The sequence below is a fragment of the Plectropomus leopardus genome, chromosome 10 (genome assembly GCF_026936395.1).
Source record: "Plectropomus leopardus strain MGB_pleo_1.0 chromosome 10, ASM2693639v1, whole genome shotgun sequence".
Taxonomy (NCBI): Eukaryota; Metazoa; Chordata; class Actinopteri; order Perciformes; family Serranidae; genus Plectropomus; species Plectropomus leopardus.
Window position 1 is genome coordinate 30206257 of NC_142185.1, and position 259472 is coordinate 30465728.

The 259472-nt window shown below is 38.2% G+C and overlaps 2 protein-coding genes and 1 long non-coding RNA gene across 3 annotated transcripts; 1 reads left to right on the top strand and 2 right to left on the bottom strand.

Moving 5' to 3' along the window:
* The first annotated feature begins 14382 nt into the window (after positions 1 to 14382).
* ndufa10 (NADH:ubiquinone oxidoreductase subunit A10) lies at positions 14383 to 22552 on the top strand. Its single transcript, XM_042494795.2, has 10 exons — positions 14383 to 14542; positions 16454 to 16622; positions 16833 to 17048; positions 17251 to 17337; positions 17850 to 17971; positions 19087 to 19166; positions 19254 to 19308; positions 19423 to 19508; positions 19784 to 19892; positions 22350 to 22552. Exons 1-10 carry the CDS (start codon positions 14468 to 14470, stop codon positions 22416 to 22418), a joined length of 1068 nt encoding a protein of 355 aa, XP_042350729.1. The 5' UTR covers positions 14383 to 14467; the 3' UTR covers positions 22419 to 22552.
* A 4663-nt stretch (positions 22553 to 27215) lies between these two features.
* LOC148188565 (uncharacterized) lies at positions 27216 to 33389 on the bottom strand. Its single transcript, XR_015777584.1, has 3 exons — positions 33251 to 33389; positions 32782 to 32861; positions 27216 to 28301 (listed from the first exon to the last, which is right to left on the bottom strand). It is a non-coding gene; the product is annotated as an uncharacterized LOC148188565 (long non-coding RNA).
* Positions 33390 to 59752: 26363 nt separating this feature from the next.
* On the bottom strand, positions 59753 to 194991 carry cntnap5a (contactin associated protein family member 5a). Its single transcript, XM_042494432.2, has 24 exons — positions 194751 to 194991; positions 168122 to 168232; positions 165720 to 165913; positions 147972 to 148119; positions 141834 to 142037; positions 139714 to 139898; positions 136541 to 136684; positions 130926 to 131193; positions 121730 to 121873; positions 120558 to 120717; positions 116072 to 116178; positions 112994 to 113113; positions 106289 to 106489; positions 97408 to 97564; positions 93348 to 93475; positions 90554 to 90724; positions 89442 to 89660; positions 84098 to 84337; positions 81436 to 81663; positions 76275 to 76408; positions 74457 to 74544; positions 74112 to 74312; positions 67898 to 67972; positions 59753 to 64766 (listed from the first exon to the last, which is right to left on the bottom strand). The coding sequence occupies exons 1-24, from the start codon at positions 194815 to 194817 to the stop codon at positions 64573 to 64575; spliced, it is 3888 nt and encodes a 1295-aa protein (XP_042350366.1). The 5' UTR covers positions 194818 to 194991; the 3' UTR covers positions 59753 to 64572.
* Between the last annotated feature and the right edge of the window lie 64481 nt (positions 194992 to 259472).

The following is a 259472-nucleotide window of genomic DNA, read 5'->3' on the forward strand; positions in this document are numbered from 1 at the left end:
ATTTACACAAAGTTTTGTGTTGGAGTTTGTTATATTCCAAATTCTAAATATTGTCAGAAAGAGTTTCATTTTTATTGTAAATGCATATTGCTTATCGGTCTCATTAACTAGGCCTACTAATAATCTGTATCGGCCCTGAAAAAACAGTATCTGTTGACCCCTAGATCTGACACAGTGTAAACATATTTATAAGCAACTATACTATACTTATCATTATTATTATATTGTATATATTGGTTTGCACCTATTTGTATGTAACTGTTTGCATCTTACAGCTAGCCATTTTAATGATATTTTGCACCTTAATATTAACTTTTTTGTGTATATGGTGAAATAAGGTAATGTGGGACATAAGGTAAAATTAGACAAAAAAGGTTTTACATCTTGGGCTCTTTACATATTAGCAGCCAGAACCCAAACATGTTATTGCATTGTTTCCACAAATGTGCTTTAAATGAAACAATTAGTTTTATTGGTCTGAGAAAACAAGAATGGGCAGAGCAAAGAGTCAAAAATCAGGAAAACTATGTGTAGTTGATTTTCTCTTTTTGGTGAAAAGAGTTTTGCAGTTAAAACAATAAGGGTATAACAACAAAATGGTTGTAGGATGTTGCATTTTATTCAGTCTTTGAATTATTATCAAAATATTTTCACAATATACTGTTAATGGGACAGTGTTTTATACGAGTACCAAAAAGTATCCATATTATCTGACTTTACTGTTTGCACCTTACTGTTAGCTAGTTTTTACATTTACTCTGAATTATTATATACCTAATGTAATTTTTATTGGCCAAACACTGGCTCTTTCTGTTGTTGTTTTAATCCTTTTATTATTGCACGCTTTTTTATCTGCACTATTGAAAATGCTGCACAGCAATTTTCCTCTGGATAACTACATTTTTATCTGATCTTAACATTTGATGCACAAATATCTTGTTTTTGTAACTCACAACCTGACATTAGTATCATTTCCCCACTTTTTTATTGTATTCTTTTGTATGCTTTAATTCATCTTCTATATACTCAAATGGACATTATTCGCTTCTTAAATAATATAAATGCATCTATGATGACTGATTTATATGAACTAATAAAAGAAACAACACCCTGACTGCTGGTTTGAAATGCATTTTTCCTTATAAGTCACCAAAATCACTTAGGTTGGCTCAAGGAAAAATATTTGAAGCTTTGGAGAGGGTGAAGATAAAAAAATTTAAAAAATAAAAAGTCACACCCCAGCTGTCCCCCTCCTCTGATAGGTAAAGAACGGTCTTTTAATGATTTACATTTCAGCACAAGCAAGACAATGTCCCGTATGGCTACTAGCTGGATACATACCTTATAACATGGCCAAAGCTCTGTTATCACTCAAACAAACTATGTGGACACACAAATGTTACATACATATGTGATTTAGATTCTCATTCAAAAACAAAGGGCAATAACATGCTAATATCAGCCTCCACTCCTCTAGAGAGGCCTTCTTCAAGATTTTGGATTTGCTCCCATTCAGCCGCAAGAACATTTGTGAGTGAGATCTAAATCTCTGCACGCCAAACTGCAATACCATTTCTTTACGGACCTGGCTTTGCGCATAGGGGTATTGTCATGTTGAAACAGGAAAGGGCCTTTCCCAAACTGCCGCCACGACACTGGAAGCACACTATTGTCTAAATTAGCAGAGTATGCTGTAGCATTAAAACTCCCTTTTAATTTCATGGAAATAAGGAGCCAAGCCCAAACCATGGAGAACAGCCCCAGACCAAAAGTACTCACAGATGTGTCCACATACATTTGGCCACAAAATGAATTTTTAAGCAGGTTTTGAGTACAGTATGCAGTGTGTTCACATAAGTTATTTAATATGCATATGCATTATTGGTATCTTTATGTGCTGGTGATGGACACTGTTAGTTAACACTGTAAGTGCCCTGATTTAGTATCTATGAGCAGTATTTAAACATTTAATGTTTTTTATTAGACATTTGTAGTGTTTATTTGTGTAAAGTATTTGTCAATGGCTACATCTTCTGATATAAGGATACATTTTATATTATTACAACTGTGTTTCACACAACCCAAAAGCCAAAAAAATGTTGGTAATGTACATTTCTGCTAAATGTGGATATGTTTCATTTACGTGGTATTATGCAGCAAATACACTTAAACATTATGTTTCAACAATGCCGTCGTAAACAAATGAAAGGGTTGAGGCTGAGAGCCCACTTATGGTTAAAGAAACATCTTTTTGGCTTAAATACCCTCTTTTCGTGTCATTATATCTGCTAGAGAGACACACTACAAATCACCTATGTTTGGTGCCTCAAAAGCCGCTGAAAAACAGTCATGGGTCGCTATAAAATAGCCAAGTGTGGTACCTAAAAAGCCGCTTGAAACACAGCGACATGTGGCTATAAAACACCCATGTTTAGTGCCTCAACAGCCACCAGAAATACAGCTACAAGTCAAAACAAAACACCCATGTCTGGTACCTCAAAGCTGCTGTAAACAGCAATGGGTTGCTACAAAACATCCATGTTTGGGGCTTAAAATTTAAAAAACCCATTGGAATAAACAGCAATGGGGCGCTACAAAACACATTTGGTGCCTAAAAATTCTCTGCAAAAACAGCCACCGGTGCCTAAAAAAGTGCTGGAAAAACACTGACAGCTTTCTACAAAACAACCACATTTGGTGCCTAAAAAACAGTGCTTCTAAGTAAAAAAACAGTGTTAGGTCGCTACATAACATCTACATCTGGTATCTGAAAAGCTGCTGAAAACAGTGTAACAAATCACCCATGTTTGGTACCTCAAAAGCCACTGAAATAACAGTAAAGGGCTGCAGCAAAACACCCACAGTTGATGCCTGAAAATCTGCTGGTAAAGCAGTAATAAGCCATTACAAAACACTCATGTTGTGAGCCTGAAAAGTAGTTGGAAATACAGCAAAGGGTCGCTACAAAATGCTCACTTTTGGTGTCTAAAACGTAGTCAAAAAAATCAACAGGTCGTGACAAAACACCAACATTTGGTGCCTAAAAAGTTGCTGGAAACACACTGATGGGTAGGCACAAACACCCACATTGGATGCCTATAAAGCTGTTATCTTTAAAAAACAATAAATATAATAAAACAATAATCTTTAAAACGGCAGCCCGGCAGCTCTGAGGGTTACAATATTCAGTTTTAGCTGAAACTATTTTGGAGAGTTGGTGATTTAACTTTATAATCACTTTGTGGGTGGTTTGTATACTGACGGGCGTTTCTGTTATTTTGTCCACCCCGTTAAGATCGCTACGGTAGACCAAACACAGAAACACCTCTCTTTATAGTTGTTTGATGTTTTGATTTCCCCAGTTGTTTGAAAAGCAGCCTGAGACCTCACCTCGCCACACATCAGTGATGGTTAAGGATGTGATCCCAACAGTTGCTATGGAGACCATTCACGCCCCAAAGCTCTCCACAGCGTTCCTCTGTAAACAGCCCTGTTTATCTTGGGTACACTGTATTTCCTCATAACAGCCGTCAGTCATGTTCACATTCCCCACTTGAAGTTTGTCACTGTTTCAAATATTAAACTGTTTCCTTGATGGCGCCAAAGAAAGCACTCTTACTCTTTATCATGACATTGTTGACACACACATTATCTCTGCAGTGACAAAGTGTACTAACTTTTGTGTCACAGCCGATTGAATTCACCTCCAAATGCAATTTCTTGATTCGAGGGTTGTTTCTTGTTTTGCTGTCTTTAGTGAGTGAGTGTTTTTACAGACACAGCTTTATTGTTTGTGCCACTATTGTCAAAACACGCACTGCTGTTTCCTAATTTACATCTCAATAAAGAGAAAAACGCAAGGCAACAAATGTCAAAAGTGCAAAACATCCAGAAAAAAAAGAAGAAGAAAAAGAAAAAAAGAAAAGAGAGAGGAGCCGACATGTCATGCTTTGATCGGGAGCTTCAGCTGTGTTTGTAGTGTATCTCTGACAGTTTGACGGAGAGCTGCCTGGGGTGGAGGTTTTGACATGGGAGCTCTGCCATGTCTCTGTCTCTGAGGAAGGATACTTTTTGTCTGATAAAGGTCTCTAAAAGGACACGTTCAGAGTCATAGTTACATTCTCCTAATTTTGAGGTCTGGTACCAACTGCAGACATTATATTGTGTAAACGGTGGGCAAACTCTTGCTTTAAAGTTATTGTTTTTTGTTCATTTGTTTGTTTGTTGGCATGCTGCTCTGATCACAGGTAATGAACTCATTCGTAAGCAAACAATCCAAAAACATGCTCACGATGACGGGAAAAGAGCGACATCCTGCTGCTGTGGTATAATAGTGACAAATTGTGAGTCCAGGGGCAGCTAAAAGATATTACCAGTTGTTTTGTTATGACTTCGCACAGTATTGCTTATGGACATTTACCAAGAATTCGTGAAAAAATTGGCCCTACCTAAATGTCTAGTGTATAGGATTTAGAAATGGAACGGCAGAAATAGAATATAACATAATGAGTAGGTTTTGTTTAATGTAAATCCACCTTAAAATAAGAACTGCTGTTTTTGTTACCTTTGAATGAGCTCTTCATATCTACATATAGGTAGTTTGTCCTTGTCTACAGAGATCGTCGTGTTGCACTGTCATGTTTCAACAATAGCCCAGAATGAAAAACCAAATACTGGCTCTAAATAGAGCCATTCATGATTTTGCCTTGGCCACCATTGTTTGTAGCTCCTCTGCGAGAGCCGCAGAAAAATACAATTTTTTAAAAATGTGCAATGGCTTTATTTCATGTTTTTAGTTTTAAATCACCTGTTCTTTTTTTTTTTTCGAGCGGAAGAGACCTCTGCAGATAATCCTGCTCCCGGTAAAAACCTACTGAATATGTGGAGCAGACATGAGGGGAGCACACATTAACTTATCAGAGAAAATAGGTGAGCACACATTAACTTATCAGAGAAAATAGGTGAGCACACATTAGCAGGTGCTGGATTAGCAGTCAGTCCCCGACATGCTCAACAGCGTAGGAGAAACACTGATTTGTAACATGAAACTGCTTTAGATAGTTTTCACTGGTTTTAATCACCTGGTCTGCTTGTTTTGGAGTGGAAGAAACCTCCGCAGATCATTTGGCCCCCAATAAAAACCTCCTGAACTTTGAACCCCTACATAATTCTAACTGGGAAAAATTTCAGCTGGTTGCAATCTGCAATTCTCACTGGCTATATACTACCATTAAATCCCCCTTTATCTTACACACCGTTCCTTTAAGATACTTAAGGACTCAACAACATTGCTGAACAGATGACTGTTAGTTCGATTTTAACCACAGTCAGAATCAGTCTCTGTGAAACCGGCACCTTTAAAACAAGTTAAGGTCAGATTAGGAGAAGTAAAGAGTCAGAAGCACAGAAAATGTGTAATGCAGAATCACCAAATGTCACGAAAATTTCAAACACAGCAGTGATCATAACTGTAACATAAAGTAATTAATAATGCTGTTATAATTTATGAAATATCTTGCTTTTCTAACACTGAAAACCTGAAAAAAAACCTCAATAAATCGAGTTAAAGGGTTTTAGCACTATCAAAATGCTGCCATGTCTATCTCCATCCGGTCGCCCCCCTGAGAGCTATTTCAAGCTAGCCTACCCACCCACATGCTGTGACAGACCCCCACACTGAGCAGGATAACAAGGCACTGAGGAAACTGGGAAATGTGAACATGGCAGCTGCCGTGCCACCGAATTTCACGTGTGGTTGCTGGTGAGCGCCGTGCAACTGTTCCCATGCGTTTAATCCGCTGTGTGTGCTTGTTTATTTGGCCCCGGTGCATTCCTGTGTGACAGCCACCGGTGCACAGCCATCAACACCCGGCTCAATGTCTTTATTTCACACTAACTTTAGAGCAATGTTTTATTCTGCCCAGCTGTGGTTTCCATTCAGGAAAGGCTGAGCTACCTCACTGCCCTTTTATTGTTCTCCACCCACTGCATAACTTCCCTCAAACTTATTACAACACTGTGTTTTTACTGTTTTGATTTCATCATTTCGAACGGTTCGGTCTTGTCCCGGGGTCTGTTGCGCTCAGAGATAAAGTATTTAAAGCCGAGGTAATGAGCCGTGCGCACTTTGAGGGAAGTGTTAAAATCTTCTGTGATTAAGTCTTTCCTTTGCTCTAAGCAACGTTTATGGAAGCTCATCAAACCAAGTAAATACTTGTACAGAGTGATCAACGATGGAATCACAAAATCTCATTAAACAAAATTGGATATCAAAGTCAAAAGTATTTCTTGATTACTTTCTAAGTCAAATTTTTCACATATATTTCATTTTAAGACTGTATCAAATACATATGCAAACACATAATCATAGTTTTAATATAAATAAATAGGGGTTAATCTATGATTGTGACATACGACAAGGAGAAATTATGGTATGTAAGAATTTTGTCTCACTAAGTCATAATTAGTGAGTTTTGATTACAATAATAACATCCATGATAATCAGATGTAACATGAATAAATTAAGTACATAGAAAAGCTGAATTATGCTTCATAATTTCAAGTCAATATCATAACTGATAGATATTAAAGGTGGGGTAAGCAGTTTTATTTTGCCGACAATGATCACTGTAATTTGGAAACTAAAGGTCATATTTTGAAATTGAAAAAAAAAATCTGTTATTATAGCTTGGATAAATTAGAAAATAGCAACAAAATATTTGTACGTGTTTACCCATTTAAGAGTTGTTATTTTTACATTAATAAAATTAATGTGGTATTCAATGTTCTTTAAATATAAATTCTGATTTACTATAACAAACACACTCAAGAGAGTACATGTTAACCCTTCTAACTGTTTTAGTGTGTTTGTTTTGATGGTAATGCGTTTCCATTAGATGTGATGCTGCAGCTGAAGTAAGGAAAAAAAAAGCATAGAGTGTCAGTTTCTCTGTTGGCCATCAGCACTCTGTGAGCTGCAGAGTCCTTTTCAAACAGGCAGAGTCTTGACAAGAAGCAGGACTGCTGCCCTCTGGGAAGGGAAGAATCGCGTGTGAAGGACAGGAGGGCAGTTTTAACACAGTGAGATGTAACTGAGATCCATTATACCCTCAACCACAGCGCCCTTAAAATGAACAGAGGGTCGTATAAAGCACCCTGTGAGTGTCATGATTTCTGTTCATTCGCACTTGTGTGGGCAATTAGTTTCATGTGTGATGTTATTAGTTTGGTATGGAAGTTACTACTGTGTTGTTGGTTGGCAGCCAGAGGGAGAGACCTCACAGAAATGCTCTTTTTCTGAGTAGAAAATCTTGTCACTGGAGCAGATACTATACAATACAAGTATATATGTGTCACTGATTTTCATCTGTATCCTATTAAAATCTACATTAAAGCAGCTACAGGGAGTTTTTAACTCATTATGAAACAGTCTAAATTCAATACTGATGCCTCTATTTGACTTGAAGAGGCAGAGGAGATGATCAGCCAGAAGACTTACTATTTCTTTTTTATTCTAAGGCTTGTCCCCAAGTCTGATTCTCTGCAAAATAAGACAAAACAACTGATGGCAGGCAGACCGGAAGAGCCTATGTTTACATTTTCTGAGGCAGAGTTTCGCATTGAGTAGTATGTTAGCTAATCAAAAGAAAGCAGAGAAGCATTTTCTCTGGGGAATTTTATTTTTAATGTTATATTTGGTGATTACGGCAAATACTGCAGGAGAATCAGCAAAGATAAAAAAAGAAAAGAATTGGCCAAAGAACAAAAGGAAAGGTACAAGAGCCAGTGATAGATAGAGTCCTCCTTTGGCCCATATTCAACAAATGGAGGTAACTGTGGGATATAAAAGAATTCAATTCCTAAATTTGCCTTTTTCCTCCTAGAAAAGTACATAATATTGTACTTCAGAACCTTAAAATACTCCATTTGCTTTAGAGACAATGAAAAACAGCTGATATGTGAAACAGAGAAGCTGAGCCAGAGAATGTTTGACATTTTTGCTTAATAATCTCTTAAACAATGAATCCACCATCAAAATAACTGCCAATTATTTTCTGCTAGTGGACTAATAATAGATGAATCGTCGAGCTCTGGTTAATATGACTCACATATCAAAGACTGTTGCAAAACGCTGTGATGCCTTTGTGGCAGCAACAGCCGCACATACCAGGTAAATTGCACAACTCTGCAAAATGATTTCATATTAAACACCCTGCAGTCGTTCCCCTGTGTTGTTCACTTTCACACGAACACTTTACGTAACTATGTGTTGACAGTGCACGTTGACGGTTCACTATTATAGCAGTTAGTGTACCAGAAATATCTGGAAATGTCGAGCAGGAAATGATACAAGGTGTGAGCCAGTGTCTGTCATCCAAGCTATAGCTTGGACACTGCTGGAAATTTTAAATGTTAATGCTCAAATGGTAAAATACATTTCAGAAAATAGTTATTGTTATTTAGTCCTTTTTTTTCAATTGTGAGACGCAATATAGATGCAAAACACCATAAAAACACTGAAACGCACATTTCATGAAGTAAAGTTGACGCCTGCTGTCGTATATATGCGTCTCTGTATGGTTTAAGGCAGGTGTGGAATAGAGCAGAAAATGTGAGCCACTCTTTCGGTTGCCATGCTTTTGAGTTGTTTTAATGATAAACAATGCAGGCAAGCCTCCTCCCTGCTGGCACTGTAAAAGCCAGGCCAAACTGCAGAGGAGTGAAATAAAACCTGCTGTAAAACCAGCGGAAATTTGGCACCAATAGATTTGCCAAACCCCTCAGCTGGCCTCACAGGGCTTCAGCCGTGAGACCTGAATGCGGAGTATTGTTATTTTACTGTTGACTAATTACTCCGGTTCCTGTGTGTATGTGTGAGTGCCTGTGTGTCAGGATGTGTACACAGGAAAGTGTTGGTACTGTACCGTAACTGTGTGTATGTAATCTACAAGCACATATACACACAGTCACACATGTGTATGAGTGTGTGTTGAATGAATTCATCTCTCGGCGTTGGCTGCAAAGATCTACTGCCCGCACACATTTCCGTCCTTTACCTGCAAAGTTATTTCCAAACCACAAATAGCTACATTACATTTGTACATTTCATACGTATGATATCAATGATTTTAAAGTGCTGCAGTTTATGAACTGACTTGGTCATCAGAAGAGGGGATGATGGATGGTGTGACACCAAGGTGAGAAGCAGCAAGCTGCAGACCACTTTCTGAGACCAGCAGGCAACAAAGCCTTTTTTTTCTGGGAGTCATTAAAAGCAGTTGTTTTCTGTTGAGACATTGCTGCATTTCTAGCCAGGATTAAGCCAAGAAAGGCTTTTTTAACTGATACATCACTGCAAGAAAGTGCAATGAAAGTTTTTTTGTTTTGTTTTGTTTTTTTTTACTGAGACATTGCTGTGTTTCCAGCTGGGATAGTGCCATGAGGAGCAGTTGTTTTTTTGCGAAAATATAAACATCTTCTCCAGCTGTTATTTTGCCACCAAAAGTTATTTTTTAAACCCTAACATGATCCTCATCCAACCATAATAAAGTATTTTTGTGCCTAAAACCTTACCACACGTTAACCACAGCATGGTTGAAAGTTTTAACATATACACTACAAAATATCATGCATATGTAAAGTATCCGTGGTTTGCAGAGACGTACAATGCCAACCTTTTTTTTTTATGGTGGTTGCTTTGGCTGTGTCGTCTGTTAAAGTAAACTGTTTTTCCCAATTCTATTTCATCGGTGGAATTTAAAAAACAAAATGGTATTCAAAATTTGTTGGCAAAAATAAGAAATTGGACTGTTTATCAATCTATCTGTCAGTCCCAAACAAGATAAATCTTGACAGCTATTGGCTTAACTGCTATTTTAGATATAATAATAGTCCTTAGAAGATTAATGCCAGTGTTTTCGCTGATCCCCCTGACTGTTCCTGTAGTGTCAAATTAATTTCTGCTCACAAAAGATATCTCAAAGATATTAATGAAAATTTGATGACAAGTATTTTTCACTCCCTAGAGGATAAACGCTTTTGATTATGATGACCCCTGCGCAACCCTGTCTCCTAAAATGTATGTTTACGTACAGCTAAATAGTTTTATCAAATGTAGTTTTAGAGAAAATGTTATTCCTGCATGGAAAGTTTTCCCAGTCCACAAACTTGTACCGCACAGACGTCATAGAGAGGTGGCTGGGTGCATGGTACAAAGAACAGGGCTTTGACAATGGAAACACTTTGGTTACGGTTTGGGAAATATGACGATTTCGGTTAAATATTGAAAAAGAAAACACATCCTGTGTCATGTCCAACAAACACCACAAACTTTCCCCAAACTTTAACCGAGCACTTAAAGTTTCCTAAACATAACCTTAAAAAGTTAATCATGCTTTGGTTACCACAAGTGGATATGGTTGGGAAAACAAACGTTTCATAGATCAATTCCATATGAACGTAATGCAACACTGCAGGTCATTAAAAATATTTCCTTATTACATTTATAAAAATATATTAAATTTCATTTTAGGGAGACAGGGTTGCCCAGTGATCTTATCTCCCCCTCCATCCTCCAAAAAGCAGATTAACCCCACTGATGGTAACATTTTAGAATAGCTTAAAAATAAATTGAGTATGGAGGACAGAAAATGTATCAAGTATAAATAAATAGATAGATAAATAAATACAGGAAAAAATAAATAAATGCAGGGAAATAAATCATAAATATGTAAATAAACGTAAATAAATAATGAATGAATGCTAGATACACATACAAACACTGATAATTAAAGAGGACAAGAATAAACAAAAACAAATAAATAAAGGCTTTATATGTATTTCTACATTCTTGTTCACTTACATTAATTTATTTCTGTATTTCTGTGTGTATATGCTAATGAGGCAGGAGGTCCTAATTTCATTCTAAAGGTAGAAACACATTTATTTATTTATGTCCTGTTTAGTAATCATTTTAATTATTCGTGCATGTATTTAATTTTTTGCCAGTATTACTATGTAAAATATATTTCTGTATTTATTTATTTCAATATTTATTTGTTCCTGTATTTATTAATGTATGCAACTATTATGGTATTATTTTTTAATGTATTTCTCTATTTATTTATTTAATATTTATATATTTATGTATTTATTTATTTAGTATTTATTAATTTATTCATTTTTTTCATTCTCCGTATTTGTTGTGAGGTGTAATAAACACTGTAGCCTCTTGGGGTCCCTGCTGAGGCTTTAGTTTTCTTAGTAAAATTGCACTACATTGTCAGTCAGTCATTTTCTGTAACTGCTTGTCCTTGTGAGGGTCGCGGGGGGCTGGAGCTGTCATTGGGCAGAGGGCGGGGTACACCCTGGACAGTTTGCCAGACTATTGCAGGGCTGACACATAGATGAACAACCATACACACTCACAGTCACACCTAAGGGCAATTTAGAGTCACCAATTAACCTGAGCTGCATGTCTTTGGACTGTGGGAGGAAGCTGGAGACCCTGGAGAGAACCCATGCAGACATGGGGAGAACATGCAGGCTCCACACAGAGGGGCCCCCGCCTGGACCGAACCCTGTTCCAACAGGGATTTGAGCCAGGGACCCTCTTGCTGTGAGGCAACAGTGCTAACCACAAAGCCACCGTGCCGCCCCTGCACTACATTGTGAGGATGGTTAATCTAAAACATATTATGTCTCAAAATAATCAGAAATACATGATACATGATACTCCTACATGATTCAGCATCCAAAGAGTGTGTTTATCAAAATCTACAGAGGAGTAGGAAGAGAAAAAAAGCTGGAAAACGGAGAAAGAGATGTATTGTCGGTGTGTCCTCGCTGATTTAATTGAGTTTAGATCTGCAGTTCAGTGGATTCGGTGTGAGCAGACTCGACTGTGCAGAGCTGAAACACATAGTGCTCGTACTGAATGGCCTCTGAAATATGAAGCGGTGCAGATGACTGTCAGCCATGTTTACATTGGTGGTTTCCTAGCCTACAGAGGAAACAGTCAGTGAGTCACACTTGTATGCTGACAGACTGGAGGTGTTATGTAAAGTCCTGAGAATGCAGGTGTGAACATAAAGAGCTGGTCACTGTGAGGCTAAGTGCAGTAAAAAAACAAGTCTATGACCAAATCATGAAGTGGTTATGTGAAGTCATTACTATCATCAGAGTTAGTTTACCACAATCTAACCAACAGCATCTCCCTCACATCTCTTCTCACCCTGCACCTGTCCCACACCTGTGAGTCACCTCTGTGCTGCAAAGATCTCACGTCAAGCATTGTTTCGACCTACATTATGTAAATTCCAGTCCAGATCATGAAGATTAAAAACATATTTTCATGCTGAATCAGAAGCATTTGTCTAATTACTCACTTAGATGTGATGCTGAATTATTTTAGGATGCCTATTAACCATTTAAAAACCTGTACAAATCGGCCTGATTGCTTACAGAGCAAGTAAGGAAGAAATTACCCAAAAATTAGAAAGAAAAAAAGTACAAGAAATATACCAAAAATAGCATAAATAAGGAAATAAATAAATAAAAACAAAGAAAAAGTAAAAACTAAAAAAGTAAAAAAGTAATAATAATTCTATAAAATATTTGTAAATATATAATTAAGATGGTTATAAATATAGCTTTTTGGACAATTTTCCTTAGCTTTCCGAAAAAATTCTTTTCTAAATCTACTGATTTCTTGCAATTTGCAGAACACTTCTTGCCAAGTTGCTTTTTTGCCTTTTTTCCCCCACGTGTTTGAAAAAAAAAAAACCAAGCCACTTTGCTCAGGGTTTGGGGGGTTCTGAACGCAGCACCAGAAAAGTCACTTCACTCCAGGGTTAACATCGTTAACTCAGGTGCAATTACATGTACATCGACGTGGTGGCAACAGAAGAAAAATCTCGTCACTTCAGGCTCCATAAAGGAGGCCATGAGGGGGCTTTAGCTCCCACACACACACACACACACACACACACACACACACACACTGTGTTTGTATCCGACAGGGTTATGTGGTATAAATCCTGCTGTTCACACCATCACATGCAAAACCTCAGAGAGGTCGCTCAGTGTAATGCTATGACTGTTTACATTTCTTGTGGGAAGTCAGTCCTAAATTTTTTGTCCCATCTGTCTCATGAGCCTCATACACGCCAGGGCTCCAGCTTTAGCTGTGCCGATAAAAAAACCTGAGTGCAGCTCACAGGAGGAGCTGATTTGTATTTCTGCCAGTGGTGGAAGAAGCACTCAGATGCTACGGTATAGAAACGCTCAGCGTTATTAGCTGTTTGTCAGATTAATGCTCACTGAATTATTATTGGCTCTATGGAGTTATGGTGGACTCTTATTAATTTGCTACTGTGGAGTTTGAAAGTCACTGTGTGGACAGATTGATGTTTCTGTCTCATATTGTTTTTGCTTTATGTGTTTTTATTATGCTTTTTAACACTTGCTGCAACAGAAAACTGAACTGAACTGAACTATTTTAAGTAAAAGTGCTGTGTTCATAATTTTACTAAAGTAAAAGTAAATAAGTATCAGCATCAAAATATAATTTAGGATTAGGTTATTTATTTAAATGTAGTCACTTTCCACAACTGATTCCTGCCTTTTTGTTTGCTTTTTTCTTTTTGCTGACAGTGACATTGCCATGAATCCTCTTTGTCTTTTATTATTATTATTTTCGGGTATTTATTTATTTATTTTATGTGTGGTCAGTTTGGGATTGACTGACATCAGTGGAGTCAGGTTTGCTTAAAACAAATTTATACTGCCACCTGCTGGTGAAAAGACAAAACACCAGGTATGATCTATTTAACCTACTGTCACAGCCCCCCCCCTCCCGACAAAAAAAATAAAATAAAATAAACTGTTGGAGTCACAGTAGACCCTCACAAGGATACTAAGGGTAAGGGTGAGGTCCATGACGCGAATCAAATTACCAGAATGAATTTCATAGTGGTTATCATATAAAATTACATTTTAAGCAAGTGTTTACTTAATTAGGTATAAATTAAGATAATTTCCATAAATTAATAGTTGTGTCTATTTTTATTGGAATAAATTAGAGGTGATAATGTTCGAAAAATAAATGCTTCTCTGTTTGTTTGAATGCAATATAAATTGGTAATTTCTTCAATAAATTGGTTTTATGGATGTAAAATTAGGCTTAAATAATCAGCAACATAATAACATAACCTATTGTCGGAGAAGTTAGGAAGCCAGGAAAATTCCCGTATAAAATATGTTTTAAGATCCAACTGAAATACTTAATTCTTGCAGTTTCATACATGTTTGGTTCATCAATGAAAATAAAATCAGGCAACGACTAGACATACTCAGGCGTAGAGACTACATTAAGCAAAGGTCCTCAGTCCCTCTGACGTGTAATTCAGTCGCCGGGTAGCGGTGATTTCTCGGGTCAGATCGGAGGGTTTTTGGAGGACGGTTAATCATGGCCCTGAGGGTGATCCGACTGGTCATCCCATCGGGAGCAGCTGCATTTAAATCTGTGAACTTTGCTCAGAAGGTACGGACAGAAAATACACGGAGTTTGACTTTAGTTTCTTCTGGAAAACGTGTCAAGTTTACAAGGACATGCTAACTTTGCTAACTAGCTTCCTAGCCGCTAGCATCACAAGCTAAACGAGCTGCAGGCTGCTGCTGTTTATCGTGTAGTTTGACAGTCGACAGATGAGAAAATAAGCTGTCAGTACATCTAACGTAATGTCTGTTGTTTTTATGGATGCATACATGACACTCAGTCAAGCACATCGATAATTGCCTTGTGTTTGTACCTTTAAGTTAAGCTAGCCAGTCTCCAGACTACCAAATGTTAAGTTTCAACCATAAATTTGCGGACTTAAGTTTCATGTTTTTCTCCTTTTTCTTTTTTAAAATTAAATTATTATTATTTTTGTATTAGTCGTTTAGTTATTCCATACATAGCTCAAGCATTTTTCCAATCCAGTTATGAAACAAATAGGAAATAGGATACTGCAAACAAAAAAAAAAAAAGACAAAACCATGCAGGACAAATTATATACAGCTATTTACATATATACTGTATACTCACAACACCACCGCAGACACATGTAGAAAATGTGTCATGTCACATTGTCACTTTATATATTTCATACTTTTAACTACTGGCTTACAACTTTCCTTTTTGTTGCACATTAATAATGTTTAGATTCTTATGCCGTTTTTACGTCTGTGAGCTTTTCTTTATTCATATTTAATTAATGTTGTTGTGCAAATGATAAAGAATTTGAACTGAACTGTGATTGTGGTTAAATATAATTATACTGAGTTGGTTGTTAAGTAGCAACTGGTCTACTCTCATTGATAGAATGAGATGGACCAATAATAAATTATATCAGTTTAAATTTAATGGAATTTATTGCACTTTTTTTGAAATGCAGTTTAGCATGTAATGATTCATGTAAAATGCAGTAATGTGCAGAATATAAAAAAGAATAAATACAATGTGGAATAATCAGTAAGGGGCATAAATACACTAGATATGTACAATACAAATGATGGACAAAAGCGGACAGTGCAGGTATAGGATGAAATAAATAGTGGTAATTGTTATAGTAGGAAACATTAAACACTTGTCATTATGATTTAATGTAACTAAACAGTATCACAAACTGCAGAATAAGCAGTAAGTTGTTGAAAAACATTGCAAAATTTCAACCTTTTTAACCAATTTTAACCAAGCTTCAAATAAACCCACTTGTTTTTTTGCCTCTTCCTACACTGTGTGCTATATTATTCTTGTCATTTTGTGCATTTTAAATTGTGCAAAATTCAAACTAAACAACTTCAAGTTGAATCAACGCATCTTTTATACTTTGAATTATAACTTTAATGAAGATGTGATTTATTGCAGTAATGTTGCACTGCATTATTGTTGGCTTGGTGCACCTGGGAAACCAGCACCTTACTGCTGCTTATTGGAATTCACTGCATTATCAGTGAGCTCTGTGGCGTATGGTTTGTTGCTAACAGGGAATATCAGAATACGTTATTCAGGAGAGCATAAATAATTTGATGAAATAAGATATTTCTGCTATCAGGAGTTGCTCATTATTATTCAGGATTGACATTTCTGTTTGTACAAATCAATTCATATTGTGAGAAGCAGCATGGGAGACAAGAACTCAAAAACACTGCTGTAAACTACAGCTGGTGTTAAGAAATGCAACAGCCACCTCACTAATGTTTAAAACTACAAACCAGCACAGTGTTACAACACTAACGAAAAGAAGCTGTGTATTCTGTTGTCTTGCCTTTGTAAAGGCAGGAATACCAACTGCACCGTGTACAGACGTGTACGGACTTTGGGCAAAATGGGTTGAAGGAAATCCGTCTTTGGTTTCTGTTAACCTCATGTTATTAATTAGTCAACGGCTGTGTTTTTTTCGTCATCCAGGCAGGCGTTCACACGAGCTCCGTGAGAAGCCTACAGTACGGCTGGTGGGCCTATGCGCTGGGCGAGAGGACAACACCACGGTTTCAGCAATACAGTAAAATCATCACCTTGGATGGCAACTTGGCCTCGGGGAAAGGAGCACTGGCTCAGAAGCTGGCTGACAATCTGGGTAACTATCTCACTGGACGGATCCTTCACTGGAGTTTACACCATGAAGGTGTAACCATGAAGGTTCACTCTACACCTCCATGAGTTACTCCTCCTTTTCCTCAATACATGTAAACTTAGCCATTGACCAGATGGCTTCAGTATTTCTATGCAAAGACAAAGTCGACAGTGTCTGTGTTGAAAACAGTAACTCATATCTCTGTCTGAACAGGGATGCTCTACATGCCTGAGGCCGACACTTTCTACTTGGACAAGATGACGGGGGAGAAGGAGCCACTTTCTGTTGACTTTAACGGCATGTGCAGCTTGGAGAAGTTCTACACGGACCCCAAAGCTGCTGACGGAAACAGCTACAGACTGCAGCTGTGGATGTACACCATGAGGCTGCTTCAGTACGCTGACGCCCTCGAACACCTGCTCACCACAGGTATCACGACTGCATTGTCCTGCACTCAGCCAAGTGTCCTGTCAGGTCATTTACAGGGCAAACAGCCAAAACTGTGTTTGTAATTGTCATATGCAGTTATACAATTCATTTTGGGATATCGGATTGATTTCAGTAGCAGACATTGGTGTATGTGTGACTGGAGTTATAGCGTATTTAATCATGCTGATATTCTGTGTTTAAGGTCAAGGAGTGATCCTGGAGCGTTCTCCCTTCAGTGACATGGTCTTCCTAGAGGCCATGGCCAAAGAGGGATACATCAGGAAGGAGTGTGAGTATTCATTGTCACTAACAACAAAGATGCCAGCAGATGTTCTTGATTAAACCATTGCTTCATGCACATTTTTACCAATAAATTTCCACAACTTTTCCACAAATTTGAGGCAGATTTTCAACACTATACAATCCCTGAAACAACCATTGATACTCCTTATTGGTTCTTTTTCATTACTAATATAAACAGCTTTTTAAAATATCTGTTACCTATGTTTTGTCTAGTTGTATTTTTTAAGAAAACATGCCTTTGAAACCAACGGCGGCATGTTTTCTGTAAAAATCTCCAAAATGACACTGTATATCACAGTGAAACACAAGTGGATATTCCAATATTTGACGGTCCTTGAACACATCATGTGTTAATGTACAGGTTTGTGAAAAAAAAAGTATTGACAGGGATTTCTCAAGTCTGTTTTCAGATGTAAAATTTAGTCATGATTTGTGGTGCACAAACAAACGTGGTCGACAGATTTCACATTACTCACAGAAATGTCCCGCGGCTTGCAGGTGTGCACCACTACAACGAGATTAAAGGCATCAGCCTCTGTGAGTTCCTGCCTCCACACCTCGTCATCTACATCGATGTGGCAGCTGAGGAGGTGCAGAAGAAGCTGAAACAGAGCGGCAAGGTATTCAGACGCAGTCACTGACACCACAGGATGTTGTCATCTCTGCAGGAAACTGTAATTATGTCAAAACATTTCAGTTTCACTCATTAACTTTCAATAGAGATCGCAACATTGAGTTGTCAATCGGAAAATTAAAACCTCAGAGGATCGGATACACGGATTAACATTAAATGTTTACAGTATACAGGGATAGATGCGAGCATTGTTAATATGAATACTATATTTTTTACGTATTCAAATCTAAGAGTATTTAAAAAAATAGCCTACAGAGATGTCAATTTAAGCGACTAGTTAGTCACATTTTTTTAGTAGTAGTAATAAATATATATTGTGTATATATATATATATACTGGAGAACTGTTTGTTTGTTGCCAGCTGACAGTGAATTAATTCTTACAGTTAAAGGCGCTGCAGTATCTGTTAAACTGTCTACTAAAGCTTCATAGCAAAAAACATCAACACTTCCAGCCTTAGACAAGCAGGGTCCTTCATAATAAAAGCATAATGGGTCCCACTTTGATTAATTTAATTAGAACAATACTTTTTAAAATTTGATTAGAAAAGTACTTTATTTAACTTCATTATAACCGTATTTTCTGAAGTGTTATTTTAACAGTTGTAAACTTTATTATTCGACAGTAGCTACTTTACTTAAATTTATGGTACTTAATTTTAGTGTAACTGCAGTTCATTTAGCACTTTTTTTTATTTTAGTAACATCAGTTTAAAGGACATTTAAATATATCAGGATAATATTTTAAAGCCATATCACCCAGCCCTAATGAGAAGGAGGAACCTTTACACAAAATAAACACATTGTAGAGTGATGGATTGTTTTCTGTCTTGGAGAGATCTATTAAATGTGCTCTGTCTCTATTAGCCCGGTTAGCTCTTATAGGTGCCCACCTTCTGCTAACAGCTCACCAGCTCTCCTCCCAGTGACAAAGCATAAAGACACCTAAAAGACGCGATAAAATTTAGTGGCCACAGAGTAACTCTTTGTGGCCACGGGCCATGAGGCCATAGTGAATGTCGAACCCTGGTATAAAGTGGGATAGTGCAAAGGTGTGTGTTTTCGATAACCATTAATCCAAATGTAATCTCTTTACTCCCAGTCCTATCTTCAGAATGTGCCCCTGACATATCTGAAGGGCATCGAGAACAGCTACAAGAAATCTTTCCTCCCTGAAATCAGGTGAGTATTTTATCTTATGCAGAACAAATGTCACACTATACATGAATCACACTCAGTTCACATGACTGTGTATGTTCTTTCCTTTAGTAAAACATCTGAACTGCTTGCTTATGATGCAACTCAAGCTCAAGATGTTGAAAAGGTAAGATTACAGTAGACAGGAGCAAGCTGCATTTTATTTCGGATGTTGTTTTGATCCCTAAAGATATATTCATTATTTAGCATAGACAGCTTATTGATGGTGTGCTGTCCACAGGTGGCAGAGGATATCGAGTATTTGAAGTTTGAGAAGGGGCCGTGGCTGGAGCAGGATGATGTCACCTACCACCACATGAGGATGCTGTGAGTTCTTGATTAATGTCACAGGTTCCCACATTTAAATGCAAATTACACAGAGGAAGATCTGCACCAGGTGAAGTCAGATTCTCAGCCTCCGTTTGTCACTCTCATTATGGATAAATATGCAAAGCACCTGAAACGAATCACGCGGATAACTTAAAATGCAGATTCATCCTGATTGCCTTTTATATGCTGTACTCTGCTCATACATCAGCATTCATCAAACTTTCATGTGAGCTGATTTTTTTTTTTTGGCTCTTTTTGTCTGTGTTTTACAGCGTGGAAGACAAACAGAGGGTGGCCACCCTGACCCACATACCCAAGTTTCTTCCAGAAATAACCATCGGAGCACACGACTACGATGAAAAATACTATGCCTACAGATCGGTACGTAGAGACGAGATGCTCAGTCTTACAGTCTGACCTTTAACTCTGCTGCACGTCTTTACCATTCTCACTCTCCACCTTGTATCTGTCTATATGCACACCGTATATTTATACAAGGAACCTCATTCCTGGCTTTTATTTTAGTCTCTTTGGTGTCGTCATCTAATAAGACTACTGGTTTAAATTTAAAGCAAGTCGAGTTTATGCAGAACAATTCAGCAACCAGGCTATTCAGAGAACTATTTTTTAGCGATATAAAGGTCAGCATGAGAGTGCTAGCAAATTCTTTGTTTATTTTATCTGTAGAAATCATCACACATGCATTTTTTTGTGGCAGGCTGCCACAATTAAAATTTTCTAGCGCTACTGAAATGTATATACTGTTAAGTTATCATTGCAACACACTCTCGGAGCTCTGAGCATACTGTTGTCACAAACTGAGCAGTAGATCACAAATTGCAGTCAAAGTGAAATGTTCATTGTGTCCGGTCTAAAAGTTTGAATTCACTCACTCTGCTTCTCCTCTCATCCACTGATCTGATCAGTTCTGACCAGAGCAACTGATCAGTTATCCACGCCGCAACTCAAACAGCTGCCAAGGGATAAAACAACTCATGATGACTTTTGCCGCTCAGGGCTGCCAAAACGTCCAAATTTAGAGACAAAAAAAGACAAAAAAAAAGAAGAAGGTTTTTTTGCTGATGAAAATACCACCATTGTCATGTAATAAAAAAATAAATATTGTTATCGACTGCAGACAGACAATACTTATTATTTTACAATATCCAAATTCTAAGATCTAGCCTCATATCACAACATCAATATAAAATCAATATATTGCCTATCCCTATCGGACATTCACAAATATAGCTGCACTGTATCGTTGATAAGCTTATATCGACCTGTTTACTGCCTCTAATTCACAACAAACAAGTTAAAAAAAAAAAGATCAGAAAAGCACCAATCAATTTTTAAAAGAGGTCGTTCTGCCTTTATGCTGATGCCGCAGATCAGCTGGAACGGGATGTTCCAGCTGATCATTAGGGATTAATGAGACGCTGGCTGCTGTTGACTGGTAACATTAATTAGCGTTGATGCAGGAGTATGACTTGCCCTTTTCTTTTATGTTTTGTCATTATCTGAGGATAATTCACATTATCTTGCGACGAGCACTTTATTGAAAATCACATTGAGGAGCCCTGCCTTTGTCTCAGGCCCTTTGCCACGTGAAACTCGTGCAGCGCCGGCAGCGTGATGGAACTAATTTCCTTCCGCTGAAATATCGAACGACTCGCGGTTACAAGAAGGCAAATGCCAGATGTGGAATATTCTACAGGGCTTTTGGTATCATCAGTCTTGCAGGGAAACATTTGGATATGACCTTTTCTGTTTATTGACTGGAGACTTTTTTGTCCCCCCTTGCTGCAAAAATCAGGCTGCGTAATGCTACAGGAGGCTGTGACCTGACATTTAGTTCTTAGCTCGGATCTCAGTGGAGAGTATGAGAACTGTGACACGTGGTGGCGTAATCTCCCTAAGCACACTTGAGTTGACAAAGAAAATACATGGATAGATGTTTGCAACACTGATGTATTACAGCTTCAATTAAATTTATGAAAAAATCGTTGTTTTTTGCACTCAAAAAACCTGAAGGTGTTCTAATTGTAACAAGTAAAGGGTTGATTTTTGTTTGTTTTTTGCTTGCATGATTTAACCCTTAAAAACCTGGGGAGGTTAGTTTGATTTATTTCAAAAACATGAGAATAAGGCAGTTAGCAACTTAAGAAGAAATGACTCAAAATTTCGAAATAAATTAGTACAAATACAAGAAAATGATCTGAGAATTACCAAAAAGGAAAATGACCTGAAAAAACTGCTGAAAATTACAATAACTCTGTAAAATAGTTTTAAATAAATAGTTATGATAATTAGAAGTGTAGTTCTCTGGAAATTTTCCTCTAGCTTTTAGTTTTTTTTAACCTTATTACCTGCATTTTGAGGGACGTTACCTATCTATTTGCTCATTAGCTTTTTTTCTCATGGTTTTGAAAGTAATCAAACGAATTTGCTTAATTTCAAAGGTTTAAATGCTTGCGAAAGGTGTCTGAAAGCAGCACAAGAAAAGTGATGTTGATCCAGGTTTAAAAGGGTTCCCTGATTAATCAGTTATCAAAACTGAGGATTTTTCTGCTAATCACATTCACAACCCTCCTGCATTACTTTTAAATTAAATATATTTATATTCAGTGTTAAAAGTATCAAATTTAACTCTGCAGGCAACCCACTTATCTTGATTAGATGCTTTCAGCGGTTTCAATTAGGACAAGTGAATTTGAAACACTAAATTATACTAATGCATCAGGAAAAAAAGTCATTTTTCAACAAGCTGTTTTGTACATGACTTTGTTTTAATGTTTAGCTCTTTGGTTTAATTGTCAATTTGTTTTGTCCTTGTAGCTCCCTGGGAAGAAGTACGCTCCCGGTTATAACGAAGATGTCGGGGACAAATACATCTGGCTGAAGTGATTGAGTTCAAATTTCGTCACTAATTCAAACTGAGCGAAGTCTGGACCACTCGTCCGTTATTGATCCAATTATCTCCTGTTGTACATCTTAAATAATATGTATGTATTAAAAGAATAAATTTTGAATCTACAAAATGTCTTTCTTTCTGACTCTGCATGCTGAGCAGGATGGAAAGATTTTTATGCATTTGTGACTGGGAAACAGCTTAAACTAGAACTCAGAGACAGAGGTCGACCAATATTGATTTTTCGGGGCCGATACCGATTATTAGTACATAATGAGACAGATAACCGATATGCATTTTCTTTTTTTAAAAGATTAGTTTTTGGGCTTTTTATGCCTTTGTTCAATGGGACAGTTTAAGTGTGAAAGGGGGGAGAGAGAGAGGTGATGACATGCAGCAAAGGGTCAAGACTGGAATCGAACCTGCGGCCGCTGCAGCAAGGACACAGCCTCCATACATGGGGCACCCACTCCATCCACTGAGCCACCGGGTAAACCCCACATATGCATTTACAATAAAACATGATAATCTGATAATCTGTCGACCCCTACTTAGAGACATTAACAAAATAAAATGATATTTTGATGAAATACCAGAATATTAACATTATTATAACACTGTAGGGTTGACTGTTGGTGCTTTCACAATATAGTTAAACAATGAAATTATTGATAAATAATAATCAGTAATAGGAATAATATGATTTAGTTGGTAAAGGGCAAATAATGTTACAGCTAGAAAATTCTGGTAAATTCAGAAAATTATGTCAAATTGCTGTAATGCAGCCTTTAAAATCAGGAAAAGACAACACTTAGGATGTTATAATATCCAGAATCTAAGGTGATATCAGTTACTTTAAAATGAACACAGCCGTGGAAAGTTATATTCCAGCTGTGTTGAAACAAAGCTATTTTTCAGGTAGTTTTTTTGTATTTCAGGTAGTTTTTGTTTCCAAAACTGCTGTATTAGCTTGTAGTCCAAAATAGCCAAAAGTGAATAACTTAAGATATTGAATTAAAAGCACAGACATGGTCCAATGAAGAGCTAAGTACAAGGAATACTAATATTAGGTAAAGTTTTAGTATTTTTAATCCCAATGGCCAAAGTTAAATTCTCTCTTTTTCATTGAGTAGTCATGTTTATGTATTTATTTTTTTTTATTTCCTGATAGCACTTTTCCTGTCAGTTGCACGGAGAGAAAAGAAGAAAAGAATTTTTTTTTTGGGGGGGGGGCTATATTTTGTGTTGTTTTTCCAGAGTTTCCATTTTCCAAGGGGATGCCAAAATAAACTATATTTCTTAAAAATATATTTATTTATGAATATTTCTCTATAATGCACTTGGTATGCCTACAGTATATTAACTGTACGAGCTCTCAGAGTTGCTGAGATCTAAAGACCTGAACAACAAAGCTAAAGGAAAACCAATCAGACCTAAACCTAAAAACAAAAAAACAACATCAAGCAGCTTACATTCTCACATCTTTGTAGAAGCAGGTTAATTTAACCGCTCTGAAAGCAAAATCAACACGGGGCGCACATGTTGACACAAACATAAAAGTGGTGCTTTATCTAATGGGTGGCTTGTGGGGGAGGCTGCTCAGCTTATATCGAGGTGCATGCTGTGAGGCTGCATTTGGATATACTGAGGATTTCATCGTAATGCAATAAATCTTGCAGCTGAAGTCTGGTCTTTGGTTTTTAATCCTGTTTGTTGAAGAAAACAATCTGTCCACACTGTAAGATTTCATTACAAGCTCTGTGATTACCCAAAGGAATAAATTTATATTCAGGGAAAAAAATCTTAGGGGCAGCTGTCAATAACATCCATGATGAAAGATTAGATCCTGATTTTATTTTGCGATATAGCGTCTCAGTGGAAGCAGACTTGTGTGAACTTGCCGGAGCTGTGATCGCGCCTGTCAAACCAGCAGTTTCTTCTCAATGTTAATTTCATCTGAACGAGCCAAATCCTCATGTGTTTTGTTTAAATTTTGTAATTTTACATCCTCCACAACAAGAAACCACTGCTCGAGGAGAAAGGAATAAAGTGTGAGTAAATATACAAATAAATGCATAAATAAAGGTATTAATAAATACAGGTATTTAAAAAAAATACAGAAATAACATAAGATAAAATGTTATTAGACCCACAGCTGAGAAAAATAAATAAGAAAATAAATGCAACAATAAAAAATAAATCTATAAATGCATTAATAAATATACAAACGTTTAAAACTAAATAGGACATAAACAAAAGCTTTAAATCTACTTAATTTTTTTTCCCCACTTATATTTATTTATTTCTGTTTGTGTGCTTATGTAGTAGCAGGTCCTGTAAATCTAGAAATACATTTAAAGGTCTATATGTGCATTTGTTTATTTCTGTATTATATATATGTATTGCAGTGTATTCTGTTTTATACATATATATATATATATATATTTATTTTTACATTTATGGATGCATATTTATTCATGCATTTATTCTTTTTTGATTTAAAAAAAGTGTATTTATTTATGTATTTCAGTATTTATTCATTCCTGTATTTATTTATTTATTGATACGTAAATCATCTTTCATCCTCCCTTTATTCAACGTGTTCATTATTTAACTTAGCTGCCATTTTTTGTACTTCACCAAAGTGTCAGGATGTTTAAATATGAATCTCCTCAAAGCACGCAACAGCTAGTGAGCTCACAGCGCTCATACACAACTGTCAAAGGTCAGCCCTGACAACACTGTTATTCTGGCTTTTAATTGGCTGTAATACACAAGTGACATCTTCAGAAAACACATCTGGTTTAACCAATCTCCGTCCCTTATCACACAGCCAAACACAGCCTCATCTCCAAAGCTTCAAAGCTCTACAGCGTCTCGCTTCTGTTGTTGGGTCTTGAGTTTCGTTCAGACGAACTGGGGCCAGAGCTCCCCCCTTTCTCAGAAACATTATTAGTTTCTGTTTGCTGTAGGAGGCTTTTGTTCTAATCAAGAATTGATCACCAGCACAGATACAGTGATAACCAGGCTCAGCAGCAGAGTATACAGAAGAGAGGCGGGGAAATCTCCAATAACTCTTCCTGCTGCCAGATCTCAGCTCCCTCTTCACCACAACAGTCCGATACAGTGCCCCAGACTGTACAATCTAATCTAGCTATATTAAATTGCACACCAGTGGATAGTGAACAGGTTGCAGTATATCCAAAACCCCACATATCAACGGCCTCTGAGAGCTGGAGACACATACAACCTCCAGGTCCCCGATGATGAAGGAGGAGTAAAATATGGGGAATGTTGTTAAGCACATACACACAGGATCACACTTTATTATGAGATGTGAACTGAAGAGGAATTACTCAACACCTGCTAACCCGAGGCTGAATTATGACGCTCTGTTCGGTTTTTGGGCACATGATAGTTGATAAGATGCAAATGCGAGGCTGCCGCTCAGGACATCAAAAGCCCAGAGCACATGAAGAGACACATACAGAGAGATTTTGAGTGCACTTTTCTTTGTCATGCAGTGGAAGCAGTTTGCATACTGCTTTTATTATTATTGAACAGGGCTTAATATGTTATGAGGAGAGTGGTAGGAAAATGCTCAAAACCTCATAGTCTGTGTCGAGTATTTTAACAGTGAAAATGGCATTTCTACCTGTCTCTACCTGTAGTATTGTGGGCAAGTATCTGGCCACACAAGTGTCAAAAACTGCAGTTCTTCTTCCTTTTTTCGTTTTTTACTGAGATGTTGCTGCATTTACTGCCAGGATAGTACTACAAAAAGCAGTACTTTTTTCACAAAATAACTGTACATGCAATGCTGTGCAACCTAGCAGCTAGTGTAAGGGTTATCTCCACCCTCTGGTCCAAATATAGTAATTTGGCCCCAAAAATTCAAGAATTCAAAAGCCAATCTCAAGGCTTCACACTGTACATAAGCCAGTCACAGTGGATGTGCCTATTTTATACAAGGAGCTGTTTGAAGACCAACAGGACCTCATGCTACACCAAACCTGCACCCCCACGCTATTTGTTTTTAAAAGAAAACTAAAAACTTATCTCTTCACTTTAGCCTTTAACTAGTGCTGATTCAGCTGCCTTGCATTCTGCTTTACACTTGCATACTGCTGCACATCTTTAAAATGCTGTATTTCCCTTGATTTTACGCATTTTATATACTCTGTTTTTATGCTTATTTTATTAATAATGTCAGTTTGTTATGTTTTTATTTTCTTTTCCATTGTATATTATGCATTCTGTGCACTAAATCTTTATCCTTATTTTATCTTACTTTTACTAGTATTATCAAGTGGATTTTATCCATTTGAAAATGCATTCTGTGTATTCTATTCTGATTTGATTTTATTTTTACATGCAGGTTTTATTATGTCTTTTTGTTTTTTATGTGTCTTAATGTGAAGCACTTGATGCATTTAATTTCTTTCTTGTAAAGCACGTTGGGCTGCATTTCTTGTATGAAAGGTGCTATACAAATTAAGATTATTATTATTGTTATTATTATTATTATCCCCTACATGTCAGACCTATGTTGAATGATGATATTATAAATGCTAAACATATGTCTGTAAGGAACATATACCCAGTTTAGATGTGGTTACACACGTAAGAGTGGTGTGGTGCAAACTGTATGTGGAATATTAGGGGAAAAATTGGTTGTTAGGTAGCAGTATCCCAAATCCAGGTAAAACACAATAGAAAGTCCTCTGAAAAAGTGTTTAATCGCAAAGATTGACCCCAAAAACTTCAGAAAAAAAGACACCAAAAGTCACCATTTAATCAAGACCATGTTACTGTAAAACCAATATAAACTCTAAGATATTACTTTTGCGATTTCTTCTGGGGATTTTTATTTTTTTGAGTTTTTCTAAATCCAGAATCCCAATTTTCTCCAGCATGAAGAAAGCTCCTGTCACGATCACCCATCCGTATCATGCTCACAGGAACAGACAAAAGCTATGTAAGATAGTATGTGCTGCCCAGACAGTCCACCTCCTTATCATCAAAAAGACTCTGAATCTAGTGAGCTTCTTTGAGAAATCACAAGTGTATTTCTTTGAATTCCTGTACGTTCCTGCATAGCAACCACTCACCAGAGTGTCATGCTCATTACTGCAATAATGATTGCAGTATGAAACAAATCCCTGCCACCTGTAGTTCATTCACTGGAAATTATATCCATTATCTCCCCATATATAAGTCCTCAACGACAGAGATCTGCTATTATGATAATAGGCCTCAAAATATTCAAAGAGCAGCCATGGACTGAGAAGAAACAGTGATAAACTTCAACCTCTCATTATCCTGTCATATAAATGACCGCTTCCTACTTATCACAGCAAGCCTCCAGCCCAACACTTCCTCCGACACGTAACATGCTGCTCAGACCTGTGGGCTTGATATGCTGCATGACAAAGGCACTTAAGTCCAGCTTCACAAGAGGATCCAGGTTCTCAGAAGTTCTGCTTCCAAAGATAGTGAGCAAGTTTGGAGCGAGTGCGAGCTCTGTGAGGACTTCCACTCCCAGAGAAAGAAGTCTCCCCCGGGACAGAGAGCTGGTTCAGCCTCTGTAAACCTTGGAGGTTGATGAAAGTTCTGCCTGCCACAGAAATGATGTTATTCTCTTTCCAACACTTCAGACCCCGAAGTGCCCCAAAGGAGCCCAGGGGGAGCTCTGTCAGAGGGTTCCTGGACGAATCCAAATACTCTGTCTTCAATGGGAAGTTGCTTAGAGCAGTGGAGACATTTCTGTCGAAGCAGTTGCTATATTTCAGGTCTGGGAGACAGTTACATCCCTTATAACAAGCTCACACTGCCCGAGGAAGTGAAGAAGCGAGGAATGATAGTGAGGGAAAGGTAACCTAAAGGCAGAAGTAAAATAGAAATAAATGCGCTTGTTACAAAGTCCCCAAATCTCTTATATTGTCACTTAACATGCAATAATATATTTTTTTAAACGCTATATGTATTTTAAGACCACAATTGCTGAACATTGTTTTGCAAATAAGAGTTAAAGCAGCTACAAGGAGTTTTGAAGGGTTATGAAACAATCTCAGTTTTAATCTGGTTTAAATGACCAACACGCAAACAAGAGCATCATCAACAAAACTGGTATTTCCATGTAGTTATTCTTAATGCCTGTCAGCGTTGCCAGATTGGAAGTGTTAAACTGTCGTACCAGAGGCTCGAAATTATTGTTTTTTGAGAAAAATTATCAGACGCCAGTCACCATCACAAGAAGGAATAGGGAATAATTTTAATAAACAAGTATTTAAATGACTTTTTGACAAATCTACCCATACCCACTGCCTGCTATTTCTCAATCTACACAGCTCTACACAGCTGACGTCATGTCAGCAGCCGAGCGTTTTAACGTGGAGTGTTTACGTGCTTGTTTATGTCGTCATGGCCTAAACCAAACGTGATCAGGTGTAAGGAGATGATTTGAGAAGTGATGAGTAAACACAGATGCAGATGCCAGGAAATGAGTTAAAATGAGGCGTGTACACTAAACTAAGTGCTTATTCTAAGTGTCACAATGGTTAAGTTCTCGTACATTACTGCAGTTTTGGAATTACTGATCCTACACCTTACAGAGGGCAAACATTATCGTACAAATACAATAATTACCGTACATCTGGCATCACTGATTCCTGTCCTCGGGTCTAATTTCCTGCCAAATTCGATGAAAACAATTTATGGCACACAGACAAGAAATGTCTGTTTATACTCTCTCAGAGAGAGAAATGAATTCAGCTAAGTACAGAAAAGCTATCAGGGACAGCCATGGTGCACGGGAAAAACACAAGTCACCTTCAAATACGACTTAAATTCTTCAGATATTAATTCTATCCATACTTTTGTTGTTATTATTCGAGGGGAAAAATCATGATTGACATGTTTGTGCGCCATCACCTTTCTTCAAATGGATTCATATCACTCTGGATGACTACAAGACCCACTTATCACGGGTTGTAAATTGTAATTTTTCCTCATTTGAACATTGTAAGAGGCCTTAAAGGGATAATTAAGAATGTGGAAAGTGTGGACTATTGCACTTTTTGACAAACCTAACCACACCAGTGTTATTTTCTAAAAAGCTTTTTAAAGCCACTGTTGGGTCGACACACATCACATAATTCTAAACTCAAGAGTAGTAAGACAAAAAATCTCATTTGGCGGCTGGATTTCTTTCACACCTCGTGACCTGTACAACAAAATGAAGCTTTAGAGCTTGTAGTTTTTAGCTGTAATAAGTGTTAATTTTCTCCTTTTATTAAAAAATAAATAAATAAAGGTAAATGCAGCATTATTGGAATTTAAGATTATTCCCTTCAACTGAATTTCTATCTTTACTGTAAACAGTTTCTACTTACATGCAAAACAGAATCTTTCAATTTAAAAACTTTTTTTTTCAATTTCTAATTATGTTGGTTGAACAGATATCGATAATTGCATCTCTGTACACGTCCTAAACATATAGGTGTATGAACATTACTGTAACAGACGGTTACATTACTAAAAAAACATTTATTTTGTTTTAACGTCATCATATTCCTGTTCTAAATCTATGATAACGAAGCTGTGTCTAAAAAAGAAAGGTCATATTAAAAGTAATTTGAATCTTTCGAGACGGTGGTGCTCATGGGAAATGCAGTCTTATGTCAAACATTAACACGACAGCTCAGATCACATCCCCGGCAATACAGTATTGTGCTACTATTTAACAATGCATGCCAAAAACATTACAAAATCATATCAAAATTCAATCATGTTTACTTTCCAGAAAACAAAATACAATGTGTGCTTACGTAAACTAGTACCAAACAGTTTCAACCATTAATATCATGACAGTCTGCAGCTTTTAGCTGCACAGAGTTAAGATTAAGTTAGCTGGAAAAAGCAACTCAAACTCCATCGTCAGTGCTTCATATCCAAGCAGCTGAAAGGAAAGTAATCACATTACAAGACATCCTCCTCACCCTAAGTCTTTCTAACTATTATCATCAGGTTGCCGCTATAACGTCCCTTGGCCAAGAAAAACTCCTAAATTAACTGCCATACACATCTTAAATAAAAGGTAATGATCCACACGTCTATACAAACACTTTGCACACAGTAGCATATTGTCATTTCTATTCTGTCCAAATTATTGTATTAGGTATCTACTGTGTTTTTCAGGAAAACGTGCTGCGTGTTTATTGTCCGAGCTTGTTTTGCACTGCATGTTGAGCCACGTCTTAGACGATTTTCTGTCACGACCGACAATAAAGTTTTCTGAATCTGAATCCTCACTCTGAGGAAAGTGGTATCTGTGTCCGCTCGAGACTATGACAAATGCATTTTTAAGTGGACTGCTCAGCAGACACATGGAGCACACAGTGTGCTTCATCTCTCTTTCTCTGGATACTATCTCGTCGACATTACAATGTTGGAGCCTCCCTGTGATCAAATCAAATTCCTCCAAATGTTACATCCTGCCTGCCTATCCTGTTTCCTTTTTCTGCAATACTTCAAAATACTGAAGCTAGACACCCTCCAAATGGCATTTCACTTGGACTTTAAGTGTGAACAAAACAAAAAAAGAGCACTTCACAGGTCACTCAGAGTGTAACAAAGAAAGAAATCAAGTCTGGACAGTCAGCAGACAGAGGAGGCCAGACGCCTGCCAGGAGCTGAAAAGAGGTTGTCTACTTGTGGTCCCGGTGCCAGAGCACCAGGGCTACTCAGACAAAGGCGGTGTGAATAATTGACAGCACAGCAGCCCAGTGCAGTCACATTGAACTAATGGAGGATGAAAAACATGAAGTCTGGAGAGGGGAGGCTGGCACACTATCCTGTCTGGTATAATGTGACACAGAGGTCTTATCGGGTCGGGGAAAAGGTCACATTTCAGACATGGGACAGACCTGGAAGCAGGAACAACATATTGGTGGAGTGAAACCTACAGGCTGAAGAGAAAATTAATGCAACATCAGTGATGTCGGGGGATATTGAGGAGAGGACGCAACTGGCCAACTGTAACAGGGTGAGATACCAAAAAGCTACACTCCATGTCTTTAAAGGAATACTTCACTTGCAAGATGACCATTTATATATCAGTTACTAACCATATGTTGCCTCGAATTTATGGGCGAAAATGTGTTTTTCTTGCATGCCTCCATGGTGAATGGAGAATCAGAAAAAAAAGCTACATGCACAGGAGTGTTTAGCAATGTTTTAGCAAAAATGCATGTGTTTGGGAGGTACTGAGCATACAAATGGATAAATCAGACTTGGATACTGCACAAGTTCTGTGAGAGTTTGTAAACAGATGTTTGGATATAATTTTGCTGTTTTTAAACAAGGTCCCTGTTCACTTCAATCCATGAAGAATTTTCTCAGTTTTTAGATTCTTCATGCACCTTGAAGGCATTCAAGATAAAGTTTTCTTCAACAGCTCCTTTAACTCCTTATTATTACATCCTGCCAGGTGTGTTGCTAGTGATTTTGGGCCCCATGAAAAGAGATCACACTGGGCCACACCACCACAGGCCACGCAAATCCTGCACAAATACTGTAACCACACAGCGTCACTACATTTATTTTACACTTGTAATTTTTTGTTTTTTAAGTGAGCTAAGGCAAAAATTAAGCCTTGTCAGTCTTCCGTGACTGAGAGAAAGTTGAAGCAAAAACAGTGTATAGTTGTATTTTTCTGTTTAATTGTAAAATAAGTGCGACATTTTTCATTTTTTTTATTTTGTGGGTTTCCATTGTGCATTTACAAAACTGAAAAGCTTAAAGTAAGTAGCGAACTCACTGTCTGGGGGTCTGGGGTGTAGGCGCTGCATACTATTATATACTCCAATGAAATTTCAGGCAGGTATGAAGATATGAAATATTACAAACCACCCAAGCCTAATTTAAACTGTATATTCTGCTCATGTGATATGATGCAGTTTTATACTATTAATCTCCCGGTAATTTGCAAAGAATTTAAAATTGGCTTCACATTGAAAAAATACAACATTAACGTGCAAACAGAATTAAATAATACTCTATTATAACCTAAGGAGCTCATGTTTTGATTATAGAAATAACATTTCTATGGTTATGATACTTTGAAAGTGATTCTGCATGAGAAGTACTTTTTATTTTCGATACTCTAAGTAAGCTACATATTGCAGATAATACCTATGAATTTTTATTTAAGAAACATTTTGAATCCAGAACTTTTTCTTGTAATTGAGACTGTTATTTTTTACTTTTACTTTAGTAAGACATCAGAGCGTTTCTTCCACTATTGTAAAAACATCAAAATCAAAATATGGTTGATTACATAACAGGGCATTTGCTCACCTGCTTCCTCAGGTGGGAGTCTGGCTGGTTCAGTGGTGGGGGGGCTGCTGAGGCTGAAGCTGCATCTGTACTTTTGTAACCTGGTAAAAGGGAAGTACAAGGACAACTGATTTAATATTTATTTATTTATTATTATTTATTAAATATAATATACTTTTTTCTGTCTTATACTATTTAAATTCAATATTTCCATTCTTCATTTTTGTTAATTGTGTTGCACCAAATCACCAAGTCAAACTCCTGTATATGTAAAAGTCTTGGCAATAATCCGGATTGTGATTCTAAAACCGGATTCTGATATGATTAGCTTGCTAATCGTCTGCGACTATTAACTAAATGACGGTTTAAAGAGCAGCAAAGTCACTGAACTGTCTGTCAAGATATGTTGAGTAATGTTAGAGGAGCAAACGTAGCCGATGTCACTATAAACTAATAAACAGGTTCGTTTCCTCCACTCGCGGAGACTCACCTGTCTGTGTTGAATTGGGTGAAACACTCCCACACTTTCTCGTCTTTGTCCGGTTTCTAGGAGCCAGACTTTTCTTTCAAAAGCTTTCTTTTTTGGCTCAGCTTCACCTGCACTCCTGCTTCACTCTCTGCTAGCAACAGCCGTTAATTGCGCCAGGTGAACCGGCCGGACTGAACCATTTTATGAAAACAAAGGGGGTGGGGGAGGGCTAAGGCTCTCTGGATGTTTACTTTTTATGGAAAACAAAAGAAGAAGAAAAAAAAGCATTAGTATGAGCGCATTCCTAATAAAATGTTAATGATGAAAGGTTAATAATTTGCCATTGATTTTTTTTTCATGTTCAAATATTTTTTGGGGGGACCCTGTTAGTCACGGGTTCTGAGAGTCACCATTGCATCCTGGTTTAACCATTTGAAACCTGGATGTATATCATTTTTTCTTGTACTGCTTTTAGATGCCTTAACAAGTATTTTTCCTTTAAAACATTTTTTTTTGCCTTTTTATCCTTTACTTATGTTTGGTTGAACATCTGCTCCAAGTTTGGATTGGATGTGCATGCATACTTTTGCTTTTTAATTCTCTTCAGAAACACTGGGGAAAGGCAATGAGCAAATTGCAAGAAATTGGCAAAAACAAATCAGTGATAAAAAGTGGGGAGATAGATAATTAATTAAAAGGAATTTCTAGAAATTATATATTTCTAGAAATTATATATTCAAAATATTTTACAGAATATTTAATATTTATTAATTTATTTACCTTTTCAGTCCTTTTTGTTGCTAATTTTGGTGCAGTTTTCTTGCAAATTTTTGGGTAATTTTGATTGATTTTGATTGATACATTAGGGTTTAAATCATTTCTTACTGCACTGGTTTAAACCATCATGCAGATCCAATTCTTTTTCCAGTACTACTTAATGCTATTTAAACACTACTACTTTACATACTATACAACGCATGTACCTCAAGATCTTATGTGCCCCTTTTCAGTGTTCAATCTGCTGTTGTGTTCATGCCACTTTCTTGTCTCCCTCTTTCCCTAAAATAACTTTGGTTCACTCTGCATATCAATGCATAAGACATATCTGAGAACGAGCCATAAATAGATTTCAGTTACACAATTCATGTTTGAAATGTTTATTTCAGCTGCAGAACAAAGTTAGTTTGGGGAATTAAGCCACAGTGTCATCTCTCCCTGCAGATATATTTACATGAGATACTGAGGAGTGATGATCAAAAATATTTTCCTAAACTTAATCTGTTTGGAGTTGGGATTAATTAGTTGTTATGGGTATTATACCTTAACATGACCTTTGACCTTTTGCCTAACCTTAACATGTTAAGAAATGTGAATTAAGCCTGACGCTAGACCTCTTTTTTACTCCTTAATTAGTCATTTTTCATTCTTTTGGTTGGTTTTTATTTCAATAAATTCATACTTGTCATAGTTTTTTTTTTCATTTCTTGGGATCTCTTCTTCTCACAGAAAGATCAACTATATTTAGACAAAGGCCTGTGCTGGAACAATTTTAATCATTTTCAGAGTCATTATTTTAGTCCCCTAGCATAAGCCATGTCATATTAACCCTTTGAAACTTTAGCAAATTGGCTTGGTTTCTTTCAAAAACATGGGAAGGCAATTAGCAAACTTAAGAAGAAATGACCCAGAAATTAGAAAGAAATTAGTAAAAAAGTTCCTAGAAAATTACCTGTAATTTAACAAAAAACAAAGAAACAAAAAAAGAAGTGTGAAAGTAAAGGAACAAAAAAAGACATGATCTGAAAACACTTTGAAATTATAGTAGGCCTAATTCAGTAAAAATTAATATGAAATATATAGTCATGATAATTATAAATATAATTGTCAGGCCATTGAAATAATTTTTCTAAATCAACTATTTTTTTACAATTTGTGGGAAATTTCTTGCCAAGTTGTATATTGCCTTTTCCCCCATGTTTTTGAAAAAAATTACATCAATTTGCTCAGGGGTTCAGAGGTTTAAATACTTGTAAAAGGCATCTTAATGCATCACAAGAAAAGCGATGTCCATCCCAGTTAAGCAAATTCAAAGCTGGTGAACATCTTTTTTCAAGTTCCCATTATGTGCTATATAGAGCTTAGAAACATAGATTTTTTTTATTTGAACAAACGCCTGCCAGTGTTCATTTATTATTTTTTTTAGATCAAAATCTAAACATATGCACTGTATTTAATTTATTGTACTTTATCTAGCCCTTCCTGCCCTGCCTTGGCACAAGAGATTGAGGAATATACAGTTAAATATAATTTAGAATTTGGGTGTTTTTTAAAAAAGGATCCTGTCATTACTCAGTGACCTGACCAACACACTGAATGATTTTCTGGCTTTTGGAGGCAAATGATGGCTTTTGGAGCTTTGTCATGTGTTAAGGATTTGGGAATCTCCCATCCCTGCGGAGCACTTCACTAAAAGCCGACTTTAAACTTTCATCTAAAACTCACAGCTTCCAGGATTAAAACTAATTTAACGCTATACAGCAGGCTGATATTGAACGTGTTGCACCAGAAAGCAAATTTGGCTCCATAGAAATGCCCTGGGAAGTCCCTGCAATGACTCAGTGATGAAGCTGAGGGAAGATTATTGGTGCCGGGGTTCATTTCTCAGCCGCAGTGAGCTGTGCCTGCTGCACGGTATCATGGGAGCCCCTGAGCTTGAACAGAGGTCCAAAGCAGGAGGCAACGGGAGGTTAAGTCACTGTAATCAACAAGCCTAATTACCATTAAGCACCTCAACATGACTGCTTACTGAAATCATTTCTTCATGTCTTTCTCAGGGTGTCTGTTCATATGTCAAAGGCTAAAAATGAAGCTGGTCTGATGATAACGCATCAGGCTTTAGTCTGAGGGCAGCAGATGGCAGTGTTGCTATCTGGATGCACACAGTGTGACGACAGTGTCAATGAGACAGTGTGTATGATGCTCTGGGCATATGTGCCTCTGAGTAACACCAGTGAATGGTGAAACACATGCTCACTGAATCCTGAGTCTTTGGGTGAAATGCCTTTCTCTCCTCACTTTAGCTGTTGTTTGGAAGACAGGTGTGTAGAGTCAGGGTGTGAGCGGAGCCCCTGGCAACTGAAATATTTTCTCCCCACTGCATATTCCCATTGTAATGTTTTCTTTTACTGATATACTCAATATTCATAGAGACACAGAATTAGTGGATATAGAAAAGGGATGGATGGATAGACAGAAACATACGGGGGCTCCTGGATAATTACCCATACTATAGATATGTATATACTGTATGTTCATCAGTCTGAATTATTAAAACCATGATTCTGAGAAATCATCTTTTTTTAAAGAGTTTCTCATGGCAGATGGCTCTAAATAATACAATACCCATGAACCTTGGCAGCTGTTGCTATGGAGAAGCAGCCAGACATCTGTGAAATCAGAGGTTTGGCAACTTCAGTGTGCTTTGTTTTCTCAATTTGTAAGTAAAGACTGCACCACAGTTGCTGCCCTCTGCCAAAATTGCAACCCGATTACCAGACTAAATATTGGCATTGAACGTTTCTGCAAACCAAACATTTGTACATTAGTTTTTTAGTGGATACGTTGAAATTTTACATTTCTTTTCATTGATTGAAGCCTTCTAGAAGAATATCAGGAGCAGGATAACACCTCAACCGTGTCACTTCCTGCATAAATTCCTGCCTAAATTGTGCTCGAAGGCTGTGACACACTCTGTGACCCCCTGGGAGCTATGGGGTATGACACGTGCAGTGTATCTGGAGCTGCCGTGTCAGAGGGTTACAGCAGACGGGGCTAGAAATAGAGTGGTCAAGTAATGAGTCCTAAATTAGCCTTTTCCATTAGCATTTTAGCACTTCTGGTTTCATCGTCTTAAAGTCTCTGGGTTCTTTGAATGGGCTTTTGGTAAAATGCCTTTAATAAGGCCTGTGGTTAACGCAGGCTAAAGATATTTAGACTTTTTGTTCTGCAACATAAAATACGTCCACTTAAACACAATTTTTGAACTTTTAAGGTTTTACTCGTCTTAAAAAAGGTGGTTGCTAACAAGTGGCTAAATGGGACTACAGTGTTTGTCGGGGACATTACACGTCATCACAAACTCATTAAACCCACAGCTTTAGTCGAACCATTTTATGAAAACAAGTCGCACTCGAACTTGTAGATTTATCTGTTTATAATATTTTTTGATTGTGTTTAAATATATTTTTACAGTGTTTGTAGTTGTGACGTTTAAGTCATGCAACTGCGATGTAGTTCGTGTAAAGCCTAGCAATAGCTTTTTGCTTCTGGCAATTTAATTTATGCTTCTAAACACACAGAAGTGGTGTTCATCTGTAAAGATTATCATGCTAAACAAAATGTGTAAGTCTCATAAAATCAAAGCTTATTTTTGGCGATAATTGAAGATCCCATTCAAAAATCCCTTAAGGTTTTTGACGAGGGAACCAGTGCGATGCTAACTTCCTGGGTTCCTAACTTCCTTAGGTGCGCACAAATTGACTGTGGCTGATATACAATGGAGTGTTTTTATAGACAGTATTTGTTTATGGTCTTTCATTACAGACTTTTTTGTTCTAAAATACCACGCCATTAGTGAGCCTTTCAGCAGCTGCAGACAAGGTTTCACTGCGCATACCCCAATAACATGACATAATTTGAAACCGTGACTGAGACCCTCCCTCCTGTCCCGTTCTTCTCTTTTTTCTCTCGTCCTCTACACTATGAAGGGTCCTGAGGAGGTTTGTCATCTCCGTATGCTACGTTAGATCCCCTTTTGCAGTTTCCCCACATCATATTTGATAAAGCAGGTGGTGGTGGTGTGGTTATGTCTAAGGAAAAAAACTACTTGGTTATAGTTAGGAAAAGATCATATTTTCCCTCGAAATACCAAATTTGGGCTGTAATATCTTGGCAGGTAATGCAGCGATTTCTCAGTAAATCCTGACTGCCTCTATAGGAACTATTCCAACAAGAAATACAGTGGTGTCTTGGTAAAAAAAAAAGCTTTTTGGTGCACTATTCTGGCTGAAAACACGGCTATGGGTCTGCAGCTTTGCTGCTATCCACCATCTCCTCCTCCCGATTACAAAGTCAGCTCATTCGCTACATTGCTTTGGAAATGTTGAATAGATACATATAAAATGTACAAATGTAACTTATCTGGGGTTTGCAGGAACATACAATAACAGTCTTTTCTTCTTACGACTGGGCTGGAAATGTACCCAGCATTTAAAGTTTAATTTATTTAATCAATATTCATTGAAATATAGAGTACCATTTCTTTGGAACAACCTTCTCATCACTTCAGTCAACATCTACAGTTGCTACAGCTGAATGGTTTGGAAATAAACCGCACTCACCATAGATCAATATATTGGTCGATCTTGCTCTCAAGACCAGTCTCAAGAAGACCACTTTTTGAACCATATTTTTACTGCTTTTACTTCTTTTCTTGGTCACAGACAAAGAGGATTTTATTTCAAGACCATTTAAGACCACAACTGCAGGGATATCACTAAACTGCCTGTGCAAAAAAGTAGTGTTGAATAAAGATGGTTACTTTGATTTAAGCCCCTTGGTGTTTCTTTGTAGCCTTTATGCTCGCTCATCAAAAACAAAGTAAAATTCCCCACACATAATATTCCCCCTCTGCCCTGCCTTTTGATTATTTCATCAAGACATTTCTCATGGTGCAATTACACATACACACATATGGTTTGGCAATAAAAAGTCATGAATGAAGAGGAATCTTTATCTGTTTTTTTTTATGGAAATGTGGTTCTCTCTGATCAATTTGAGGAAACCTCCTGGTGTGCTCACATCAACTGATGTTGCAACGTACCATCTGATCAAGCTGTTCACTCATCTGAATCACACGTATGCCATCAGAGCAAGAGTCAACAGACTTTTATTTTACTGGCTGCACGATAAATGAAAACATACAGATAAATGTACATGATACAAAATAACTGGCCTACAGTAACGTGTAGACATAAACAAAGTAGCAAGCTAGTGTGCAGCAATATTTAAGTGTCCAGTTGTGGAACTATTTGTGATGATGAAGCCAAAGAAGATAAAATAAAGAAATTATAATAATCATAAAAATTTATGGAAGCCCTAAGCAGCCAAACTTTGTTTTGTCTTTTTTTTCTCATTTTCCTGAGATAATGGAATAATTTTCTGGAGATCTTGTGACAACAAAAGTGTATTATCCCGAGATAACTACATAATTAATCTGAGATCTGGAGATAACAAAACAATATTGAAACAGTAAGCAATTCATCCAAAGAATCTATTTAAAACATCACACAGAGTAACAGTGTCAGAGGAGCAGGAAAATGTTCACCACCGCATCACATGGAGGTGACAAGGGGATTGCTATTTTTGTCCAGTTTTGACAAATTGAGTGAGAGGAGCAGACTGATAAGCATCATGAGGTCCCGAGCCATCAAGTTAGCTTGACCGACAGCTGCTGTAATGTTAATATTTGTGTTGTAGCCTTCACTCATTCTTTTGTTTAAAAAAATATTTTAGAATAAACAGCATAAAAACATGCAACAAATGGCTTATCTGCATCAGCGTGCAGGGCATCCATCATCATGACGTTTGACAGAAATCTCATGCCTATTACATTTAAGTTGTTTTCACAAGATCTAAAATTAATTATGTCGTAATCTCGGGAAAACACAGTTTTGTCATCTCGAGTAAATTATCCCATTACCTCGGGAAAACAGAGGAAAAATAGTGTGTTAATGTTTTTACGCTTAGGGTTTCTGTAATAAATATCTAATAAATGACTCTTGTGGAGCTGTTGTATCAAATAAATATCACACTTGAGGTCATGCTAATGTGCTGAACATCAGCAAACATGTAATTCAGTAGCAAGTACTGAGGATATTGCTCATGTATAGATAGAGATAGATATTTATACATATACATTGACTGATTTAACAAGAATACATACTCATACATACTGCAGTCCTGAGCAACAGGATGATGCAGGCCATTTGCAAATGTTTAAAACATAAACTACCTTACCCATGTTCATGATTATGAATACTCGACACAAAGTATAACAATACAATTTATTGTGTGTTTTTGGCAAAAATAAGAGAAGATAAGAGAAAAATAATGGACATAGCAACCGTGACGTCACCCATTGGTTTGTGGACTACCATTGTGAAGTCTTGAGTTCTGCATTCAGCCTTCGTTATCTTGTTTTTTGGAGCCAAAGGTGACGATTTTCAAAGAGAGGTTGGAGTTGTGAAGGAGTGAGAGGTGGATCTGACTCACAGAGTGGTGCGACTTGCAGAAAGACTGTCAGTCAAGCAGCCTCGCCCAAACATGTGCTTAACTTTAAGCCTTAATGAAATGTGAATGGGTGAGTTATATATAACAACAGCACTTGTGATAAATGCTGAAAGTTGACATAGAGACAAAAAAACTTTTTTACCAGGCTGTAAACATGACTATTTCTGCTGTAAAGTTGGACATTTTAACATGGGGGTTTACTCAGGGACTCACTTGCACATATTTACATAATGATTCATACTGTGCATAGTCCATTAGTACGTACAGTTGAATGTGAGCTACAGTATTTAATTATGGTTGAGAATGTGTGAATATGTAAGTACACATGCTAATTGTGTCTGAGTACCCAGGTAGAAGTAGTAAGCCCTGTAATTCCAATTTGCAGTGTCTATTTTATCACAAGCAAATGTTTTGCACATGTCCTATTTAATATTTAATGTTTTTACTGTGTTGTTTGTTATTTTTAGTTAATGTTTTGTAATGTAATGTTGGGTTTGAAGCAGAAATTTCCCTTTATAATTTTCTCCCAAGTGAGACAAATAAAGTAACCTTGAACCTTGATTAGGACTGACTCTGTTTTGGAGGCAGCCTCAAGTGACTGTCTCTGAAATGTAGTTTTTGGCACAACTGTATTGGTTTCATTTTTCAGCCTCAGAGGTTTATGCTTATTTTTTGGACAATAATTTAATCAATGACAGAGAGGACCGAGCTTTATCAGGCCTTAGGTAAACAAATAATAGGCTACCTTTAGCATACTTATTAGCCTTTCCTTTACATTTGTACTGATGAGTTTTGCCTTTGGAGTGCTAAAGCACAAACAATGGAGCTTTTTCACAGCTGACATTTAGACATGTCAAAGAAGGAAATGCACAGATGTGACTAATAAAACTACTGATGGCTCCTTCCTATTCAAGTGTTCCAGTGATGGCAAGTCAGCGCGCACAATACCAGGACCCTGAAACCAAAGCAGCTAAATTCAGCCATCATTCATTTCATCATTTACACCGGTGCTTCCCCTACAGTGACAAGTCAAAATGTCTGCTGTGAGAAAGAACCTATTGTTGAAGCAGCAAATGAATGAACTTACAGTCTCCTGCTGCCCGAAAAAACACCTCCCACTTAACATCTGTATTTGGACTCTATTTTTGATGTGCTGAAGGCGCCTGCTCTCGGTTGAAAGCTTCCTGCTTCACGTTGCTGTCACAGAAACACAATCCACACATTCAGCTAACACTGAATGTGTGAATGTAACACCATTGGTTTGGATTGCAATCTGTAAAAGAACTAACAAAGAAAAAGCATGTTTGTGGGATGATGTGATGTGACAAGGTGACAGAGTTCTCTGTCACGCCCTCTGACAGGTCATATAATAGGGTTATTGACAATCTGTCACCTCCTGTACTTTATGTGTTGCTGTGGTTCAAGTGTGAGATTTGAGTGGAAGTGCCTCCAGCACTCGTGGATGTTTCCACCGGCATTACATACTTTTTGGAAGCTGTGCACCATTGATCTGACCTGTTATTTTCATCCCGTCTGATTTCCAAAAGTGTTACCAATATTTTTCACCGAAATACGTGCCTGAAGAGCTGTGTGGGTTTGGTTTTGATATCTAAAAACAAGGCCAGCTACCAGGCCAGGCAGCATCAGTCAAAAAAAAAGAGCTAAACTCAGGTATGCAGGGAGCCTTTAGCTTCTTTGCTGTTGATCTGAATAAAAACCAGAGCTGCTATGTTGTATACTGGCTTTTATTGTCTCCTTGTCAAAATGGCAATGTTATAAGGAGAGTATTTTCCCAAAATCGATGATTTCTCCTGTGGGCAATTGCTGCCAATTCCTGGAAAACATTTAAGCCAAGACCATAAATTAAGAAGTGTTGCAATACTTTTCTTTTTGTATGTGTCACAATTGCCAACTTCCTGCCTGCTGTGTAACTGTGTATGTGTGTTGGCAGGGGACAAACAGAGTGTCCAAATGGCTCTGGATGCAGCCCACAGTACATGAGAAGAAGAATGGACTAAATGTAGCTAGTCCTTTGTGCAAAACACCACCATTGTGTGCCATTTTCAAACTGTAATTGAGTGTCCACGCCTCCTGTGCCGCCCGTCCCTGAGCTGCTTCAGTCACTGCATTGTGAAACCTCTTTGGACACAATTTCAAGACGATAACTCGACGATATGTCATCTGGTATTCTCAAAGAATCTTTGGCTCAAGTGTAAACTGTCTCTTCTTTGTCGGCTTCAGTTTTTTTCATCATGATTTTTCAGAAGTGTTTTTTCAGAATGACTGGTAAACTGATAACTTGAAAAATTATGAACAGAACAAGTATTTTCAACATGTTCTCATCCAAAGTCATCACATGTTACAGCTTTGCAGTGGACTTGAGCATCTACATATTATGCTGTAGGTGTCCTTCTGCTTCGGCTGTTGACGTTGACTCGTGATGTCAACACAAACATGTGGTGGGATGACACTGCATGTGGTTATGTGCACATGGCAACCAACACTTGAATGTCAACAAACACACATCCTTGCACAGATGGTTAAGATTATGAGAAGGTGGCACATGATAAGGTGTAGAGGAAAAAAAATCAGACATGAAATGAGCACCAACTCCTGCATGAAAGTCTGGGGTGGATGGATCCATCCATCCTTCTTTGAATATTTGTGACTGAAAGGAAATAATCAATACTTATGACTAATTGTGGTCACAGGGGGCTCAAATAGAGTAGAGAAGCAATCATAAAAAACAACAACATTGCTTTCCATTTATAACTCAAAATTGGTTGTAATTTTAGTAGTTAACTTCAGACAATATTACAAAAAAAAAGTCATTTAACAACTTGAATCATGTGCAAATATGAATGTGGTTAAACTACCAGCAAGTTACTGCAAAATGTAGTTTATTAACATGCAGTTTAGTACTCCAGACACACTGCCAACTATCACAACAAAGAACACAGAAGTTCAACACACACCCAGAGGAGTGTGACTTTTCTCTGCTCACGACACCATTACGCTATTATATCTTTACATAGCTAATAGTTGTTTGCTGCTGTATTAACATTCTGAATGTCACATAGAGAACCTTTAACAGCTGAAGATGAGAAATTTTCATTGCATTAGTTGCACAGCATATATCTAACAAATGGTCCTATACACACAGTGCATGTGTTGGAATCGTCTGCTAATTAATGTGCGTGAAACAGGCTTGCAGGATACATTTGCAATTGGTTCTTGATAAGTCTGCAGAGGACGATAATGTGAATAGAAATTTCCTTCGTTATCTTGTGACTGGTACAAATGGTTGCATAGCAAATGTAATTTCCAAGCCATTTCCTTATCTTTGCCTTGCATTCCCTTACAAAAGCATTGTTTCTCATACTTGTGGCGCAATAAGATCATGAGATGAATGACAACTATCCGTTTGTTTCATCTTACAATTGTGGCAGTTTTTTTTTCTTCATCCACAATTCTTTCTCTTGGAGCATTTCAGCAAGGATATTCTCAAGGAGTTTCAAGTGATGGACATGACTAGGTGCCCTTTGCATCAGCTCAAAGAACAAAGCAGTGAAAAGGAGCAGTGAGTTTCCTGATTGACAAGCTACAGCCGAGCCCTCTGTGGGGTTGTTAATCTTCCCCTGCGAGTGCAGGAATTATCTTGCTGGACCTACTGCCCTTTCACTAAGAATAAGAAGTCAAGTTTGGGAATTAGACAGCGTAAGGACGTGCCTCATCATGTTTAAGCTGCACAGGGGAAGAATTTTAGGTGAAATCTCATTCGTCTATATGACAAAGTTGGGTTAAATTTGCCTACGATTTCATCCAATCTAAATTCAATCCAAACGTGAACAATTCAATTAGATAAAGGAGAAGGGATAATAGCTTCCTGGGGGAAATTGGGGTGGGAAGTAGAGGTCATCAAGCAAACGAGAAACCCAATCAAGATGAACTGGTGAACTAAACCGAGGCCAAACACACTGCAATGGTTATGAAAATTATAACATTGTCCCAGTTGGCCACCGACATTGTTAGAAGTTGTTATTTGGTTGAATTTAGGTTGTCACATCAGGTGACCAAAATACTGGCAAATTGCAATAGCCAATATCACGATAATGGCTACTGCAAACATAATCTGTTGTTTGCCTTTATTTAACAGGCCGGCTTCAGCATGAAAGGGGGAGAAAGAGAAGATGACATGTAGCAAAGAGCCAAGGGTGAAATCAAACCTGCAGCTGCTGCAGCGAGGGCCGGTCTTTGTACTATGGGGTGCCTGCTTGACCAGGTGAGCTAGTGGGTGCCCCACAAGTGTCATTTTGAGGTAGAAAAATCTTACAGAGGACAGATAACATTGATATTTTTTTGGTTTTAACCCTTTGAAACAAGAGAAAATTTGCTTGATTTCTTTCAAATAAATGGGAAGAAGGCAATGAGCTGCGAAAGAAAAAATGACCTATAACATTAGCAAGAAATCTGAAAAAAGTTTAAGATAATTATCTGGGGGAAAAAAACAAAAACAATAAACAAACAAAAAAAGTTCATAAAAAATAATAATTTTGTAAAATTATTTAAATATGCAATTAATAAATTCATTAAATTAAATAATTATCAATTATTAATAATAATTAATTATTAATTGCATATAATTGCATATTTTAAAGTAATTTTACAAAATTATTATTTTTTAATGTACTTTTCTAAATGTGTCTTACAGTTTGTGGAAAATTCTTACCAAGTTGCTCATGGCCTTTTTTCTCCATGGTTTTGAATGAAATTGCACACATTCTTTCAGGGTGTAAAGTTTTATATACTTGTAAAAGGCATATGTAGCAGCACAAGAAAAGTGGTACTGCTCCAGGATTCAAAGGGTGAAGTTGTGTTGCTAAGTAACCAAAATCTATCATCTTCGAAAGTTGTCATCTTTATGTAGAACAACATTTAGTCGTGATGTATGGAGAACAAAACCTAGCATATGAAAACATCATAAAATTAGCATCCACACAGCGTGAAAATTCTGACATTCACATTCAAATATCGTCAAGGTCATTTTCATTCCAGACAGAATTTAGCATTTGTCCAACGTAATAATTAAAAGTCTTCCTGATGTCATTTTAACATACAGTGCCAGATTGGCATTTAAGGTGCTGTATGTAACTTTTTCCATGTAGACCATTTATTGTTCTCTTTTTTGCCAATGTGTTAATGGATTGTAAGATAATTAAAAAAAAAAAAAAAGAGACCTTTGCTGACTTTCTTGGTTGCATAAAACAGCTGTTGGACTAATGAATTTGTACCTTGCCTCTCTTCAGCACCACTACAGCTAACAGCGTGCCACAATTAGGTCCCCAGGAACAGCATTGCGATTTGAAGCCAATTTTTAACGTTGCCAAAAAGTGAAATTACAACTTTAGAGTCTGTCACTGATTCTGTCTGTAAATCACACTGCGTGAGTGTCACAACCCTCGCAAACTGACTAGTGAAAGTTTCTATTGTGCCCACTCTATGGGCCTAATCATGTAGAAGCAGTGCCAATCATCCGGGGATTTTTCATACTGCAAAAATAAAGCTTTATGCACCACTGAGCAGCTTTCAAAAGCATGGATGCGGTCTCGCCTCAACGCTGTATCCAGGTCTCTTATTACATCCATGGCACGAGCACAGTCAACAGAGTAACAAAGATATTCTTAAGATAACATACTGAATGTTTTAAGGAACAGTTTGACATTTTGACTTTGTTTGGTGTTGCATCATAATTGGGCTACCATAACAGTCTGGTGTTATTTTGAGGAAAAATAAGGCTTTTCATGATCACAAAAAACAGCTTTACAGCTTTAAATTATGTTAATCACAGAATAATTATTTTCCTGTCTAAAGTGAGCAACCAAACTGTGAAAGAAAACCTGCGTGTCTTGTGAGCATATTTTGGCAGAAATAAACATACCAACAAAACTCCAGCATAAAGCTGGGAATGAGCTACCTGCTATGCATTAAAGGTAGGGGATAATTAGTAGTAACTCTAACATGACGTGATAATCAAAACAACAAAATATTACAGAAACAAAAAAAACAAACTCCAGATTCAACTGCACAGTCTTGCCCTGATAATCGGATGTTTACTACTAATACTGCAGCTACTGCTACTTCTACTAATAATCATTTATTTACTTCATTATTTTGGTCATAATGTTCTCTTTTTGTGTGTCAGTTTCTGTTTTGGTCACAGTTTTATTTTTGCGCAACCTATCAGTAGTGACTAGTGTATTTGTGTCTTGTTTCTCATGTAAATTAATGAAACATGCAGATTTAAGAGTTGCTTTTTTTGTGAAAAATCAGTTCAATTCAAATAAATTAGTAAAGAATCAAATCATGCAAAAACAGTTTAGAGTGATTTACATTAAAACGAAAATAAAACTGCAAATAATAGAAGTCTGTGCATGCATATATATATATATATATATAAACACATGGACGTACACACACATACAAACACAGACAAACACAGACAAACCCACTGCACAAATACAGTGTTCATCTTAGGAAATGCTCGAGTGACAAAAAAAGGTCTTTAGTTTGGTTTTAAAAGAACAGAGTGTCAGAGGAAGTCTAAGATCAGCAGGCCAAAGTGTTTCATTCTGTTGGAGCATAAATACTGTATGCTATCTCACCAGGCTTCGAAAAGCGCTCGAGGCACATGGAGAAGACTTCCACTTTGTGACTGGAGAGATCTGCTGGGGTTATAAAGTGACAGCATGTCTGAGAAATGTACTGCGTAACCAGACCTGCGAGTGCTTTGTGAACCAAAAGGAAGATGTTCAGTTGTATTCTGAGAAAATATAGGTAATCAATGAAGGTTTTAAGAGGACTGGAGTTATATGGTCTGATCTTTTGGTGCTGGTCAGAACTAATGCGGCTGAGTTCTGGATAAGTTTGTTAGTTTGTTTGAAAAACCAATAAGTAGACCTGCAATAATGTAACCTGCTCATAAGAAAAGCATGAGATTTCTTTTTGAGTCAGTTTCAGAAAGTTTCTGATCCTGGAAATGATTCTGAATTGGGAAAAGGCAGCCCTGGTGATGCTGCTGATATGATTCCTAAAACTGATTTACTCCTCAGTTTGTAATCTGGTCACATATTTTTAGTGATCTTGGACTCCGGGTACTTGCCGACCAGCTGTCTCTGGGCTCTAGCACCCAAAACCAAACTCTAATTTTTCCTCTCTAAAAAAGAATTTTTATGCAGTCCAGTTGTTGATTTCTTCCCAGCAGCTGACAAGGGAGTTTATGTGTTAAGGTTGTTTTTGGATAGTGAGATGAGAAGCGGTGTGTCATCTACATAATTATGGTAGCTGGTGTTATGTTTGCTGATAACGTAGCCAAAGTGAAGCATATACAGCCTGTTCTCGCTGCCAACTCATCAAATACCACTGCTTTGTTAGAGATATGCAAAAAATTCTCCTTTTAGGTTGGAATGATACATTGCAGGGTGACGCCAGTTATAACACCACTGGACGGCGTCAGTTTGACTCCCCAAGAACAAAGTAATAAAAGGAGCTGGAAGTCCTTGTAGGGCAGGTGAGAAAGGTGGCAGATGGGTCCAACAAACCCCAGAGATTCACCCGGGAGCTCCCTGTTTGCCACCCATGTAAATGTAAAGCCAAACCATGATGTTTTTTCTAAACACACGCTTTTGATTCGCAAGAAATATGAGATGTTTTACTGACGATCTCAGTGCATTTTGAAAAAGAATATGCATGTAACCAGCAGAAATAGCACATTTCCTGTGAAATGCATTTGTTGACATCACCAAAACAGCATCGCAAAGTATAAACAGCTAACGCAGACGGATATCAAAAACGTGGAAGGTTACTGACAGAGCAGCACTGTGTGAGGAGTTGGGATGAGAACATGTTAGCTTTATCAACGTTCAAGGAGTATTTTGAAAAACACTATATGCATGTAACAAACTTCTGTGAAAATTGAGGTGTATCTTTAAAAGACACAATGCATGTGACACGGCGTCCTGGAACGTCAACAATAGACACAGGAGGACACCTGGCGGGTCATGTGTGGACATAAAAGTCCACAGACGAAGTGATGCTATTTGAAGAGTTGGGACAAGAACGTGTATATCCAATGTATCCTCATACAACCGTTTGTATGATTTCCTATGATGATGCATATACAGTGGTTTGACATATAAAGTTACTTTGGTTAGTTTTAGGAAAAGAAACATTTGTTGCCATTTTTTTTCCTTTGAGGAATTCATGTGTGCACATTTATAACAGCACCATTCTCAAGTAGGCGGTGAAACTCAAAAGAGGTAGTGGTTAAAAATAAAAGCAAACAAAACACCAGAGACACAAATTATCTAAAGACAATATACTGAATAAAGCAAATTATTTAATTAAAAATAGGATAAAAAATGGCATTTCAATTGCCTGGGACACGTGGCCAAAAACTGGATATGCAAAAAAAATCTATTCAGGCCCAAGCTGAGCTCACTGTTACTATTTGCATTATGCTGTCGCTGATTCCTGCATGACTTGAAATACACCAACTGTCAGATGCAAACAATGGTTTCTTTACACAGCAGATATTTTGACATGTCACAGTCGGACAAGTGCAGGTGTAAAACATAAAATTAATGACGGCTGAATTCCATTAGTCTTCCTCAGTTTCACAATATTTTGCATGCAAGTGTACTGTCACACTGTCATTGCTTACTGGGACACCTGAACAGCACAGAGCTGTTTTTATTAGTGATATCTGTGTTTTTCTTACCATGTCTATGGTGAAAAAAAAGAAACTATTGTAGATGTGGAACAAATGTCTTCTGCCATCAATGCTTTAATTTTCTTTTGGAACAGAAAATTAAAAAAAATAAAGTTCAATATTATTTGTTTGAGCTACCTTTTGAATGGTTGTGTAATTCCATGTTTCACACTAAATGTTTACTTCACTCTGAAAAAGCCATTTTGTTCTGACTTTTTGGGTGTTTTAATGTGTAAACACACCAGTGGTGTATCTAAGTTGTTTAATTTTGAGGTGCATCATTTTGTCTTCCAGCCAACGCTGGAAGGTGTGAAGGTGGTGAGGCCTTTGAAATTAGATCACATGAACCATGAAGTGTTTTTCCTGCCCAAATGCTCTTCGAAAAGACTGCTGTTAACCATCTTAAAGACTGAGCAGTTTTGGGGGTGCGGGTCTTTGCTGTATTTATTTTGATTTCCTAACCCATTCTAGCAGTAAGCATCAAATACCACATCATCACATCATCAGATTCAGGAGAACCTCAAGTTTCAGTCACAACTTCACATTTAATATTCCTGGTAATGAATAATGAATATACCAGAATTTAAAAAAAAAAAGCCAGAAAAAAACTGGTTTTGTACTTCGAATTCAGGCAAAACCTGATGAAGTTTGTTGAAAGTTTGTAGAAAGTTGCATTTAGATATTTTAGATTTACAAATTAATTTTTGTCCACATTAACTTTTCCTAAGCAACTTATTATACCAGGCATTTTTTTGTTGTTGTTAAAAACAGGTGTGTTCCAACATGTTATTTTCTGATCATGCACATGTATCCAGAGTTTAAAAAGGCTCGGAAAAACACTGCAGACCCCTCTCATATCCTGCACTCAGAATACCAAGTGCCCCCATCAGGTAGACGTTAAAGAGTTCCTATTAAATACAAGAGGAGACACCTGAGCAGGTATATTTCTTTTTCCATCATTCTCCTGAGCTCAGAAAATGAGGGTGTAAAACGAGGGGCAGTGTCGTGTGTATTTGAACACACTTCATGTTGTATTTGTCTGTGCTGTGCACCTTTTGTCTGTTTTTGCACTATATATGTGTTTTTGTGTGGTGGACAATTTCTTTAGGGACAAATAATCTTGAAATCATCTCGCTAACTGTCATGCCATCCACCATACCCTCCACTTGATGAAAAACTCAGCTCATATACATGTGATCTGAAATACGTCACTTTAGAAACGCTGACATGATACATATGAAACGTATAAATCTAACATATCCATTTTTTGCAGAAACATACAATGGCAGCATTTTCTTCTAGGCTCGACCATATTGGTACAGTTTTTTATTTTTATTTTTAGAGTCCATCCTGAGTAAATAGCGGTAGTTGTTACTGAAATGTGTTTTAGCTGCACTATTGTTATTCCAGTCACTTCTCTGCCGATGCTTTTGTCTGAGTTTCTCAATCTCTCACTTCCACTTGAGAGCACGGCGTTGGTTAATTGGAATTTTTTTTTCCTTGGCCAGCAAGAGGAGACATGTCGGACAGTGACAGGGGCAGGGCGCACACAAACACACACACACACACACACACACACACACACACACACACACACACACACACACACACACACACGTACCAGATCCATTAGTATTTGTCTTAGTATATGCTAATTATAATTGCTGTCCACACTGTACTTGTAATTACTATCATTACAGTGATGGAGTTGATTGGAGGTTGATGTGAATGTGAGAAAAAGCAGGTTAGAGAGCCAGAACCATTAAAGGGATAGTTCAGATTTTTTTTTTTTTTGAAGTGATTATCCATAGTCAGTGCATTACCTACAATAGATGAGGGTCGGCATCCCATTTTACAGAAGCAGACAGGAGTACCGCCACAGAAGCTTAGCGTCTGCTGCTATGGACAGCTGCAGCAGCAAAACGTATTTTGCAACTTAAAGTTACCATTATCAGTTTAACAACCTTGATCAGTTAATCTGTTCATGTTTTTGTGACTGATGCATTTTAACCAACCCTTTCACAGACCAAAGTAACACAATAACACCAACTAACTAACCAACTGAGACTGTTAAAGTACTGACATTGCTGTTTTTGTCAATAAAGTCCAGTGGATTTGAAGGAAGTGATACAATGGCTTCATTTCTAGTCTGAAAGGGCTGTCTGACAGCAAGTAAAGTGGTAAAAATATTCTACATATAGCGAACACAAGAGAGATTTTGAATTTTCTTTTAACCAAACAGCTGAGGAGGCATTTGCTCAGTGCTTGATTTTCTGCATGTGACGCAGGGTTTTCCAACACTGTGATTCAGTCTTTTGGGCTAAGGTATGAAACTCTTGTGTTTTCACTCTATGCAGGTTTCCTGCAAATTTTCATAGACGAAATTTCAAAACTTTTCCATGACTTTTTAAGGACCCATAATGAACATGTCCATCACTAGTCACAACACAACCAGAACTGTATGGTTTGTACAGCACAGTGTTAATTATATTATTATCGGTAATCCGCTGACAAGTGACAACTACTGCGATTTCAGAGCAATGAAAACAAAAACAAATTGCGCTCTGAGCTACAATTAAACTAGCATGCCCATATCAGTTACTCAATCATTTGCTCAGATTGCTCAATTGCTAAAATGTGGCCCCTTTTTTTAAGTAATGGTGCATCGATTTGGAAACTTTGTTTTCATGACCCTACATGTTAAATCACATTGACACAACCTTATTTTTTATGCCCAACTTACCAGGCGTTATTCAAACATCCCAGCCAACTACCAACATTGTTAGATGTTGATATTTAGTTGAATTCAGGTTGTGACATCAGGTGACCAAAATTCAACCTCAGGACAACGTCTAATGCAAACGTCAATTTGATGTAGAATAGCCTACTGGCGACAGATGACGCTGACATTTTGTTGGTTTGAAGTTGTGTTGGTAAAACATCTGCCAAATGTCTGATGCCAGCATCAGCTTGATGTAGACTAAACCCATTTAGTTGTAGAGTATGAAAAACAAAATCAAATGATGTTAACATCCAAACACTGTAAAATTCTAATTTATATTTTCATTGCAACCAAAATTTAATGTCTGTTCAACATAAAAGTCCAACAAACATATTTCTGATGTCGTATTGACATCAGGCGCCAGCTTCGATCAGATTCAAACTCTATTTACACATAATTTCATCTAGCTGTCAAACATGGAGGGAGAAACAGAACATGAGGAGAAAATGAAAAAACAAACATGGTAAACAAAACGCCACAGATCAACTCCATTACATGAACAGTTAGAGAAAACAAATGTACCGTTATTTACATTACGTGGAAGGTTATCTGCAGATATTTACTGTAACAACCACTTTTATTATGCAGAACAGAAGTACATAACTTTTCCAGGCCTGGAAAACATGACTTTGGAATTCCATGTCTTGTCCATGTTTTCCATGACCATGGAAGCCCTGCCGACGTGTATTGCTACTCTGTTGGGTTTCGCTTTGGGACTTAATCATTTCTTGTGATACTTCTTTTCGGCATGAAGGCAACCTAAAAAATATTTATTCTCTTGTTGGCGTCTCATATTTTGCGCCTGCACACAAAATGAGGGCAGAAGAGTCTCATATAATTCAGCATGAATAAATGTAATTTGGGCTTTGCTTTTTACTCCTTAATCAGATGCAGCTCCTGCATTCGTCTATTTTCACTGCGAGCTGGAAAAAAACAACAGTGGAAGAAGCAGCGAGCTGCATTTGGACTGACAGCTCGATGGATCTGCCCACAGGCAGCCAAATGTGGGAGTTGTCGTAGGTTCATGGCGGCCTCGCTGCGTTCTGTATATTTCTACCCCAAGTGTGGAGGCAACTCATCAGTGGATGACTGCGGGCAGACTTGGTAGAAAAGTACTGGAGTCCCACCCTGTCACTCGGTTAGACTCGGCTCCACCTGCATGAGGCGCTTTCTTTTGTCATTCTTACTGAAAAGCTGGAATAAGTTCCCGTGGTTTTCTGCCTTGAAGCCTAAATTAGCCTGCATTGTACTCGCTGTTGCATGTTTTTTTATGTAGTCTTATTTCAAAAGTCTGCCTCCGTCTTAGCCCTGCTGGCTCAGTTTTTGCAGCCTGTCATTAGAAACACAATGAGCACCTGAAATAATTGTTCAACAGCAGCAATCCCCGAAATATTCCTTGCCTGAATGAGTCACGAACCTCTCCATGAACCAGTGCATATATATAAAGTGCAGCTGCATTATATATGTGCTCATACCAGCTTCGTGATGTAAAATTGATTATTTCACAAGCAGCATTATAACACGTGTTCATATTGAATCTTCGAATATTTCAGTTTCATTCAAGCAGCTCTCATGCAGGAAGTTAAAAGTGTCCTTAAAAGAGCATCCCATACAGCATAGCTCATTAACTCAGAAGTTTGGTGCAAAGAAACTTTGTCTCCAACTTTTTCTTAATGCTAAAAACAGTTCCATGTGTTCCCAGGAGTTTGTGTAGGTGGCCCTGAAGTCAAAACAGAAAGTAGCGAATCTAATGAATAAGCAGTGGAGGTGATTCTAACCACTTCATCTCATTTCTCTGGTTTGTTAGACAAGTGTGTGTGTGTGTGTGTGTGTGTGTGTGTGTGTGTGTGTCTGTGTGTGTGTGCGCGCGTCAGCGTCTCAGAGACAAAAGGTGGGGAGAGATTCAGCAACATGGAGGGCGACAGTTGGTGAATGGGATACATGTGAATCCATCTGTGGTGATTTAAAATGAGCAGCAGCTGTGAGGCCGTTACCAACATGGAGTCATTACTTTACTTCTATCATTTCATTAACATCAAACTGATAGAGGCTCACTTATCACGGCTTGTGTCTGGTACTGTATATTTTCTGCCCAATTTAGCGTGATTGGTTTGGATAATTATTCAGGGTAACCTCTGTATGCGCAGATGGAGCCCTCTCATTGAGCTCTACAGTCTGCACAGCTCTTCTTTCGCAAAGATGAAGGTTAAAATTAACACGCATAACAAAAGATTGCATTTGTAGCATGACTGTCTTGACTTCAAGGCCACAAGTTAAACCTCAGTGAAAGATGAAAGTTCATGTTTGTGTTTGTTAAAAGGCAAAGAAACCACAGTCAGATCAGGCAAATAAGAGGCAGAGCAGAGAATCATCAAACTGTGGCTGAGGCAGGCAGAATGACGGCTGAAAACTAGGTGAATGCAAACTAGACAATCGCGGAGATTCGGAGAAGAGATGTGTGGGTATATATACTGCTGCTGGGCTAATCAGGGGAATCAGGAGCAGGTGGGTGGAGAGGGAGTGGCTGGATCTGCTGTGACAGGAAAGAAGCTGAAAATAACTTAACAGCATTTATGCTGTGCTAAAATAACCAATGTTGTCTAATTATCTTCTCTTTTGATGTGCGACCATTACCTGTCTGCTCCTTTATTTGCAGCTGGATAGGCAACTTAAAATACTTTGAATAAAAAATTTTAATAACCCTTTAAAACATGGGTAAATCAGCAACTTAAAATACTTTGAAAATACTTTTAACCTGGAAAAAAAAACATGGGTAAATTGATTTCTTTCAAAAACATGGAAAGAAGGCAATAAGCAAATCAATTAATGACCAAAAAATGGCAAGAAATTAGTTAAAAAAAGGTACAAAAAACTGAAAATAACAAAAGAAAAAGTAGGAAAAGTAAAAGAAAAGAAAATTACCTGAGAAAATGTGTCTTTGTCTTTATTAGAGATAGTACAGCTTAAGCGTGAGAAGGAGGAGAGAGAGGATGACATGCAGCAAAGGGCCGAGGTTGCAATCAAACCCACAGCCGCTGCAGCGAGGACATAGTCTCTGCACATGGGGTCAGGGACTCTGTACTGGGCGCCCCCCTTTTTTCCCATGTTTCTGAAAAAAGTACAACACAAGAAAGCTGATGTTGATCCAAGTTTCAAAGGGTTAAAAGACTAAAGTCTGACAGCCTCTTGCATCTAAAACAATGACAGGGTTTAGTCATACACTAAAAGATTTTGCAAAGACGGGATCTTGAAGGGTCACCATCTGTGAAACTACACCGAAGCAAATGCGGCAAACTCGTGTGCTGCAGAGCCGTGTTTAAAATAACCTGTGTACAGGCGCTAATTGTGGTAAAAAAAGGAGTACATGTCATGTTCTGTTCATCCATTGGCTATAAAAATAATAAATACCGGTATAAAGTTATAGCTACGATGCCTTCAAATAATGATACTGTCGGCAGTGACACAGTGTCTGATGATGAGCGGTAGTGCTTGAAATGTCACCGCAGTGTCATAAATAAGTGGACGTTGGAGCCCTAAAGTGTGATTCCTTTCAGCGCCTGCCATCTTTGGTTCGGATGTGGGTGCATACTCCTATTTACCGTCAACAGTGACATCTTTATGATTGGATATTGGACACAAACTTGACTCCACTTTCACACCCGGCCGGATGTTGCCACAATAAATATAATTGCTAATAGAGTCGAGCTGCGTTAAGTCACCGGGCACAGAGTTTTTCTGTATCCACAGCATTTTAATGAACTCTGGGCCAAAAGGGGAAACCTGTTAGACACTGTGAGAGAAACTGTTAGCCGACAGTTGAGCCTCACAGCCCATCAACACGTGTAGTGCAGCAGGTGAAAGCCCTCTCACACCTACATGTGCTAACCTGTTTACAGAAAGCCGTCAAAGAAAGTGAAAATGTATAATTGCATATAACATAGTGTCACAGACGGGCTGAAGTGTTTGTCACAATAATACCATCAGAATATTTATGCTGCTGGACTCAGGTTGTGAAAATGTTGCTTTGAAAAACCTGAAGGCTCAGCTTGTCTTGAGGGCTAAAAGCTGCGGATCGAGACCTCAGATCAATAAATATTGAAAAATTCTGTGACGTGCATAGTTTTGCTTTTTGCGGCTCTGAAAAACGTACATGAATAATTAATAACGTGGCAAGGAGGCACATGCAAAGTGTCCATAATGCAGTACCTTGGAGAGCTTTGTCATGTCCCAGAGTGCAGCGCACACAATCCAATAAACCCACACATCAGTGAAGCATCTATCTTTTATTCTAGAGGGAAAAACTATTACTATTTTGTCATTTAATTTGGAAAAACAATCCCAAATAATGTCCACTAAAGCTGGAAACATACTGCCGCAGCAGCTCATCATATGCCATGTGTAACGTGACGCCTATAGCACCAATAGGCAGTTTCGTGCTGCAGTGCATCAACAGAAGGTCACACGTGGTTATTACTTTTTTTTAATGAAAAGATCTGTCCTCCCTTCACCTCTACATGGGCTTAAAATCAGGTGTGGACACCTACTTTTTTTGAATTCTCATCTTCAGAGATGTCACCAGGTAATATTGTTTTTTTGCCATTGTCTTTATAATGATTGTGGATTGTATAACCCAGGAAATAATGATGCTTCCATGTGACACATGAGAAAGTGATGGCAAGCTGTGAGGAGAGGAGTCAATCTTCTACAGGAGCTGAGATGTAAAAGCATGGGGAGCAGGGAAGCAGTTTTTTGTAGTGCTACAAAAAGCTGCTGGGATAGAACCACCAAACGTGTAGTTTTTTTAATGAGACATTGCTGTGTTTCCTGCTGAGATGGTGCAACCAACAGCGTTTTCCTTTTTACTGAGACGTTGTCGTGCCTATAGCCAGAATAGCACGAAGAAAAGCAGTTGTCTTTTACTGAGACATCTTTGCGATCTTTGCTGGCATAGTACAATGAATAACGGTCATGTTTTACTAAGATATTATGGCGTTTCTTGCCCGGATAGTGCCACGAGAAAGTACGTTCTTTACTGAAACATCACTCAATCCTTGCCTGGATAGTACGACGGCTACCAGTTAATTTTTACTGAATCATTGCTGCATTTCCTGACAAGATTTTGCCCCCTTAAAACAACGTGTTTTAAGTCAAAAAATAATCTCTTCCTAACCGTAACCAAGTGGTTTTTATACCTTAACATACACAAATAAACCTCAGTTAATGTTGAAACATAAAATCTCGAGGTATCTACTACAAAATAACATACAAATGTAATGTAAATATAGTTTTCACAATTCCGATTCAATTCAATACAGTTCCAAACTTTTTTGTGGCGATTGAGTTGGGGGTTTTTACCATGAAATTCTTCATCAAATTCGGTTTCAGAGTTCACAAAAAGAAAACAGCTTTCTCTGTTTATTGATGGAAAAACCTTGACGGACAAACCAGAGCTTTGTGACTACACCAGAATGGTATCATTGATTATTGAAACTTTTTATGCATCAGTATTCTAACAGACTGAATCCAACATCATTCAGAGTGATCATTTCTTATCAGAGGCAGTTTGAAAATGTGCTCATGTCAGACGTCTGTGAACATGTGCCTCAAACTGAAAGGTAATGCTGAGCAAAACATGACACGGCTCAAAACCTGAAAGACCAGAGACCAGATACAAAAACAGGAAAAGTAGGTCAACTTCAGAAAAAAACCCGAAAAAGCCATTAAATGAAATGAAAAAATGAAAAAAAAAAAAAAAAAAAGTGTGAAATTTTATTTGCTTTTGTTTGTGCACGCAGCAGAGGCTCTGGGAGGCATACACAACATAAAAGGGAAGCTTGGAGTAGCAGATACTCAGGGGCACCACATACCGAATAGCTTTCTTTGAAAATATCTGCACAGGCAGTTTTGAATTGATAAGCAGTACAAAATGAATACATTTACATAAGCTACAAATTGTGCCTGGTTTAGTCTGCCAGATGCTTTTCAAAGTCCCTCTGTATGTTACACTCCTCACATGCAGCAGAGGAGACACAGTGTGTAAACAAACGCTCATGACAGCTGATTTTTAAAGGTTATTAATTCATTCACTGGGCTTTTGTATTTAGAGGGGACTGGTTGGTTATATGGTATTTTAGATTTGTTAAAATTATAAGCAGAGGTGGAACCAAGCCATTGTTTTGCAAGTTAGCTGCAAGTAAGTCTCAAGTATTTGCATTCAAGTCCCAAGACAGACAAGTCCTATGTCATGAACTTTGAGTTTTCATGAATAAAGGAACTGATTAATAAATGTACAGTGTCCGAAAAGGAGTAGGTAGAAATAAAACATATAAATCCCTATCTCACTTTTTTCTTTGAACTCATATTATTTCAGCAAATTCCCTGATTTATTTACAACTAGTGTTGATTCTTAAATGCACTTTCAATGCACACGATGCTTTTAAAAATTGTATTTATTTCATAGACTGCAAAAATAATGGACGAATATACTGTTACATGCTATATAAACTGCTGGTTTGTGGATTGCTGTTTTGAAGCCTCAAGATTGGCCTTTTAGCCATTGCAATCTTGTTTTATGGAGCCAGAAGTGGCCATATTTTGGTGAGACGGAGGCACTGTGGAGGATCGAGGGGTGACTCACTGACTGGGGGGTGAAATTATCTTTAATATCACTTTTTCCAACTGCCGTTCAGCAATTTGCTTCACGATTGTCTCCTGCAGCTTGTCTGGATGCTGTCTGATTGGTTCAAACAATGCGGATCTGGAGGATCAAGTGTCGACTTGCAGGGAATAACAAGTGCAAGTCTTGATTTTGCCAAATTGAGTCCACACCTCTGGTTTTAAGCTACTGAATGTGGTAAAGGAGTTGTATGTCAGGTTTCAGAAATAGCAGGTTTGCCAAAGAAATGATGAGAATGCAGAAAAAGTTCAATGATTTGATGCAAAAATGGTTTACAAGCTGAGAACACAAGGGAAGGCAGCAGATGGTGGGTGGCAGGTAAATCCTAAACACTGAGAGAAACTAAACGTCGAGGAAACAAAGGCTGAAACATGTCTCACTGGGTGAAACGATGAACTGACACAGACAAAGAGGAGCGCACACACTAAATACACCAGGGAGGGAGGTGATAACGAGGGACAGGAGACAGCAGGGCTGATGATGAACAGGTGAAACACATCAGGGCGGACAGTCACAGAAGTGGAAACACACAAACAGAAACTAAGAAAAAATGATGAGAACCAAAGAAAACATGACTTTAGAGCAGAAACAGTGTAGATTGTGACAACTGTAGCTGTTTTTACTAAATAACAGAGTGCACCTCATTATTATAACTTACCTTAAGAGGGGTCTGGAAAATGATGTATGAAATTGCAGCCATTTGTTCATTTGCAATTAAGAATGTTCTTAAGTGCTGAAAGGAAGTAATTACCAATAGCATTGCTCCAAAATAAAATAAAATAAAAATTTGGTGATACCGTTCATAGTTAACCGAAATCACAATCTAAAATTTGTTTTTCTCTCAAAATCTAATCAATATACAACCAAAATGCCTTCTGCATTACTAAATACCCTGGTATACCATAATGCCTGTTGTTGAAGTCAAACCATTTAACAGCAGAACATTAATCAATATATTCACTTTTATTATTAAATTATACATCTATACAATAGATCCTTAATAAAACTGCAGCTATACAAATCATTAAGAAGTAACCACGCGATATTACCCATTGCAAGAAAACCAAAACACTCTGGGAGGTATGTATTCATTCACTGGTAACTGGAGATCTGCAGACTATCACATCATGAGACATACTTAGATAACAAGGACATGCACAGACGGGGCCCGGAGACCCCATCTTAAGACCATGCCGCTTTCCCGCATCGCTTTCAGTCACATAATCTTAAGCCAGATGGAAGCGGTGGAGCTCCAGGAAGAGCGGTATTGTTCGTCAGTCTTTCCGTCCATCTTTCCATCCGTCAGTCCATCAGTGCATTGGTCCAAAACTTGGAATCAGAGTGAAATATCTTCACTACTGTTGGATCGCTTTCCTTGAATTTTTACAGACATTTATGATCCCAAGAAGATGAATTATAATGATTTCATTCATTCATGAAAGGATATTTAAGGAAAAAAAAACAACAATTACCCAGTCCGGTCAGCCTCAGATTCAGCTTTTCTTTGGGCTTATGTTTCGCATGTTAAGCTCAAAGCACAACTGACGCTGACACAGGCAGCTAACCTGCCGAAAAGAGCAGCTGAAGCCAATAAGCTAAATCTGTAGAGCTGATTCTGACATTTGTTTGACCACCTGCAGGTCAAACTACTAGTGGTAAGGATCTTTAAAAAAGCTCCATTTTTCATCCATGCTTTAATTCTTGTTTTTTGATGTGTATTATAGGTCCACTAGTTTGGCTCTGGACTTTTTGCCTTTGTTGTGTGTGTGTGTGTGTGTGTGTATGGATTTTTTTTTTCCTTAGGATCAACCAGTGTACGATGTTCATAAAAAAGTTTTCTGCTTGAAATATAGAAAACACCACGTATCCCTGTAATCCAGATAATAAATTAATAAATAAAATTATGTCAGGTGACACAGTGGTCTTTTTCTTGGTTGCAAAAAGCTCTAAGCACTACTGGCTAGCGCTGCAAAAAAATGGACTAAACTAAACTTTTGTCTCAGTACTTCTTGAGTTTGGTACACACGGGGTCTACACTGCGATGCTCTATAATTAAAGTCTGACCATCTGCCGCCAACTTGGGTTTTTCAACAACAGGCAACGTTTTCTCATCCAGCAGTTTGTATGATATCCAACAAATATGTGTCCCACAAATGGCGTAATCACGTTATGTACTTTATGTGAAGTTATACAGGTTAGGGTGAAGAAAAGAAACAATGTGAGATCGTCACAGTAAGTACTTGAAGTAAAGTCACGTAAGTTAAAGTACAGTTCCAAAAGTTGGGTTTAGGAAAGTAAAGTTGGGAAGGTTAGGTTTAGGAGGAGAGACATGGTTGGGCGTCATGTGCTGTACTTAACGCAAAGTTACGTACTTTGCGTACAATTATGCACTTAATGTGACATTACATAGGTTAGATTTAGGAAAAGTGACACAATGTTGGGCGTCATTATGGTATATATTTTACACAATGTTATGTTCTTAACGCAAAATTGTGTAGGTTAGGAAAAGACGAACAGTTAGGCGTCAGCATAGTACGTACTTTACGTAAAGTTAGGTTGTGGAAAAGAAACATGGTTGTATGTCACTGTATGGACCGAAACGCAAAGTTATGTACTTAACATAAAGGTACGTAATGGTAAGTTACATAGGTTACATAAAGAAAAAGAAAGATATATGATTTGGGTTTAGAAGAAGAAACATGGATGGGCGTTGTCACGCTGTGTACGTAATGTAAATGTATGTACTTAATGCAAAATTACATAGTTTAGGTCTAGAAAACAAAACACAGTTGAGCGTCAGCACTGTATGTGCTTTACGTGAAGTTATGTACTCGGAAAGTTACGTAGGCTAGGGATAGGAAAGTTAAGTTACGAAGGTAACGATGTAACCTAAAATAAAACACAGGACACCAGTCTCCTGGATGAAAGTCCTGTGTTTGTTTGACCCATTTCCCACCCCAATCTGCTTTCTTAAGCGACTCTTTATTTAGCGACTTCTTTCCTTCTTCCCTGCTGTCACATTGATCAAATGATTGCAGCCTACATGATTACGTGCATTAAACACAAATTACTGGCTCATGGTCTTGTAGGTTATATTCGCATTGTCCTGCATTACTTTTTGGAGGAAAACATACAAACAGTACATGAGAACAGCCTGCAATAAGCTAGCAACTGACACGTTACAACCCTAAACAGTGGTACAAATTCTCTCGAGTACTGTGACAAAGTGTAGTAGAGAAGGTTGACTGACACATTGACCCTGGAGCTTGCTGTTGCTGCACAAGCACCCATATACTTGCTGCTGTGATTGTTCCATACTACTGCAAACGACTCGCATGCTGGTTAAACCAATTTCTCTAAGTTGCTGAGCTCAACACTTCCTGTACACACCAAACTGCTGCCCGTTTGCCAAAGAACGCCAAAGATACTGCTGTGGGAGCTTTGTGGTTTGCCAGATTTGCATATGTTTGTGTTTAAGAGTGTTTTGTGTTTATCTAAATATAATACTCCTCTCCATTAAAGAGCGGGTCCATTTTTGTTTAAGGTTTTACCATCATTCTGTAGCTTCCTGACAGTGTTCTTGTTGAAATCTGGACATTGAGATTTTGTTGGAAGTATGTATGTTTTAAAGCCAAACACACAAAATCAACATCAAAGAACAAATGGCGATGAAAGCCAACTGTTGTGTCGCCTCTTGTTGCCTGTGTCTCCGGCAAAAAGTTGCACATTAACACACCGCAGAGACCACAGCAAACAGCCAGCTATTAGGTACATTCTGCACCTGCATAAGAGGAAATAATCTCCATACCAGCAGGCGGCAGTCATCTGTATTTGTCATTCAAAAGGTAAAAAAGGTAAAAGAACAAATTACCGTGGGTCAGCGAATAATGAAAAAACAATTACGAACAATTTCTGCAAAGGAGCTTGTTTGAGTTTGAGTTTGTTTCGGTCTCAAGCCCTCTTGATGATAGTCTTTCCGTGCTTTCCTTACTTTCTCTTCTCGTGTACTGAGCTGAACTGTCCATTATTTGCAGACAGGCTGCGACACAATTTAACCTGTTGAATCGGCCCGAAAGGCGCTAACAAGTTACCATGGCACAGAACACGCCACAAAAACTAGGGCATCACATGCTCACCAATGGCCTGACATCGACTGTTGGCCGACTGTGCCGAAATGCTATTTCACAAGCCCTTCTTAAAAAGTTTTCCCATGTGACTTAACGTAGGTTTCTACATTATGACACTGCTACATATAAACCCTCCATCCGCCTAATGTGCTTTTTCATGACTGAGCCAAATTGTGTTACTAATCTTCCATATTAGCCTTATTTCCTCTGACCCCCCTAACCGACATGGAAGCTAAGTACTGTCCTGCTGCGGACGCCATGTTTATTCGGATGCAAAATTCACACAATAACACAAATAAACTAAACAATCGAGGCAGAGGTGGATCAGCAACTCTGGTGTTCTGTGAGGTAAAATTACTGTAAAGTAGTCTGGTGACTTTGAGGAGAGTAATTCAAAGGCTTCAGTTCCCCATTGGAAAACTATGTCTGATGGCATGTAAAGATGTAAAATTATTAAAATGACTTTAAGTACCTCAAAAAATTGGTACTTAGGTTGCTGCTTTTGTCTAACAGCTGAGTGGATATTTCTATTTGAAAAACTTGTTAAATAACACAGCTGGACCCGCCCTTTAATTTCCTATATCTGCTACTTTCATGATACATTATTCAGTGATTTTTATGTGCATGAAAAATAACACACAAGCATGATTTGCAAAATTGAATTAAATACATGAATTCCTGTTAAAAAAAAATCCCTCCAACTAAATAAATGTGGTCTGAATGGTGTACAATGCTTTCTTAGGGACAAGACTTGAAAGAGCTGAAGAGTTACGAACCTCTAACATATCCTGTTAACAAAAGATTACAGGATTTAGTTTAGTCAATTTCCATCCTACTTCAAACAGTGCAGTGAAAGAACTGAGTGAGAGGAACATTACTGAGAGTCATTACTGATGGTCAACTGGCAGATGTTTCGCATGACTGGGAAATTCAGATTTCCTTTTATTCTATGTAGAGTGGGTTGCAGAACTGAATGACAATAAGCTTCTCTCTATGTAAATGCGATTGCTTTTGTGCAAATCACATGAATAACTTCTAAAATGTTCAAATAAAAACTTGTATGCAAATTAGGCACTCATACAGTATAGGCAGTATTGTCCCCATTTCTTCTTCTACAACATTCACCACCACTGGAAAAACAAAGACAGCAGCGAATGCACGCATATCTTACAGGCCTGGCCTACATTTCCTGACTCGTAAGTACAATTTAGTGAGTCCCACTGTAGTGTGGAAGTTTTCAGCATTTGAGGGTTTCCAACAAAATGTTTTGAGTTGTGCGCATTCAGGATGGACAGCAGCTTTCGCTCGTTGCACTTGTGGCGTCCCATTTGTCCACCTCTGCAGAACATTCATCTTTTTGCTTTACACATTTTTGCAATGACAGAAACCACAGCAGCTTGATTCTGACAGTTTCACCAACATCAAATACACTAACAGCTGTAAAGATTCAGCCCACTTGCTTGTACTGGAGCATTAGGAGAGTGGACTACAGGCTACAGGCGTTTTGCAGTGTTCCTGGAGGACTTCCAGGGCACGGAGATGTTTTGTTGTAAGAAATCCTGCAGCAGCGCGTCCACCTGTTAGTCCTTTATAAGAGAAGAGGTAAGTTTGTGGCTTGGGTCCACAGAGTGCACACTGTAGTCAGATGTAGTACTCCTTCATGTTGTCCCTGACTGAGTTGTGGAGGTGCAGCTCTGTCCTGTAGTCCGTGTACATGCTGTGTCTGTTCTCCTCTTTGATGCTGCTGCTCCTCTGGGCCCGCCGCTGCTGGTAGAGGAGGCGGCTTATCACAGCCAGAGCGCACACAGCAATGAAGACCACCGCTGTGACCACACCTGAGAACACAGCGGGGGAGACACATTAGTAGATGCCAGGGGACAATGCAGCCCACCAGGACTGTCCCCATTAAGTTTCTTCTGATCCCGACCCAAAGTTTAACTGTGCATAAATTCTTACCTTTAAACACAAAACGCTGTCCTTGAGTACAAAGTAAAACATCCTACATCACACACTCAATTTTCAGCGACTTTATATTAGCACAGTGTCAAAGTAAAAGTCATTTCATCACTGAAGAAGCTTTTGTTAGTGTATTTAAATTGTTTTTATTTTCATGCTTCTAATGTAATTGCAAATTGAGTCCTTGATTGTTTTGTGTTTACTTGCATTAGAGTAATTCTCTTTAAGATGATTGCAGCTATTCTAAGAGTAATTAAGTATCTAAAGTTTAGTTTAAAACAAGAACAAGGTTTTATATGAGCTGTATGCAACATTCAGAGCATTGACGTAGCTGAAAATCACAATTTGCAAAAAAAAAAAAAAAAGATATAGTGGAGTAACGGCGACCTGAGCAGAGAATAAAGTCACACTCCCGATGTGCGTAATCTGAGCTTCTCTGTGGTTTGTTTTGGTAAGCCGGTCTGGTCACGTGCAACTTTCATGATACTGGTATGTGTATGTTTATTTGTGATTGTGTGCTAAAATCCTTTATGGTATTTTCCAAACCAATTTCCCCACATGGACAAATAAAGGTGTCTGTCTGTCTATCTATCTTACGTGTTAGTTCATGTTTGTACCCCTCGGGTAGCTCATCGCCACAGATTTTCACTGTGCTCATACAGCAGTGACTGCTGATACTGGGATGTCATCGTCACAGCACTGTGTGCTGCTCAGCCACCTCCATGTTGAGAACTCTTGAGGACATAAGCTCTGAATTTTGCCTGGAGCTCCTATAAGTGGTAAGATGTAGGATTTACTGCAGGAAAATCATTATATTTGTATAATTACAGTAAAAAAAAAGGAGAAAGGAATCATTTTTCAAACAACACTCGAAAGAATTAATTCTGTGTAAGTTTCAAATATCTAATTGCTTTCTGTATAATCTAAACAAGAAAGGACCATCAAGTATTTATGTATTTATGCATTCCCTCATTTGATAAAGCTGTTTACAGTTTTCATGCTAAACTACATAATTTAGCATTTCAAAATATGGTGCACAGAATAATGCACAACACAGACTTTGAAGATAACACAATAAAGCTGATTAGGTTCCATATGATTCTGCAGTTTTAAACTGAAGTTCATGTTTCTATAATAAAAGGTCCAGGAATTCGTCAGGCTTCACGGAGCTGAATTTTATGAATTAAAAAAATGCCTTCATCTAATCCTCAATCCTAAAGGAGAAGTTTGACATTTTGGAAAACACGCTTGCTCCCTTTCTTTTGAAGAGTTAGATTAGAGGATTGATACCAGTCTTAAGTCTCTACAGTATCAATAACTGGGATTATTAACCTCCTGGAGTCTCCACTAGTTGCCAGGCAACACATAACCCCCCATACACTTCAGTTTTTGGAATTAAACAAACAAGATGGAACTTGTAAGTTATTAAGCTTTAGAGCTCAGTGCTGCAAGGTGGGATGTTACCTTTGGGCATAGCAAGGCTTGTTGTTTTTCCTGCCTCCAGTCTTTATGCTAAACTATCTCCTGGCTCCAGTGTTGTCAATCACCTCATCTAAGTCTCAGAGAGAATCAGCGTGTTTCTAAAACATAGTGTTAAATTTGTAAAAACCCTATACTATGTCTAATCACTTTCATTGTCATTTCACTGATGCTTTTTAAAACAGCAGACACCATCTCTTCTTCACCCACAATATTATCATTTGTATATAAATTACTCACAATGTGTTGCCTTGAGTTAGTGAACAAAACTTTCTTTTTCTCACATGCCTCCACGGTGGACAAAGAATCAAAAAAAGGTGAACATTTGCCATAGGTTTCATGTTTAACAAAAGCAAACTATATCAAAACAACTCGTACAGCTTAAACCACGTCTCACTAATCCAGTTGTATGCCCAGTACTTTCCACACACATGCATATTTGCTAAAACATTACTTTTGTAGACATAAACAGCTTGTTCATTGCACTAATCAGAGTTCAAACACACATGCTTGCTCAGGCACCCTACTCTTCCACGCGCGAGACTGATACAAGTGTTGTCCCTGCTCTCTGTTTGCTCTCTCCACCTTCAGCTTTCTACGTTGGCAAGTTGAGGGCAGATAATTGTGCTCTCTCAACCTTAGGCTTTCCACGTTGGTGCGTGGAAGGGCAGTGAGGTGTGATCTCTCCACCTAAGGTTTACTGCCCAGGAAGGGAAGGGCAGAGCGATCCCAGAACAGAGTGAAATCTCCAAATGTCATACTGCAAATGAATATAAAGTTTCTTTGAGTAAAGTGTTCCTGACTGAAATTTGATAATACTTCTTTAGGGATTGCAGTTTGGCGGTGTGGGCTCCACACTCGCTTTGACAGCTTAATGGACCATCATAAAAGGGCTGGGGCTTAACGATGGGTCCACTGATATACAAACGATCACTCTGTGGGTGAAGTATTCCTTTGACAAGCTAACATTCAAGCTATTTATTTGGTTGCGTGCAGTGGTAAGCCTCTTCTGGACTCATGCTTAAGTCCAAACTAAATCTGGCACAGACATCACTTCTTCTGTTAGCCTGAAGCTCCTCTTTTCCACTTCAAACTTCCCCAGAAAGCTATTATCCCATCTCCTATATCCTACTGTATTTGGGATTAGATCTAAAGTTCTTTCCCCAAAATGCTTAGCCACTCCTTAAAATTATTTAATTGGTCTTATAATGATCTAACAGATCAGCTTGGGGCATTTCTATCATCAACAACAATAGGTAAATAGACTTAAAATGCAAAGCAAAAGTATTCCCTGTAAGGAAGCGCATAGAAATCCATCATCATCATCGACTTTAATTTAATTTCAGACAAAACTGCGTGAGTGGCAGTAATGAAAATGAGCTTCAGCTAAGACTGAGTTATCAAGAGACCAGGAAAAAAAAAGAATTAAGACGGAGGCGAATGGAGAGAATGACAAATAACAAACAGCTGGGACTCATTTTCAATTAAGCAAAGAAAAATAAACCAGCAGAAAAGACAGAAAAAAACAGACCTGCTATTACAGCCAAATCCTTCTGGGTGCCGTTTCCACGCTGCTCTTTGTCTTTATTTGCCGTTACAGTTTGGTCTGAAAAAGCAAACATAGAAAAATTAACATGACTTTAATGTAGGATGTCAAGATCTTTGATATCTGTCACCCTTACCTGCGAAGTGTTGTTTCTTACACTTCACTGCTGAGCTTCAGAATAACACTGAATTATTTAATACGATAACCAAATTAAATGTAGTTTCACTTGTCTCCTTCTCCCTGTATGAGCCCAAATATATTGTTTGTGTTCTCTATATATCTCTCTGGTTGGTCAAATGACTTTTAAATTTCATCTACACTATTTCATCTCATAATAATCGACTTAAGTTTCCATAACTAAAAGAGACACTGGAAGACGAGTCTGACCTGCATTAAACCGTGGTCAGGAGGACGGTGTTCATAATGTAGTTTTAGCCGATGCCAGTGAGGAGGAAATACACATCTTTTATTCAAGTAAAAGCAGCAACATCACAGAGTAAAAATATTCTTTTAGGTCAAAGTCCTCCATTCAAACTCTTATTCAACCCTTTGAACTCTGCAATAGAAATGGTCTGTCAGTGTTTACATTGGTATTTTAGCTTACTGCGATGTCATTTCGTGGAGTATCTTCAAATGTTTCATATCCTCAAAATCTGTACAACCTGAGCTAAACAGTTATGTAAGACAGCAAACCATGACAATTGATAAAAAGCATTGAAATCGTGTCATTGACGAAATAATACAAAAATCTGATGTTTTTTTAAAATCAGATTTTACAAAATAGAAAACAAAATGTATTGATCCAAAAGATTTTTCAATGTGGAAATATAAAGAAAATATTTCTGAACAATGTTATGTGAACTATGTACATTATTTAGTTTTGAAATGATGTGCTTATTTTTATGAGCAGAGTGTAAAGCCGTAACGGATTCATTACTCATTCCTCTGGTGTCACAGTGCATTGCTGCAGGTAACACAGCGCAATGATGTCAATATGAGTGTATGCAACAATGGGAAGGCCTTAAGTCTGAATGTTCTATCCATCATGGATTTTGTTTTAGATGGATATATACAGGGTTATACAAACAACAATTAAGGGGAAATTCCAATGTAATTACTTTGCCTGCATCGCACATAAGGTAAGGTAGGGCAAGTCAACTGCGTGATGACGAGAAAGACAGAAGCCTTAACTTTCCGCTACAACAAGAGTGAATGCTCTAGCTATTGTGTTTTTTATGTCAGATCGATATGTAAAGGATCATGCAAACAGCGATCTCCTGCTGCCATTATGGGGAAATACCGGCCTAATTATGGTGAAATTCCACTTTTGCACTGATCGTAAGGTAAGGTAAGTTAAGGTAAGTTAAGGTAAGTTAAGGTAAGGTAAGTTAAGGTAAGGTAATAACGTGATGACGGGGAAGACAGAAGCCTTAGTTTTCTACTGCAAAAAGAAAGACTGCTCTTGTTATTATTGTTCATATTTTCGATAGATTTAAACAGAATCATTCCAACAATGACCTACAGATGGGATTTCTTCATACCCTGATATACAATAACACTACCCCAGTTAGAACAATGGGATGAGGGTGAGAAGATGATATAATCAGCTACTGCTGGTGGTTCTATGGAGACAGAGAGGTGCGGTCGAGAGAGGAATCAGGAAGGTTTCAAGGAGTAACAATTCCTCTAAAACTTCAGGATGTTCAGGGCTACACTCCAGTATCTCTCACAAGTCTGTCAAGGCAAAAACAACAAGCTGTCCCAGTCAGAAAGCGTCTGGCAGTCAGGCTCTGCTGGTTGGTGACTGGGGCAGCGACAGCTACAGCAGCCTTGTGTAGTTTCATCGGATGAGTGATCTGCGCCTGTGAAGTGGCGTATGACGTGGAAAAACCAAATCATTTTAAAACAAATCTCCTGCATTTCTACTCCGCCGGCACCAGTCTAGATTAGTTAAATTGAGGGTGTTATGACAACCAAAATGTGTCAAGAACAATTTAACTGTGTGGATCAGGACAGGAAATGAATAGAACAAAAAAGCCTATTTAATATTTGAAATTTAACTTGTTATGTTACCTAAAATGGTAGGAGGTTGCACGCCATAAAGGAACCCCATTTCACTAAATCTGCTCCTGATTAAAATGAAAGCACAGCGCAGAGCAGCCGGATGAGAGAAGAGACACGGAGCAACACGTCCTCATATATACAAAGAATCAAGAAGTCAAAGAGTTAAACTGAAACTGAAGTAGTCTGTTGACATCTTAATAAGTCAATTTTCACTGCTGAACATTTGACTTTTATTGATTGTTAATTCAAACACTTTGGTGCTGTGAGGAAAAGCTCAGTTCTGTTTGTATGCCTCTCACTGTGCTGAACGTCTGGCCCGACCGATCGATCAATCACCTGTGTGATCAGCAATATGTTGGACTGAACTAACTCAAAGGATGGTCCAAAAGTGTGTATTTTGATTATATTAATTTGTTTTTGTCCACTGAAAATACTAAAGTTATCATTTATATAGGCTGCTTAAATATGATCACCTAATTACAGGGACTGTATAATAACTTTATTTTTTAAAGGGAAAAGGTGGGGTTGCAAAAACCACAACTTTGCTCCCCCTGATTGAATAATGGAGACGAATTTGCTACACTTGCTCCTTTACTCAAACGCCGATAGATGTTTAACAAAAACACATGAATTCTAACATGACTGTTTTTATATTGGATTTGGAACTACATGTGAAAATGCTTCGCCCTGGTTCCCTCGTCGAAAAGCCTATGAGATTTTTCCCTTAGATTTTGGATCACTGCAGAAAATAAGCTCTGTGGTAAACAAATGTTTATGATGCTTACATGTTTTTTTTTTTCCAGAAAGATAATCTTCGCAAATGAACACTACTTTTAGGATTTTGAAGCCTAAAAGTGATTGCCAAAAGTAAAACAGCTAATGTTAGGTTATAAACGAACTAAACAACGGTCACATGACCACCACAACAAGGCTGTAAAATGTTTGGCGCGGCATGATGATGTTCTGTAGTCTCATTTAGCCCCATCCATCTTTTTTAAGACACCTCAAAGCTTTAAAGCTCACAAGAGGCTATTTCCGATGTGTTTTAAATCTAAAACTAAAAATGTCCGGAGCCTGTGTTAATCACAGACTTTATTTTAGGCTTCTAACCAAAAACCCATTCTAAAAAACCTATTAATTAATTTATTTATTTACTCAACACACTTTTTTGCTGAAATGCTAACTCATTTCTGGGTTTTACGACTCATTACGTGCGCAGAAGTGTTGCATTTGAGCTACATTTGCTTCTGAAAGTAACAAGTGTCACACTGAACTGAGTATGATGAGTGAACGAGCCCTGAAAAGGTGACTGTTGGTTTCATTGCATGTTATAGCTCCACAAGATGAGCTGTTTCATGTAACTGCCAAGATGATGACAACATTTTCATTATGCTGCGAACGAGAGAATCTCTGTAAAATTGGCCAACTCTGAGCTCAATCTGGTGCCTCAGCAGACGGGACGATTAGAACATCTGACATGTATTCATCTATCGTATGTATCTATATATATGTTGTGGCTATATGGTGTTAGCCCAGAACGTTTCCATACCATCAGCATCAACACCTCTGTAAGCTGCGATAAAGACTCCATACTTTATGTTAAAACATTAGCTGCTGAACCTTATTCAAAAGCTCGCTCCGTAATTGTGTGCTCCATCACAGAGCCGTCGTTCACTCAAAACAAATATGCATAAAAATAATTGGGGAAAAAAAACATATATTTGAAAGTGAAAAGACATTTGTGTGCTAGTGTAGACAGCTTCTTTTGTAAAAATTGAAATGCATCTGTTCTGTCAGAGACGAGTGAAACACACAGCTGGAATGTGTCTGGTTTCGACAGACCGTGATTAAATTCACCAGTTGCAAGCTACAAACTGTAGCAGTTCAACAGGAAGCCAATTAAGACTGATAGTTCTGCTCTGAGTTGATTTGTTCATCTTCAGGAAGCCTGAGGCCCGCGGCACGAAGATGTTAGTGGGTCAGCAGCTATTTTTGAGGCTTCACTCGGGTTTGCTGGTAGCGCAAAACTAATCACTTTTAAGCAGGATAGACTATAACAGTGCATCATGTTGCCTAAAGCCAAGCTGCTCAGGAGAGTCGACCTTTTCTAAATAAATCGGATCATTTCTACAAGATTCTGACACAGACGAACACTGTGACTCCTGTCCAAAACACCTCAACCTTGTTTTATGTAAAAAAAAAAAAAAAACACCTATGTGCTGAAGGCATCGGCAGAACGTGTACCAGACTTTGAAGCCAATTTGACATTATGGCCAAACCATGTAACTACAACCTCTGGGTCCATCACATAATAATGTTTTCAGCACAGACTAACATTGTGAACAAGATGTCGGCAAATTCGTGGATATATTTTTTGAGTGTCACAACCCCAGATCCATTTTGTCCAATAAAATTTACAAAGTCTAGAACACAATTACATGAATTTAATCCCATTCATGTTATTAGAGGGATAAACACGAAGTTAGCTGCTTGACCTGTGAAGTCGAAGCCGTGCTCGCTCTATGGGTCCAGTGGTGCCATCTTGGTAATTTTACACCCATTTGTTTATCCACTTTTCTTTATGCATCCATGGTAAGCATGGGCGCAGGAAGGTGATGGTGCTGTTGACCTTGAGGTTTCTACCATTTTTTCCCGTTATTTGGGGGGGAGGGGTTCTTAGTCGATGTGAGGGTCGAAGGACAGAGGGATGTCGTATGCTGTAAAGCCTTCTGAGGCAAATTGTGATTTGTGATAATGAGTTTTATAAATAAAATTGATTTTACTTGACTTGACCAAAGGTGGGTAACAGTAACAGTTTTACCATAACTTCCAGCCTACCTGAACCTTTTATTTAAATTTTGAACGGCACATGCTAAAGGTTCCTGTCATAAAATATATGATATAAAAACATTTAAAATGTTCAAATTTCATCAGTTTCTCCTCTTTGCTCAAGCTAAACTTAGGGAGAGACTTGCTGTAGCGGGAGCTGATCAATAATGTGGACAGACTAAGCAGGCTGAGAAAGAGCAAAAAATCGGGGACGGTTTTGGAGATGCTTTTTAGATTCATAAAATATCGTCTTCCACTTCTACTTTGATGGCATGGACATCAGGATGAAATTTTATGGCAACTACTGTTAATGGTGGGAACTGCTGGAACAATATAGCACCGTATCATCGGAAGTGTGCATCTACTCAGGGACGACAGGCTCGTGCTCGTGACAGCACGACATGTAAAACTAAACATCGTTCTCCTCAGCTGAGAAACAGCAAAGACTTCTTGGTACAGGCCAAAAGAGAAACTAATTAAGGCTGCAACTCTCTTATTTTATGGTTGATTAATGTGTCAGTTATTTTTTAATTATTCCTTGAGTGTATGGAATGTCAGTTAGAGTGAAAATCGCCCTCCATAATTTCCCTTCAAAAACTTGTTTTGTTAGTCAATCATTCAGATATGTGATGCACAATGACACAAAGAAAAGCAGCAAATCCCCACAATTAAGAGGCTGAAGCCAGAAATGTTTCTGAATAAATAACTGGACAGATTAATTAATTATCAACAGTCTTTGTTACCAACTGATTTATTAGTGGCGCAGGGAGACATTTTGAGAATAGTTGCCTTTTACCCTTGAGTTTGCAGGCTTTCTTTTTTTTTAATTGTTTTTTTAATTTGGGGAATTTAAACAAACACTAAACTGATCAGATTAACCCTTTGAAACCTAAGCATATTGGCTTGATTGTTTTCAAAAACACGGAAAGAAGGCAATGAGCAATTTAACAAAAAATAACACAAAATGTTCTTTTCTGACATAATTTTAAATGTCTTTTAATTATAAATATATTTTTATAGACATTTTTCCTTGTTTTTGATCATATCTAATTATCTCCCAACAGCTAATTTGCTAGTAGTTCTTGTAACCTTTTACTTCTTCCTTTTTTTTGCAATTTTCCTATCATTTCTTGCAAAGTTGCTAATTGCTTTTTCCCCACATATATATGTATAAAACAGTCACATGTTTGCACATCAAACAGCTGCCAGTGCATTTGGTACTCAGCATGTAACCTGGAAATAAAAATGACTATTTCATGGCGGTGTGCGTGGGCGAGTGAAACAGCAGACTTTGTGAGTGTTTTACCCTGCAGTGTGTGCGAGGTGGACTCCGCCAGTGCTCCACAATTTGACTGGACCAGTGGACCGCGGATGGTGACCAGTGAGCTTCCTCGATTCGTCAGCGCGGCCTTCAGCGGTGCAACATGATTGAACTGGACCGAGGAAAGGCAGCCAATGAAGCCTTTAAGAGCTGCTTGCATCACTTCCTCATTGAGGGTCTCCCTCCCTGCAGAGATACAGTCAATAGGTGAAAATATGTCTTGCTGAAGGCAAGATTTAAACATTTTTCTACAGTAATTTCCGAGTAATAAAATCAGAGCTGATGTGGGAGTTTTTCAGCAATTTTCCCTAACATGGTGGGAGGACTTACTGGTGACTTTGCCCAATGTCAGGGATCTGATTAAGATCAGCTCTGCATCAGATGACAGTGTGTACTTTCTGTGGATGTCCTGGTCGATCTGGTTGAGTGGAGAGAAATCAAATAACAAGGCAATTACAAGAAATCTAAACCGAGGTAACACCAGCAGCCGCAGCAGCACATTTCAATACATTATAGATCGAGCGTTGTCTTCTCCTACAGGTTCATACAAAACCATTATCTGCCTACAGTTAGCTTTGAAGTGATTCAGACCTTTCACTTCTGCACCGCCACGCTGACTCAGTCGCATCACTTAACTTGATGATCTGCAATAAAACACTGCAGGATTCTGATTACGTGTGCTGTCATTTATAAAAGGCCCGCTGATGACCTCGCTATGAATAGATTTCAATGCAGTGGGGAATTAATTTTATTATCTACTGTCAAGTGTTTGGATAGCAGCGAGAAAATTCAATTGTTGTTCCTGACTGACATGATAAATTGTGTCATTGCATAGAGTTAGATTCATTAATATGTGTTGCACAGTGTTTGTTTGTTTGTTGGGTTGTAATCCTGGAATATAACTTTCTATTATTTTACACTGTGGTAATTGAACATATCTTTATGTTATTGTTTACAAAGATGCTCACAGCAGCAGAATTCAAATGCAGCCATAATCTGTCTTTGAGATTGAAAAAATAATATTTACTCAAGCTCCATGTCCTAGTTGTTTACTGAGCTTTCAACCACATCTAACAGCCTCATCAACAAATGGAGCTCACTGTGGTGTCATCTTCGGACATGAGAGTGTGAGACTGTCATCCCTGCTTATGCAAAATACTGTATTTACACACAGAGAAAATTCCATCTGCTGAACAAAAAGTTAAAAGGACATCATATGCACGCAATAAAACAAATTTATACACACACATATATGGTATATATACTATATACTCACAAGTGTTAATGTATTTTGCTGAACTTTATTCATTTCATCTCACTTTTTTGTTAAAGTTTGTAACACTCAGTTAATAAAGCACTGAAGAAATTATTTTCTAATTATTATTTATTTATTTATTATTATTATTATTATTATGCAAGCAGGGTTCAATGTTGTGTTGATGTTGATGCAAGTGGGTCACAAATCTATTCACCTGAATTAAAATTTTAATTGCACCTATGCAAAATGTTTTATTTAGTAGTTATCAAATAAAACACTAATTTGTACTGCACATGTGCAACTCTCAACAGAGACAAGAATGAAGTGAGATGCTCACTCCTGAGCTACTTTCATCTTCAGCTATGGAAAAAAAAAGGTTACATTTTTTTTTACCACTTGCCTGACTTGGGTAAGTGGGTTGCTGGATTTAGAAGAAAAAGAAGAAGAAGAAGAATTCTTTATTGTCATGTGTATTTTGTCTCCCTTTGTGTCTGTGTCTGCAACTTTGTATTTTCACTGCTGACTGTCTTGGCCAGGTCTCCCTTAAAAAAAGAGATGCTTAATCTTAATGGGAACAACCTGGTTAGATAAAAAGTAAATTAAAATAAAATGTACATTGTACAGTGAAATTGTCCTCTATATTCAACTCACTCACAGAGCAGTGAGCCGGTGCCTTGGTCAGGAGCACCTACAGGAGCATTAACCTAACGTACATATTTTTGATTATTTACTTGCCCGACGTGCCGTTTATTTGCCCTGTGCAATCCTTAGTGTTGAGCCCTGACAAAGGAATGCAAAAAGCTGTCAGGGAGCACAAAACCTAATGCAAAGGAAAGCAAAAAAATGTAAAAATTCCCTCCATGACCTTTCGGAGGCTTCCAACTTCCCACCTGTACGTAGAGGTTTTTCCCCACTCGGTGGATTCGGATTCGATGGAGTCGTCCATCTGCCAAGTTCGAGATGACGGGGGTGAACACATCTGGACTCCTGTCTGTCTGAAGGTGATACCAGATCTGCAGACTCCCTGGACACAAAGCATGAAGACACATGTAGTGCTTGCTCTTTTAAACTGACCTCTGTAGAAATCCCTATTTGAACACTTTATGATCGCTGATACACGATCGTGCCAAATTCAATTTTAAAAGCCACAGACCAAAGTTCGGTCCACTGGTGTGAGAGCCATACTTAGGCTCTAAGTGTGTGAACATTGCATTATAATGGCAAATGGGAGAAGAGAATACACCTCTTTACCGAAATGACGCGGCTTCTCATATATAAATAGAGCGCTATATCTCAACTTCTTCAATTGCCTTTTGAGATATACAAATATTTATCTCATAGCTCTTCGCTCCCACACAGAACAAGTCAATATGTGCTCAGTGTTCCTCCCACACACACACAATCGCTGCCAGATCTAAGAGTCAGATAGCTATGCATTGTCAAGTGGAGCTGGGTCAATATTACAATTCCCGGTCTGTAGGTGAAGGGCTTTGTGTAGTGATTCATTTCAAATCCTGAGAGTGCTCCTATAGATGAAGGTCACTGTGGATGAAGTGTCTCCTCTGCCCTTCAGTGTTTACAGAGAGCCGAGGAACATGGGAGTTCTGATTTAACACAAAAGAGTGTCTTAGGACACTGACACCGACTCAGACTAACAACTGCACTGTCACTCAATATGATTCTCCAAAGTTTGGATACAGCTTAAAGGCTGTCAGCTTAAAGCTTTGAGGCCTTTCTTGTGGCAGGAGCTGAAAAACGCTGAGATACGCCGTTGACAGCAGGGAAATATTCTGTACCAAGTGAGGACCTTTTTCTGAAATTTTCTCCAGGCTTAAAGTGAAACAGTTTAGTCCAAGCCCAGTTGGGTCTTTTGTTTTTATCCATTCATTCATTGTTTTGTTTACTGTCTAAAGTCTTTTAAATATTTTTCTTTCGATATAAAAGGACTTTTATTGTGCATATGGTGTGGTTTAATGTACTGGACTCTAACACTCCCAGTGAAGAAAGATGCAGAGGAGGAGATGAGCTGCGGAGGTTAAAACTATTCATTAGCCTGTAATCACTTTGCACAAAGTTGTGGGGGCGGCTCTGGTATTATATTCATGCTGGCAGCTGGAGCGGCAGTATGATGCACATTAGCTGCCTGCTCACTGTCAGCTTCATCTTTGTTTTTTGTTCCGCTCAACACCTTTCAACATGCAAACGGATATAAGATTTCACAGAAATTTGATTTTGAGGTTTTCAGGTTGTTCAGATGTCCTGAGACTGCCCTAACTAGGGCTGTACCGACTCAGAATTATGCCAGTCGAATACATACATGAATACAGATATTCAACGATTCGCTTTTTTTTCCAAAGAAAGTTTCAAAGTCTGATTGGAGTTCAGTGTGACAGCGGTTTACGTTATATAGTAAACAAGCTAACGGCGCTAAGAATGGATCACAAATACAAAATGTCTGCAGATACCAAACAAAAGCCACAGACTGTATCCTATTAAATTTGAGTACATTCGCCACCTCTTCACCCTGCGGTGCCGTCTTTCTCTGTCTCTGTGCCGCTGCCTGCATGTCTGCAGCTTTAAAGAATAGAGTGAAAGTCAAGAGCACTCACTCTGTAGCAAAATGTTTGGACCAAAACGTCTCCAGAAGTACACTGCAAAGAAAAAACGACTGCTCAACTTGAAGCAATCTCAGTCGACTGATGATTCAACTTTCAAGGGGCTGCTCTACCTCTAACTATAAGCCTGCCTGACCCTCACCCCCACCCTATTTCTCACAACATTTTGACAGGCGCATCTGCACATGCCCCGCCAATCTGTTCTTTCTGGAGGTAAGAAAAAAACTACAATGGTAGCTGGAATGCAATGAGATTGTGATTGAATCCCTTTTCATTTGAGTGGATTCCATTTTTCTCTGAAAAAAAAAGACAGAAAAAAAGATGATTTCAGAGTGAGTGTATCTCGTTGGTGGTGCATTCGTAAAGTGGAACAGGCCACTGTCAAGGAGGCAATCTCCCAGATCTATGTAATTATGCAAAAATGATTTGGCAACCATGGTAACGCAATTGTGTCAGCCTATAAATGCAGGGATTTTCCCTGATAATCTGGAAAAGCGGTTCAGAAAGAGAACACAGGTGTGCTGAGCGTATGCCCTCCCCCCAGTTCATTTTTTCCCCTCCTCACTGCACGAAAAAGGCAAACCATATATATATATATATATATATATATATATATATATATATATATATATATATATATATATATATATATATATATATATATATATATATAGCGCTATATATGTATATGTATGTACATATACATATATAGCAATGGGAAAATAGTCTAAAGTCTATTTTACTTCCATATATGTGCAAATTTTGGTGAAAAATGGGTATTTTTGAGCTCTGTCATCAGACATGTTAAATAAATGCATAAGGTGTGACTTTTTATACCAAAAACACATTTCTACCATTAAGCCCCATCTCATATCTCCCTTCAAAGCATGTCTCTGCTGTGAAGCCTTCTGCAGTCACACTGCGGAGGTCAAATTAAACCAGTGCTGATGACACACCACAAATAACCTTCAAAAGCTTCATTATATTTTGGACTTTCTGGCTCTTTGTCCCCTTAAACAACAGCACCACTAAGACAGCTACTGGCAGAAATTTGCAGGTCAAAGGCAACCAAAGTTGCAACATTTGCACTTAATATTTGGCCCTCTTGAGCTCCCTCATTTTTCTTTGATCCTGATTCATTCGCAGCTCCTGGCATAGAAAGGAAAGGTATTCATCACGAAACAGGCTACATTTTACTAAAGATAATAACTCTGTACAATAATTATTTTGCTGCTTTAATAATTAGTGGGGGATATTTTTGTCATGAGATGCAGAGCAGGTGGACTACAGGCAACAGGAGATCAAAAGATCACTTAATATTTCAAGTAAACAGCAACTGAACGTCACACGACCAAATCAAGGATCCAACAAAGGCTGAACCGAAAACCAGGACATAATACAAACTAGACTGACGAGGGGATGAAGTGCCGGTGGAGATAAACGGCGGAGGAGCTCAGCTGAGTGGAGACTAACGATGCAGGAAAGGCGTAACTGGGCAAATGAAAGAAAGGCAGCACAGGAAGATAGGAGAAGAAAACACAGTAAAATTAAACCCCCAAAACAAGAAAATGCAATCTTCTAAATAATAAACAGACCAAATGAAAACAAAACAGACACACTAATGAAGGCGACATAAATGAGTCTAAACAGACACTTAGTCCAGTCTTCCCAAAAGTCTGAAAGACTCAGGACACAGCAGACTGAGACGATTAAGTTGAAAATAAAATCTGGTTATTATTGCTTATATTTCTGTTGGACATGGCTATAGGACCCTCTCGCAGCTGGACCCCTGAAAGTTTTCCCCCTTTCCCCCCAAAGCGCGAACAAAGTTTGTTTCAAAATGAGAATGAATCTGGGGTTGGCTTTCAATCTCCCTGGGATGAAGCGCGACAGGGAGTTAGCCTGTTTTTTGTTGGACAGTTTGGTGCCAGCAGTCAGCTTAGTTAGCTTCCATTTTAGCAAATGCGACCTTCCTACAATAGTAGCTTGCAGTGTACGTGTAAGCAGTGTAGAAAGACAGGGTCATGTTTGAATGTTTGCAAACAGCACCTGACAATTCCTGCAAAGAATACCTTTAAGAAAATAAAGAACTTGAATTACCGCCGTGCGATTGTATGCCTCCGTGCACCAGTCTTGTTGGTCTTACAGTTTACATCCATGTCTGTGAAAACATGGATGCTTCACACACATCTTCTCCTCCAGCAGCACAGGAGATCTAAATAATCAGTTCAGTTTCAAGGTGGGCACCAAAAATGAGAGTCACCAATTCAGTACCTGGTCAAATGTCTCCCCTTCTCTCCCTGACTCCTGATGGTGAGTAACGGCCAGAGGAGTGTTTTATGCAGAACATTATGATGCAACAGTAAAGTTGACCTTTGATCTTTTGGATATAAAATGTTACTGCATCGTCATTTTTATCCTTGTATTTTATCCATTTTTATCGACCACTCTGGTAAGCCTCTGCTAAAAATCCACTTCTTCTGGTTGGCATGCAATTGTTCTGAGCATGATTCCTTAATCGACTTCATCCTCTCTTGTGTTGCAATTTGTTCTCTGTTATGTTCACTGTTTTCTATTGTTGGTATTGTTGTTTGCTTCTGTATTCATCTGTTTCGATCAATTCTAAATAGCTTATTTTTCAGTCTAAGTGAATGTTTATGTCAAAATTGAAGAAATTCCCGCAAGGTGATCTGGAGATATCGCATTCACGAGAATACAATGGATGCAAGGACAGACTGACCTTGATCTTTGACCACCAAAATCTGATCAGTTCATCACTGAGTCCAAATGAACATTTGTTTCATATTTGAGGAAATTTCCTCAAGGTGTGTTTGAGATATGGCGTTCACGAGAATGGGACAAACAGATGAACAACCTGAAAACAAAATGCCTCCAGCCATGGCTATCGATGGCACAGAGGCATAGTGAAATAATCATTCGCACTGATTTCCACTAATTTCCTAGTGTGTTACAAAAAATCTAAATGATTAAACATGTAAGTAAACACCTGGTTTAATTACTGAGTGACTGTAAATAGTTTTGATTCCATAATTGTCAATTCCATGTAGCAAGAAAAGAAAAAAAAAACACCTTCAAAACATGTAACATTTTACAGGATTTAAAATGGCTGTGAACAAACACCTGTAAAATTCTCATACTGAGATGCAGATACAATGTTTTATAATGAATCTGTTTGCTGCATTGCTCTGATTTGTGTAACTATGTGGAAGACATGTTTGCTAACAATGCAGCTGCTAAATTTATCTGGCTGCCTGCGTAGGCTCAGTTCCATGTTTTCCACATTGGTGATGAAAGCTACAGATAGAAATCACTGAATATATAAATACTTATTCGTGTGTACGTCATTGCTGTAAGTTATTACTGTCTGGCAGGTGTTTTTTTTCTCTCATGCTATTAATGTAAAACCTGCGTGTACCGTTTTTGGCCAGGATGACAGCGATGTACTGCTGGCTGAAGGTGCTGACAGTCAGCAGCATGGCCGGCCTCTGGGAGGTGACGAAGCTGAAGGCCATGTCCTCTCTGGCTCGGCTGCTGCTCTCTGTGGAAACACTGGAGGCCTGCGAGCTTCTGTTCTGCATCACTGAGAAAGGCTCCTGGAAAGTGTAGGTCACAGAGGACTCCATGTCGAAGGACACCGACACCTCTGCACACACGGGGACACAAAGAACAAAAAAAAAAAGGTTTCAGTGCCGGGAGCTGTGTTGCAACTCTTTTTGAAACAAGATTAAAAGACTGAAACTCAGCTTGCGGCCTCCAGAGGCAGCAATGTTCATTACACCTCAAAAAATGAAAGCGCGAGCTAGAAACACAACCTAATCAAAAGTGGGGTAAAAAATGTAGTTCGGGCCCAGTGGGCACGGCTACAGGGAAGGCACTGTGAGAATGAAAGCATGTCTGTCTTCAGAGGTGTAGTGGTGTGTATGTGAAGCTACCTGAGAACTCTCTGGGCAGGTAGATTTTCTGTATACCTACTTAAAAATAGCCAGAGATACGCATTAGTCTCCATCTTGCAGAGCAAGCAATGACATGTTATTGCATTTTGTGGTATTCTCCGCACACAGGGAACTTCTGACTTTTGCTATGAAGTCCTGGTAAAAGTTGTTGTCTTAAAGGGACAGTTGAACCCCAAATCAGACACATACTTTTCCTCTTTCCTGTAGTGCTGTTTATCAGTCTAGATAGCTTTTGTGTGAGTTGAGTGTTGGAGATATCGGCTGTAGAGATGTCTGTCTTCTCTCCAGTATAAGGGAACTACATGTGACCATAAACTGTAGTTAAAATAATGGACATAGCCACTGTGATGTCACTCATTGGTTTGCAGACTTGCATTTTGAAGCCTCAAGTTTGGCATTTTGGCAACCGCAATCTTGTTTTTCAGAGCCAGACCTGACCATTTGGACAGGAGGTTGGAGCTGTGGAGGAGCGAGGGGTGGAACTGACTCAGATTGTAGCAAAGCCTTGCAGAAAGCCTGATTCTCAAGTGGTTCTACCCTTAAATATGCATAATTAAAAGCTTTAATAAAATGTAAACAGTGTAGTTATACAAAAATAATCTTGAGTAACCAGGTCATGATTTCTGGAAAGAGACATTGCTGGAGTGTAATCTAGTAACATTATGTTGGAGAGAAGGAAGAAATCTCTACTGTCAATATCGCTAACACTTGGAGACTCACACCAAAATAATCTAGACTGAGAGGAAAAATATGAGTTTTGACTTTTGGGTGAACTGTCCCTTTAAGGATAAACTCACCAGCTGTCTTGATGTAACCCATAGATTTGGTGGAGGGATATAAAGGGATGGGTAGATCAGTGTTATTCATGCACAAACACTACAACAATTACACATCAGAGCACATTATGAAACTTCATGGAAAAAAAGACGAAGACTCAGAAATAATATTGACAACAAACCATCAGCTGCGACATCACCACAGGAGATCTAAGTGTTGTCGATCAATCCCATTCATACCACCTCAACAAAACTCCCTTAACAAGCAAGTTTGTGCATATTTTGTGTGTTGTGATGTCAAAAAGCCCAACTTTTATATCTTACGAATGAAAAGCATTGCTCCTGGAGTTAAAAGTGAGTGGGTGGAAGGGTGGAAGCCACAGAGCGCCAACATACCAAGACACCATTGCATCACTGCCTTGATTGACATCGCTGCAAAAACATATTTTTTTGATGAGACTGCTTTAGTAGTAACACATTCTCTGCTTGTGACACATACACTGATAATCTCTAGGCAACTGCTGAATATTATTGCCGGGTAACATACTAATATATTTATACACCAAATAAACAGCAGGAAATAAAAGTGACAGTTTGCTTTGCAAAGAGGCTGCGCTCATTGTTTAATCATAACCCTCGCTTTTAATGTGGAGTACTTTCATTATGTCAAAACTTCAGAGCTTTGAAAATCTGCCATCATATTATCATACAACTGAAAGCACTTATCTGAGGACTGCATTTTACTGCTGAAAGTTTAACTCCCAGAGAGACATGGATCAAAGGGAGAGTCTATAACCTACAGGTGACATATCTGATAGGCGCCACAATAACACAGCTCACTGTGGTAAGATCCAAGTTGTAATAAAGCAGAAATATCTTTGAACAGCAGTCGGATTAACTGTATCCTGGCAAGAGTGCCTCTTTCATTTTGAACACACTGAGTCAGAGGAAACAGTGTAAATAGTGCAATGTGGTCTGTCACATTTGCAGCCAAAAATTTCCATCTCTTGTCTCTCAGAATACGTCTTCAAACCATTTCTCTTCACCAAATGTATATGTGGCTGTTTGCTCAGCCTGCTGCTCTGCTGGGTTTCAGTTGTGTTGGTGTCTGTGCTCTGTTTTGTACTCACATACTGCAGGAGATAATTTGCTCTAATGCATTTTAAATGTTCTTGGAGTCTGGAGCCAGGACAAGTATTAATTGCCTCTTGCATTACTTGCATTTTTATTGATGCGCCGTAATGGAATAACCTTGGCAATGATCGATTATTTATTTGTTGTAATCAACATTAACCTATTAAAAGAATGACATTAAGTGTGAGGGCTTTTGTTGTGGATCTGCAGTGACCTTGGTTACAGGTGGTCCCTCCGTAGGCGGACTGGGAGCAGTCGCACACGTAGCCGTTGCTCTTCTCGATGCACCTCCCCCTGTTATGGCAGAGGCTGCTGGAGCCGCTGCAGTAGCCGGGACAACCAGAGGTCACCCCCGGCGTCATCTTGGCCCTCTCCTCCAGATCAAAGCTCACGCCGTTGACGGTCAGAGTCCTGATGCAGCCCAGGAAGCCCCTCTGCTGGGACGCTGTTCCTCCTGAGACGAGAACAGCCGTTAGTCACATCTAAAGCTCGCTGGCTGCGCTTAGAAGCTTCTCTGATGATTTTATAACAGTGATCCCCTTTAAGGCTGATGAGGATTTACGACAAACATTTACTTAATTCCAGTTTGCATCTAGGGCAACTCTGACGGCACTTAAGCGTGTGAAACCTCATTAAGACTAAATATACGGTGTAATGGACTAGACAGGTTTGCAAGAGAAATCTTGATGAGATGCACTTAGGAGACAAATATTTGTGACATGCTGGCAGCTGCTAATTTACGCTTCACAGTTGTGGGAGACTGATGACTTTTGATGGAAATGCATCATTGTTATGTTTATAATTTATCTCAGAAAAAAATACCCATACAAACAGGTGGGCGTAATTTCCTTTCATGACCCCCCGAGGCTGATAAATCACACTTGTTAAATTAGGCTTCATTATAAGTTTTGTAATTTGTCTGACATATGTCTAGCGGTGTATTTTGATTGCACAAACAGCAATCAATGGTAACACCTGTGAGGTGCATGAATACGACCCGATCCGTTTTCTATATATGTTTGCATTCCTTGTGATTAGTCGTCTCTATAATTTTTATCATCCTGATTGTCTATACTACGTCTAACCGTCCAGGGAGAGGGATCTCTCCTCAGTTGCTCTTCCTGAGATTTCTGCCATTATTTCCGTTGTTTTTTATTTTTATTTTTATTTTTTGCGCGGGAAGTTTTCCTCATCAAAAGTGAGGGTCTGAAAAAAAAGAAAAGAAGCAAAAGCAAAGTCACAACCAAACACATCCCCACCCCCGGATAAATAATGACCAGTCCCTGAATGAAACTGACTTTACTTAAATATCCTGCAGGAGAGTCAGTTGGGAGGGAGTCTCTGTTTTCTTCACCCCTGCTGGCAAACAGCAAAGACGTCACACATGCTAATGTCACTAGCGATAAAATATATAGAGCTATACGTGCTTCATGCTGATTACCCCATGCTGCCTGCTAATGGTGTGGGACGCACACAAGTTATTTCTCAATACCTGAAAGAGCCAGCTTTGTGCAGCCTGGGCTTATGCAATTAATGCTTCTAGCTGGTCACTGAAATTCCACATATCCATCTAGCTTTAGCCGACAGGTGTCAAACACACTGTGGTGTGCTCTAAAACCCTTTTGAAAATATTAAGAGGAGAACCTACAGAAGCACTAAAAGGCAAAGAGAAAAAAGAAAATAATTTTAAAACTGCAAGGGATGTTGGCCAAAACCTAAGTTTATCTCCTATCTTCCTACATAAGAGGTGCCATCTCCTCTGTCTTGGATGTTATTGCCGAGACTTTTAGGCTTAATTCATTAGAAAGCCGTGCAGAATGAAGAGCTCGTGCACTAAGCTCTTCATTTTGAACGGCTTTCTCAGGCTCAAATCAGCCTAATTAAGCTTAAAAGTTTATCTCCTAAGCGATAACATCCTATTTGTTGGAGGTAATATCCTCTAACAGAGGAGATAATATCTTGAACATAGTAGATAACATCCTATCCATATGAGGTAATATCCTCTATGTAAAATATAATATCCTGTATGTAGGAGATAACATCCTGTACATAGGAGATAATACTGTATTTAAATGTAAGAGATTACATCATGTGACAAGAGATATCATTCTGTTCGTGGGAGATAATATCATGTTGTAGGAGACAACAGCCCATATGTAGGAGATAATTTCTTATACATAGGACATAATATCATTCATAAAGGTGATAACATCCTGTATGTAGGAGAGAATATCTCATATATAGGGGATAATATCTATTACATATGAGAAAACACCCTATATATAGGAAATAATGTCTTATACATAGGAGATAATAACTTGAACATAGGAGACAACATCCCAACATGGGAGATCATATCCCACACATTGGAGGTAATATCTTTTCATGGCAGATAACATCACGTACGTAGGAAATAATGTCTCATACTTAGGAGATATCTTGTACAATGGAGATAACATCCTGCTTGTAGGAGATAATATCTACTATGTAGGAGATAAATTTGGGGTCTTGGCAGACTTTACTTGCAAAATAAATAAATAAATAAATAAATAAATAAATTTAAAAAATTCACCTTGCCTCACAAGAATTAAGTACCACATAGAAGTGTACCTCTTAAAATGTATTTTACTTGTTTCCATCAAGTCGCTTTACTGAACATGCTCAGAATTACTACATATAAGCTGTTTTCTGCCTTCGAACTGCATTCATCCTTGGTTATAAAAACCTGTCTGTCTGTATGTGTTCAGGCCGACAACGTGTAGAATTTGGGCTAAATGCAACCTTCAAGTGTAATACGACAGAAACATTACATATTAAGATTAAACTTGTCGATGAAAGAAGCTCTTAAATAAATTCTACTGTGTGTCACAGTATACTGCGATACATTGTCATTCAACAAACGCCGTGTTGCAGAATGACAGTAAACTGACCTTGTAACCTTGTTTCAGATGTTTGTGATAAACAAGTCACATTTCTGTCAAATAGTGCCTTTGAGGATGTGACTGGAAAGTCTTGACTAAAATACAACAGAAATGAAACTAGTAATATGTTATATTTGAACCTGTTTGGTTATATCAAGGTGTTGCATTACATAAATTTAGATTAGCGTTTATGTGTTCTTGTACATAATATGTCTAAAACAAGCTTTTACTGACCAGGTAGCTTTTTTAAAATCCCACTTTTAGAAAACGTTAGTAATTTTTTCTCATCTACTTTTCCAAACCAGTCATCTGTTTCAAAATGGCAGGGACATCATCAAATATTAATATTAACTTTCTCTTCTGAGAGTGTGTCGTAAAATGACACCTTTGTGCCTCCTTTTGAAAATAATTAAATCTTCACTTAATGACAAGCTTTTTTTTCTTTTTTTAAGATCAACGAAGGATTCTTGCTTCCATTTGTCATTTTACTCCTCTGATAAATTATTCATCAGATTTAAATAAATGACCCATTAAGTGTATGAACTGTAGGCCTACAGTAAAATGGAGAACATGTGAAAAAAACACACTTTTTAAAAATGGGGTCTGTCCCCTCCAGAGGGCTGGTGTATTATTAAGGAGACACATTAAAATGTCATAGGGGGGAAAGGCTGCTGGAGAAATGTGAGAGGAGAAAGGGAGCAGCCGTTCTTCTGAACCAGAGCAATAATGAAAAAATAATAAAATACATTAGTTTTTCACAGTAGCTTACAGGGCAGGTTTGTATTCTTTCAGGACAGTTATTGTTGGCCGTAATCGCTTCTCCTTTCCATTTGAGCTGTGAAGAGATACCTTTGTAGTGTGACTACATTGTGAAAGATGGGTAACAAAAGCCAAAGTCCTTGCTCTGTGAAAAAAAATCTTTTCAAAACTCAGCCAAAGAGTATATAAGACTTCTGAAGAAACCTCGTGTTAGCTTCAGCTGTATTTCTAAAAGATCAAGGCCAGTTCGTAGAGGAGGAATGATTACAGTGACCAATAACTCTTTCATAAGTACATATGGCATGTGAATGTGTATTAAGGCAGGTTTGAATAATCTAAAACTTTCTTTTAAAACTGGACCAGTTAATATAATATTTTTTATATTAAAAGTGGAAAAATTAGAAGGTTGTTGATAATCGTGATAAACCAACAGAGAACAGCTGACTGCAGTTTTACCCCTTCTTGCTGTCGTTTAGCTCATTTTTATTCCTCTTTGCCAGTGACTGAAGTGCCCGGAGACATTATGCTTTTGTTTTTTCTGTCCAGTTCTCCTGAGTGTGATATTACAAGAATGCCTTGAAGACATTTCATCAAATTTGGCATAAACTTTCACTTGGACTTAAATCTAAACTCATTAGATTCTGAAGGTCAAAGTGACCTTACTAAACATATTTTTGACCATAATTTAAGAATTCACACACTAATTATGACAAAATTTTACACAAATGTCTAATTGAATGAAATGATGAAACAATACAAAAATATTCTCTATCTGACCAAATGTCTCCTCCTCTGTTCCTGAGTTATGGCTTTAAAATAATGGCCAGATAAGTGTTTTTGCATAATATTATGATTTCACAGCGAAGTTGACCTTTGACCTCTTGGAAAAAAAAACATTATCACTTCATCAATTTACCCTATTAGACATTTGTGTAAAATTTCGTCATATTTACCCAATTTCTTCTTGAGTTATTGCCAAAAATATGTTTTGTTATATCACAGTGATCTTTGAGCTTAGACCATCAAAATCTAATCAGTTCATCACCCAAGTGAATGTTTGTGCCAAATTTGATGAAATTCCCTCAAGGCCTTTATGATATACTGCTTTCATGACAGTGAGACCGGCCCAAAGTTGCAGTGACTTTGAACTTTGACCACCAATTTCAAATTTTGTTCCAAGTAAGTAAGTCCAAGTGAATGTGCCAAATTTGAAAGAATTGGCTGAAACCGTTCTTTAGATATTGCATTTACTAGAATACAACAGACAGGTTCACAATGACTTTGACTTATGTCCACCAAAATGTAATCAGTTCACTGCCAAGTCCAAGTGAACGTTTGTGCCAATTTTGAAGAAATTCCTTCAAGGCTTTCTTGAGACATTGCGTTCAGGAGGATAAGACAAATACAAGGTCAAAGTGAGCTTTGAGCTTGCTCACCTACATCGAATCAGTTCAAAGTTGAAACTAAGTGTTTGTGCCAAATTTGAGGAAACAAGGTGTTCTTGAGATATCAGGTTCATGAGAATGGGCCAGACGGGCAAACAACCTGATAAATGTAATGCTTCCTGTTACTGCAGCTGCTGGTGCGGAGGCATAAAAATATAATTTAAAAACACGCCTGATCACTGAAACCTGAAACATTTGTTATGATTTTCGGTATACACAAGACAAACGTTGCCAGCTCAGAAATGATGGTCACCCTCATTGGTAGAGAACAAAAGCAGAGCTGAAAAGATAATTAACCCGGCAACCTATTTAATATGTCAATGTTGTGTAAGCATCTTGCAGTACAACACCCTCCAAAAAAAAATCAATCAGTGCAGATTTAAATAAACCTTTGTCTCTGCTGGAGGTTTAGTCAGTCTGACAGTAAGCCTACCTACGAACAGCTGGCTGCTGAGCCGTAAACGGAGGTGTCCGTCAGCCGGCGCCTCCAGGAAGCGGAGGGGGAGCTGGTCAACCTGCAGCGAGGCCTCCTTCACATTGCGCTCTGCCCTCACGTAGTGCCACTGTCTGTCATTAAGAGGGAGGTGGGACTTCACCGACAGGACCGCTGGACCGTTTCCCACATCAAAGGAGAAAGTCACCACTGAGGGAGCTGGGAGGCCAGTAGGGAATCATGCACACACGCACACACCGACACACAAACACACACACACGACAGCCAGGTCAGACTGAATGTGATATTAGGTTTTTTATGTTCCTCTCTATCCTCCCTTTCTGATGCAATGCGATACAATGCTGCTGGGAAAACTTGATGACCTGAATAGATTTATGAGGGGGCTCAGCTGACAGCTCGTCAATATTTCACAACGTCTCCGATGCTGCAGTAATACATAAAGGCTGCAAATATCCTGAGAACTCCTCCCTCAGGTTTGTGCAACAAAACACACTGTAATCAACAATTTCAAATCTTTTTATCACCTGTAATAAATAAACTAATCCACTGCTGCTCCAACGACTAGAAGTACTTATTAGATATGCTGTTTGCTAAGTACGAAATCATGTCGCTGAATTCTTTAATGCACCTTATAAACTACATTGTATTTACTTTATCTGTGCTCGTGTAAACGAGTCAATCTTCTGCATCAATATATCTGATTTGCAGCATTTTATCTCCTTTTCCCTCCAGTGAATCTACGAGGTAATCTCCATCCATCTGGTGTGTTCATTAAGGTTTTCGACTTCACTACATGGGTAGTAAGGAAATGCTTTTAACGCCTCCTGTGACAGCATGACATAGCTGTTGACTGTGTCATTAGGATTACATCACGCTGTGCAGACCTGACAGCCTGCTTCTCGGGGAAATTAAACTGTCAACTACAGTACAGCTAACACTTCCATTTCAGAAAAGTGAAAAAAAAAAAAGGAAAAAAACGTTGACAGTTTTGGCGGGTGCGCTTATGTATGGCTATTCTTTTTTTTTTTGGCATTCTGTGTGCATGTCCTTGTCATGTACTTCTACTTCTCTGCGTCTGAACGTTGACTCACAGCTGAGCTCCACTCTGATGAAATCCTTAAGGCCCTGGTTCTCCAGAAACACTCCTGAAGGAGCGCTAGTCTTGAAGTAGAAGGAGATATCAGAGGCGAGCTCGGCCTGTAGGGTGGGAAAGTAGAGGTAGGACGACTCCTGGTAGAAAGACGCGGCGTTCCATATAGACTCTGAAAGGAAAAGAAAAGAAAAGATGAAAGTAGTCATATTCCTGACTGTGCGCCAATTACGCTGAGCCTCCTTTGTCAACATTGTCCTGTTTCCCTCTCATTTACAGTGACAAAATACAAGTGAGGAGTTAATTATGAAATTTGACATCTGAACTGTAACCAGTGTCGACTTCCAGTGGGAAACAGGAAGCAAACTGTGGTTTCTGGTGTCAAAATTCACTTCACTTTTCACCCTCGACCGTTTATCTCAGTCCTCCTACGAGGTTCTGCAGTGTTACTGTATAACAGCATGACTATTCAATTCCCACTGAAAGAGCGCTGCTATTAAACACAGAATTGCAAGAGAATATTTTGTCAAGAAAATATCAAAAACAGATAAAAGTTTGAAGCATTTTTATCATTTAAAGCAATAACCAGTGCTGTTGTTTCTGTGGTGAGAAAGTCTTTGTGTTTCACATTGTTTAAAGGTTTCCATTAGTCGTCAGCTTTTTAATGAGCTGTTTTATTGAAGCACATTAAAAAAAAAGTCCAGTACTTTTGTACGGAGAGGTCATACCAGGATTAAATAAAAAAAATTTCATAAAAGTAAATCAGTTTAACTTATAAAAATAAGTGAATGTCTGAATTGAAGGTGAAAAGGGTAAAACTTTTATCTAATAGATATCACCATGAAACTTCCCCAGATGATTAATTCCATTGAGAAAATTCTTTTTTGTATTAAAAGTTTTCTGAAATTGTAAGTTTAAATACGCAAATGATGTATGATGTAATTAAATACGTGAGTATTAGAGTCAAAGGCTTTTACAGATGGAATTTTAGATCTTTAAATCACTCCATAAATCACAAAATATTGTCAATAGCCATAAAAGAATAATTTTTTGCCATGTTTTTTTATGAATAGAATGATAAATCAGGCTATGAATGATACATGAGCCAACACCTCTTTAAAAACTTTCAGAATATAGATGGGAATAAAACTGAAAAGTCTGGTGTGTGTGAGCGCCACTGAAGTGGAGATTTTTGGCTCAGAGTACGAGATAAAAATCATTTTGAGAAAATGGCCTTTAAGATATGCATTGTAAAATTCCATACATTTCAGACCAAAAATAAAACACTATAGTTGCACTGGGTAAAAAAAAGTGAACAAAAAGATATCCTGAAGAAACTTACTGACATTGAGGCAATTATTTTTTGTGTTGCAAGTTTTCTGAAACTTTATCTTTTCATATTCAAATGAGGTATTATCTAATCAAATATGGTTTTTTGCATAAATTTCCAGAGCAGAAATCTGAACTAAAATAAACACTTGGGTGTGTATTTTCTCTCCACTAGTCTGACAGAGGACATCTCATGAAAGTAAAATATCCCAAAATCTTGAAATTGACCAGTGCATGAAAAATGTTTTAACCTGCTGTGTCTCCCCAACACAATGGACTATTCTATCTATCTATCTATCTATCTATCTATCTATCTATCTATCTATCTATCTATCTATCTATCTATGTATCTATCTATCAATGCATTTATTACAGTCCAGTTGCCAGAGGAAAAACACATAGTGCATTTCTGCAAAACAAACAAACAAAAACAAATATTTGTATGTTTTATATGCATCATAATCATCATCTAAAGTTACATAGTATGTGAGCTCTTATGACTGTCATCAGGAGGACGAGGGGATGGCGGATGATGGACACCTAAGTGAGACGCCTACCAAGCTGCAGACAAAGCAGCGACCTCAGAAGCCGAAAAAGGAAGCCAATGTCAAAGTGTCAAAAACTGCAGTTCCTCTAATGGCCACTTGAGACTGGCTCCAAGAGCCATTCAATCCCCATAGATCTAAATGTTAAAATGCCCAACTTTACAGCAGAAATAAACATGTTTACAGCTTGGTGCAAAAAAACAGTTTTTTAAACTAATTTCAACATTCATCATGTCATTCATGACAACTGTAAGGGGATGAATGTGATGGGATGATGAACATATCTGTGGTTTGCAGAAATGTACAATGCCAACATTTACGTATTTGGGGATTGGGTTGTTCATTATATAATCGCCCATCTTATAATAAGAATTTGTGGAAAATAATTAGCAGTAAGAACACATCATAGGTATATTGTTTCTGGAAATATTTTAGATATCTTGTGCATCATTTTTAGACATATTTAAGGTCTTTAGGAAATGCTGGTATCACCATTTGGATTCAAAATAAAATCACGGGGTTTGAACCTCATTTGGCTGCAGATGAACTACTGAAATTCCCCGGCCTTTATCCACAGCTCACCCTGAGACATGAGGCAGTAAATATCATCCACCTCTTTCATGTTCCAGTGCTGCTGTCCAGTTCTGCCCCCTCCTGTGTCTCCCCCCTAATTTTGGCACCACATGAGTTTGTTTTAGTCGGACCTGCTGGCAGGTCCAGCAGGTGTTATGAGGTTACAGTCCACATGGCCAGTTGTCTATCTCATAAGAGAACAGATTGATTTTAACTTTTAATCCACGGATAAACACGAGGCGTCATCTGAGCTCGGGTTGCCTCTGATCAACAGTAAGCCCGGGAATCAAGGCTTCCATCTGCAACCAAATCTGGCACAATCGCTTCAACACTGAGGTGATCACCTACTGTCTCCATAACAACGCAGAGGGCCGATGTGGTAGACGGCCTGCGAGCCCGTTCTGTTGGTGTCTCCGATCACGATCTGGCTCACTGGCAGGTGGTCTTTATAGGAGAGGATTCCTGTGTCATTAGCCCTGTGGCACACACACAAAAAGAATTAAATAAATTGTAGCACAGTGCCCTCGGGGTGGATGCCTTTCTGGGGGTCCAGATAAAGGCATCCATTCTTCTGCATTAGCACAGAACGCAGAGTAAACACATTAAAAAAGGAGCAATCTATCACAACGCAGACAACTGCCTCTGGAAATATGCAAACTGAGCCGAATCGAGAGGAGCTTTGCGGTGGATTAACATACGGTAAACAAAGACATTCAGAGCGTCTTATACACTACTACCATAATGCAGCCTTTGTTTTTTTTCTTCAGTGCTTAAAAATATGATGAGATTGATCATGATTGTTATATTATGTATGAGCTGTAATTAATCATTTCGGAGTAAACACCAGTTTAATAAAACTGCTGAAGAAATTCTGAGTAAGTCTATCTGAATGCTGCAGATAAAACACTAAACAGATTCTCCGAGCTGTGAATGCCTAATCGATGAATTGACTAATTAATCACAAGCAGTTTTTCTGTGGATTATCGCAGGGTGGTAGTTTTTGGAAATACCACAGAGCGATAGTGGGAGATCATTGTTATTTATTTGGTTGGCTTTTTCTCTCTAGTTGTCTCATTTTTTTTCCTTTCACATGTTTATTTATGTGTTGATTCATTTTTTTGTGCCTCATGGGTTAGAAATACACTCAGTTACCAATTATGAGGTACATCAAGCTAAAACTAATGCAGTCTATTAAAACAGTCCAGCATAAATCCCACCAGCATTTACATGGATACGAATTTAATCTCAAACATCAGATTGGAAATTAAAAAATTCAGTGTGTAAGATTTTGGGGGATTTGGTGATACCTAACAGTGAGGATTGCAGATTTCGACCAACTGAAACTTCTGCCAGTTGGAGTACCTTCAGTGTTATTTTAACTGGGAGCTGAATTATCCACAAAGGTTTCCATCTCTCCAACATAATGGAGCGGGTGATTCAAACCAGAAAAAAACACAATATAAAGGAGCTTAACATTAGAAATCAGTCTTTCTTTAACACTGTTTAGCATGCCGGGGACAGGCAGCTAGCCCAGCACCTGCTAATGTGTGCTCAGCTTTTCTTTCTGATTATTTAAGATCTCGACGTTCAGGAGGTTTTTACCCGCAGCAGTTATTGCCAAAGGTCTCTTCCTCTCCACAACAAAAGAAAAGGGGTGAATAAAATCAGGTAAAACACTAAATAAAGGAGTTTCACGTTAGAAAACTGTTTTTTTTTTCAGCCATGCTGCTCACAAAGGATCCTGTCTATAGCCAGTGTTTGGTTTGTCTGTTCTGGGCTACTGTAGAAACATGGCGGTGCAACATAGTGATCTCTGTAGGCGAGGACCCCAATGTATATATTAATGGCTCATTCTGAAGTGGGGGTAGGCAACATGTGGCTCTGGAGCCACACGCAGCTCCTTAGCCCCCCTCCAGTGGCTCCCTCAGGCTTTGACAAAAAAAAAAAAAAAATGTCAGTGAATAACTGTTAATTTTTTCAACAATTTCATTTTCATTTACTATTGTTGTAGGCCTAAAATGACTGAGAAAATGTTTTAACATTTTGTCAACTAGAATGTGCATGACATGCCAATGGTCTGCCATCTTTTCTTCTAAATTTTGATGAACCTAAATAGTGGTGGTCAGCTATGAATTCCTAATCCAAAAAGGTAAAAGTCTCTGAAGAAAACATACACTTAATAGGGCATGGACAGATTACTTTGCTTTTCATCACTAATGCTGCAAAGTTTAAGTACCAAGTAATCATCGGCAGCCCACTGCAGAGTAGCAACCTTGTGGTAAAAACACATTAATTAATGCTCATTCAGAGCTATTGGTAATGTTTATAGACTAATTTGGTTGTGTCACCTTCATTAAAAGGTGCTGAGATGTTTTGCAGCTTTAGATAGATTTTATTTTATTTATCTATTCTAAGGCAACAAAAACACATCAGTTCCTATTTAGTGATTACACACTAAAGAAAACATATTTTTTATATTTAATTTATAGCTATATATCTCCTGAAATCCTACACACTAGACATTTAACTTACAGGAACTCAAGTTCACGCTGGATTTCTTTTATAGAATAAAGTCATGTCTTTCTCCAGCTACACATAAATGTCTGGTTTCAGGCCTGTTCTTGTCTCAGTCGGACCGTGGTGAAACAATTTACACATTTTGTCATCTCTCTACTTTGGCCAAACTTGACCCAGTTTATCATTCTGCTGTGAGATATATTTCAAACTCAGGCTGCAGGACTCATCACTGCACACTGTACAATCTGGTCGTATTCTTCGCTTGTTATGCGCATGAGACAGCACTGGTATATTTTCCTGCATAAGGCCGTTCTAGGTGGGTGACCCTTGTACAGTTAGTATTCATATGAAATACCTACAATCTTTCATCTAATAATTGTCTCCACTTGAATGTGCCACGTGAGCAGACTGAGGCTGGAAAAGGAGTCTATTTTATTACAGCCCTTGGTCTCATAATGACCTGCAGACGAGACTCAATCTAGAATCCCTTATCTCTCTAACCAGTTTGAAACAAGAGTTAACTGAAGTCCTTACCACCAACTGATCTTACAAAAAGACATAACAGAGTGATGTGTATGTATTGTACATTATGTGTGTACATTCATGTTTTTCTTTTGCTGCGTGGACAGTAGTTTCTTCTCTGTTACATTTATGATGTCTTGTTTTGCATTATATTGTTCGTATATAATCAATGTGTACTCAGTGTAACTTTGCTGCCTTCTTAGCCAAACTGTAAAATCTAACAAGTGGATTTTACTTTAAAAAATCTAGGAAACAAACTGCATTGAAAAAGTGAAGAAAAAATAAATATTAGTTTGAAGTTATGTTTGATCACATTTATTATTTAATGACATATTCTTCAGGTGTTGGCAATCTACGTAAAGCAAGTTAATCTGACTTAGCTAAAACGTGTGTTTACTAAGCAGAATTTAGGGTAAATATGTATGTAAAATATGTATGTTTTTGTCATGACAAAGATTTTGCATGCGATACAGTAAGGGTATGTGCAACTTCTGATTTGTTGACATGTTTAAGAATATAAAACTGTTATTGACTAGTTTTCAACCTGTTCAAAGCATTTGTATAATATGCATAGTTTGACTTAACTAAGCACATTTCCTAAAGTGCTTTTCTTAAGTACATTTTTGAGGTATTTCACTTGAGCATTCCCCTTTAATGCTGCGTTATACTTCTACTGCACAACTCCAAGGTAAATATTAGACTTTACTGTGCTACACTTGTCTGGCAGCTTTATTTACTTTTCAGATTACAATTTTTCATCCCCTCCCTGTCCAGTGAAAATAAAAAAACAAAAATAAAGGATGAAGTACAACTTTATGTGTTGAGACAATTCTCCTACTCTTTAAGCTAAATAAACTCTTCAAAACTCTCCTGGATCAGCTGGAGAACGCATCGTCACAAAGCTAAAAACAGGGCTGTTTTTCTGATACCATGAAAAGTTGACTTTTTATAGATACATAGTTCTTAAAGGACGTGTGATATTCTTATAGAATTTGATGCACTGCTGTATGTTAAACTACACATCAGTATACAGAGTTAAATTTAGTACAATCTTAAACATCTACAGCAGTTATTAAAGCATACACATTAATGCAACAGTAATATTAATCAACAAACATGATATATAATAGCACAGCACTGACAGGGAACATTGCACTAAAAATACCTTTTGATACTTGAAGTAAATCTGGCTGATAATATTTACATACTGTAGTTTTACTGAGCTTTGAATACTTCTCCCGCCAATGGATTATTATGCTGCTAAATATATTAGAAACATGTCTAAATTTAAAAAAAAAGTTTTCCCTGGACTATACTGTAAATGCCTCATTGTGTGTGTGTGTGTGTGTGTGTGTGTGCACTTTGTTACCATGTGTCAGTGTCGGCGTCACAGTTGCAGAAGTAGTTCATGTCCACACAGTTCTCCTCCAGGCTGCAGGAGCACTGCTGGACTCCAGGCAGGAATCCTCCCCAGTAGCTTCGTTTCTCTCCTTCCCAGTCCAGCCACCAGGTTAGGGGACTGCCGTCTGCAACAACATACAGTCAGACAGTCAGTGACCACTGCAGCAGCCTGATGCAACAGCTTATGCTCAAGTAGGTCAAGGTCACGGGTTATATTTGGAGAACTGTTTTGCTTCACAGGCTTTGTCTTAAAAAAACTAAAAAATATACTGAGATCAAAATTGCACTTTAAAAAAAAAGATAAATAACTACACCAAATCCTGTTCTGTCAGAGGCAGTTGTGCAAAGAGGCTTACAAAACATGAGACATTATAATGAGAATAATATTAAGAAAACAAGAAAAGGGAGTGACGTAAGAAGCAAAACCTTCCAAAACAAGAATTATCGCCTTGCAGTTGCACACTTCCACAAAATGGACAAGACACAGTTTACATTCATGAATATGTCCAGACTTGTGTAATATATGTAGTGACGACTTTAAGAAACAAAGAATTTAATAAGTGTATTTTTTAGAGGAACTAGTGTGCTTTAGACACATCCTCAAACTGGCAGCATAAAAGATCTATACAGTCGGTTACTGTGTTTAAATACACTCACCAGTGAAATTAAAAGTATGGCAACACCTGATTCACTTGTTTAATGTTTCACATTGGCATGTGTGCATTTTTTCCAGTGCTGCATCTCTTGGATGCCTGCTGTTTACAGTCTTTACTTAAAGCCCTGACCTCACCTCAGCACTGAGGGGCACGCCCATGACTGTCCCCAACACAGAAAAGAAAAAGAAAAGAAGAAAATACAAGCAGAGGGCAGAGTCTCTATTTCTCTTCTATTTCTCCATTTAGAGTTTGAGAGTTTGAGTGGGACTTTCAGTGGGACTGTCGGGGGTCTGCAGCTGCCTCTACTGGAGAGCAGTGACTTAAAGAATCTCAGTTTACTGAGGGGTCTCCAATTGATGACTGAAGTCTTTAGACTCTCTGGGGGAGCCCTGTTCTGAAGCTATAGCAAATCATGTTTTGTGAGATCACAGTGACTCCCACCCATCAAAATCAACAGTTCATCCTTGAGTCGAAGTGGATGTTTGTGCCAAAATTTGACAAAAGTCCCTCAAGTGTGTTTCTGAGATATTGCTGTCACAAGAATGAGACAAACAGACAAACAACTCAAAAACATAATTATACCTCCGGCCACGGCTGTCACCAGCTCGAAGGTATAAAGGCATGTTTTTGATAATTAGAGGATTTTGGCCAGAGTCCAGGGACAGGGAGCAATTCAGGCACACTGAATTTGTCTAATAATGCACCTAAAAATATACAAGACAAAATAAATACATAATTGTATACATAATATATGCATGTACAACACTTAATGTCTCTCTCTCTCAAGCACACACACACACGTATGTACACAGTTGTTTTAATCCATCCAGTTGTTTTGACGCTGATTGTTTCATCAGCTTGGCCGTTTTAACCCAGATTTAAAAGCCAGTTAGTGACGGGGCTGCAAATTAGCTTCAGCTGGGTGGTCTGATGTAACGCTTATTTGTATGTGACAATGTTTATCTGTATGGTCCCTGTTAAATAATCACACAAACAAACAAATATATAAATATTCTGTGCTGCAAGCTGACAGCTTACACAGCGACTTCTCCTCCAACCATGATAAACACATGAAATTAAATATTTTGCAGTTTAGCCAAATTGGTCATAATCTCCATTTCATAAATGTATTGTTGTGATCGTCTACTTGCGTCTCATGACAGGTTGTCTATGTGTCAGCCAGGCGAAGCCATACATTATAGGTATAATTCATTACCTCCGCTCTGAGGTTAAGTGGTCCGGCTTCAATCATCTGTCACACAACGTGACCCCGCATTGGAGATGAGCCCAGAGAGGAAGGAAAAGCCCATTAAGCTACGTGTCACAATACATAATCAAGTGTCACATGCTACGATGCTTTCGTCCTACCCAGCATACATTATGGTTTATATGTATGGATACACATGTCACATTAGTCTGATAGAGCAAAGGATGTCCCATCTGCATTAATTCACTCTCAGTGTGAAAAGCTGCTCCTGTGTAGATAACACTGGAAATCTTCTCCAAACAGGATCTGATGACGACTAACAGTCTGATGCCACAGTCTGACAAAAGTTAAATGCATGTGGAAACACAGACAGGACAGGAATTAATTCGGGCCAAAACAACACCAGCCAGAGAGCCAACATTTGCATTACAAAGGTTGAAAATAACACTCTTTATTGTCTCTCCCCTACAGTAAACCCCTGTTCTGACACTCGCTGCACTCCTCTTTCTCCAGTTCTGCTGCTTGTTTTAAAACACTGCTCAGACACTGAATAGGTACACAAATAAGAAAAGACAACAATCAATAGCTCCTGAAGGAGAGGTGAGCCTCACTCTCTCCCTTAAATTGGCTGGATATTGACAGGACTTGTTAACAGCGAGCAAAGCAAATTCTCTCCTTTACTGAAGATCAAAGCTGAGGTGTGGACATTTTGTCTCCCCCCTCTGGCACTGAGAGTAATTACACAAAACGCTGTCGACATGCCCTTGAGCCTGTGAGTGAGCTCCACTTCACCCCACACTTGCTTGTTTTTTTACTTTAATCCTTCCTTTAAACGCTGAGTTTCTTTATTATCTGGAGCATCTACTTCCAACTAACACCTAAGCTACACATCAAAATATAGAGCAGTTGCATCAGTTTTGGACTCTCAGGGACACCGTATAAATTTACACCTGTTACAATCATTGTCTCTTTTCAAAATTATCTTCCGTTTTCAATATAAACTTTCTTTAGATTAAATGCAAACGTGTGTCTCTTCAAAATAAGGTTAGAATGTCGGTTAAAAAAGTTTTTAGGTTTGTTTTAGGCAACAAAAGAATGTTAAGTTTACAATAAACATCATAGTTTGGCTTTAAAAAAAAATACATTGTTTCAAAAGTAATGTAACATGATGTGACACGTCACTGGCGTAGCTTGCTACACATACAAGCATACCTTGTTGTTATTTATATGTAACTTAATTGACTTTTAGTTTCACAGAGGACACAAACAGTGGTCTACTGAGTGAAAGTCCAGAGTTCGTTTGACTTACTTTGCTGTCCTCCCACCCACATGATATGGACTTTCTCACTCTTTATACCATAGTAGTTGCCCACAGCCTCTCAAAATGCTGCTGCCTGGTGCGTCTCATACAGCTACTAAAAGGTGCCTCTATGCATCAGTGTCTGATGTCAAAAGCCACAGACCAAGCATCAGTATTTGACGAGTTGGGAGAAAGACTGGGTTGTCTAGAAGCCTCTTGGGATTTTACGCCACAGCTTCCATCTCGCTGCTGCTCTGTCACTGTGGTCTCAACCCAACCTGTTCACATGCCCAAGTCGTCAAATACCAACATGACTTTGTCCCCTCAGCTTCTCATATCAATGCACATGGCATCCTTTAGCATCTGTATGTGACACACAGGTGTGTTTTTTTTACTGGGTGAGACGTGTTGTAGCACATGGTTAACAATGTCTAACAGTTGCGGTTTAATAACACTACTTTATTAAAATAACTCTTTTGTATGATTTGTGGTTTGATACGGGGCATGAATAGGATTCTCCTGGGTGAAAGTCTGGAGTTACACCCATTCACCTCCCCTGAAAAGCAACTTACATACCTTGTACTCTGACTTAATGTGCTTGTAAATTGGGAAACACAGTGAGCTTTTTCTGGTGGCGATAGGCTTTGTCAGCACTATGTGAACTCATTTGGCAAGGGCTTGAATGTAATGGATGTTCTTTTTTATGTGAAAGTCCTGCGCTCCAGCTTTAATGAAAATCAAAATTCTGACAACCGCTGCATGAAGCCCCCACAAGCAGCTGGTAGAGTCTGCAATGTTAATTAAATTCACAATACAAAAGAGCTGGGAACAAACAGCAAATGTGGTGCTGGAGGAATCTTCAGAAATGCCGAAATTGAAATGGTAGATTGGGATTCTGGTTTTAAACACAATCATAAGAACTAGTTGTTGTTGGAAAATTTGGTAATACTTCAATCTCAAACTAAGAACATGGTTACAGTGCTACAGTGTAAATCATTAATTAAAAAAAAAATACAAGACACATCTCAACAGCTGCTGGTCAGACACACAGCATCTCTGGCAAAGATTTTTAATGAGTGTAGAAGAAAATACTGTCTTCTGGGCTTTCCAATGTAGATTTGGCTTTCTCATTCTGTCAATGTCCATTCATGAAAGGACACAAATGACAAACCATTCGAGTGGATAAACACAGCAGGTAGAAAAGTCATTAAATTGCTGTTGTGGATGTTTATTACTTCACTCTCACGTTAAAAGCCAAACAGTTACCTCTCGACAAAATTAATTCACTATGGAAGGTAAATAGGAAAAAAACAAGTGTTTAACAATGCAAATCAGACCACACTGGAACATCATTACAACGACAACAAACAACCGAACATCAATGTTTAAGTGAACAGTAGAGACAGACAGGAAAGATGGCAGAGGGGACATGTTGTACAGCTAAACTCCAAACCTTCCAGAACAAATGCCAGCATCAATAAACCCAGCAGGCTGCTTCAAACAGCTGCTGGTGTTGTTTTTTTCCCTTGTAAATTAGCGTGATAAGTGCAATTTTGTCTAATAATTAATTTGAATATGCTGTGAAATATGTTTGATATCAAAAGAGATATTGTTTGTGTCGACACGTTCGGCAAAGTGAAGTGAAAAGAGACATCTGACCTTCTTCCACAGGAGATTTCTATGCTCCAACAACAAAGGCAGCCATCAAAAAAATATCAGATTGTTTCTGAAAGTGTTCATGCAGCTATAAAACAGGCTGTTTCCTGTCTCTCTTTGATGTCTGCCGTGATAATGAACTTGTTTGTTTGCACATGCATGGCGCCCGGGGAATGGATGGGACTTCATGAATGTTTCATGATTTAAGAGCAAATGTTTGGGACACCATAGGTGCCAAAGCAGTTCAAGATGAATGCACACAAAAAGAATGGAGTCCGCCTCTCTGGTTAGTGTGAAAATATAACAAGAAGAGCGAGAGCAGAAGGCAGGGTGTTGAAGGCGCAGCGGCTCTCAATGTGACAAAGCACAGACAGACAGCCCGACTTTCAGTTCACAATGTAACAACAAACATTTCCCTGATGCTGCAAAGTACAGAACAGTTGAGACACACAACTTCCACATTAAGGCCATGTTCAGATCGACTTCAGCCCTAAAAACAGCAGCCCGCTTTCTCATTCAAACACAGCCTGTCTGGCGACGCAGTGGGGTGCCGATGCAGAAGGCTCTGGCAAACAAATGAAGGGTTGGCCTGCAAAAAACTTTGACAAAACACAATGCAACATCATCTGGCAAGGCGGTGCATTTCCCAATTAAATACAAGCAAACACCAAGCGGCAATCTCCAGGGACTGAAAAATGAAGCCAAGACCAAAACTGCAGTTCCTCTAATGGCCACTTGAGGCTGCCCCCAAGAGTGAGTCAATCCCCACAGACCCCCATGTTAAAATATCCAACTTTACATGGAAATAAACATGTTTGCAGCCTGGTACAAAAAACGATTTTGGATGTGTATAGCTGATGTACCCATACATGACAACTGTACAGGAGGTGAAGTTTTATAACTCAAATGTTTAGATGTTGTTAAGGCATAAAGTTATGTATAATTAAGGGTGTGGCTGCTTTTAGAGACTTGTTGCTGTCAATAGTCACCATGTCATCTCCATGTCACCACTACAGCTTTAAGGGCCTAGATTTCTTTACAACATTAAGGCGTTGTTCAAATATATCAGATTCAAATGATATTCAAATATAATTTTAGGTAGCTGGCATACATGGATGGAGGAGAGAGAGAGAGAGAGAGAGAGTGAGGAAACATGGGAAGAAATTAAAGAAACATATGTGATGGTAAATGAAATGTTGCACATTGATGCATATTAGAGATACATTGCGTCAGCAGCTACAGAAAATAAATTTGCCACTGTGTTACATTATGTAGAATGTTACCTAAATCAGATTCATTTAACAATGTCAGTACATGCAAAAAAAAATTCATGGCTTTTCCAAAACTCTTTTTCAGGTTTTCCATGACCGTTGGAACCGTGTACAGATTATAGCCTTAGCTGTCACTATTTCTGTGTGTTTTCACTTCTTAAACATTTATAGTAGCATTTTGGTCACCTTAAAAGCTCTTGTTCAGTTTTTGGTTATACTAAAAGAGGAGTCTGATGCTTGATTTTTCCGGTAAGTTTTGTTGTAATGATATAAGCTTGTTTTTTTCCTAGTAAAAATTAGCATGACTATAGCTCTAAAAGCACTGAGCTAACTAGATCCTCTCGCTCATACATCCAAAAAATCCAAGATGGAAACAGCAAAAATGCAAAACTTCAGGCTTTAAGAGACCACAAACCAATGAGTGATGTTACATGGGCTACATCCATTATATTATACCGCCTATGGTCAGCATCCATTCCTGGTAGAGCATTTTGTAACATGAATGCTGTATTTCTACTGAAGAAATCTTGCTTCATAGTATTATAAACCATTTTGGAGCGTTCTGGCGTCTGAAACGTGCATTAATCTGTTTCTCAAGCCAGACTTCCTGGGTCTTATTTCATGTCTCAGTGTACGTTTCAGCAACACTCCTCCACTAATGCAGACCCCTGCATTTTTTCAAATGCATGGCTGTTTTCAGTCTGAACACCCACTAAGCCGGCCGCATCTGTAGATCTAAATCTGTCTCCACAATCAAAAGGACAACAGCAAAATCTCTCTTCCTCTTTCTATAATACAATAGTGTGCATCACAGCCAACATTTGGTCAAGGCTGGGGCCGACTGCCTGGTCACTCTGCTGAGCCTCAGCTGTTTTCAGAGAAGTATAAAACACATTTTCAATTCAAAATCTAATCCTGTGTCCCTGTGTCTTTTGTTCCCTTATCTCTTTTAAATCTTCTTTACAAGAAAGTTCTGGCTAAGACAGGCAGCAGCACATTTAGACAAAGCTGCAGATATACAACAGTTACAGAACATTAATTTAAAAAATCTGAATCTCAGCATACCAAAAAATCAGGTCAACATATTCTGGATCACATTGAGGCATAAAGTTAGTCAAAGCATCTATACAACCTTAAGCACCTTTCTCCAACTCCTTCAACCTATTTTTGAAAACTCTTAAAGAGACCTGATCCCCAAGACCCAAATCAGTCTGCTGCAGATTTCAAGCTGCAGGGGCAGCACACCGAAAAGTCCTTTTTCCCACTTCAAAACTTTGGGGACAAATAGCAAGAGTCTTACAAATTATGTCACAGAGTGGAGACAGTGGCTTCCAGCATCTTTCAGAATGATACATTTAGATAAGAAGCAAACAAGTTAAGAATTGTCTCATAAATAAGGACATGTTGGTGATTAAGTCTGCACATGGACAATGCAGGTCAGCCAGCCCGAGCATACAGAGAGAAATGGTGAATGAGGGTTGTAAGATTTGTAATGAACCTCAGTGCTCCATGGCATACAGTAACAAAAGAGTGAAGGCACTGAGAAGATGCATGCACACATATTTTTCTCCGTGACCAAACAACCTCTGGAGCTGAAAAATGAAAAAACTTTTGACAAAACACAAGCAACATCATCTGGCAAGGTGCTGCACTGGCCAATTAAACATGTGCAAGCACCAAACAGCAACCGCCAGGGCTGAAAAATGAAGCCAATGCTAAAGTGCCAAAAAACTGCAAGTCCTCTAATGACTACTTGAGGCTGGCTCCAGAAGCGAGTCAATCCTCTCAAACTCTCATGTTAAAGTGCCCAACTTTACAGTATGAATAAACATGTTTCCAGCCCACTACAAAATCCGTTTTGGTCTCTTTAGCTAATTCCAATATTAATGACAAGTGTATGAGGGGTGAATCTATAAAAAACTCAACTTTGAATGTGATTAAGGCTTACAGTTATGCATATGGAACGGTGTGGCAACTTTAAATGAAGAGTGGGCGATGTCTGTTGACAGGTCGCTATCATTGCAGCATCGTTGGTTAGGTAACCACGAGGTACCGAATAAAGCCGAAGCCTTGTTCAGTGTTTTGTTGTACTAAAGGACCATTTGAGGAATCCGCTTTTCCTGTGAAAATATTTAGTTTTAAAGGTTTTAAACTTGTTTCGCCTGCGAAAATTAGCATTAGTACAATCCTAGTTAACCGTAGCTGTAAATGCATTGTCCTAACCAAACAGATCATCTAATGCCAAGGTAAACTTGACATAAATTGCTGACAACATTTGAGGTTGATATTTTGTTCATTTTAAATTGTGTTGTCAAGTTACCAAAATCCAGTGTATTCCAAACATCTCATAAAATAATGACTTTAAGTCTTAAAGTACAGAGAACAAAACTCAACGTCTGCAAAAGTTAATGCCCACACTATGTCGAATTATAATGTTGCTAGACATTTAAATTTGTCAACCTAATTTTGATTCCAACAAATTTTAACCTCTGTCTGATGTAAGAGTCCAAAGTCTTTCTGATGTTATTTCTACGTCTGGTGCCAGCTGGGTAACGGACGACGTCACAGTGGCTGCATCCATTATTAAGGACAGAGGGATGTCGTATGCTGTGCGTTTATAAATAAAAAGACTTAGCTTGACTTATTTTATACAGTCTGTGTCCATGACACATTTTATTATTTTTGCTGACATAAAAAAATATCTGATCTCAGCTCACAAATACTACAGGTCAATGCAAGCAGAGAGAAATAAAACTCACCTTTTGTATTAAAGAGACGGGACTTCTTGCAGTTGTAAACCACTTCCTGTTGGCACTGCTCTGACGCTGACACGATGGCACGGAGCTGCTCAGCTGAGGCACTGTAGTTGAACTTCATGATGTGCGGTTTGTGAAGAGAGGAGCCTTGGACTGTGACTGGAGCTGTGCTGTTGTGTGTCAACACCGTCCACACCTTCTCATCTAAAAGAAAAAATAAAAATCTGTTACCATAAAACCCACTGCAACAGCCTTTCTAAATACATGTTAGACTCGTAGCATGATCCCACTGCGCTCACACTAAAAAATAAATGTCAGTGTTTGCCTGAATCTGCAGTTCACACTTTTTACTGTGCATACTGAGGCAATACTGTAACATGATACTATTGTCCTCCTACTGCCCTCTAAACACCAAAAATAGTCTACTAGCATCAGGCCACTGCACCAACCATTTCTGAATACATAAAAAAAAAACCCAAACATGCGGTAACACCTCATCCAGACAATTTCTTCTACATACAGTACAAAAACAAATTTATTTGTTTTTAGCAGGTTTACTTCAAAGAGCAAATGTCACAATCTCAATTGCCATGAAGGGAAAATGTAAATTATGCAGCCCAATGGTCAGAAGAAATTGTGGCATTGTGGCATTTCTGCAAACGACAGATATATTAGATTTGTACCTTTCATACGAATCGTGTCAATGTTAATAAAGCAATGTAGTTTACAAAGCACTTTTTCATGCGAAAGACGAGGGGAAGGTGGATGATTTGGCACCACAACTAGACGCCTGTCAAGCTCCAGACCACTGTTTTACAACAACAAAATCTGCTGTTTTTAGCAAGTCATGGGTGTTTTTTAGCTTCCCAAAGTTGCATTTCCAGCATGAATAGTGCCTCAAAAAACAGTTGTTCTTTGTTGTGTAATTGTTGAGTGCTGAGTTTTTTCCTTAAGCCAAAACATGATCTTCTCCTAACTACAACCAAGCACGTAAACCTTTAAACAACCATAGCATTGCTGAAGTGTGTCCACTACATAATGATCCACAAAAATAACACACCCATGCTTTGCAGAAACATGCAATGCCAAATTTAGTTTTATTATTTATTTATTTTTATATTTTATTCATCTTTAATCCAGGGTTGACAGAAAATTGGTAAAGTACTCTCTACAACTTTACCATCACAAAAATACTCCCTTAATTTTGTGTGCACCAGTTTGGATGAGCCATTATGCTAAGCTTTCATGGAAAGGCACACTTAAGATAAAATTCAACAAATAATTAAAATAAAGAATAATATATGCAAAATATACTTTCACACATGGCAAAACATAGCACTAAATGAGAATGGACAACAAAAAGAAACTTAAAAACAGATACATTTTTACATATTTCTAAATTTTTCCCAGGTTTTCTATAGTACATCCATTGTTTTAATGTCTTTTGACTTTTTATATGTGCAAAACTACTTGGCAATAAGAACATTTCTGATTCTGAAATTGGACAAAACAGGCAACTGTGAAACAGCTTTTAAAAGTAAAAAAATGAACAGTATTTAGTGAACTGATAAAAGTGAATCAGATCGTATTGCTGTGGGCATTTTGGTTTGTGTGTCATATTTAACCGTACATGTCAAAACTGTGGCAAGTCCGTCAGTGAGTCTGTGATTCTGCGTTGCTGGCTGAGCTGCCAGTGTGTTATGGTGACATTTCACAAATCTTTGCAGTTTTGCATCACTGAAAACCTAATGAATGCTCTTGTTTCCAAGCTTATGTGAACCCTAAATGTCCTGAAAATAAACCTTACAGTTCCAGACACGATCTTATCACGGCTCCTTTCTCATCGCCTACATTTGTCGCTTAGAGTTAAAGACACTTGAGACAAAAGGGAGTCAAGAGTTAGTACAGTAAAGTCAGATGAGGATCCATCCCATTTCATCCCCGCTCGGTTTTCATTATACGGTCTTCATGTTTGCTCTGCCTCGGAGAAAATCCCTCTCACTTTGTGATTATTCACATCAGGTTGTCAGGCTTAGAGCTATTTACATTTCTAATAGATTCCTTAATTGAGGTCAAGTAGAAGCAATTCTGCTGCCCAACAATTCAGCTTTGTGTGAAGAGGACTGAAAACACAAAATGCCAGACCCAGACAGCGGAGAGGCAGCAGCGCTCCACTCTGTAACGTCACCGGTACATTAACCTTGCAAAGGACAAAGTAGCTGAGAAAGTTGTGACAGCTCGGTGATGAATACTGTCTCCACAGTGTCAAATCTTAACTGAAAGTGTTTTGTCCTGCATGTCACGAGGGCCGTGGATCAGGTTGTGTCCTGCTCCCTGTCAGTCAAATGTCACATCTTTCAGGTTATCGTTCGGGTGATACGGAGCACATTGTGTTCTTGCCATCAAAAGATCACACTGATAGTCTGATGGGACAATACAATGAATGGTGCAACAGTCCTGCCAAACTATACTACAGTAATTGTATACTGTACATAAACAAAGGTCAAGGTCATGGAGAACAGATTATGATAAAATTTAGTTTGGATATTTGTAGAAGGAAATTAGAAGGTAGATTTATTAGTCATTTTTTAAACAAAGTTTAAAAAGTTGTGCATGTTTTGTCATGGTTTTATTGACTCCTTATACTTACTTTACTGTTTCTTTAGCAAGAGGTCAACTGTTTTGAGCAGCACTAGTATATCACCACAAAGGTGCATCATTTACAGAAACTAATGTTGTATTTAAAAAATGAAACTCATGCACAAGGAGCACGCAGAAACAATGCCTGCAAAAACACGAGAAACTGCAAAACTAGGAACACGCAGAAACAGAGTCCATTCAAACACAGGAGAAATTGTACAAACTAGGGATACGTGGAAACAGTGCTTACTCAAAAAATGAGAATTTACAAGCACTAGGAACACACACAAACAGTGCTCGCCAAAAACAGGAGAAACTGCACGAACTAGGAGCATGCCGAAACAGCACCTGCTCTAAAACAAGAGAAACTGCACACACTAAGAGCATGATCAAACAGGGCCCACCCAAAATCAGCTACAAGCATATGGAAACTGCTTGGACGCACAAAAAAAGGAGAAACTACATGCACAAGGAGCACACGGAAACAACGGTCATTCAAAAACAGAAGAAACTGCACACACTAGGAGCACGCGGAAACAACAATTGCAAAGACACAGGAGAAACTGCACAGTCTCGGAGAAGGCGAAAGACAACACCTGTTCAAGATCCCAACTCCCACTAATCTCTCCTGTCCTGCTCTCCTTTAAATCAATTCATCAATTCAAGCAGCTCAGCAGAATCGTTAGCAATGTCAGCCCCCCCTCCCAATACAGAAGGTTTTCAAAAAAAACCAAACAAAAAACAATTTGTTTTGTTTTGCACTTTTTCTGCCTATGGGTCTCATCAATATATGGTTAATATATGGAAAACTATCACTTTTTGCTATATTTTGTTGTAAAGAATATTTTTGCCATGCCAATCTATGTAATAATGGACACGTGAAAAAACATGATAGTCTCTTCTTCTACCTCAGACAGAGGTATTTAAAAAACTAAAGGCCCCTTTATGGATTTGTTCCTGTACTGAAAGTACCCAACACCTTTAAAAGCAAAATTCTGCCCCTTCCAGGACCTGATATCTCAAAAATCAATGGGCAAAAGGAGGATGTGGATATTCTCCACAATCAGGTCATAATAATAAGTTTCTCTCTCTCTCTCTCTCTCTCTCTCTCACACACACACACACACACACACACACACACACACACAAACAAACACACAAACAAACACACAAACAAATCCAAATGTAATGGGCAGATTGCTGTGGAGTTTATAAGGGAATAACACTTTTTTTGTAGCACCAATTCAGTTTAAAATATCATTTTGCACAAAAAACATCTTATAATTAAATGGTGGACTCCCATGAAATTTACTGAGCAGATTAGAGCTCCCAGGGGGATTAACCCTTTTGACTTTAATGACCCAACGCTCTGATGTAAATTATGGCCTCTAGAGGCCACAGTGGGGCTTTAGACTTGTAAGCTTGTTAAATTGTGACACTTTTAAATCTGAGAAGCTATAACTTTAACATGGTTAATTTTACTGAAAGCTGAAATGTACAAGATGCTTCTTGTGGCCCACTGAACCTTTTATTATTTACTAGGGACATTATGATAACTTGTTTTTCCTTTTAATTAAAGACAGATAAGATAAGGCAGGATGTTGCATGAACATAATGATATGTTATGCTTTAGCTATAAGCTCCTTTTCTCTTTTTTTAAAATATGACCAGTTGATGTCACAATGACTCTGCTGTATGATAGTAGTAGGAGGTAGGAGGAAAAACAGCTACAATGGCAAAAATGGCTACAAATGTCTATGTATTAGAGTATAACTTACCAATCAGGCTAAGAAAGATGGAAGATGATTTTTCGTTTGTGCAAATGTGTTGTGTTAGAGATCTCTGCCATAGCAGGTGAGGTGATTAACAGCGAGACAGTGTAGGTGACGACAATTTGTACATTAAACAGGGAATGAATGTATCCTACAGTGAAGTAATGAGCTAATGTGTAATGACTGATGCAGTCATATTCTATTTCCATTTCTGTTGCAGCTAAGATAAGCAATGGTTGCTGTCTGTGTGCTTACACTTTTCTTATGTTCTTTAAAAAGTACAATGCATTCAGGAAACTTTGTATTCAGGAAACTTTGGTTCAATGCCAAAATTATTTGCAATCTCAGTGAAACTGGTAGATATAAATGAACACATAACCATTCAGATCCCCCATTCATTCAAATGGACTTCACCTTTCCAACCAAATGCACCGACGTATTTGATGAGACGTCTGTAACCAAATCAGTGTTCCACATCATCTAAAGTAGAGCCACGCCCCCTTTTTTAGCAACCAACTCTGAGAAATGAAGGAAGAGCAAGGCACCTTTTCATTTAAACTGTGTTTTGGAGTAAACATGGGATGTTTCATAGCGTATACATGTACATACATTTTATATATATACATCAAAATATCATATATTCATTAATCTGAGTTAATCATTCATTAATAATACATAATCTCACATTTTTTGTTAAAAGAAGTTCTGTAAGGAGATTTTTATATTTTATATTTTCAGGGATGCTTTAGTTTATACTCTATTTACATATTTACATACTTTCAATTCTGTTTTTAGAGAAGCCACATTGCACATTAAGCCATGTCACACATTACACACTGGGAATTTTTCATCTTTATTAAACCTTACTTATAGTTTTTAATTGCTTTATCAGTATGATTTGGGTTCCATAAGTAATTTATTCTAGCTTTCGTGCTCAGCTGCCATATAAAGTCATTTCCTGTAAGGATCAATAAAGTTTCTTTATATTTACTGCCATTTGTTTTTGTTTGTTTTTTTTGTGGTGATTTTTTCATTAAGATTCTTCGTCCATTGGTATAGAAAACAGAAAAAAAATAACATACAATAAAGTATCCTGATCTTTTTTATTTGCTAATGGTTTATGAGTGCATTTAGTTTAGAAATCTACCATTATGATATATAATGTTTTGTGTGTGGAACATAATTGGTTTCTGAACAGGTTAAGTTGACAGTGCGTGTTAAGGTTAATTGAAATTTGCTCACAGAGAACCTTCTGGTAGTCCAGCAGAGGATAAAGGTGAACAATAATTGTTTTATAGCCGTATATCCTATCTTCAACACTCACAAAGTTGATAATTAATGGCGCTCTCATAGAGTTCAGCCAGGGAATAAAGATCCTCAAAATTTATTCTGTGTCCTGTTCAATCATTTACGCATAAACTCCATAAGAAAAGAAGATTTTAGGACCCAATAACAGATTAAAAGACTATTTAAGGATAATTCACCTCTGAAGTTTGTCTTCACGTTGCCTTTTTACAAACACATGAAGAGGAAAAAAACAGGAAATCAAACTCGGGGGACTGACAGCAGGTCATGCAGCACTCTAACGCCTCTAACTATGAGCATTGTTTATATTATCAGACTACAAATCAACTGCATGTTATGAGAAATGACAAACAGAGAAAGAGTGAAAGAGGCGTCTTGTGAAGAAATATTCGCTTGCAAGTTAATGGACCTAATGAACTGACAGAGGACATGGAGCCTGCTGACAGGCATAAGTGTTGCCATGGTTACCAAAAGATTTACATAAAAACCATGCTTGGCTTATATAGAGTGATTGTAGGCTCACTTCCTGAGCGGTTCACAATCAGCAGGATGGATTTAATGTGGTTCAGCTTTTGAAATCCTGCTAAAGTCACACATCTACTATCAGAATGAAACAGAATCCAGACCCTGAGGCTGTTTTGTTCGTGCAGAGGTTCGATTTTCAGCCCAAATGGGGTTTGTTTTAACCAAAACAAACAGGTTAGGTGAGAGAATACCCTGAGATGCCTTCCGATGTGTTGCAAATTAAACACATGGTCACTTAGAAAAGCTCCTGACTCCCTACAGATATGTCCTGAACTCTCGGGGACTGCCCTGAGCGGCCGTAATGATTTCTTCCCGGATCGTAAACTGTCAGATAGCTGTGCTGGTATGGATCGATGCGGTGCGATCTCTCTAAGTGAGTGGACTCTTTACACTGAGCTTTCTGCCAGTCCTCAGTGGAACTCAAAAAGGGTAAAAGGTGACAACGTGTGAATTACAATGATCTTACCTGTCATGTTGCAGTATACCTGTGCCGGCCCCAGGGGACCACTCCCATCTGGATCAATGGAGTAGAAGCCCGAGGAGCTGCCAATCAGCTTGTAGGCCTCACAAGACGACTCATAGATCGCTGCAAGAAGCAGAGTGGGGACAGAAATCAGCTCCAAGAATCAGCCCACGCTCCGACAGCTTTCTCCTGCTGAGTCATCTGACTGCATGAAATCTTTATTTACGAACTGTTTAGAGGTTATTGTCTTCATACTTTAAAAAGCGTTGGTGGCATATGTTTCTGTTCTATTTATATAAGCAGTTTTTGCTCTAATACAGATTATGGCATCGCAACAACCCCTATATATGTATATGTATACAAACACACACACACACACACACACACACACACATATGTGTGTGTGTATATATGACTAATGCAGAGGTCTTGATCTGAATACATTTACTTAAAAAAAGGGGGGATTTGAACAGGATTTCTGAACTGAGTGTAATTTTCACCTTGCTTAAAGGGACAGTTCACCCCCAAAATCAAAACTGCATGTTGTTCCTCTTCCCTGTAGTGCTATTGATTAATCTACATTGTTTTGGTGTGAGCTACCGAGTGTTGGTGATATCAGCCGTAGCGATGTCTGCCTTTTCTCCAATACAGAAATGAAAACAGAAATGTCCCTTTCCAGAAATCATGACCCAGTTACTCAAGATAATTCACACACCTTGTTGTGAGCACTTTCATGTAGGAACTAGTTTCTGTCTACCGAAGCACACCTGCAAACCGAATCACCCCCCGTAAAGCCCCCAGGAATTTTTAATGGCCAGATCGGGCCACTGAAAACCTTGGGGTAACTCACCAGACTCTAAGCCATAACTGAATTTTAAGAATTTACTGATAATCCTGTTGAAGTTTACAGGCTAGTTGAAAACTAGGTCAAAATGGCGAGTTAAGAAATCATATACTGGTATACTTTGAGTTCTTATTTTACACTCAACATTACTAATTATCTGATGTGCAAAGACTAATACCGATAAAGTTAATAGTTTGAGTTCAACAACATTCCTGTTTTTAAATGTTGTGTATCTACGTATGTTAAGCGATTTGTATACTTTCTTGCTAGCCGATGTTTGATATAATTTGGGAGTAAATTGCATTCTCGCATTGCTCTTCATATTACTGTACGTTGACATGATATAGTTTTGGATTTTGGTAAAATAAAACAACCCCCAGCAGAGTGCCTTGTGGAACACTTATGTGTATCTTTACTGACAGACAGTTTTTTGTACATAATAGGTGGCATCTTTGTTGTTATGAAATACCTAATGAACACCGTCAAAGACCCCATCAATCTGTTTTTCACTTCAGACCAACAGAGACATTCATGTAATTTAAAAACCTTTGTTCTTAACCCACAACACAGCAAAGTTTTGTAATATTACCTAATGATGAGTTGGCCCAAACTACTGAACAAAAGTCTGAATGAGACAAAACCAAAGCTTGAATTACTTGTTTGATTGTTTCTTGCGTCAGTTAATTTTCAAATTTAATGCGCCTGATGTTTTTCTGCGCCGTTTCTGCCCCAAGTGTGCTAAAAATAATGAACGGTCCAGCTCCAAAATCTACTTGTGGTGGCGGATGTTTAAGTTGAGGCCCACCACAAATTAATAAATGTGTGAGAAATGGTGCTTGCTTTAAAAAATGAGCCTCTTTAAGACAGTAATATTGGCTTCCAGCGATTCGCCTCTCTATACCTCTCTAGAAAACTGAGGCTAAAGCTTACAGGTCCCAGGCAAAATGTCAGCGTCCTCACCAGCTGATGATTTATGTAGGCATGTGAATAAATAATGCTGATATTAATAATGTGTGGGGCTGGTTAGTTCCAGTATCATAAGTAGTCTATGATGAGGAAAAATATAAAATGAGAGTCATTTTTCATTTTAACACAACCCTGTTTGGCTGTTTAAATGCTTGGATAGACGAAACAGAGTTTAGATTTATGTTTTACAGTTTGTTTTTTCCAAATAACATGTATTCATTTTAACACACAAGGTTTATTAAGCTTTACAAAAGGCTTATAGGATGATGACTTACTAATTGGTAACCCTTTCTTGAATTATGAGTTTGGCTAGAGTTGCTGTAAACTTGCCCACACTGAATAAATAGAAAGGATAGGAGAATAGTGCTTATATTAGTGCTACTCTGTGATAAAGCAGCACACAGAGCAGCATTCAGACTGAGGGGAAATACTACAGTATGGATGTGCTATTGCTTTTTCATTTTCTTTTTTTGTTTTTTGTTTTTACTTCACTTCATAAAGTAATTTAGAATGAAATTGCCTTTGGAAGTAACTATCTATGGAGCTTACAAGAGAGGAGAAAAAGATGCCGTTTAATCCATTTCTTACATTTTTGCTCTTGTATCATCTGGTTTGGAAACCAAACTTTAGAGGATGCTCTTATTGGTTTCAAATACTCAGGTTTCAGATATAAGTTTGAGCTCAAGAAGTAAAAATGGGAAATGTTGATTTTATGTATTTTTGGGGCGAGTGGATGACTGTTGAGATAAAAAAAAAGGGTCTATTTCTAATTCAGCCGATGCTCTTATCTGTCATGTTCCCCCCAACATGCAAAGGGAGCTGTGTTTGCCTGCATATAAACAAGAAATCAGGATTCTGGGGTAGGAGAATATCACACGTGGTTTCCAAAGAGCCGTCTCCACAGCGAATATCAAAGCGATGTTGCAAAGTGTCAAAAGATGACACCCGTAAGGAAAAACTCCCACATGTAGAGTCAATCTAAAGTCAGCCATAAGCTATTTAAGGATATAGTTAAAAAAGCACCTTCTCAGAAATTTGAAAGTGAGAATAACAGCAATGATTGTAAGGTCACGTCATGTTGAAGCGGGACCAGGTTTTGCTCTGCCTCTCAGTTGCACAAATCGAAGAAAGCCGTGAGCAAGACAGGTAAAGATGTGTGTGCTGAATCAAATGACACAGCTCAGTGGACCTAAAATATATGAGGGGGTGCAGAGGGCGTAATAGCAGGTTTGAGACTAGGTGGTGAAATGAAAGTGCGAAGAACTGCTCACAGTTGTGACAGGTCGCTCCAGAGTATCCTGTTCCCGAGCAGTCGCAGGAGAAGGAGCTCCACGTCTGAGAGCAGCGGCCTTCGTGTTCACACAGGTTAGGAAGGCATCTAAAAAAAAAGAAAAGTTTGTTTAATATCAGGAGTTCATTTTTATTACTTTCTTGATTAACAACTTTTTTTTTCAGTGGATATTAAAAAGAGAAACAGTATAAATGCTTGTTTTTCAAACCAGCAGTGAAACAGTAAAAAAAAAAACCTCCCACACAGTGTCTTCTACATTTGTAATAATCACAAATTTGCTCTTCCCAAATAATTTGTGACTTTTTTAATGCTTTTTAAGACCTTTTTAAGATCATCTTTAACGAAATTAATGACAGATTTTGGACAAATCATCTTTTTCTCATTTTTGTATTTGTGTTGTTTTTTGCAGGAATATAGTTGTTTAAGTGAGTTCAGTTAATCTACATTTTGCCAACAGGTCAGAACAACTATGACGTAAAAAGACTATGTTTAGTGGTAGATTTAAAGATAGATTTATTATTAGTAACGCTGACTTTCGCACAAAAGAGCTTACCCCCCTTTGTTGACATCACAAATTTAAATTTAATACTATTTCATGAATGTTAGTGCTAAATATTAACAAAACTTAATTTAAGACATTCTTAAAAATGAGCAGCGGTAGAAGATATATTCAGCAGTAGTCATTGATACATAAACATGTAAGTATCACTATTGTTGGAGCGGGTAGAGGTGAAGCTAATTCCTGCTTAATCAATAATAATACATAATTTATTAGCTGACTGATATTTCATATCTGCGAAGTGACAAACAGAGGTGTGAATGAGTCACATGACCTGAACTTGTGTCAGATTCAAGTCACAAATTTGATGACTTTAGACTTGATTTAATAAGATCAAAAAAGACTAGAAATTTGACTTCAACACCGGTGAATAATGACTTTACTTGGAATTCAGCATTTTGACTTAAATACTTGTTACGTTTCTCACAAGCCCAAAAATAAAATAAAAAAAGATTGTTTTTTAAAGTGCCACAAATTCAGGTCATGTTCCCTCATTTTCACGATCAACTAACGTTAACATTTTTCATTCCCAGCATGCAGACACTTAATTCTCCAGACCCACTTTGTTTGAACCAATCTGACAGCATCTAGTCATGTTGCAGGAGAAAACCATGAAGAAATATCAGCACATTACTTAGCTCAAGTTGGAAAAAACGAGCACAAAGACTTTTTGGCTTCCAAAAAGTAAAGGAGTAAAAGTATTAAGTTGCATAAACAGAAATACGCAAAGTACCTAATAATCTTACTTAAGCACAGTGCTTGAGTAAATGTACTTAGTTACTTTCCAACACTGCTAATGATATCGAAACAGAAGAGAGAGGCAAATTATCACATGTGAAAAGTTGCAACTAGAGAATTGATTTACAAAATAGCTTCTAATAATAAATGTTCCTGTCAGATGACTAATAGAATCATCGCTACAGATCTAGTTTACTCCTTTTTATCTTCAAAGTTTGCCAATTTCCCAGCACTTTGATACTTTCAGAACAAATATAGCTATTAGCAGCAGCACCAGCAGCACAAAACAATAACAGTTTTTCGACAGCAAAACAAAAGATCACAGAATCCTCTCAGGCATTTGTATTAGGCACCAATAAAGTGACTTCCTTTGTTCGAGTTTGCAAACCTGATCTTTTATTTATCAGGTAAGAAAGACCCCTTCTCGGGGTTCTCTTTATTCTTTTGTATGCAATTATGAACACAAGCTTTGCAGCCCAACCGAAAGACTAATTTGCTGTTTATTCATGTTTCATTAAAAATCCCAAAGAACTGTGAAATAACAGTGTCTCATACTGTGCCCTTGTCTGAATTTGAAAAAGCTGACATGTCGCGGCGTTTCTCTAAAAATAAAAGCATTACTGTCACCTTCAGACTAGAATGCCTGCTAATGGGATTTTACCACGATGAGCGCTTCACAGAAATTTCAAACCGCACTCTTCTGATTAATAGTCCCTTCCTCGAGCCTCCTTCAGTTTCACATAATTGCCAGCCTTTCGAGCGTGCATATATAATTTCATACACTTTCATCTCTCACCTATTAACTGCAGCGGAGCAGGCCAGCCGCAACACGGATAAGGTTGCAGCCATTGGTTTAATTACCATCATGCTATATTCTGTTGTGTTCATGGGTGCCCTCGCAGGTCATGGAATTACAGTAGCCGGCACATCTAAGTGAACACTGACCATAAATTGAGTCGCATTGTTTAATTAGACACAGAGGAAAAGGAGATTAACTCCGCTAAAAGTTAATTTTCTCATTGTTCGGGGTCATTGGAAAAGCCACTGCGAGTGAAATGAAAGTTAACATCAATGCAATGAACATTTACAAAGCTGAGAACAGCAGCCTCACATGTCATGTCCTCACAACGGATTACAGCATGTCCCAAAGACATCGGGTGCACATCAAAAAGAAAAGCGTGGATAACGTCACTCACTCAGACGTTTCATTTCAGTTCTGCAAGTTTCTTTGTTGCTGTCTACACATATACTGCATACTGCATGAGTTGTTTCATTCATGAGACACATCACAAACTTTCTATGCTTGCATCTTTTGTACAAAAATACATTATGCAGTGACTGTAAAATTACATCGGTAAAACGTTTTGTAATATTTCACATTTCGATTTTCAGAGCTGTTTTTGCTTCAGCGGTAAACTACAGAAGGGTTTTCCTCAACTCTTAACGCTCCATGATCACTGCTGTTTATTTTAATGATGAGTGAAATGACTTCATGTAATGTGGAAGCTGTCATTTGTAGTGACAAACCCACAGAGAATTGTCAGTCACTTTCCTCAGCTCTGCAGAGCTTTTTATCCTCAACGGTTTGGTTGTGCGACATGTGTACTGTTGTGGTTCAGGATCACTGTCCTCATCAGCCTTGTTTACAGCAGCAGCAAAAAGAAAAAACTCTGATAAACCCACTTTATGCTACCTGCACAGCACCTAATCAAAGACAACCAGTCATCATCTAGCTGGTGAAGAAAATAAATATCCAGTATTATCCTCAGGAGTTGGCGGAGACCAAACCAGAGCTGAAAAAAATTTGTGAATACTGGCCTTAATGATGATGTTACGACCGCTTGATGTGTAAAAAGGCTGCTGTTTGGGTTGCCATTGTTGCAATACCTACTGTTTGAGATGATAATTTAGTTTGTAGTGCTACCGCCTCAAAAATGCCCCTACAACTGTCAATTAAAGCTGGGGTAGGCAGTTTTATTTGAGTCATTGGGTAAAAACTCCCATTATAAACTCTGAGTTTATTGTAATTCAAGTGGATTGAGAGAGAACTAGATTTCCACATCTCCACTTGGCTCTGTTTTTCGGCTTTAGAAAACTTTGGCCAGTCACAGGTCATTTTAAAGAGTTAAGGGTGAAATACTACCCCTCATTCGGTTAGACTGGGTGGCTGGAAATGAAAAAAAAGCACCCTTAAATAGACTAACATGTTGGCCATATCAGCTGTATTTGACATTATATGTGACTACTGTGTATCTCAACTTATTTTGGAGTTCTTCTGCCACCCCCTAGTTGTCAAAAAAGTGATCAGTGTAGCTGTAAGGATTTTCTTTATCAGAAGAACATTTGTAATGTGATAATAAGAGTTCGCCAATAGCCATTATATATTTATAAAAGCTCTATTAAATCCCAATTGCCTCACCGCTTTTGCGCTCCTCCATCAATATATTATGTTTTCGACAAAAAAAGGAACCCTTCTATGGAACTACTGAAGAGGTATGCATCTCTGCTTGGGAAAAGAAAACATCTCATTCCATCATGTCATTTCCTGCAGAGCATCTCTTCACCTACTGATACAGCAGACTGCCAGCACTGTTGTGTTTGCATATCTTCTGACAGCGAACAATCTGGACTAGAAAGCAGGTACCTCAACAAAAGAGAGATTCTCCTCGGGGCAAACACAAGGGAAAAACTGCAGCTTGCATGTTTGTATCGCTCTTATACATGCTCCAAGCCACATGCAGACTTTCATGGAGCTCGTAGGTCTGCCAATCCCCTTCACAGGGCCCACAGCTGTGCGGAGTAATGAGGGATAGGGATAGGGAAGGATGCCACACAGGACAGCAGGGAGCAGCTTGTTAGCATAGCCCTCTGCCAGAGAAGGTGTTGCCGAGTTTCTCTTGCAATTTAATTGGATGATCCTGTCAGCGTGTTTGTCTCTGTAGGACAAGATGTCAGTGACTTTCAGTCAGCTCTGCAGACAACACACTGCTATCTGCAAATTAACAATGCGGGCATGAATAAGTCTCTGCTGCCAACTTGGATAATGTTTTACAGATTTTTATGTTTGACACATTTCGGCTGCTGAATGTCAACGTTTTCTGTATGATCTCTGTGAGAACTTTCGTCCCATTAAATCAAAGTGTAATGTAAGAAATCCGAGCTACTTTACCTGTCTCTTATGTTGCAGGTGTCAAACTGAAGCTCATTATAATTTCCCAGCAATCCTTGCTGTATGAGATTGAGATTCATTGGTTGGCTGTTGATGAATATGAGCCGCAAACACCCCTGGAAGGCCGGAGACAGGTACTGACAGTCCACGGCGGGACAGCCTGGATGGAAGTGACACATGTTGCAACCTTTATCTGAACAAGTACTATGAATCCTTCAGGAAATTTTCTTTAACAATGTTTGTTAAAGTGGAAACAGACAACTTTTCACCTTTTTTCTCAAAGTGTTTCTAAGTTATATAATAATTGGCACTACCAACAACCAAGCAGCAACCTGTGGGGATGAAAAATGAAGCCAACACTTAAGTGCCAAAAACGTCAGTTCATTTAATGGCCACTTTTGAATCCAAAACAGCGTAAATCCCCATATACCCAACTTTACAGCAGAGTTAAACATTTTAACAGCCTGGCACAAGAAACAGTTTTGGTCTTATTAACTCATTTCAATATCCATGATGTACTGGGGATGAATTTTTATACAACTCACCTGTTTAAATGTTATAATAAGGCTTAAAGTTATGCATAATTAACAGTGTGGTCACTTTGGTCTGTTGACAGGTCCCTACCACAAGGATAAAGCTGGTTAGGTAACATTGCCATAGCATAACCACATAAGCCCTCGCTGAGGCAAATACAGCGGTCTCAGAGCTTCATGGCTACCTTACCGACTTTAGGCGTTTCTACCTCCTGTCTGACATTGAACCCAGCGGCTCCACAAAGCTTCGTTATTGGCATCAGAGCTTCCGGACACATTGCGGCACTTCCACCTCTTTTCAAAACCCAGAGTACTCGCCCAGATACAGACATATTATGGTCAGTACCCATAAAAGTACCAAGTTTCAGTAGCCAACCCTAGACAATGACGTCCCAGCAGCAACTGGTATATAAGCACAGTAAAAACCGAGGGGGCGGGATCACCAGTTGCATCCTTACCACAACACACACGGAGAAGCTTCAACTACAACACACACAGCATTCTTCACTCGGGATGCCATCACTTACGCATTTTTACACAGCATATAGTTGTTTGTTGCTGTTTGTTGCAAAACTGTTGTCTATTTCCACTTTAAAGAGACAGAAAACTAGACATTGTTACACGTGAAAATCCACTAACCTCCGAAGTAAAAGTTGCCTTTTGGTTCCGGTTGTTCCCACAGTTCAATGGTGGAGGACGGCTCGCTATCCACAGTCAAAGTGATCTGTAGATTCCTCGTGTTGAGGCTCACCGAATGCCACAGACCATCGTTGACTCTGTGGCCTAAAGAAGAACATTTCACATTAAGTCTTGCTGAAATGGCAGTTTAATGGTCTGTAGCACAGAGAGAGATATAGTGTCCATTTTCCCGCAGACATGGAGGCTTTGAAGAATTTCAACCATTCTGAGTGTGATATAGTCGTAACGGTTGTGTGGCGTTTTCTCAGCAGCCACCGGTACCTGTGTTATCAGAACAGCACGCAACAACGGCCACAGGAGGACATGACGGTTTATCATTAATTCCACCAGTGTTTGGGATTAGTTCAAGATACACTTTTAATTTTGTTATAGCTGCCGTCAAATCCCCACAACCGTCGCCTCACAACTCAGTTTCTTCACACAGTTGTTTTCACTTCACTGACACACGAGACAGCCACAGAGCGTCAAGCCTCCTCAATCCCTCTGAGCCTCAAAACAAAACTCTCTCCCTCCTCCACTTGTCAACAAAATTCTTACTGCATATTTTATCAGTTAGATGAAGTTAATGTGTAAATGAGGAGGAAGAACGTCAGCTTTCTTTGTGTTTGTTAATTAACATCAACAAATACTGTAGGGGCTTTAACTGCTGTGGTGTAAACTCTACTGTACTGATTTCAGAAGAAATTATTGTAATTTTTACTTTCTTGCAATTTTTTAACATAGTAAACTATAGTTATTAATAACTTCACAGATTAAGATAATTAAAAAAAACTTGATGCATTGTTATACGGGAAAAGAAATGACACAACACCTACAATAATCACCTAATATAATATAAAACAAAACTGTCAGGAGCAATGTTGCTTTTTGAATACTTTTGATACTTTTAATCGCCAAGTTTTCAAAATTAAGGAAATGTGTTTTGGTGTATTGTTGCATCAACATAATTTGAAAATAAAAAGTATATGCAAGTATTTCAAAAATCAAGAAACATAAATGCAAAATAGAGGAAAATTATAATGATAAAAAATATATTTATATTTAATTCTAACAGCTTGCTCTTTTGTTAACAGCTCTTACATGTACTTTTACTTTTCATTTCTTAAGTGATGAATATAAAATTACTGTTGATACCTAAGAGCAGTAAATATCAGACACTTTAAAACTTTTACTCAAGTAATATTTTAACAGGCGACTTTAATCTCTACCAAAGTCATTTTCATTTAAGTTGTCTGCACTTTTACTCAAGTATGGCTTGCAGATACTTCATTCATCACTGTTTATATTATACTGTATGTAATAAAATGGAATTAGGGACTTTTACTTGTAGCATTTTTATTAAAACTGCACCAAATGTCTTTTTGTTTTATTTTTTACATTGGATGATACTATTTAGGTTTTTCAAATGAGGTTTTGAATGTCTGACGTCATGACATCATCAGCCTAGAAAAGAAAATCCTCAAACAAAGACCTCGTTTAGAATAAAGTGATTCATCAGATTAAATGTGTTAATTAATGTATAAATACTCTATCACTGCATCCATCCTTTTTCAATACATTTTGACTTCTGCGCTTTACAATCCTCTGAAGTTAATAGAAATGTTTAGATCGCATGCCTCTGAAACAGTCCTACACAGCCATCCCAAAATCTAATATGATTAGTATAATACTAACTATATTAGTGTAGCATGATCTTTATCTGCAACTGTGCAGAAATACAAAGTTTAAAGAGAATTAAAAAAAGAAAGTAAAACTTTAAAACTTGCACAGCCCAAACAGTTCCTCTGATGGTGCGTCATACCGTTTGTGTATTTTACAGATGAAGTTGAAGCTAAAAAACATGGGTGCACAATTTTACCTACAAGGAGTCAGAAGCACTAACTGTGTCAGTGGAGGACATCAATCAAATTCAAAATAAATTATTAACTATTTTAATTAATCTTTATTGATTATTAATCAATTGTCTTAATATATATGGCAGGATTACACATTAATACACGTTTTGGGAAATTTAAAGCGTCATCATACGGTTTGAGCAGCATTTTAATTATTATACCTCAGTGTCCATATTGTTCTCCATCTTCATTATTGCCAGAGAAATATAACTGCTGCTGATACTTTAACTTAGGACCCCAAACTTGAGAAATCTTTGAGCCAGGATGGTTCTGTAATAGCTACATTCATATCCAAAGATAAAGATGGCCAAATACCAAAAATCCTAAAATGTCATCCTAAACTGGAGTAAGACAAGATTTCAGACCAAGGAAATTTGTGTAATGAGGCTCCTGATGTACTTTTTAAAGCAAATCTCAAACCAAATCACTCTTAACGACTAACTTTCTGCATATAATCACCCTGCAGCTCATTAGGCGAATTTCCGTCCTAGTTTGTGAAAAAGGTACAAAACTGTCTCAAGTATTCTCATGATAAATTATGCTCTTTCATCCAATTATTTTCCTTTGAGTGCCATAGTTCCCTTTCTGTTAAAATAGCCCAAACTTGATCTTTGCTAATTAAACAACTGACTGTTTGCTTAACGTAATGTTTAAATTACTGGGAGTAAAAATCAAGATGAAAACCAGTGCAAAAAAAAAGTAGGAAAATGACTTTTCATTAGCCTTAGTTTTACCTTGCAAAATTTGAATTTTATTACATCAGTCCTTTATTATTTCTTTATTTTTACATGTAAAGAAGTTGAGTATGATTCATATCACGATGGAGCCTTTTGTTAGACACTGAAGCCCAGTGTTGAGTTTTTGAACACTGAAACAAATAGCTCCAAATCATGTGTATTATACCCATTTTATTCCAAGATTAATGTGTATGCAGGTTTTTAACCAAAGAAAAACATGCTAAATATAGGCAATAGACAGATAGCTGTGTACACACCTCTACAACAGACAAGTATGACTTTTTTTTTTCTGCCGTCACATTTGATGTCCAGTCAGGCTGGAAAACAGGTTAGGAAACAGTATATAGAATAAAGGAGAAACACATTACAGATCAAATAATTACTTGGGAAATTGTTGAAATTGGTGAAAAAGAGAGACCTGGAGGCTAGGGAGAGCGGATTATGCTGTTTTAACTTGGAATCTTCCAGTATTACTATTTTTGTGTGACAAATGTTGCTATGATGCAGTTTAGAGTTTAGAGTCTGGGGTTTGGATATGTAGTGTTTAACTACACTCATAGAAATAAGTTACTACTCAACCTATCCAGTGTGCTAAAGCCAAAAAAGATGAGTGATTAGCCGACTCAGCTGGATCCACAAACCATTTTCTCTGAATTAACAGTGACAGCTCATCTCTCAGAGCAGACACCACGCAATGAATGGGAATGACTGAGCCACGCCTCCGTCCTGAGACGAAATTAGCATCCAGATTGAGCCGAGCTGCAGTTTGGGAGCTCACAGCGGACAAGGCGGTCATGCAGATTGCACGCTGGTTATTTTGGTTTGTCTAAAATCAGATCCCAGGCTCTTGGGAAAACTTGAGAATTTCACTCACTATCCAATGATGCCTGTCGCTTCCACAAAACCTTTTACCCAGAAGACTGTGAGTGCCATGGGCGTTTCTTTTTTTTCTTCACTCCATTGACTGTTTCATGGAATGAGCAGTGTAGCCGCGAGGGACTGCTGGCGAGTATCAGTGGGGGTCCCCCCCCCCTCCCCGTTTCAGCTCATATATATCTCATGATCTCCTTGCTGTCCTGCTGCTGGCCAAGCTTGAAGAGCCAAAGGACTTTCTAGAACACATATCTGACGTTTTTTCTTTGTATCGCATCAGTAACCTGCGTGACTGTTGCTCAAGAAAAATAAAATATTTGCTTATTCGTCTCCTGCCTGAGACTACATCTCTGAGCCCCACTGCTGCCTCCAGGAAATACACAGTTTCATGTGACAGCTTCATGTCATTACTTCACCGAGCTGCAGTGGCAGCTGCCTCAAGTCCTTGACAGCCACAACTGGCAGTAGATGCAGAGTGAGGTGAATGAAACAAACGCTCATCTTGGATGTTGTTTCCCACTTGTGCATCTCCAGGTTTGACTGTTTGCTTGTGTGAAAATTAAGACTTTACTGTCGGAGCAGATCATTTCTGGGCTGAACAGAGGAAGGACACCGATCGATATTCTTTCCACATTAACGCTCTTGTGCATTTAGCTCAAGCACAAGACTTTCTCAAACAGGACCAATTGCATTTCTCCTTAAGCTATTCCATTGTCTGCTTGTCAAACTGAAAGAGTAACAGTGTTTTTTTTTTTTTTTTTAAGATGTAATGTTTCCAACAAAAAGCGAAAAGAAAAGCTGGTTGAATTTAGAAAAATTTTCATCATGCGAAACAACTTTCGCAAGCCCTGCAGCTCAGATTAAGGATTGTACAGAGACACCTTTGCTGCGAAACATTTGACATTGCTATTGGGTACGTGATTCTGTTGCGCCTTTGGAGGAGAGCGGTGAGAAAGGTGAGAATAGTTCATAATCCATTAACTTGATTTACCTTTAATTAAAATGCTCAGTTTGAGCTTTCCTCCTTCCTGGAAGGTAACAGAGGTTTTAAAACAGACAATCTACAAACAGAAATGCAAATTTTGCAGCTGAGAAAGACACTGCTGCATGCTACCGGGGATGGATTACCGAACAGGCTCAGTGGACCAAAGTGTCAGGGGCCTCCCTGGCCTTCATCTGCAAAACATCACTCAAATTACAGTAACGTGTACCAACCAGCAGGACTCAAATGACTACAAAGACACACAAACAGACTTCAAAAAGACACAAATGACTAAATGATGAAAGAGATGCAAAGAAGGTGCAGAGACATAAAATGACTACAAAGAGTCACAAAACCACTAAGAAAGAGACCAAACGGTTAAAAAGAGACACAAAACAACCAAAAAAAGACACAAAATTATCACAAAGAGAAACAAAACAACCCAAAACACCCCAAAATTATTTCTAATGAGGAGACATAAAATAACAACAACAACAAGCAAAAATGATTATAAAGACACACATATCAACTACACGGAGACAGAAAACAAATAATAAACACAAAAATAACAGAGACATGAAACCAAAATAGGGCACAAAATAACAAAAAAAGAGGATTTAAAATATTCACATCGAGACAAAAATTAACCAGAAAAGACATAAAAATACCTCAAAGAGAGCCAATATAACCAAAAAAGGCAAATCTGCCACAAAGTGACACAACACCACAGCAAAGACACACAGACACAAAAAAAGTGCAAAATAAAAACAAAGTGTCCAAAAGAGAAACAGATTGCCTAAAAGCCACTCAAAATAACAACAACAAAAGCATTAAAACCACCACAAACTCTCGTGTCTTGCTCCAATGTATCAAAGTGGTGGGGCCTTTTGAATGTCTTTGCCCAGGTGCCCATTGTATCATAATCTGCTTATTCATGCTACAAAGACTCCAAATGGTAGCAACAGGTAAGTCTTTAAACTTAAAACAGCCGTGGCCCTGCACAGCACGCGCATGTTTACTGACCCGGCCGATCTTTACACACCACAGGAACAATGCAGATTAAGCAGCAGTGAGTCCAGCCCTCTCTGCTTGGTTACGATTCAGCACATCCATCATAGAGGAGATTTCAAGCTGCTCCAAGTATCATGCACCCTTTTAGTGTTACTTTGGGATCCTAATGAAATTAAGGAATGTACCCCCCACGTCTGTGTTTAATGCAGCACATTCACACAGGATAAATCTGCGTTTTAATCACATTTGCGGACCAGATCCGAGGGATTATCCCTCCGTACGTCTAAAATGTTGCCGGCCTCTGAGCTGAGTAGCTATCTGAGCCCCCCTGAATTTGTAACCAAGATGCTATCAGAGCTCGTGCTCAATAATAATTTCAGTGGTGACCTCCAAAAATCCACCCAAGGAATCCTAATGAAAATAAGTGGGTAAATAAATAGACACCCCAAATGACTGAGAAGTCAATCCTATCAAGGTAATGTCGGACTGCCTCTTCACTCGGCTTAATTAATCTGCAGTAAAACTTTAACTTACACTTTGTTATTACAAACAACGAGTCGACTCCAGGTCAAACTGCTCATGTGCTGCAGCTCAGAGGCTGCCGGTCCCTCGTGCAGACAGGTAATTAAATACAGCTTGAGGTAAATTATATAAAAGGGAATATTGTCCCTTAGCTGCGGTTGTCTTCACCATCTATATTTCCCTGCAGCCCACCATCTGCTGAAAGTCTGGCTTCCCCAAACAATCACAGCTATCTGTGTTATATTTACTAAGCAATCCCGTACAGAGGATTGAACGATTTTTCCCCTTTAAAGTAATTCCAAGAAAATATTTTTTTTTTGGTTTATTGAGGACAAAGGTGTTAAAGTAAGTCGGATGAAATTACTTGAGCGAGCCAACACATGCAGTCTCCGCATCGTGGATTAAGATGGCACCGCCTTTCTGTGTACTTTGTCTCAGTCGAGCGAAGCACACAAACAGGCAGCCAGGTGGAGTCCATATTAGAAACAGGTCATTTTTGGGTCAGTATGTGAACGTATGGACTCAAGTTCTACTGTAAGTAAGATGAAAAAATGAAAAAAGTGCTATCATGTGTAACCCTTTGAAACCAAGGCAAACTGGTTTAATTTCTTTCTAAAACATGGGAATGAAGGCAGTAAGCAACTTGGTAAGAAATGCCCCACAAATTTCAAGAAATTAGTAAAAGGTGACAAAAAAATCAGCATTTAGAAAAAGGAGAAAATAAAAAAATACAAATAATGTCCTTAAAACTATATTAATAACTGTTTTAAATTATATATTTGAAATATAGAAAAAATGTTGATAAAATATAGTAAATATAGTTCATTTCAGTTTTCAGCACTGTTTGGGAGCATTTTCTTGTTAATATGTTTAACGTTTCTTTTTCTTTTTGTGCTTATTTTTGGGTAATTTTATTGTCATTTTTAACAATTTCTTGTTCTGTTAAGTCGCTCATTGCCTCTTCCCTATGTTTTTGGCAGGAAATCAAACATATTTGCAGGTTTAATAGGGTTAAAGTCAAATTTAAGGTTATAAATCTTCAGTTTAGGATTGAGATTACATTACACCTCATGTATCTGAGCTGTGGTGCCTTTGCCATATTTCTGCTCTTTTTTTTCTCACAAGGTTTTTTAATTAATGCAGAAAACAAAGTCGGCAGTTCACTCAAAGGGGCCCTGTGGAGTTTTCTTGTAAACAAACAAAAGATATGTTTACATTTAGTGTTACTAAAACGTATAGGCCTGTGTATCCTTGGGCTCTACGGAATGAGCATATTTCATTCATCAATAAACATTTAAAAAGTGCAGTTTTAAAGGGACAATTCACCCAAAATGTCTGCCTTCTCTCCTATTTAACAAAACTGGGTGACACGTGGCTTGTGGTGCTCAAAGTGAAAAAAAAAAGTAAACTTGAAAAACTCAACAGCAATGTCTCTTTCCAGAAGAAAATCCACAGAGCTTGTTTAGATAGCAGTGGATTCAGGCTTCCTACTGCGCGGTCATGTGTTTGCAGAGTGCAGTTTGGTGAAAGAAAATAGTTCCTACGTGAAACTGCTCACAATAAAGTCTGTGCATTATCTTGAGTAACAGGATATGATAACCAAAAAGAGACATTGCTGCTGACTTTTTCAAATGTTATTTTTTCTTCTGCTCTGAGCACCACAAGCCGAGTGTCATGTAGTTCCATTATATTGGAGAGAGGCAAGACATCTCTACAGCTGATAACTCCAACACAAAATACACGACAGGTAAGAGGAAGAATATGTACATTGGATTCTGGGGTGAACAATCCCTTTAAGTGCTTCAAATCCAGCATCGATTTTCTATTCATGCTTACTGGCCTCCTGTCGTCTTGTTCTCTGCCTTTGCTGATGCCTTACGGCGTATCTTGACGTGTTACAGTCAGCTGCAGAGGAGTCAGGGTTGAAATGGGGAGCTCCAAAATATTGTAATTTTAGGTACAACTGTTTACTGTATAAATCCATATTTTCTTTTATATTTAGGTTCCTAAAATAAATAACAGGCTTATAGTAAAACACAATAGGGCTCGGATGATATACTTATTCATGATTGAATACTATCATGATACTTTGGTGCAGATTCCTTATGGCTTTGAAACTTTTCACTGGAAGGACGACAGGCAGAAGCTCAGGCGATGGCCCTTCAGTTGCAGATGTAGCAACTGGAATAAAACTTAGTGACGAGCTCACGGGAGACTGGGTCTAATTTGTGCGACAGCAACTACCAAAAGTTTGCTGATCTGGTGAAGAAATTACACTGGGCTGGATGAATCTGAGTTGCTATTCCAGCAGCTGAAGGACCGCGTCCTCGCAAGAAAAATCAAAATTGATGAAACTAAAGTGTTTCGATTTTTTCCCCACATCTACTTTTCAATGTGCATGTATTTCGGATCATTTATGTGTAACAAACAAAATGCTGTCTGTTCCTGCAATGGCTTCCATGGGTGGGGGTGCATTTTAATGCACATTATGTGCGTGGGCATGTTCATAATTATCATGGGTTGCAACCAAAGTCTAGTCTGTAAAAAATGAATGCAAACTATTTTCTGTCGCTGGGATTTTTACTGTTTCTCAGTGGAGAGCTATCAATTAAAAGAAATGGTAATACTTTTCCAGGTTCTGTGTTTTCACTGGCTAAATATTCTCTGTATGAACTGAAATATAGTGATAGTATATTTTTGCAGGCAGGCGCATTTATGTATGTGCTCAAGGTCGGCTCCACAAGGAAGATTTAAATCAGAAAGCGTACGTGTCTCATCGCACAACATAAAGTGCATTTTAATATTTTAAATGTAAATTTTCAAAGATATATCTGTTTAATGCTTTTTATGTAAATTAATTGCTTGTGGGATTTAAAAGTGAACTGATCTGAGGAGATTATAAAATCCACTTAATCATAATCATTTATTCATGATAGAGCTTCTTTTTTTAACCACACACAAAAGGTAGAAACGCTGTTCGAATTCAGATAAATTGTAGATTTAAATCAGAGCAGTTAGAATTTTTTTTTTTTTTTTTGAGAGTGTATGAAATCAGGGACGGTCCTCACAAACACAGTTATCAGTGTGTTTTTTGTGTGTGTGGCCTTTTGACTCACCAACAGAGACCTCTGATTTCGGCCGTCCCGAGCCGTGGAGGGTCAGTTGCAGCCGGCTGTTGCGGATCTGCAGCTCCAGTCTGCGGGGCTCCGGGCTCAGCTGCACAGAGAGCAGCAGCCCGTCCGGGTTCCACGTCCTGAACTGGAAGCGGACAGAGAAACCCCCCGTGGCAGACACTGCTGACGGGAGAGACAGGAAGCTGCTGCTGGAGCTCAGGAAAGTGCAGGCCACCAGCTGGGGCTGCGAACATGAGAAGGTCACGTTGCCCTGAAGGATGACAAAACCCAAGGACACAGATTTACACGTATGTTCAGCTACATGTCAGGACAAGCCGGTCTCTTGGGAGGTTCATTGTGACAAGTCTGGAAATAAATGTCATGCTGATTTGCAAGAAAAAAAGGGAACAGATGGTTAAAGAATCATGAGCAAAATCCCAATAATAATAATTAAAAGTGACCTTTCACCAGTTTAACTGAATTATTATGAAAATACAAATTCATAATGACGATATAAAAGGCTGACACATTTTGTAGTGGATGGTAAAACATCACACAGAAGAATAAAGGGATAGTTTGACATTTTAAAGATATGCCTATTTGTTTCTCACTGAGAGTTAAAAGAGAAGATCTTTCTCTCGCTCTCATTTCTGTCTATTTAGAGTTATTGAGACAGTTAGCTTAGCTAGCACAAATATTGGAAACAGTTACTTAAATAATGTCAAATGAAGCCTATGAAGGCATAACAATAATTGTTTTGCACATCCCTGAAAATTTCATAAAGACTATTTTTCCCTGTGATATGTGGTTCAGAGGTTTTTTAAACTCCAAAAAAGCCAAAATGTGAAAAAGGCTAGATCTGAGATTAATCCACAACATTTATTTGCTTCAAACCAATATGGCAGGAGAGCCAAGATAAAAAAAAAACCCATTTACGTTTACATTTCAGTTTAATTCCGTGCAGTGCCGAGTTTGTGTTAGGTACATTCAAACACAGACTGGTCGTGTCTGCTAAGGTCAGAGTCCTATTAGTCCCGGCGCCTGCAGGGCACCACACAGCAATCACAGCTCTTTGACTCTCAATGTGATTCCCTCCCATCAACCTCAGGGAGATAGTCCCATTGAAATTCCATTACAGCTCCCATCATGACAGCCTCACTGCTTCTGTTGTCAGTAAAGGCCTTTTAACGCAGCAATCAGACTTTAAAGGCAGAGGGTGTCTCAGATGAGATGTGGCATGTGGATCTTCGGCTGACCTGTCTGATTTGTGAGGGAGGACGACTCTTCAAATGAATCCATTCACACACACTTGGACTTAATGATATGGTAGTTAGGATCACAATGGATGTCATAATTGTTTTTTAACGTTATTCTCGCCCTCCAGTTTCTGACCAGAATGCCGTAAATTTGAGTAATCAAATATCGTTAAAAATCAGCTGAGAGAAAAATGTCAAATCTTTCAGAAGGAAATTGCCCATTCGACATTTTATATTTGACAGAAATATTGAAGAACCCACTGGATGGACTGTCAAGTCATTTTGTACCTATGTATATTCATAGTCCCCAGATGATGTATCCTACTGACTTTGGTGATCCTCTGACTTTTTACCTAGTGCCTCCATGAGGTTTACATTTTTGGCTCTTGGTAAAGATTCACTATTAGATGAATTGCCATAACATTTTGTACTGACACTCATGGCCCCCAGATGATGTATAAGTCTAAATTCTTGCTTGTGTTGTACGTCGCTTTTGATAAAAGCGTCTGCTAAATTAAATTGTAGAATTGTAGAATAATGAATTTGGTGATCATCTGACTGTTTCTCTCATGTTACCATAAAGGTTGATATTTGTGGCTCTTAAAAAAGATTTACAACTATTGGATGGACTGCCAGGACATTTTGTACATTCATGGTCCCCAGATGATGAATCATATTTTTGGTGACCTTCTCACTTTTTCTATATGAGCACCATGAGATTGACATTTGTGTCTTTCAGTAAAGTTTCACAACAGCTATTAAATGAATAGGCAGCACATCTGGTGCACACATTTATGTTGCCCTAAATATGAATTGGAATCATTTTGATAATTGTGACTTTCTTTGGCGCCATCATCAGGTCAAAAATATAAGTTGTTCAATACTTTGGTATTAACCCTCCAGGATTTAAGATGCATTTTCTGGGATTGTTGCAGCCTAGAAAGTCAGAGATCACAGGAGCTTTGTGGAAAAATTGCGATGTATGTTACAATGTTTTTATTTATTTTTTTCTGTGATTACATAACAGGAACTTATAAAAAAGTGAAACTGAGATTTTTTTAATGGTGTAATTCATTAAAAATCGAAGGCAACTTGTTCCAGTGAGACTGGACTGCACTGTTCTGAGTCTGTGATCTATACTAACCTAACGTTACCACTAACGACAATAAACAATTTTCACCACACAATTATTTCAAGAGTTCACAACAACAATATTTGTATGATATCCATGAAAACTTTGAAAATGTTTTCTGTCAAAGAGAGACCTGGTAGGCATAACTGCACAAAATGTTTGGTGAAAAGGCAACCAGATAATGTTTGGGCAGAGAGACAAATTGACAAACAAAGTTATTAACATGATAGCAATATTTCATTTAAAAATACTAGTTATTATCAATAGTGGTATATTGTGACACGTCTACCTCTAACCATGCATATTAATCTAACTCACCTTGATTCTTTCATCATGTGCAACAGATAAGGTTGCAACAGTCATGGTGATTTGTTCTGACTGCTGTCTAAGCATTTCAGCCGGCAGCAGAAAAGTGTTTGTCGATTGATCTTGTTTGTGTTAGACCTCAATGTTGCACATAGTGCAAAACAGATCAGTCATTGAACATCATTGAATTGACTTGCACAGTCTTGAGCAGCAATTTTTGTTGGTAAATCTGAGATGTTTGTGTCACGGATGCCTGCATCTTTGCAACCAGAAACAAGGAATAGACTTTGGCGACATTATGTTGGGTACTGCTATGCTGGTGAAACTCACGGGAAGCTACGATGATTGGTCACATTGCAGCATCACAACATCTTTGTTGTTTGCTTTTGTATTTAAATGTTTTGGTATTTTAAGCCTATTTAGCACTTTCTTCAACTGGAGTTGTTTTTAAATGTGCTTTACAATTAAACTGTAACTTGACAACACTTTCCAGGGGCAAAATACCAGCTAAATTATTGACATTCCTATAGAGCTCAGGTGTAGATTATGGTTAGTGCTAATGAGCATTTAGCAGAAACCTCTGAGGCTGCTTGTGCTACAGTCTGCGAATCACATCCACGTCATATCTGGCTCCAAAAACCAACATGGTTACAGTTGAAATGCCAAACTCAAGGCTTCAAAATGTCAACAAACAAACTGGTGACGTCCCGGTGGCTGCATCCAATATTTATAGTCTATGATTAGCATGAGAAAAAGTTATAGCTATATGTCTCTTTTCATTTATATACTGTTATACTTTGTTATTCAATCCTAAATGTTTTTATATCTCATATATAAATAACTCCTGAAGAAAATTAACCGCTTACCTCTGTCCCACAGAGGACATATATACAAGTACAATCAGCCCACGCTTATTTGTGTCATACAGCCATCAAAGGTTAATCTGTGGTTGTCATTCTCAGCTGTCAACACTTGGGTATGGATATTTATGGATATTTATGGCTCTTTCGTTCATATACTGTTAAACTTTGCAATTTCATTCTAAATGTGTTTACGGTAGTCTGACCTCTCGAGGTAATCGAACAAGAACTAAAAACTGCCTGTAATGCAGGGGACATATATGAATGTACATTCAGCGCACATTTATTTGTGTTCGACAGCTGTCATAGGGCACTCTCTGCTCGTCACTCTTGGCAGATTCTCTTAGCTCTATACACTCCACTGCAAAACCACAGAAAAGAACTAAATTGGAATATATGTAATTCAGTGTAATATATGCAATATATATGAGCCCGCACATGTGCACTCTCTCTTTCTCTCTCTTTCAATATCATTAAATCAGTTTCTGTCCCCAGTAGAGACTCTTTCTGTGTAAGATGGCTTTCAAATGGAAAAGTGGTTTCTCACATCTCAGAGCTTTTAAATGCAGTAATTGTGTTCACGAAAAGAGAAGCACAAGGACTCTGCCGAGCTGCAGGACAGACTCACCCTGGATCTACAGGGGAAGCTGGAGATTTTTCCTGACCTGCTACAAAGATCGTTTGTCTTTGTCAGCAAGAGAGACGACCAATAGGTCAATACATCGACCAATATTAGCATTTCACAGGTGTATTGGCGTCAGTAAAAGAAATTGTTACACAGAAATGCAAAAGATGTGTCTGAGGTCATTTAGAAACAATTATTACAAATATTGGATGTTTTACTCCATTATGTTTATCTGACAGATAGATGTCTGTATTTTTAATTTGTTTAATGTCTGGCTCAGTGCATTAATTGGTGTTTTCAATTCTAAATTCCTTCCTAATATTTATTTATTTTATTAAATGAAAATATAATTGAGGGTGGCACCTTGTACTTTATAGGCCCTATGTGATTGTTGTCCAACAATACTATTGGTATATGTATTTGTTTGTCAGATTGTCCTTTAGTTTTATTATTTTTTTCTTTGAGATCTCTTTAAGATTGCCAAAGTTTACATTAGCTCTTATTTGATTTTCATTTTTTTTCAGTTTGATCTTTTTTTTTTATTATTGTTTGATTTTTTATAATTTAAGATTTAACTTCCTTTTCTGCTATTCTATATGTGAGTCCGTCACAATATATGTTTAAATGTATTTAGTTATTTTCACTGTCATATCTTTCAAGTTTGTTTTTTTCATGTGGGTACTGCAAACACGTCATATGACCCACGTTACACATTTTCGTTTAAACTCCTCTCCCAGGTGCATTTTATACCCCCATGAACAAAATGTAAAGGTATACTTTGCAGGATGGCAGGTCACTGTTTGAAATTCTCTTCAGCAAAAGTGAAAGTAAAGGTCAACCCCAGATTCTCTCTTGTTTGGCATTTCATATGGCTATTGTCCCAAAGGGTGATTTTTATTTAATTTTGTACACACATGTTTTTATCATCTTGTGCATACAAAATAATAACTTGTGCGCACAAGATGAAAAAAATTCACCTTTCAAGACTTTAGGGTCTATGTGGTTTCACCTCGCTATAATTACAGGCATGTGGTTGCTACTTTTTAATAAAATCCTGACCCCACCTGAGCATTGCATGCTCATAAACATCCAGGACACGGACAATAAGAGGAAAATAAGAAAATACAGGTAGAGGGCAGAATCTCTGAAAAATAATACACCTCCCTACCGCCGCATCAATTTATTGATGAAGGATTTTTACTCACAATCAGAGCGCCTTGGAAGCTTTTCAGACTGCCAACCTACACCATGGATTTCTACATTAAGTAAGCTGGAAAGTCATTGTTTTTTATTCTTACTGTTTTCTGTAGTTGCCTATAAAAAATCCAGTATCAGTCTGGTTCTATTGATCCAACTCAAGTTCCTCAGGACACATTTTCAAAAGGAAGATCTGACATATTCTACAGAACATGGGTACAACAGTGAACTGTGAAACTCACCACGCTGTGTATCTGTAGCTTGCGTCTCTTGGCAAGGTCTATGATATTGATTCCATTGTAGTACAGGTTTTCCATGCAGCCGTGGAAGTTCTTCCTCAGAAAGGTGCCAGGTTTACCGGGCAGTGGGATGCCTCCAAAACTCAGCTTTGATATAGGAAGAATAAAGAGCACAGGATGCAGACATTGATCCATTATAAACAAGAACAAGCTATTATTACATGCATGCAGTTGTATGCCTCCACAAACCAGTCAAGTTGCACAGTTGATAACCATGTCTATGAAAACATGGATGACTCAAACACATCTTCCTCCCCAGCAGGTGAGGGTGGGCAACCAAGATCAGTGTCACCAATTCAGTATCTGACTAAATGTCCCTCTTTCTGTTTCTGAGATATGATGTTGAATAATGGTGTCACGTCATCATTTTATCACATAGGACATTTGTGAGAAATTCTGTCACAATTATCATATAAATTCTTGAGGTACAGCCACAAACATGACTTTTGACCTTAAACCACTAAAATTGTAATCTGTTCACTCTTGAGTCCAAGTGCCAATTTGTGCCAAATTTGAAGAAGCCCCCTTATTGCCTTCTTGGGATATTGTGTTCACCGGACAGAGATGGATGTAAGGTCACAGTGACTACTGACCACCGAAATCTAAACAGCCCAGTGTTTAGTCCAAATCAAAGTTTGCGCCAAATTTGAATAAATTCTCTCTAGGTGTTTTTGAGATATTGTGTTCACAAGAAAGCAGATGCAAGGTCACTCTGACCTTGGCCGTTGACCTATGACAAAATCTATTCAATTCATTTTTGAGTCCAAGTGAACGTTTGTGCCAAATTTGAAGAAACCCCCTCAAGGCATCCTTTAAACATGGCTGTTGCCGGTGCAGAGGCAAAAACATGTATATTCAGGAATGCTACAAATAAATTAAATGCACATTCTGTTTTGTATGTCTAACTATCAGCATGGTAAGAACATAACAGTCTAAAAATACACACACACACACACACACACACACACACACACACACACACTCACACACACACACACACACACACACACACACACACACACACACACACACATATTCTCACCAGTTGCTGCATGAACAGCTGAGCCACTGATTCAGTAAGTGAGAAAACAACACCCACTCACTGGATCCAAACATACAGTGTGGATACAGTGCTCTGGTCTGGGGCTGTTTTTCACGGTATTGCGTTTTCGTTCCGACAAAGGGAAATCTTAATGTTAGAGCAGTTTGGGAAAGATGTTTTCATTTTTCAACATGACAATGCCCCCGTGCACAATAAGAGGTCCTGAAAAAATGGTTTTCCAATTTTGGTGTGCAAGAACTTGGCTGGTCTGCACAGAGGCTATCAAACACCTTGGGGATGAACTGGAACTCTGACTGCCAGCCAGACCTTATCACCCAGCATCATGTGTTGGACCTCACTCACGCTGTTGTGGCTGAATGGAAGCAAATCCCTGCAGCCATGGTCTAAAATCTGTTTTGAAAGGCTTCCCAGAAGAGTGGAGGCTGTTAAAGCAGCAGATTAAGGCCTGTTTTGGAAAAGCATGACTGCCAGTCACATGCCAGCATAATGTTCAGGTGTCCAAATACATCTGGTCAATCTAGGAATATGTATATATGTATATATGTACATATGCTGTATTTTAACATATCTCTGAAGATGATATTTAGCAGAGTCACAACTCCTCACTTTCAGGCTGCTCTTTGGGAAAAAATCGAGTTGTCCTGTCCACCTGGAGAAGACAAGCATCTACAGACCTAGTAAAGGTCTGAATGAGCTGCCGGAGGAACAGAGGTTTTGCCTAGTGAGGCTCCAAGATAATGTTATCCTCTGCCTTCTGCTTAGAGGTGGTGAAGTGGCGTAAAGTGGCAGCTCACAGCCACTTAATATGAGACCTTTTTGTTGCTATTCTGTTGCTAGGGTAACAGCTTTGGTTGCCATTTACTTCCTGCCAGGTACTGCTTTCATGAACAGGGCTCGTACTTTGACCTCTTTAAAATGGTTTTGTTTTTAAGTTTGACACGGTCTCTGGCTTCATCTAATGTTGTCAAGAAATGCTGTTGCACATTTCTAATCTGTCGTTAGCGTAGTTACCTCACAGCAGCTCAGAGGGCTAACTTGGCTTGTTTATTTTATGACACAAACGTTGCTATTGTCAAAATTGTCCAGCAGAACCGTGTTCAAAAAATCTGGCGATTCAATTAAATGTTGCTGGGGGAAAAAAAAGAAAAAGAAAAAAGGATCAAATACCCTAATAATAGCATTGACCAGCCAAATCTGATTCCAGTTCTGAGTCAAACCCAAATAATATTTGTGTCAGCAAAAGAAACCACTGTGGCCCAAAAAGCATTTTCCCTGTTGTAAAAGAAAAAAAATGTTGACAGGACACCTCAAACTTCACACAAGGTCATTTCAGAATCTTTCTATTACGGTTTTTGGAGCCACAGGGTTTTTATATTTGTAAGACTTTCCTTTAGCTGAGGCATAATATTAACATTTATGGAAATACAGACACAAAACAGATCTTTGTGTAGACGAGCATCAGGCTGGAAACTCATGTAAAAGAGTATTAAATATGCACTTGATGGCTACATAAATTATCCGCCTGTTATACTGTATGCCTATTTACAGCTGCTGAACTATGATTGGACAATCACTGCCCGGGGGAGGGGTCCCAATAATAATAAAAGGGAATATCTCATAATCATTTTTTTTTAGAATATAGTTTGAATATGTAAAGAATACCAGGATACTGGAATTTAAACAAAGAATAATGATAAAGTTTTTATAGCATTCATGTGCAGTCACATAACCTTAAATGCTGTGCCAAAGCCTGTAGAGGTTGACAGTCCTCTTGGCAGCCTTTTATTCCTTTGAGAAAACAAAAATAACTCATCTCTGTCGCATTTCTGTTCCTCTCTTCTGTATCATTCATTATGGAGACGTCATTTCAAAACATGCCTCTTCCCAAGGGCTTACCGTACATCGACTAGACTCTGTTTACTACAGCACTCCAAGGCTTATCACTCTGTCATTAATGATAGGGTTGCCTGGCCCTCGCTAGATGAATTCATTACGGGATATATTCACATTTACAGAGCTGCAGTTATGTAATTTAATCATCCAGTGGACTCACCTCATAGTCCACCTCCAGTGAGTGCCCTTCTCCTTTAGTTTGGAAGTGCTGTGTGTGGGAGTCCACTGTGAGGTTAACCTGCTTGTTGAAGCGCTCTATGTGAACAGAGTGCCACTGCTGGTCATCCAGCAGACTGCCCACAGTGACAGCAACACGGCCGCTGCTGAACCTCAGCCTGCTGTCGTCTGTAGGAAGAAAAAAAAAAAAACAGCAGGAACGCAGTGAGCTGCTTTACATCTTCCACAGTGAACCTGTAAATGTGTGAGGGCAGACTGGCAGGTGTCCAACACAGGCAATAAAACCAACAATTATGTCCAATGCCTTCACTGAGATGATGTATGCTACAACAGATACCAGTAATTGAGACGCTTAAATGGTTATTCGCACAATGAATTACTCTGTCAACAGGAAAATACTTATAATTTAGATATTTTGTTTAAGTCATCTGGCTGGTTTAAACTTTCTTATTATCTCTTTTTATATTGCGATTCAAATGCCTTTGCTTGGAAAGCAGCATCGGATTAGACAACTAAATCTCTACAATTAAATGTTGGCATTGTACATCTCTACAAACCACAGCTTATTTAGATTTGATTGCTATTATAAAGTGCATATATAAGTAGGTCCATACCTAAGATTTTTTACTTAAATTAAAGTTTTGATTATTTTTCAATATATCAATTTAACAACCTGTGGATCTACGGCTGCAAAGGAGCTGTAGCTCGACAAGCTTTAAAAGTGAGCTGTAAAATCTTAAAAATCAATTCTAAATGGAACAGGGAGACAAAGGAGAGAAGTCAAGATTGGATGCGATGTATGATATGTATGATGTCATCTGTTAAAACTGGTAAAGGCTTTGCTGCTGCAGTCTGAATTGGTAAAAGATGAGAGAGAGTGACTTATGGTTGATGCCAGAAAGGGTTAAGTAAAGTTAAGTTAAATGACTTTTCCAAGTTTGAGTGTGAGAGCATTGATTTAATTTTTGAGATAGTTCCTTTATGCAGGGAGCCAGACTGGACAACTTTTTTTGATATGTGGCTGGAAGCTTTGATCAAAGTCGAATATTACTCCCAGACTTCTGTCAGTGGGCTTCACATTAGCCGACAAGGGACCAAGGCCACTCTCAATGGGGCTGATAGCGTTTGGAGGACTGAACAATATGATTTCTGATTTTGAGTTATTGGGTTGAAGGAAATTTTGTGCCAGCCCAAGGATGAAGAATGGGCCTCGCCCAGAAAAGGTTTAAGTTGTTGATATAGGAGATCCCAGTGGCGGCACAGTAGTCTTTCAGCCAGAAGTGTCGAGCAAACAGTCTGGACCTCCTCTTGTTTCCTCTGATGTGGGAGGGGATGAGACCTGAGGTGATGATCCTGTTACCGATGTTCAGAAGTGAACTGAGGAGTGACTGAAAGTCTCCTGTTGTTTGTTTGTCTCAAAAAGTGGTCTGCAGTGCTCCAAAAGCTTGGCAGCACCTAGGTGACATGCAGACTACTCGCCCAGGTGACATGCAGGCTACTCGCCCAGGTGACATGCAGGCTACCCCCCAAGGTGACATGCAGGCTACCCCCCAAGGTGACATGCAGGCTACCCCCCAAGGTGACATGCAGGCTACTCGCCCAGGTGACATGCAGGCTACTCACCCAGGTGACATGCAGGCTACTCGCCCAGGTGACATGCAGGCTACTCACCCAGGTGACATGCAGGCTACTCGCCTAGGTGACCTGCCTAGGTGACCTGCCTAGGTGACATGCAGGCTACGCACCAAGGTGACATGCAGGCTACTCGCCCAGGTGACATACAACTTCTCATCCAAATATGGTCATTTTCAGCACCAAAAAAACAAGATGGCAACGGCTGAATGCCGAACTTGAGGCTTCAAAATGGTACCGTGACAGTCTCACGGTAGCTGCCTAACAAACTTAGCAATTTGAAGACACTACTTCTCTGGTATGTTGTTAAAAAAAAACACTGCCATCATTACTTGGTGGAACTGAGGTGAGACGTCCAAATGACAACCACCACATTGCTGCAGCACCTCTCAATCGTGACTGTGAAACTAAAGTCTGGTGGAAATAAAAAATTGATTTTCAGGAGAGCGAGGCTGGGAAAGAGCAGTTCACCTAAGTTGAGGTAGAGGTCCAATCTTCCTCGGTGAAGCTCCAGGGTGATGTAATCTCCTCTCTGCCCCTCTCCGTGCAGTAACACACCCTCGGCCTGATGGCTCTTGAAGCGCAGAGAGATCACGTCTTTCACCGTAGACATGGACTTCTGGTTGAACCGATACAGCAAGGAGCTTCTGCCGTCAAAGTCTGCCACGTATGACTCTAAAAGAGGGAAAAAAATAAATCAGTATTGCTCTTTTAATGAAATACAAGAAAAATGTCCTACATGTAAGCTGTACTTTCTAAGCTGTACTTTCTTTAAAAATGTAGCTTCTACAGTGTCATGATGTGGAAAAAAATCTCTTAAAGTATATTGTGTTATGAGATGAATTCATTGTCAACAGGCTCTTTCATTTTGAAAATAATTTGCCATTTCATATTACTGTTTATTATTTAATTACATGCATGTTAAAACAGAAGACAATTTGCAACGGTAAATAACAAATGTTTATTGTGTCCCTAAGGAGGCAAAGATGAGAACCTAATCTATCAGGAGATGGTATTAATTCGGTTGATGCTAGTATTGACACTAAAATCAAGATTTAGTATCGTTTTATGTATGTTTGGGATCGATGCACCCACCCCTGATGAAATGCCATTTAATTTAAGGCATAAAATAACCACCGGCTGCAATAATACGTATTAAATTCAATTTATTTTTTAATATAACACCACAATAATCCACACAGCATTACCAACATCAAAACAACCAAACAATTAAAAATTTATTTAAGGAGCAGTAACAGTCGGCACAGCCTTTCCACAGGGAAGACAAAACCAAATAATTGCACAGGTTTATCTGTCTGTATACAGTCTGTCGTGCAGCTCTGTTGATCACTGTAATGCAGCAGCAATCTGAGTGAGAAAGGAAAAGAGTGCTGCACCTGAACCAGCTACCTCACTGTCAACATGGAGAGAATCTCAATCTCTACTGCACTCTCTGTTTCACGCTAATCACGCATGTACAGTTGTTTTCAGGCAGTCCTGAAGAGCAGATGTGGGATCAGTGGCAGTGTCACCTCTATATAATCCTGCTTCGCACTCCTGCATAGATTACAGGCTGTAATGCAGCAGAGCGAGCTGCATGGCAACGCAACCTTTCTCAGTGTGTCTTGGAGGATTTCTGCTTTCATTGGGAACTACGCCCATTTTCAAAATTCAGTAATATTATTCATATGGTCTAAGAAAGTCCTAAAATATTAGCTAAAAGGAACTCTATCCCAAAACCAAAAAATGGGGTTCTAAAATTCATATTTGTGATGTCATAGGGTTTTAAGTCTGGAGCTGCTCTATAAACAATGAATGGTAAAACATATATATATATATATATATATAGATAGATAGATACACATACTAGATAAAACAGACAGCAGCCAGGGGAGAGTGGGGAGTATATGGGTACATTTTCTTTTTCAGAACTGAGAACGCTACAATGGAATAAAAGTCATTTGAGTATCAAAAGGTAAACAAACATTATGTGAGTCCACAAAACCAGGCTCCTATTCATTGTCTGTGGAGCAGCTCCAGACTTTATGACATCAAAAGTTTTCTTCTCATGTAAACTAATATTTATTGAGGCCATGGAAACAACACATCGGAGTTCCTAATTTAAGCGGTGTTCCCCTTGTCTGCTACATTGTAGTTAATCTGGTATTTTCAGTAGTTTTTAACCTGACGTGAATCCAAAAACATACTGACTGAAGAAGTACCGAATCAGTTTTATACCTGCTTATCCATTATGAAATCTATAAGGCCCTGTTATGCTCCCAGAATTTTTTTCCTAGAGGTGACCAGATAGGGCAACTGAAAATCTTTGGGTAACACACCTCAAATAAAAACCATAACTGAATTTTAGGAATGCTATTTTGCTGTTGTAGTATCCAGGCCAGTTGAAAACTATGTCAATATGAGAGTTAAGAAATCGCATACTGATATTCTTTAGTTTCTCATTTTACAGTTTTAAGTTCCACAACAATCCTGTTTTAATGTGTTATGTATCTGTACATGTTAGTGGCTGGCAAATTAATTACTCATCAAATAGACTGGTTGTAATTTTTCTTAAAAAGAAAAACATATAGTTTTAATTTGAAAGAGTCCATTGATTGTAAGGAACATAAACTCACAGCTTCGATTCTTTGTTCGAACTCGACTGCGCTTGACACGACCTGGTTCAAGCTGGGCTGTAATTTCTTAACATTCCCTTGAGCTTGAACCAGGTTGGGTTTAAGCTTATTTTCTTATTTAAATATAAAAAGAAGAATTTTTAAAGCCACATTATGTAACAATTTGGTTGTATGTGCTTTGGTGCCCTCCGAAGGTCTCTGAGTGCAACACCACAGTCGTAAAACACACGACACGCTGTTACTCCTCCCCTAATAAAAAACATTCATTTGCTGACAAGCTGAGGAATACAGAGATGTTATGAGAGGCCAAAAAACATGGTAACTGAGAGGGCACAGTAGAATTACACAATTTTTCCTCACGTTTGTCTCCGCTAGCGTCTACATCTCATTGTTTGCAAACTGTTTGTACGTGGAGTATGAGTGTATTCAAGTGAACTGTTGCCACGATGTCTATACGATGCTAAAAGGCTTCATTAGAAAGGGTAATTTATTACACATTAGTTGATTAGGTTTGTAAGCTTACAAACTTTTAAAGCTAACTTGTAGACAGAACAGAGACAGAGAAGACTTTTTTGGCATAAAATGGAATTATTTATTCAGCCTGAGACATAACTTCACAGACTGACTCGAGCCTCTGAAGCTCTGAATAACGGACTTTTGGTTGATGCAAGAAAGGATAACGTCAAATTCCAACAGTGCTCAGAATACACCCCGGTGCTTAAAATGAAAACACACCCCACAAATAGAGACGTCTGTTACCACACTGCAAAGGCTTCAGTTGTTTTTTGTTTTTTTTACAGTGGGAATTATGGTTTCTTATTGGGATTACTGGTATTGCTTGTTGGTACTGCTGTTGTGGCTCTGGTTTGGGTCGAGCTTGGAAAGAAACTATGCAGGTCAGTGTTGGGTCTGACATAATTTTTTTTAGGCCTGACCATAACTCTGGCCCAAGGAGCCACTTTCTGAAAAAAACAGGTTCTGAATGTTGTGAAATATACTGGGGAATGCTTGTTGCACTGTTATTATTTATGATAAATAATGCTATGGGGTTAAGTACGCAATCAACGCTGTTCAAGAACCCTCAGTTCTGTATATTAATTCAGACAATGTGAGTACAAATACACAAACCTGGCTCCCACCTAGAGCCAACGTTTCATTATTACATCATTTCCCTAAAATCTAAATGAAACGTAAAAAAAAATTATGCATCAGAGACCTCCTACAACATCCGAAAGGTCAATCTTTTTTGCTCATTTTTGCCTATATTTGGTCTTTAGAGGGTTAACACACTTGGCCAGTGTGTGGTGGTTGAGCATCATAAAACTGATCAGTGTGGGCTATTCTGGCAGTGTTTCACAGTGCATTAATCCACTGGCTCATCTAGTTAGTGCTGCTTCACAATGCGTGGGAGAGGTGTGTCAGTGAATCCCTATTACATGTATTTTATTGAGGATTGCTCAGGATATAAATGTTACTGTGTGTCTCAACAGCGTCTCTCTGTTCTGTACAATCACAGAGGTCCAGTTTGTTCTTACATCTCATCTCAGTTATGAGTATGGAAGTATTTTAATATAATATTTTATGATTTAATCTTTTAAGAGAATAACTGAATTATATTCTTTCAAGAATTCATTATCTTAAGATAATTAACTGTGGTCATGAAGCCAGGCATTAAGGGCATCGCATGCCGGCGGTATGAGATGCACTTAAATCAGCAGCTTCTTGGCGTGCCTCCTCAAAGACCGATGCTTCAGAGAAGCAGCAGTTATCACATATGTTCCCAAGATTGGCACATCCAGGCTACCGTGCCTTGATTACTTCTTCAGTCTGAGAGGCACATCTGGTGTGTGCTTCACTGAAGGCAGCCTGTGTGTGCTGCACTTTGCTTCTCCTTTGTCATTTTTACTGTGCCTGTTATGTGGGACACCTTTTTCTGTCATGGCAGAGAACAAAAGGAACAGAGCGCAGTGTTAAATATCTCAAGATATTTTACAATTAATTTGGTAAATTATGAATACACACAATATATAATGAGTCAGGGTGACGATGAAGTAGTAACTGGAAAGATTAACGAACGAAAACATTAAAATGTTGGTATTTCAGGGTCTTAGTGCTGGGATGTGATATGAGTCTAGATATCGTCTTACATATATGAAATCGTAATATTATAGATGTTGTCTTTTCCCGGTTTTAAAGGCCATATTACAGTAAAATGATGAAACTGGACTGTTTTGGCTGTTCTGTTATTTGCCTCGACCCACTTAGTCATTATGTATGTACTCAAATTTGATTCCATCATTCTGGAAAGGGCAAATAATATGATGGTAATACATGTCTATTTTACCCAAAGTTGCTTGATAGTATTTATGCATATTTCTCTTCAAATGTATTCATATTATTGTATTATTGTCGATGAGACTTCTTGTTTTTTTTTTTTTTCATTTTTACCTCAGTCAATATTCATTCCTAACACGCCAGACGTTTCATTGAATTTTAACACAGCGTTCAATAACACCCTACTAAGTATCCATGGTTATCTAAACAGATGAAAATAAAAAGAGCTGAGAAATACATGTGGCAGTAGGAAGTCCACCTGAAATACATAAAAGTGGGTTTAGTTTCTTTGAAAACCTATTTATTAATTAAACTACATAGACCCATTCATACATTTATATACATTTGTTTATATATTTATTTCCCCATTTATTTATTTCAGAATTAATTTCATAGGCATACGGCTTAACTATAATTTAGCTAAAAATAAAAGAGAAAGAGAGGGAAAGAGATTAAAAGTAGGCTATGATATGAGCATGTGGAAATATGTTTCATAAAAAATAATATGCTGCTATTAAGTCAATTTGATGCTTTGGAAGCACAATGGCACTGCAGATGAATATTAACTTATTGGAACATTTTTTCTTTTTTATTGCTCTTTTTAATCTTTTGGCTTTTTGTTTGTTTGTTCTCTGTACATATTGTACATGTCTTTATTATTATTATTGTTTCATTTTATTCTACGTTAAGTGCCTTCCTTTGTATATATATATATATATTTGCATTGTTTTGCTCTTTTTAACGAATATATCATTCAGTTGCTGCTGTAACAAAACAATTTCCCTCAGGGGATTAATAAAGTATTTCTATTCTATTCTAATATTAGGTTAGAAAATACAGCATTTGACAATTTAATGTGACTTCTGGTATAAACCACGCCCACTTCCGGTGGCCAATCCAAATACAGACACAGAGAGGGATAATTTTGTTGGATGAAGAGATACAAATATAGACAATGGTGTCTCAGTAAATCTCCAATCTCCACATTAGTGATAATTATTTCAAAATTATATCAAAATTCTTATTGTGCAAATATTTCGTGGAGCACCAACAGTCAACCCTACAATATGGCAGCAATATCGATTTTGAGGTACTTGGTTAATAACACAGATTTGCTATTTAAACTAGCACAGACCTTCCAGGAGTTTTCCTCAGTTTGCTGTTTAGTAAATAAAATCTATAAAGCCGCTTAAAGTGTTTTCACTTTGCTCTTTGTTAGTGTTTGCACTTTGTTCAAAATGATATCCTCTTTAAATGTGAAAAGATGATACTAAGTGACAACTCAAACCCAAGGCCCCAGTATCGCCAGATGTTTCAACATTTGTCTTAAGCTACTGACACACTGCATCTAATTTCAAGTCTTATTCTGGGAGTGTTTAATGTGAAGATTACTGTGCATATATGTTTCACACCGAGGCTGTCAGGTTTTTGATTAGTAATTTCAGTGCTGTCTGGAGTATCAAACAGCGTAAAAACCAAGTGAAGAGAAAATAGTCCTCATTACTCTCCATCAAGAAAGTGGAGCTGCAGAGCCAGATGTATAAATGAACAAACCCTTGTAGGTGGTGTAACCACAGAGGTTTGATGTGTGCAGTCTGAGTGCTTTCAGAGTGGTAACTGCACGGTGTGTGTTACTCACTGTAGGAGCATCCGTAGACCTCCACTCTGAGGCCCATCCAGCCGCTGGGGTTCCAGTCGAGAGGGATGAAACGAAGGAAACGTGTTCTCACTGGGTGGGACAGCTTATTCTGGACGACACCCTCTGAATTCACATTTCCGACAAATTTCTGCAGAACCAAAAAGAAACAAAGATTGTTGTTATGACCAAAGGCTCCACCGCACTACAACAAAATGACCTCAGATCCAAAATGACTGTCAAACAGAAAGTTCAAATCAAAACGTAAAAATACTAAACCCAACAAACAGATCACTGAAAACATTAGTGGCGTCCTCTTCAGCTTAGCTGTAATGTTACCTCGCTCAGTGGTGCTAAGTGAATGAGGAGTAGATGCCGCTTCCTTCTGCGCAGTGATACGTTTGGTGGGTATAGTTTGGTAGAAGGAAAGTAGTTCCTAAAAACTGCTCAGAGCAAGGTCTGTGGATTTTCTTGAGTAACCGGGTCATTATTTCAGGAGCGAGATACTGCTGCTGAGTTTTTCAGATAGGGGTCTTAGTGGCTAACAACTTATTTTTTAACCACTAAGAATAATTTTGGCTGGTTAAGCACATTGGTCTGAAGGTAAAATTTTCTACTGTTAACTGGACTGCACATTATTTGGGTCTGGTGGGAGCTAGAGAGCAGCGTCGCTTATTTGCTGACGACGGTAAAATGGTAATCGATGAATGGTGAACATGTTGGCTAGCATCCGACCCCCCCAACTCAACAAGTCATCCTGGTGAGTAAAGATGCTCAATTTTGAGCCCCAAACCCCTTCAGCATTGTTAACTATGTTAGCCCAGCTAGTGGTACTAGCATAGTAAGCAATGATAAAAGGGGTTGTGGGTTGTGTGATTTTGCAGCAACACTATTCCACCACAGGAACAGCTTTACCAGCGGTAATTGCAAAATAAGCGGTGCTGCTAACTAGTGTGCGCTTCCGTGGTGCTGCATGGTACTATATAACTGTATTTCCACAATCAAAAGTGGGATGTATTTGGACAAACTATTCACAATGAACAAAATAGATCCATATGACTTGGCAGCCTAGGGTTGGATTACAGACTCAGATGCACTATATCCACTTATATACCTGGACATTGCAAACTATCTCGTTTTTGGACTGAGTGCACACTTTGGTAGTAGTTAAGTCAGAGCGCCTACCTCACAAGGTGGTGCCCCCATCCCACATGGCATTAAAGACCTTCACATTCTCTATACTAAACTAACTCCAACTGGCTTAAATCTAAAGATTATTGCTTGGATGTAAGTGTGATGATTGTACTTTTTGCACCACATCAGATACTATAACTAATCCCAGTAGCTCCAGCAGATGGAATATCAAAGTACAATCATTGAGCGGTGCTAAAACTCACTGAGTCATCGAGTGCTGGACAAAAAAAAGGCTTCATGTATTTCACTCATCATTCACTTATCATTTTATTAGAAATTAATTGGTTAGTTATTGGTAAATATTGAGAGTAAAATTAACTGAAACTGACGTGCCTATTTTCAAATGTATATTTTTGCCGCTGTGAGCACCATAAACCATGTGCCATTTAGTTTTTTGTTAAATTAGAGGTAAGGCAGGCATCTCTACAGCCGATATCTCCCACACTCACACTAAAATCTAGGTTGATAAATAACGCTACAGGTGAGGGAAATAAATATATGTTTTTCTTTTTTTATTTCAGGGTGAACTGTCCCTTCATCATTTTTACCATTGTGTAGAGAAGCCTGTTTTTTTAGCTGAATACTTGAAATATAAGCACAATAAAAACCTAAATCCTTGAATAGCACAAGCAACAACAAAGTGCTGACAGGGTGAACCCAAGGGCAATGTCTTCTTCCTATCCTTGGACATACTATTTGATGTAAGGTGATAAGAATCATCGTGTGGTGTTGAAATATGAGAATATCCGTTCAAACAGGTCCATGTGAGATGGAGGAAAAATCACCACCGAGGCAGCCGCGGGGCAATAAGGGCTCTCGTATTGTGTTTTCTCCCTGCAGAGCTAAAAACAAAAACCTCCCAGTACAATTGTGAGATGTCATTCTTCTTTTTTTCTGTTCCACCCCTCCCCTTCTTTCAGTCTGCATCAGACAAAGCCAGGGGACATAAACAGAGAAACAGAGAGAGTGTGAAAGATGGAGAAACAGAGACAAACAACCTCTCCTCTCAGCTGACTGATTACCAGCTACTTCCTAACCGATTCCAGGCAGGTGACACATCAAATCAATAAGTACTCCTACTATAAAGAACCAAAAATATAGATCATTGACAGCAACGCTCCAGGCTTTTGTGAGCAGTTCAACACAGTGAGACAAGCCCAATAATTCAACTTTCCGCAACAGCAGAGACACAATTACCAGCGGCACAAATGACCGTCCGTCGCTCTTAGAAGCTGCAAAGCAGAAGCATCATTAAATGCACCAGGATGCTGCTTCTTGGTAGATAATCAAGGCAACTGTGTGACTGTTAAGGCTGTTATTGTGATTTATGCCACTGCTTTCCCATTTTGAGCCATTTACTGAGCGCAGCCTCGTAGCTGAATCTTAGTACACGAATACAAGCCAGGCTTATTTACACATGCACAGTAATTCACGTCTGCACAGGAGGGATTAACAAATGGCGCTGGGGCTTATACGTTCGGTCAAAGCAAACGTATTACTTTAGCACTGCAAACAGCTTTTAGAGCACACGAAATATGAGAAACACACTGGCCTTGGAGAACCCCCCCACAACATACATATTCACAACACTTGGGTTTTCTTAAGGCCTTCAACTAAAAAAAAATCAAATGTAGCCGTCAGTGTTTTTATCGGCGCTGATGAAAGCATGCTGCTGTGCTGTCACACAGGGCTCTAACCATGACCTTGTTATTTGCAGGCTGTGTGTGTGAGACACGCTGCGGTAGAAGAGTATTTGATTGTTCCGCATTCAAAAGCTGTAATATACAGTCTCTCAGAAGCTCCAATCTGAAGCTTTGCTTCAGAATATATTCAAATAAAATATTCATCACTAGAAAAGCAACAATCAAGAAGAAAATATAACAAAGTTTGGAGTAAAAACACCCTTAGAAATTATTTATAAGTCAAAAATCTTGCTTGAACTTCTTCATTTTGACTGTGTGGTTTGATGTGGTTTGACTGACAGTGCTGGTAACAAGCCACAAATACACTCCGCTTCAGATGCTGCTGATTGGAAACACGACATCACCTTTTTTCAACCAAGCCGTGCCCACGTCAAAACCAGTGGGAAATGCATTGACAAAGGAACAGAAATTCAAAAAAACTCTTAAATAAAATAACCCAAAATGTTGCAACTAGGGAAGAAAAATGTGGTATGTCACTGCAAAATCTAGGTAGATGTTTGGTTTAAGGGCTTCAACAATTAGCTTAAAGCTTCGAACCCACTGACATTAAAATTCTAAATCAACATTAAAATGTTGGACAGCTTTTTTTTTTTTTTTTGTCTATTCACCCTGGTTAGACCCAGTATTTACCTGCACAGAAGTGGTTTAGAATGAACAAACTATCTCTAAATTTCAGAAAACACAATTTTAGAATTTTCAGGAAAAAAAACAAAAGTTATCCAAAGGAAGATGCTAAACTTGTCATTAATAATACAATCAAGTCACTTTGTCAAAATTCTTACGTGTACTAGCTGATGAATAACAGTCCTGGAAAGACCACATTGAGTCGCTGTGTAAAAAACTATAAAGACTTTTGGCATCAAAACTTAGTTCAGTAGTGAATCTATCCGTCAAATAACTCTCTATTATAGTTTAATGTGTCCATGCATATCATACTGAAGCATCGTTTGGGCCAGTACATATTCTTCTTTCCTGCAAAGAATTATGTTATTCTGAAAGAAATTTGTCTGATTGGCAACTGCATAAAATAGCTGGGAACTGTCGGCTCCTCTGTTAAAGAAATTAAATCTGCTGTCCATTTTTCATAACTTCTTTTTAATGAACTTTGATATTAATTCATGTACAACAAGACAAGCAGAGGACATTAATCTTCCCTATTACTGCACAACTCTCGGACAATATGCTTTGAAACACAGAGGACCATTACTGTGGAATACCAGTCCTCACTTTATTAAAACTTGTCATCATTATTCTCAATTAAGTCAAACATGAAAAAACACCTGCGCTGTAGTTAATGTATTTGCTGCGTTGATGTGTTATGTGTATGTGTGTGCTCCATTTATGATTATTATAACTACTTGTTTGTTATATTGTCATGTTAAGGAGAGAATTACCTTGGTATTTGAATAGATCGCAAATTTTAGAGGGGAGGTGTTTACTACAAGCCCCTTTTGGTCTCTCAACCTCCCCTGCACAATTCTTGTTATGTATTTTATTATCTACATGTTTTTATCACATTTTGTATGCTAATACAATAAATTGAAATTCAAAAGTTGCCGATGAAGATCAGGTTACACAACAGACCAGGATGTCATCAATTGGTTCACGGCATAGACTGCATATAACGATGGACAACATGACAGCTCCCACAAAGTGTAACTTTTCAATCTCCATCGCCCCCTGGTGTCTGACTGCAGTACAGGTCATAAAGCTCGCCCCTCCATGTTAGTGAATGGGACATACTGTAGGTCAAACTAAAAACTCAAAGTACACGCCAGATAATTTCATCTCAAAGATGGTTACTGTCACCGAAGGTAGTTCTCATCACCCTGATGTTTGTTCAAGTGATCATTTTTATTATAAATTTGGTTTTATGAGTTATTCAGTTCTACAAAAAGGGGATTTTCCACCATGATTGACAGCTGTGACAGCCAATCGACGGCACCACCCGTATCCAGGATACATTAACCTCACTTAAGCATGGCGGGGGTAAGTGGGGGCACGTTGTCCATTTTTACAAACAGAATATGGTTCACAGACTGTTGTTTTGAAGCCTAAAGTTCCACATTTTAGCCATCGCCATCCTGTTTTTTTTTTTGGAAGAGTGAGGGGATGATTTTACTTGAAAGTAAGGACACTATTGCCTGTCCCTTAAGCAGCCCCCCCCTTACATGTGTGTAACTTAAGACCTTAGTAAAATGTAAATTGGAGATTTATTAAAAAAAATTTAAAAAATTCACCTCCATTTCAGTTGTGATGAACAGAGAAATTAGCAATAGAGACCAAAAACGTTATTGTACCAGGCTGTAAACATGTTTACTTCTGCTGCAAAGTTGGCCATTTTAACATGGGGGTCTTTGGGGATTTACTCTGTTTTGGAGCCAGACTCAAGTGGTAATACCATGAATTTCAGTTTTTTACACTTCTGCTTCGGCTTCGTTTTTCAGCCTCAGAGGTTGACGCTTGGGCTACATTAATGTTATGCACATAAAATGAGAAAGACAGTAGGTTTGAGACAGACAGTGCCTTCTGAACTGCATGAGAAAAACAAACATATGGCCTGCTCTCCTTGTGAGGAGGAGCAAAGGATGGAAAAGAGTTAAAATATTTCAACTCTGAACAGCAGTGCCATCCACTGTTACCACTGATGATATATTCTCTGCTGCACTAAAATCCAGTTTGCCATCTCACATCTGTCTGATTCTACGTGACGCAGCATTATTATTATTATACTATTTGTAGAATTAGATTGCAGTGGTAGTTGTGTAGAATTTTTTTTCAACTCATGTGGAACCAAAAAGGATAGATGTAATCACTTAAAAATTCACAACATGTTTTTATCTAATGAAATATTCAGCTTCAGTCCATGTTTGGCTTTCAAAAACATTTTCACTGGGGTCCAAAACATAAAATATATTTATTCTTTAAATAAAGCTGATTTGATAAAAAGGGACTAACTTATTTAATCCAACGCATTAATTCATTCGAACTCAGGATTTTACTTTTTTTTTAAGCGATGATGTCATAAAATATCACAACAGACATTTGAAAACCTCATTAGAAACTTTGAATGTAAAAAAATAAAAAGCATTTGGTGCAGCCCTAGTTAAGTGTATGCTATATGTTTGGTATACAGCTTGTGAAACTCTGCCTCCTCTTATTTTTGATGTAATCATTAACCCCGTCTTTCCACTCGACTCCCAGCTGAATGTCTGGAAAATCTAATGAACCAAACAAACTCTGATTACGGCTGCACTGCAGTCATTCTCGCTATTCATTAGCTAACAACACTCACACACGTCAGCATGAGTCATTAGTATTCAAGAGCGATACAAGAACACCACTGAGGCTGTCCAGAGCTATGACGTTTGTTTTTTTTCCTCTTTGGAAAAGCTTGCCACAGAACATCCTGTGTGTTTCAGCTGGGAGATGAAGTCTCTGAATGAAGGCCTGAGGGTGCAGAAGATTTTCCAGAGGTCCAGAGCACCGAGGTCGGTCCTTATCCACATAAACAGTCCTAACCCCACCGTGACTTCATTATTTCTATTTATGCTTCTGTCACTGTGGAACAGTCTCCCTCCCCATTCATTAAGACTCTTTACTCTTCCTCTCCAGTGATGAGCTCCCCAGTGCCAGTTTTCCTTTGTTGCATACAGCACAGGCGCATACGTTTATTTTAATCAATCCACTGGGGAATAAATCCTGCTGCCGGCTATGAAGATGCTATAGTGTGTTCCAAAAGGTCATTGGCCAGTTAAACAGCCTCAGGGAACACATAGTGAGGAGAAAGCTGCGAGTCTGTGACCTTGTCATGAGTGAAAATGCTACAGACCGCCAGTCGGTCAGCCAGAAGTCCAGAGACAAGAATCAGCAAGGCCTCATATTTCTTGAATACATTAGTGAGTAGCAGAGGATTCATTTTGTTTTTGTTGACAAAAAATAACTAGGTTATGGTTATATATCGATATTTTGGCAGCCACATTAACAGCTCTGTGAGGCTGCACCGAGTTGCTTTGAGCTCAGTGTTAACACTAGCATGACAATAAGCGCTGTCCAGGGTGCTGATTCTGGAGATGTGTCCTGGGTATTCACCAGTGGACTCAGTTTGGTTTGCAAGGCAGTAATGGCTAAATGGTAAACTCAAAAGCTGAAAAAGTGAAGCCAGCGCAGGAGTGCCGAAAATGGCAGTTCCTCAAAAAGCCACTTGAGGCCGTCGCCAAAAATTAGTCAGTCCCCCACAGATGGCTGAGATAAAATGCCCAATTTTATAACAGAAATAAACATGTTTACAGCCTGGTACAAAAAACTGTTTTAGTCTCTGTGGCTAATTCCCCTGCTTATGACAACTGTATAGACAGTGATTTTTTTTTTATAACTCACCAGTTTAAATGTTATTAAGTCTGCAAAGCATCACCACAGTCTAAGAGTCAAAGCCACTCCTCGCTGTGCCACCCTCTTATCCAACTGTGGTAGCATCTGATTCAAAAGTCCAAGATAGTGAAGACCAAAATGCAGAAGTTGAGGATACAATACAGAAGTCTACACACCAATGAGTGACGTCATGGTCCATTATTTTTATACTGTCTATGGTAATGGCCAAAAGTCCCGCGTGATCAGCCTCATTACTTGCCTTTTGATCCAATTGTTATATTGTTGTATATTTTGACAGTTACTTAGTTAATTTAGTTTTCCTTGCCCAGTCTGGTAGTAGTTTTTCTGTTTCTGTGTTGTTTTCAGCAATGACGTACATGAGGTTTTGGACGTTACACACGCGGCATGTTTTCTGCACTAGGGCCCTTTTAAGTAACATGCAGACAACATGTTCAACATGGCAAATTTAAAGAGGAAGTACAACACTTTTCAACCAGCTGGTGAGCTTGATACTTAGCCAATGCTTTCTGCTTATCAACACCTTGATCATAATAGAGTTTTTTTTTTTTTTTTTAGCCTTTGCCCACTTACGCAGGGAATAGGAGAAGTTTAAAGTTGTACATACTGTATGTAGGATACATGCATTTCCTTGAACCATGCTTATGGCAATTAAGTAGTCTCTAACATAGTTTAAATGTTTTCTTCTCATTCTATATATAATGAATTTAATATACAGACCTAGATCATTGTTGTTATTTGCAGCTGATGTACATATAAATGTATTTTCCTCATCATATTTATACATGTAAAAATATGTTTTTCCTGCAAATAGGTCCTATATTATATTTGTTTTGATGTTGCCTACTGTCATATTATGAATTTGTTTACAAAGCCTATATATTAGCATGTTGATTCGTACCAGCTGATGATCTATTACTACTAGTTCTCTGTTCGATAAGGATCACACCCACAATGACAGTAATGCTGAAGAAAGCCAAGGGCTGAAACGTGTCGGTTTTTGTCTGCTGCTGTGCATCAATAAACAATATTAAAAGCTTATCGGTGACTGCTGATGACTTCTTTTCACTTACGCAAGGCCGCCACAAGAAAATCCGTTCTTTGTTTATCCAGTATAATGTGTGTTTAGATTGTTACCTGTCTGAACGCCAGGCACAATCCTGGGAAAATGAAGCCTTGCCAATGTGAGGATGCTCACTACACCAGCTAAATCTGACAGCCAGAAACAAAGTCTGTGATCAACCGTCTAGTTGACAACACAAACAAAGAAAACATTTTTTAGCCACCTTTTCAAAATGAGCAGTGTTGAAAGTTACTATGTTCTGTAATGATAAAGGGCTTGATGATTAGCAGACAGCATTTGCAAGCGTAGACCTAGGATATGATGCCCATTTAAACAGGATCAAACATGTATTTTTCTCCCACTGGTGACTACTGAACATGCTTTTCTGAAATTAGGGCCCCTGGGGGACATGTGAGGGACTTTGCTTTTCTACACTGCACCAGTTATGTTGTTGACCGTGATCATTACTTTAGCTTAGGGTGCTAGCATGCTTACATTTGATAGTTAACACCAAACACAAAGTGCAGCTGAGGCTGATGGATATTTAATATTGGAAGAACTTTGATAAAAGGCAAGATGAGAAGTCAGGAGATAACCAGAGTCAGTAGCATTCATCCTCTGGGGACCTTAAATATCTGTACAAATTTTAATGGCAATCCAGCCTTCAGGTGTGATATTTCACTCAAAACCACAAATATACTCCACCTGATACCATGAGATGAAAAATCAGGGGATCACCAAAGCCAGTAGGATTCAGCCATCAGTTTTTCATACATAGTACCAAAAACATTGCCTGAATTTCCAGTGAGATCAGGCTGTATTATATTGTAGGTGCAATCATGATACAAGATACAATTATTCAGATAAAATTAGAACTCATGCAAACACATTTTAATCCTTGTTAGATTCCCATCTACCTGAACGACTAACAAGCATGGAAATGAAAGTATAAATTCCCCCCTTACGGACAAGAATTTGTTTCACACATTTATTCACGGCTGCATTAAAAATAGATTTCTGAATAAGGCCTTTCAAGGATAATGAAGGTAATCTGGAACCCCCTGCAAGAATACATTCCTCTTCCCACCTATGAATATTTGCAAAGCATATGGAGCTAATTCACCATGGAGTAGATTGCAAATATTATACAGGGAATTAGGTTAAAGCGGGATTTAAAACAGGGGCTCTGCCATTTTTAAAGAGTTTACTTTAAAAGTACCATCAAGCACATTTTTTTCCCAGACAGGAAAAAGGGTGAGTCTTTGTAAGTCACTTTGAGTTTCACAGTACACGAGCTGATAAAAGTCCACACTTCATGTCTTTAAAAGCTTCCACAGACACAAGTCATTTGCACAGATTTTCTCCCCTGGCTTTCGCTAATTAGGTTATTATCAGCTTGTAGAGTAGTGCCATCGTGTTTCTTCATATGTTCCCCTTGTACTTTATAAGGTTTTACTCAGTTCGCTGCAGACTGGGAACAGACGGTGATGTCAACACTGTTACTGATGTCAGAGAAAAGAGAGGCGAGGAGATTTTTAATTTAAACAAAAGGAGAAACTATTTAAACTTTCTAATGTTTGCACAGAAATGAGAGGTCATATATACTGTACTGTATGTCAAATCCTATGTGATTTCATTTCCATTGTGTTTTGACTTGTTTTCAAATGTCTTAATACCCAGTGCTGGCTTAGTGATCAGAATGACCTCCAACACTTTGATCCAGTGGAACATATGTCCATAAATACTGCCCAGATTGCCTTAATATCTGGTATTAATGGTCTTCAGAGGATGGCTAGCATTCATTTATGTGACTGACTTTTTCTCAAAAACCATTATTAGAGAGAAAGTTACCAAAAGAACTAATCTAAAAAAAATAGTTCACCAGAATTATGTGAAACTAGACAAAAAAGTCAGCTTTGCACAGAAATAGAGAGGTACAGGAATGAGTCTTAAAACCCAGAAATTAGTCAGCATTTTAGCACTTTAGGTTCCCTTGTCTCAAAGTTAAAAACGTTGTTTTCAATGGGTTTTGTAAGATGCCTAAAATAAAGTCTGAGGTTAGCACAAACTTTAGAGATGATCTCATTTTGTTCTGTGACATAAATGGCATATAGTGGTGAAGATTGCAACGAGCTGAAACATGTGCCAAGTGCGAACTCCTGGTGTTGATTCCTTCCTCCACAGAGGTCTCTTCCTCTCCAGAATACAGAACAAACAAATCTGGTGATTTATACGAGTAAAAACACAGAATAAAGAACTTTCACGTTCATATCAGTGTTTATCTGAGTCTGTTTTGTTTTTCACTGAGGGGCATCTAACCATGGTGGCTTATGTGAAAATGCCCCATCTAGAGCCAGTGTTGTGGTAAGCAGGTGTGGCCATGCATGTTAGTGCATGTGTGTATCCCACCGGCAAGCTCATTGCTGCTGCTTTGCACTACGCTCGTTGTGCCGCTAATATCAGGACGTCATCTTCGCACGCTCTCTGGTTCCCACCAGATTAACTTTTTGAAACCCAAACAATTTTGCTTAATATTTTCAAAAACATGGGAAGAGCGCAATGAGCAATGAAAGAACTGACCAAAATTTGCAAAAAAATAGCAAAAATTAAAAGAAAATTTGTAAAAAAAAAAAATAAAAAATTTAAAAAACAAAGCAAAGTTAAAAGAAAAAAGAAAATTACTTGGAAAAAGTGCTTAAAAATAAAACATTTTTAACATAATCTTTAATCTGTAATTATGATAATTATACACAGTTTTTCCCTAGCTTTTCAAAAGTTATGTTCTAAATCAACTTATTTCTTGCAATATGTGGAACATAAAAAAAGTTTAAGTAAAAAGTTGCATCAATTTGCTCAGGGTTCAAAGGTTTAAATACTTGTGAAAGGCACATGAAAGCAGCACAAGAGAAGTGGTATCGCTTCAGGTTTCAAAGGGTTAATAATGTCAGCTCTGTCAGCACTGTTGTTATGTTGCGCACTTATTATTGAGTTAGCACCGTCATTTAGAGAACCAAGTGCACCCTGAATTCAGCATTAAAAAAAAGTGTTGCTAACAAGAGGCTTAATGAGACCCCAGAGGTTGTCGGGACATCATCATGCTTTCAGGACACTGAAGTGTAGTTCGTTAGTAGCACAACTTCTGCTTCTGGTGATTGTATTTATGCCTCAAAAATTGTAAAAGTGGTGTTCATTTGTGAAATGTTTTTGCTGAACAAAACAAGTTGGTTTACTACAGATCTAATTTTCTGCAATAATCAAAAATTCATTAGAAAAATCCCATTGGCTTTTTGTGGAGGGACCCGGGATTTCTAAATTCCAGGTTGGCCTACAAAAAAATGTCATCCCTGCACCATTCAAAATCTAATTTAGCTCTATCTGGAAGTGCTTTCTCAAGTGCTGGTGTCAGCACAAAATTTAATATGGTGTGATATTATGTTTTACTGTATTTCACTACATATTTTAAGCCAAACTACTGGAAGGAAAATAGGAAATAGATCAGTGTCTGTTTGTTTCATATAATTTCATTTTTAAACACTGCAGCAGAGGAGATGCCAGCAGGACCGTCAACCTTTAGCCCCGTGTTTTTTATGGAGCTCATTTTTCCATGGAGCTAATTTGGCTCAGCATTAGCTAAGAATGGCTGAGAGCTAGCAGTCATATCAGCAGCTGCTGCTCTCTCATTAGTCCCCCTCAGTTCAGTTTCTGGCAGCGAGCCGTTACCTTTGAGCTTCACTTGTTAAAATGCCAGACGGATGTGAGTAAGTATCAGCCAAAGGTCTTGGTGAGCGCTGTAGTTAGTCAGCTTGAGAGTGAGTTTCAGAATGAGAGATTTGTGACTAATTGGCTGACATTCATTCTGCACTATATAAATTATACTATAAATCCAAGTTCACATGAACACCAAAGAAAAGAAGGGAGGTGTGGGGCTGGATTTGTCTTCGTGAGTGTGCATAAAATACACATCAGTAAATATAAAGCTCAGTCACGCCTCGTTTTAATGCAGGCCAAGTTTTCAGAGGGTGACGCTCGTTCCGACTGGCATGATGCGGTGCTGTACGCCCCGGTTGAGTGCTGTATATTAATTTTAATATTTATAAGTAAAGCACTCTCTCTTTTCTATCTCGTAGGTCACTTACAAAAGGTAATAGCTGCAGGTCATGTTAGTAATATCTATACAGAAAGTCTCGTCCTCTCCCTGCACAGCAGCTTATTTCCCTCTTCAGAAACAACGATGCGGGGACTGACTGCGTAGCACATAAAGAAAATGTCTCCGTTATTTTCACTCTGTAAATATTTCACATGATTTGCAGGGAATTGTACACTTCTATTTATGTTTCGGCACTACACCCAAACTGAGTTATAACACTTTGTTCTTGTTTGCATAAACAAAGTAATCTCGAGTTAAATCTCTAAAATGACAAAAAAAAATTACACAATGGTTTTGCCAGATGGTACATGAAATCTGGTCAGAGGCATCAGCAGACAAAGCTGCTGCTGAAGGCCCCAGAGCCCGTCAGGGGCACCCAAAATGGGCAATCTACACATACGGAAAGCTCTGCTCATAAATAAAGCATTTAAGCACTATTTGTTGCTCATTTTCATTCCTCCATAATAAAAATGGAAAAGTTTTTGTTGAAGCAATTTTAATTGAAGTTGACAGTTCTTCACTTTTGTACATTGTAAAGTTCAATAGTTGTTTTCAGCAGAGAAGCTTTTTTCTGAGGCTAGCGTTTTTTCATTTAGTGCTTTACTGTTGGTGTAATTATGCCATGATATAATTTTTTAAAATCTTTTCAGAGCATCCAGAATTGGAAAATGTTAAACTTTTGTTAATATCGCCACACTTGTCACTGTCACTTGAATCACCCAGTCACAGTGGAGGCGGGACAAACAGCCTATCGCGAAGAAAACTTGTCACATCTGACGTGCACAAGTGCTACATAACAACAACAACGGAGGAGAAATGTGTTAATATACTGTGATATATAATGTTCCCTCTCATGAACCCACACAGACCGGCTGGTCTGTCCCCTCACTGCGTTTAGCCTTCCCTTTCATCCAGAGCAGGAACTCTTCACCATTGTGCCGACATATTTCCTTCTGCTGATTTTCTGTATCATAGCAACCAGATGTAACCAGCGTCTACGCTGAAAAAACGCTGCAACTCCTCTAAAACTTTCCAACACTCCCAGCTGGGCATTTCCTGAGGAGCGCCTGCTGATTTCAACTGGAAAAAACCCCAAAAACCAAACACTTTGGCGGACACGGCCCAAAAGTACGCATCGACACCAAAACTACACATCTCCAACTCAGCACAATCACCACAAAAATGTTGGAACTGCACGCATCTGCAAACAAATTATTATGTAACAGATACGCTGAAACTTCAACAACATTGTGAAAATCTTGTTGGCAGTTTTAGGCACAAAGACCACTTGGTTTAGGAATGTGTTTTGGCTCCCTGTGGAAAAAGCAGCAATGTCTCAGTGAAAAACACCTGTTTTTGGTGCCACTATCCCGATATGAAAAGCAGCGATTGCTTGGTAAAAAAAAAAAACACTTTTCATGCAACTATCCCACTAGGATAAGCAGCAATGGCTCAGCAAATAAACACTTAACACCTAACAAGCTGGAAAACAGTGACAGGTCACGATAAACCCATCTTGCCTAAAATGCAATGACTCCCTAAATCACAACCAGTTTTGCTGTTTGTTTGTATCGAAAAGGCATCCCGCCAAGGTGTCAGGCCATACACCATCCTCTCCAGACTCAGATGACAGAAAAACGTTGAGACTGACCAAAACATGAAAATGTACTGTATTCCTGGTTTGTAGAAATGTGCAATGCCAACATGTTTTTCTTGTGACTAGGCTGCTTACACTCCTTCCATGCAACTAGTTACTCTCAACAGCCAGTTACTTCTTAATGTTATTTCCACCTGCCATATGTATTTATGATGTCATTCCTATATAGCCAGTGTTAAGACAGATGAAATAAATATATTGGGACCATTTAGAAGTTACTATTAGAGTTAAGTTTTAGGTTTTTTGGAGTTTTGTAGGTTGCAAATGTTACTACATGCAGTCTCTGTCTTAATTCTAGAAAACATGTTTTTAATATTATTTGCTTTGTGTCTTTGTGTATTCTTATGCTTTAAATAGCTTTGCAGGGTGCCCCTTTTCCTCTTCATTATGTGTCATAAACTGCAGTTGTATCTTTTAACTTTTTGTGTGTGTGCATAAATTGATGGAACTTGCTGTTTACAAAGGCTAAGTTGATTACTAAAAAAGTCTGGGTATTGTAGTTTTTAGTAAATGCTACTTAAACAGAGGTAAACAGTGTATTTTTAGCTGCAGATTAATACATATTTGACGCTCTTGTAAGTACTTACCACACTAGAAGAGTGTATGTGGGATTGACTCAAAATTAACAACACTGCCTGCATTTACCATAATGAAGGAACATGTCACGGTGAGGCTCATTGACGTGTTTTTACCAAAAACAATGGAGCTCTGTGGCACAGAGGAATAAGCCACAGTACATCAGACTTGGCTGCAAAGACAATACATGTTAGCAGGATCAATTTTTTGTTGGATTTGGTCTTTTCATGGGATTTCTTGACAATAAAAAAATATAGAATATTGCCAGCCTTATCCTTTAATGCTCTTTACCAATATCCTTGCGCCATTTTCTACCCTTTCATTTAAAAGAAGAAAAGATGTCCTCTATCTTAGCCATTCATTCCCCTGTGAATGACTGCAAACACGTATAGATTCAGAATGAGCGCTCACTCCGCTCTTCAGCCTGTTAGGAGGTTTAATCAACATCTGTGTCATTTGAAGGTAACAGCATGAAATTTTTACTCGGTTTATGGAGGGGATTCAGACTCAATTTCAAAAGAGCTAGACCTGTTTTGTTTCATCTGTAATTCCTATATTCTATATTGTTTTAAAAGATGGAAGAAGATAAATACTGAAACACACAATATTAGACATAACAAACACCCTCACATTTCTGTGCTCTTATAATTTCAGCACAATGGGGAAAAAAAAACTACTTTGCAGCAGTGACATGCCAGTGGGCAACTACACTCTCTGCTAATTGGACTGCCAAGTATAAAAAGTCACATAGAAACTGTTTAACATCTTGTCAGCAGCCTTTGACATAACTGGGGCAAACACAATAAAGGATTAATAACATGTGCCAACATTCGGCTATTTTCTTAGACCCTGAGTCCTTGCACGGACTAGCATAACAAGCTTTGACATTACATGGAGGACAAAAAAAAACGGTATAATAATTGCATTGACACCAGACACTTCCCACGCTTCGAAATGTGTCAGAAAAAGTGAGAGGATGTGTTATCTGACTCTGACCTGTAATGTCATCAATAAAATTGTCCATGGAGCATGGAAAAGTGATTATATCTCAAGTGACAGAAGTACATGTAGTTCTTGCTGTCGATGTTTCGACTGATAAGCTTCTATTAATGTCTGGAATAAATATGGAGCTAGTTGATTGGGGGAGCTGATATAAGCAGAGATAAAATGTTATCGTGGTTATAGCAAAGTGATAGTTCTGGCAAACTGTTTCAAGAAAAACCACAAGATGTAATTTCTATACTTGAGTTTGTGTATGGATACAGTTTGTATATGTATGCAAATGGCCCATGAAAGTCACATCTTTTTACACTGAAGGAGAAAAAGCATTTACCACTATGCTGAGGAGTTGCTGTATGGCTCTCTGCAATTCCATGTTTTTGTGTCTAAGTTATTAATGGGAACGACATTTTTTAATAATCGGTGCAGTATTAAGTAAGAGTAGTGGCCTTGTTGTGATGTGATCAGTTGGATTATGTTTTCACCGTCAAGTCACATCCACTGAAAGATTGTTAGTGTCTGAGAAGATTATTGAAAGTATCCCTACAGAGGTAGACTTTTTTGTTAAAGAGTAAGATCCTAATTGTTAAACCTGAAAGAGCCCAGAGATTGCCTTTGCCAAACCCATCAGAAATCATTAAAATAACAGAAACAAAACAGTTATTTTATCACCGTTTATATCACTTAATTCAAAAGCAAAAGCCAAATTAAACTCACAAAAGCCTTTTTGGTTTGTCCATGTACTGTTTTAACAATCACCTACTCTGGTTTGTTTGAAATTAACCTCTAATTCATCAAGTTAGATGTGAAGATATGCTGACTCTGTACACGCTGAAATTTCTTTATTTAAATGGAGTCGTGTAGCTTTGGCAGTGGTGATTTTGGGGCTTTTTCTGGTTGAACAAAAAGGATCTCAGGCTTAATTCAAACTGTGTTTAACTGTTTAGCCACTGGCATTGCAAATCCCTGCATGATAATGTTAAAGCACATCGTCAGAAGATAGGCTTACGGCGTTGAGCAACGTTTGCACTGCTATACTGTCTCGAAATGTGTGTGGACTTCACTAAATCAGGCTAGTCTATTACATCATAGCCGTAATGGCTGGAAGGTAGTGATATTATGGCGAGTTTAGTGAATCATATCTAAAGTGAATGTATTAGTGTCTCTTATGTGAGTTAAAAACTGCACTTTCCCAGCATTAACAGGCTGGAGGAAAGGACCGTTTTCCTCTAGGCCAACTTTGCCCTCACCACACCCCCTAACTACGTCTACGCAAACACGCCCTCTGCGGTCATTTTGACTTGGTCAGCTGACTTTGTTATGTGCTGACTGGCTGTTGAAACAGGTGACATGCCTTAAATTCTCAAACCAGTCGCAGAGTAGCTGGTAACACCATCAGCCCGCCTAAGTTGAGCTGAAACGAGCCAGTTCACACCGCTGCAACTTTTTTCTGCAATGTTTGGAAGTAGTTGTGTCTTTTTTAAAATTCATTTTATTTTATTTTTTAAAGATATTTTTTAGGGTGTTTTGCCTTTAATTGATAGGACAGCACTAGAGTGAAAGGGGGAGAGAGAGAGGGGATGACATGCAGCAAAGAGCTGAGGCTGGAATCAAACCCACAGCCTCTAAACATGGGGCGCCCGCTCCATCCACTGAGACACCAGGGGCCCCAGAAGTAGTTTTGTCTTTTTGTGAATCTTTGGTCCGAACTGTGCTTTAGGCACACATGTGAGAGTAGCACTGATCCTCTCTTCTAACTCATTAAGAAAGCAAATAGTATTATTTTTCTTCAAATATCTTCCTATTCCTCATAAATTCCTCATTCTATCCTAAAAAATGAGGAAAAACACGTCTTTATCTGAACATTCAAAATTGTTGAATTTCTTTCAGGGGCAAAATAAAGCAAAAATAATATAAATCCTGCTTTAATTCAGTTGTATACAGCAAATCAACGAAGAATTAAAAGTCATACAGAAAACTGTTATACAAAAACTGTCATATAATATTTAGTGTGCAGACTCACCCCCACACCGTCCTCATGCCTGTACTGTTTCCAGGCCCGGCCCGTGTCACTGTAGAGCAGGAAGTAACTGCTGACCCAGTCCCAGCTGTCATAACGTCCCTGTGTGGCCACAGCCGTCACCTCCATCTGCTCCCTGAGGTCCACCTGGAGCCACGGCTCCTGGTCTGTCACCATGGGAGACCAGCCTCCTGCTCCTGAAGGAGAAATGCAGGCAGAGGGGGTCCATTAAACATCAATACTGTGGATATCGATGCAAAGAGCGGAGGATTGTTGTGGTTTAGGCCGAGTTGCAACACGGCTCCGATTGCAAAAAATGTATAAATTCCCGATGTGAATACATGTTTGCATTCGAAATGCTTCAAGGTTACACTCCAAACGATTCTGTGGAGGTCAGCTCGCTTCCTGCTTGGAAAAAAGCTGATTCATTTTGAAATGTGTACAGTCCGGCTCCAGAACTTATAAAGAGCAGAATCCAGCTCGCTCAACAAGCTTACCGCTGCTCCACGAGCCTCCTCGCCACAATATGGAGTCTGTCTGTCATTTGTCTCTCTGGAGAACTGAAACTAGTGATTTTCATGTTCATGTTATCTACAAATGCACATACTGGTAACAGTTTAGCACCTTTTTTACACTCCTAAAAAGGTTGTGTTATTAGCATTCAGCATCTGTAGCTCTAATTAGGGTGTGACGGCATATGTGAAGAATGTCCAAAGCTTGTGGGAGCCGTTTCTTTTTACCGGAGAAGCTATAATTTGTATCAGAGGAATGACTGAGACTAAAGGAGTAGGAGATGATAACAGGAAAAATCAAAGTAATGAGACTTCCCTTTCTACTTATTTCTGATTTAATTCTAATGTGATTTTTGTTGACATCTGTAGCCTTTTGATTTTCTGCCCATTGATTCTTCCGAGGGCCAGTTTGGAGCTGTGGCCTAATCATGAACCATTTCTTTACATTTTGACAGCTGAAAAAATGGAAAACCATTTACAGAGTGGCACCATCAGTTTGCTGGTCTAGAAACAGGAGCAGCATAACTCAGGGGCTGTGGGCGGGATTATGATGACCAACAAGACCAAATAAAACTTTGCAAGATGGCTACAGTGGGGTAAAATATAAAAAAATAAACATCAAACTGAAACTGATATACAGGAACCAAAAAACCAAACCAAAAAAAATGACGTGGGCGATGCGGGAATGGTCAGTCACGGAGAAATCCCAGCAGCCCCGGACCTACAGCAAGCTGCTTCAACATTTGACAGAATCACACTCCTATCTATAATTACATTTTAGATATGCATAATGGCATTCCTCCTTATCAAAACTGTCATCTCAGTCAGAGTGGTAATTAAAGATATCCACAACAACATTCTTGCTGGTAGAAATAGTATTTCAGGATATCTTGTCATCATAACTAAATGTAAGAATAAATTTGGCCGTTTAAACATCTTATGATAATTAAATTCTTCCTGGTCAAAAATAAGGTTTCAGATATTCACAACATTCTGACAAGTAATGTCACTCATTTCACGTATGTGTGTGTTGGGGTTTCAATGTCAGATTTCCAAAATGTCATTAAAATATTCAGAATTAACATTTTGGATGTCTGAAGTAGAATTCTTACTGGGAAAAACTCCCAGTTCAGATATCTACAATCCAACTGTTACATCATTTTAATTTCAGACATCCAAAGTGAAACAAAATAAGATTCCTCACATCCATTACGTCAATTTGAGTATCCAAAAATACATTTTGAGAAGTGAAAATGTCAGTCACAATTCGATGATGAATAAAAATTGCAATTTCAGATGAATTCTGATGCAGATATCCAGAAATCTCTCTATTTCTTCAGACTATGGGTGCGTTTCCGAGAGCTTACTGTTTGGATTGAATGTGTGATTAATTTAACCGTTCGTTAATTTATGTAGAAACAGAACGCTGTTTAAATAAACAACAGTGCTCACATTTTCGTGTCAGCATGGATTTAAAGCACACCCTATATTAGTATGTTGGTGTTGTGGTTAATTGCAAATATATTTACACAGATATACTAATTATACTGTTTATCACACAGGGGCTGTTGCATTGAGACAGACGACCTTTCCGTTCACATCGACACCTACAGGAAATTTAAAATCACTAATTAACCGAGGGGATTTAAATTGGTTTTAGTCCTAAAATTTGTGATTGGATTCCTGAGAAACCACAGGGACCTGAGTAAATGAATTTAAGTAGATGACACATTTTACTCAAAATATTATATATTTATTAGATATTTCCACTGAGTTCATGATTATAAATCCTTGTAAATACATTATGAACCTTTTTTTTTTTTTTTTTTAAAAAAAAAAAGCACTGTAATTAAGTATTTTATTTTATTACTTCACATCACTGCTGGTACTTACCATCTCTTCTGTTGAGCTTGGCGTTGTAAGCAGCATAACTGACTGAGGACTGAGAGGAGCTCTGAAACGATGAATGGGGTAACGTGGAGGCCAGAGGACCATTGCAACTATCTGTGAAAGAAAACACAAGATACCCAGAGGCCATTAGCTCCATAACATATGTGTATTATTTTTTTGATCTTGTTGTAGATAGTTCATAAAATGTAGTTCACATTCAAACTGGCTCAGAGGGGTTTCACTACTCGCCCTGCTTGGATTTATTCAGCGGACAGAAATAATTGAAAATGCATCCTCGAGGAGTTAAACATGTTGGTTCAAAGTGCATCTTTACCTGTCGGTGGAGGAGTTTTCAAGCAAGAACTGGGGAAAATAACAGGGCTGCCTCACTTATCCAGTTCTCAGGTACCTCAAACAGTCTATTAACCCATGCAGTGACCCGTGAAAATAGCACAGAAACTCCACGGCTCCTTTTGTGTACATGTGTGTGCTTGTGTGTGTTCTTTTTAATCCCGCAGTGTGAGATTACATCACGTCCAACAGGCGGGAACAGATTACGAGCCCAGTGATATAAACCTGTCAGTCCCATCTTCCCCTTATCCACCTTTCCCGCCACAATAAGAGCAGCGAGCCGAACAACAACAGCCTCTCCGCTGTTTGGCTTCACTTGAGTGCAGAGCTGCATTAAGGCTCGCATCTGAGAACATAATGAAAACTGGCACCAGCCTGATTACAATTATCCCCGCACTCTCTCCATCAGCGTGCAGTTCGCTCCTCTGAGTGCGAGAGGCTTTTTGTTTTTGGATGCCATTTTACTCCGAGTTCAGATGGATTCTGAGCACATCTGGAGTGGCAATTGGCCATCCATCTGGTAGACAACAGCACAGCAGAACTGACAGCATGAGCTCGCTCTCCTTTTGGGCGTCCCACCGAATTTCGACTGACCTGATTTGAGTGCTCTCAGATCGCTTGCCAAGAGATTTCTCTAATCCTGATTTCAAGTGTGACTAAAGTGGATCGAGCTGTTTAGTCCAAGACTCAAATTATGGCTGAGCCGCAGTTGCAGATGTTCATTGGGGGAATGGGAATGGCGCGTGCCATCTTAACGCCACACCACTGGAACCGGGGTTATTATGCAAGCAAAGCACAAACTCGTAATCTGTCAAAAGTCTTCCAAGTCCTACTTTTGATCCCTTAAGGACAACTCTTCATATCTTCTCCTTAATCTGAGGCCACCCGGTTTTTCTTGTATGATGCAGCTGACAAAAAGCTTGGACAAATCCTTCAGTCCTTCATTCAAGTTCAAGTTTAATTTATTGTATTGTATAGTATTATATATATATATATATATATATATATATATATGCACATAAAAATTTATTATGGTATAAATAATTAATTTTAATATATTTTTAATATAAATAATTATTTTGTTTTATATCTTTAAACCAATTTTTGGGTCAAATGTATTGCAATTTGTGGGAAATTTCTTGCCAAGTTGGGCACTGTATTTCCGATCATGTTTTCAAAAGAAATTAAACCAATTTTCTAAGATTTCAAAGGGTCAAACAGCTTATGTAATGTGTCTGAACCTGAACGCAGCACAAGAAAACTGATGTTGATCCAGGTTTCAAAGGGTTAAAACACATTCAATACATCAACTACAGCATAAAAGACAACATACTAACTAAGTGACATATTTTCGTGAGGGCCAGAGGACAGGCAAAGTCAAAGTTAGGTTTCTTGGTTGGTATTTTTTTTTTCATACCTTCATACCTACCTGGAATTTCATATTTTTTTCACAGTTTTGATGGCATCAGTACAGTAAAGGAGCAGGTAGTAGAGCAAAAAAACAGTCAAACAGTCCAAACAATCAAAAACTAGGTAAGCAGTGAAGCTTCCAGTGAACAGGCTAAAATCCAAAGTCAAAAAATGAGGCTGGAGTCACACACAGGGGGAAAAACATTAAGAGAATGACTGGTAATCAAGACTACTGGAGTACAACACAAACAGGTGAGTAAATGAGTCGGGTTTAAATACAAGACACAGCTGATTAACTGATTGACAGCAGGTGCAGAACAAAGGGAGGAAGTAACTCTCACAGAAACAAGGAAAAACCAGGGTTAACAAAATAAAACAGAAATTAGAGGCCACGGTAGACTGTTACAGTTTTATGAATATTTCATATATATTCAATGGATAACAATAAAAGTACAAAACAACTGACAAACTGTACCATAAACCCAATTAGTCAACACAACAGCCGTAGGAGGTTTGTATAAAACAAGCAATTTGGGTGAATTTTGAGCAGATTACTCTTTGAATATTGCATCAGAGACTAGTTTTCCTGATATTTTTAAGAACTCTTTTTTAAATGATTGTTTTTTGTATTCAGTACTTTTTTCAACTCTTATTTTCTACAATTATTCATCCTCACCCTGGTCTCTTGTACTTTTGGCTCTTTTGATGTTTTAAGTGAATCTGAAGTATAGAGAGGCTCTCTGAATATCGCTTTTTAGGTTTTTATTTATTTTATTAAGTTGAGGTATAGAGCAACAGTATCACGAATCAAGAAGGCCTCATGACGCCCCATAAAGGTTTGGCGACACCTAGAAGGGGTTGGAACCCCTTGGTTGGGGAACCAGTGAGTGACGAGATGTTGACAGTTTAGAAAAGTTAAAATAACACAACCCAGTCACCAGAATAAAAGCTGGCATTTAATATTTCTGCAAGCCAACCATACACTATATTTGTAGGTTATTTAGCAAAATATTGTAACTTCACGTCTCAAACACGCTGAAGATAACATGTTTTTAGGTATGGGGAAACAAACCACTTGGTTATGGTTAGGTGAAGATCATGTTTTGGCTTAAAACAGCCACTTTGTGTGGCACTACACTAGCAGGAAAACAGCAATATCTCTGTAAAAAACAGACAGTGGTCTGCGGCTTGACAGGCATCTTGCTCAGGTGACTCTCCATCCAACATCCCCTCCACCTTCCAATAACAAAGTCAGCTCAGATACTGATACAACTAATGTTGTTTTAGAAATATTGATATGATACAATGAACATACATTTGTGAAGTATCCATGGTTTGCAGAAACATACAAGGCCAAAATTTTCTTCTTGCGACTAAGGAGAAGAAGAAGAAGAAGAAGAAGAAGAAGAAGAAGAAGAAAAAATATATATATGTTTTTTGATGATACAAATATGAGACCCCTGGCCCTGTTAGTGCTTCTCTTGCTGTCTTTTGTTTTTCTCTTTGCAGGCTGCTTGCAGGTAGAGATGGGCAAAGCCAAGACCTTTATATTTTCCTCCTGGGCACACTGGGCCTTGGTTATTTATGATAGCTCCTCATTCTCATCTTCCCGTTTTGGTGGGTTTTCTTATTTCTTTTGAATTCAAAACACCACACATTTATTCCACAGTATAAACACAAATGATTTACAGATTTACATTTATCTTTTTTTTGCTCAAGTTTCGAGCAAAAATATTGTTTAAATCACTTTAATCTGGTGTGATCTCCTTTTCTGTCTAGCTCACTGAGCCTCAGCTGTGACACAACTCACGCTCTCAAAGTGACAGGTAATGTGCTGAGAAAGTTTCCCCATCTGCAAGATGTGCGTCCTGTAGACCCTGTTGTTGTTGTTTACAGATCTGGTCTTGAGCCAAATGCCTGGCTGTCAGTCAGGGAGACTTATGGATGGAGGATGATTTGCCTGCAAAGCCGCTCCTTGGCCTGTGGGATAACCGAAAATCCTCTGAAGCTGACTCACGATCTCTAGTGAAGGCTCAGGGGCTTGAATCTTGCAGCCAAATGAAGCCAGACGTGCATCTAAATGCATGGACATAAACACACGCGCACCACCGCTAGCCGACAGGGAACACTTAATCTCTTTTGAAATCATAAGTACACCAACTCATATCAAGAGCTTTCAGTTTCAGTCGCAGAAGTGCTAGGATGATGGTTTTTTTCTGAGTAGACCAACAGAGGGCCGGCACAGAAGTGTCATGTTGATGTTCTCGGGTTTGCGGCACACTGGAGGTTATCACTGATTGTGCTGGCGATAGAAATAATAGATGAAAAAGACCAGCGTCTGCACTCTGTATTCAGTTCAGACTCTAATCAAAATGTTGTCTGTTTAAATTACATTTGTGGTTTGGATTCAGTGTATCATTAAAGAAGAGGCAAGTGTTATTTTATTTTTTTAGTATCCCATAAAAAGACCAACATCGAATCTTGTTACTTTCTGACTTTCCTGCCCTCTCTATGACCCCCAAGCCCCGAGCTGACTGGTTTCCACTGATGATGTAAATCTTTAATAACAACTCAAGTTTCATTACTTCGTAAGACAGCTTGGCACCACAGCATTTGGAAAATGGTCCTCAAACAAGAGTAAGTGGCACATTTGTTGGGGACTATTTCCAGCTGTGGATTAGTACACATTTAGTGCTCCGGTGGATATTTAAATCACTAGAACAGTGATTTACCACACCAGTGCCTACATTTACCATAATGAAGGAACATACCAAAAGTAAGTATTATCAGCAAAACATACTTAGTATCAAAAATAAATGTATTAATAGTGTGGTAAAATGTTCCCTTCATTACCATACCCTCTGGAACTATAATCGCCCAGTTGATCGGATTTGCTGGGTACTGTTTTAAGCGTCTTCCAAAAACCCACTTTTATAGGCAAGCCTTCCTATTGGGCAACTCCTCGTGTATTGTTTTTTTTTTGTTTGTTTGTTTTGGCCTTGTCTGTCCCTCATTGTACTGTGTTCCATTTTGTAATTTTTATTGAAATTTGATTAATTAATTCAGTCACTCACTTATTTAAAGTGTGTGAACTTGTGTTTGTAAAGCGCCTTGTGGATGTATGTTTTTAAAAAAGTCAGTCAGTCATTTTCTGTAACCGCTTGTCCTCGTAAGGGTTGCGGGGGGAGTGAATCAAGAGAGATCAGCCCCTTTCTCTCTCAATTTCCGATCAGAGTATGACTATGCAGTGCTGATCAAATATTATCAAAGATTCTGCCACAACGTTGCCTATTATTCATCAAAACTTTTCAGAAACATGTTTTAGTGCATAGTTGAGCTATATTAGGAGAGTCTGTGGACAAGAGGCCATAGTGTTTCCTGTTTTGTGAAAAATGGGGGATGAAAAAACTGAGATCAACAAAAATGTTTACAGAAACATTTTTAACTTACTATTTGACTGTAAAATGAGATCTTTTGTTACCAGCCAGTCATCATATCGGTTTTTGGATAAGCAACTTGCAATACGTCACCACCAACAGGAGCTTTAATTGGTCAGTTGAGGGGCAATGCATTCTGGTAGTTTTAAGTTATCTCCCTCTTGAGCGTAAGCAAATACCACAGTCCTTTTTCTTTGTTTCCTCTGGTCATGTCGCAAAAATTTCAAAAGCATGCGTCTTTCTCGACAGCTTAGTTTTGTGAAAACATCTTTCCAGCAGTGAAATACTTCTTGAGGCACAGTTTGAGTAAATGTACTTTGTTCCACCAGTACATTAGATGCAGTGTTTGTTAGTGCAATCGACTCAGCCATACTGTACATACAGCCCTGTTTCCAGTGCTCTTCTCTGCTCATTAGCAGGCCTGCCTTAACCTGAATGCACAAACAGATGGTGCTCCACAAAGAAATCAAATTCAATTATCACAACAAAGTACCATTTGTAGCACACAAGATGGATATTTTAAGCTCTAGATGCAGAGACATAATCACACCTGAAGACAACTACACGCCCAAATCAAATAAACATGGCTTACCAGATATGAGGAAGCCTGAGTTTCCCCTTGGATATCGAGTCAGGAAATGTACAAACAGTTGGGATATGAGAAAATGCCAAAGGGATTTCCTAAAAATAGCACATGCAATAGAGATAGTCCAAGGGTAGAGAGGAGTGGAGCAGACTCCTCAATCTGACCTGATCCTCTTCTCTGGGTGGATCAAACTCATGTGATTAAAGTTGCAGCTGCAGAAATCAGACTGCAACTCACATACAACATCTCAGAGACAGAGGGTGTTGTGGAAATTTTATGTGACTCCAACAGGTCTCAGCGGCCTGTAAGTGACACAAACGATAACATCACTGTTTCAGAGGTGTGCTGTAGCAATGATAGCTGCTTATTATGAGGTTGGGGCAAACTGATTATTGATTTATTATTTTGTTGTTATCACTGCTTCTGCCGATTGACTAGAGAAGGTGATTTACATGTTGATAACCACATTGTAAAATCTGACTAGTTGATTTTAATTAAAAAATAAAAACAATTCTCAGAAACTGATTGCTTTGAACATGTAAGTTTTGGCCCAGAATTTTACAATTAATGTAGAGCTGGGTGATATGGCTTTAAAGTAATATTGTGATATTTTAAGGCTTTATCCTGATACAGGATATATCTAAATATGTTTAAATTCCCTTTAAATTGCTACTAAAATAAAAAAGTATTGAATGAACTGCTGTTACAATAAAGTTCAATTAAGTACCTACTCTAAAATAATAAAGTTGAACACACTACTGGTATAATAACATTTAATAAAATACAGTTATGAGGACGTTAAATAAAGTATTTTTAGAACGTAACTTTAAAAAGTATTGTTTTAATTAAATTAATCAAAATGGGCCCCATGGTGCTTTCATTTTCAAGGACCTGGCTCATCTCAGCCCGGAAGTGCCGATGTTTTTGCTGTGCACTTGAAGCTTGGATGTTGGCGTTAGCAGACAGTTAAAGAGATACCGTGGCACCATTAACCGTGAAGATTCATTCACCGTGAGAGGGCAACAAACAAACAGCTCTCCATTTCATATTGTGCTAATATTGGCAAGTCGCACTGGTGCTCTGTGGTCGCAAAATGTGACACTTTGCATTCAGAGCTCTGCAGATACAAACAAACGCCTTACCTGCTCACACTACCACAACTACCACTCATTAAGTTGACCGGCAAACTAACAGCTCTCCAGTTCATACATTAATAGTATTTTGAAATTGCAGTAGTGCTCCATGGTGGCTCTGCAAAAGCCTTGCTTTCTGTGTAAGTGTGTCTGTGAGAGGCTGAGAGCCTTAGGAGAAACCAATGGAAGCCAAAACGGCAGGGACTTCTAAAAAACGACGTGGCAGGTTATACTCGATGTCTGCGATATAGTCATTTTATGTATTGCACGTGGAACAAGCCGTGATAACTAAAGTATAATCGATATATTGCTCACCTTGAGGTTAAGGCAAACTGATTACTTACTATTTGTTGTAGATATTTGACCTCTGCCGATTGATTAGAGAGGGTAATATACATGTTGATAACCACACTGCAAAATCTGACAAGTGGACTTACTTTAAAAGAAAAAAAACTCCAGGAAACCAATTGTTTTGAAAAATGTAAATATCAAAATAATGCCTAGAATCTCACAATCGGTGCATCCGTAAAATATATGATTCTGACTACTTGCTCATCAGTATAAACAGCAAAACAGACAAAATTGACCAAATACATCAATAAAATGCTGTTGATACATTCAAGTCCATTTCAAACATTAAAGCCACAGTTTGGATTTTTGGAAGTCAAGTTGTATGAGGAACTTGTCTATAGTCAGTGTATTACTTACAGTACTGGGCCTGTTATCTGTGCTCTCTCTAAAGGCACCAGACTCCTTTGACAAAAACAGTATTTTTCCACACAGAACACAAGTGTTGCTGGTCCACAGCTGCCTCAATCAGTTAGTTAGTTTGTGTTTCTTATGTTTGTGTATATAGTTAAATAAGGCAGTAAGATAATTGGTGTCCTGTCTGTCTTGTAACTTCCTCTTCTTCCTCTGCATGGGGAATTTGAGCTTTTACCCTCCGGATGGACATTTAGATTTCCAAAAAGTTACAAAAGGGTCTAACAAGCTGAATAATGCCTTTACGTCTCAGGCCGTGAAACTGTTAAACGCTCAAGATGACCCAAGTGACGATTAGTTTTCCATTTAGCAATTGGGAGATTTGCATGTTTTCAGGACCTGGTAAGTAGTTCTTAAGTAGTGAGTTAGCTGAACGTTACTCATGATGGTCCACACTTCCTGTTCAGCTCACAGCTTCCTTGCTTAACTGCTATCTTAACAGAAATTCAGCAACATCATAAAACTAAACTGGGCTGGATCTGTGCCTTTACTTTCTCTGAAAAACTTATTTTTATCAATCCATCTAAAATCTGCATCTATCTTAAAAGATAAACCTAAATCAAATGTAAGTTTGAAATTAATACTGGATTACATTTTAATTTGGAGTTAAGAGTGTTGGGGCAGCAAAATTACAGTAATAAAATTAAGTTTAAAGAGAGGTTTAAATGTAATCTCTCTTAATTTTCAATACATTTTAAAATTTGGTGCCATGTGATTTAAAGTTAAACTATAAGTTAAAAATAAATCCTTGTTGGTGCAAAACAAGCCTTGTTGTATTTCTTAAGTTAAGGATTTGCATTCTTCTTCCACCACTGCTGAATAAAAGCAGTTCATCCACACCATACAGGAGTTTGTGTCAGTCTTATCTGAAAAATAACCATAATTGTTTCAGTTAAACACATTTTAATGGCTGTTTTGAATATTTTGCCAGAGTTAAAATAGTTATATTACTTCTTTTACAGCACATGCCCTTGTTTTTTTTACAGCAACCTCTAAGGAAATTGATTTTAAATTCTGAACAACTACAATGGATCTCTGAAAGGTTGCAAGTATTCATCCTTGCACATAAAGTCACTGAAGAAATGATAACGCAGCTGGTGTCTGTTCAGTCGGTTTATGCTGCATAGCAACAGCTGCAAATTATGTTTTTTTGCTTCCAACAATTAATCTCTTTTTCCAGGTGGCAGATTATCATTCATTCATTCGTTTGTTTCATTCATTCATTCAGTTATACATCTTTGTCAAAGGAAATAAAAACTGTAAATAAAAGATAAAGATACAACTGAATAAAGGGACTTCAAATCAACATTAAATTATATGTGAAAGACAACAAAATTTTATCATTCTTTAGTCTATAAAACATCAAAAAAGGTTTAATGTAGAAACAGCATTTGTTTTAAACAGCTGAATTCCTCTAACACAATCCCCCCAAAAAGCATTCATCCAAACGGCTGGGTTTGTATTTTTCTGTTGATAAATTAGTTCAACGATTTATCAAAGTTGTCATCTATTAATGCTCTGTGAGTAATTATTTTGACTAATGTCTCAGTAACACAGAACAGAGTACACCCCCGAGAGAGAATATTAAAAGCAATAATTAGTGACTTCAATATTCTCCACTTCAACCATTACTTCACTGGTATTGATCACCACTGTTATGCTAATGCTCTGGTTTTATTCTGTTAATAAACATGTCAAAACAACCTATGCATAACACACATGTCCACATATTTACAAAAATATAAATAATTTGCAGTGAAATGTGGTCAATACATATAAATCATGATAATCTGCTAATATGGAAACACTAAAAAACATATAATTCACCTTTACAGAAGTGATTAACACCGCAAGAGTAAAGGCAGTCTGTTGGAGGGAGCACAGGTTCAGTCAACACAGACCACAGAGTCAATAATATCAAAGGGTGCAGTGATAGTATCTGGTAACGGAGCGGCCTCAGACCTCTGTGTGGTATCGATAAAGCTTCATATGATACCGTGCATGCACTAACAGGCTTTGTGGCTCAATGACCTCTGCTCATCGAGGGCCCGAGTCGAGCCGAGGTATCGGCTGACAATTAGTCCCAAATGCTAGCTGAATTCAAGGAAGTGTGCATCGATACAAATGATTGAGGAGCGCGGCGTGGTTTACTGTAGCACTTCATTTCTCTGAACACTGCATATAATCTAAAGGGACCTATAAGAGTTTACAGGCAGCCTGCGGGATGTTTTACTGGGCGATCGACAGCTTTAGTGATTACACACGTCTCATCTAACAAACATTAATTATTCAGCCCTCATTCAGGAGTGTAGTGAAGCAGGATTTGTGTTAATTTTCTGCAGGATTTCCGGCAACATTTTACAAAACAGATTGGTAGAGACAAGGTAATAATCTTGTTAACAAAGGGCAATAATTGGTACTGCCGTCATAATTGCAAAGCTAGTAACCATCATGGGCTGATATTTTCATTATAACATATATTTGTAATATTAGGGTAATATTAGTGAGGAACAACCTAATAATAACATCATCCTAAGGGACTGTATTTTATAAACCAGAGTGTGGGTGGCTGTGGTGTAACTTTGTTTTATTTTTTAATTTTTTAATTTTTATTTTTTACTTGTCGACATGCAATATGAAATGACTCAGATCGGGACATCCCTACTTTAAAACCAAATTGCTAATTCTGGGGATAAGGGTATTTAAAATGAATACAAACTACGACAATTAAAAAGTTGAATTTCCCTTTCCAAGGCCAAATCAAAATACCAAACTCCCTCTCCAGGGCTCCTCTAAGAAACAGTGCCTCCCCTGTTTTGCACCACCCCTCCCCTCTCATAAACAGACACTAATGTTTGACAACAGAGTAACTCTTTTATCGTGTTAACATCATGATTTAACTGTTCATACATCTGCAGAAAGTGGGTAGTCTGCTTTAAAACAGGCTTTAATTGAAATCAGGTATCATCTGGATAAGAAGATATCTATAAAAGCATTTACTCCCGAGTAAAAAGAACCATTATCGATTCAGCAGTCAGACTTTGGTTGAGACAAGAGGAAAACATCTGTGCAAAGAGTGGTTTCTCATGGAGAGGTATAGATTTTTTTTAAGAAGCTTTTGTAACCAGTTTTTCTTAGAAGGAATGAGAGTTCAGGGAGTTTCAGTGCGAGAAGTTGATTGAGTTCTGGTTGTATAGATTCATATAGTGCTCCGTATGTCAGTGTGGTCGTGCATGGGCAGTCACTCAAGACAAGACACATTTATAGATATGATGTCTGTGCCACGGTGCTGCCCTCCATCTGCTCTGAGATATTTATTTGTTCAAAGCTGCTGCAACAGGCTGAATAAACCACAGCAAACACACAGCAAAACCATATGTAGACATGCACTGTAAGAATACAGACCAATAGATGGCTACAAGCAGTGCGTAAATTACAGGGGGACACAGGGGACATGTCCTCTGCAAATTATCAGAAGGAGTGTCTTATTCCTGTTAGCAGCTAACCCAGTATTACAGCACAGCACACACTCTACTGAGCCGAGGAAGGACAGAGCCGCTATGCAGGGACAATTCTCGGTAAGCAGCGAACAGCAGCGAACAGCAGCGAACAGCAGCGAACAGCAGCGAACAGCAGCGAACAGCAGCGAACAGCAGCGAACAGCAGCGAACAGCAGCGAACAGCAGCGAACAGCAGCGAACAGCAGCGAACAGCAGCGCAAAACAACACCTATAGCAGTGAGCAGTAGCTCATGTTTATATGATGGTGGTATTTAACAGAGATGTTTATTCATGTACCTATGAAACTGCAAGAGCTAAGAGAGCTTACTGAATATAACAAATGCACCACTCACACACAGGATGACCAAAACAAAGCTACTACATTTCAGTCAGTTGCCTGTCTTTTTACACTTTAAGGAAATATTTTCTAACAAATCTGATGTGAACAGAAAGAAATCGCTGATTTTGCTTTACCTGGGCCTGAAACTTGCCATCATACATTCATACATTACCATGAGTAACTTTTTAATGAAAGGGTCCTTTTGAAATTTCTGCCTTTGACAACTTTGTATTAAAAGCTTCTAGTCTTATTTAAAAAAATAAACAAACATATTTTTTATATTTATTTTTACTTTGAATGTTAGGGCAGATATTAGGGCACCATTAGTGCAAATTTGAACCAAACCCATGCAAAAGTTGAAAATTTACATGAGATTAAGTACGTACCCTACCATCTCAAGAGTGGCTTAATTTTTTTTTACCTTCGGGGTGAGTCAATATATTGATTATTTTCATCACTTTGTGTCACGCCGTACAACATTTTTCTAATGGTAATCCATTTCATGAAGGGGACATACAAAAAAATTATGAAAACCATGGCTGTGTTTTGTTCCTCCTCAGGCAGAGGGATCTGAAAAATTAAAGCAATTTTGAAGATTTGCAGCTGTACTGACTGTGTCCCTCCCAGCTTTAAAACAAAAATGTTGCCCCTGGCTACAAGTTATTCAAATAAAAATTAAAAATAAATCAAATACATTGGTTTTTAATCAGTTCATAGTCCAATGTAATCTCCATTCAGTTTTTATGTTTCCTCCATTGCAATGTAATACAAAACTGGAGACACTGCTGTTCTTATCTTAGAGGTGACTGTTTTCTGAAAGACTGCATCGTGTATCTCTTTAGTGCAAGAGCAGCTTCCTTTCTTTAACTCTGCACATTGATCCAATGAACCAGCACCTCCAGATTACACGCCTGTGTTTCAGATCCCTATATTTACATCATAATCAATATCAAATCATAGAGTGTGAAAATGCAGGCGTGTGTCTGACTCACAGGTAATCACACAATGTAATTTCATAAAATAATAAACTGCTTTAGAGAATAAGAAATCCTACTGTATGAGCAGACTTTGGCTTTCTTTTTAATTTAACACCTAATTTTTATTTTTTTATTTTTTAGTCTGAACGTTCAAAACAGAATCATTTCTCTGGCCTCGTCTTTCATCACTGTAACCGTCCCTTGCTGATTATTGCATCAATCTTATTGGCACGGTGGATAGAAAGTGGGTGTTGATAATCCTTTCAGACCCTCTGCCAGTAACACTGAAATAAATAGAGGATGGAACTTACAGGCTCTACAGCTATTTGAAGCATATTCATTGCACTCTATAGATTGGGAATTGGTGCAGCATCACTGTGTGACCAATGCAGCTGGAAATGGAAGGGCCTCCGCTGGCGCCACATTCATCACAATAGATTTTTCTCCGCTCCCAAGAGAGTGGGCAAAAATTATTTCTCTAAATAGTCTTATATCATGTGTCCATTTTCTTGTTATTCATTACAATCAAAAAGCATTTTGTTCTGCTGGCTGGATCTGCAGAGGACAACAATGTAAAAGCTTTCTGAAGACTGACTCCTGACGGTAAAGAAAACATACAGCCTGACATTTTAACAGATTCTTATCCACTGAGGGTGGGCGGTATAATGATAAATAATGTGACATGATATATATTTTTGTTCTGTCAAAGATGTTGCCATACAGCAGTATCTACAGCGATTATATCTCGGGATGAATGAGACCAAATGTAGAGGAGAACTGTTACATTCTTGCATTCATGTGAATAACTACTTGAATTTTTGAGGTATTTTATGTACAGACTAAGCTGAAAATGCCTTCATGTTATTTTATCAGTTTTTTTTAATTCAAATCATTCTAAATGAATGTTCCAGAATATTTATCATATAAGAACATATGTACAAAAAAGTGTAGATTTAGAGGGAGATGCAGGGAACACATCCTCCTCAGTATTTCCAACATGATAAAAAATTAAATTGATGCAGAAAAGGCACAGATTGGTGCATATAAATTCACCAGAATGCAGGACATCAAAAGTCCAGTGTGTAGGATTTATGGAAAATGTTGGCAAAATGGAATACAAAACAAAAAGTTTGTTTTCTTTGGCGTATAGTCACTTGAAAATAAGAGTTATTGTGTATCTTTAGTAGGGCTGGGGCGACGCGTGGACATAATCGCGAATACGTCGATTCACGTCACACCGTTTTACTTAGCGCGCGTAAAGAGAGTGTCAGCAGCGCGGGGCGTGTTGTTTTTCGTTTCGGCGCTCGTGTTAGAGCGTGCGCACTGTTCGCCCGAGCAGCGCTTGTCCGAGCTGCGTGTCAGCTGCAGCATCTCTACAGAAACGATGCCTCGCCGGTTTCTTTATGCATGACGCTTGCGTTTGTTGACTCTATTCAACTTTATACTGCGGTTTAAAGTCTCTCTCTGTCACAGAGATGAGGAAATACAAAGATGTTTGTCTTACCTCAACTTCCTCGCTTCCCTTTCAAAACAAAAGCTATCTGACTGTGCCTTTGTGGACAGAATGCCATCAGTTGCTGATACAATGCATTTTAATTTGAAATATTTACAGGATGGGGTTGTCAACTGCGCAGGAGCTTGTACAACTTCATTAATGAGAGGAATATGTGCTTATAAATATGACAATACAGCACTCATATCAGCAGGCAGCAGTATGCTTAAGGCCCAGTTAAGGCTGGACTATTTTGATGCAGAAAGAATGTAGTAGTTATAATTATTTCTGTTTGAGAAAAGTTAAAGTGTTGGACTGCTAGATTTGAGGTTTGTTACTGTATAAAAGAGAAATTGTTTTGTTACTCCTCCTAAAAGTGACTTGAATTTTGCATTGTTTTATCTATTTTGCTGTTAGATTGCTAAATGTAGATTGCACTACGTTCCTTTTACTTGAATGGAACAAGCTCTTGCATTCATTTTATTTTGGAGAGACTTTAAATCAGACTGTAAAACACAGATTACCAGTTAGTTGGGGAATAATGCCATATCAATTTCAGGGAAAAAGGTAAGCACTCAGTGGCCCGTCTTCACTTGCAGAATCGCATCAGAAGAACACTTAACTGCTTTATTCACTGTTTTTACCAGTTTTAACTAACAGGTCCATTTGTTTTGAAGAGGAGGCGACCTCTGCAGATAATTTGGCTCCTGGTAAAAATCTCGTGAAAAATGAACACTGAGGGGATTCTAGTCAGTAAAAGTTTCAACTGATTGCAATCGGCTATCCGCAATACTAGATGCCACCAAATCCCCCTAAATCTTATACACTGTTCCTTTAAATCACCTGCTCTGTTTGTTTTAGAGAGTAATAGACCTCTGTGGACAATTAGGCTAACATTAAAAATCCCCTGAACAACTATATCTTAAAATATCAGAGAAAGACTGTGAGCACACATCAGCAGGCTCTGGGCTAGCTGTCTGCAACAAGCCAAACAGCATTGGAAAGACACTGATTTGTAACATGAAACTGATTTATTCAGCATTTTTCTCAGTTTAAATGACTAGGTTTGTTTGATTTGGAGAGGTAGAGACCTCTGTGGATAATTCGGCTCCCTGTAAAAACCTCCTGAACACTGTAGGAATCGTAACCAGCTGAAGTTACAGCTGGTTGTAATCTGTAATCCTAGATTCTACTAAATCCCCCTAAATTTTACATACTGTTCCTGTAACTGATGCTCGAAACTGTCACCCATATGTTGAAATGAAACCTACGCCCATGCACATAAATACATCTAGATGTTCTTATATAAATGACATATGCCGTAATACCACACTGTCTGGAGTGTAAACCTCTTCAATTTCACGCACCCAACTGGTGAATAGAAAACATGAAACAACAGTGTGAAGACAGCAGCATCAGTCTGCGTATCTTCTCCACACCGCGCAGCCAAATAACTCAACAGAAAGCATCAAACAAAACAAAATGCTTTGACCGAGATGAGAAAAAAAACAAAACTGTAAAAGTCTCTTCATGTCTCTGCAGAGCTGCAGTCAATCAGAGATCATGCAGAGAATTGTGAAATGTTTTGTATTTACGCAATTTAGCCGAATACACAGTCCTCTGTCGCCGTGTTCTCTATTCAACTTCAGCCTTGAACATCCAGTCAGTCTGATGGAGATTGATCGGGATGGAAACATAATCCTGTTGGTTTTTCACCTGAAATAAACCCAGTAAACTCTCCAGAAGCACAAAGAACTTTTTTAACAGTGTTACAGTTCTTCCCAAAATTAGTTAGTAGTTTTACAAGTTAGTTTTGTATTTGCTAAAACATGGTCCATCCCATTGGGATTACAGGTGGGTCTGTTAATAATTATGTTAGCGACTTATCAATGTTATGTCCATATGTAGACCTATATTGCTTGTGTATTTATATGTGTTTGTTTACATGTCACCCACATGATGCCAGAATAAACAGCATGGTTTTCACTACCATTGTAAGACTCTGACACAATGCCTTAACATTTCGTCAAACTATGCTGAGACACGTTTTGCTTGCGCTGCTTCTGTCCTCTCATTTGCTCTCTGTGTCAGAGGGCTCAGGCAGCTCCTCCACACACATATTTATTTAAATTTTATCTATTAAGGATATTAAAAATATATATATATATATTCCCATCCCAATGACTGAATATTTGTAAGTTTTCATTGCTCTCTGAAAGGGTGTTTTTGCATGATTATACTTTTATATTATCATTATATAAGGGGCATAAATAAGTCTCAAAATGACAAATATTTTATTTATCACATTTTTTTCTTGAACAATATATTGTCCACCAATGGTAGTTATTGGGAGATTTCTATGGTACAATATCAGTCTTGTAAAATATCACTGTATACAGCATTTTACAATCATTTTTTATTAGTACTGTATTATCAATGACCGTAAAGGAATGAAAGAAGTTTACATTTTCCTAATGGTTGGACAAATTCTTTATCATAAGTGGAATTTGAAACCATTTTGTTGTTGTAATTTTGTGTGAAAAGTCTAAAAGGCAGTGGAGGGGGAAAGGAGGTGTGCACATGCAGGTGAGAGTCACTTGACGCAATTTTTCCCAGTGCCTTACAAAAGCAAATGTGCATAGTAAAATAACTGTAAATGTTCATATATGGCATACAGGTATACTGCCAAAACTCCTCAAGACACATCACTTATTCATATTCTGGCCTTGCATCTACAAAGCATGTGCACAACGCGGGAGAGGAAAAGACAAAAACATGAAGTGCAAAGAAAACTAAAACAACATTTACATTTATATACCAACATACAGTTTCACTAAATTCTGATTTATGGGTTGTCATGACAATTACCAGCTTAATGATGAATTTTCTTTCCATTTGTTGTCCCAGAGCACCCAGCCCCGCGCGTTTGCTGCGGAGAGGCTCCCCGCCCCACCCCGCTCGCCAGAGGGCTACCTGGTTGATCCTGCGAGTAGCATATGCTTGTCTCAAAGATTAAGCCATGCAAGTCTAAGTACACACGGCCGGTACAGTGAAACCGCGAATGGCTCCTTAAATCAGTTAAAATTGTTAGTATCAAAAGCTAGCACTACTTTTTTTTTTTTAATTACATTTTATTTCGGTTAATTTTGAGAAGTAATTCTTTAAGTTTGGATAAGATTAGTATACTTTTTTTGATTAAAAAAACTCTCTCAGGCCTTTTTTTCTTTCTTAAAACAAAGTTTCCCCCCCTTTTTTTGGACCATTTATTTTTTGTCCCCCCTGTGCCTTTAAGAGTTGTGTAGAAATCGACTACTGTTTTTGTTTTTTCTTGTGTAGTATAAAGGGACGACAACTGCATTTTGCTCTACAACTCTTTGTTGTTCAATAACAGTAAATGAACCCTGAACACAACAACAAAATTATAAATAGAAATTAGAAATAAGTGAGAAAGTAAATAAGAAAATAAGTGTTGTACAAACAGTTTACATTCTCTGTGGGATCGGGCTGATGGGGACAGTAATCCCTGTGACAAATTTATAACATTATTATATACTATTCCTGTATATACCATGGTTTCCTCAATCCACAGTACCCCCAGTCGGTTTTGTTTCAGAAGAAATGCGCTGTATGTTTAAACATGAGGAAAAGTGCCTGTGCTGTCACACAGCGGTGCTCTGCCTCATTTACCTTTTGATAAATTCATCAGGCCTTGAATATGTACAGCGGTAGGTGTTCCTTGAGTGCCTGCTTCACATTCATTAGACGAGTGAATCTGCAGCTGCATCATCTCCAACACACACACACACGTACACACACACGTACACACACACACGTACACACACACACACACACACACACACACACACACACACACACCCTCTCCTCTGCTGTGATGCTGGATACCAACTCGGCTTCTGCACGTTCCAGGTGCTTCAGATGGGAAATAATTTGTTGCGAAGTATCTGCTAGCTGAGCTAACTTGAAGCATGAAATTTTTAAGTAAATATATGTGTGCGGTGCTTTGCTAAACCGGAAACAGATTCTAGCTCATAAAAGATGGATGTGTGGCGCAGCAGTCTCCACCTGCTGCGAGGGGAACACTGAGAGCATAGCAATAGTCCTCCCACAGACCTGTGGTAAAGAGTCATATCATCTGGTAATGAAAGCCTTCCAGCCAAAGACTCCCGTTTCCACTCATGTCAGGAAATATTCCCCAGAAAGACACCTCACTTTGGCCTGTGATGAGGCCGCAGTAGGCTGCGTACACAGAGTGCAATGTGAAGTGCATAATGAATTATGCTACAGACCCAAAAGACTTCTGCAAATAAAACTGGGGAAACCTAAAACTTGCTATCAGCAAGGCCAAACAGGACCTCAGATATCTAGCTGCTCCAGCACTGCAATGATTGGTCTACAAACAGAAAACTTAAGATAATCCATATTTACTTAAAAGTAAAAATTCCAAACATTTGCTGGTTCCTGCCTCTGGTATGCTTACAATAAAGAAAAAATAAATCTCTGTTGAAAAATAAGCAATTTAAGACATTTTTAATGTTTTGGGGTTTTTTTGCTAACATTTTATACAGACTAGGCGATTAATTAATCATGAAAATATTCATCTATATCTTCAGACTATAAAATAAAGTAAATAATCTCTAGTTAAAGCCTTGAGATACTTATTTGTATACTCTAATCAAGCGCTAATTACATTATACTCACTGGAAATGTACCTTATCTTACTCCATAATTATTTCATAGCAGCATTTAGTTGCACTACTTTTTAAATTACAAGGCTGCAATTAACAATTATTTTCATTGTCTATTATTTTCTCATTAAATGGATCTGTTATGTGGTTTATAAAATGTCATAAAATGAGGAAAATGTTGATTAGTGTTTCCCAAAGCCCAAGATGATGTCCTCAAATGCTAGATATATTCAGTTTACTGTCATAGAGGAGTCAAAAAAAAGAAAAAAAAACTAAAAAACAAACAAACAGAAAATATTCACATTAAAGAAGTTGGAATCAGAAAATTGACTTCTTAAACTTTTAATCCCTTTTTACATTTGTTGACGATTAATTTAATAGTTGACAACCCATCAATTTATGGATTATCTTTGCAGCTCTATTAAAATACTTTCTATCACTACACTAAATTTTGCCTTAAAGCTCCACACCCACAAGCCAGAGCTTCAGAATTAAAGTTGTGCATACACATTAACTGTTATTTTTTGGTTTAAGTAACAGCCAGCCAAATACTACAGTTTGGAGGAATGCTCAGCAGCAGCTTAGACTGCACATTCACAGTTTATCAGATATCTTCCAACTCAAGCAGAACTTAATGTAGGCTCATCAGTGGCTCATGAACAACATCAAATATGCAAAATTTATAAGACAACTTGTGAATTATGAGAAGGCTACAGCCCCCAGTCCAAGTATGGATGAGAATTGAGAACCGGTTCCAATCAGTCCAATGGATCGGAATAGTATTTCTCCTATCAATTGCTTTTCCTGATGCTGACATGTTTTTCTGAGAGCTTTACATTGCGAAAAAAGTGACGTCAAACTCGTGCTAAAAAGCAGCAAGCGGTCATAGAGGACAGGAAGAAATGGTCCAAAGTGCTGCTTGTTTTGTCCGTTAAGTGCCGTGCTGGGAACGTTTACACTTCACAAGCGCTATTTTAAAGGTCAGTTCACACACTAGTTTACTTTTATGTCCTTTGTTTATTTCTGTGTTTGTTTTCAATAAAATAAAGTCTTGTGATCATCATTTACTCACAGATATTTCCCAAGACTGTTTGGACGGATCTACTAAATGTGTCCTTTCAAATCCTTTGCCAATGTGGCTGACGTTTTGCATTGGTTTTCAGACCAGGTAGACACAATTTTCAAACAAATATGATTTTTTTCCCCATTGAAATCTTAAACTAAGTGATTTGTTCAAGTCCTTCAGATATGAATTTGAACTGGTCTCAGCAGTAATGGTAGCTGCATTGTCCACCAGGTTTGAGTTTTGTCAGCATGCTGGGTGCCATAAAACGAGCGCAGTTCACTGTTGTGAAAGTGATTTGGGCTTATATTCAAGGAAAAAGTTGCAAACAAATGCTTTCAGTTCACTGTTTACCAAAAATATGAGCCTGTTTAATGAATGCACTGTTTTAGTGTGTTTCAGCACACAGCTGGTATTTTCACCAATACCAGCTGTGTGCTGAAACATCTTTCCACACCACATGGATTTAAAATAAAAGAATGGCACACATTTGACACTTAACACACAAATGTCACTGCTCCCCAACTGAGCAGCACGTCTATTAAAGAGGGTAAATATTCTCTGTTATAATAAAATATAATAACACCACACAGGCAGACTTGGCAGAATTTCTCTTTGACTAAGAAAACGTAATAAAGACTATGCAAATATTTGCTCTTTTCATCAATTTTATATCATAACAGTAGAGCTTTTGCACACCTTAGTCACATGTATGCGTTTTTCAGAGGTAATATAACACTGATGCAAAGAACCAGTGTAGGCTTTTTTTCTACACAGAGAATTGATCAGGAATTAGTAAAGTAATTGACAAAGATTTGGACCGATAAGCAGAATTGAAAATGGCTTCACTGAACCTTATCAAGTCCCATCCCCAACTGCCAAGCTAAGCTAAGCTGTCTGTATGCACCGAGACAAAACCATCCAACTCCTGACACCACAGCAAAGAAGGCCACCTCAGAAATGTAAGTAATGTAAGTAACCGTAATGTATGCTTGGACATCCTAGCTGTAAATATAAAACCACTCCAGCTAAAGTGGCCAACGGTGCCAGTAAAGTCATTAAAAAACAGTTGGGATGATACACAGAACTGAATACAAAGCTCAATGTATTTTACAAATAAGCATTCAACTCTCACTTTTCTCACTTATACTATTAACCCTTCGAAACCTGAGCAAATTGGTTTGATTTCTGTCAAACACATGCGAAAACAAAGCAGACAATGAGCAACTTAACCACACGTGGCCCAAAAATAGCAAGAAATTAGTAAAAAGAGGAAAATTATCTGAAAATAAGAAGAAGAGGAAGAAAAAAAAGACCTGAAAACAGTGCCAAACATTAAGAAATATCTTTGTGTAATTCTAATAAATATAAACACAATTTTCTGGAGATTTTCCCTTGTTCTTGATAATTTTCTAATAATTCTACCTAGTAATTCGAACCCTTTTTCTTCGGTTTCAAGTCTTTGTCACCTTTTACTAATTTATTGCATTTTTAAAAAATATTTCTTACTAGGATTATTATTGCCTCCATGTTTTGAAAGAAATCAAATCATTTTGCTCAGGTTCAAATAGCTTGTGAGAGGCAACTGAATGCAGCTCAAGAAAACTGATGTTGAACCAGGTTTGAAACGGTTAATTGCTTTGGAGCACCATGTGGTTTGCAAACATCCTCACTAACTTCCACTGGTAGAAGATTACATTGTACTGCGTTAATAAAATAAACAGCTTAAGAGAGAAAAATAGCTCTTTCATACACACTTATGCAAAGCTCCTATGTTGCCAGGCAATCGCCGCAAAGGTCACACCAATACAATATCAATTAACTCCCGCTGAAAATGGCAGATCGAAGCTGACGTTTCCAGTGACATACTTGTCATTGTCTCTTTGTGAAAAAGTGCAATGTGACTTGTGACAGGAAGTGGCTGGCACCTGACAAAGGCCACACAAACCAGCCGTGACACATCGCTGCTCCCCTCCTTTTGTTTCTCACTGGTAAATATGAGAGCGGCTCTTTGACCTCCACGAGCATCTCACCATTTGATCTGAGCGCAGTATGTCAGAGCTGATCACTGCACACATTTGAGAACCACCGGGCTGCCATAAATGAGTAATGCAGCTGTCAGTTTAGCTAAGTTCCTCACCTTAACATAAACTGCTTAAACCCCAACACTGGCCTGGTGTCACACTCGCCCTCTGAGAGCAAAGATACACCCAGAGATCAAATGATGTCATGCCACTGGTGTGTTGGTTTACAGTTGGGAAATCACTTGGGAAATCAACGTTTAACATGACAAGAGAGGGCAGGAGAGGTTGAAAGTCCCGCTATATTATTCAACACAGAGCTGTTACGTTTGGGTTTACAAAATTTTAAGGGAAAAACAACATAATATAAAAGTGGAGACATTAATTGAAGTGTACTTGTTTGGTTTCTGAAATGTAATTGAGTTAAGGATAAATATTACATAAATCCCTGTTTTTTTTAAGGAGAATAAATGCTATCCTCTCCATGGGAAATGTGCTCCTAAAACCAAAAAAAAGGAATTAAAAAACAGACCCAAACTATATTTTGGTTTAAAATGGCATGATTTATGTGTGTCCATAACTTTCATGTTTCACCCCATAATATCACTGTATCTCTGCACCAAAATATGGTACTGTTCCTTTAAGTGACATCACTAAGAGGAAATTACATCATTTCAGAGTTTAAAGAAGACAAATTAAAATCCTGGTTAGTTTTGATTTTCTTTTAGACATTTTTGTTTCTTTATTTCTTTGAAATCTTGCCTTTCAAGCATAACATATCTAGTTTGTCATGGAATAACATGGGAAAAAACAATTTTTTAATGAATTACTAGAGAATAATTAAACCTCCCAAAAATGTTTCTCTGGTTGAAAATCGATATATTTTGGTATTTAGCTGTGCTGTTGATTGATTTTGGTCTAACTTGGGACATTTGGGTGCAAAGCATTAAAATCCTACAAACTGTGTTATAAATAAGTATAGTTACTGCCCTCTGAAGGCTGAAACCTGGTTGTTGCTATAGCATCCTGCTGCTGGCTGATCCTGGCAAAAGGAATCTGCTTTTGACTGAGGCCCCTGTCGCAGCCCTCTAACCAACGGAGAACTTTGTGTGTGTGCAGGGGGCAGGGAGGTGCAGTGGATCGAGAAGCAGCACAACTGGGTGACTGGGTGCATCTAAGCCGCCCGCCCCCCAGTCCTGGCCCATTTTTGAGACTTTTGTTTACATTCCAGTGCGGAGGCACTTAAATCAGACGTGTGTGTGTGTGGGGGGTTACTCTTTAAAATATTTATCTGTCCAAAAACATGATTATTTCATGTAGCTGCATGCTATGTTTGGTGTTAGCTTTGACCACAGAGAGGATTTTGGCCATATTACTTTGAACCTTTCCACCCTATAATGGGTACAAAAAAATTATTTGTGCCTCAGCTTGGAAAATATGTTTCATTGCAGGTCTAACATATTCCTCATGCTGTGAAATTCAAAATTCTACACGTGGCTACTGTCAAAAATGTTAGAATACCAGGCTTCACTCTAAAAGAGTGTTGGGGCAGATATAAAAAGGAGGGTTTTGGGGGGGTTCCCTCTCAGGGAATTTTTTCATCAGGCAGTTGATTTTTCATACATTTTCATACGTTTTTGAATTTCCTGCATTAATTTATGGTGAAAATGTCTTTAATCTTATCTAAATAAAGGTCCTCTACTATGTTCATGTTGTCACTGGGGTGGAGTTATTTATTTATTTTTTATTTATTTCATGTGTGAGATGAACACTATAATGACAACTTAGTTGTTCTTAACAGCATGGCTAAAAATGTAAACTTTTTCCAAAGAGCGCAGCATGAAGGATAGGTCATGGGGGCAATAAAATAAAAAAGTTTATACCGTTAGCAGCATGCAAGAATGTGCGCATCAAAAATTCTGAATATACATTTTTTATTTTAAATTAGGATATGTATCTTGTGTGCAAGTTAAGTTTTGGGCCAGAAACTCAAGCTAGATAACTCATAGAGAGGCCAGAAATGTAAGGATTCATCCTCTTGGGAGCATGATTATTGATGGTCTAACATATTTTTCATGTTTTGAAAGGACCTACAAAATTGTACATCTGGTTATGTTAAAAAAATCTTAGAATAGCAAGGTCCAATCTCAACAGTTTCAATAGACTGACCACTGGAAGCTTCAACATGTTTTTACATTGCACAACATAAAAACATTGTGTAGAATTAAAACTTTGAAGATTGTTTAGTTATTCTATATGTGAACTTTGTGCAAGAGGTATAGTTCATAGAATTGCATACAAATGTTTATTCCATAAGAAGCATGTCAGAACATGCTCACCAAAACAAAGCCTAGAAATATGAACATAAGATGATACTTTTCCTTTATATATCTTGTGTAGGAGGCCAAAACCAGAAAGGTTTATCCTCTGAGAAGCATGACTGACCTAACATTTAAATTCTGACAATCTGCTTATTAGATTTTGTGTAAATGTGGAGATCTTTGCATGAATATCCACAATAAACATCTGACCACTAACACACAGAACAATGAATCAAGCTGGTCACTGACTTGTGTGCAGCCACGATGACTCCAGCTATCTACCTAATTTCTTTATGAGCACAACAACACTATTTTGAGTGCCAAAGTTTTCTTTCACGTAATACCAGGTTCACATGGAGGACCAGAGCAAAAACAGCCAGAAACAGGCAGCAGCAAAACATACAGATATAAAATTAACATATTGACAGAGGGAGCTATCTATATCGATGTTTCATGTCATACGTCTCTTCTTAATGTTGGCAGTTTGTATTCTAATCACAGTTTTTTCTTTTTTATAGTCACTATTTATCTTTATGTGTTTTGTCAACACAGATGGTTGCCATGTGATGCAGATACTGCTAAAGGAAATTTTAACATGTTTACTGTAGACGCTGCACGTGTTACTGTGATTCCACTTGAAGGCAGCTTTATGAGCATCTTACATTTACTGAAAAATCAACAATAAAAGCTGCCAGTTTACAAGATCCACCTGGCTACTGTAAAACGAATGCAGCCTACCAAAACGCCCCCACCCCGGTGCTATATCACCGAGGGCAGACTAAACACGTCAGATAGGTGTGTATCCAGTGTCAGAAAACCCATTTAACACACTTTTTCTCTATTATTATGTCTGCAGGGTTTGTCTTCAGTTTGGGTATGATGTGTTTGCTCTGCTCATTGTTCCCCCTGCGAGGACTTTCTGCAACATAGGTTAAAGATAGGACTCTACAGAGATAACAGGGTTTAAACCATTATTTTCATTATCAATTGATCTGATGGTTGTTTTCTTGATTAAGTGATTCATTAATCAAAATCTGCCAGAGGGTCTGGGGCAGGGGCATTTCGAGGATTTGGGGACATTGGGGGCTTAGCCTGGATCACAGTAAGGGGGATTTTTTTTTTTTTTAAATAAGCTCTGTTTTAAATGTTTTAGTGCACTCTGGCATCGTTCTTACTCTTTTTTTTTTTATTTACTTTTCAGACTTATTATGAATGAGAATGTAAAAAAATACTGGTCGTTTTGAGTAATTAGTAGTGAGCACTGACATATGCACAAAAACACAAAATGCAGTAACTGAATGAAACAAAGGACACAAAACTTGTGTTTTTGATCAACAATATTATATTATTTTCAGAGGATTTAATGCATAAATAGAATGTAGGATATTTATTTATTTATTAGGAAATATTTTTAGGCCTATTTTTCATTTTGAAAAGAAAAATCATATATATTTGGACACTGGGCCATTAATTAAATATTCAGGACTGACGCCTCAGATGCCCAGGCCTAAGAACACCTCTGGTCTGGGGGTCCAAATGCAGAACTGCAGTGCAATACTCGAACCAGTGGTTATAAAAGGCATATGGCATTTTTTTAAGTTTATTATCTAGGTGTGTGTTTGCCTGTTATAGAATTGCAAAAACATACTATCAATATTTTTTTCAAAAATTGTGGGGTTGGAGATGTGTCCTCCCCAACATATAATTTGGGCTAATTACTGCCTTGATTGAGTGTGCAAAATATAACATTTGTCCAACCAACAATATTCAAAGCCCAGCGATATTCAGTTTGAGCAAATAAAAGCCGTAACCATCACATTCAAGCTGAGTTTCATGTCATTTCTGCTTGAAAAATGACTTTCAATGATTGATGGTTCTAATTACTACAAAATTTATTCCACATACATTATTGCAACCACTCAAGCAATTAAATCCGAAGCTAAAACTGTACAGCTTCAGATTTAAAACCCCTGTGGGGTCCAGAAGCAGTCAGTCTTTCTGGTGGCAGCTTCAGCAGCAGGCTGTGTGTTGTTTTCACGTAGGAGTGGACCAGTAACAGCAGCTGTCTGTGCAGTACAGCTGTGGCCAGTCAGCAGTTTCTCTTCTCCAACACACACACACACACACACACACACACACACACACACACTAGCAAAACGCGTCTAAACACAAAAAGCTCTGTGTGGCAAATAACCCGAGATGCACCAAGTAACCCTCACTGAGCACACTCCCTCCAGTTTGACTAGAGCATGAGGAGGAATGAACCTGTTTGCTTGACCTTCATCGCACACCACGAGTCCGTTTTTGCTCAATAGCAATGCACGCGCGGATCAACAACTTGTTCTCTTCACGACACAAATGGTGTTAAAACTACTCTCCAAAGTACACCCATCTGTAACAGTGATGATGCTCCCTCTGCAAAAATATGATGACAAAGGTACCAACAAGGCGTCCAAAGTTCTATCTGATCTCCATACATGAGCTCTGAGCCCGGAGAGGAGCGCACAGGTGAGCGTGGAGGTGAAATACTCACAGTGAGTGGCGGCAGATGCTCCGCTAAAGACGCTCAGAGTGTAAACCATATGCAGCAGAAAAACCATCTTCCCAGCCGTGGTGTGGTTATTATCCGTGTGTCCGCAGAGAGATGGATATAAACAAGAGGAGAGGTTCCTCCTCGCTCCTCCAGCACGGAGCGATAGAAGGAGTCTGATGTGGAAGTGCGAACTGCTCCGACGACGACACTCCCTCACTGTGAGGCGCAGCCCGCCTCTCTCTGTCTCTCTCCCTCTCTCTCTCCCTCTCCCCCTCTCTCTCGCTCTCTCTTTGTCTCACCCTCTCTCTCTGTTTCAGTATATATTGGCAGAAAAAGAGCACTGTGATGCCCGAGCAAAATGCACCACAGAGGAAAGCTGTGCATGCAGCAGCAGCAGCAGCAGCAGGAGCAGGAGCAGCAATACCTATTATTTATGCTTCTGTGTATTCAACTTCATTGTAAAATAACAAGTATAAGCTTGGAGTAGCACGAGCGCTCTGGCAGGTCGGTAATTAATTAATTCTCAGTGCCACTATTGGCTCCTTTTGAAAGTGTGGAAGGGAGCCAATCACAGTGAAGCATCTGCTTGGAGTGAGGTGTCTCATCTTGTCTTGTTTTGTGCAAAGAGCAGAAAATCTACCCATCTCTCTGCCACAGATTTGTTTTATTGGCATGAGTATAATTAAGTACAAGGCTGACAAACAACTCAGCACAAGGTTTATAATATGCGCATAAACAACAGTAGGAGTCTGCAGCAGTGGCAGGTTTTATGAGGGGCAGGGGAGAGGACACATTCACCAAGGGGCCCCATTAAGGAGCCGATAATATTATACCCTAGTTTCCTTCTCTCTCTTTTTTAAAATCATAAATTAATTATAATGTTTGTTTTACTGATTTAAAATACTCCGGACTCTGCTTGGGCGGTATCTGATTTTTCATCCCTTCATGGAATTTCACTGGGTATACAATATATGATGGTACCGTATACCCCACAACGTAAGGTAATATTCTTACATGCATTTTCCTTACTCTCTTTCACCTAAACTAAGAATTTGGGGTTGCAGAACCTGTTTTTTTTTTGTTTTGGTGCTTGTCTTACCAGGTTAAATCGGTCAAACTGACAGCATGAGCAGATCTGCGGCACATCTTGAGAAACGGTTTCTCACCATTTTTTTCCACATGACATGCACGGTTTTCAGCAAAAATTGACAGTGAAAGTCATCTTTTGATAATTATGCCGACTCTGTACCAGCTTTTCCTACAGTTTCAATGTTTTTATCTGTCACACACACGAGAAAATAAATGTATCTGTTTCAAAATAAAAGCCCTTTTATGACGTTTCAGACAGAATGTCTTCAGTTGATCACACATGCATTTTCTTGTGAAACCTTTGCAGGACTGTGTTGATGATGCATTAGCTTGCACGACTTTATAAATGAGTGGAGTATGCATGTTTAATTGTGGAAATACAGTAGTTATAACTGTAGGCAGCTCTGCAGCAGCGCTGCAACAACAAGCGCTGCCAATGTGAACACACACTGCTCACGCATGCAGTGTGGCTGGGGTGTAACCTCCGGGGTAAGTGATGCGCACTGAATGCAAAACATCCTCAATACAGCCTCTCAAGCATGAAGTTATTAGAAAGAAGGGGTCTGTAAATTTGACAGCATTTGAAATCACACCATCGGGATTTCTAAATATCCTGGTAAACCGTAACATTGTGATATTGCCCATGCCTACTCACTACTGTATTCTGTAAGGTGGAAAATATACAAAGCTTGATATATTTAAAGCTCCAGAGTGAGGGATTTAAGGGCATCTATTGGCTATCTTTGGGATCACCCGAGTATGCTTATTAATTCTTTCCTTATCGACAACCAAGTCAGGTGTTTTTGTAACTTTGACATGTTTCAACTGTCTTCCTGTAGTTTTCCTCAGAAGAGTAATGTGATGTTGTGACATGTCCTGTAAGCTGATTTATACAGGTGACTTGTCTGAGGATGACTGCAGGAAGACAGCAGTTAAAACATGTTAAGGTAAAAAAAAAAAAAAAAAACCCAAACCCATCTTACCAGTCTGTCAATGAGAAAATAATTTAAAAGTTTCATTGGAGACTAAACAAACCCTTCTAGAGCCTAGTATACTGCAATAGCATCGTACCACCCAACAGACTATACAACTAGTGCCCTATATTTATTAGTACTAATATTCTATAACAAAATAAAAACAAATGCGTGCAACAAATCATTAAACGAGTGTAAAAAATAAATATAGTTAAAGAGTTAAATGTGATGGTAATAGTGAAGGCCATAGCAGAACAGAGATAATAAAAATCTAAAGATGAAGCAGATTTCAAAGGGGCTCATTACAGCTTAATGTGTTGTTCTGCTGCTTTTCCCTCCGGCTGTTTCACTGCTTGTATAGCATGGTCAGTTTTCCCCCCAAGTAAATACTGAATTCTCTTTGGGTCTGAGAGAATCTCATATTCTTGGTATTTGAGTTTTATTCTGCTATAACTTATGTGCTCATACAGCCTGGAGTAACAGGAAGTGTGCTGTCTCTCCATCTTGTTTTTGGCAGAACTGACTCAGTTTGTTTTCTCTGGGCCAGATTTTTTTGTGACAACCAGTCTTAATGGCCAATTTGTGGTCAATTGTGTGGCTATACAGTGCTTTTTGATAAATTATTTCTCAGTTTGTGATCGCTCACGCTGCTCAGATAATCCAACAGGCAGGATTGTCTGCTAGTGAGCATTTAAGTTCACCGTGAGTTTTTTGTTGGAGATGTCCAGCGGCTGGTGCACTCTTCTTTTTCTGCAGGCCATCTGCTGTAAGGCAGGCTGAGCCTCATGAGCAGCTGGTTGAGGGGACTTCTCTCCATCTTCTTTTGGCAACACAAGGCTTTGTAAGGGTACAATGTCTACTGTTATGCTTTTGTGGCCCCTGCACTTGACTATTATATAATAAAATGTTGGTTACAATACAGATTTGATTATTTTTGCCAGTTTTAGTTTGTTAAAAAATTTCCTTGGCTTTAAAATAATAAAACAAATAAGGTCTTTTTTTTGCTAACAAATAGAAAATCTACCTGTTTACCCCCCTAATTCAGTTTAATTTAGCTTTATTGGCATGGTCATAATTAAGTATAGCATTGCCAAAAAATCTGTTGTACAAAGTTTACATAATATTATTGTTTAAAAATATAGATGACCAACAGGTCAATTATTGAGCTCTATGATCACTATACTACACTATACAGCTATGTTAAAGGGCAGGTTTGGTATTTTTTAACCTCGATCCCATTTTACCATGCTTTTGTGTGTAAGTGATAATAATAATAATAATAATAATAATAATAATAATAATAATAATAATAATAATAAAAAATTAAAAATCTACATCTGTCCGGTATTGAGCGAGACTACTGCAGCCAGCAAAGGCTAAACAAGCTGCAACGTAAACACTCAGGGCATGTTTGCACCATCAAATAAATTCACTAAAAGTGCTTGTTTTTGCCATTGAGAGGCTTTGGTTACTAATTTAAGTGTCTGTCAATTTACTGAAAGGATACCTACAGTGATAGACCTTTTCGTAAAGAGTAACATCCTTCTGGTTTAACCAGAAACAATCCTGAAGCTGCTATTGTCAACCCTGCCAAACTCCATTTAAATAAACAGTACTTTCATGAGTCAAAGTAAACAAAAACTAGATAAAACTAACAAAAGCCAACTTTGTTCATTTTTCTACTGTTCCATCTCTGGTTTGGCTGATATAGTCCATTATTTCACCCAGTTAAATGTAAAAATATGCTGACTCTCCACCATTAAAATCACTGTATATAAAAGGAGTCTGGTGGATTTGGTGATGGTGATTTTGGGAATGTTTCTAGATAAACAAAAAAAATTTTAATCTTTGACAAAAAGGTTGATTTCTGTAGGGACCCTTTCAATAATGTTGTCAGGCACTTTATTTTTATTCTTTTCATCCAGTCAGTAACAAAAATAAGCACTTTAAGTGGAATTAAATCAATGGTGTAAATAATCCCGAAGCAGTTACATTGCAGCCTTTTTCACTCAATGATTAACTGTAGTATGACTGTATATGAATATTGCCGTGTAGCCTGTGTCTCTTGTATGTCCAAGACAAACTTCTCCTAAGGGAGACAATAAAGGCTCTTATTGAATTAATCTTAATCTTAATTCCAAAACTGTTTGAAATTAGCCATTTAAACAAAAAGGACATGGGCAAATAGGGTCCAGGTTGAAAAAGAAAATTACAAAAAAAACTCCCTTTACTTTAATCCAATTTACTGAAGGACAAACAGATTCCTGAAAATAAATCTATAGATTGAATATACATGATGTGATGAAATATAGTTTAAAAGTGGTTCTTCTGTGAGGAAAGCCATAGAAAGAAATAAAAACAACAACAACAAAATAACAAGGAGAGGAGACAGATTTTGAAGAAGCTCATGTGTTGTTCTACTGGTTTTCCCTCAGGCTCTGACACATATTGCTGCTTCCCTGGCAGTGTCAGTTTATTCCCCAAGCAAATGTTGAATTTTGTTTTTGTCCGAGTTTGTGGCATTTGCTGTATTCAAGTACATCATGATACTACATAGCACACAGTTATGAAAGACTAGCAAATCACTGCAAACATGTGTAACAGTTTAACATTTTAATGTAATGGTAACAGTGAGCGGAGAGAAGTAGAGGGGAGCTTCACTCTGTGGATCTTTTCAGCACCACAGTGGCGGACAGCTCCCTCTCCACACACATTAGACATAAATGTTCTCACTCTCTGTCCATTAACAAAGTGAATGGAAAAGTACATGACGGGGCCTGTGTTCCACTAAAGGAACACTTTATTTTCAGGGGGCAATTTTTGTTAATTTTCTAGTAAAGAGAACTGATATGAAATTGTAAATTCCTGGGAAGGTTCTTGGAAAAGAAAATGTAATTTGCCACAAAGATAGGAAAATTGCCATAATGTCCAAATGATGCACATTCAGGAAGTTAGTCTCAATTTCACTCCAGTGTAATTTATTCAGCTGAACATGAAAATAAATGTGATGTTGTACGACTGGCAAATATACATACTGTATGTATCTGTTAATAAAATTGTAATGTAAATTTTTCCACATGGAATTGATGATAACATTGACTATTGATATTTTCAAGGTATTGCATCTGGAAAACATATACTGACTGGATGTAGCTGACAAGTTAGCCATGTAGCTTCCTTCTCTGTTAAGTTACATATGCTGATCAGTAGGGGTGTAATGATCCATCGATCTGGATCAATATATCGATTTAATAATCAATGATGCAATGCGATCAATGTAATGTTAAAACATCAATCCATATCATCCACAAAATTCGGCAGTCAAGTAATGGCAAGCAGCCGAGAAAGACAATGAGGATTGTTTACTTGGGAATAAATCAGCAGAGTGTAAATATTCCGGATTTCAGAGAAAATAAGGGTCAACATACAGAGCGCATGTCATATGTAAACAAAGAAAAAGTACAAATGATACATATAATTGTTAAGCTAAACTTAAATCTCTGCTGATTGACTTATCTCATGTGCAGTTTGATGTGTGTTACTGGAGTCAGTTAAAAGTAAACTTTAGTGCATTTAACTGGTTAACATAATTAATGTGTTGTTTTTATCTTTTATGGCTGAAAGCAAAAAAGAAAGGGCTGGCAGCTTCTGCTGTAACAGATTGTGTCAGATGATCAGATGATATTGTTTCACATCGATCGCTGGCCCCTAAATTTAATCGAATCAAAACTGTATTGAGGCAGACTTTTTAATATCGGAAGATATCGTATCCTTGTCTAAAGAATTGATATAATATTGTATTGTGATGAAACTGGTGATTTACACCCCTACTGATCAGGCAAGATGTACAGACTGGTGTAACAGCCAATAACGTCTTAACAAATCATCAGTTTTCTCATGTGTAGCAGTTCAGATCACATTTAGCAGCAGAACATCTAGGCTGCATTTAAATAGTCAAAAAATATGTCCTAATGTCATATGTATAATGTATATAGTATAGTAGTATTTTAACTTTATTTGTGACACAATGGAGCAGCTCAAAAAGCTGCAACCACTACATAGACAAATTAAAATTGAGGTGGCTGCTAGCAAACATTTATTATTATTTGCACGTGGCAGAGAAGCAGTGCAGCATTAGCATTCATTTGTATTCATGTTTGTGGCCAACTGTTCACTCTCCTTTTAGCTCTGTTTTGATCTCCACCAACTCCTGGGGGAAATATCTGGCTCTTTAGCAGCTAAAGGCTCCACTATGTTCAGAAGCTGGTTGAAGTTTTCTTTTCTGGCATTAACTTTGCCTCTTTTGATTAGGATCAGGGAAAGTTGGGGCTAACAAGTGAAGAAAACTCCAGAATGTTCCCCTGCATTGATGCATCTTGTTATGAACATGCCACTCTCTCTGCTTCCTCGGAGTGCTGTGTATTTTTATTTATTGTGCAACATGTTATATTATATTTATACGCATCTGTCGATGTGCCGCTGCTCCTGTGAGCTGACCCATCTTGTACTGACAACAAATTCCAGCTGACTACAGTTAAGTTAGGTGAAACTTAGTAACTCTGCCAGTGTCTTCAGGGGGTGCAACCAAAAAAAAGGAGGCATGGACCTTTGGGAGCTTGAAAGCATCACAACCAACGTTTTAAAGAAAAAACAAAACATTCTTTCTTTCACAAACAATAAGTTGAACTCATAAGGGAAAAAACTTTGCTTAATTTAATACTCTGATGGATTTTACTGCTACAGACTTAATTAGTCCTTCTAAAGTCCTGCCCCTTTTTGCTCTGTCCTCCAATGACAGTTGAGCAGGCTTGGTACCTGACAGAATCTTGATCAACTTTCCTTTTTTCCTGTTATGTTTGGATATGCTATGTGCTAGGCTCCTCTAAGTTGTATTTTTATTTATTTTTTAAATTTTTTTTAAAATTTTATTTCTTTCTAAGAGTCTGATTTGCGTAAAAACTGCAGTTATTAGACAAAATGGCAAGGTTGTGAAAAATTTACAGGAATTAGCTGAATTTGCATTTACTGTTGCAATCACAGCATGGAAACATTCTGGAGGTTATTTTTTTGTCTGTTTTGTTTGGTAGGACAATCATCCATATTTTCATAATTAGCAATTTTGTTTTGGTGATAATTGTCCCTCCCTCAGTGCTGTTTGTTTTGATTCATTGGCTCCAATACCTACATTTGATGAGAATATAATAAACATATGGCTACGGACTATCTATGGCAGAGATAAAGTCATGATTTTTCCCGAGTCACTAAGGGAGGTTCAAGGAAAAATATTTGGAACTTGGATTTTTATCTCAAGATAAAAATAAAAAATAGAAATAACAAAAAGTGAGACTCCCCACACCCCTGCTTTGATAAATACAGTACAGTCCCTTTGCAACAAATGTGTTGGAGGCATAATTTTGTATGCATCCTGTTCATCACCATAATGTATATATAGCTATCATGGGTCATGTTAGCCGGGGGGCCCAGGCAGTTGCCTCCTTTGCCTGATGGTTAAGTCCGCCCTTGAACTCAGGAGGAGATTTCCATCACAGCTGCAAAGTGTAATTGTAACTTCCGCCTGTTTTCTGGTTAGTTGGACACTGATTGTGAAGGAGAGCACTCTCCCCTCAAGGACACTATCAACAGAAGTGCTCAGGCCTAAATATGAGAGTTCTTTGCATCTGAAAACTCCTGCTCATCCATCATGTGTAAGAGTGAAACTCTCGGCAGTGTCTGTGTTTCCCAAATTAAATTCTCCACAGTGGCTGCATCAGAGGACGATTCACTCAGTAGCTCTGTGCCAGATAGAGGATCCTGACAAAGCTGCAATCAGAAAGGTGTCACAGATTCAGGTGATCTGTGAGCCCCAAAAAGGGAAGCGTACACTTTGCTCCCCTAGATAGCCTTAGCAACACCATTTCACAGCTGCCAAGTGGACAAAAGCCCTGCTATCCCCACACCAGAGGGGGAATTAGACTCAGCTTGAATGGTCTTAATGTTTTCTCGTATCTCTATGTGGGCTTTGGCGTCCACATAATGCAAACATAGTTCCCATATTCAAATTGCCTACAGCTGTAGTCATTGAAACAAATGTTCCTAAATGTTCCCCTCCTCTGTATCGAGCTCCAGAGAGTCATGAAAGGATCAAAGGAGCATGTCGCCGCGAGGAGCTGAACACGGACAATGCAAACGGAACTGGCCAACTGACATTGTCAGCCACTTCATTTTAATTGCATGGATTATGGAGCTCGTTTCCAAAGCTAATGTTTCTTGTTTCATTGCCTTTCACGTTCCTCCATGCTTTATTGCTCTCTCATAGCTTTTCTTTCCGCTGAAAAGCCAATTAAGTCCCTCCATGCTTTCATTTGAATCACAGGGCTTTTTTCGGTCATCCCGAGAAAAAAAATGCCCCACATGGGAAATTGTGAAGGAGGTCATTATTGCTGACTGGAATCCACTGAGTAGAGGTTAGCAGAACAATCCCTCATTCTCACAATAACCTACAGTAGATGAAATTCAAGTTCTTTCAAGCTACTGTTTTGTCACTCCAATCACATGGTTTCCCGGTGTCAGCATTGACAGAAGTGTCCCCGTCCTCTATTGTAACCTGACAAAACTCCTCGATTTTATTCTCTGGTGGAAACAATATCAACTGTCAAAGCAGGGACTGTGGAAAATAGCCCCTGGAAGTGTTTGAATAAGAAATCAAGTAAAGTCTTCGCTCAGCAGTCACAAAAGCAACTTTGGAGGAAAACATCTAATCAAAACAAATCACACATGGAGACAAAGGATCCAACACAGTATGTAACATAATACAACAAAAGAAACCACACAACACAGGCAGCACATTGGAAAGGCAGAACACAAGAGCTGAGTGATATGGAAAAACTCACTTATCACAGTATTTTGGTCTAAATACATTCATATCTATACTGTATATTGTGATGATATTGTAGGCTTGACTATTGTTTCTTTCACAAAAAAATAAATAAAATAATACATAAAGACATTTTTAATAAATAGCCATCAGCACTGTGGACATTAGGCATGGGTGATATTGGGGCATGATCAAATGGTATCTTCGAGGCTTAAAAACTAAGCTTCTGCTGAAATGCCAAAACTGCAGTTCGTCAAATAGCCACTTGATTCTGGCTTCAAAACCGAGCCAAGAGACCTCATGTTAAAATGCCCAACTTTACAGCAGAAATAAACATGTTTACAACCTAGTGCAAAAAACATTTTTGGTCTCTGGAGCTAATTTCAACATCCATAACATCTGTACTATGAGCGTTTTTTTGTTTTTATACAAATTTATATTTATATTTAAGGGCAGGGCCTCTTGAATGACAGGCTATCATCTCAGTCTTGAGTCAGATACAGCCTTCACTCCTCCACAGCTCCAACCTCATCCCCAAATATGGTCATTTCTGGCTCCGAAAAACTAGAAAACAGCCGAAATGCCAAACTCGAAATTTTAAAACAATGATCCACAAACTTATGGGTGATGTCACAGTAGCTAGGTCCATTATTTACACAGTCTAAGGATATTAAGGTAGCCTAGACCAGCGGATTTAGAAATCTCAATGGTGTGATTTTCAACACCATCAAAAACACGGACACTCATCTTTCTATTAAAGTCATATAGAGAGGCTGTATTTAATATGCACTGCATGTAGTGCACACCACACACAACCAAAGGGTCAGTCTTTATCATGTAGTCCGACTCAACAGTTGAGATCTCACTATAAGCTTGCTAGTAGGACGCTGATTTCGGCGGGCATTCTCCCTTCCTTACGCTGACTGTCTGTTACCTTTCCAAATTTCATTCACTACATGAAACAAGAACCTCTGAGCTAACAAGGTGCACATTGACAATGGCAACATTTGACATATATTTGGATCATGCATTTGGACATGCCTGCTTCTGGCTACATCAGTCTACTACTAGTAAAACAGACATCTGAGGTGGCAAATATGGCAACTGCAAGTGGCAGGGATAACATTACAGGACTGTTAACAGTTGGCCAGCAAGACTGCAGGGGGAAACAAAATATTTTCACATCTAACTTGGTGAATCAATGTATTTTTTAAACCAAACCGGGGTTGGGGATTGTTGGATCACTGGACAAATTAATCAAAGGACAAACAACACTAACTAAGACAGCTTTGGTGTGCTTTATCTTGTTTCTTTCTAGTTTGTATGTCTTTGTCTTAGTCTTTTTTCATTAGTTAGATACATAGAAAAACTTTCATTTATAAAGTGTATGGTTGTATTTCTCTGTTTTATGAGGAATATAGGTGTAAGATTATTACCTTTATTGGACTGAAAAAGCTAAGAAAGCTGGCTGAAACAGTTTGGTAAGTTCAGTAAATAACACTAATTTACTGTAATGCAACAATTAAAACACTTCTGGTATAAAAAATATGACATTACTTAGTTTCATATCACAGTATCAATATAATATAAAAATATTGCTCAGTCCTAGAAGAGATTTTTTGTCTAAGAAGACAGCTTCTCATTTTCAACTGGGTGGATTGAGTTGAAAATAATAACCAACTCCACCATGTCACAGGCTGCATATGTGAAATCAAAGAGGATTTTTTTTTTAAATTTATTTATTTCTTGTATATTATTAGAAGCATGTATGGCTCGAACTGCTCTCCAATTATTTCAAAAGAAAAAAGATCAGAGAGAAGGAAACAACAATTTTTCTGTAGCAGAATAATATGTTTGTTCATCCCAATCCTTTTAATCATGTCACGTCTCCTCAGCCCTTTGCAGCCCCCCGAGGGAGCTCCTGATCTCCAGGTTGCATCCAATGCTTACAATAGCAACAATACGTAAAAAAAAATCTATAAAATAATAAAATCTCTCAGATAATAACTAAACAACAGCTGTACTAAATTAAGAAACATGACTTTGGTAGCATCTTCATACACTGCCACACATAGTTACCATCACACATACCTGAAATAAGGACTGCAGTTATGACAAGCTTATTTTGTGAAATATAATAAATCATTGAACCTGTGTCCACACCAGACCTTGCACCCGTCTCTCGATTCACACTCACAATTTTCACCTTCAGCACCTGCATTTGTTTCTGCAGTCTGCTTTATTCCTTTGTGTCACATTGTGCACAAGACAATATGCTGCTGTACTTGGCAGAAGGGTCAAATTTGGCAGGGGAACTGAACTAACTGGGTTTTCATAACATTTCATTTCAGATATTTAATAACCTACAAATGTGCTGCAATTGTGCTTCTCTCTGTTCATTTCTTTCCTCCGTGACTTCCTCTCATCACTAAACAGTAAGTTAGAGTTGCTGTCTTATTGTCATTAAAGTCTCTCGCCCTGTTAAAATAGACTTTTACCTCACTTACTCTCGTCCATGACTGCAGTGCATTCACAGAGCAGCTAAATAAATGGATCCATTTTGAGGAGATATTTTTCACTCTTTTGATAATAATAATCATGTTTTTCTATCTTTTAATCACTTGTAAGTTATTTTACACCATCTATTGTCACTCATTAATGACTCACCGTGTCCTCTGCAACATTTCTTCACAGGGTTCTCAACAGCTTATTGTACTACAAGTCCCTGTGATTTGTCCACTTTGGTTGACAATGTGGATGCCTGGACTTATTTGTGCTTTTTGGCATTCAAAGAAAACTGGAGTACTGAAAGGCGCTGTCGGTAATTCTATTTCAAAACGTGTTTTGTCAAATTCAAGGGAATATCTACTTACTGCTTATTAGCTGCATGTATGCTGTAAAGAAATCCAGTGTCCATAAACAGCCTCAGCTCTGTAAATGGGAAATAAACAAAGTGGTTTGCACCAAGCAACACAACTTAACCCAATCTCCAGCAAAATTTATGTATGTTTCTTCAGACATACATTGCTTTTTTTACAGTATTATGTAGTGAATACATTGAAACTTTGACCTATGAACAATGTGTTTTTAGGTTTAGTCACAAAAACCACTTGGTTATGATTAGGAAAAGATTACATATGGCATAAAAGTACCCACTTTTGGTGGCACATTTCCTGCTGGAAAAGACAAACCATTCTCACTCCCAACTTGTCAAATACCAACACTTGGTCAGGGCCCTCGGTGTTCAGATATGGATGCACAAGGCATCCTCGAGCAGTGGTATGAGATGCACTGGACAGTGGCACTTTCAGATGCTCTGAGCAACTACCTTAGTATAAAAGAGCACGAAAGTCTTCATAAGGCTGGTGGGTCAAATGAACTCCAGACTTTCACCAAGGAGACCGCTGTTTTTTTACCGTATAAAAACAAATCAATCAAGTTATTTAAATAATAACACAGCATGCTTGTTTTTGTAGGAAACTACACTTGTGGCATATGTCACCTGATGTTGCATTACATTTGTAAAAAACAAACTTATTTTAATTCTTATTTTAACCAAAAAATTACATTTTCTACCCACCTTCTAAGTTTATTTTGAAAAAGACTGTGTTTCTTTAACAAGCCAAAACTGTATTTTTAGGAAAACAGAGTTGATTAGCCACAAAGCGTGGAATGAGCATCAATTGAAATGCTGTCCTTGAGGGTCTAAAGCTGATGAGGAGGCGTACCTATACCCTTCTTTCCCACATTCATGGGCCACCATGGCAGGGTTTTGCATCTCCATTACAACAGGGACACCCGCTTGAAGACGTTTTCCTCGTCTTGAGTGATGACCTTTAAAAGCAGTGGGCTGATCGACAGCTAAAGGTCCCCTGTTTATTGCTGCTACTGTCTTTGGTCCATCTCAGGCACAGCACGGCTCGGTATCTTTAAATTGGCAAAGGAAACGTAAATCAGCATGACACGGTTTTACTCGGTAAGGCTCAAAGTCCTAACAGAAAAGGGCCACTAGAATATGAAAGTTTGTTGCGTAGGGCCACTGACCAAGCATCAGTATTTGACTAGCTGGGAGTGAGAACGTGTTGGACATCTAGCAAAATCACTGTAAAAAAAAAAACAGTCACTTTTCATGGCCCTTTTTCCACAGAAAAAACAGCAATGGGTTTCTAAAAAACACCCACGTATGGTTGCCTAGATAACACGCCATCCACCATCCCCTTCAACTCCAGATGACAAAGTCAGCTCATTTAAGTCACTTTAGATACATTGATATCATAGGTACGAAACATGCAAATTTAACATATTCACGGCTTTCAGAAATGCCAACATTTTCTTTTAGCAATTGGGCTGCATAAAACCATTCCATCTACTCTGAGGAGTGAAGGTACACCATGGTATTGATGAAACAAAAATATAATTGGAGATATTACCAGCGCTTCTGAAGAAACACTGACAGGAGGGGTGTATTTGTCTGGATGTTGAGATCAAATCTCAACGGTCTTTCTCCAGAATCACAAACTCCACCTTTAATAACTTGTGACAAAGGAGTCACAAGTAGTAAATCTGGCTCATATAAAAAAAAAAACAACAACAACAAACAATGTATGCCATTCATTTTCTGGTTCTGTGGCCTGGAATTGTAACAGTTTCAGATTCATGCATCACTTCAGTATCTAATAAGCAGTAGAGAACGGCTCTAGCAGGCTGTGAGATAAGATCAGTTATTTTGCAGACTTAAATCTGAATAAATACTATCACACAAGAATAAATACCTGCTGTAAATTCCTAATTTTGGCTGGGGGAAGAAAAACCTTGATGCTAAAATATAATCAGGGAAAAACTCCAGCTAAGGCTCAAGGTTCAATTTATTCTTCCATAAAATAATGAGAATTACAGAGTTTTCATCTTACTAACACTGTGTACAAAATATAAGACATAAATACCCAAAAATGAAAAGGAAGACAAAAGTAACACTAAAACTAACATATCAGAACAGTTGTTTTCATCCTAAAAGTCTTGTCCTGTTCAGTCCCACCAGCTGTTTGTAAGATGACAAAACGAGCTGGGGTTGGCATTTTTATTTTGGTGTCACTGAACATATTGTTATCAAAGTGGACTGAGAGAAAACTAGACTCCTGCACCTCCTCTTGGTTCTGTTTTAGGCTTTAGAAAATGCAGAAACTTTATTCAATCACAAGTCATTTCCTATTGGCTGTTCTATAAATGCAGATGTGCGTGTACGCCATTTACTGAAAACCTGATTCATTGCAGAGAATCCTGTAGAGATAACTGCGATTCCAGCATTGGCAACAACTGCCTACATTGCAAGGCCACCAAAACAAGAAAGATGGACATCAAAAAGAGTCTAAAAGAAAGTCTGACAAAAAAAAAAAAGAAACAAAACAAGCACCAGTACTGACAAAGCATTTCAGAGATGGAGAGAAAATGTTGCTAATAGTTTCATCATCTGCTAACTTGAGCCAAAATTTCAAGGCTACAGCTTCAAGTTCACGTTTAGGTAGATAATGTTCGCTAGAGCCTCAAATCTCTACCTTCACCCCACCCCCTGCCATTACAGCCTCACTGGGAGGACAGCAGGCAGCAGCTAAGGAGACTAACCCCCAGTTAGTGGCCCTAGAAACTCGAATACAGCCAACACAAGCCCCAGTCCTTGGGGGGACTAGTCAGCCCCGCCTCTCTGCCAAATCAGCAAACTTTCTGTTGCTGCTGTTGCACAGGTTTGACCTGGCACACTGGTCATCAGTCCACTGTGACACTTGATGCTGGGGGACTGGCACTGGCTGGATTTCAGAATGAAAGACCTTCTCCTGTGCTGCTCTCGAGCTCCTCCTGGAGAAGCCCACAGCCTCAGGGATCTAGATATAAGGACAGTGGGATGGATAGTTAATCCATTCTTGTCTCAGTAGTACATGGACCTACACTTGTATAGCACTTTTAGTAATTGTTTGAGCACCTAAAGCACTTTCACACAATGAGTCACGTTCACACAGTCATTCATACACTGGTGGCCGAGGCTACCATACAAGGTGCCACCTGCCTCTCAGTTTTTGACCAGTCACCAACCTTTCCATTAGAGGATGACTTACTCTAGCTCCTGAGCCACAGCTGCACCAATTTGTTATCTGATACACCAAAAGAGAGAAAGCAAGGCATGGAGGGACAAATACACAGTGGGAACGCTACAATGAAATAAGATTAAATAAATCAGTGTATGGGAAACACTGGGTTACTGCATGAAGCGCTATGAAGAGGGCATGGGACAGAGGGAGGGTGTATTTTCTCCACAGGAGGAGGGTGTATTTTCAAATTCTGTCATTTTTTCCTCTGCTCCTCAGATGCCAACCTCCTGTCTCCACCACTCAGGAACAAGCACTGACCTGGAGCGACAGAGTCTTCTCTATAGCCACCCCCTCCCTCTGGAAATCTCTCCAAAAACACATCTGTGACCACACTCACTTCTCCCATTTCGTAACACTTATCAAAACCGCACTGTCCAAAACTGCTTTTAATGTGCAATTAATCTCATATTACCTTTAATGTTGTGTGCATTTTAATGTGTATTCTAATGTATTCTATTTTCCGATTTTTTTTTATATATTTGTGTATTTGTAAGTGTATTTGAGTACCTTGAAAAGTGCTCTATAAATAAAACTACTACTACTACTACTACTACTACTACTACTACTACTACTACTACTACTACTACTGATAATAATAATAATAATAATAATAATAATAGTAATAATTATAGATATTATCATTACTGTTTTTATTATTATTATTATTATTATTATTACCCTTAGCCTTTTTCAGATTTCTGCCAACTCCACCTTTAATATATAATTTGTTAACAGTGAAGAGTAAAAAAAAAAGGCTTTGGTTGTCATATCTGACTGGACACTTGAAATTCTGTTTAATGTTGATGTAAACAGCAAAGATTTTGAAAGATATTTTGTCACACGATATACCCCAAATTACATAACATTATGCCAATAAGTGAGTCTGTTTGTGCGATCTGATAAGCTCTGATAAGCTTGAAACACATTAAAAGGTCTACTTGTTCTCAAACAAACATTACAGAATGAAAATAAAACAAAAAACAAAGCGATGCCTATATTAACAAAGGATCATCAGTCAGGTTTCATATTGTTTGGCCCATAAAACTATTATCTTTAGAAGTTCTGTTACAGCTTGCGATGTCTCAGTTGGTTGCTTTTGATTGGATGGCGAACAGATGTTTCCTAACGACACATTTACACATGACTAACGTCTTTACTTGCTTTGACATTCTGGAAGTTCTGACAAGTTCACAAACTAAGTAATCGATTGATGAATAGGTGGTGCAATCCTTTCCTGAGAGATAAAAATACGCTCTTCGAGACATCATCAAGGAGCAAAGAAGATCAAAACACTGAGCATCATGGACTAGAAACAGCATGAACATAGATGGCGGATGTTTTTAACCTATAACATGACGAGGCTCTCCTCCTGAGAAAAATGTCAGCATCAGATGTTAAAGCCCCAAAACGTCAGATGTTTGCGTTTGAGTGAAGAAGCGCTGGAGGGGCTGCAGGAATTATGAGTCCTGTTTAAAGGAGCAAAGGAAGGAGTAGTGTGACACAGTTATAGAGCCATGACGCAAAACCAGGGACTTTGCCTGTAGGCCACTGTTGTACTGAAGGTCAGTGTCGATTTCTTTTTACCACTACTTTACCACAATCAGATTTATACTTTTATATCAGTTTTCTGCTAGAAAATGTCCTTTAATGTTCAAAAAACACATTATTTTTCCCATAATGTCTTTTGCTGCAGCACATGTAATCATCCTCCGCCCATTTTCGCACCTGTCTCTTTCAGCACCCCTGAATCAAACAAAAGCCATAGACTGTATTGCATTAACTTGCTGTTAGCCGTAAAATTCATCACTTCTTCACCAGACAGGATCACCTCTGCGCTGATCACTTTTTATGCTGCTTTTTTCGTTTTATGCTGATATTTGGGCATATGTAAGGTTAATGTTGTGTTCTTAACTGGCGGTTATATTACAGTACATCTCAAGTAATGTTGTGGATTGAGGCAAAACTATTGTAATGAGTGATGCAAGAAATTACTTTTGGCAATTAAGTAAAGTAATACATTCATTTCTTTTTAAGTAACAACCCCAACACTGCTTATATGTATCATTCTGGAGAGTAATTTCAAATTTCTTGACTTGCTGCTCATAATCATGTGATCACCTATTACCTCTCCCAGGTGATCCACAACAGGAACCCACTTCCAAGAGATGAGCAGCTTCCAACACTTCATTACAAAAATCAACGACCGTGAATTTAGTCTTACAATATTCAGCTCTCATTTATGTCACACTATTGTGTTAACCAGGTGGTCACAAAGTGTTTTGTTGTTTGGTTTGGTTTTTTAACAACATGCAAATACAGACGTTTTGTAAATCCACATGTCAGCATTGTTTTGTCCCACTGGAGGTTCTGGGAGTGTTCATGCTTTGGGAAGGAAGTATGGCCTGAGGCTGGATGATATGTTATTACAAATTACTGCAGAACAAATAATTGTTTGCAGCGGTGTGATCATGAGGGACGAGAGGCTTTAATATAATAAAAAAAGACACATTAATGTTTGAGGTTAAGATTCTTTTTAAATGGATTTGCCTGCAATATCGTTTTTTTCTTGCATTTTCTTTATCGATGAGGTTTGTCATTGTTATTGAATAAAAAAGGATAAGATTGGTTTACACAATACTGAGACATCTGGGTTTGAAAAAAAATGAAGCCAACACTTAAGTGCCAAAAAAAACAGCAATTCCTATACTGGCCACTACGGGCTGGCTCCAAAACACAATAAATCCCCAGAGACCTCAAATCAGAAAAATGCTCATGATCCTAATCCAAACCAATTCAACAGAGAGCTGGATTTTGACATGGATCCTGAAAAAGTATTGAGATTAAAAACAGAATTCTTAAATTATCCTATATAACTAAAAGCAAAAGAAATAAATTTTTAACTAATGGTACATATCCTTTCAGTGAATTCCTTAAAATGACAAACACAATTATTATTATGGCCAAATACTACATGCACAAAGCTAAATTCATGAAAACACAACCCATCTTTAAAAACTTTCTTTAATGAATTCTATTTGTACTGCAAATGCCTAAAATGTGGACTCAACTGTGTCGAAATTTACAAAACCCTAAAACATATTATGGTTTATGAAGACCAGTTAACTTTGTTTTCTGTATTTATGTGGTATTATTTAAAATTCATATCTTTATTTTTCTTCTGTTAAGTATTTTATTTTTATTTGTTTTTTTCATTTTGGCTGACAAATCCTTTGTTTTCTTTCTTCTTCTACACTGACTCATGCCCATATACTTTGTTGATATGGCTGATTTGAATATTTCCATAGACCTCCATGTTAAAATGGCCAGCTTTACAGCAGAAATAAACATGTTTAGAGAGGGGAACAAACAACGGTTTGGGTGTCTAGCTTATTTCTCCATTTATGACATATGCCATAACGGGGGGAGGGGGCAAAGTTTATATTACTCCTCACTGATTTACATTTTCTTAAGGCTTAATAATATGTATAATGGACTTAGGGGCCACTTTTAGTGAGCCTCCTTCCACCCTCTTGTCCAAATATGGTCACTTCTGTCTTTAAACATCAAAGATGGCAATGGCCAAAATGCCAGAACTGTAGTCCACAAACCAATAGGTGAAGTCACGGTGGCTACGTCCATTATTTCCAGACATCCTGCGGTTTAAACTTAATTTTACCTGTATTTTGTTTGGAGGGAAGTGTAAAATTTTTTAAGTTGTTTGTAAAAGCAGAGTGTTCAGCGTCTCCAGGGTGCATTAGTTCATGGTCATGTTTCACTCCATTAACAAAAAGCTGCTTCTAAATATAAATGCAATTTTATAATCCAATTTTCATTTTCCATCATTGTCTGATTTTATTCTTTCCACATTTTGAGACTCAAAATAAAACGTCTGATTGCTTGTTGGAAAAAGGAAAAGTCATATTCATACTGTATGACCTATTCACTGTCATTTTCTCAAGCAGATAATGGAGGAGGCAGGTGGACGCAGCTGCTGGAATCATTCTGGGCCACGAGGCTCCTATCCAGCATTGTAATATATTGCAAGCGCACTCTCATTTTGAGGGAGATTTGTCATAATACAGAGTCGGCCAGATGCGTTTCCCCGGTTGTAGAAGCTTCTCCTCGCCCACTGGGTCACCCTGTCAAACATGGAGACGTATACTCTTTGTCATACTTGGGCTCCCACCGTCTTACATTACAGAGAGGGAGGGGAATGGAAGGACCTTGGCTGAAAATCACAAACCTGAACAAGTTGGAGCTGCAGATTACGCCTGTGCAACCAAGAGCATGTGTGAATGAGTGTGTGTGGTCCTGCACTGTGAGTAGGAGGTAAAAAGAGTAAAAACAAACACATTGTGAATCAGGGGCTGTATTCACAAAGTATATTATTTTATCGCAGAGAGCCCTGAAGGGCACTCACTGTTCGAAGATAAGAGTCTCCTCTTAAAACTTAAAGCTACTGAAGGCAAATTTAGTAGTAGAAGGGGAGAACTGCTAAGCTGAGAGTTATTCACAGTGACTGCTTAACAGAGGAAATAAAATGCTCATTAATATCAGATACACAAGCGGGAGTTACAAATTTAATCAGCTAGCGTGCTAGTGTCATAGATAGAGAAGTAGATAATGCTGCCTTCATGTGCTCCTTGGAAATATATATACAAATTATGAACTCATGTAGGGCCATCCAAAATCATAATCATGAGTGGGATATTAGGTGATTTTGATGATCCCCACGATGCCAGGTTGTGACGTTTGCATGACGTTTCATGGGAGCAAAAATGGCAGGAAACATGGAAACAGTGTCAACAACTGAGGGTAAAAATTGCACCGTGTCTCTTGTAGATATTATTTACTTTTAGCAGTTGTATTTTAGTACATGTGTCTATTTGCTGTATCAAGCAAACAAACTTTTAACTTAACATGGCGGGCAAATGTCAATGTTTGGCCAGTGGTAAGAAACTTTTTAACAATTCACGCATAAAATATATTTTTGATAACATGTGAATTGTAATATGGTTTTAATGTTAACTGCTGTCCATGTAGTAGACTTGAATAAATTAAAAAAATATAAAAAATATAATAAATGATATGCCAAATATGTAAAAAATAATTTTTCCCCACAGTACTGAAAATGGTATCAAGTATAGAGTATTTTTCTGGGTATCGGTATCGAGTCAGGAATTTTAGTACTATGAAAATCCTATCAATAACCTGTTTACCTTTAAGAAAAAAAAGTGAAATGATGTAAAACACAATAATTAAATAGCAGCATGATGCTGTTGCTGTTGAAGCAAGGCCACTCACCCTCCAGTCTCCCCCACAGGTCTCTCCAAGAGTAAGTGGCTTCGTTTTGAGCCCTTTTTAGCATAGTTAACAATTTTAGCACCACAGGCCATGCTGACACTGCTAATGCTTCTAACAGAGCTAACAATGACAACAATGCTAAAGGGGCCTTGTGGCTCAAAATTGAGCCGCTTATTCATACAGGCGACTTGGGGGGAGACCGGAGGGTGGTTTCCAAAAAAAAAAAAAAAAAACACTTAAGGTAATAATGACTGTTTCTGCTACTTACTTTAAGAGTGGAAAAGTAGTTAATGACTGCTAAAATGTTGCATTTATAATCATGAAAGTCAATTACTGCATGCAAATTATTTTTTCCACCTTGGTTTTTATTTCCGGTTCTCATCACACAGGTGTCTCATGTTATTCTGAGCTGAGGTGATAGGACCAGAGTGTGAAATGAGCCTGACTGTCAACTATCACTGTGGATAAATGTATATTTAATATAGAACTAAAATCATCATGTGTGTTTAGTACTGAAAACAATCACTGTGTGTTAGAAGCTCTGTTTTAAAACCTGAGTGGACCAGAAAGCCTTGTACAATTAAATGATTCTACAGACATTTTTACCCTTCACCCAGGACTTTCTGTCCATTGTTTTTCAGTGATCTGATTGGTCAGTGATCGGGGCATTAACAGGTTGTGAGATGATCCTCTGAAGTAAACATTGTCTAAAGCAGGTTACCTGGTCAGCATAAGTTACCAAAGCAATTTATTCCAGTACAGACTAGGGTTAGGTATTGTTTTTTTTTTTTAATAATACTGTTACTAAAACAAAACTTTTAAAATAATACCAGTGCCTAAACAGTGTTTGAACCGAAACTTTTCCCTTTAAAAAAAGAAAGCACAATATGTTTTATGACAATAAAGAATGTTTTTTTTTTCTTTTTGCAAAGGCAAATTTAAAGTTGAAATTGTTACAGTGTACTTAACAGTTTACAGTACACTAAATATATATAAATACACATTCAAAAATCAGAAATAAATCAAATTTTAAATAAATCCAAACTCAACTAAAATAATTGAACACTAAATAACAGTTACAGGACGACTACAAGCAAAATACATTTTGGTAAGGGATCTGTAATCGCCTCACTAACGTACAGTAGGAGACTCAACAGGCAGGCATTTCTGTAGGAGCGGCTGAGGCTTTCACTCCAACAAGAATAGCTGGTCCACCTTAACAGTCCACCTTAAGTGAGCGTGGCAGGCTAACTTAACTTGCTCTCTGACTCACTTCTCACAAAATGTGGTACCGAAATGAGGCACCATTCAGAAAAGAACCGGTGCTATGTTGGCACTGGGTTTCGGTACCCAACCCTAGTGAAGAGTGAACCAGCTTTGAAGTACAAAAAACCTCAAATAAACAGGAGGAACCTTGAAATTACCTCTATTAGCCTAAATCCTGCTTTGTAGTACAGGCATTTGGTATGATTGGATTGATTACCAACATGTACTGACCTTTGCCATCCAGTAATGGCCATAAAATAAGCTTTACTAATTGATTTTAGTTGGCAAGTCTTTAATAGAAAGTAGGAAAATGTTGTATGAAAGGGGCATTCATGGTTTGATGAATAATCATGCAAAAAAAAAACCCAACCTTTTTTCAGTGGCCAGATAATGGGGATTTAGATCTCCTTGGTGATTGCATCCCTACCAAATCCACCACTGTCAAAATATCCTTTGTAATTGAGTCCCTTTTTTAAAAAGCTCTATAGGCCTTTTTCATGGAGGACATTTTGACTTGTCACAGTCGGAGAGGCACAGGTGTAAATAATGAAATTAACAATGTCTGCTTTGATTTCGGGGTCCTGGTATTGTGCATGCTGGCTCACTGTCACTCTCACTGGAGCAGCTGAATAGAGCAGAGCCATCGTTAGTGTTATTACTAACACCTGTGCTTTTTCTACTGCAAGTCAAAATGTCTGCTGTGAACAAGGCCTGTTAAGATTTATAATTACTTTGCCAGCAGTTGACTTATCTACAACTTCTCAAATCGAAGGCTTTCGTGTTGAAATGCTTTGTGAATCACCCTTTATCTGAGGAATTTTAAAGTTAGTGCTGGCACACAGTAGTTTAAAGGTTTCTCCTGATGCCTACCAAACACTATGAGACACTGAAAAGATTTTTTAAAGACTAAAGTCTGTCACAATCTCACACATTATGACAACCTGAGTCACATACTATGATAGTTTGCAAAGACTGGGGATCTTACAGGGTCACTAATTGCAAGACTATACCTAGATTCTGTTAGAGTTTATCCCCCATCCTGCTCCTGGTGGGAAATATTACACCAAACTCCTCCTAAGAAATATAACATATTAACAATTCTTTGTGTGTTTGCAACAACTATGCACTCTAGAAATGCAAGACAAAAGGTGCCACCTGTTGACAGTATTCTTGTTTATTCAGCATCAATATAATCTGTAAAGATAAACTAAACTTGAGTTTCATTGTGACATTTTGGATTTTGTTGCCTAGCTAAGCTATTTTATTGAGAAAAGATCGTGGGAACAAGAGGTTAACTGCTTCAAAATTCTGATTTTTTTCACTAGAATAATTTCTGTTTGTAAGATAAATTGACACTGATAATGGCTGTTTACCTGAAACACATCCGTGTCTATTCATTTTTACCCACATTAAATAAGTGAGACCTTCTATAAGTGCCGGTGTTACATTTGTTTTCTGTTTGTTAGGTAAGACACATGCTAACTTAAACACAGACTCTTATACACTCCAAAACTCCAGTTTCTCCTCCTTTTCCAAAGAGATCTGAGGCGATCTACACGGTTTGCTCCTTCCTGTTTGGTGCCACAGAGAGTGCAGCTATTGGTTGTTAAAGCCAAGACTGATTGGCAACTCTTTCATCCTCTAATGAGGCATACTCTCATTATATGACATAAATATTCATCAGATGTGTGTTTAAATACATGCGTTTACTGTCATTTGTACCATCATGTTTTAGCAGTTACTTTATATTTAATACACAGATTCACTCATATAATACTAGACAGGTCAATCAGCTTCACCTTCCATTTTCCAAAAAAACAAACATGGTCAGTATTCCCTCAGATATCACGGTGTACAGATATGATGATAATGTACACGTTATTAAGAGCTCATCATTTAAAAAAATAAATAAAATGGAATTATTATTTAATTTAATTCATGATGTTTAATTGTGTCTGGATGTATCTATTTATCTTTTTTTCCTTGTATCGTGTTCTATGTATTTCTTGGTTTTTATTGAATTACTGACTGGTTACTTTTTCTGCTCATTTTGCTCTTTGTTGACATTTATCTGTTGTATTTTTTGTAAATTGTTAATTTAGGGTTTTTTGTTTGTTTTTTCATTTTGTTTTTGTTTGGTTTTTTTTACTATGCAGTTTTTAATTGTGTGCAAATAAACTAAAACTAAAACTAAAGATTTCATACTTACGATAACATTATATGTGATTGATTTTGTCGAAATGTCAAGATGAGAAGATGACTGACTTAAGACACCTAGAAATGAGTTTAATTAGTGAAATTGCTTGAAAAGTCTCTTATTGTTAGGCTGGCATAACTTAGCCAGGCAGAAGCTACTAAGTCTAGCATGTTCTGTGACTGCAGCCCCTGAGCTGTTGGGGCCGGCTCTCTCACATGAGATAAGTCAGCCTTCAGGCCTTTTCATTTGAGCCCAAACCATGATCGTTTTCCTAAAGCTAACGCCAGAAAGCCCTTTCTCTGTAAACCTCTCCCTACAGCAGCTGAAGGAGGCGTTTTATAGCCGGGCGCCTTGAGTTCATCAGTGGATTTGAACACTACCTTCTCCAAAAACACTGAGGAACTCTACCCCTTCTCATCCCTGCCTCGTTTATGTTTCTGTGTCTTGTTTACGCGAATGCCTCTCCTGTAAATATCTGTCTTTATTAACAGTCGCTGGCTGCATCTGAGTTGTTACCAGCCTGACAAGAGCATCCTGATCATGTGAGCTCACCGTTCTGTTTCTCTCTCCGTCTCAGTCTCTGTCTTACTCCCTGCTGGATACGCAAACTTTCCGACTGCGTAGTCTCCATGCAAAGTGGCTCATCCACAGGGGCACAAACTAGATTTCCACTTTATTACTTTCTCAATGTGTCATGGCTTCATCTTCGGCTAGAAAAATGATAGACGATCGGATGTATTCTCTCTGTATTGCGAGCAGGTGGGTTGACTTCTGATCTGGTTTATTTAGGAATATCTCATTAGCTGCCCTGACAACTCTGTGTTATTGTTGATCACCGACGTTTGCTCTTTCTCTTTGATTCTGACCGAATGATGAACCTGATGTTTACCACCGTTTTCATAAATAGTTGAAAAGTTCTCTGCAATGAACATTTAATTTTAGCTGAGCAGCTCTGCATTAAATGACACCTTTGAGTTATGTTTTTGTTGACTCAGCTCTAAAATCTTTTTAAATGTTAAAGTGTAAGGCGTTCTCCACAAATGGACAGAATGGTGGGGTCAAAGCACAGGATTTTGTAGAAATCCAACTTTACCATTATTAAAAAAAAAAACAAAACAAAAAACTCTCTTCCTTCTCTTTCTCATTTCTTTCCCTTTCATTTATTTTTCATTTTTTCCTTGAAAATCATCATCATTTCGTGTTTGAAAGGGAAGGCGATCCTGAGGTATTCGGACCAAAACCTGGCATTTACTACTGATGACTTACACACTTTAATATCCATCCAACCATCCGTCCATTTTCTGGTGCTTATCTCAGTGGCAGCAGGCCAAAGAAATTCTAATATCAAACTCCAGTGTAGCCTAGCTGGAACTATCTGAACGTGATTATCTGCAGGTGAGTTGTACTGGTGGAAAATCATCACATTGTCAAAGCTCAAGCAACAACAGCCCCAAGCTCAAACATACAAATTACAGCACTCAGATCATTAATAATATTTCCTGACAGTTCTGTAAGCCTCCTCCAAGATGCTCAAATAAGACAGGAGCAAATCATTGAGCCTTGTTTAACCCTTTGAAATGTGCAAATTGTCTTTATTTCTTTCAAAAACACAGGAAGAAGGAAATAAGCAATGAAAGAAAAAAAAGAATTAAAAAAATAGATGATTAAAAATAACCTGAAAATTTGTTTAAAAAGTTTTTTGTTTTTTTTTAATAATCTCAGATTTTATTTATTTATTAACTGTTGTGAATTGAGCTGCTGGATACATGAATTGCCCTGCAGGGATCAATCTATCTATCTATCTAAAACTAAGAAAGTAAATAAGCAATTATGATAATTATAAATATAGCTTTTCCCTAGAATTTCCTTTTTTTTCCTGGATAAATTTACCTGAGCTTTTTTAAATTATTTTTCTAAATCTAAAAAAACCCTGATATTGGCTTTTTTCCCATGTTTTTTAAATTAAATGCACCAATTGGCTCTGGGTTCAAATATTTAAACCTGTGTGAAAGGCATCTGAAAGCAGCAGAAAAAAACTGATGTAGCTCCAGGTTTCAAAGGGTTAAATCAGCTTATTGAAATTAGGAGAAATTTAAGAGACAAACAGGCACAAATCAGCTTTACTGACAGACCTGCGAGGTTCATTTCCCTTCATCCTCAGCAGGGTATTTTTTTATGGATTTTCACTTCAACAAAAGAAGAAAGTAGGAACACTCATTTCACCCCCAAGTACCAGCTGATAAACTCAAGAGTCTCAGTGGTATCTTAAGAACAGTTGGTGTCTTCACTTTCTCTGGCTGTAAAGGTTGAGTAGCCTGGGACCTCATAATGGTAATTAAGAAAATTAAACACCAGTGTGCTCTAAAACTCACTTGCTGATGACAACTTTTCAGATGGCATTATGACTTTATAAAGGAACGCAGTATTCTGTAATTTTCTTCACTTTCACAGTTTTCTATTATAAAGGTGTATAATAAAATACATTTTTTCGTGACACTGCAGCCTTTTCATTATAATTTCCTCTGTCTCTGCTTGAGGACAGGAAAGAGGTCAGCGTGAGTGCACTCAGCCGGTGGCAGAGCTACAAAAGCTTCACATAGAGGCTAATTCACAGAGCAGCCCTCCACCATCAAAGTGCTCGGTTGTGGATTTAATTGAGAGCGGCTAAGCTCCCAACTGGGGATTCTACACCACGGCCGGCTGACACTGGCAAATCATACCACCTTGTCATAAGTGAAGCTCTGTTTTTGCTGAGACGAAAAAAAAAAACCCTGAGTTTATAGTTACAATTACCTTCTTCTCTCTCATCACCACGATAATTATTCCCTCCAGAGCATCGCGGACACTGAGCTGTGCTACTACAAACCACACTGGCGTTGTCTTATTTTGAAACGAGTACACTTTTTCATCTCCAAATTAGTTTTTGGGTTTTTTTTTCTTCGAGAAACGTTGTTGTTTTGTCTGACGCACATAATCAAACACAACAAAATTGTCAAAGGAATTTAGAGATTTAGCAGTGCCCTATTTGAGGCAATATAATTGGCCCGCACAGTTACAGCCATAATGATGTGTATAAAAATATACAGCTACATCCAGATGGCTGGGCATTCAAAAGGCAGCTACTGAGCAGACAGATAATTAAACGCAGTCCTCAACATATACTTGCCTGTAGAGAAAAATACAACTCATAGTTATCTAGCATTGCATACCATCACTGCCAGATTTTGGGCTTAAAAAGAGTCTTTTCACATTGTGAAAACGTCAGTCTGACAAGATACTAAGGAGTTTGCATTATGCAATAACCCTCATGCTGCTGTAATTTAGGCCCTGTCTACACGTTTCCTTGCCTGGGTCTGGACCTTGGAAGCAGCCCACTCCACAAAGTTGACGGATCTGTCTAGCATTGTGACATAAAACAGCAGTTTCTCTATAAAAAAAAACAACAACAAAAAAACCCAACCCATAAGGGCTGTGGGGGCGACTAACAATAAGCCAATCATTGCCTAGGGTCGGACTAAGGCTGCTCAGCGTTAAATATGTATACATAAACCGATGGAGCCCTCTGCCCGTACTCTGTATTTTGTGCATATATGTGCAGGTTTTCTGAATACTTACAGATACAAACGACATGGAGCAGTACCACCAGAGATTGTTGGTGCAGTGTAGTGTTCAAGCGAGACACGAACATAAGACATGGCTAAGAAATTTTTAAAATGGCAACACAAATTGGTATTAAAGTGAAAAGAATTCTCCCTAACATGACATGATGTACTGTCACCATTTTTAGTTGTTTTCATAAACTTTTGACTCTGTCCTCTAGTGCCATCTATTGGCTGTACCTGCATCAACGGAAAGGACAGATTTTTATTTACTCACTTATTTTTAATTGTAAATCATGAAGTAATTAATTTTACCCTCTGTATCCTTTCTCTTTAGTCTTTTATCGCAAGTCTCTTTCCTTTAATGTGTTCTAAATTTTATTGCTCTGTAAAACTGCCTTGCCGGGCCTCTACATGTTAGTATGTGGGCAGCAACGGTTACGATGTTTGATATGAATGAATCTGTTTTCGTACATAGTGTGAGTATAAATGAGCCTTTAGTCTCCAGTCTCCCAGTTTAGGATATGAGCTGGCTGTGGTGGGAATGTCGTCAGCTGATCTGGCTCACCTGTGCAGTCTCGGCCCTGAAGTAATCAAGCTCACTCACACTCTCTTCCCTGCTGGCACCCGTTTTTCCCCCCAGTCTATAAGTTTTGGTTTGCATTCATCAATATAACAATGCTTTGCATGCGGCACTGATGTGATTAACTTTCCTGCTCTATTGTTCATTTTTTAGACTTGGCCGCTTTCCCAATACTTTAATTTTTTAATTTTGTGCCTGCTGTAACCCAAACCTCCTCCCTTCTTTTCTCATCTAACATAAAGTTAATTAGAAAAGTCAAACAAAAGACTGTCTCTAAAAATGGTGTTTCCTCGAGTGTCAGTTATTAAGCATCTGTTAAATAATCTTTGTGGGAATAGTTCAGTGTAATTTGATATTTGTGCTGCCAACTGAATGTCATTATGATCATTGGTTGGAATGAGCCACCTGCACTTGCTCAGTTTCTATCTCCTTGAATTAATTCGATGCAGACAGGTTTTCTTAAAGTTTCACCTCAGAATCCCTGTTTTATTTGATCAAGAATTACCTGCAGAGTTTCTTTGAGTGACCTTCTTCATTTCCCGCTTCTCCTTCAATCCAAGCAAGGCAAGGGCAAAAGGTAATATGAGAGGACCAAGAAAGGTATGAGGATAACTGCATGTTTTGGCTTGAGATACTGGGTTTTGGTGGCACAATCCTGGCTGGAAAAGCAGCATTATCACTGTATTTAAAAAAATTAATAAATTTTAAAAAATGTTACCGTCCACAATAGAAAAACAGCAATGTTTCTTTAAAAAATCCCACATTTGGTGGCTAAAAGCTGCTGGAAAAATGTGCTGTTTGACAAAAACACAGCTGGTTTTGTTGTTTATTGTTCTCAAACAGTGGTCTGACATTGGTCTGTAGCCTGGCAGATGTCTGGCCCAGGTGTTACACCATCCACAATCCTCAGGTATAATGTATTTGTGGTTTGCAAAAAACACTTCAGGTTTTCTTCTGGGGATTCAGCTGGTACATCCCGTACAGCTGCCCCTTGCAGATGTTTCTGTCAGTAGCTCTACCTCTCACGAATGTCACAGATTAAAAGGTTCAACACCTTGAAAGTGTAAAGACGAGATGGGGTTTGAATCTTCATTAAAATGCAATGAACAGGTAAATTAATTGTTTGTTTGTGTCTGCATGAGGAACCTGGCCCTCAACCATTTTTGTCTTTATAAGCAAACACCAGGGCCTAGAGAGCGTCATCAGAAAAATATCCTCTTGAGAAAATACTGCTTTATTTTAAAAAGCAGGTTGTTTGTATTTGAGTAGTCGATAAGAGTAGATAAAATTCTGTGTTTGGTCTATGTCCAGCATCGAGTATGTGGTTTCATTTGTCCTCTGCCTTATCCATTCCAAGTCGAGCAAATGGAAAAGGGAAAATTAGGAACTTGGGGTCATTCCCCTGGTCTCAGAGTCCTATGTTCCTAGGGTCCTATGTCCCACAGCTCTATAATGTGAACGTGAAAAAAGCAGTCATCAAGCCAGTCATCAGGTTGTCAAGACAAATTTCTTCTAAGGGAGACAATACAAGCTAATCTTATCTGATTTTAAAAGTGAGCAAGAAAAGCAAAAGGAGAAAATAATGATGATTTAGGCTTAGGAAATCAATAGTAGTTGACTTTTGCAACTCCCAAACAGGTTGGTTTATTTATGAAATATTTTAACTTAAAACAGATCAAATCTGATTTTTATACAATAAGAAAGTTGATGTTTAGTAATTAAATATTGAACTAGGGAACATAAATACTCTCCCTTTTGACAAATGCAATGTCTAACAAGATGTCAAGATATTAAATCACTGTACATAACATATAAGCAGAAAGCTTTTTTTTGAAAGTGATTTGAATTTTTCAATTCGTCAAACAAGTGAAAGTGCTAGTTAGATTTGTCTTGTTGGTTCCTCTTAGAGGGGTGTCACCACTGGTGTGAAGTAGAAGGTGGTTTAATTGGTGTGAAATATTTTATATTATATTTTATATCCAGATTTCTATGTTTTAATGTAACAGTGGAGTAAAATCTTCACATCTAAGCATCCAGAGTTGTGATATTAAAAGGTAAGAGTTTAGATTTTGATCAGTTGATTGAGTAGGCAGACACTTTGCCAACTTTTGCTCCGTGTCATCTGAAAAATAATGGTGTTCACTTGAGCACAGTGGGTCATTACAGGATTAATGTGTGTTTTGGCTGCCTGAGGGCATCTCTAATCTGATACCTCACCTCCTGCAATTTGTTAATGCCGGAGAAAGCGAAAGCTCATCCCCACGAGGGATGGTGCAGACTGTAAATGTCTAGAACTGTGATATTGCCAATAACAACTCTGTGTAGACAAATAGTTTAAGCCCGAGTGTGATTATACACTCCCAACCTCATCATTGACTTCCTGTCTCAGTCTGTGTGTTGCTCCCTGGAAGAGATAGCCACACAGAAGCACAAGGAGCATCTGATCGCAGTAACCTTTATACAACATGCCCGACTGGATGCTGTCCTCATTAGAGCAACTGCATTTCTATTTTCGGTGCTTGATTACCACAGACAGTACCAAGACAAAGACGACATTCACTTAGTCAAGAATGAGGTCACATTCAAATGAGTTCAAACAAAAGAAAAAGCTTTCATTTAAATTACCGCCACACATTTCGATAAAGAGACGCAGAAATGAATACAGATGTTGGTGAAACAAACAAAGATGATCAAAAACTGGGGTTATAGCTGGTTGTAATTTGTGTAATTGAGTCTGGTGTCACACTGACTTCAATTGTCTGCGTCCAAATCAGAGTTTGATTGCTTTTTTCTCCCCTAAACCCTCTGTTTACACTTCACTCTTTACCTACCAGTCAGTGGTATGTTTGCATAATACTTTCCTAAGGTATTAACCCCTTAACCAAGCAGAATGTCAGCACTGATTTTGATGTACACCGAGAAAATAGCATGACTGAAAAGGGCTCAATTGTAAATATGAGCTACTAAGAGGTCAAAACAACAAGCTCCCTGCTTCCACTACACCCAGAGGAATCAGTCTTAGTCTTAAGAAACCCATATACTAATTTCTAATGACTAAGTCCTAAAGCCCCTCTAACAGCCCCCAGAGGCAGCATTGTTAATTAAACACTGACACTGAATTGGCTCAGTACGTTTTATTGCAAACTGCCCATTAGATCAGAGGACTTTAACCTTTAAGGTTCTAGAAACTGCAATCCGAACCTGATGCCTGTTTGACTTAAGTAATTTGTGGGTACAGTGCTACCTTGGGATAAAACAAGATGTCTGCTGCGTCCAAAATTACATGCATACAATATATCCAATATAATATATTTATATCAAATATACTCGATGTATCACGTCTTTTTCCACGTGCGATGTATAAAATGTCTATTACGAACACTGAGTATAAATTGTTACATCATTTTTATAAGTCACCAGTGTTTTGGTTCTCCCGCTCTCCTCTTTTGCCCTCTGCCACTCACACACACACACACACACACACACACACAAACACAAACAAACAAACAAACAAACAAACAAACAAACAAACACACACATACACACACACACACGCACACGCGCACACACACACACACACACACACACACAGAGCGGCTTTTTCAGAGTTCACATTTTGTGACCATGGAGCACTACTGTAAATTGCAAATATAGGTAACCACAGCACTGTGGTAACAGTCTAACTTAATGAGTGGTAGTTGTGGTAGTGTGAGCAGGTTAGGCATATCTGCAGAGCTCAGATATCGACGATTTAGTCACATTTTGCAACCATGGAGCACTGGTGCATCTTGCAAATATTAGTAATAAATGAACAAGAGAGCTGAATGTGTGTTGCCTGCTCACAGTGAATGATGCCATTGACTGTGTGTGTACAAAACTTTTGTGCAAAGCAATCTAATAGCTGGTGAGATCTTTCACAGTAAAGTCAACCTGCTGGTGGTGCAAGAGGAAAAGTCAGAAGGAAAGCTCCTCTGGAGCACATGCCTGTCTTTATTAAACTTCACAGCACTTATTTCCGTAGTTGGGGAGATATTTCCATCTTGACAAAAGTGGTGGACCGGCTGACTGACACTGACAGCAGTGCCTACAGTCTTCCTCTTAATCTATAGGATTTATGATGAAAGCTGATTTCTCTCTTTCAGCTGGCAGCTTCTCTTTCTGTTACGCAACATTTTCATCTTCACATCACACTGTTTAGATTGTTTTCCATCCATGGGCAGCTCCCACATTTCCACTGTGCATTCCACCGTGAGACAACAGTGTCTATCCACATCAATGTCACAATCAAAAATTGAGCGATTTTAGTCTACAAAATATGCAACTGGAATATCATGACAAAATAAAGTGCTTACTTTTCAGTTTAATTTTCATACTAATTGTATTCTCTCTTGCACAAAATTATACAGCACAAAAGAAATGAAACGAAAGCAATCCGAAAAAGGCAATGAGAAAAAAAAAAAACTGGCCTAAGAAGGACAGGGGATCTTCAGGAGTCCCTCTTACCCAAGAGATGGAGCTGGTTTTCTCCAGAAGGCAGACTCTAAAGAATCACAAGGATGCTTCATCTCCCTTTGATGTCTTTCTGTGATGAGATATAAACCCTGATGGCAATAACAGACCTCTTTGAACAATAAAAAATCGAATCTCAGCGTAACAAGACCAAAGGCACAGAGAGGCAGTGCTTTTGTAAACAAGCTGTTCCCTCGAGTGGATGAGGCTGCATCTGCAGGGCCGCCGATGCTAAGCTGGATCACACAAGGATCCTCCACTGCCCTGTAGGAACACAGGATATTATTCCTTCCTCATCACTGAAAGTGTTTTCATAACATTAATGTTCTAATTTAATTATTACATGTTTGACTTGAGCAACACTCTACTAAACCCCGAAATCGTGTCGGTTGTGCTTTATACACTGCTCATGTGACGACACAAGTGCAGCCAGTGAATTATGTAACTGACAACATTTACCGCAATTTGTCGGCTATGGACTTGCATTTCCTGTAATTTCCTTTTCCTGTATTTAGTGTATGTAGTGTTAGTACATTACAGGTGTAGTGATGCCAGGGTCCATCAGAACTACACTCGGGCCATCTTCAGTTTGTTGTTGGCTTGCTGTGACTAATAAATATGAAAAGGTAGGAAATTAGCCTTTCATTTTTTGGATCAGCTATAACGCTGAAAGTTTTTTTTCAGTGGTGCGGTCTCTCTCTCCTTCCATGCGACTGCAGCATGTCTGCTGCTGCAAAGTGTAGCGTGGAAGTCAAGAGCTCTCACTATGCAGCAAAATCTGGGGACCAAACTGTACAGAAAAGAACAACTGCTCAATTTGACGCAAACTCAGCTGTCTCCGACTTTCAAAGGGCAGCCCCACTGCAAGAAAGTTCTTATTCTTATTCTCTTATTTATACCAAATAATTATAGTTTCTATGGCCTTTAATGTTGCCATTTTGTAGTTCATCTGTTTGTTTCTCTGCTAATCACCACATGATTACTTTAAGGACACATCTGATAGCAACTGAATATAGAGCCAATCTGATAAGGCAACACGCAAAATGTGTATTTGGTCCTTTTTTTAAAAAAAATATAAGCTGTCAGTAAAATAGGTGGCAAACTGAGTAACTTAGTGAGCACATGAACTTTGATTTTCTTTTGGGCTCACTCTGATTTAGTTGACTAATGTAAGCCTATGTAACCTTGCCACCACAGACATAATGGTTACATAAGCTTTGTAACACCACATCTAATATGTGAGCGCACACATGCACCTCACAGATGTGCTCCAGTACTTAAACAAATAGCACTATGCCCTTGATGTACTTTACTGCTTTGTTACAAAGAAACCCAGGTTCCTGCACATAACAGACATGACAATGAGTGTGGTGTTCTTGTTTTGTTTGGTTTTTTTGTAGACACATGTGTCTTAAATAACCAAACAAATGGTATAAATAAATATATATATTTAAACACATCATAAATTTTGATATAAGCCTGAGAAACATACATGATGGTACAGATATAAATATGCAATCTGGATAGAACTATATTTTGTTAAAAAAAAAAAAAAGTAAAAATAGATGCAAATTAAATAATTTGTAGCCAACATAGGTGTCACCAGTGCAATTACAGATAAGATTGACTTGAAGCTTACTCTAAGACCTGGACCAGAAAAGTCTGGAAGGATTGGTCTCCATGGCAACTTAGCTCAAGTTGCTTTGTGGGATTCAACACTATGGAAATGAACCTGCTATACTGACATAGTACACCTTGCTTGACTGGGTTTGTGCTGTGTGGATCACCCCTCTGGTACACAGTGGGGTGTGAGATGCAGCAGGATTAACCCTTTAATTCAGCCTTCAATGAGGGTTAACTAATTGACTTCAAATCCAATTTTGAAGTGTGGTTTGTAACAGTGGATTGAGAGTGGGTGTACTTTTGAAGACCAATAAAAGCTGCTAATGTGGTGGATGTGTTTTATCCTTCTGCATATGAACTGAATGTTTTCAATCTGAAATCATGTGGCAATGTTTAGTGAACTCTCATTATACAAGTGAGCTCATTTTATGTGAAATTAAAAGCCTCAGAGGTTGATGCTTTGTTTTTCCCTTAATATTTTATTAAATGGTTTTTGCAGAACTCATCTACTATACATGCATCCACAGTGGTACAGTGGTTCTCTTAACTCGGCTTTTACCCTCATTTTTAAATTATTTATCCCTACTTTGATGCCTTTTGTATCCTTCTACCTTTTTATCTTGCATTCCTTTGGTTTTAGTGTTGCATTTTCCAATCTTGATCATGGATATGAATGTAATATTCCTTCTTTTACTGGCTCATGTATACAGGATCCTTGTGCAAAAGACTGCAACACCTTTAATGTCAGCACCAAATGAAGGTTGAATGATGTACTAGCCTGGTCCCAGACCTCTGAATTGTCGCCCACATCTCTGATTTGTTCAGCGGATTAGTGAAGTGAAACGAAAATGGCAATGCAGCCTGATTACCAGGCTCAAGCTGAAATGCTTTTGAAATAAGTGGATGGCATTGAATTGAATTAATTAATAAATGGAAAATAGACTCCCATTCATACTTTTAAATGCATTTTATAGGTTTGAAATAACTAGATTAAATTTGTTCAAAACAATTAAATGAAATCATTCAAAAGCAAAGCAAAAGTATTTCTACTCTTTCCTGTTTATTAAATATGATCTAACCCCATTTTAATATAAAACAAAGCTTAAGGGACTTCATTTTATGCAGACATACTGTACGAACATTTTGAGGAGCATTACATGTATAGAAAATGCCTACATTGCAGGCACAAATAGAGATTGATTTCATTGTGTTACGGTGATCTAATAGACGGGTTTGTTGCACAGCTCAGCACTCCCAGCATTCAGTGAGAATGATGAGTGCCAAGAGTGCAGCTCTCCCCAGCTCACTGCCAGCTGTAACTGTGTCACAGCCACTTGCTATGTCAACAGGGCTGCCTTCCATCATCAATATTTATCAGAGAATCTGCACACCGAGGGGAGCACCGCACCCCTCCTACTACACCCAGCTCATGCGTCTACATACTGTAACGTTGTTAGCGGAGTCTCCGGAGCTGGCACTGTAGGCTGGGCATACAGAGAGAGAGGCTCTCCACCATGCCAAGAGTGGACAAGTTGGGCATGCATGGTCAGGCAGAGCCAAATAACCACAGATTTTAGCTGAACGGATTAGCAAATTGGCAAACCAGACAAGAATGAATTCTGGTCAAAATATTGTGAAACATTCAACTTACTCAAAACAAAAAACTTCATTTTTAGACATCAGAATATGTCTGAAAAATGATGTAATGAGTCAAAATCACAAATCACATACCTAACATAATCAAGCTTCCCCTGGAGTCCAGCCACCCCAAAAAAAACACAATAATTATTATCATCTTGAATATATATTGTATTTATTACTGACAATAACAAGAGCTAATGAGACATTAACATAAATAAACACCTTGCTAAGAAAAACTAAACAATAAATGAAGTTCGATTACTGCCTAGTGCTTGACTCCTTTTGGGCTTGAACCCTTTTGAATATAAAATGTCATCACTTCATCATTACAACCTATTAGACATTTGTGTAAAATGGCCTCCAATTCTGATCACTTCATCATTATGTCCAAGTCGATCTGAAGAAATTCCCTCGAGGTGTTCTGGAGGTATAGCATTCACGACAATAGCACAGATGCAAGGTCACAGTGACCTTGATCTTTGACAACCAAATTGTAACCAGTTCATTGAGTCAAAGTGGACGTTTGTGCCAAATTTGAAGAAACTCCTTTAGGATGTTCACATGAATGGGACGGATAGACAACCTGTAAACATTGGTTATCATCATCTATCGTTGGCGCAGACATAAAAACAAGTAGAATACAGCATGTGCAAATTTAGTCTTTTTCTTGTTTTTGTTCTGCACCCTGCATTGCTTCTGCTTCTCAGCTGTCTCTCACTCTAACGCCTTCCACATACAATCGACTCCATTTTACTCAAGAAGGCAAAAAGAAAAATTATTTGTGGGGGAAAGGGGAGGCATTTCAGTGGCTGCTGAGGGAACCCATAGGAAGATCTGCCACTGTCTCTATAAGTATCATACAGCTTCAATAATTAAACAAGCAGATACAGAATACATATATGATGCCTTTCATTAAAATTTAATTTTAAGGAAACTTGCATTGAACTAGAGTTTAAGCAGTACATCTCACACATCTTATCTAGTCCATTACTTCAGAGCAACTCTACTTTCCTATGTCCTCCATGACCCGGATTTGTGAACGCTGTCAGGCTAAATTCGAGCGGCTCTGTTCATGTGCAAAGTGTCTTGGAAGAAGCTGGCACTGCCGCACCAATGAGCAGATGTCTAGGAGTATAAATTGGCTGGAGAAAGTTTTTCAGGCACCTGTTCAATCCATGCTGGTAGGAGACATCAGACAAGAGTGTACAGAGCCACATTTGCAACAGTGACAGACTTTCAAAAATAGGATGGGATGATTTAGCAGACAGTGTGGGTTGAGATTTTTTGTGTTGTGACTCAAAACTTTATCAATGACAAAACACGACAAACCAAATGATAAAAGAAACAAAAGTTTGCATTTTTTGGCCGAGACCAGAATCTTCCTGGAGTCTTTGTTCGTTGTCTGGCACCTAGTTCTGATCAAGATATACATAAGACACTGTAAAATGTAATTTTGTCAGTTTTACACAGGTTTTTGTATGGATTAAAAGAAGAAATGGTGAGGTAATAAGGCCCCTGAGCTAAAGAGGTGCTGGAAAGCAAATTTTGTTACTTTTGACAGAGCCACTCAAGCTGTTTCCTGCTGTTTCCAGTCTTTGTGCAAAGCTAAATTAGGTGGCTGCCAGCATGAGCTTCATATTTATCTTATATATACATATATCGATTCTCTAACCTGACTTTCTGTAAAAAAAAACAAAAGAAAACAATATTCACTATTGTTTTAATGAATGCATAGCCAAAATTTGAATGGTTTGGTAAGCCCCACTAATTGTGCATGCGCTTGCTCAGTTATTTTTCACACCTGTTATCTCAACATGATAACTCAAAGCTGGGGGAGGCAGAAATCTGAAAATGGCAAAAAAAAGCTGAATTTGAAAATACACTCTTCCCGTGCAGTTCTTTCCTCTCAGTCCTATAGCTTCTCCAAACAGATGATCATGGGCATATGCATCCGCTTCATAGAGTAACCCAGTGTCCCCAATAGTTTGATCTATTTAATCATATTTCATTGTAGAGTTGCGCACAGCTCATTTACTCAGCCCCTCCTTGCCCTGCTCTCTCTCTGTTTATCAGACTGCAAATTAGATAAGAATTAGCTAGCCACCTCATGGTCCTGCTGCCTTGGCCTCTTCCACTATGGACTGCTTCTCTGGGAAGAGAGGGAGCAGCTCAGGGAGACAGACGTTTGGTCAGCAGCTGTAACAAATCGAATTTCACCATCGCAAACCCCCTGATGCCGGGTGTCACAGCAGGCTGGTAGCAATGGTGGAAGAAGTACCTGAAGTACCTGATGATGAGCCATACTTCAGTAAAAGTACTGATATCTCTCGAGAAAATGACTTTGGTACAAGTTAAAATCACCTGTTAAAATAGTAGAAATCTTAAAGCATCTGATAATTATTGTACTTAAGTATCAAAAGTAATTTTCTGATATTAAATACTAAGTTGTTAGTGCTTTAGTATTTTAAGTAAAATCATAAGTAAATACTGTTAATAAAAAAAGGAAGCAGTCAGAATTTTGACAATCAATAATTCTATTTCTTCATTTTTTTTTTTTTTTTTACAGTTTAAGCTACGTAAACATGAACTTGCAGCTATGAGCCTTTGGCTCTGGTTTACAGAAGGCAAAACTATTTGCAACATTTTCCCTCCATCTCTGAAGCACATTTTACTGCGTTATCAGAGACTAAAGTCTTTTTGACCCTTTTTTGAAGTCTGTCTTGCTTTTTAGGGTTGCTCTGCAGTGTAGGCAGCTGTTGTGAGTGCTGGAATAGCCACTTTCTCTGCATGATTCCTAACCATTGAAACAGGCTTTTGCCAAAGTTACGTACATCTGCATTAGCAGAACAGCCAACAGGAACGCCCTCCCTCCGAAATGACCTGTGACTGGCCAAAGTCTGGCATTACTGGCTTGATTTTCTAGAGCCTGAAAGAGGGGGAAGTGCAGAAGTCTAGTTTGAATTAGAGAATGCTCAACATTTATTCTGGGATTTTCACCCACTGACACCAAAATAAAACTGTCTACCTCTGTTTTAATTATCTCTTCATTTAAAAACACCACATAGTGTTTTGTGATCATGCCTTTTCTCGAAATGATCATACAATATGTTTTTGCACTCATTCATTTTATCACATGGTTTCAGAACTTTTTTTTGTGATCACGGTCCTGTAAAATCATCACCTCAAAATGTCACGATATGTGTTAATTACTGTAGTTTGCAGTCATGTGTATAGCTCTTGTTTCTTTAGGCTTGCAATTTTGTTGTGTTTCTCTCCAGGGATGTCTCTTTCTCTCAAGGCGCAGAGGAATTACTCCATTATGTAACTTGAGTCGACCATGAAACAAAGCTCATTATCTCAATTTAGGACCCAATCTGTGGTCTGAATATAAACAAAATAGTAGCCACACACACAAACTGTATTCTGCTGTCTCTCTAAAAGTACTTCCTTAAACACATGGACTAATGCTGCACGACAACTAAATCTAAATGATCTCTTCTAATACTGATAAATGTTGCCGAAGTCAGAATTGAAACTCAAAAAGGTAAATTATGCATCTGATGTGAATATACTTGTAATATCTATATGGTCAAAGAAAGATGAAAGTATACACAATGATTTATCTCAAAAGACATGGCAGAAAATGAATATTTCTTACATGTGTATAATTTAAGCCATCAGGTGACCTAAGAATGGACACCAACTCCATTTACTGGTGAAGACTATGAGATGCAATTAAAAGCTCTGGAAAAAAGAACCTTTTAAGCTTTCATTTGAGACTGATTTAAGAGCAAATAAGCCAAATATGCCAACATTTTTTGTTCAATTTTGAACACTTAAAGCTGGAGAATTGACCTTTTGTTTCCCCCCTCTGGCAGTGAGAGTTATCATATCAACACAGTCAATGTGTGCTTATGATGTATGCCTCCGTATCTCCCCGCTGCAGGAGCACTCCTGTTTAAAAAAATTTTCTGGCGCATTCACTCCAGAAACTTTTCTCAGAAGCTTCTTAGGATTTTTTGCCATATCTTTCTCTAGCTACCGCACCGTCCTGCTGCTATGCCCTTGTTTTATTTTATTTCTTTTTTAATTAGAGGAAAAAATCTAATCACACACAGATGAAGTATTAAGAAAATTAAACGAAAAGCAGCACCAAACAGAACACGTAATCTCTCTCCCCTTTTTAGCTCTGGCTGGTTGACGTAAAAAGGATTACTTCCAGTGTGCCTACACAAGAAAGTCATTACAGATGCCTGACACTAACTTTCAAAACTTTCCCTGTCAAATAAGACTTGCATTCAATCCTTTTGTGCCAGAGATCTGATTCCAGACCTTCCAGACTACCAGCTGAATACAGAAAATTTCTATTGCTATGTTCTCCTCCCAGCAAATGGTCAACATCTGCACAGTTAGCACAAGCTGACACAACAGCAGTCGCTGACATCCAACACCAAGCACTTAAACGGTCACTGACACACTGGCTCACACTGACATGGAAACGGCCCAACTCTGTTCATTAGGTAAAGTGAGCCATGTGATGCTAACAGTTAGCCCTGTCACTGTGTGCGTGCAGCTAGGCAGAGTTTTATCAACTGTCCCCGTTGTGGAGCTCACACTCGGACAGCAGCAGCTACCACCCATGCAATGTGTGCATTCTTTCATTTTACTCCACCAACGGTGGAGTTTCTGGTGTACCCCTGCCTTTATCAGCTACTGAGTAAGGTAATGCACAAAAAATATTCAAATATAGTGTTGACTTAAAGTCCGGGTAAAGTGATAATTAAAATGTTCTCTGAGTTTGTCACATCACATTAAGATGTGTTATTAAACACCTGACCAAATTTAAATGACCAAAAATATCGCCAAGTATGTAAAAGAAGGTCTGAAAAATCATGAAAAAATGTACAGTATTCCCTGATCTAAAATGCTGGGGGCGTGTCCGCTGGAAGAGTGGAGGCCACGCCCAATTGCAGGACTATGCTAATGATGCTTCTCGTTTTTATACTGTTACATTGTCAGGGGCAAGACCTGCCGAGTATAGCTCCGCTGCATCATTGAGCTATGTTTTTAGGCCTGCCAAAAAATCTTAAAACAGGAAAATGGTGGAAACAGTCAACTGTCTAACTCAACAACCTGATATTGACTCTTTTTTTGGTGGCTAAAATATGTTTTGCTGCAGCCCCATGCAAAGCAGCACATGGCTTGGCTTCCATGCAGATTTGGTTGATCAGATGTTTGCAAAGCATCATAGTGCATACAATAAGCACAGCAGAAACGTCAGCTAGGTCCGACCACCATGTTTAACTCTTAATCTTTATATGTTACAGTTACAACTGAAAATGACAACAATAATTAAAAAGGTCGCTGAATTTACATATGTGCAATTCAAAACAGTAGCCACTTTTCTATCCAAAAGTGACACTTGTTGTTGGCAGGACTCTGCCTACATGTCATGTTAGAATTACAAAGCTCTCTAGTGCTTTGCTTTCTTGTTTTTTTTTGACGTGCGCAAAAAAGGTAAAACATGTAGGTCGAAAATTACATTTGTGGTAGGTTCACTGCACCTGGACCTAGTTAAGCAACATAACGGAGATATAACAACAGTTGTGACTTGATTTCCTTTTAAGTATGTCAACATCAAACATACGATTAAACTAGTGGTTTTAAAGCCCAAACAGATGCTCTCAATATCATAAGACTTCTTTCAATACTACATGTTATCATTTAGTTCATTGAGACAATCATCTGAATTTAGACTTTGACTCACGAGCATTCCAAAAGACAGCACAAAGCACATCTCCAGTTCGTTTCTGTTATTGAGGCTTTGCCGTGGTGTGTGTGTGTGTGTGTGTGTGTGTGTGTGTGTGTGTGTGTGTGTGTGTGTGTGTGTGTGTGCAGACCATGAATAATGCAAACCTGTCAGTGCTGTGTCTGCTCTGTATGCTTTAAATGGTTAGCCCAGTTTAAAAGTCAGCTTTGAGTAATCTATTATTTATTCTATTACTCGGCTATTGTCCTGAACTCTGCCGAATGCTCTCGTCACATCCTCATGAAATGTTTTTGAAAATATGCAGCCCGGTTAATATGCTAATGCTGACAGCCTGTGTTTTGCATTTTGACCAGTGTGCCTTGAATGCAAATCGCAGTTGTGCTTTGGATCATTGCCACATACGCTAATAAAATTAATCCTGAATACCACATTGATAATTACTCATGAACAAACAGAGTTGTCAATATTGTGTCTTTTTAATGCGACATGCTTCAAGCAAAGCCTTCAAATGATCTGATACTTGTCATCTGCCCTATAATCTACTACCATACTGATATAATGACCAGTAAGGCCACTCCAATCACGTCCTGCTGCATTTAGTCCTGGTAATTACATGCTTTCTGTCCGCACTATGATCAAATGCATGCTTTTTTCACCACGGAAATTACACTGTCAAACCATCATCACACTGGGAGTGTTAGCATACAGTGACTCCTGAGATAAAGGAGCACCTCCTGTTACTGTGAAGTGCTGATATGAGTGGTATGAAATGCAAACCCACACAACATGACTTTGTGGGATGTTGTAGGATGGGGGTAACCTGGATAGCTGCGTTCCAGACGACTGAATCACTGCCTGAGTTTTTACATAATAAATAATTCAATGATATCAACAAATCATTATTAATTGATAAGAAATGTCAATTCAGACCAAGTTAGGGATAAAACTCGAAGTAGGTCATATGCACCAGATCATTTAGACCGCAACCACTGATATGACTTTCAGGATTGAGATCTTGTGACGAAAAGAAGCACAAAAAGGCGTCCTCCAAACTTGTGTTAAGTGGCAAAGAATGCAGTTGTGTCTTTACGTATGTGTTTGTTTAGGGCATTAAAATTGCACTTTCTATGAAATAAGAATCAATTTAATGTCTTTTTTTTCTTGTTATTTCTGTGAGCACAAGCCATAATATATAGAGAATATTGTATTTTATATTACTGGAAAAGGCAGAAAAGTTTTTGTCTTTAAAACCATGTAATGAGACACAATATGCACAGATGGTAAATTCTACTGATATTGGACTGTGAAAGTTAATTCAGAGAATGGAAAAGAAAAAAAGTCTGATGTATCTTCTCTTTTTTGAGATTTTAATTGATGTTTCTTCTTTCTTGTGTAGTTCTGATAAATTCAGAACTGACATGCTTTATAGATACTATAAAATCCATCAAAACAAGCATGTTTTAGACACCAAACACAGATGACAAAATGAATAATAAAAGTGCAAACCCTGCTTGTGCTTGGTCCTACAGAATATTATGAAGTGCTGTTAATGAGCACATTTCTGAGGACAGATTTTTGTTGAATTTGTCAGAACTTGCAGCTTTATAGATCTTCAATCAACACATCATCAGTGGACTCAGTCCTAATTGCATCTTAATTTCATTCAGCTGGTTTGCATCATTTGAATTAGAAAGCTTCCACTCAGTATCTCAATTAGAGGAACTGTCGGCTAATCAGGTTCAATATCTGTGACTGATCTGCCAGTGAGTTTGCTTAATTAAATTAATCCGTCAACTAAATTCATTTGCAGGATGAAGTAAAAATCACTCTCCTTGTCTGTAGAATCTGTGACCTCCAAATCATGACAGCTTTATAGAACGGGACCTTCAGCCAGTGTCTCTGGAGACTATAATTTAATGCTGCAGAGACTGTAGTTAAGTGTTTGGTTTGCTGCTCATAAATTCAATGTAAATCTACTGTATCTGTGCAGCGGGCTCTTGTTGTTGATATGTGGTCATCTTGTAAATCCCAGGAGTTTTGCCCTCAACGTTTCATTACTCTCCGTCTCGTCTCTTATTGAGCAGTATTGTCAGATTCAGTGTGGTCAGGATCCTGTAAGTTACCACCAGCAGTAAATTCATCCAGGCAGCTGCCGCACAGAAAATATACAGACACCTAGCATGAAGACCTGTGGCAGTATTCACAAAAAATAGTCCCAGCTTAGGAGTTATTTAGGAAATGTCTCAGAGTGAGAAATGGACAAAAATATGATCACAGTTAAGTCAGAACCTGCCTTCTGAGTGTCTTATATACACTAACACATCAGTTTCATACACAAGAGGGAAAAGAACTAAACACCACAATCACAGCTTACTCTTATGCATTATTAAAATTTTGTTAAATAATAGTGTCCATTTAAGCAACAAGCCATGGTCTACCAATATTTCAAATGACTAATATCACAATATTCTCAATTTTATACGGTTCATGTGAACAGCATATTCCATTTGGATATTCCGAATAAGGACATTTTCAGATTAAGATTCAGGTTTTAGAAGCATTCTTTGGACATGTATACAGTGCATACAGTGATGTAGGCATGAGTCCTAATGCCAGGAAATTAATTAGCATTTTAGCACTCCCTCGCATGTTTTAGTAAACAGGCTTTTGATTAGATGCTTTAAAATGGGCTGTGGTTAACACAAGCTTGAGATATTTTTACGTTTTGTTCCAAGACACAAAATATGTCAGTAAATAGCCCACTCATGCTGACAAGTGGCAAAATGAGACTACAGGATATCATGCTGGATATGGCTTTACAGCCTCATTGGGGTTGGGGTGTTAAGTCATACAACTGCATTCTGTTCAGAATATGAATCATTTTCAAATTTTTACTGCAGGTTGTGACACACGACTTCTTGCCTGTTTACTGTCAGCTCTGTGCATTGTCCTGGATACACTGTACACAAACCACTTCGCCAGCAGTTTACAAAGCTGTGGTAGAGATGCATGCCCAAAAGAAAAGCCCACATTTTCAACATTATTAGGGACTTGGATGTTAACAAGCTTTTGAATATGTGCAGCTATGGCAATGCCGACCTTTTCAAAGAGGTGCTAAAAATAAAGGACGGAAGTTGTTTGGACAGTCCAACAAGTCCACCACCAGTGGAAGACTTCCTATTTTGATGCAAAGAAGCAAAATGGCTTTCCAGATTTCCATAATTGCTATAATCTACAAATTAGGGTGTGTTAATCAGAGTTTGCACAGCTGCATGTAAACAGGAATTTCAGTGGAATCATTTTTGTGCATTTAAACCAAGTCGGTGATTTAAGAACAGCTAGGGGTGTTGGACGACACAGAGCAGAGTGGCCTATTGCTTTTATAAAACCGTTACATACTTGGTAGTGTTTTATAAAACAAACACACAACAACAAAGAAATGCAATAATATTAATTAAAATAAATAAAAAATAAGTATTCTTCCACCAACCAATGTAGTTCTTTAGCATTATGTAGCAGGATGGTTCTGTGGGTTATGGTTCTGGTTATTGTGGTGACAGGCCTTTCAGAAGCGTTCCAGCCTCAAATGTTTATCAGATTCTTCATCAGTTTTTTTTACTCTGACCTTTACCTTGCACTTTGAGATAGTTCGTCTTGGATTTTGGACAGCTCAACTGTGTCACAAAGCCCGCCTTCAAATAAAGATTTTTTAATCATACCACTCTGATTGTGGAGACCTCTTTTCTTTTCTTTTTCCCTGAACAAGTGTCACTGCTAACCAAGCAAATGTATGTCCAATATTGATCCTCTTTTAGCTGTTTTTGGTCTCCATTAACTCCTGAGGGAAATACTACCTGACCCTATATCTGCTAAATGCTCTACTACACAGTCGTGTTGCTAAGATACAGTACATGCGAATACCATCAGTGGCACTGCTGCAACTAAGAAAGATCACCATTATATATACACTAACCCTTTATCACCTGGATGGACATCAGTTTTCTTGTGCTGCATTTAGGTGCCTTTCACCATCATTTTAACCTCTGACACCTGAGAAAAAGTGTTTTATTTTTTCAAAAACACAGGAAAAATATAATGAACAACTTTGCAAGAAATGTGTGTGTGTATATATATCTATATATATATATATATATATATATAGATATATAAGCACTTTCTTGACATCCTTGTTTTTTTCCCATTTTTTTCTTTTCTTTTCTCTTTTTTCTGATTTTCCAGTAATTTTCTTGTGACTTCTTAACAATTTCTTGCTAATTTTTGTGGCATTTCTTGTTAAGCTGTCCAGCGCTCTCCCATGTTTTTGAAAGAAATCAAGCCAATTTGCTCAGGTTTCAGTGAGGTTAAGGTACAGTTGTATGCACATGTGTCACTGGAACATGAAAAATCCTCTTTAAGACTGTGACAAAGTGTTTTATGCCTAATAGTGTTTATTGGCTGAGCAACACAGCTGTGATCCAGATCAGCCAATCTTATATAATTAAATCTGTAGCATGTGATTAATTAATGTAACTTAGCATTGATGAAGGTTTCTCCTGCCTCTACTTCTTGCAGCCATTTATCTCGTCTGCTTGACAAAGCAAATACTTTCACAGTTTTCAATGCTTCTTTACCTCAGGGGTTGAAGGGCTAAGATTCTTTGCATCTTCTTAGCTTTTGTCTTCATAAAATATCAAGGAGAAAACAACATCAGAACTTTCTTTGCATTGAACCACTAAGATGAACATTTCAGCCTTGTGGGTATGTGACACAGTACATTTATTCATACAAAGATGAACATATGTGGCCCTCATTAATTCTTCTTAGATCCCCTCATTACAGAAAACTCTGGTAATATTCTATATTCTTACTGTCAGTATATCCCATTAAAAAGATCGACATCAACGTTGTTTTTATCTTACTTGTGCTTGTGTTGTCAAAGCCTGATACATCTTTTGTGCCGGAGAGCTCCATTGCTGTCCAAAAACTAATAAAAACACATCAACGAGCCACACTGTAGCAAGGACTGAAATCTTCATTCATTATGATGACAAACACATAAGCACTGTTATATATACTAGAAGTCCACTAATAGCGGAATTTTAAAGGCCTATTAGTAAGAAAAGTTTGGAGCGGGAAAAAGACAACTCCAATTAATTGGCTGATATAAATAAATACATATCCAAATAACTGTGGTCAATGACTGAATAAATGTAAAAATCAGCATCCTCACATCAAACTAACAGTAAAAATATTATTTTCCCCTCAGGTCCAAAATGACATTACCCTGATACCATGTATGGAGCCTCCATGAAAAACGGTGATAAACTATGGGCAGTATTACTTACTTGAATTTGAAATACATATTTAGTTTCTAACTTAATCATGTAATTGGTATTTCAAAGGGCTAAAAAGAATCAAATGTAATGCCTAACAAGATAGAGTGGAGTGATTTTCTATTTTCAACTGGTTCTGCCAATACAGTTTGCGTGACGTCTCATTATTGCTGAGTAATTGGCCAAATTATCAACGTCTATCTACGTCGTTCTGAGTCAACCTCATAAATACTATTATCCGTTATTTATTTTTCACTGCGAGAAAATGCACTTGTGGCGTGAGAGTGTGTGAATAGTATCAGTTGCGTGTTTCTAATGGTCAATGCAAGATTGGCGGCCCTGTCACATCATCATCATTGTATTTCACATCATTTTGTTTCTTCTTTTTCTTTAAAATAACCGGTAAGTTATTAATGGGTGCTGCAAGCAAAATTACCAAATCAAAAATCACTACTTATGACTCACATCTCCAGCAGGAAGAAATGGGCTTTGGGCTGAGTGTCACAGACAGAGCAGGGAAGTCAGAAAGTGTTCAAAGACAGACTAACACGTTTTTTGTGTGATTTGTTGATAAAAATAGAAATGTCTCCAGCTTTATCTTTTAACCTACGGCCCTCTTAGTACATTTTTCTATACATGGCTTTGATCTGAGGCAACCTTTTAAAAACTGTCTGACCTTCTCTCACTCTTGCCTCTGTTAGAGCTAATTTCCTGACTCTCTGTGCTCCGTGAGCTCTCAGGACTCAGCACTCAGCCTGTTGTCCATCACCGGGAAGCTGACCTTATTCTATTTTCTTCGGCCCTTTTACAACAACTATGTCTCTAAGTGACTGTAACTACCACGCTGTGCTTTTATCAACTATTTCTGCGCAACATAACAGCCATCATGACATCAATGTCTTTGTGGAAAACTGGAAGCACTATTTTGTCAACTTGGGAAACACATAATAAAGAGCAAAAAACAGGTGCCAGGGAGAAAAAAAATATTCTTCCTCTTAAGGTAAAATGCCACCAATTAAAACTAATATTGCAGATTTATTTTTCTCTCCTTTGCAGCTGAATGCCACTCGTGGGGTGGATAATTGATCTGTTGATACGTTCACAGCTGATCAGATGAGAGAAGATACTTTCAGATTTTTATAAATGAAAGAGAGTTTCAGGCCCAGCAGAATGAACAGTTTAGTTTCACTTTTAATGAGCCTGATGTTCTGCTGCTCCTCTCTGTCTCCACTGCCCTATAAATAACCCAACACTACAGCCACTACAGTGTATACTTTAATACCGCTCCTATTCAACAGTCCAGCTCAACTAGACTATGGCGGGAGAAATTAGACTATGGTGGCCCGCTATAGTCTTGGTTATTAATGGGAAACACTGCACATAGTTTTTTTTCTTGATGAAATTCTTGTTATTGACTTTATTTGTAAATTTAGGCATAACAGCACACCCAGTGTGCCAGGCTAAGAACCCATGTGCCAGTCTTCTTTGTTTAGGACTGGGCGCAGTTTATATTTGAATCACTACTTATAACAATTCCTGTACTAGGAATTTGGTACACAACTGCACTTTTTGGTACCTAATCTTCTCTGTAATAGCAAAAATTGAACTTTTGAACCAGCTGCAAGTATGTTAAAAATGCAAATTTGTTTCACAGTTCTTTTCTAATCACACATGAAGCATATTTTCTGTCTCTGTCTGTCTACTTGTGTGTTCGTATGCATGTGTGTGTATGTGTGTGTGTGTGTATGTGTGTGTGTGTGTGTGTGTGTGTGTGTGCGTATGTGTGTTTGTGCCTGTCTGCTCATCTAGAAGTGATACTCGGCTATTCCTAAAATAGGACAGAAAAGAAAATAGACCAGACATCGAAACTATTGCAATAGATGCATGAATAGATGCACATGTTTTTCGACTTGCTGGGAAGCTGAAGGAGCATCTGCAGACCTCCATGGCCAGCTTCTAGTCTTTGGAGCGCTTCTGCCTCCCACCTAAAGTTGAACCTAGAGGCTCAAAAGAGCTTTGTTGCCAACCTTCAAACTTTGTGGATGGCCGCCAAGCTTCAGGGCACCTTTGCAACACTTCTGCTCCTCGTCTAAACCCGCCGTCCTCACCCAGATGCACTCTAAAGTATCATCAATTAGCACAGTAGATTTCACATTTGGTGGTACTCTGTAGTACTAGGGTATTTTGGTTGGTACCCTTAAAAGTATAAAGTTCGGTACTCAACCCAATTAGTTTACCGTGTTATTTTTTGGTGCTTCCAAGCGTCCTCTGGTGTTCCTTTGTTTTAACATCATAACACTATGAATTTTTGGTCATTTTTTTAGGCAAAGTTTGCAGAAATGTGAACTTTCAGAAAATGTGGGCTCACAATGTCTGATTAAGAGCTTTCATGTAACTGACAGTTTGACAGAGGGACAGCCCTAAGACTTTGAAAGACGCGTCCATGAGTCTGGACTGTATTTCTCCTTCTGTCAGGAACAAAGATGTCATTTAAGCAAGAAACATCCAATCATCAAGCTAGATTCTAGTTCATTTTTTGGTATTTTCAGCAAATATGCTGATGCGTTTCCCGTTGTGCTGTTGGGAGTTTGGTTGCAATTAATTTGGGGGTTTACCTTTAAAGCTGCAATAAGAGTTTAATACAACACTTAAGCAGAAAAAAATGCAGTGTAGACCAAAAATTAAGACAAATACAACAATGATAGATTTACGTTATGTAACGTTCAACAAATATGGATATAAACAATGTCCCTGTTGCAAATGTTTTACGAGGAAAAGAATACATTCAACACGCTTCTTAGACTACAAGGACACACACCATGTAATCAGGAAGTGGTTTTTTTTTTTTTTTTTACAGGTAAACTCCACAGGGCACCTTTAAAGCAGTAATAATGGATTTTTGGCCACTAGGGGGCACTAGAAGCCGCAAACAAGCTGACAGACACACATCCCAGATATATTATTACCTTATTAAGTTGACATGTCAGCGACAATTGCCTTTTCACACACACAGCGGACATGGAGCAACATTAGCATTCATATGAAGTTGTTTCTCTCCAGTTGGTGATTAAGTCCAACATTCACTCTCTTTACAGCCCTGAACTCCTGTGGAAAAAACATGTGTGTCTCCTCAGTTGTAGATGCTTTTCTGTTGTTTTTTACAACCTGGCATATTTATTGTTGCTGGGGCTTTGTTGGGTTATAGCAATTTTGCCTACCAACATCTCACATGGAAGATGTAAAAAAGGCATCGCTGGCAGTGACTGATTGAAAGCATGTACTGAAATAAGCCACTTCATCATAGTATTTAGATTGAAACTTAAACTAACTTTTACCATAACAAGAGCTGTGATACGCTTTTAGTAACCTAGAAACCCATTTGCCTCATCATTGTGACCAGAGCAAAGGAAATGTCCCTGACCCAGCGACAGTGAGAGGAGGACAGCTCAACAGCAGATGCTCGTGAGTCATTTATCTCACTTGCACTTTGACACCATAGCCGTTATTGTCTGGCTTCTGCACAGAGCAGCTCAAGCCTTTCACATCAAAGCAGCTGCACCAAACAACTCATAAATGGAGCCATTTTAAAATCAGAGTATGATTTATGAATGTTGTTTCCCCCTGAAGTGCAGAGAAAGGTTCAGGTCTTCACTTTCTGCACACTAAAAGCCCACAAGGAGAGAGAGAGAGAGCAAGAGTCAGCAGAGAAATGACATTTCTTTAAAGGCTTTATTATCATTATAACTGATTTAAACTGCAGACCCGACGGCTTCTCACATGCATGTGGTATTCACATGACATATGGATAATTGTTTGTTTATCATTAACCCAAAGGCTACCCTTAGGTTTAGGTTCAGGTTCAGGTTCATTTAATTGTACCTACAGGTAGATTTAGTTTGCAAAGGAACACCTTTAAGCCTAATTAACGAAATTCTTAACAACTTCATTATCAACAACACAGTCTCGACAGCTGGTATTGTTTGAACCTGTGAGTCTATGTGTGAGTATGTCATCATGGCTAAATGCAGTGCTGGTGACACATATTGTAGCAGAAACCACCACAGAAGTGTGTTTGAGTGCTTTGGGAGCTGTTATGTGTCTGTCTGTGGACCGATTTTTGTCAATGCAATAATGTGAGTACTGTCTGCTCTTACTTGTTAACATGGGTGCTGAAAAAACAAAACAAACAAACAAACAAAACTAGTTCCGCTAACGCAGGCATAACCAAGTATGCAATTTATAATAAAATAAAGATAGAGTTCGAAAATGGGTTTGGTCTGAGCATGGGCGCAGGAAGTAAGGGAAGGTAAAAAGTAGGGAATGGGGTACTGGTCACACCACTTTTTGGCCCTGGTTAACGGCCTTTGCAGGTGTGTGGTTGACAAGAGTTTGCACACATAGTTAAAAAGTCTCAAAATGACATTCAATTTATAAAGATAAAAATAAGGCTTTAATTTGTATTAAAAACATCTTACATCAATCTTTCAATATACTTAAAATGCTCAGACATAAAGTAGGACTTAATCTTTTTTTCTGATGTTGCATTATACAATCTCAAAATATTAAAATCTATTTATTTATTTATTTATTTTAAAAATAATTTACAAGATGCCACTTGCATTGATGTCACACTAGCTAGCTGTCATCCTGAGGGACATGGGGAAGTACAGATTCAATTGAAATTGGTAATTTGACCAGATAAGTTTTGCATAATAGCAAAAATCAGAACAAAAAAAATGCACATTTTACACAAAAAGCTTTACAAACTCAGCACGATGGGAATCACTGCAGTGGAATCCTACATACGGAGTGAGAAATACAAAATTTCCTAAGAAAACCCACCAAAAAATGCTAGCTATATCCCACTTTTGTTCTACCCTGGTTTAAGCCATAAGACTAAAACAGTCATGTTTTATGTTACCATAAGCATTTGGCCAAAACTGTCTCTAATCTCTTGTAAGTGATGTTCATTGTACTTTTTTTTACTTTTTTTATTTTACTAGTGCAAATTTTGGTTATTGTAAAGCTGGTCTTTAATTTTATCACAAGAGGCATTAAAAAGTGTTAAATCTAACTTGCCTTAAACTAGTAACCTTGGTAGTTAAGGTCACAATGAAGACAAAATTAAATTTGGAGATGAGTGTGGTCCAAACAAGGGCGTAAGAAGTGGAGAGATTGAAGCAATGGCCCTTCCTAGGAATGCACGATATTGGAGTTTTAACATAAATGCAATAAGCCAATATATAACAATTCATTTGGCTGATAGCCAATACGGATGCTGCATCATGGTGCTCAGAGGGAGTAGATTTTTCTACCTGCAGTTCATTGGCAACATTTCCCATCACTGTTGTCTTTCAGCAATAATGCGCACATTTTAATTGCCAATCTGAGTCGTTTCCATTCAGTATATGATGCGGTATATTAATCCCTGTATGCCAGGCAGAAAATATTGATGTGAGCTACATAATTGCCTTTTTTCCTCTAAAACATTTAAATTATTTCTATACACTATGAGACTTTCTAATGTCAGTCTGGATTATTAAATCTTTCATTCACAAGACAACAGTTCATCTTAAAGTGGAAAAATACAGAGGCTAGGATTTCATAAAAATGTTTTGTGAAGGAAAACCTGTACTAAAAACAAAAGCATTATCATATAATGTGCAATCTCAGTATTATTCGGACATTATATTAAATGTGCAAATATAAGACTTCAAGGAGTTAAACTGTGACGGTGCAGCTTAGCAGTTGTCCTCACAAACTGATCCCACTTCAGATGATGTCTCATTTGACTAAGCACTCATATCTTTGCACTGTAAAAAGAAAAAAAAAAAGATAGCCCCATTAAGTTTTGAACTTATTTCTTCTCTTGACCTCCACTTGTCATGACAAGTTTTGGATATTGAAGTTCATATATTTTTAAAAGATAACTTTAAAATGATCCATTTTCTTTCTTGACTAATTGACAGTTTTGTCAGGGTTGTCAATATTTAGACTCAGGTCTGTAAATTATACCTGGGGGGTGGGGCAATAGAGAAGTTGTCATGCTGCTCCCATTTTAGAGTAAACAAAGAGGACAAGACAGAAGACAGAGTAAATGAGACTGAACTGATTACTATGAAAACAGTAATAATATTGAAGCATGGCACTAACCAGTTATCCACAAATGATGAGGCCATAGTATTCCAACAATAGATACAATTTTAACACTGAAAACTGTAAACAACTTCCAGTGGTGGTCTGGTGGAGGGTCGCACCTGGTCGCACTTGACCGCTAATGAAGTGGAGGTGGACTGATTGTAAATGCAAATTGGATTAAATTCTACGTGAAGTTTCCCACTGAGATAAAAAGAAAAGACAAAGAGTTTGTGTTATTCTTTCAGTACTGCCTTTGAATTCCTTGTTAAAATTTAATAACATTGTAGCTTTTTTGCCTGGTAGAAAGTAAAAATTCAGCAGTATGACCATGTACTGCAAGTGTGACTATATTGATTCCTTATTTCTTGACTCTCTCTCATCTGAAGTGACAGGCAAGATGCAAAGAGAAAATTTGGATGTAATTAAAGAAATTATCATGTATGTGTGACTCCACTTCATCTATTTGCCTGCGATTCAACTTCCAACCTTGAAACCTTTTATCCTTAATGAAGTCTCGATAACTAACTCTTATTGTAAATGTATAGGCCACCTGAGTGGAGTCCAATTGTGCTAATTGTGAATTGTGATGTAACTTAACAAGACAACAAATGACTATTATTTCTGCTGTGGCTCCACCTGTGTGGTTCCTCTGTTTAAAATAAAAAACAAACACTTCTCCTGATGCACTAAAATTACTTCACATACTGTATATTGATCATGATCCCATTATAATGTGTGATGAGACTTGGTCTGTTTACACACACTACATAAAAAAGGCTCTTTATAACGGCATTTCACTACAACAGCTCTCAGACAAGCCTCTGATAGCCTCGGTAAATATAGTTACAGTGTGCTGCTCTTGAAGTAGATGGGTTTTTAAGCGCTGTATCTAGTCAGTTGCTAAATGTTTACTATTAACTTGGGCAATTTCTGTAGTGCTGCGTTTTTGAGTGTTTGTAGTGTGAGTATTATTCTTGGATGTAAAATACAAAAAGACACCTGATACAAAGCAAAAGAAATAACTGGATGCAGTATGTCTGCTCACTGGCCTTATGTGGCAGAACTTGTAAGAATAAAGATCCAAAAAAATCTTGGTATCCATCAATAAATGATTTGACTTTGCTGGAACAGGAGTTTGTAACACTTAAGAATTCACAGCAAACCCTGACAGAGAGAAATGTTTACAGCACAGGATCGATCCTCTGACCATGAATCTGGACAACTGCCTCACAGATATTAAAGAGGCGAAAAACAAACTTGAAACAAAGATCAATGAGCTGGAAGAACGATGATGAAATGACATCAAGACTGCTGTTATACAGTTCCAGCCAGCAGCACAGAGTAAAGTGGTAGTTTGGGAAGTTCTTGCAGTGAATCAAAGGACAAATACAGTGTGTGCATCAATCAACTCCTGCATAGAACAACTCTCAGCAACACCACAAGCTAAGATATTGAACTGCCTGATGAATGCCTTTATAATTTATTATACAAGTAGTTCCGACCAAGCAATCTGATTGGTCCACAAAACATTTAGAATGTGCTCAAATTTGACAGCACACCCTCCTCGTCACTAAAAGAATTACTCCACCATTTCTTGATGACCGTTCTTCAAAAAATCATATGATTATCGTGCCACTTCAGTCAGGGGACAAGGGGCGTTTTAGAACAGTATCAATGAACATTAATTTCACTACATCGCAGGGTGGAAAATTCCAAAAACAAAATACAGCTGTGCAAATGAAAAGTAACAGCCAACTCACTAATGGTGTAAACCATAAACTAACACAAAGATGACAAAAACCAGCATAAACCACCATGTTCTGAACAGACACATTATAAACACTGACAAAAAGTGACATCTGCATGTATGAACATAACTTTTGTGGTTAACTTTTGTGATTAAAAAATAACATAACAGTGTGATTCTCCAGTTATCCAAAAGTGAACATACAAGGGTATACAAAATTTCAATACTTTTGTTTACAAAGCATAGCAATTTGCTCAAGCCAGTCATAATGCAGCAGATTAGGGATTTTTTCTGTCTATTAATTGTCACAAGACTGCGTTAAATGACTTATTGTTGCCCTGATCACTGGCTGTGACACTAAGCACTACATTTAGTCAAGTGATCGATGCTCCAGTGCATTTCCTGTCTAGCTTTTGAGCTGATGGCGTGGGCCACAGTTTGGTGTTTCCCAGCAATTGTAAGGTCTTATCAAACTTGACCTTTTGCATCATTCATTGGTTAAGTTTTCTAAGAATTTATTGTAGGTGAATTTACCCTAGGTGTTGCTGATGACAGTACCGCATAAAAAAATAACAAAAAAAAACCATTCCTGTTCCTCCCACAGTGAGCATATAGGTATGGATTTATTTTGACCACTGGCTTGTGGAAGAAAACTTGTCAAAGCAGAATTTCATCCTCAGTGGAGATAACCAAAGAGAAAAACTTAAGCAGTGACTTCAAAGGGAAATATTTAAAAGTATCACCTTGAATGCAGGCTGTGGGTCAACATGACCTTTTTTTTCTCAAATAAACTTCCCATAGTGCAGTCAAGGAGTTTGCAGTTCACAAATTTGGTTACTTTTCTGAGCCATCAGAATGCCACAATAAATCAAACTATCATCAATTCAGGTTGAGTTTGCATGCCTCAGGTTTGAACAGACTGAGGCACGGACCAATGATCCTTGTCAAAGAATTGATATTCTATCTCTAAAGAGTTGACACTGAAGTCCCTTTGGAGTTGAAATACTGCTTTACACTATCCGTACCGCATGCAGTTAATGTTGATATTAACTTAATTTAGAAGTTGACTGAGCTACTCAGCGTGACAGAGTGTAAATGAGAAATGTGAGTGAATCAATGGTGGAGTCAGTGGTGAGTGAGTTGGAGATTGGCTGAGTTTAACAAAACTATAGCTAAGAATTTCATGAGCAGTAAAAGATTATACTGAGGACTACTTTTCATGTGTTTGGGACCATATCTGTGCTTGCGACATGCTTTTTTTCCCCAACAGAAACCTGCAGCTTGGATGTGGTTACCATAGATTTAACAGACACTATGGGTAAGCTCTTCAAAAGCTTGAATCCAGAGAAGAACCATGCAATTCTGTCAAGTCAGCACAGTGCACAGCGTAGAGCTCCACTTACAGCTTTTGCTTCAAACACAATCACAACCACGGTTGTATTCATTATTTATATACTGTTCTTCCTCTTGGGTAGCTCACACTATGTTGTGGAAATCCACTTCGCTTACTTGCAAGCCAAAAAAGCGATACTTTGTTACACTGACTCGGACTTCTATTTCTTGTTCTTACTGTGAGCAGATAATGATAGCACAGCACTGTCAATGTTGAGACCCTTTGAAAGTGCAAACCATAATGAAAGCAGAAACATCATTGGAAGTTGCCTGTATCTGCATCATCTTTGTGGCATGCAGAGTGCTTCGTTAAATCAGCCTGCAAATGAGCTTCAATCTGAAATGCTACCAGGGCATAAAATCTAAATCAATGAAGGCAATCTGTGCACAGTTTCTGCTTATTTTGGTTTGAGGATGAACCCGCTTCATGGAGAGAGTTGATTAGGCCTTCCCCATCATCATCCCCATGCATCATTACCTTTTAAAAGCTTCCTAGATTCAAATAATCATATGTTCCCTGAATTCTGTTTGGCAAAGAATTGTAAAGCACAGCACACCTCATCAAGAAGTTTGATTTTGTTTTCAGAGGGGTTAAAGTCACAGGTTGTTGGGTTTTATTTTGATTGGTTGTCAATCTCAAGAGGGCAAGTCTTAATAAATATGACCGTGCTCAATGGCTGAACAGCTAGAGCAGATGAAGATAATAGTGCATGTATGCATGAGTGTGGTGTACTGAAAACGAAAGCAAACAGCAACTTTTCGTGGAGACCACTATGGACCATTAGTGATTCTGCATTCATGTGGTGTCAGAATAGTTGGCAAAATAAGCTCCCAAACCAGGAAAATTCACATGAACACCCCCTCAAGTCAGAACAACTTGGAAAGTCTGGGGAAATGTAATTTTTTAAAAGTAAAATTGTATTAGGTTGTAATAATTAGTTGTTGTTTTCATAGTACAATTTAAAATTACAATTTTAACCTGAGTAACTTGTGGAAAAGGTCCTTTTGGATAAAAATAAAATAAAAGTTAAATCATGCATCCAGTTTCTTTTTTAAAAAAAATACTTAAAAAAACATACATAAACATATCTACATATGACAGCCATCACTTTTCATACCACAGTAGATCTTAAAACCGTTATACCACAGACACCATAGCTGCTTACCACATAGAGTGACCTAGATTACTAAGAAAATGTATCTGTTAGCTTTGGTAGGTAAGGCAATATTTTAGTAGTTAAGAAATGTTAAGGAATGTTCTGGTGCAGCAGCAAGCCTGGCACAAAATCACTAAAATAAAGATTCAAACTGTTTCAGTATACTTGGATAACAACATGAATCTCACTGGGGAGGTAAATGCTCTGAGCATTTAATACAATACGTCTTCTAGTATCCACGTTGTTTCCACATTACAACTTAAAGCAAATAAGATCGGAAGAATAACATCCAGTCTCAGTTAATGGGACCATCTGAGGAACATGTGAATGCAGCATGATAACTGTCATACATGAAGTACTTTGGTTAAGTTTCTGTTTACGTGTGTATTCTTACCAAAATCAACTGAAACAAACTCAGTTCATGGCTGTTAACAATAATACAAGGACTCTGCAGACCTGGGCAGAACTGGTCCACTTCAAGGGGAAGGCACTACCAAGAACAGGCGGAGAGGGGGCAGAAGTTTCTCTTACTGTATGGGCTTTCTGTGGCTGGTACAGCCAAAATGTTCAGTGGTAAATACATTCCCCAGACCTGAAAACAAATCTTTTCACTGGCACTACTTCTGCTGTGACAGAAGCTCTAGTTAGTTAAGTTAAAAGGAGCAGACAAGAGTCCTCTGAGGGGCCTTTTCCTCACACACCATGAGACAAATTATACAGGTCAGACCACAGTCAGGACGCAGGGCTAGGCTTTAACATAACGTAAAGTCATATAATTTTATTTTCAATCAATGGGTTCAAAAAAGGTAGCTCCTCAAAGGTTACAGGTCTTAGAAGTCGATTTTTTTCCTGAAATGGCATGGCAATTTCTGTCAGATTGCAGGGCAGAGGAGACAGTCCTGTATAATTTCCCTGCTGTCCCCTCACATTCAAAAAGAGGACCACCCACTTGTATGTTCTATTATGTGCACACGTTAATGTCTTCGCTCACTTAATTTCTGTGAAAACATTTACGTATGTGCAAGTGGACTTTTAATCCCTATGTTTCTGCAAAGAGGCTGTGGGTTATTATGTAGCCTAATGGAAGCATTATGACGAGGTTGTAATATGCACGTTGCAAATGCATTAAGGGATGAAAAAAACTTGCGATGTTGAATCTAATGCATAAGTGTGGTTTGCTTAATCCTTTCAGATATTATGTAGCTTGTGCAACATGTAACACATTCATTTTCTATCTACCCAAGCAACATGGCTCTATAGATTTTATTTTAAAGTTTAAAAAATTGCCAAATACTTTGGTTTATGACCAAAACACTGCTAAATAAAAAGCAGTCACATAAGCTGTTTGTCTGGGTACAGTCTCACAAAGCCACTAACATGGCTGTATTCTTTGTTTTGAGCATATTTGAACCCAGCGATAAAAACATTTGGGAGGAGGTTATTGGATACACTATAGAAAATACATGCAGCTCATTTTTAAAGGTCACAGTTGTCAACAGGATTACAATTGTTATCAAAATAATTAAATGGCTGCTCCATCTCCAAAATTCCAAATTATGGTCACTGCCAAATTAACTGGCACATGTTTAAGAGTTATAATAGACTACATTGCAAAACAGTTTTTGTTTTTAGCTATCTTCTAAACATAAATACATTTTTATTTCAACTCCTCAATTAAAAATGTAAATTTACATATAATGAAAAAAAACACACTTCACTATTTTCATATTGTAAAACTTGATACAAGCTTTTTGTATTACATATGTTGTGACAACAACTCCTGCACATGAGGGCAGATATAACATGTGAAGAAACATCTAGTGTTTAAGTCAATAATGTGATTTCAACATCACTTGTGAAATAATTAGATGACTGTTGACAAGTAGAATACAGATTCAAATTATGTAAAGAAGTTTTATCCAAATAGTTAAAGAGGTTTTTGAGTACTGACATCAAAACCAAAAACTGGTTGTTGAATGCAGAAAAGAAAGTGTTGGTATAGATAAAAATGCCATGTCAGTCATATGGGCAAAATACAGGATGAAACAAAGCTACATGTAAAAACTGACTGAAGACAGTGGAGCGCAACGCAGCCTTTACAGAAACATTCAGTGAGGTGGCGATTGAGGAAATATAGACGGTATATCCCCATTGGTGAGCATGTCCCAAAATCTTAGAAATGTCCAACAATCCTACAATCCTAGAAATGTCCTTAAATCCGGGAAATGTCACAAAATCCAAGAAATGTCCTAAAAACATAAAAATGCCCTAAAATCCTAGAAACATGCTTAAATCCTAAAATGTGCTAAAATGCTAGAAATGTCCCAAAATCCTAAAAATATGTTAAAATCCAAGAAACATTCTAAAATCTTAGAAATGTCCTAAAATACTACAAACATGTATAGTGCTTCTGCGACTGTCCCTGGCCTCTTGTTATTTTGCAAAAGTGGTCCCCAAGCAAAACAAGTTGAGTATGCTTGGTGTAGAGAAACTGCCTTGCGGGTTTTGTATCATCTAATCATCTCTTCTGGTCCACCTTCAAACTATTTCTTACTGCAAACTGTAGCTTTACTTATTTATTTAGACTTAAGATATTTGCACTGTAACTCCAACTCTGCACAACTGTGCAATCTTTCTATTGCACCTTTTGTACATATGTCTTGTGTTCTTTATAGTCTATTTTTTCATTTTATATTTTTAATTTTTTTTCTATATATTTTTCTTATCTTATGTCCTATTCTGTTTAAATTCACTATTTGTATTCTTTCATTATGTTAGTTGTTTCGCACCAAAACACCATGTCACATTCTTTGTATATGTAAATGTACTGGCAATGGCAATAAAACCTGATTCTGATTCTGAGCTAATTATATAGCAGCGGCTCGAATCATTTAGCAGTATACTAGCAGAGCCGCTGCTAAATGCATATAGGGAAAATGTTGGCAAAGCCACTCACTGCCATAAGAAATCATTTTTAAACTAATTTTTGAAAGCAAATGTGCCTTGGGAGAAAAGTAATGCTGCATGGACCTTTATCACTAACATGATGTGGAAACGTTTGAAATAAATGTAGCTGCAAAGCTGCAAAATGTTCATACAGAACATGTCAGCAATATCTTTACTGACAACCCATTTTTCATTGTTTTCTGTTTAAGTCAAAGTACATGCAGCATTTAAACCCCAGTCTTTAGTTTCAAAGTTGGATTCGTACACCCATCATCCACCGCTTGTGTGGCACAACAACACAGAAAATACTGGACTTGAAAAAACATAATCCAGGTAGCAATTATGTTTCCTTCAAAACACATTCTTCCAAACAAATTAGTGTACAAGCGTAATCTCTAGGACCCGGGGTTGAAGAGTGAAGCTGACTGTTTTAGCAGCACGGTGAGGCTGAGACTGCATGCTCTGATGCAGTTGTGACAGCGCCTGAAAAATTATCCATCAAAGTAAAGTGGAGCAAATTTCTCTCTGACTGAAGGACTTAAAAGTGGCCGAGTGTTGTGAAAAGGTTGGGCTTCACTAGTCTGGTCTAATTGCATAAGCCTTGGCCTTTCTCCAGGGGCCTCCCTTCACTTTATAAATCACATGAATGTCTGTTTTATACTACAGCACTGCAGTCATTGGTCATTTCTGCTGCTGGTCTTCAATCCTCCGTCCTCCAATATTACTTTCCTCTCCACCTAATAATTCATATCTTCCATCAATCCTGCAGGCCGATAATCTTACACTGCCGATCGATTCTGGGGACACAGCCACTGAATCATAATCACGGAGCAAGTTGCTCTGAGTTGTATACAAAGTTTAAGTTGTTGCGCTTGAGTGTGACTAATAAAGGTAAAGAATCATAGCAAACAAAGCCATTCTTTGTTAAAAAAGTGGCAGTGATGGCTATTAGTCCAGAGCTCAGAGGTTGGCAGCGGTCAGGAGAAGGGATGGGATGTCTCCTTTAATCAGCGAACTCTCCACATGCCTTTCAGTGGGTGCCAGATCAATTTCACAGTTTTCTTAGAGGGACTTTCTCACCCTATTTTTGAACAATGAAAACAGACTAAATCCACAGATTAAGTACTGGATTAAATCAGGATTCTGACACAACAGGTGTCAAACTGAGTGATGGAAAAAATGTCTAATCAGCTGTGCAGATATGTGTTGACAAACAAAATGCCGTTCATATAATGAAAAAAAATGACTAGCACATTTTCCAGATGGGTTGAAGTCAAGGACTGCAAGTATATAGGCTGATGTGTTTGGATAAATGTTATAAATCTGAGGGCTAGGACATTCATCTTTCCACGTTCCATTCGAGCAGGTGATACTCAATGAGTCCTCCAAATGAAGAGATATGAGGGGCCGAAGAAAAACTGACCTTCACAGGTCACACTACCCACTGCACCTTCTTTTTTTCTTTTCTCCTAAAAAAATCCTGCGATGCTCATGGATCCACAATGAGAGCTCAAATTACAATACACGCTATGATGCAGCTGGGTATAGTTAAACAACAAAAAAAGCATCCCTAAAGTGACTGTGATACTACTTATTAGATACTTTTTTTTAACACCCTTCATGTGAATAGCAGCATTCAATTGCTTAAAAAGCCCGAAGACACCACCAGTGTTTCACATAACCATACTTTAAAACATTTTGGTGGCACCTCGGCACACTAAACTGCCAAATCCATCAAATATGCCACACTTTACTTCACTACACCACAGACAGGTCTATAGGTTAATTTTTCTAAACTTCTGTTTACTGTGCTACGAGCAAAACCACACCAATAGTCACTTTTCTTCACATCTGGGAACAATAAATTGGGCTGCACCTGACTCAAACTTATGTCAAATCAGATTAAGCAGTTCAATACGAATATGTTGCTATTGCAATACATTTGTGATATGTTGTTGATGTCTAACAACATATCACAAATGAGCAATGTATTTGCTTTCACTAGAAATTAAACAAAAGCCAGGTGGCTGTATTGCATTGTCTGCTGTGAGTTTTAAATTCACAATTACTTCATGTTTTGTTGCAGTCTCTCTCTCCCTCCATACCGCTGTCTTCACGTCCACAGCTGCATGTACCTGCGAGTTTTGTAAAGGTCAAGAGCACTCACTCTGCAGCAAAATTTGGGGACAGAAACAACCCCAGAGGTGTACTGTACAGCACACTGACTAGCAAAACAAACACAAAAACAAACCAAAAAACCCTAAGAAAATGTAGCTGTAGTAGTTAGTTTACCTGTGTTACAAAAAGAAGCAAAAAAAAAAAACCACAACAACAAAAAAGCCGACTGCTTGACTTGAAGCAAGCCGGTTATTGTTTAACTGGAGAAATTTCAATAATCCTTGGTGATTTTGATGATGCCTTAAAAGAATCAAGTACCAATATCCAGCCCTACCTAGGAATAAGCATTTCTTGCAAGCAAGCAGCAGTGAGCCTTCACTCATGATATTATGTATTCACCAATAACAAGCTGTATTCCACATGAATTGAATGCATCACATTTCGCTTGCTAATTAACGGCCTCAGACAGTTGTTCAAAGTCTATACCATTACTGAAATTGCAGCCTCTCACATAGTATTATGCCAGCTTCCCTATCTACAGTAGTTTGTGGGTGCATTCTCTCTGGAGTACCCTTTCTAGAGCATGGTAAATTGGTTTCACAAACCTTTGATTAGACAATCCCCCCTACTTCCATTATGTTTGCTGGCTATGAGTGATTGCCCGCATGCTGAGATGAAAGACCAGTCCGGGAACTGAGGCGATGAGGCGAATGGGACGCGATAATGAAATGAAATGAGGCGTGAACATTGTCTGTTGCTGTTATCACTTAAGAACATGGAGAAAGGGTAAAGGGACCTGAGAGATCTTGGCGCTGCCTAATTCTTTACCACCTTAACGGGGCTTCTGCTGTTCAAAAGTTCATCTATATGCTGAATACATTTCAGCATTTTTGATTCTCTGGAGAGTGAGAAGAGAGGGAAATAATTTGTCTCTCCACAGATCAGTGCATATGTAAAGCCTCAGCAAAGCTACTGTTGCATTGTATACGTTTTGCTTTTTGCAGTCCTTGACAGTACCGTGACATCACCTCTAATGTGATGTCACGGTAAGTCACATTTAAGGTTCACACCTCACTGTGACCTCTATAGCTTTTTTTTATTATTATTTTTTTTTAGTTTATCGTTAGCTTCTGTTACTCATGGGCTACATCATACCTCTGAATTTAAACCACATGGAAACACATCATTCTGTAACTTAGAAACAAGAATAACAAAACACTCACTGTATGAGAGATGGCTCTGAAATGTTCGCAGCTTGCTCCTCAGTGGAGGATAACTGTTGCAATCAGCTTTTATTTACAGCATTACAATGGACTCCACTGAGGCAAAATAAGTATTAAAAACATGTTTCAAATCTCAGCATGATCCCCACTGTTTGTTCATTTGCTCAATATATACTGCACTTACAATTTTGCCAAAATATGTTTAATTTATGTTTATTTGTTGCTAGCACCGGCAGCTCTTTGTTGGAAAGTCTGCTGACTGTTGTTTAAGTGCAAAAGTTTACAGTTGAGCTGTTGGGCACACAGAGCTACATGCAGATAATTGTGGTTGGGGGAGCTAAAGGGGGCTTAATTAGTCATGGCAGGTTCTAAACATTTTGTCCTGAAAAACAAATGACGAAATATGATGACAATTTGATAAGTATGTTTTTACTATGATGCACCATTTACTGACATAAAATGATTGCCTGATATCAGAGAGAATCGTCAGTGGGTGAATTCAAAGTCTGTCAGGCAAATAAATGAGACTGGTGTTTTTTCTCCATTTGATCAAACCAGCATTACATGCATGCACGTACAGAAGCGTAATGCTATGTTCCCACTGGATGTGGAGGAGCTGGGACATGACAATTGTTACGTGTGTGTCTGCTCGTCACTCCAGTCTCTCTCTTTAGACACAAGTGACAAATATGCAGTATAAGGAAGCATAGGATGCATATTATATTATTTCTAATAATCAGATGATTCATATCTATATCGTTTACATTATTCATGATAACTTATCAGCATGTTTCTTGCCAGATTCACTCAGGGAAAAAACAGACCAGATGCCAGAACTATCCAGATTGCTAGCCAGCTGTGTAGCTCAGTGCTGTGTCCAGTGTGAACAGCCCAACTGGTTATCATGGACCCCCAGAGGAAGCTGGCAGGGCTCTACAGAAGACTGACAGATTTCACAGTGCACAGTGCACCCAGTGTGAACCCAGTGTAATGCACTTACTTGAGAAACATGTATTTGCCCTGTTTTTTCTGAATTAAAGTGATTATTATCTTAGAAAGTGTTCATGAAAAAAAATCTAATAATGGAAATAGATTCAGT

Excerpts from the sequence above, each read along its gene's own strand:
- ndufa10 (XM_042494795.2), top strand. The coding sequence starts at position 14,468 with ATGGCCCTGAGGGTGATCCGACTGGTCATCCCATCGGGAGCAGCTGCA. Across the intron at positions 17,338-17,849 it reads GGGATACATCAGGAAGGAGT|GTGTGCACCACTACAACGAG; the intron begins GTGAGTATTCAT and ends CGCGGCTTGCAG. Across the intron at positions 19,893-22,349 it reads AATACTATGCCTACAGATCG|CTCCCTGGGAAGAAGTACGC; the intron begins GTACGTAGAGAC and ends TTGTCCTTGTAG.
- cntnap5a (XM_042494432.2), bottom strand. The coding sequence starts at position 194,817 with ATGGTTTTTCTGCTGCATATGGTTTACACTCTGAGCGTCTTTAGCGGA. Across the intron at positions 89,661-90,553 it reads CATCAGAGTGGAGCTCAGCT|CTCCCTCAGTGGTGACTTTC; the intron begins GTGAGTCAACGT and ends CTGGCCTCCCAG. Across the intron at positions 74,313-74,456 it reads GACATTGGGCAAAGTCACCA|GGAGGGAGACCCTCAATGAG; the intron begins GTAAGTCCTCCC and ends GTATCTCTGCAG.